Below are 215,247 nucleotides of genomic sequence, written 5' to 3' on the forward strand. Positions count from 1 at the left end.
AATTGATGGAAAGTCAAGTCAATAGTTATGAAAATGCCCGTTGTTGGTATAAAAACAAACCCACAGTTATTCTCTTTTCACCAGCTATCGATAGCATTTAAATATTACATCAATCCAAGAGAAAAAAAATTTAGTCACTTGAATATCGCAATAGATATGGAAGTTTAGCATATTAACTATACGGTGAAATACTCTCCTCTTTGTGCACTATCATTTGCCAAAATCTTGTTTCAATATCTGAAACCGTTTACTAGATATAAGGAATATTTCATTCTGGCTTTTTCGGTGAGCGCGAGTTTGGGAAGAAGCACTTTATCTGAAATCCATTTTCTCGAGATTGGTAATAGTTAGCAATATCATTCAAAGCTTAAACAAAAATTCAGTATATTAGCTATGTTTCGTACGCAGCAATGTATGACCTAACACATACCAAACACAAATTTATAGCAACCTCTGTTTTTCACTGCAAACTTCGAAATTCTTGCAGTAGTTTACTTTTTCCGAAAATATCACAATAATATTAACGAAATGATAGGCAGTTTATAAGGAAGCTGGTAAATCATGCTATAAGATGTGCGAGAATCAAATTTTTTTACCAAATACGTTCTTTACAATCGTTTTAGAAAGATTGTAGTTCGGCCAGCTCGTGCTGTTGACAGAATCAAGCCAGCCAGCTAGCTTCCGCGCTGTATGGTTCAAATGACTCTGGCACTTATGGGACTTAACTTCTGAGATCATCAGTCCCCTAGAACTTAGAACTACTTAAACCTAACTAACCTAAGGACGTCACACATATCCATGCCCGAGGCAGGATTCGAACCTGCGACGTAGCGGTCGCGCGGTTCCAGACTGTAGCGCCTAGAACCGCTCGGCCACCTCGGCCGGCTCCGCGCTGTATCCTTCACCATTGTTAAGAGGTTCAGCATGTGAGGTAGCCATCACCCCCACCTGCAAGCCAGCCGTCACGCGCATCATCTAGCAAACTTGCGGAGAACCTTACTCCATACGAGACAAGTTTTACTGATTTTCAGTGTGATCGTGTCAAACAGTGAAGGCATCTTTCTTCCATACATCACCTCATAAGGGGAAGACTTAGAACTAGTGTAAACCTTCGATTTGTAAGCTGCAATAACAAATGACAAGTATGTTTCCAAATCATTATGATGAGAGTTCACATAGTAAATCTGCATTCTGTCTCTAGTATGATACACTTGTTTCTCTCTGCCATTAATTTGTGGGTGCAGCAGACTAGCTCTTAATTTCAAAACCCGTAGCAAATGCCACAGTTGTTTCATCAAGTACGACAAAGTTTGTTCCCTCATCTGTGATTACCATCTCAGGTATACCAAACTTGAGCAACGTGTTGTTGACCTTGGCATGCAGCACTATAGTTGCTTGCTGATTCAGAACGGCTATAATTTCCTCTTACAATGAGAAGTGGTCAGTTATCGTCAAAATGAAATGGTTTCCCACTGTACTCCAGTTAAAATGGGCCTATGATATCCATTCCCAAGAACTAAATGGTTTAGTTGCTTCTACGAGGTGCATTCAAGTTCTAAGGCCTCCGATTTTTTTTCTCTGGACTGGAAAGAGATAGAAACATGCGCATTGCTTTAAAATGAGGCCACGTTCATTGTCAATACGTCCCAGAGATGGCAGCACCGTACGGCAGATGGAATTTTACCGCCAGCGGCGAGAATGAGAACTGTTTTAAATACTTAAAATGGCGACGTTTTTCTTACTTGAACAGCGTGCAATCATTCGTTTTCTGAATTTGCATGGTGTGAAACCAATTGAAATTCATTGACAGTTGAAGGAGACATGTGGTGATGGAGTTATGGATGTGTCGAAAGTGCATTCGTGGGTGCGAAAGTTTAATGAAGGCAGAACATCGTGTGACAACAAACCAAAACAACCTCAGGCTCGCACAAGCCGGTCTGACGACATGATAGAGAAAGTGGGGGATCGCCGAATGACTGTTGAACAGATCGCCTCCAGAGTTGGCATTTCTGTGGGTTCTGTGCACACAATCCTGCATGACGACCTGAAAATGCGAAAAGTGTCAACCAGCTGGGTGCCACGAATGCTGATGGACGACCACACGGCTGCCCGTGTGGCACATTGCCAAGCAATGTTGACGCGCAACGACAGCATGAATGGGACTTTTTTTCGTCGGTCGTGACAATGGATGAGACGTGGATGCCATTTTTCAATACAGAAACAAAGCGCCAGTCAACTCAATGGAAGCACACAGATTCACAGCCACCAAAAAAATTTCGGGTAACCGCCAGTGCTGTAAAAATGATGGTGTCCATGTTCTGGGACAGCGAGGGCGTAATCCTTACCCATTGCGTTCCAAAGGGCACTACGGTAACAGGTGCATCCTCCGAAAATGTTTTGAAGAACAAATTCCTTCCTGCACTGCAACAAAAACGTCTGGGAAGGGCTGCGCGTGTGCTGTTTCACCAAGACAACGCACCCACACATCGAGCTAACGTTACGCAACAGTATCTTCGTGATAACAACTTTGAAGTGATTCCTCATGCTCCGTACTCACCTGACCTGGCTCCTAGTGACTGTTGGCTTTTTCCAACAATGAAAGACACTCTCCGTGGCCACACATTCACCAGCCATGCTGCTATTGCCTCTGCGATTTTCCAGTGGTCAAAACAGACTCCTAAAGAAGCCTTCGCCGCTGCCATGGAATCATGGCGTCAGTGTTGTGAAAAATGTGTACGTCTGCAGGGCGATTACGTCGAGAAGTAACGCCAGTTTCATCGATTTCGGGTGAGTAGTTAATTAGAAAAAAAATCGGAGGCCTTAGAACTTGAATGCACCTCATAATAGACTTTGTAATGGTACTTGCTTATGGTTCGTGTCTGCTCGCTGTACCGATCTCAAGTCAGTCTTTACCCTTCTTTACTGATCACATGTGTCAAGTAACCAATTTCCTCCAAGACAAAATGATACTTCTCCTTGCTTGAGATGTGCAGCATGTAACCTTTGAAAACATGCTTTCAGATATCCCTCGAGAGGACAATTATATCATTGAGGTTCATCAAAAATTTCTGATGTTTCAGCTCTCTTAGTACCTCATCCAAAATCTGCTGAAATGTTGCTGGCGTATTCTTTAATCCAACGGGCATCCTCTGGTATTGATAATAATGCCAGGGTAACGTTTTTGGCCGGTCCTCTGGAACCACCTCTAACTAATGGCACCCACTCCTAAAATCCATGACAGAGAAGTATCGGCACTGTCCCAAGGTAATTGATGATACCCATGATATTCCAGTATGAGATTTTCACTCTGCAGCGGAGTGTGTGCTGATATGAAACTTCCTGGCAGATTGAAACTGTGTGCTGGACTGAGACTCGAACTCGGGACCTTTGCCATTCGCGAGCAAGTGCTCTACCATCTGAGCTACCCAAGCACGACTCACGCCCAGATCTCACAGCCTTACTTCCAGCAGTACCTCGTCTCCTGCTTTCCAAAGTTCGCAGAAGCTCTCCTGCGAATCTTGCAAAACTAGCATTCCTGGAAGAAAGGATATTGCGGGGACACGGCTTAGCCACAGCCTGGGGGATGTTTCCAGAATGAGATTTTCACTCTGCAGCGGAGTGTGCGCTGATATGAAACTTCCTGGCAGATTCAAACTATGTGACGGACAGAGACAGCAGAGCACTTTCCCGCGAAAGGCAAAAGTCCTAAGTTTGAGTCTCGGTCTGGCACACAGTTTTAATCTGCCAGGAAGTTTCACCCATGATATTGATTACTGGGTATGAATCTGTGGCCATTTTACAGTTAAGATGTCAACAGTCACAGCAGAGTCTACATTTTTTGGAACTGTATGATGACTTTTTGTGGATGACTATGATTGTGGCTCCCCATGGACTAGTGCTCTCTTCTATTATTCCATCGGCTAGTTGTTGTTGTTTGATGAACTCTTCCATAATTGCCTGTAAGGGCTATGTTATATGATACAGTTTCAGATATACCGGTTCTTCATTTCTTGTTGGAATTCGATGTTGCTACCTTTTCAGTTCATTCCAGATGCTCTACCTTCTTGCATAATGCAGATTTAGCAGCGGCCAGTGGTCATCGTTCACATTTGACGTGTTCCAATCATCCTCCTCTATTTTTCGCTACAGACAGTCCCTTTGTAAGATTCATTTCACTGGCGCCAAAATTATCTAAATTCACGGATACAATTTTCTCACCGTCTCCATCTTGTATGTGTACAGTGCTTATTCTCACAAAACAATGTAATGGCTCTATTATACACAACTTATCAATAGGCAACTCAGGCCCTGCATTCAATCAAAGCAACTTCCCAGTGCCCCCTGGCACAATATCATGTTAATTAAGCTTTAGTGCTTTTGTATGTAGTTTAATTGATTTGTCCCCTTAGTCAGAAAAACGAAGAACAGTATTTCACTGGTGACAGTTCCCCTAGCTGGAATGTCGTCCATCTAAATTCCACCATACGTCGCTGAAGGTCAAATCTGTCATGATCTTAGAGAAAGTGTAATCCCAACTTACATGAGACACTACTTCATTACATTGTTCAGAATGAACCGTCCCATTCTGAAAATTTAATACTTCTGAACCTTATGTCTTCACATCATTGTATCTCATCCCAAGCAACCTATGGTGTGGCAGGTTCAATATCTTCTGACCTATGAAGTACAGACATACCACTGACACATGCACCCCTGTTTCCATCAAAAACTTATATTTTCTGTCTCTCAAAATTCCCACTGTGCCACATTTCGCCTCTGCACACGTATCTGTAGCATCAAAACTTAGCAGGAATGATGCTCGCCAGACTTATGGTTCTCTTTTGTGTTTAATACCTGTCCTCTTACCCCTTGTCTAGGTTTATCAGTGCTTCCACCATCCCATTGTTGGCATCCAGTCACATCATATCTACCTCACTGAGGCTGCCAACAGTATTTTTGGACATGCCCTGAGCATCTGCACCTATGACATTTCATATTAGTGGAAAGCACCCCTCGCTTGTCACACACACATGTTGCTATATCAATTTTTTCAAGTTCCATAGCTAGCCTAACAGCAGTGTATAAGTCTTGCAGGATACATGTCTGAACCTTTCTAGACGTATCGAGCGACAGGCCACTCAGGAAGGTATCTAGTGCCCTATCTTTGGCTTTTGGAGAGCAATCTTATTCACCTCGTCAGTGTCCCCCAATTCGTATATTTCTACATTACTCTCGCGATTCCTATTTGCGAAACCTTCTACTGTTTCACCATGCTTCTTCTGCTTAATTGCTCACAGAAAAATCTCAAACACTTTTGCTTTTTGTGCCGTTGTAGCAGGCCTTCCTTCAACTGATTAAATGACGGTGCATTCCTCAACCCCTCTGAACACCGAAGAAACATTTTTGCCTTTCCAATTATAATTTCGTTATCCGCAATAACTGATAATTTGACAAACCTCCCATCCACGCCAATGGTACCACATCATTCAAGAAAGATATTACATCCTCACTGACGTAACAGAAACGGAAGTAAATAAGTTGGTTGTGGCTGGAACCATCTGAGTACCAGTCTGCTCAGTTAACGCTAGCTGTTCATCTTTAATCACGATATGCCCTAATAACTCCATCTTATCTGCTTTCAACCATGCTATTTCATTAAGTAAAAACTGTAAATCGTCCGGATGGACTAAACCCTGTGTCCCAGACTCTGCCACTGTGGAACCTTTATTTGCAGTATAAAAGAAAGTATAACACAGCATCAGCCAACACTAGCCCACACACTCACAATACAACAACCTACACTTAATGCTTCATCATGTGCCATCTCAATTCTGTGCTTGACTTAATCATACGGCCATACTGGTGATAACTAAAACACACTTCTACCACTGACTCAGCACACGGTGGACTGTGCCCAAGTAAATTACAGTGGGAACACCTTACAGAACAGCTTTACTAACGTAACATTTATATTCCACCTAGACCCCATCTCCTCTACACACGAAAGTATAATCAAACAGTTCGTCCACTCATCCTACTGTGTGATACTTCGAGTGCGGCTGTGACGTTGTGCTACACGGAAATCGAATCTGTGCAGCACTGGGTTTCGGTTGTGAGTCGTGGTGGGATTGCAGGCTAGTGGCAGCTCCGATAAACAACATCAAAAATCAAATATTTTATTTAAACTCACGTGACTACACTCATAGTGCCACGGTGGGGCAACCAAGCACCCTCTCAGCATGTGGTTAGGACGGCGCGCTTTGCATAACAAGCTGTCGGACAGTAGGTCTTGATGTCTGCATCCAGGAAAGTTGGTGCCAGGAGCTCGTTCAGCGTTGCATCCTAGGTAGACGTTGCTTGGCGGCTCACAAGAGGTGCCAGCAGTGCGGAAAACTTTCAGAATACTTGCAGCAGACGACAGCCTCCAGTGAAGGATCGCTTCTGTGGGTGACGGTGCGTGGTGCTATGACACCCGTGCCAGTGCAGAAGGGTGGGCGAATGCAACGTCCCTATCTCGATCTGCTGCCCTCTAGGGCAGAAGTTTGGCTGCTGGCGGGGTGAACATGGAGGCAGCGCACCAGAAGGACGACGACTTGGTGCTAGGCACACAGCGCGACTCAGGAGGCTCGAACTCGTGGCGACTGCCCACTGCGCATTATTGCTCCGGTACCTAGTGCAGACATCTTGTCGCAGTAGGCGCTTGCAGGGCTGCCGGCCCCTCTGCTAAAACCGACTGTCATTTGTAGGGGTTAGGACCTCACATGTGCCGACAAACTGCTTCCAGCATGTTCAGAACAACAAATTCATGGCCCAGTGACGCAGAAACAATTTGGCACATCTTGCAGGAGCCCTTTCTTACTGCTGCATTGGCAGGATTGCGGTGCTTGGACTGGCCCGCCTCGCAATGCATAAACAGCCCTGTTTTTGCCAGCAGCTTGCCGACACCTTCGTCGGCGGCTTATGGCTACTGCGGCGTAGCTGGTAGTTACCGCAGTAAATCCCAAAAAATAGTAGCGGCACTAGAACTTTTCATCTCTTCTGTTATTTTTCATTTCCCTGTTTCAGTCAGTTGTTGTCTAATGCTCCCTTTGAAATACCCCCCCCCCCCCCCCCCCGTTTCTTGTTCTTTCAATTCAACCAGGTCCCATCTCCATCATTTCCTACCTCTCAGCAATTTCTGCCCGCATCTCGTGGTCGTGCGGTAGCGTTCTCGCTTCCCACGCCCGGGTTCAATTCCCGGCGGGGTCAGGGATTTTCTCTGCCTCGTGATAGCTGGGTGTTGTGTGATGTCCTTAGGTTAGTTAGGTTTAAGTAGTTCTAAGTTCTAGTGGACTGATGACCATAGATGTTAAGTCCCATAGTGCTCAGAGCCATTTGAACCATTTTCAGCAATTTCTTCGATTTTAATCTACGGCTCATAACCAATAAATTATGATCAGAGTTTTCGTCTGCCCTTAAAGTATTTTGCGCTGGCCGCTGTGGCCGAGCGCTTCTAGGCGCTTCAGTCCGGAACCGCACTGCTGCTACGGTCGCAGGTTCGAATCCTGCCTCGGGCATGGAGGTGTGTGATGTCCTTAGGTTAGTTAGGTTTACGTAGTTCTAAGTCTAGGGGACTGATGACCTCATGCCGAGCGGCGATTAGCCGAGCGGTCTCAGCGCTGCAGTCATGGGCTGTGCGGCTGGTTCCGGCGGAGGTTCGAGTCCTCCCTCGGGCATGGGTATGTGTGTTTGTCATTAGGATAATTTAGGTTTAGTAGTGTGTAAGCTTAGGGACTGATGACCTTAGCAGTTAAGTTCCATAAGATTTCACACACATTTGAACAATTTTTTGATGACCTCAGATGTTAAGTCCCACAGCGCTTAGAGCCATTTGAACCATTTCGAAAGTGTTTTGCGGATTAATATCTTATATTGTAATATCTGCCGTACCATTCATTGTTTATCTGTATCCCTCGGATGCCCCCATGTATTTTCCGCGTATACAAGCTCCTTCCAAAATTCTTAAACCAAGACTTACAAATGATTGACGTGTGCTCTGTGCAAAACTCTGCCAGGCGTTTCCTCGTTACTTACTTTCCTCCACTCCATGTCTCATACTATTTTTCCTTCTCTTTCTTTTTCTACTATTGAACTCCAGTACCCATTACAATTAATCTTCAACTCCTTTAACTATCTGAATAATGTATTTTATTTCGTCATACACTTTCCGAGCTCTCAATCGTTTCCAGTGCTAGTAGGTTTATATACTACTGCATAATCTATTTTGGTTGCGACAATGAGTTCACCATACTGTTCATAGTAGCTTATTCACACTCTCATTTTCTTATTTCTTATTGAACCTTATCCTCCATTCCATTATGTGACATCGTGTTGATAATCCTCTACTGACCAGATGGTCTGTTCATACTGCCACTGCTCTTCACTATTCCCACCGAACTAATAAAATAAAACCAAACGACAGACTGCTCACATTCGTCATTGACTTCTCCCCAGCGGAACTGAGGTGCCAACTTGATAATCATTGTTTTTGGGTGCAAAGCTCGTTGGTTATTCTGAATTAATCATTGTTTTTGGGTGCAAAGCTCGTTGGTTATTCTGAATTATTGACACCTCCTTAACATTGTAATATGATGCATTCCTGCGGGATAGGGAATCTTGACTTTGGGAAGTGCGACAAATGTCAGTCTGATAGCAAATTTGAGTGATTTAAATAATGCTTTGAGTAGTTTTGTTATATCCACTATAGCTGATGTACATACACATGTCGCATAATGTGAGGAACTCTGCTGTTTTGAGAAAGAAATTGTTAATGTCTCGTTTCGAATTCCACTGACTGGAGGTTGGTAATCATCAACTGGAGATAATTATTTTCTTCGATTACAAAAAAATTGAAAAAAGAGAATCCCACACATACGGAAAAACCGTTGCTTGCAAAACATTATTCATACCTGTTGTTGAATAATAATTCGATGCATTAATAGGGTAATTAATAATCGGCCCTAACAATGTAAGATGAGATGGATAAAAGTGAAGCAGCAGACTCTTTAAAACAGGAGCATCCAACCTTTTAGCTTACTTGGGTCGCTTTAGAAGAAAACAAGTATTTTTGGGCCGCACATAATATAGACTACTTGACACTAACAATAACCGGACGGAGAGGGAAAAAAAAGATAAATAAAAATTTAAGAAAAACTGGATGGACCGATGAGGGATTGCATCGTGTAGCTGGAGTTTCAAGTTGAAACTATTCAATTACCGAAATAATACTTTTTTTACCCATATGTAATAGATGCTCACTTCTTTGGCGCATTGGTACTTGCTTTGGGCTGCATGCGGCCCAGGGGCCGCGGGTTGGACACCCCTGCTTTAAAACGTGCATCGAAGTATCTCTGACACTCTGCACTCTCTTTTCACGTGCTAGTCATGTAGTGAAATATTATTAATGAAATTCTAGGGAGAATAAAATAATAATGAGTCTGGCAAAATATAGTAAGCTGTAGAGAGCATAGCAGTAGAACATAGCGAACAGTATTTATTTTATGGAATATCTATGGGCGTTTCGAAACAGACTACCATTTTAAAACAACACACCTTTTCTCCAGAGGCTTAAAAAAACCAAAGTATACGCACTGTAATACAACAATATGTGGCTGTAACGATTATTCCGGAAGTAGTACTAGATGAAGTGTGTGAAGTCATTCGAGGTACAAAGAAAGGGGAAACAGAAGGCGCCTACAGTGGAGTTTTGATAGAAATGGTTGAAATTGGGGGGGGGGGGGGAGGGGGGCAAAGTAATACAAAACGATCTTGTAAAATAGTAATGTAAAGGATGCCTGCAGAGGAATAAAATTTCCTAAAAGTGGTGTAGTGTTATTACTCTACTTCATAAGAAAGGAGATAAACAAGACATATTAAACTATAGACCTTATCGGCCTCTTCTCCTTAATGTACAAGACAGTCACTAGATTTTCGCCAGAAAAAACGTTTTACTCGAGCAATGAAAAACCCAAGCTTTAAAAGTGGATATAGGGCAATGGACTATTTGCAAATCCTGAATGAACTTACAGAATGAAGCGATTAATTTCAACTATCACTTTGTCTGCGATTCATAGCTTTTTAGGGAGCTTTTGATTTAGTTCCAACCAAATCTGTACCAGCAGCATTTGACCTGCCGTGCGTTAGTACAGTGAAGCATATGTACGTTAATGTCTTTAATGACTTTAGTTGGGGGTGGGTTGCTGAGATGCAGAGTTTACACCAAGTAGTCGAAATTTCGGTCGCAAGCAGGAATACGACAGCGTAGTAACGAACACGGACGGGATATTTAAAACTCACAGGTAAAGTGTACCCACTATGTTGCTAGAGCTTTTCAAGTGAGTCAAGCGCCATCATTCAGCCATTCGCATTTAAATTAACCAACAGATCCAGACCCGGCAATTAATAAAATCACTGGCCGTAGATAGCTCAGGAGCTCTCTTCTCTTCAGTGTCTTCAGTTAGTTATAAGTTTCTTGTTAACTGTTCATTTTCTGTTTTCGACAATCGAGAACGCAACATAAAACATGTCACTCTGAACTCGTGTATATTTTTTAAAATTACTTTTCTTACTTACTTACTATCCATAAGGTTGCTTTGAGAGAAAACAATCAGCTGCACAGGTCCGGCAAAGCGCTACAGCACAGAACGAATGATTCACTTTGAAGTTTGTACTGCGAAATATACATTGCATTTACGGTGGCAACAGCATATCTTAGTACTTTATTGTCTGATAAGAGAGAGACAATGTTTACTTCTGTTCGATCTGTCGCGAATACTGCGTTCAATTTATGGAGATTGTCAGAGATAAGCGCATTTAATTTTTAAATACAGACACCTTCGACCAGACAGGGACAGGACTTTGGGCGAAGTCCGAGTCCAAAGTACGCCGGTGCGTCGCGCTGAGGACGCCCAGTCCAAAAAGAAGTCGACGTTTAGCAAAAAAAGAATCGCAGCAGATAAAGTAAAGAGCTCCTCAGCACGTGCAAAAACGCGCTGCGACTGTACTGATCAGTAGCTCTGTAGCGGCGCGTTGGTCGGTCTCAAAGAGCATTAGATAATTTTTCCACTCTCTTGTAATAATATGCTGAGATGGTATCTAGGCTAACCCCTCTCATCAACTTAACTCGGAAACATATAGAGTTACGAAAAAGGAAATTAGCTTCTAACGATACAGCCTATGACAACGAAGTCGTTAGACACGGAGGACAAGTTTGAACTCGATAAGAAGAGGCATGAATGCGGCTGCGATCTTTTCTGAAGAACCGTCAATGCACTTATCTTAAATCATTTAGAGAGACTGCAGAAAACCTAAATACGAGGGTTGGACCTTCAATAGTGGCAACTATTTATTTACAACCGATACAAAAGAGTTACATGATTGCTAGCCGCTGTGACCGAGTGGTTCTAGACGCTTCAGTTCGAAAGCGTGCTGCTGCTACAGTCGCAGGTTCGAATCCTGCCTCGGGCATGGATGTGTGTGATGTCCTTAGGTTAGTTAGGTTTACGTAGTTCTAAGTCTAGGGGACTGATGACCTCAGATGTTAAGTCCCACAGTGCTTAGAGTCATTTGACCCATTTAGTTATATGTTTGCACCTGTCACTGTCCTTCAAAGTAGTCAGTAGCGTTGTGTAGAACCCATTGCCAGCGATTTGAAAGTCGTAGTAGACCGTTAGCAGAGCCTGTTCTGTTGATGGTGCGAATGGAGCGGTCTAAAGTAATGGTGATTCTCGTGTACGATTGTTTCAATGGCTCTGAGCACTATGGGACTTAACTGCTGAGGTCATCAGTCCCCTAGAACTTAGAACTACTTAATCCTAACTAACCTAAGCACATCACACACACCCATGCCAGAGGCAGGATTCGAACCTGTGACCGTAGCGGTCGCGTGATTCCAGACTGTAGCGCCTAGAACCGCTCGGCCACCCCGGCCGGCTCTCGTGTACGACTGTGATGGTGTTATCCTAACGCATTACGTTCTTCCACGGCAGACCGTCAATGCACAGTATTACTATTCGTTTTTGGAGCATCACCTGCGACCAGCTTTGCGAAAGAAGCGACACTTTCTGCGCAACACACCCATCATTTTGCACGACAATGCGCGGGCGCATACAGCGCAAGCTGTGGCTGCTCTGTTCGGCCGATGGGACTGGAAGTACTATACCATCCACCATACTCCCCGGACTTAAGTCCTTGTGACTTTGATTTGATTCCGAAGATGAAGGAACCACTTCGTGGCATTCGCTTCAGAACTGTTCCAGAGATTCGACAGGCAGTAGACCGCCCCCATCTGGAAGGACCTTTAAAATATTGAGCGTGCTGCAAAAGTCGGCAACTAGCACTTCGTACAAAGAGTTGTAAAAATATGCACTTCTCGAAACGTCAATAGAGTGACTGCATTTGACTACGTAATTAATGAATCACAGCTGGGGTCATTTATGTCATTTATGGCCGGAGTGGCCGTGCGGTTCTGGGCGCTTCAGTCTGGAACCGAGCGACCGCTACGGTCGCAGGTTCAAATCCTGCCTCGGGCTTGGATTTGTGTGATGTCCTTAGGTTAGTTAGGTTTAATCAGTTCTAAGTTCTAGGCAACTGATGACCTCAGAAGTTAAGTCGCATAGTGCTCAGAGCCATTTTTTACATATAGGTTGTAGCAATCACCAGGGTCGGATTTACGCACAAGCCAGGTAGCCCCTAGATTTAGGGCGCTAAGAGGGGAGGAGGCGCAGAGAGACCTCAGTTGTCGCTTCTTGGTCCTACACAAAAATAAGGGAAAGCCATTTGAAAACGTGGAAGGCAAGTCTGCAGCACTGTCGATAGCGTGGCATTTGTTTCATTGTTGAATTCAGTCGGTGGGCGATTGTTTAATGTTGCTAGTCGCAACTAGTGTGTAATAGACTACTTTCCTGCGCTAAAAATATGGTTCGGATTGTTGTTATTCTGATTGATTATAAAATTTAAATAGAATTTACAGTCAGTATTGTCAAAAATCTCTTATTTTTATGTAACTGAAGCTTAAAAATCATTAAATATCAAGATCTTGTCACGTGATCGAAAACGTTATGTTATTGGCTGATGCTCTTGTGATGTCACAGTCTAGGAGTACGAGGCCTATGAGAAAGGCTGACCGCTGCGCGTACGTCATGAAGGTAGGCCGATCTCGCTCGTTCGCTCAGCTCAGCAGACGAACTGCGTTTCTACGCGTGGTAACTTGTAACTGCGAGTATATGTAAAAACCAGAATTTCATCTTCTATTGGAATCCGCTATTATGGAATATTACTGTTATTAATCCTACAATGATAGAAAATCCATAGGCCTTCTTATAATTTGTTACTGTTGCACTTCTTCTATTGGATGATGATGATGACGATTAGTGTTTTAGGGCGCACAACAACGAGGTTATCAGAGCCCGTTCCCAAAATAAATGTTCACGAGTGCAGCCAAGATCTGTTAAACAAGGATCAATTCATAGCCGATGTTTGCGAGAATTGTAAATGCTCAAATTTCAAGATTGGACACAGCACATCAAAACAGGTAGATAAAACAACAAAAAAAATAAAAATAAAATACCAGTACAAAACTGGTAAAAATAATTAACTGTGGCTGGGTGACGACTTACAAATAATGGGTGACCTATTGGAATCCACTATTATGGAATATTACTGTTATTAGTCCTACAATGAAAGAAAGTCCATAGACAAACTAATAATTTGTTACTGCTGTACTGCAGTACAATAAAATTAAAATCATGCCAAAATGACATAAGGCACGACATCTTGTACGAAATGAGGACTGTTACCCATAAGAGACTAAATGCTATAAGCAAGCTGTTGTACTATTTATTTCAAGAATTGATCTTAAATTTTGTTGTACGACAGGTAATCAGTAAGCCTTCATAATAGCATATTCCAGTAGAAGAGGCAATTTTCGTTAGCACGTACACACCCACTTGCAAGTTAATCGGTTTAGAAACGTATTTTGTCTGCTGAGTTGAGTGAGCAAGTTGTGGCCCACTTTCGTGACGTATGCGCCGTAATTTACCTTTCTCGTTGGCCCTGCTGGGAGTAAGACGTAGTCATACTTGTGTTACAGTAACGTTAGTCGAAGTTATTAGGTTTTCACGTACTTTACTGCAAACAGTTTAGCTATTTAGTGACGGGAAACGCAATTACAACTTTTAAGTAACAATAGAAAGGAATTTTGTGAACGCTGATAGTGGAAGCCTTGCGTAAGTTGACGCGTTTATGCTCCACCTATTTAGAGTGGCGATATGCGCAATGACGGATGTTCTTTTCCCTGCGCCTCCAACATCATTAAACTCGCTCAAAACTAAGGAACTGTGAAACTTTCTCAACTGCATCCTTATATTGTTACTATGTTGTCAATTGTCGGTCATAAGCTACAACCCAAAGCACAAATTAACAGCAGAGATACTGTCCCAATCAGGCGTTCAGCGGCACACTGGACAGTGCATTTGATTACAGTTTAAGGGGTTATATGTTCGAATCCTGGAAAAATCAAATATTTTTAAAAGTTTTGCATTATTCGAAAACAGCGTTAGCAAGAACTGATTGTGGCAGTTATTTCGATTGTGGCATCTATTATACATAACTTCACATTAGTCTTAGTCTGAGAAACGGACAACAGAGGATAAATGCATTTACTTTGCGAACAAACAATTCACTTTTTTTTTTTAAGCATTGCTAGTTGTGGAGATATGACCATGTGTCCACAGTACAACGATATTTAAGACAACAGGTTATACAGATAGATATAAAGTGTGCACAGCTTTCAGGTGATACAAACGTAAGGGCTGTGATGTTGGTGAGTGTAAACTAATGTTGACGTCTGAAGCAGACTTACTTAATCTTTATACAAGATGATAAAACTGCAAAGGTTTAAACAATGAGAATCCTAGGTAGGCAGTACAAACATAAAAATATAGTTTCTAATATGCTAAAAAGTGAGTGGTCACATTAACTAGAAAATATCTTTTTGAACGTAATGCATGTGAACAGCAGTTGCAAATATAAGGGCATGTAAACAGCAAGGAAAACACAATAATATTCTGTTTATGATCAGTATGGTAAAGTTTTGTAATTGTGATTTAGTTTTCACATTAGAGTACTTTCGAGTCGTTTTACAAATAAATTCAAATGCTCTTTCGGGTTAGATTTGAATCAGCGATCTATGGACATTATCTTATAAAATTCGACGGTTTAACGGTTTAACAACTGAGCCCCGAATAATTAAGGTGATGTTTAGTGAAACGACAATTTTCACGAGGAATTTAATTTCATTGAATGACAATGTTCTTCATTGTAACTGTGGGAGAGATAATGTTAACTTTACAATCCAAAGTATTTTTAACTATGTTAGTGAACTTGTGCATCGACATGGAGGCAATTTGCCAGTACAGTGCAACCGCATTTTACACATCTTCTCATTCTCTGGAACACTAAAAATTTTTTTTTCAGAAGTTTTTGTAGATGTATTTGTACACTATGGAACTACATACCACTTGTAATCCATTTTCCGAAACGTTAATTCCAAAACAAGACATCACTGCGAATTAACATTATGACACTAGGAGTAGCGAGCTAGCCAATGACGTCATGGGCATCACATGACTCAAATAGAGCATTTTAGCGGGCTTTCAAATTATTTATATTTGATTTCCGTTATTATAAAAGAATACTGAAATTCAAGAGGAAAAAAAGCATATTAGATGTATAAAATGACATAATTAATCATTTAAGACAATTTCCAGAAAATAGTCAAATACCCTATTGTGTTTTGCGCTGATTCGTGTACAAGCTGACATTGTTCTGATTGTCAGTCGTCACAATTGCGCATGTTACTTATTATTGCTTTTACTTTTTTTTCAAGTAGTCTCTCCAATGGCATGGGCGACATGGAAATAAATGATGTACAAATTGGGAACGAACAAAAAAAAGGAAGATGCCATTAAGGCTAAGAGATTTGGCGAATATTTTTGTAATTGTGTAAATGCAAATCTGAACAACCCCGGTCGGTAGTTGTGACATTGACAGGCAAGGTGAAATTTTAACACTATTTAATGAAAGGTTTGCTGGCAGTAAAATGTTTGGCGACTGATGGGAGCGTGGAAGCGGCATTATTGTTGGTGTACATGCTGAAGAGGCAGTAATGACAGGGGCTTGCAATGGTGGCATGACCATATTTTTATCTTGAAACTTAACCTTCCGTTCGGCGCCCTGTTCTGTGCTATGAAATTGGGCACGATTTATCAGATTAATAACATCACTAATTCGCTTGACTTTTTTTTAATTTCCACTCCACTTACTCCATTTCAGTTTTCTTCAGTTCTTTCGTCTTCTGTTCTTCACACATTGATCTGTACAGTTTTAGCCTCTGCTGAAGATCCGTTATGAATTCATGAGGTCTCCATACTTCTTCAAACCCTATTAATCAAAAGTGTCACAGGAGAGTTTCTCATCTACTATTAACGTTTTCTCAGAGAGAACAGGACTTCTGGCAGTTCCGTACAAACACAGAAAATAATTCATTTGAATATCTTTAAATGTTTTTTTCTTTTTTGAGGAAATTGTACTTCTTACATAACCTGCTATGATCAGGTACATCCCACGTGTATTTTACATTCTAAAGTAGGCTTGTATTACTAATGAGGATATGTTGGTTAACTATGCAATATAATATTGAAATGAAACGAGAAGGCGCGCAGTGTCTCAAACTCGGCAGTCAGTACAAATTTCATAACAGAGCAATCGCTCTGATACTGAAGCACATAACAATAAAAAATAGTGCAGAGAAGTCAAGCTACTAAGGGGACCAACATCGTTTCTGTTGACTGATAACAAGTAATTGACATAAAATTTCGATATGTATCAGTTTGACCAGCGTGCCCAATGTATTGTTAATTCTGTTGGGCAGACTTGTACGAATACTAAGAACGTCGAAATTCGAAAACAAATGAATATGATATGATATTGAGGGGCCAAGTAGTCTCAAAATAAATCTGAAGCAGATCAGCTGTATATGAAATAACATGGTCCTGCGCCTATTCAGATGCAACCAAGAGCTACTGCGTCCACCAGATGTGAAGCGCCTTGACCCTTCTCGAGTGATACAGAAATGTGAAACAATAGAGCATTCTCGACATGTGAGAACGCCGATGGGAAGATGCCATTAGCTTTCAGGGAGCCTAAAGCCACCATGTCAACATCGCTTGTATCCAAGATACAATAATGTGGGCTCTAAATTCAAAGGCGGCGGCGATGCCTTTAGTACTGCCACAACAATATAATAGTGGGGGGGGGGGGGGCGGAAGATGCCTAGCAACAACTTGGTCTCATTCTACCGAATATGGCCTTCAGAAAGTGCTGTGTGTTAACTGAGGTGTCGCATTTGCTAGCTTTGATGTCAAAGTATTGTTGGATCTTTTAAATTTTCTTCCTATTATATGTGCGTGCATATACTGTCATGGTGAAAACTCAAGAATTAACCCCTAAAAAGAAAAGGTGCAACGAAGTTTTACACAACGAAGGCCTAAACAGCATTGAAAATGCAAGGAGATTAAACTGTTTGAGGTCGACTGTGAGTTGAAATCTGCAGCAGCTGAAGCCCGAAGGAAATTGGAAAATTTACCACGAAGTTGTGCCCATATTTCTTCACCCTGGGAAGACAGAATACTTCGTCAACAAAGTCGGAAAAACTTCAGTTGAACTGGCAAAAGCTTGGCAAGAGGCAATGGGAATTGATTCCAGCTGATCAGTTGTTAGGAAAAGACTCGAGTTGCCAAGAAGACGCCTTTTTTAACTGCTGCAGTGAGGATAAAGAGGTTTGCATGGGCCAGACTACATGTAAACTGGGCAAAAGAGCAGTGGAGAATTGTGGTATTTTCAGCTGAAAGTCGATTTTTCCTGGTGAGTGACAGACCACAGCTCATCAGTTGTGAATGCAATGAAAGGATGGATCCTGACTGTCTTGTGTAAACCACGAAACATACATACCAAGATACTGGAAGGCTCTACATTGTTCTGGGGACACTGAATAGTGATCAATATGAAGTTTTGATTCGGCACCCTCTGATTTTCACTGCACTTGATGCTTTCCTGGATGTGCACTGGATTTTCAACAGGATCTGACACCATGCCACACATAAAAATGTAAGCTTTGGCTGTTTTATTTTTATAATACAATTTCCAATATTACTACTGTTACATATCGTCAAAATCTGTTATTTCATCGTTCTTTCATGAATTAGGTATCAGAGAACTCCTGTTGTCTGGAAATTCTCCACACCTTAATTCATTTGAGAATCTGTAATGACTGGTTATAAAATGGGTTCAAAAGAAGAGGCCTGCGACAAAACAGGAGCTGTTGGAGGTGACTGTAGTGTGGCGCCATGACATTGACATCAGTGCCATTAGAAAATTGATTGAATCCATGCCTGACAAAGTGAAGGCTGTTGCAGGGGGCAAGAGGGGTCCAACAAATTACAAAGATCATTTAAAGTATGACTACTGTATAACACACTCGTAATACACAATATTTTACACAATGACTAAAATAAATGAAAATTTCATCAAAACATTTAATGTTTAGTTTGGATATCATCAGTGGCATAGCTTGTCATTGCACAGATATATGTATTTCCTTGAATTAAAATATTAGAAACAATCTTGACCTTTATTATAATGTTCCTTCTTACATCTAGACTATCCATCTATCCTTATTTAATAAATGTTTCAAATTTGAACAAGGAATGGGTTTTTAGAACTTCTATACCAAAATTCTACAGGGATGTGCAATACTTTGGAACAGTAGTGTACCCACCTATTGTGTCAGTCCAAAAAGTTTCGTGACTGGGCTACTAGTAACAAGAGAAGTTAAGATGAGAGTTTTAATAATATATATTTAATATAATATATTTAATATATAGTGTCCCCCAACATGAATATGACAGACAGAACATACATAAAATCATGTGAAATTATCAGAAAAGTTCTTCCTTGGGATGTTGTGCATCATATTGGCTTGAATGTTGGTTATACCATGAATGTCTTGAACACTTTATTTGGAGATGTTGCTCCATTATGATTTGTCATACAACAACATGAACACAACAATCCTATGCACCCAGTACTTATCACTGCTTGCTCAAAAACGGAATGGTCAAATGCACATTTTTTTTACAGTTGTTAGTTCAAGCTGCTATGGTAGTTGCTACTTTGAAGTCACTTATATGCCAAAAATAAAATCGGACTCAGAAAGTTCTGAACATCTATGTATATTCAAAGAATGATTTATAATGTAAGCTACCATTAAATCGATGTCTCGGTCTTTTCTTAACTGTTTGTATCCCACTTTTAGCCTGTCTGCATATCCCACCACCTACAGTTAATTTTCATCACAGTCATTATTATGTCCTCCTCTCCAGTCTACGTCCTGACCAATTTATTTTCTTTTATGTCTATTCGGAAGAAGGAAGATGGGTTTCCAGTCAACATCAATACCATTAGAGACAGAGCACAAGCTCGAATTGTGTTAAGGATGGTGAGGGAAATCGGCTGTGCCCTTTGAAGTGAACAATCCCGGCATTTGCCAGGAATGATTTAGGGAAATCACAGAAAACCTATATGGATAGCTGGACGCAGGTTTGAATCCTCGTCCTCCACTCTGTCTGAGTAACTCCCAATATGCACTTGTCCATTGTTCACTGGGCAACCATAAGTTATTAAATGGTTTTCGCAATAAAGTCCATATCTCACTGCCCTAAGTCAAAATTGTCAATACATCCTTACTGAAAACTTTCCATTTCAGACAAATTGGAAACTTGGTTTTGAATTCTCTACTCCATTTATCAAAGTCATGCATAGTTGCTTTTACTAGTCTACCTATTTTCTTCCCTACCCATCCAGTCACAAGTTCAACTGCTCTAAATAACAGCACAAGGGACTGTAAGCTAGTCACAGACGAAATTATTGAACTGAAGAATAAGTATCGATTGCGATTTTTGGCTATATTCATATGTTTCTGAAAATTCTAGACTCAGTTTCAACAAAATCTGCACTAAATTCCCTGGAAAACCAAGATATTGAGTCTGGTTATGTTAATTTGCTGAATAATATGCAAATCGGTATGACAGAGTCCTTAATACTTCATTAAATAGTAGAAAAATTAACTATTTAACGATGTGTCAGATAAGGAAAATTGGTATCACCATAATTTTTCATAGCAGCCCCTGAGAAAAGTCTCAGACACTTGTAATAGTAAAATAAAAGAGGAATAAGTATTAATGGAACATATCAGAAACTCTTTGTCTTGTTGGTGAGATTCTATTGTACTCTGCAAGTATATGTAAACTCCAATAACAAATGGAAGTTTGAAAGTAGGAGTGAAAAACATTATAATAAGGCTGAAAGTAAATAATACAAACTGACAAATATTGTTGTATCAACATTCAACGTGACTTTGTTTTGGTTCTGTATTTTCATGAGAAATATCTGTGGCGGTTTGAGAAATATGTCAATCTCAGTATATGTTAACTGTTGTTGGCTGAAAGTTATTCAATCGGTTTTTAGTCTGAAGTGCTGAAGGGCAAAAGAAAAATGTTGAAAAATCGAAGCAAGTAGAAATACCGGTATTTAAAGAAGAAAAAAACTCTGATTGCAATTTCTTACCGTGAAGAGGGAAAAGCTGGGCGCAGCAGCATTAAATGCATTTAAGGTAATGAAATGAGGATTATATAATATGTATTTACGCAGTGAAAGATTGAAATAGATGTACTACCGACGCAACCGTCGCCTAAATGAACAACCTTATTAAAACTCAGTGGGTACCGGTAGCACACCTGTTACCTTTGGACTTCTGAACTTTGTAACGCTACAATTTCTCTAACTGTGACTTAACTCTCACTATCGACAGTCGTTCCGCAAGAGGTAACCCTGTTCTGCTTCAGATTGAGAAGTGATAAGCCTAGTTTCCACTTCCACTACCTTTAGCTTACACGCTGCACCTGCAGCTGTGCGTCAGCTGGTAATTATCGATGTCCAGCGGTGGTAGCAGTATCGATAAGTCGATGCGTACTTTGACCCGTGACGCAATGGTGGGGGCAGGCGGCGTCGCGTGTATACAAGCGACGAGCTCAGCTGTCTGCCATTCGCCGGCAGGTGTAGCAGAGCAGAAGTGCTGCGCACGAGGATTTCCGCAAGACGTTTCAGCCCATTCTCAGGTAGGTTACCATTAATTTCGCTTGTTACTTGTAATTAGACCTGTAATTTACGCCATCCCTCGAACCGCAATTGTGCAACGTGCTAATGAGAACATTTAAAACAGTGGACGACTACCTAGGCAGTATGCGGGCATCTCTTCCAAAACAGACACTGACTGGAAATCGGCGCGCTAGGGTAGTTATAAATATTTGATAGTCAACAACCAGCAACAGGTTTCACTGGATACCAATCCACTTAAACAAGCTTTTCGCGCAATGATTATGTAACTTAAGCCACAATTCAGGGACTTTTTAATAAAAAAATGTCAAGAAGCTTGAATAAATTTCTATCTGTAGAGCATGTACATATATTTTAGCTGAACTATCTACTAGCACTTCTTCATAGTCATTATTACAATATTACTTATCAGTGACTTCGTTTTTTTCCGCCAACAATCCGACGTTATAATAGTGTATAGAGCTCTATTTATTAAGTGAAACTACGGTACTAGACTTCGCGTGATGCCTATGACCTTTGTGCCATGTCTTGTGAAATTTTGCCATCTACATTTATATTCCGCAAGCCACCCAACGGTGTGTGGCGGAGGGCACTTTACGTGCCACTGTCATTACCTCCCTTCCCTATTCCAGTCGAGTATGGTTCGCGGCAAGAACGACTGCCGGAAAGCCTCCGTACGCGCTCGAATCTCTCTAATTTTACATTGGTGATCTCGGGAGGTATAAGTAGGGGGAAGCAATATATTCGATACCTCATCCAGAAACGCACCCTCTCGAATCCTGGACAGCAAGCTACAACGCGATGCAGAGCGCCTCTCTTGCAGAGTCTGCCACTTGAGTTTGCTAAACATCTCCGTAACGCTATCACGCTTACCAAATACCCCTGTGACGAAACGCGCCCCTTTCTCAGGCAGTGCGCGAAGAAAGAAGAGGTGTACCTTAGAAGGACTAACAAGTTTAGTAATCGACAGACATATTGGCTTCATTCAGAGCGAACAATGAGCGTTTTCGAAAAGGGTCTAAATCTGAAGGTGAAGTGGAAAACGAACGATAATTTAGCGTACCTTAGATGTCGAAGTTATTACAGAAGGAGCACTATCTCACTTGTTAGTGTTAGTGGGGACAGACTGTGGCTGTGTTCGAAGGGCATCTTCTGAAATCTCTGTTAAATATATATGATATGAACTGCAAAAAGGTAATTTAATGAACTGTCGGTTGCAAAGCTAGAAATGGTGCTCTTGCTTAGCTGCTCTAGAGCGTCGAAGGGGATTCACCGCCCCAGTTTGGAAACCACTGCTCTGGAGTTAATGACGATATAACAGTCCAGTCGGTCATAGCTCGTAGGTTTCCATCTGCTACTGTTTCCAGATGTGAGCAAGTCTTTCATCTGAATGGATGTGTTTTCCGACATGCGTAGGTATCATCATCTTTTTTCTTTATTTTCATTAAACGAAAGTCGTGGTCATCTGACAATTAACTAACATATCGACAGAGGTAAACGAACTATTTTGGAAGCCAGCTTACATTTAAAGCTGACTCTGTTATCTGTATGTTAGTTACAGATTATTTCCTAGACTTGTGACATTTTTGTATGTAAATAACTGAAGTCACATGCCATTGTTAATTAGGAATGTTGTCTTGTTCGCCCACTCTAGCACATTCCTCTGTGGAGAGTTACCGTTTTAGTGCGTGTGACTGTGATATGTGCATGTAAAACGTAGTGTTATGTTGTTCACAAGAGAAAAAGGAGAGAGTGTACTCTGTTGGCGGAACACAGCCTTCTCCTCTCTAATAGCACCGAGATGAACATTCTCACCCGAAGGTCGAATCATTTTCAACAATGTTTATGACCGCAATCCATGAGATACTGCAGAGAGGACAGCAACTCAATTAATCAGACTAGAGCATAGTGTAGTAATAAGAGCATGTAGGTCATAACTGTTTCTGCACTTGCTGATCAAATTGTACTGGTTATCTTTCTTTCGTCTTCAATATTCGTCCTGTGTCACTTCTGGTCGAGTGATAATGCCTGCCAGTGCTATGGATATGATCTTTTATTTTCTACGACTAGAAACATATCCTCGTGAATGAACAACGTATACCTTACCAATTCTAAAACAGAATTTGTGGCGGGATTCTTCATTTGCGTACCACTATGTTATTTGTGTATCACTATGTTATTTGTGTAATTTTCCAATTATGTTCTCATATCTCAGTGCTACTACCAATACATGATCTCTTATTATAAATTTAAATGATGGTGGATATAAGGTCTTCTTAGGAATGCATGACATTACAGCTATTTCTCAATACTTCAATTTTCAGAAAATAAATTATTACTCGTGTATGAGCTCACAAAGATGCAAAAGCATGAGTAGATGTTTATGCTATAAACCAATGGCTGTGGCAAACAAACGATTCTCGTACCAGATGTAACCAGTAACATACGTGAAGCCTTGCCATAGAGCTGCTCAGCTTACCTCTGCCTAATAAAGGAGACGGAACCAAGTGCCCGCAGTCGTGGTGTTATTGTACGCAAGAAGGAAATGGAATGAAGCTTATAAGCTTGTCATTCGAGAAAAAAGATCATTATTTGCTCATTTATTTATTTATCAGTTTACTTTGGACTCTGGGCGCCAAAGCTATATGGTTACGGAAGGACTCAGTTGATAGTTTACAAAATACAGATTAGAACGTTTGTAAACAACAGAATTAATAAAATACGAATAAAGAATTATGAGAGAGTATATGAATAAATAAAGCATTACACATAAAAGCTCGGAACTACTGCGAGGAACTCCTGTGACGAATACATGAAACATTATAGGCTTTGGTTAGTGTCACAAGAAAACTTTTCAATTCGGATTTGTCATTTATTTTTTCAGTTCTGCTGGAAGCCTGTTGAAAATGAAACCTGCTGAACTATGCACAGCTTTCTGTGCAGTGCTTAAGAAACTCTTATCCAAGTGCAGATCGTCTTTCTGTGTAAATGTTCACTGTGTGAATGTTGCAGTTTCTTCTGAATGAGGCAATATTGTCAACAAACAATCCCTTGGTAGCATATACACTGCCGGAAAAAAATTAGTACGCCCTTTTAGAGGTTTCCAATTCACTCAAGGTTTATTGTTGCAACAGTACGTATGGAGCACATAAAATTATTACATTACAGACCAATAGCACGACCGGTCCTGAGGTAATAGGTACTGGCTCATGCTGGAACACTCATGTTACTACATCGTGTTGCCTCCACGGACGGCAATGCAGGCGCAAATTCTGGCATTCAGTCGATCGTACAGATGGCGAATACTGTCTTGGGATACGATATGCCACGCCTGCTCGACCTGTTCACGTAATCTGCAAGCGTTGTTGGTTGAGGAGTTGCACGAGTCACTTTTCGTCCCATCATAATCCCACACGTCCCCGAATGGAGAAAAGCCTGGAGACCGTGCTGGCCAGGGACGCTGCTGCACGTCTTGCAGAGTACGTTGAATTCCACCGGCAGTGTGTGGGCGAGCATTATCGTGTTGGAACAACACATCACCTTCCTGTTGTAAGAACAGCGAAAGAACAGATCTAACGACATTCTGCACGTACCGAGTGTTGGTTAGTGTCCGCTCCAGAAGCACCAAAGTGAACGAGAGTTTTAGCTTATGGCACTCCAGAAGATAAGCCCTGGGGTGGGCCAGTGTGTCTTGGACGGATGCACTCTACGAGTCAGCGCTTACCAGGTCTACGTCGTACGCACAAACTACTACCACTTGTGTACAGATAGATGAAGCCGACAGCGCGCCACTCCATCTTCCAAGTGATCCTCTGACGGTACCAGTCGAGATGTGCACGTCGATGCTATGCCGCCGGACGAAGGCGGGCTAGAGATGTGCGTGTCTGTTGTCCCTTTACTAGTAACCGGTTCGCAACAGTTCCTGTTGATATGTTTGGGTTCAAAGCCCACTTTTTTAGTGCAGTGGTAGCTGCACGAACTGCCCCTGCTGCCTTTGCGGTATGATCATCCTGGTGGACATCTGTGCTGTGTGGACCAGAATCTCGCCTACGGGTGAGAGAATGTTCTCGTGACCATTGATACCAGCATCGTTGCACAAGTGGCACAGCACTTCCAACTTGTGTGACAATTCTCCTTACGAACCACCATGCCACTCGGAAGGCCACGATTTGACCCCTTTCAAATACGCTCAGTTGGCTGTAGGAAGCACGAGTGCATAACCGTGGCATGGCTGCCTGCTTGCTTCACACGTTTGCATCGCACTGAGCCATCTGGCTGTAACCATTCCCTATTAAGGAGTACATAAATATGCCGCTCTGGTAGCTGTTTCACTGCGCTATCTGTTCGCGGACGACGATGAAACCATTATCAGTACATCTGCTAGTCCTCAGGTGGCTTCCGCCGTCAGAGGATCAACATCGACGTCGTCTTTCCACGTGTGCTAATTTTTTCCGGCGGTTTATGTACAAGGATGCCAGAGTTAGAATTCCGAGACAGCTGAACAACGGCTACACTAAGTTCGCGAACTGACACCGCATATCAGTCCGACCGCCATTTCCTGGCGAGTGGACAGAATTGTTCATAACAGAATGAAAGTAACGACAGTAAAAAAGCTTCTGTGTTTAAGTATCAGAGACAGAGGAGAGTTTTCTTCAAGGGAAGGTAACCGCATTCAGTTTTTGCACAAGAAATTGAACGTCATACTTCCAAGAAAGATTCCCATTTACCTCAGCCGTGGGTATTTAAGATGGTCGACTTCATTGACCGTTCGATAATCTGGCCGCAATAAAATTTCGCTTTTACAAGAGTCACAAGTCAGAAACTGTATGGATTAAGTTTTGTTGCAGTTAAACGTTAATCTATTCTCTGAAAGCCACGTGGTGGTATTACCGACTGCCCTATTACCTACCTCGTTAAATCATTTATATTACGTTCCACATGCTTCACAATAAAACTTGTGTCTTCTGCAAAGAGAAAAAAATGGATTCATCTATCACGTTTAGAGGCAGGGCAATGATATACATAAAAAAAAGGAACGGGCTCATAACAGATCTCAGTGGCATCCCCCGTCCCAATGCACACGACACCAGTGGGATCCGTACTGCGCAGAAAGAAATCACGTCTGCTGAGTTCTTTAGCATTTTTGCAGCGCTGTTGGGACAAGGAGGTAATTCCTCGCTTAGCTGTAGTTAAGCACCACATCCTAACTGCTGAAGTGGACAAAATTTTGAAGAGAACAAGTCATGCAATAGTTAGACAGCGGATACGGCAGACGAGATATGTGCTTGATCTTAATGCTATAAACCTGTTTGACTGACATCAATTTTTGTGATAAACTTTGTCGCCGTTCGTTTGGCAGTGGATAGACGTAGCCACAGCAACACAATAGCGTGCTAGTTTGTGCGAGACAACGTCTAAGCGAAATAACAAGTTTGACTGCTTAACTCACGGAGGAACAGACCTGGAGAATGATAAGCCTCTCAGAAGAGTTGTTAATCTTCCTTGTGTCCTGACGTTGGAGGGCAACCTTCTGCTTTCTAATTTCCAGATGTGAAGTGAGCTTTCTCCGAATCACTCTTGTTAAATCAATGAAAACACTGTCCACAACCTAGTTTAGCCTTCCTAGTGCCTCACCAACAAAAGATTCAGTGACAATTCCTGAATATGCTCCTTCCTTGAAGCTGGTCACTAGCTCAACTAAATGAGAAAGGAGGTCCGGCCGTAGTGGCCGTGCGGTTCTAGGCGCTACAGTCTGGAACCGCGCGACCGCTACGGTCGCAGGTTCGAATCCTGCCACGGGCATAGATGTGTGTGATGTCCTTAGGTTAGTTAGGTTTAAGTGGTTCTAAGATATAGGGGACTGATGACCTTAGAAGTTAAGTCCCATAGCGCTCAGAGCCATTGATTGATTGAGAAAGGAGGAGCAATTCGGGCATGACATAGCTAAACGGATCATTAAAACAGTCATATCAAGTCCTTTAGTAAGTCACGGTAAACGTAAATCGGAAGGGACGCAAACCAATGAAAGCCTAGAATACAAGTCCAGTTTCTTAACCATTGTGACATCTCACTCGACTGTTGGGTGTCGAAAGAAGCAATGGCGGATGCTTAACGCCTCTAGGGAGGCGGGAGCGGCAGTTTCAAACGGCGGTCGAAGCTGCTGAGTTGCCCAACTCACTTTCCGCGCACGGGTCGTTTTCGACTCTCTGTGATTGGTGACAGCGAGCGTAATCGTAGGTACATAACCGGGAAATAGTTCCAGCCCCGGCAGTCAGTAGTTTTGCTCCTGACGATGTTGGCGGAGTTAGCCATCGAAACCTCGAGAATTTTATTGGAATTGACGCAGCTTGAAAACTGAAAAAAAAAAAAAATATTCAATCATGCCGCCGTGAAAGATTCTAAGGACAAATATCTTTCCTCTACGGTGAGAACGTCTTGGGCAGTGTGAGACTGCTGGAAAAACTGCGCAGAAAGAAATCACGTCTGCTGAGTTCTTTAGCATTTTTGCAACGCTGTCGGGACAAGGAGGTAATTCCTCGCTTAGCTGTAGTTAAGCACCACATCCTAACTGCTGAAGTGGACAAAATTTTGAAGAGAACAAGTCATGCAATAGTTAGACAGCGGATACGGCAGACGAGATATGTGCTTGATCTTAATGCCATAAACCTGTTTGACTGACATCAATTTTTGTGATAAACTTTGTCGCCGTTCGTTTGGCAGTGGATAGACGTAGCCACAGCAACACAATAGCGTGCTAGTTTGTGCGAGACAACGTCTAAGCGAAGTAACAAGTTTGACTGCTTAACTCACGGAGGAACAGACCTGGAGAATGATAAGCCTCTCAGAAGAGTTGTTAATCTCTCCAAACAAGAATTGGACGACTGTTCTGTGGCAGCACTGAGTAAAGGTCTTATAATTTTTCGCCGGTCCGGCGACGTCTGCCAATTTTGGAGATTGTTAGTGGAATAGAACAGTACATTCGGCATCTCTCAATGACTCAGCTGAGCACGTCAGACTAACTGCCAGCCATATACTCTCGAAAGCAAAGCCACCGAAATCAAATATTAGCCAGGAGGGGCGACATGGCTTACGCTTATTGCATGAAAACGAGAACTTGGTTGCCTTGCCAACCGACAAAAGAAAGGCCACCGTGGTTCTATAGACTGAAAACTACCAGCTGAAGGTGCTAATTTATTAGATGACGAGTATCGGAAGCTATCCGACACAGGCCTTAGTCAGGAAGATATGGAAGTTGAAGGAATCTGGCTTACTAGATGAAGTGGTGAAGAAATTAATGCATCGCTCCGTCAGACCTTCCAAGCCTTATGGACTACCGAAGATACATAAGGAACACGTTCCTTTTAGGACCATTGTTAGTGCAATCAGCTCGCCCACCTACAGACTGGCAAAACGTCTTGAGGGATTAATAGCGCAAAAACTCGGTTATTGTGAACGCCATGTTGTAAACAGACATTTGTTGAAAAGCTCAAGAAAATGAAAATAGGTCGAAACGTCTGAAAATGATGTCATTTTTTACGAGGGTTCCAGTACAAGGCACACTGGATCTTTTGGCCCAACTGTCTCCACCTGGAATCGTCAAGTTGTTCCTTCATGTTCTAACGACAACGTACTTCTTGTACCGCGACGAATATTGTGAATAACGGATGGTTCGGCAGTGGGCTCACAATTGTCTCCCGCAGTCGCGAATTTCTTCGTGGAGCTCTATGGCGAGAAACTCTGAACTCTGTGGTGTTGCGTCCTTCCTGAAATGGCCTCTCGGTGAAAAAACACTGCAGCAGTTCGTGGACCACTGGAACGGTGTCCATTCCTACATTAAATTTACTATCGAGATGGAGAAAGATGGCAAGCTACGGTTCTTAGATGTTTCAGTTGAGCTGGCTTGGTCATTCAGTCTACAGGAAACCGACCCACACTGTTCAAGATTTGAATACCGGTGGTTTTCATCACCCTGTATACAAGAAAGCGATCCTGAACACGTTAATACACAGAACCAAAATTATTTCTGACTCACGACCACCTACAGTCTGAATTGCAGCACTTGAGGTACGTGTTCAGGGCGAAAAGCTACAGCAAAAGAGACATTACAAACGCTTTCAGGAATCACCGAAGAAAGGCGCCTTGTGAAGCGGCAGAAGAAGCCAGGGTGACGGGTTTCCTGCCATACTGTGGGGCAACGAGAAGCAAGTTTGCACGTGTATTGCAGAGACATGGATTGAGACCAGAGTTCCGGCCGCCCCCGAGATATATATGCTACGACCTGTTAAAGACGACACAGCTCTTCGTGTGCCCTATGTGTATGGTATCCCTTGCGATTGCAGTAGCATCTATATAGGCCAGACAATTCCCACAGTTGCAGAGCGTTGTACCTAGCACAAGAGACATGTCAAGCAAAGGGGTCTGACCAAGTCATTCATAGCTGAACAGTTTCTTGAAAACGGGCACAAAATACAGTTTGAGAGCACAAGAGTCTTGGCTCATACGTCAACATACCGGGACTCCACTATAAAAGAGGCAGCAGAGATTAGAATGAACAGCAACAATTTCAACAGAGACCAGGGCTACACAATGAGTAGGGTGTGGAGGCTGGCTTTGGATGTCGAAAGGAAAAAATGAAATGTCGCGTGGCTAGGGCCTCCCGTCGGGTAGACCGGTCGCCTGGAAACAATGGCGGATGCTTAACGCTTCAAGGAGGCAGTTTCAAACTTGGCGCCGGCCTCTCCCACCACCTGATGTCACTCAGTCCCGCAGCGGGCCGGAGTTGCTATGAGCTGGCCAACTGGCTTTCCGCGCGCATCGTTAGGCCCTCTCTGCTTGGTACCAGCGGGCTTAGTCGTAGTATACAGGGTGATCCTTTGATCGTGACCGGGCCAAATATCTCACGAAATAAGCGTCAAACGAAAAAACTACAAAGAACGAAACTTGTCTAGCTTGAAGGAGGAAACCAGATGGCGCTATGGTTGGCCCGCCAGATGGGGCTGCCATAGCTCAAACGGATATCAACTGCGTTTTTTAGATAGGAACCCCCATTTTTTATTACATACTCGTGTAGTACGTAAAGAAATATGAATGTTTTAGTTGGGCCACTTTTTTCGTTTTGTGATAAATGGCGCTGTAATAGTCGCAAACATATGGTTCACAATTTTAGACGAACAGTTGGTAACAGGTAGGTTTTCTAAATACAGAACATAGGTACGTTTGAACATTTTATTTCGGTTGTTCAAATGTGATACATGTACCTTTGTGAACTTATCATTTTTGAGAACGCATGCTGCTACAGCTTGATTATCTGTAAATACCACATTAATGCAATAAATGCTCAAAATGATGTCCGTCAACCTCAATGCATTTGGCAATAAGTGTAACGACATTCCTCTCAACAGCGAGTAGTTCGCCTTCCGTAATGTACGCACATGCATTGACAATGCGCTGACGCATGTTGTCAGGCGTTGTCGGTGGATCACGATGGCGAATATCCTTCAACTTTCCCCACAGAAAGAAATCCGGGGACGTCAGCTCCGGTGCACGTGCGGGTCATGGTATGGTGCTTCGACGACGAATCCACCTTCACGAAATATACTGTTCAGTACCACTTCAACTGCACGCGAGCTATGTGCCGCACATCCATGATGTTGGAAGTACATCACCATTCTGTCATGCAGTGAAACATCTTGCAGTAACATCGGTAGAACATTAAGTAGGAAATCAGCATACATTGCACCATTTAGATTGCCGTCGATAAAATGGGGCCAATTATCCTTCCTCCCATAATGCCGCACCATACATTACCCGTCAAGATCGCTGATGTTCCACTTGTCGTAGCCATCGTGGATTTTCCGTTGCCCAATAGTGCATATTATGCCGGTTTACGTTACCTCTGTTGGTGAATGACGCTTCGTCGCTAAATAGAACGCGTGCAAAAAATCTGTCATCGCCCCGTAATTTCTCTTGTGCCCAGTGGCAGAATTGTACACGACGTTCTGGATATCGACCTTTTCCGCAATTGGTAAACGGTCCATTTTAACACGGGTAATGTATCACGAAGCAAATACTGTCCGCACTGGCGGAATTTTACGTGATACCACGTATTTACGTTTGTGACTATTACAGTGCCATCTAACACAAAGCGAAAAAAGTGTTCCAACTAAAACATTCATATTTCTTTACGTACTACACGAATATGTAAGTGAGATATTTGGCCATGTCACTATCAATGGACCACCCTGTATAAGCGGGAAATAGTACCAGCCCCGGCAGTCAGCAGTTTTACTCCAGACGACGATGGCGGAGCTACCCATCGAAAGCTCGAGAATTTTTTTGGAATTGTCGCGGCTTGAAAACCGAGAAGACTTTATTCCATCTCACTCGGCTGCTTCGTGTAAAGTTTCTGTAAAATATCCTTAAGCGAATGCTGAGACGATTCGTTCAACACAACTAGGCCAATTCCTTTCTCTGTCAGTGCAAAGGTCTCCATTGTTAATAACCTGGGTACCGAAGGTTGATGGAGTCTAAAATCCATCCTGTATACAATTTGTCAAGTGACAGTAAAATGGTGAGGAAAGTGTACATTCAATAAATGTTCTCATTTCTTTCAGCTGGAGTTGCACTAATATTGGTAAAAATCTGCTAACTCGATAGCGCCAACGTGACGAGAAATAACGAAGTCTGAACACGCAATGACATTTGGAGCAAGACGCGTCAGATATTGCTTGGCCCACCAAATCTAGAGTGCTAAGTGTATTCTAAGACATCATCTGTCTGCGTAGATAGCACATTTTATTAGTGATAAGAACTTCCTAAGTCTAAGCAGATAACTGACACTACACCAAATATCCACCTTCAAAAAATGACCTCTCTGTGAAAGTGGAATGACATTTTGTGTTGATGGCTTTTGGTGAGAGAGTGCTGGCAAAAGTGCCTTTAACAAAAGCACTCTATCAAAATCAGCATCTCTCATGGGTTCGCGAACACATTCTTTGAGCACTGAATGACTGGAACACATCGTCATGCTTTGATGAGTGAAGATTTCAGTTGAAGGTATTTGGAAGTTACCACGTTACAAAATCCATGGCCTGTAGTTATCACAACCCATTATGTGCGTGTTTTGATTGACCCAGTCATTAAGTAAAACTGAAGGACGAGTTAGATAAAGTAATATATCATATTAACTACTTGGTGGGAATGAATGAAAATGCAGGAGAATGTTGCCAGAAATCTCGCAGTCGTACACAGAAAGTTGGACGTTACACGACGCGACATTAGGGCGACTATAGCGCCAAATTGGACTGGCCCCGTAACACGAGGCGGCATGACTGAATAAAAGACAGGGCGTGGCAATCAGCGAGCACTTTAGTGGGGTTCTTCATTACAAAATGGCCTGGGGGTAACATAGGGATGACTTTCGACGGGGCAGAATCATCGGGAAATCGGAAGAAAGATGAAGTGTGGCGAATATAGATCAGGAGTTTGGTATTGCCCACAGCATTGTTTCACGAGTATGGGGCAGGCACCGAACGACAGGCACAGTTGCTTGAAGGGCAGAAGGTGGTCGAGCTTGGTCTACTCCAGCAGAAGATGACCGTTACATTGTGCAACAAGAAAGAAGCGACCCACATTAAACAAGGGGTGCAATTGCAACCACATTCATCAGGACAGCAAGACGCGCAGTTAGTACGTTCAGTTCCGCTGTCAGCCGCGCATCAACCGCACCTTTAGCGATGAAGCCAAGAGCATAGGGGTCGCGCGCTCTTCTCGGCTGAGAGCAGTTTCAATCTGAGTAACGATTCTGGACGTGCCCTCATAAAGCGAGAGGTGGGAACACATAATGCACGAGGGAATGTCGTCGAACATGGGTGTACTGTTCTCCAAATCTTTGAACATGGTGCACTCACCGTTCAACATTATTATGACACTGTACTCCTTCCCCATGTGCTTCTTTTCAGGCTGCATTTAGACCTCACTACATTTTAATGGATGACAATGTGCGACCGCATCGAACAGCGCAGGTGTAGTAGTTCTCGGAATTTGAGGATATTCAGGGAATGGATTAGCTAGCCCGTTCTCCCGAATTAAATCCCATCGAGCACGTGTGGGATGCGTTCTACATCTACACCTACATCCGTACTCGGCAAGTCACCTGACGGTGCGTGGCGGAGGGTACTTTGAGTACCTCTGTCGGTTCTCCCTTCTATTCCAGTCTCGTATTGTTCGTGGAAAGAAATATTGTCGGTATGCCTCTGTGTGGGCTCTAATCTCTCTGATTTTATTCTCATGGTCTCTTCGCAAGATATACGTAGGAGGGAGCAATATACTGCTTGACTCTTCGGTGAAGTTATGTTCTCGAAAATTTAACAAAAGCCCGTACCGAGCTACTGAGCGTCTCTCCTGCAGAGTCTTCCACTGGAGTTTATCTATCATCTCCGTAACGCTTTCGCGATTACTAAATGATCCTGTAACGAAGCGCGCTGCTCTCCGTTGGATCTTCTCTATCTCTTCTATCAACCCTATCTGGTACGGATCCCACACCAGTGAGCAGTATTCAGGCAGTGGGCGAACAAGTGTACTGTAATCTACTTCCTTTGTTTTTGGATTGCATTTCCTTAGGATTCTTCCCACGAATATCAGTCTGGCATCTACTTTACTGAAGATTAAATTTATATGGTCATTCATTTTAAATTACTCCTAATGCCTACTCCCAGATAATTTATAATGCTTCCAGTTGCTGACCTGCTATGTTATAGCTAAATGATAAAGGATCTTTCTTTCTGTGTATTCGCAGCACATTACACTTGTCTACATTGAGATTCAATTGCCATTCCCGGCACCATGCGTCAATACGTTGCAGATCCTCCTGCATTTTAGTACCATTTGCCATTGTTACAACCTCTCGCTATACTACAGCATCATCTACAAAAAGCCTCAGTGATTGATGGTTCAAATGGCTCTGAGCACTATGGGACTTAACGTCTGTGGTCATCAGTCCCCTAGAACTTAGAACTACTTAAACCTAACTGACCTAAGGACATCACACACATCCATGCCCGAGGCAGGATTCGAACCTGCGACCGTACTGTTGTGTAGAATGTATGCGATTGGCAATATCATAAGTTTCTCGGAAAAAATATTACCCACACAATTCCGAAGGCAACAATAGCTGAAAAAGTGCCAAAATTATCGCACAGTCAGCTTAACAGTTCATGCATCCAAGTAAGTGCCAAGTATGATTTACAGAAGGATGGAAAAGAAAATTCAGGATCTGTTAGCGGACTGTCAGTTTGGCATTAGGAAAGGTAAATGCAGCAAAGAGGCAGTTCTGACATCACGATTGATAAAGGAAACAAGACATTAAAAAATCATTGGATATGTCGACCTGGAAAAAGCGTTCGACAATATAAAATGGTTCAAGATGTACAAAATTCTCAGAAAAATAGGGGTAAGCTTTAGGGAGAGACGGATAACAATGCGCACAAGAACCAGGAGGAAACAATAAGGCTGAAAGATCAAGAACGATGTGTGCGGATTAAAAAGGATGTAAGGCAGGGATGTAGTCTTTCGGCCCTGCTGTTCAGTCTATACATCGAAGAAGCAATGATGGAAATTAAAGGAAAGGTTCGAGAGTGGAGTCAAAATTCAGAGTGAAAAGATATCAGAGATAAGATTCGCTAAATACATTGCTATCCTCAGTGGAAGTGAAGAGAATTACAGGATTTGTTGAAAGGAATGGACAGTCTAAAGAGTTCAGAATATGGGCTGAGAGTAAATCGAGCAAAGAAGAAAGTAATGAGAAGCAGTAGAAAAGAGAACAGCGAGAATTGGGGTTGACGAAGTAGGCAAAGTTAAGGATTCTACTACACTCATGCTCATAAATTAAGGATAAACTGATACATGGTGAAACAACGCTCTTGTGGGCGGTTTGCGGGCTTAAATCAACTCGTGGTATGACCATTCGGTGCCTTTGACCTGCTGTCGTCGCACGGTGGCGCTGGCAGCAGTCCAGATACGCAGAAGTGTGTCTGTGCATGTTAGAGTGCGGGTGCGGTGCAGCGAGTAAGTGTGCAGACGTTTTCAGACGTGCTAATGGTGACTGTGTGTTGAAAATGGCTCAAAGAAAACATATTGATGACGTTATGAGGGGTAGAATACTAGGGCGACTGGAGGCTAGTCAAACACAGCAGGTCGAAGCAGGGGCCATCCGTGAGCCACAAAGTGTGATCTCAAGATTATAGCAAGGATTCCAGCAGACAGGAAACGTGTCCAGGCGCTACAGTATGGGACGTCCACAGTGTACAACACCACCAGAAGACCTATATCTCACCATCAGTGGCCGCAGACGGCCACGGAGTACTGCACGTAGCCTTGCTGGGGACCTTACCGCAGCCACTGGAACAGTTGTCTCCAGACACACAGTCTACAGACGACTGAACAGACACGGTTTATTCGCCCAGAGACCTGCAAGGTGTATTCCACTGACCCCTGGTCACAGGAGTGCCCGTAAATCCTGGTGTCAACAACACAGTACATGGTCATTGGAACAGTGGTCCCAGGTTATGTTCATGGACGAGTCCAAGTATTGTCTGAACAGTGATTCTCGCCGGGTTTTCATCTGGCCTCAACCAGGAACCATCTACCAACCCTTTAATCTCCTTGAAAGGGACCTGTATGGAGGTCGTGGTTTGATGGTGTGGGGTGGGATTATGATTGGTGCACGTACACCCCTGCATGTCTTTGACAGAGGAACTGTAACAGGTCAAGTGTATGGGGAAGTCATTCTGCACCAGTATGTTCGCCTTTTCAGGGGTGATGTGGGTCCCACCTTCCTCCTGATGGATGATAACGCACGGCCCCACCGCGCTGCCATCGTGGAGGAGTACCTTGAAACGGAAGATATCAGGCGAATGGAGTAGCTTGCCTGTTCTCCAGATCTAAATCCCATCGAGCACGTCTGGGATGCTCTCGGTCGACGTATCGCTGCACGTCTTAAAACCCCTACGAAACTTCAGGAGCTCCGACAGGCACTGACCCCAGCAGCTGCTCGACCACCTGATCCATAGTATGCCAACCTGTTGTGCGGCCTGTGTACGTGTGCATGGTGATCATATCCCATATTGATGTCGGGGTACATGCGCAGGAAACAGATCTGTGTCGTGTGTGTTCCCTATGTGCCTATGCTATTAGCGACAGTTTTGTGTAGTGCGACGTTGTGTGGCACCACATTCTGCAATTATTCTTAATATATGAGCATGAGTGTACCTAGGCAGCAAATTAACCTATGACGGAGGTCATAAAAACAGACAAGCACTGACAAAACGGGAATTCCTGGCAAAGAGAAATCTGCTAGTATCACACATAGGTCGTAATTCAAGGAAGAAATTTCTGAGAATGAGAATGTACGTTTGGACCACTGCATTGCATGGTAGTGAGTCATGGACTGTAGGAAAACCGGAACAGAAGAGAATCGAAGACTTTGAGATGTGGTGCTACAGAGAATGTTGAAAATTAGGTGTACTGATACGGAATGGTAGAGCTTCAGCGCCAAATTGGCGAGGAAAGGAACATATGGAAAATACTGACAAGAAGAAGGGACAGGATGATAGGACATCTGTTAAACATCAGGGAATAGAGAGAAGTGTAGAGGGTAAAAACTGTAGAAGAAAACGGAGATTGGAACACATGTAGCAAATAACTGAGGATTGAGGACGTAAGCTGCAATTTTTACTTTGACATGGAAAGATTGGCCACAGGAGAGGAATTCGTGGCGGGCCGCATCAAACTAATCAGAAGACTAATGTCAAAAAAGGGAAGAAGTACAGCATGTAGGAAAGTGACCTCTTGCTATTTTGGCATGTTACTAGACTGTGGCTGAGGATACTCCACATGTAACTTACAGGAGAGTGGAAATGCGCAGCCCATTAATAACGTGATAAAAAATTCTTCACAGTGTCAGGTCAGAACAAAGATGACGGTAGAACTGTTTACAGTACTGAATATTACATACTCTAGCAATAGTTTCTGTTATTTCCTTTATCCATTTTAAAGTAATGGATTGTTTGTGCAAGTTTGATGGTTTCTATAAGAAACTATAAAAGACCCATAAAAATACTTCAATTAATTTTCGTTTAATTTAGAAATTTTGTGAGGTGATGTTTACTCATTTTTATCGAAGCAAGTGTTTCAAATTATTCGAGAGATTTACCACAGGGATTCAGAATTATTAACACGTTTCCTGTACAAACATTTCCAACGCATATTTCTACTTAAATAAATATGAATGTTGATGGCATAAACAGAACACTTATTTCTGAAGGTGCAGCCAAGTATATCCTTTAATAGCTATTTTTCATTGGACTGCGTTAAATGAATGAAAAATCCTAAATACAAGTAACTTACAAATTCTCAATAAAGTTTTATTGCACAGTGTAACTGCGTAAAACTAAAATTCAGTTAATGCCTGTTAGACATGATATTTAGTCTTATTCGTCGAGTTGCTCCGGCGAACGTGCCATTGACGACGTATGGGTCCACTAGTACAATGACTGAACAACCGCTGGCCAGTTTGATGCGACGACCTTCCAGAAAATCGTCGGCTGTACGATATAACATACTTTGCTGATTGACTGGCATTGTATAGAAAGTAAAATTGCCCATTTATCATGGGATATGTTCAAATTGTCTTAAACCATGACCGTATATGATGGAAAGTAATTTTGTTAATCTACCTGTTTTCTCCATTTTACGCTCTAACGAGCTAGTCTTGAGTGCCAAAAACTTGCTATCGAATGAATACTCATGGTCAGAGCATCAATAAAAAATTAACAACTCGAACAGTAACCAATCAATCCCTGTTCAGCTCTAGCTTTTGTTTCATTGCTGATACGATTGCCAATAACAAGCTGATCTTCACGTTATTGCGACATTGTTCAGCAAGATTTTTATACATAACACCGGTTACAGATGTCTTTGCATCTTTTTAAATTTGTGAAACACTCTGATGCAAATTTATTTCATTCTATGACAACTGATGTGAACAAAATGTAATAAATATATTAAAGAGAAAGTAGTTAGTAAATGGTTCATTCCGTCTGTATGGCACAAAAAAGGAGGCTGCAAACTTTTCGCTAGCACTATGAAGTTTATTTCAGTCAGTGCTCACGTAAATTCTTTAGCCATAAAGTAATGTATGTGACCACCGATTGAGATAAACTTTATAGTTAAAAACAATGTGCTCGCAGATTCTGTTTTCCAATAACATGGCAACTAATTCTCGTCAATACTATCTTAAGCTTCCTCCCCAAGAAATCAGACTAATCACTTTCACTCTTAGAAAGCACACAATGCAAGTTGACGAGAAGGTTGCTGAAATTTAATCAAAAGTATAAAGGCAATATCATGAAACAAAATCGTCCCCTTGAAATTGATGAACAGCAACGTATTGAGTCTGTGTATTGCACATGTACTATGTAACCAGGGGGCAAATGCAGTTCACAAGATTGTCTTATACTCTTTATTGCTCAAACTCATTATTCGTTCTCCTAACAAAAAACGATAAATCAGTCAGTGAGAGACTATGAATGTTGCTAAGACCAGATATGGAGCGATAGGTGAAAGCCAAACCCAATGAAAATGAGCAAAATTATTTTCTTGTGGAATCCTGCGGTGAAGACTCCCTTGAATAATATGAAACACGTGCACTGATAAAATGAGTAAACTTAAACACTCAAAATTTCTAATTTAAACGACAGTAAAATGAAGAATTTCTACGTGTTTTTAGTTTCTTACATAACTTATCAAATATACACAAATAATCATTTAATTTATAAACAAAATTAAATAACAGAAGTTTGGTAGCGTGCGAAATATTCAGTACTACAATCAGTTTGACCTGGTATTGTGAAGAATTTTCGATCAAACTAGAAATCGAATGAGAGAGAGAGAGAGAGAGAGAGAGAGAGAGAGAGAGAGAGAGAGAGAGTTGTAGACATGCATCAGAAGGTTAGACATATGCCTGTCTGTTGAACGAACCTGCTAACGGTGAACTCAAAAAACTTTGTTAGTACCTGTGCGGGGATGGTTGTGAAAGTCTGCGGAATGAATACAGCGTGAGATTGGCCCTTTCCTTGGTTAACTAATAACACAAAACGGCGTTTTTTTCGGAAACTAACGTTGTGCTTTTTATGTGATGACTCATTTCGTAGAGGTAGTGAGCCTTTATGGTTCATATCCGATAGTGATTTTATTTAAGCCATAAATTTTTAGACACACGGCGACAAAATAGATCGCCAGATTAGGGAAGTAAATCTGTCTTCGGAGCCGTTGCTGTTGAGGTTAGGGAGAACATTTCTCAACCATTTTAGATCCAAATATCCCGCCTGATCAGAAGGAATTAGCTAGAAGTCTGATTATTTTAAGCCAAACCTAGCTGGTTTTGGGAAGGATTATAGTCACTATAAAACGCTTCTGCAAGAGCCGATAGACCAGCTTAGATTTCTGAGGGTCTCCCATGATAGAAACTTTTCGGGCCGCTAGGGTGGAAACAATGATAACGAAAGGTCTTTCGCGTATGAGGGGAGGCACCAGTTACAGTGTTCGATATTAAAGCAAACGTCAATCAATCTGTAATGACAATGCTGTGTGGTTGAAAGGTTGACTGTTGACTTCATTCTGAAACGTGCTCAGGTCTCGATGAGTCTGGCGGAGCGCTTTGCGAAATGAATTGCAGAAGGCTGACATCCTTCGGAGTGACCGCGAATGCGTGATCCGGAGAGATCTGCAGCGTTGAGGTTTACATGCTAAGAGAGAGTGGGAAATAAGTTTTTGATCCCATCCTAGGTAGCAAATGTACAATATTTGTTAAAAGTATTCTGACGTCTAGTAGTGGACAGTAATATGGGGAATGTTCATCCTTCGCCTTTGCAACAGTCTGAACTATGCTGGGGGCACTTTCAGTAAGGTGTCTGAGTGTCTGTGGAGGAATGGCAGCCATTCCTCTTCAAGACCCGAAATAGCAGAAGCTAGTGTTGTTAGACGCTGCAGTCTGGGACGAAATCGACGTCATAACTCATCCCAAAGGTGTTCCATTGGATTCACGTCGGGGTTCTGGCAGGCCAGTCCATTTCAGGAATGTTACTGTCCACAAACCACATAGCTTCACAGATGATGCTTTGTCACAGAGTACATTGTCATGCTCATACAAACATTCATATTGTCCGAACTGTTCCTCTATTGTGTGCAGTACTCAATATTGTAAAATGTGACGACAGAGTTCACGGATAAACAGCCGGGTGTTAGTGTCCGACGGGCACAATATTTCAGCAAGCGCCACCTTGTCATCATCAGGTGCGATGACGAACTGACCGCCGGCGCCTCGCCAGTTAGTTCGTCAGCACATCTGATGATGGCAACGTGGTCGCTTGCCGAAGTATTGTGCCCGTCGGACACTAACCCCCGGCTGTTCACCCGTGAACTCTTTCGTCACGAAGTACGCCGTGAGAAATTGAAGCCACACTGCCAAATGTCTGCCCCTGTAGCTGAGTGGTCAGCGCGACAGACTGTCAATCCTAAGGGCCCGGGTTCGATTCCCGGCTGGGTCGGATATTTTCTCCGCTCAGGCACTGGGTGTTGTGATGTCCTAATCATCATCATTATTTCATCCCCACAGTGGCTTCAAATCGGAAGACTTGCACCCGGCAAACTGTCTACTCCACAGGAAGCCCTTGTCACAGGATACTGTAAAATGTGTTCACATCCTTCCGCATTTGGAGTTTTCTCCAGCACAATAAGAGGACCACATCTTAACCGCAAACTGTAGCACCACTTCCTGCGTACCTCACTGCCGGTACTGTACACGATGACAGGTAACGTTCTCCATGCAATCGCCAAATCCAAATCCTTTCAGATCTTATAATTTAATTTTCCCCGGGATATTTAAGTCTTAATTGAAGAATTGAATTACAGTTTGAGCTACGGCCGGGACTCGAACCCGGGTCTTCTTGCTTACTAGGCAGAAATGCTAACCATTACACCACCACAGCACTATGGTCAACATTGCTGCACAAACTACATGAGTCGAATGCCCTCCCCAACACAAACTTCAATTCATATCTTCAGCTTATTTACCCCTACATTGCCATTACGTCCAACGCTGGGGTGCTATTCCAATGCCGGAGAGCCCTGGCAATAGTGACAATGTAGGGGGAAAATAATCTGAAGATAAGAATTGAAATTTGTGTTGGGGAGAGTATTCGATTTAGGTAGTTCGTGCAGGAATTTTGATCATAGTCCTGTGGTGGTGTGATGGTTAGCATTTCTGCCTAGTAAGAGAGAAGACCCGGGTTCGATTCCCGGCCGTGGCACAAATTTTAATTCAATTCTTCGCCTTCCATCATTATTGTAGCCTAACCTTTCATCAGACTGCCACAGAGCACAGCATGATTCATCACTTTTCCAGTCATCCACTGACTACTGGTTTCGCTCTTTACACTACCTCAAACGTAGTACAGAAATATGTGGCTTATGAGGAGCTGCTCGGCCATTGCACACCTGTCGTTTTATCTCCTTATGCACAGTCATTGTGTCAGTTGGACTGCTGACAGCACTTTGAAACTCGCGAGTGATTCCTTCGGCTGATTTCATGCGATTAACAACCGCTCTCAGCAACGACCGACGGTCTGGATAATCTTTGTTTAGCTATGGCTGTTCCTTCGCGTTTCCAGTTCATTATCAGACCACCACCAACAGTCTTGGACAGCTTTAGAAGGGTTGAAAAATTGGCAGATTCGCTACTCAGGCGACATCCAATGACTAGTCCACTTTCTAAGTCAGTCAGCTCCCCTGACGGCCCATTATGCTGTTACTGCACTCTAGTGACAACACAGAACTCCCAGCATCCTTTTATAGTATCGAGCCCGCCTCTCGTGACACCTAGTAGTCAATTCCACATTACACACTGATGTCCAGATACTTTTGATGAGGAAGGTCCAATGAAAGTTCAGAGTTGATGACATAATCATCAATCGTGTGTAGCAGTTTGAATTCAGAATGCAGAAGCTCTGAGGGCAGTCGGTCAAATATTGTGCTACATTGACAACTGCAGCCATATGTTAAGATTACGACAATATCTGAAAGAGGGCTATCGTGTCCTCCACCCAATCTCTTCCTAGACACTGAATCTAGTCCTATCGTTTGGACATAAGTATCTGATCTTCTTTTACTAAAAACGAGAATGGAGAATACTGTTGCCGTTTAGAAAGCAAAGGCCCCTCTTCTGCCGATTTTGATCTCGGCACAAGTTCAAGGAACACAGAACTGTAAGGTTTTCGCAAGCTACCAGTCGGTAGAGTTTTTATGTGCTAAGACAGTCGACTCATAATGACCAGGTTCCAGGTTTCCTTTTCCTTTTCATAGTTGACAAATACCGTACCAGTTCCTTCTAAATGGCCGAAATGTTTCTTCCCTTACCTTTTTCAACCAGAGCCAACGTTCCATCTGTAACAACCTCAATGTCGACACAATGTCAAACTGCAACCGCCCGTTGCTTCCTTCGCTCACTGACTTCTTCCTTTTTTTATTTACGCTGATGGTCATTAAAACTGCAACACTAGGAAGGATAGAAAATAACGAAGTTTTGTTATTGTGCGGGTGAAATACAAAAACGGCTCTGAGCACTATGGGACTCAACTTCTGAGGTCATAAGTCCCCTAGAACTTAGAACTACTTAAACCTAACTAACCTAAGAACGTCACACACATCCATGCCTGAGGCAGGATTCGAACCTGCGACCGTAGCGGGTGAAATACAGTAGCAAAAATACGCGACTGGATTTGTATGTGATTTTCCTGTGTGAGGAGTTCGAAATTTTGTACACAGAGCTGTCGCCTCTAACAGTGGTCCAACTCGGCTGGGTATCTAGTCGAAATGAGCTTGGATGAGAGATGGGAGCATTGTAGCTTTGTCTCTGTGCCAGAGTCCATTAATCGCAGTGGCTTGCGAGTGGGTGCGTGCACTTCTCTCGGAAAACCGTGACTAGATGTTTCCAGTGAATGAGAGATTGCCGGCCGCTGTCGCCGAGCAATGCTAGGCGCTTCAGCCCGGAACCACGCGGCTGCTACGGTCGCAGGTTCGAATCCTGCTTCGGGCATCGATGTGTGTGATGTCCTTAGGTCACATAGGTTTAAGCAGTGCTAAGTCTAGGTGACTGATGACCTCAGATGTTAAGACTCATTGTGCTTGGAGCCATTTGAACAATTTTTGAATGAGATATCTGGAGAATGTGCTGACCAGGTAAACAGTCGAACACCATCTGCACAGAGGTAGGTCAGGGCAGAACGGGTAACGTGTCGCCTTGCATTATCTTCTTGAAAGGTAAGATGACGCTGACTTCAACGATAGGACACATCCATCGGCTGCATCACTTCATAAACGTATTGGATGATGTCCAGAGGCCATCGTGAAATGTATCCAATGGCATCTCGTTTTATAACTTGAAGTATTGGCCCCGTGTGACGATTACGAATGCGTTGTAGCAACGTTCTTTCTCCTCGGACCCTGACGTTCATTGTAATACTGCAGAAGGAACCGTGATTCGCCTGACAAAAATACGTGGTGTCACTCCATTACCACTGTCATCGTTGGGCGATCTTCGGCGCGCTACTCTGCTACCGGTTCAAGGAAAGCCAAAACAATATTGTCGTCGTGCTCAACGGTCCGAGGTGCTCCAGACGCTGTTGCACTCTTCGTGTGGGTGCTTGTCATGCAGCAAACAAACCTGTGCATGAGATGGCTCTACGATCCTGCACATCGATTCCATGTTCGCATAACAATCGTGGAAGCCCGACCAACGCAAGACGTAATATAACGGAACAATAAACTATATCGTCAATAGGCCATAATCGTGCTGCCTTCGAAATCGGACACATGCCGGCAGACGTTTTCCTGCTTGCCGAGACACAATCGGATCTCCACATAAGTATCCAACATTCAAATGCGGCCACTGAATGAGATACCCTCTGCCTCTTTCTTTACGCAGGGTGGTCAGAAACAGTTTGAAGCGTTCGTTTCGTTCCTGAAACAACGATATAAAAAAATTGGTATGGACAGTGGAAAGGATCGAACCCGAGACAACGGCTGCGCAGTCTCGTGCGCTATCATCTACGTTACGAGAACACCTGACATTAATTGTATCTGGTGGGCCGCTTGAATTTGCGAGTGAAACGGCCTGACTGGCGAACTTCAATGTTAACCCGAAAACGGCGCAAGTATCGAATTTTTTCTTAACAATTATTTCTCAGCGCAACCTACACTGCGTTCCTTACAAGCTTTTCAGACTGCTTCTAACCACCTTGTATACATGATGTAGATGGTGTTACACCCCCTCTGTGCGATTGTGCTGAATTGCATACCGAAGCACATGTTACTGTTCATACCAATTCGATGCCTTTTACACGCCGCCTAGAGGCATTACAATATTAAATGCGAAGACTGTACGAGGACTGAAATTGTGACTACTGTTTATTTACAGCTTCTTCAAAATAGTTTCAGAGTTTTACTATCCTTCAGAGTAGTAACCAGCACTGTTTATAACCCGTTGCCAGCGATCTCGATTTCGTAGGATGGCCTTAGCAGCGCCAGTTACGTCGATAGGTCGAGTAACAGTTCTTCTCTCATTTTAGGAAGCAAGTTGAAGTCACAAAAGTCCGAGGAGTGTGACGGGTGGTACAAAACTTTTCAGGCCCATTAATCGAACTAATCAGTCACAACTTGCACCATATGCGCCCGACATTCAGATCAAGTTTTATTATCCATCAGCGTGAAATGTCTGATACCAGTCACCCTACAACAATCGTCGAAAGGTTTCAGACTGGAGGAGGCAGCATTATGGTCTGTGGAATGTTTTCGCTGCATTCTCTTGGTGATCTCGGCATTATGGAAAGTGCAATGGATCGACAAGTATGCATCTGTCATTAGGAAACATGCCCACACTTAGAAGCGGTTTATCATTTCCTCGGTGCGATGGCATCTACCAGCAGGACAGTGCAACGTGTCACACAGCTCGCCGTTTACGTGCGTGAATCGAAGAGCACCAGGATAAGCTTAGTGTACGCCACTGGCCACCAAACACCCTGGATTAAAACCCAGTCGAGAATTTGTGGGACCACCTCAGTCGGGCTGTTCGCGCCATGGATCGTCAACCGAGAAATATAGCACAGCTGGCGGCGGCACTGTAGCCGGCCAGGCATCACATCCTTGTCGTTACCCCCAGAAGCTTACTGACTCTCTTCTTGCACGTCCACGCTGCCAAAAGTCGTTATTCGGGCTTTTGACAGGTGGTCACATTGTGACTGGCCCTTGTAGATTCAAGTTCGTGCCTTTCGATTCAGCAGCATCACACTAGAGATCTCAGCTATGGAGACAGATTTAACTACACTACTGGCCATTAAAATTGCTACACCAAGAAGAGATCAGATGATAAACGGGTATTCATTCGACAAATATATTATAATAGAACTGACATGTGATTACATTTTCACGCAATTTGGGTGCATAGATCCTGAGAAATCACTACACAGAACAACGACCTCTGGCCGTAATAACGGCCTTGATACGCCTGGGCATTGAGTCAAACAGAGCTTGGATGGTGTGTACAGGTACAGCTGCCCATGCAGCTTCAACAAGATACTACAGTTCATCAAGAGTAGTGACTGGCGTATTGTGACGAGCCAGTTGCTCGGCCACCATTGACCAGACGATTTCAATTCAAATGGTTCAAATGGCTCTGAGCACTATGGGACTTAACATCTATGGTCATCAGTCCCCTAGAACTTAGAACTACTTAAACGTAACTAACCTAAGGACATCACACAACACCCAGTCATCACAAGGCAGAGAAAATCCCTAACCTCGCCGGGAATCGACCCCGGGAACCCAGGAGCGGGAAGCGAGTACGCTACCGCACCGTTTTCAATTGGTGAGAGATCTGGAGAATGTGATGGCCAGGGCAGCAGTCAAACATTTTCTGTTTCCAGAAAGGCCCGGTCAGGACCTGCAACATGCAGTCGTGCATTATCCTGCTGAAATGTAGGGTTTCGCAGAGATCGAATGAGGGGTAGAGCCATGGGCCGTAACACATCTGAAATGTAACGTCCACAGTTCAAAGTGCCGTCAATGCGAACAAGAGGTGACCTAGACTTGTAACCAATGGCACCCCATACCTTCACGCAGGGTGATACGCCAGTATGGCGATGACGAATACACGCTTCCAATGTGCGTTCACCGCGATGTCGCCAAACACGGATGCGACCATTACGATGCCGTAAACAGAACCTGGATTCATCCGAAAAAATGATGTTTTGCCGTTCGTGCACCCAGGTTCGTCGTTGAGTACACCATCGCAATCGCTCCTGTCTGTTATGCAGCGTCAAGGATATCCGCAGCCATGGTCTTCGAGCTGATAGTCCATGCTGCTGCAAACATCGCCGAACTGTTCGTGCAGATGGTTGTTGTCTTGCAAACGTCCCCATCTGTTGGCTCAGGGATCGAGACGTGGCTGCACGATCCGTTACAGCCATGCGGGTAAGATGCCTGTCATCTCGACTGCTAGTGATACGAGGCCGTTGGGATCCAGCACGGCGTTCCGTATTACCCACCTGAACCCACCGATTCCATATTCTGCTAACAGTCTTTTTATCTCGACCAACGCGAGCAGCACTGTCGCGATACGATAAACCGCAATCGCGATTGGCTACAATCTGACCTTTATCAAAGTCGGAAACGTGATGATACGCATTTCTCCTCCTTACACGAGGCGTCACAACAACGTTTCACCAGGCAACGCCGGTCAACTGCTGTTTGTGTATAAGAAATCGGTTGGAAATTTTCTTCATGTAGGTGTCGCCACGGTGGCAACCTTGTGTGAATGCTCTGAAAAGCTAATTATTTGCATATCACAGCAACTTCTTCCTGTAGGTTAAATTTCGCGTCTGTAATACGTCATCTTCGTGGTGTAACAATTTTTATGGCCAGTAGTGTATTGTCTACATCTACAGCTATATTCTGCAAGTCTCCTTTCATTGTGAGGCGGACGGTATTTCAGATATTGCAATCTATTTCTCCATTCCCTGTTCCATTCGTTAACAGCACGCGGGAAGAATGATTGTCGATAAATTAGCTCTGATTTTTCCGATTTTCTCGTTGTCGTCATTTTGTGAGGCGTATGTGGAAGCAAGTAACACGTTGCCCGCTTCTTCCCGGAACGTATGCCCTTGGAATTTCAACAGTAACTCTGTATTTCAAACAGTAACGGTCCTATCACTCTTGCTTGGAGTATTCACGAAATTACCTTTGTTGATTTTGTTATGCGCGACGTGTTAAGTTCCACTCGCAAGGAAGACCTGAATCCAGTCGCAAATCTGGTATGATAGTCGGTAAGCTCGTATTTTGTTCTCTTAGCGGCTGTGGTAAAATGTATCTAATGCCACCCTGAAATCAACGAACGCGATATCAACCTGGATGGCGACGTATATGGCAGTCTCGATCTCATGGACGAACAGAGCGGTCTGAGTACCAAGATCTCTGCGGAGTTCATGCTGATTTTTATAGAGGAGATTTTCGTTCTCCAGAAGTGCCCAAATACGTGAGCATAAAACATGTTCCATAATTCTACAGCTCTTGACGTCAGTGACACAGACCTATATTTACGTGCGTTTGTCGTTCGACCTTTCTTGAAAACGAGAATGACTTGAGGTTTTTTTCAGTCACTAGGTACCTTTCGTGGCTCCTGCGGCCTACGCTAAACTGTTACAATAAGGCGACGAAGTTCTTACGCATTATTTCTGTAGAACCTCACAAATATCTCGACCGATACAGGTGCCTTTGCACTATTAAGCGATTGCAGTTATTTTTCTATTCCACGATTACTTATGTCAATATCTGTCATCACTGCGTTCGTGTGACGACTGTAAGGAGAATCCGTACTACAGTTTACGCAGTGAAACAGTTTAGGAAGACCGAATTCAAATGAAAGACAACAAATTATTGGCGTAATAGGTAGAAAAATTGAAGAACCCGCATTTTCAGTTTGCAAAAATTTGAAGCAAATATATGGAGGTTCAAAATGGTTCAAATGGCTCTCAGCACTGTGGGACTTAACATCTAAGGTCATCAGTCTCCTAGACTTAGAACTACTTAAACCTGATTAACCTAAGGACATCACACACATTCATGCTCGAGGCAGGACTCGAACCTGCGACCGTAGCGGTCGCGCGGTTCCAGACTGAAGCGCCTAGAACCGCTCGGCCACAAGGACCGGCTATGGAGGTTCCCAAGGCGTAATTTACTCAGATGGGATACAACAAGCGATGCGACACCCTGCTGAGAAGAAAGCACGAGCCATTTTTACGTGCGACACTCGTGTTCCCATTGGACAATACGTCAAGCGACGTCGATCAGTGGGCAACTGAGGGATGGAACTGCACAAATCATTACCTCAGTTGCAGTCATGAGCTCTTCCGAACTGGAATTCAGTGTCTTTTATCATTATTTAGAGCTCAGCAAACTGAAAACGAAGCGGACGACTGGGTGTCCCTGAACAATTACATTATTGCCAAACATATCTAGACTGCAATTTTGAGTCGATTCTGTCTAAATAAACGTACATTCCAAGAATTTACAGACAGATTTTACTTTTTGAAGCAACTCATATCAGGAATTATGACGCAGTGGGACACACATTTACGACTTGCAGCTTCCCCTGATGAGGAGCTACAATAAGGTAAGTGCGTATAAGCGTGTAGCTGACTTTAAAAGGCTACCATAAAAGGTTTATTAAAAAAATCCCGGAAGACTCTATTCAGTGCATAGCCTATATAAATAATTATAACATAAGAAGCCCAGGATAACGTTTTCACAAGAATTTAATTTCACGGATGGTTCAGAAGAGCCAATATTCGGAAAAATGTTGCTACATTTCAAAAAGATTAGCAGCAATAAATGATGCACTTACGGTGGGTGGATACTGACTACGTATAAAAAACAATGGGTTTGGTCAACTAGGAAACGCCCATGATATTGAACAGTAATTTTTGTTTTAGATCTCTTTCTCGCCTCACAAAGGTTCCTAAATTGAAAAACATCCAGGCACCATCACGGTAATCAACTAAAGACGACAGATCGATTTCCTTTTTAATAAGCTTTTTTTCCTTTTCAGACGTTCGGTATCACTGTGTTTGTTTCAACGCATCTCTTTGAATATCCATAGGAGCTTTTCTATAGAAGCTGAACGAAAAAGCTAATATGGAACCTTCCCCATGCTGGCGTGGTATAACATAAAGTACCGCACGGTTCTATAGCGTGAAGCGACCAGCATTGCCCGTTGCTCCGGGCGAAACGGCAGTGACACACCTCGATGTTGTATAGCTGTTTTCTCTTTGGGAACCAATTTCGTCCCCTTTTTCTAAGGAGACGTTTCAATACAATACGTGAGGGGAGATGAAAATCTAATAGTCATAGGGGACTGGAATGCAGTTGTAGGGGAAGGAGTAGAAGAAAAGTTTACAGGAGAATATCTGCTTGGGACAAGGAATGAGAGAGCAGAAAGACTAATTGAGTTCTGTAATAAATTTCAGCTTAGTAATAGCGAACATTCTGTTCAAGAACCACAAGGGGAGGAGGTATATTTGGAAAAGGCTGGGTGACACGAAAAGATTTCAATTAGATTACATCATGGTCAGATAGAGGTTCCGCAATCAGATACTGGATTGTAAGGCATATCGAGGAGCAGATATAGACACAGATCACAATGTAGTGGTGATGAAGAGTAGGCTGAAATTTAAGAGATCACTCTGGAAGAATCAATATGCAAAGAAGTGGGGTACAGAAGTACTAAGGAATGATATTTACGCTTGAAGTTCTCTAAGGCTGTAGAGAGAGCAGCAAGGAATAGCTTAGTAGGCAGTGCTATCGGAGAGGAATGGACACCTCTAAAAAGAGCAATTACAGAAGTTGGAAAGAAAAAACATAAGTATAAAGAAGGTAACTGCGAAGAAACCTTGGGTAGCAGAAGAAATACTTCAGTTTATCGATGAAGAAGGAAGTACAAAAATGTTCAGGGAACTTCAGGAATACAGAAATACCAGTCGCTGAGGAATGAAATAAATAGGAAGTGCAGGGAAGTACGACTAAATGGCTGCACGAAAAATGTGAAAGAATCGAAAAAGCAATGATTGTCGGAAGGACTGACTCTGCATATAGGAAAGTCAAAACAACCTTTGGTGACATTAAATCAAAGGTGGTAACATTAAGAGCGCAATGGGAATTCCACTGCTGACTGCAGAGCAACTAGCGACTAGCGGATAGGTGGAAACACTACATTGAAGGCCTCTAGAAGGGGTAAGATTTGTCTGATGTGATAGAAGAAGAAACATGAGTCTATTTAGAAGAGATAGGGGATCCAGTATTAGAGTCAGAATTTAAGAGAGCTTTGGAGGACTTAAGATCAAATAAGGCATAAGAGATAGATATCATATCATCAAAATTTCTAAAATCATTGGGGAAAGTGGCAACAAAACGACTATTCACGTTGGTGGGTAGAATGTACGAGTCTGGCGACATACCATCTGACTGTCGGAAAAATATCATCCACACAATTCCGAAGACAGCGAAAGCTGCCAATCAGCTTAACATCTGATGCATCAAAGTTACTTAAAAGAAGAATATACATAAGAATGGAAAAGAAAAGTGAGGATGTGTCAGATGACGATCAGTTTGGCCTTAGGAAAGGTAAAGGCAGCAGAGAGGCAATTCAGACGTTGCAGTTGATAATGGAAGCAAGACTAAAGAAAAATCAAGATGCCTTCGTAGGATCTGTCGACCTGGAAAAAGCGTTCGACAATATTAAATGGTGAAAGATGTTCGAAATTCTGAGAAAAATCGGGGTAAGCTGTAGGGAGAGACGGGTGATACACAATATGTACAAGAGCCAAGAGGGAATAATAAGAGTGGACGATCAAGGACGAAGTGCTCGGATTAAAAAGGGTGTAAGACAGGGATGTAGTCTTTCGCCCCTACTGTTCAATCTGTACATCGATGAAACAATGATGGAAATAAAAGAAAGGTTCAGGAGTGGAATTAAAATTCAAGGAAAAAGGGTTCTGCTTAGACACCAGGAATGACTTCCATGGTACTATATGGAGTTGTAGAGGGCAAAAACTGTAAGGGAAGACAGATATTGGAATACATCCAGCAAATAACTGAGGACGTAGGTCGCAAGTGCTACTCTTAGAGGAAGAGATTGGCATAGGAGAGCAATTCGTGGTGGGCAGACCAAACCTGTCAGAAGACTGATGACTCAAAAAAAAAATTCTGGCAGACAGGGTGGGTAGCATGGGTAGCAACCTGCAGTTAGTCGCTGATGATACTATGGCGTACAGGAAAGTGTCGTAAGGTAAGTGACTGTAAGTTGATACAAGATGACCTAGACAAAATTTCTTATGGTGCGATGAATGGCAGCTAGCTCTTGATGCAGAGAAATGTGAGTTAATGAGTAGGAAAAACAAGTCCATAATTTTCGGGTACAGCATTAGTAGTGTCCAGCTTCAGACAGTCACGTCCTTTAAATATCTGGGTGTAATATTGCGAAGCAATATGAAACGTCACGTGAATGTAAGAAGTGTGGCAAGGAAGGCAAATGGTCAACTTCGGTTACTGGGATTATTTTAAGAAAGTGTGGCTCATTTGCAAAGGAGACAGTACATAGAACTCAAGTGCGAATTTGCACCTTAAGCGCTGCTCGAGGGTTTGGGATCCGCACCAGGTCAGATTAAACGAAGATATCGAAGCATTTTAGGGATGAATCTGCTAGTTTTGTTACCGTTAGGTACGAATAATATGCAAGTATTTGAAAATGCTTTGGGAACTCAAACTGGAATCCCTGGAGATAAGGTGACATTCTTTTCGAGGAATACTACTGAGAAAATTTGGAGAACCGGTATTTGAAGTTGACTGAGAAAATTTGGAGAACCGGTATTTGAAGTTGACTGCAGAACAACTCTGCTGCTACCAACATGAACTACGCGTAAGGACCACTAACATAGGATACGAGAAATTTGGGTTCACACGGAGGCGTACAGATAGTCGTTTTCGCTCGGTCTAGTTGTGAGTGGAATAAAAAAGGAGACAACCAGTTGTGGTGCAGGATTTCCTCCGCCATGCACCGTATAGTAGCTTGCGGAGTATGTAAGTAGATATAGGTGTAGAAATGGGGTTCAAATCACCTTTAGCTATTCTATTTCACTCCAAACCATGACTGGCGATCGCCAAGCTATTTTCCCCAGCAAAGTTCTCGTAGATCCCCTGCCGCATCACCGTACGATTGGTTGTAGCTGTTTCCATTGGTAGCGCACTATTTCGCGATTATTAACCCGCAAAAAATAATTGGTGAAAAGAGTTATGAAGTGTCAAAACATAAAATACGTGAAGTAAAAGAAAATCATAAAACTTTGAAAGTATCCAAAACAGAGAGGGCTGGATGACTAAATTAACTTGGTGGTCAACTTATGTGTTCCTCTCCAACTGGCCGGCCAGAATGGCCGAGCGGTTCTAGGCGCTACAGTCTGGAACCGCGCGACCGCTACGGTCGCAGTTTCGAATCCTGCCTCGGGCATGGATGTGTGTGATGTCCTTAGGTTAGTTAAGTTTAAGTAGTTCTAAGTTCTAGGGGACTGATGACCAAAGAAGTTAAGTCCCATAGTGCTCAGAGCCATTTGAACCATTTCAGCCTTTCCAACTACCTGTGTGAAAATGAGGAAGATGAACTAAACCTAAACTAGAGGCCAAGTCAACCAAACTCATCTCATTAGTCAATTGGGTGCAGTTTTTTTAACAGACAGGGTACAGATAGTTTTGAGTCGTCAGTGCTGCACACCGATGGGTTCTCTCACCGTAGGAGGAACCATGTGTCGAGTCTGGAGGCGAGTGAGAAACACTTCATTTCACATTTGTGATTGCAAAGAAGTTTGCCGAACCAGGTAGTGATTTCATCCACAGTATCTTGTACTTTCTCATTTCCAGCACCTCCTCTTCTAAAACTCGGAGGGTCCTGCCTCTTTGAAAGTGAAGTTGCAACATGTAGAGGCATGTAAAACGTTGCCCGGCACTCAGCAGAATATTGTCTTCTTCTCTACACACTGTAGCTGAAGATGGGATCCTGGCAGGGCCGGTTAGAGAACGTTTTTCCCACAAGCGACTTACCATTTCGCCACTCGCCCTCTCCCCCACTGTTTTCGCTCGGGCCCTAAACTGGCCCTGGATTCTGGAAGAACTGGTGTTGTTTCTCTGCTGAATACATGCTCTAAATGGCTTATATTCCACTCACGGAGTCGGAGTTGAGGAGGTGTGTACGTCGAATACATCTCAACTACTCCAATGATTACTCTTATCTTGACGTCATGGACGGTAAAGTATCGTGGCAAGTACAGAATAGTCAAGGTAGATTCGTCATTGTACACTGTCATATAATAGCGGTGGTGCCAACTAGTGTTATAAAAGTTCGTTTTATAAATGAATTCAGGAATAGTATACCTCTCATCTTCCAGTACATCTAATATTACCTCCGCTCTCGTGAGTTTCGTGTGGCTGTCTGCCCGGACCTCTTGGCAACGACTGGAACCTACTCACACTAAATGCTACTAGTTCACTAACGGTTCGGATCCTAAGTGGCTTTGTCGCTCGTGAGTGATGTGACAACGTAGTTTCAGTAGGTGGTCACTCAACCATGTGGAATGGCGGTGACTATGGATGAGACAATATTCTATATCGTCGCTGGACGATTCTAAGGAAATGCGAGATCACTTCAACATTATTCCCTCTTAGTGTAGTGTATGACAGCTTTTGTGACAAGTAGGGAAATGTAAGATAATGTCCCTAACAAAGGGGAAGAAGCTGACAGTGTCCGATTACCAGGTTAGTGATAAGCTTGTGAGTCTGTCACGTTGTTTAAATATCTAGCTACTAAGCTATATGAAACAGGGTAGTAGTGCCAGGAAACGGGAATGGGAGACTTAATGCAGTCAGACTGCTTCTGGGAATGCCGGATGAATCGGCAATCGAATACGACATAAGTACTATAGCATTTCCCCAGTGATTAGAGTCCTTGTCAAACAGAAGTGGCAGCGAACGAATTACAAGACGCATTGTAAAGATCGTAAGTCAGTGTAGCCCAGTCTAAAATTAACTCAAGGAGATGAAATGGGGAGTTTGGAAGGTAGGCGACATTATAGCGATATATTTTTGGGATGATATACAGAACTGTTATCAGAGGAATATTGAAATTCTGCTGCTTCCATCGTATAATGGCGTAGGGCCATGAGAATAAAGATCCAAGGGCAGACAAGGGGCTAAGGTCATTCTTCTCTCACTCCATAGGCCGATGAGATAGGAAAGAAAGTCGCTAGTATCAGTGTTGCGAATCAGATTCTTGAACAATTTTGCTCTGTGTTTTTTCTTACATAGCCATGGCCTTTTGCTGTTTCTACAGGTTCAGAGTATGACTAAAACTAAGTGAAGAAGTCAAAACTGGACCCGAGTGGTATTTGTTCCACGTTGACAAAGAGTCGCAGTACAAACAAACCACAAATACTTCTTAGAAACACGATATTCAAACACCCATCTTACAGTCTAGATCTGGTGTCATGAGATTCCTTTCCCTTCGCAAAAGCATGACAACTATCCGTCAGAATTTGATTATAGACGAAACACTTACGCGTATAACTTGAAGGAAAGTGTGTTGACTCGATGAAGGCTAGATTTTCGACAAATAAGACGTTTGTTTTACTTTTAATAAGGTTTTGGTAACGTTCTGAAAAGACTTCGGTTGTAAATCGTAACCAAAGGAGATAACTCGGTCACCGGCTGTTAACGAAGCGGCATGCGCAGTTATGTGTGTTCTTGAAGCTTATGAATTAAAGGATAAGCTAAAGAGCGCAGAGAAACTTGTAAGTGTATAAGTCATGCGTAGATGAACTCATTCCCATTGTGACGCAAGTTCGACTCAGTGTGCCACTTTCTACTTTCCTTCAACAAAAGGAAAATGTTTCATACGTACAGTGAAACATTCAGAATATGAAATTTTCAGTGCAGTTTCTGTCTTGCGTAACGGAGGGTTTATGAATGACGTATTAAGGTCTCATTGTCACGGTTCGGAGTGGCGTACCGTTACTCTCGCAAGATTCCACGGATACTATGAGGCAGGCGATTTCCATCGTAGCGTATATGAGTCGCACTCTATGTAAAAAATTCCAATTCACCTTTGCTGTTCTCAGATACTTACAAAATTATTTGTATTTGAAATCTACATTTACAAGTACACTCCGCAAGCCATCCCACGGTGGGCGGCGGAGGGTACTTTGTGCACTACTGTCGCTTCCCCCTTTCCTGTTCCAGTCGCTGATGTTTCGCTGGAAGAAATCTGGGGGTTCTACTCGAGCATTTCAATTTTTGTTATCGCATCAAAACTTCATACAAATAAATAATCGATGTGTACTATGATTCCGAAACACAGATTAAATGGGGTAGGAAATCGAAATAAGGTTTTACGGAAGTTAGTTTGATTTCGTAGGAAGTGTCTCTTCGTAAATGGATGAGACGCCGTTGTAGCGATTGTTGACTTGTGAAAAAGCTTGTTTCAAATATCTGCAGTAGAAAATAATTAAGAAAAAGCGCTGAACCGGTAATCGTAGCCACGACGATCAAACATAAATATTTGTTGAAAACTTTTACCCCATATCTACAATGAGTTCGATAAAATGTGACACTGTCAAAGAGGGAGGAAAATAGACTGTTTTCAAAGAGCAATAAGTATTGCATTCAACGTCCTAATGTAGTTGCTCTCACGTCTCAGGGGCTGCATTCGCGTAATCGTAGCGAACGATCATGGACAGCAAACAACAGAAACCAGATATAGGGCTATACTTGGCAACAATTTGTGCTATCTATCAGAAGAAAACTTTAGATCCTACCGCATCATTAAGATTCTTCCCACGTTACTCGCCTGTGGATGATGAAAAAGATAACTGTTTATATGCTGCAAATTGTACCGATATCAATCTAATCTTACCTTCACTACCTAGATATAGCTTGGTTGTAACAGATTGTGCCATATTCCGAGATTACTTAATTGAAAATCGTTCCGTGATGGTTCCTTCAAAAACGTCACGGTCGGTTTCTTCGCTCGTTGTAGATATTTCTTCAGTGCAGCTCGTCAGTATTCTTCCAACAGATGTGCGATAGAAATTTAAAAAGGAGGATAAGCTCTCGTTGTTTCTAATTTCTTCGAACAGGAAATGTAAATAACGAACTGATTCACCTGTTTCATTATTGAATGAATCCAAAGGATTCTCCGATGCTGATATCATTGATGCTGTTCATCAAGAATGCAGAAAGGAAGCAAACACATGTAATCCGTATTCCTTGACATTAGCAGCTACGACTGAATGATATATACTTGGCACTCGGTTTGTAACGCTTTTGACGCCAAATTTTTGTAGAAAAACATTCGGAAGTAGGCGCCTTGCTACTGCAGCCCAGCAGTATGCAAGCAAGCACAGCCGACTCTTACCATTAGTACGCAGCTCCTGATGCGCATACTAACCTTCACGAGAGCTTGCGATGTTTGAGCTTTTACAGCTCATCCACTTACGAACGAACGAACACATATATCAGTGACATTCCGAATTAAAGAAAAGTTTTTTTTTAATTTAAGCTAATTTTTTCTGCAGTAATGTATGACGTAAAATTCACTGTACATAAATTAAAGGGAGGTTATAGACAGTTTTTAGTACAATGAGTTGAAATGATAAGCAGACGATTTCTTTTTTCTATGTGATCGGAAAATTCATTTATTTAGAAAGCAAAGCCAGAAACACGTGTGGCGTACTCGTATCTCCTTGGCAGCGCTTTTGCAACAACGAAGTTGGAAAAGTGATTTTTCATCGTCGTAAACCGATAGAAACGTATGGATATTGTAGCTACGTAACACAGCAGTTCGCGAAAAGCGAATTGTACAAAACAGATATAGTGTATTACTAGCATTATAAATACACGAAAACGGTGCTTTCCTGGTTGCCATGCTCCCTCGTATTATGGCTAGTCTAAAGACGGGAGCGATGTTAGATAACAGGAAACAGACACCGAAAATATTTGAGAGAAGATATAGGTGGATGGGAAATTGATCAGAACAAATGAATGCAAAGAGATTCCTATTTTGACATCTAGTGAGGTAATACTCAAATTTCGGGTACTGCTTAATAAGAAACGAGGGGAAGAAAACTAATAGCCACGCACTTTTGAAGCGAAAGTACTGAAAAAGTACTGAATAAGAAAAGAAGAATATCAGAAAATTTGTTAATATGCACAGTCGGGAAGAAATAGTACACTTGGAGCGATATTTTGCCGTCGATTTTGACCCAATGACGAGATACAGGTATGGTTCAAATGGCTTCAAGTACTATGGGACTTAACATCTGAGGTCATCAGTCCCCTAGACTTAGAACTACTTAAACCTAACTAACCTAAGGACAGCACACACATTCGTGCCCGAGGCAGGATTCGAACCTGCGACCGTAGCAGCAGCGCAGTTCTGGACTGAAGCGCCTACAACCGCTCGGCCACAGTGGCCGGCCGTACAGGTATGCCACCTGTGGGATAGCAAATTTACTGATAATGGTTTCAGCGTCGTCCGCTAACAGATAGTGTATACATTAAATGTATTCGCAGATGCGAATATGGACAATCATCAGCTGTTTAATGGAATGACGAAAATGAAAATTTGTGCCGGACTCGTACTCGAACCTGGATTTCCCGCTTATCGCGAGCGGCGCCTTACTATTTGGCAAGCACGACTCACCCCTTGACCCAAACTTCTGTAAGTCGTCAATCCTGTGTGTACAGCCTACACTCGTACATCCATTGTGTAAATTCCCGTATAGGGGAGACATTTTACTTCAAAGTCGCATGCTCGGGGTTACCATGCAGCGTTCCTTCGGCAGTTGACAGTTGTCCGGATTAGCAACTGCGAATACATCTAAAGTATTTCATAACGGCTATAGTCGTCACAGTACCTGAAGGAAAACTGCATCGTAATTCAGAATAACATAGGCATTGCAGTTATCATATTTATCCGCCGACACCGGGCGAGTGACTTTCAGGTAAAATGTCTGCCCCGTACAGGAATATAAATAATGGATGTACGAGCACAGGTTGTAGACACATGGTTGACAACATATGGAAGTTGGGTCTGGCCGTGAGTCGCGCTTGGATAGCTAAAAGATAAGGCGACCGCATAATTCAGAATTACAAAAGTACTGCAATATCGTATCGTTTAGTATATAACAGAAAGTGTAGTGGCATAGATACCAGAGCGCCATCTGTGGCTACTCTTTAATAAGGAATGCTCACAGCTAGAAGGTTCAGTGCGGTGGAAATGTATGAAGCAAGCAGGCAACCTTGCCACGGAGACGCACTCGTGTTTTCAACAACCAACTGAGAGAGTTTGAAAGTGGTCCGGCTGTGACCTACCTAGTGAGGGGGTGGGACCTTTCGGAGCACTGCCACAGAAGCTGGACGTGCTGCACCACCTTGTGCAACGATGGAGGTATCAGTGGTCACGTGACTGTCGGGAAGTGGTTATTACTAAAGGAATTACAGGCACGCACACCTCTAGCCTATCTTCCACTCACGCCACAGCATCAACGCGCACGTCTCGACTGGTGTCATCCACTTGAAAGATGGAATGACGCGCCATGGTCTTCAACAATGAAAGCAGATGCTGCCTGTACACAAGTAATGGTCGTTTGCGCACACGACGTAGACATGGTGAGCGCTGTGTCGTAGAGCGCATTCGTCCAATACAGACTGGCCCCACACCAGTTATTATAGTCTGCGGTACGATAAGCAACAACTCTCGTTAACCTTAGGCGTTTCTGGAGGGGAGGCTACGCGCATAATGTTTTTAGACCCATTCTTTTGCCGTTCTTGCAAGAGGAAGGTGATGTCTTGTTCCAACAAGGTAATCCTCGCCCACACTCTGCCCATGAAACTCGATGTGCTCTGCAACACGCGCGGCAACTCCCCTGGCCAACACGCTCTCCGGACTGTCTCCAATCGAGCATGTGTGGGAAATGGTGGGACAAGGAGTGACTAGTGTGACTCGTAAACCAACAACTCTCACAGAACTACACGAACAGGTCGAGCAGGCGTGGTATAACGTATCCCGGGGCAGTACTTGTTATCAGTGCGATCGACTGGATACCAGAGTCAGCACCTGCATTGCCACCCGTGGAGGTTACATAACAAAATATGGGTGTTTCAGCATGGATCGATACTTGGTACTGCAGAACCGCTTGTGCTATTGATCTGTAAATTTAATCATTTCATGTACTCCACATGCATTGTTGAGTGGACTGGAAACCTCTAAAATGGTGTACTAATTTTTTCCGGCAGTGTTGATCACAAGAACGTGCTAAGATTTAAAGAATATGCGGGAATAACGATGAAAACTTCTGACAGCACGTGGAACACTATTTGATTGCCCTCTGAACTTCACGATAATAGTCTCTATTGACAAATTATAAATGATGGAGAATGCTTCATAGGACCCCTAGCAATGCTACACTACACTACTGTCCATTAAACTTGCTACACCAAGAAGAAATGCAGATGATAAACGGGTGTTCATTAGACAAATATATTATACTAGAACTGACATGTGATTAAATTTTCACGCAATTTGGGTGCATAGATCCTGAGAAATCAGTACCCAGATCAACCACTTCTGGCTGTAATAACGGCCTTGATACGCCTGGGCATTGAGTCAAACAGAGCTTGGATGGCGTGTACAGGTACAGCTGCACATGCAGCTTCAACACGATGCCACAGTTCTTCCAGAGTAGTGTCTGGCGTATTGTGACGAGCCAGTTGCTCGGCCACCATTGACCAGACGTTTTCAGTTGGTGAGAGATCTATGGAATTTGCTGGCCAGGGCAGCAGTCGAACATTTTCTGTATCCAGAAAGGCCCGTACAGGACCTGCAACATGCGGTCGTGCATCATCCTGCTGAAATGTAGGGTTTCGCAGGGATCGAATGAATGGTAGAGCCACGGGTAACACATCTGAAATGTAACGTCCACTGTTCAAAGTGCCGTCAATGCGAACAAGAGGTGACCGAGACGCGTAACCAATGGCACCACATACCGTCGCGCCGGATGATACGCCAGTATGGCGATGACGAATACATGCTTCCAATGTGCGTTCACCGCGATGTCCCCAGACATGGATGCGACCATCATGATGTTGTAAACACAACCTGGATTCATCCGAAAAAATGACGTTTTGCCATTCGCCTACCCAGGTTCGTCGTTGAGCACACCATCGCAGGCGCTCCTATCTGTGATGTGTCAAGGGTAACCGCAGCTATGGTCTTCGAGCTGACAGTCCATGCTGCTGTAAACGTCGTCGAACTGTTCGTGCAGATGGTTGTTGTCTTGCAGACGTCCCCATCTGTTGACTCAGGGATCGAGACGTGGCTGCCATGCGGATAAGATGCCTGTCATCTCGACTGCTAGTGATCATCTCGACTGCTAGTGATACGAGGCCGTTGTGATCCGCACGGCGTTCCGTATTACCCTCCTGAATCCACCGATTCCATATTCTGCCAACAGTCATTGCAATGCGACCAGTGCGAGCAGCAATGTCGCGATACGATAAACCGCAATCGCGATAGGCTGCAATCCGACCTTTACCAAAGTCGGAAATGTGATGGTACGTATTTCTCCTCGTTACAACGAGGCATCACAACGTTTCGCCAGGCAACGCCGGTCAACTGCTGTTTGTGTATGAGAAATCGGTTGGAAACTTTCCTCATGTCAGCACGTTGTAGGTGTCGCCACCGGCGCCAACATTGTGTGAATGCTCTGAAAAGCTAATCATTTGCATATCACAGCACCTTCTTCCTGTCGGTTAAGTTTCGCGTCTGTAGCGGTGGTGTAGCAATCTTAATGGCCAGTAGTGTAAGAAAGACGGCACGTTGCGGCAAGACGTAGGCCACACTCTCTCGGGCTAGTGATGACTGCGATGGCAACCGCGAAGGTATTAGGAAGGCGATGTGGCCAGCATCAGCTGCACAGCTCCTGCTGCTCATAAGCGGGCAGGCGCGGCCACCAGCTGCAATTAAAGCGGCAGCAAAGGCAGACGGCCGAGGCATCCGTCGTCCGTCCTGCAGCGACCGGCAGCCCCTGAGAAGCCATACAAACGCCACTAAGCGCTTTATAAGTACCGTGCCTCCTTACTAGCCGTCCTTTGTCCGCCGAAATGTAGTCCAATGCTCAGACAAAGACATGAAGCTGCTTTCCTCCCAAGTAGTTTTCCTCATTTTTTATATACTAAAAAAATTACGTTTGCACCAAACATTCATCTATGAAACTGAAAATGTTGAGTACAAATGCACGAAATTCGAGAGAATTATGTATTACGCCATGGACAGGTATATGCCGAGTAAATCTGCGCGGGACCCTAAAGACCCACTGCGGTCCGACAGCTGCATAGAAGGTTTCTCCGAAAGCAACATCGGAAATTTTCGGCTTACGTGAAGGCAATAAACGGATCAAAGGAATTTGTCCAGTCGCTCTGTATCCATAATGGAACCGAAACGAAGGATCAGGTTAAAAAACATGGTGTTTCAAAAAGTATCACCTGGTTTGAACGATGATAACTACGAAACCTGGGACGTGCCGGTTAGGATATGTGTGTTGTTTGAATGGGCGTAGCCTGTGGTTTCATAAAATCGCCGTTAGATATCAGTCATTGCGTCTTCTCAGTTTGCAGTCAGTCAGAAGTAATATGGCGTCCGCTCAACAGAAAGCGTTCTGAGTGCTGCAGTTTGCATTGAGTGAGTCAGTGATTTCGGCCCAGCGTCTTTTTCGACGTCGTTTTGGCATTGGTTCAAAATGGCTCTGAGCGCTATGGGACTTAACATCTGAGGTCATCAGTCCCCTGGAACTTAGACTTAGTTAAACCTAACTAACCTAAGGACATCACAAACATCCATGCCCCAGGCAGGATTCGAGCCTACGACCGTAGCGGTCGTGCGGTTCCAGACTGAAGCGCCTAGAACCGTTTTGGCATTTATCCACATGCGCCCTCAAACACTCGTTATGGGTACTGCTAACCTGAAGAGACAGAATGCTTGTGCAAAGATAAAGAGTGCAGGTCGACGTCGCACTTCTAGTGGCAACGTGGAAAGAATTCAGTAAACGTTTGAGGGTAGTCCACGGAAGCCTAGTCGCCACGCAAGCAGAGAACTGTCAGTGCCTCGTACGACTGTTTGGCGAGTGTTCGGGCTGTTGTTAAAAGGAAACAGGCTGACTTCAGCAATTTTCTGTTGGAGGATATGGAAGACGATACATTTTTACCACGATTAATTTTGAGTGATAAAACAACATTTTATATTAGCAGTAAAGAACACCCTTTTACCTCGTGACATAGAAGAAGTGAAGAACAGAATAACAGTCGCCATAACGTCTGTAAAATCAGTTACAGTGCATAAATTTTATGAAGAATTTGGTTGTCGTTCAGATGTTTGTGTTGCACCTGGTGGACACGCAGAGCATTTGTTATAATAAAGCTAAAATTTTTAGATTTTGTGAGTATTTTCCAATTCATGCCATATTTGTAGTAGTTTTTATTAATAAATATGGAGTTTTGAAATCAGGTCATTCATTTTGAAGCACCCTGTACTTCATTCAGTTTTGCGGAGTTGTTTCACTGAGGAAGACCGTTTTACGATTCTTCATTTCAATCTTCGCATGATCATCAAACTGAAAGATTAAGAGAGTAGTCACCGGATAGCAAATCAACTAAAATTGCTTAACAAAGATAAGGCATTTGGACGTGATGCGATACCTGTACCATTCTACATAGAGTACATGGAACAACATGCTTCTCTTCTTGCGGCAGTCTACTGCCGTCTGAACGTTCCAAGCGATTGGAAAATTGCTCATGTTATTCCATTTTTAACAAAACTTGTCGAACATACGTAGACAACTAAAGGCCGATATCGCTGGCGTCAATCTGTCGTAGAATTTGGGAATACTTTTTACGCTTACTTGTCATGATATTTGTGAAAAATGGAAATCCGCTCTGTAGGAATAAACATAGATTACGCTAACAACGATCTTCTGAAACTCGGCTCACTTTGTTCACTCGTGAGGAGCAGATGGCACTGGATACCGGCGTACAGGTTGATGCTACCTTCGTATAGTTCCACAGTGCGTTCGACACAATTTCGTGCTGTTCCCTAGTGAACAAAATACGAGCGACAGGGTCATCAGCCCAAATTTGAGATTGGAATGAAGATTTCGAACCAAATAGGAAACAGCATGTCGTTCTTAACGGAGATAAAGTTAATAACGTATCCAAAATGCCTGTTGCAGGGGAATTAACTATTTATAGTATACATAAATGGCCTAACGACTAACGTCGGAAGCTCCGTGAGGCCGTTCGCTGTTGTGTATACGGAAGTAGCAACGCTTGAAACTTATGGCGTAGTGCAGGAAGATCTGCTGAGCGTCTACTACGATTGCTACAGAGATTGGCAGTTGGCCCTTCCATAAACAAATGTAACGCATTGCACTGTAATAGAGGCGAAGACCTGTTATTGTCTGAATACGTGATTGCCCACTAATCACTGGAAGCAATAAATGAAAACAATTGTCATGGGGCGAGGGAGTTATTGGGCCATTGTATATGTGACTTGTTTTCGGGAAGAGAGGGATTACAGTCTCTGTACAGTCATCTTTGTTTCCATTTATTTAAATTTAAAATTGTCAACATTTAGTCATCAAAAATTTTGTTCCTGACTTTCACGCGAGCTGCAGAGCACAGAGTATATAAAAGATTATATTTCGTGGTTTCTTTCAAAACATTTCAGTGAGCGGGTTACTGAAACGAGACTTAGCTCGATATTCTTGTCCAAACCGAGTTAGCGATTCTTTTCCTTGTCTTTAATTCTAAGGTTCTTATCTTCCTGCCATCACAGATCTGTTACGTTATAAGAGGCGACCACAATCTTTCCGTCCGAAAGCCACACTAGCCCCTCGTCAACATCTGAGTGCTTACACACCGGAATCGGAGTCGCTCTGGTTGCATACGCGCTGCAGCAAAGTCTCAAAGGTAACTGTTTGATCGTTCATTATACTTTGAGACTACACCTGCGATTTACGCTCGCAACTCCCAACTGACGAGGAAAATCTTCTAGCAGCGCTTCCAAGACGGTATTCACAGAAAAAGAAGACCAAATAGTGATTCAGTTCGACAACACTAATTGGAAAGGATGGTATCTGGAGTTCTGAATCCTGTTCATCGTATCATCCTGAATATTTCTGGCTATAAGCATCGCGTGATTTCTGCCATAGTCATGTGACTATCGGCGTCTTGTCATCAATGTTATTCCCTGTACCTGACGTTTGTTGTGGTACGACAAGAGAGCAAAATGTAGACACTAACGCAGGAAAGCTCTAATATGAAACGCCCCCCAAGTAACTAGAACAGTTGGAGGAAATTAACAGTCTCGATGTTGACTATTTCAACCCAACACGAAACGCTTTACTAGGGTCATAAATCACTGTTGGAACCAATATGTGACACACTCTTTTTTTCAGTAATTGACCCTTGGACGAATCACTTTAAAATGAGTCCAAAACCGCGTCAAAACGCTGGTTCAACTTCGGGACTGGTGCCCCGAGTAATAGGGCAATTCCGAAGCATGAGGCAGAGAAACATCCAAAGTTTTCAAATTTTTCAAATCGCTTTGAGCACTATGGGACATAATTTATTTCTCCTACTCCCACTTCACTACCGAATTTTTTACTGTTTTGATGAAGTCTGACGGATGCTGTGAGAAGTAGTGAGATGTATGTTCTTGAGTTTATTAAGACAGGTTGAATCTATGCTTCGTTTCTTAGTGCAGACTTAGTGCAGATTTAGTTGAACCTGAGTCGAAAGCTTTCTCAGAATCTACAAACACCCGACAACGTGGCGATTCTAACTCGTTGCTTCATTCTCTAATTTCTTTCACGATATGCCAATGGTGTTTATTTCTAAATCCAGCTGTTTCTTTGCTTGACTGAAATCCAACGTTTATTGTATATATGCGGCTGTATATACTTTTCGTGGATATCCTATGAATTTTCATTGTAGCTCCTCACATCATTTCAGTACTTTTTGTTTAATTTATTATATTCTATCTTGTTCAGTTTATCGCTTACTGCGACCTCACAACTTCTGATACAAGCTGTGTTACATTTGAGATTATCTTTTCTTCTGCCTTTTTCATTCTTACATCTATTGTTGTGTGTGACTTCCCGTTGTTAAATAATTGGCCATTCATTTATGGCTCTATAATCTTCATTTCCTGAGCTGTAGAGATGGCTGCTTAACTTAATCAGTATACAGTGTCTCCTACTGAAAAAAAACCTCATAATCGCGATCCAGATTTTCCTGGCCAATGAGTTTGTTTATTTGCAGATTTGTATATACTTTACTGTATATTTTATTAATCTATGTGCACCTGATATTATGGGATAGTTAGACCGCCACATACTGTATTGTTCATTTAGTGTTTGGAAAACAATAATTCATTTAATTTTTAGTACAATTTTCTCCTTGCCTTACCCATTGTGTTTTTATTATTTTGTGGAAGAATAAACACGTTCTTCTTCTCTTCCGATAGTGTACTATACGAGAGATACTCACGAAATATCAGTTATTACCTGGAAAAAATCACGCTGCGAACATAGCATTAGTGTTACTCATTCTCTATGTATTCACTCTCCAATGCGACACATGTTTGCCAACGGTGGATGACTTGACGGAGAACTTGGTTGTAGGAGTCTGCATTTTGGCTGCTCAGGAAATGCCCTACCTTCAAAATCACCTCTACTCTCTTCGCCCCCCTCTCCAAGACGTAGTTAACACTTCTCTTCTCAGTTCTTAGTAAGCTCATCTTTTCATCCCTTTTCAATACATGTGTAGCAATACTAAAAGATTGTCAATCAGCAAGTTTCATTGTGTGTTTACAACGATAAATTGATGCATAGTGAGCACATAGAGTTCCGAGAGGAATGAGTGATTTCCTTAAGATTTGCAGAGAAAATGCGTGTGAGAACTGCTATTGTATACTGAAAGTTTCTTCACAGACTATAACTTCACAGACATGTTATGTTTAAGTTTGGAATGGCCCAACAAGCAAGTCATGAGGGGACATAATTTCTTCAGTGTGAAGAGACATTTAGTAGTAAGCCTTGTCGACTCGGAAGTGGTACCAGCTGTGACTGGAAGTAGTAACTATATTGATCTAATTTCAAAGAACATTAATTATGATGGAATCTGTCGAGGTCACGACAGGTATTGACCGCTGCGTTTATAAAGCAGTTATTCTTGCATTCTCTGGTCTTGAAACATGCGGCAGTTACTGTATAACTTGAGACAGTACAATACAGTATTGCCGCCTCTGGCTGTATAACCCAGACGACATACACTTTTCTTTCAGAACTGAGGACTGATCGCTCTAGTCATATTACGAACCATTGGCAAAGATTTACTTCCTGAGTAGCAATGCATTATAGGTACTGGAATCAGAGAAGAACTAAAGGTCCAAAGCCATGAATGTACTCCTACTAAAAGACTTCTGAATTACGAAGATTGTTCATCATCACCTAAATAAAGAAAAGGGTAGCCTAACACTTCGTCTAGTAAATAATTATATGCACTTCAAAGACATGAGATTTTCACTGTGAAATAGCACCATCAGAAGAAAGGAATAACGGTAATTTAAAGACTTTACCGATTCGTTTGAGGCAGTGAGAAAGAGAGCACGTGGTCACTTGAGGGAGAGAAGGAAGTACCGTATCCTATTTCAGAAACTATCCCTGTATTCGCCTGAAAGCGTTCTAGGGATAACATGGAAAACCTTAATTAGTATGAAGGAATAAGGATTTGAACTCCGCTTCTTCTAGTGCGAGTCTAGTTTCTGAAGCATTGTGAAACGTCTCCATGCCCTGTCTCTAGTCAACAACTTGAGAATGAACTAACCTGTCTGTTACGTATATATATTCATTAATGAAAGATTAGGCTGTTCACTAACAAACAATATCTGAGCCATTTATGGTATACATAACTAGGTAAATGGGACATTCCGTCTCCGAAATTTTGCTGATAATCAGAATTCCTAGTCAAAGCGGGTATCGGTCAGGCTATTCAGTGATAGATACCAGTGTCGGCCAGTTTAAACCGTCACACTGGCTCACGTGTCATTACAGTTCAATGTATCATTGTGAAGTGTTTGAAGCTTACATTACATACGGGTTCAAATGGCTTTGAGCACTATGGGACTTAACTGCTGAGGTCATCAGTCCCCTAGAACTTAGAACTACTTAAACCTAACTAAGCTAAGTACATCACACACATCCATGCCCGAGGCAGGATTCGAACCTGCGACCGTAGCGGTCGCGCGGTTCCAGATTATAGTGTCTAGAGCCGCTCGGCCACTCCGGCCGGCATTTCATACGGAACAGACGACTTGGCGAGTGTCTACATTGAGGCCACGGCATGGAATGCAGCACCGGACGCCGGTTGAAGTACCCCCGACTGCTAGCATGCTGACGCGTTAACGGAACTGATTGTTCCAAGACGGTGGTCCCTTTCGAATGTAAGGCAATACCGTGAAGCTACGCTATAGAAAACAGAAAGTCGCTGGACTTGTTGCTTGTATTGATACAGAGTGGTTATAATTAAACTTTCGCTACTTGAGACAGTGTAAACGGTAAACTATTTGCCGTACGAGTATCCAACTTTATAGGAATTACCTGCAGACTGTTCGCGGCAAGATTTGTGTTGTTAGCAGTGTTAGTGTCATGACTTGCCGTTAGGCACCGCTACCGGTATGGCGACATTGGTTGAATTAAGACCCCAAGGACCATGGACATGTAGAATTGTAACATATTTGAAAAAAATCTAAAACTTGGCCGATCGTTCCAAAGCGTGTGGCCATCAGATTGAACCCGTGTGATTTCTGGCGTGGGATTTCCTGAAGGACAGGGTTTATCAACAGGGCACTAACACACCTTAGACATTGAACATGAGTATAGTGAGGGATACAGCCGACATCCCACATGAGATGCTTCGGGCAGCAGTAGAGCACTCTCTAGTGCAGTTCCAGGCTGTCGTGGATACAGATGGTCATCACATTGAGCAATGTTTGTAACCTGGAATGGAAACATGATACCCATTTAACATATGTTACCCTGTCATGTGGAAATTAAAATGTGTTTCTTTCAGTGGTGTATTCGTTATTTCTCTTCCGCATGTCCTTTCAAATGTTTCCTGTGCTACTTGTTTTGCATGGGGTCCTCTCAAGTAGCGAAAGTTGAATCATAACCACCCTCTATATGGGATGTTTTTTTTTTTTTCTTTCATGGCACAGGCTGAGGCATGTACTGAAGAGAGTTGCTAACAATAACTGCTTATAGATCCTGTCAGTTTACGAGCACTCGAATTCATACAACGATTTTGCTCGTAGCTCTAGCAGTACTCAAGTCTGGGTGCGCACTGTAAAGAACTGAGAACAACCTAGCTACCATATTAGCCCGATCTCGCGTTTAAGTGCTGCAGCAAATATTTGCCGCCCAAAAATAATAAGGGATTGTGGGCAACACTCAGTATTTTCCTAGATTTGTACTGTCGATGAATTGTAGCAGATGAGATTGAGGGAACCATACTTGGTGTTTAGTATCTATGTCGAGACTTTCGTTTCACTACAAGCATTATCTATGGAGGGAGAGTAGTGGAGCATTAAATTAAATATAATCTTTTAGCAGGCGATATTTTTCTTGATAAAGAGTCCAGTTGACAGTGTTCTCAACCCTAGACCAACACTTACTTCTGTTAACTTTTCTGGTGCACTCAAAAAAATAAAAATGGAATACCAGTTAGTAACACACCGTCACAGGGAAGCTGTTTCAGAAAAGAGTCAGCAGAACGAAACCGACTGAAGCTATAACCGATAGTGATATCTTTCCCAAGGCTGTATGCACATACAACATGACGCATCCGTGTTCTCTCTTCAGATATCAGCAAGCGCTTTTAATCGAGAGGTTCACAAGTCAATTTCGTATCGTACAAGGTCCTTTAATTGTACGAGCATCGGGATAATAATGTGGACGATAGGACATAAGTTATAAGACTGTGTTGTCAAGCTACGGAATCAGACTGTCAAACTATGTTGTCTACTGTATATGTTTTTGTCGTGAAGGCAACTGCAGATACAAAGTGAAAGCTTTAGTGACTTGCCTCGTTTGCGTCTATACATGTTTATTCGTTTTTTATGCTCAGTAACCAGTCAGCGTTATCCATTACTGGAAATCAGTGCATCAAATTTTAATTGTTGTGTTATTGTTCAGCACTTTGTCATTCGAAGGGTTAGTTACATTCTCGAATTCTGATAAGATTGTGGTCTATTGCCAGTTTATTTATACACTATGTGAAGGCTGTTGTATCCACTAACAACATACGTAATTTATGTTATTTATCGGCTGTGTGCAAGTTGTGGTGGTGGAGGGGGGGGGGGGGAGGATATAATCGAAATGATCATTTCATCTATAGTTTTATGAATATGACCATCATGATACGCACAGAAAAGTGATGGGCGGAATGTACTTGTATGTACAAAAAACACCAAATTCATTATGTGTTTTTTCTATAAGGGGTAGCCAAATGAAAACGAAACAGATTGAAAACAGCAAGTAAAATGTTTATTATTCCAAAAGTGGTCGCCGTAACTATTAATACATTTTATGCAACTGTGAGGCAAGACGATCAATGGATTCATGGAAAAATGTTTGCAGCAGCCTACGGAACCGAGATTGTTCGCAGGCGTGCACCTTTTCGTGTGGAGCAAATAGACTGCCATTAATGTCTTTCTTGGGGTATCCAAAAATATGGAAATCGCGCCGGGAGAGATGCGGACTGTATGGAGGATGTGTAAGGGCTTCCCAGCGAAACTGCTGCAGCCAACTCGAAACAACCTTGTAGGAGTTTCGCCCGGAAGCCCTTATTTATCCTTCATACAGTCCCGATCTCTCCCTAAGCGACTTCGTAAGTTTGGAGCCCTGACGAAGGACGTTTGTAGCTCTGGATTTACTTCAGACAAAGAGGTGCACGCTTGCAAACATTCGTGGTTTCCTAGGCACCCGTAAACATTTTCCTAAGACTCCATTGACCGACTTGTCACACAGTGGGTTAAATGTGTTAATAGTTATAGCAATTACTTTTTTCCATCTGTCTCGTTTCCATTTGACTGCCCTTACATATTGCATCGGAGTTTATTTCCTGGATGACACATCCTGCTTCTGGCATGCTGGATAATGTTTTCCAGTAATAAGTATAACTGTAAATTCACTCTCGAAAATGGATTTTGGTTTCTCTCGCCAAGAAAATTTTTGGAAATTTGTGGTATGTGCCTATGGGACCAAAGTGCAGAGGTCATCGGTCCCCAGGCTTACACACTACTTAATCTAACTTAAACTACCTTAGTTAAGGACAACACACAGAACCATGCCTGAGGGAGGACTAGAATCTCCGACGGGGGGAGCCGCGCGAACCATGGGAAGGCGACCCAGACCGCACGGCAACCCCGCGTAGTCTCACCAAGAAGCGCAAATATTTTAAAATAAGCCACGTCAATCGCCATTCCTGTAGATAAATTAGTTAACGTCTGTTTCCTGCAGAGCTGGCACTTGTATCATATCTGTGCTATTAAGACGTAGATCAAACAAACTGCGTTTGGCTTTTCACCTACTGGTGCAGCCCATGGACCTGTTGCTGGGCAATTTTTGACGAAATAAGCGTTTTACACGTTATCCACGAGACGATGGATGCATGTGGAGCAAAATTCACGGATAATACCAAAAGAGCCGGCCGGAGTGGCCGTACAGTTCTAGGCGCTACAGTCTGGACCGTGCGACCGCTACGGTCGCAGGTTCGAATCCTGCCTCGGGCATGGATGTGTGTGATGTCCTTAGGTTAGTTAGGTTTAATTAGTTCTAAGTTCTAGGCGACTGATGACCTCAGAAGTTAAGTCGCATAGTGTTCAGAGCCATTTGAACCATTTAGCCATACCACAAGCTTTTGGTAATGTCAAAAACACCTGCAACCGAAAACGAATTGCTGCACGATACGTCACTTTACGGGTTGCACCTTTTTGTGTGTATGTTGTAGCGGCGTGCTAGGTACTGTGGCGTTAGTATTTCAACGTGTACCTACAAACAAACGACTAATTAATTACGTAGCTTTATTTTTTCGAGGTGATAAGTAACACTTTATAACTACTGCTCACATATCGTCCAACTGGTATAACATGTACATCAGTACTCCGCAAGCCACCTGACGGTGCGTGGCGGAGTGTACTTCTGGTGCCAATAACTAATCTCTCTCCGTTCGCGTTCCACTCGTGAATGTCGCCTGGGAAGAATGATTCTCAGTAAGCCTCTGTGTTAGCGTTACGATATTGCAGTCATGTGGTGTTAACAATAACGATGCACTGTTCCTTCGGACATGCATTCATCGTATACAGTAAATTGTTACATGAATGTCATTTCATCATCTACGATGTAAAATTTAAACGTTTGTTATACACTAAGCTCTTCTTTAAAAGCCAAATTCCATTAATAAAAAATAATTTCAAGTCGTATGAAGAAAAGTCTCTTCGCCAGTGTTCCAGAAGTTTTTCAATTGAACACACAAGCAGCGCTCTTCTTTTATCGTTCCTTATAGGGATAGCGGTGATCGCTGAGCATCCGGTTTTCGGTTGTATCGATTTTTTTCAACGCCAGTTTAACCTGAGTGCTAAATCTGGTTAAAATAACCGGTTTCTGAAATAACCGATTTTAGCTTTGTTATTCCTATTACTTCCTGTAATAAACGTAGAAATCGAACAGAGACTGATAATTACGACTCTCTATAGCTTCAAGATACATAGAATGAAAATATTAAATCCAATAAGAAAAAAAAGAAAATTTAGTCCATCCACGGTTTGTTGCTTTTCTCAAAAAGTGGTAAGTGGTTGAAAACAACAAAAAATGACCAGTATTCTCCTAGTGATTCTAATTTTTGAAATTCAGCTGAAAAATCGTGTTTTAAAAGAGGATCATACCACTATTTGGGTATTACGATTAGCCGGTGCTAAATGATGATAACCGAGGTTGAAGTACTGTATTTTTCGTTTTAATTTGTCCGTTTTCGAGGGCTTCGGCAGATACGTATATTATATAGACACGGACAACAGATCATCTACTTTCTGTTTTTATTGTAAACTATGAATGATTTACTAAGTTTTCTCCTTACATGACGTCGCAGTTCTGTTGTGGCTCCTCCCATTCATAAGCAAATGGAGCATTGCACTGTACTGATAATGTACTTCGTAAAACACTTCCAGTCTGGGACGGAGCCATCGCGCACTGCATGTACACGCTATTATCCATTAGGCTACGCCGCATAGTAAGAGGTACATTATCGAATCAGCAATGCTGTACCGATTCCTATGCCACATGGTTGTTACTCGTTTCAGTCGCCATTGTTATTAAAATAGTATTGATTGTTTTCCCATTTTCTATTTCAAAACAACAGAAATTTTACGAATAAAAATTACTGTTTTTTTTAAAAAAAATTAGCACTGCTGCTATAGCCTACTGACATTTAGGTTATTTTATCCGGTTATTAGAAAAAATAAAAAAAAACACTTGTTATAACTGAGATCAAACAAATACTAAAAATGCCAGTTATTCAGAACTAACATTTCGATATCGGTTTTAGCCGGACGGTTTTTCGCATTCCTAGTTCCTTACAAATTTGCTAACTTTCCGGCTGTGGTTTGCACGGAAGCCTGCCATTGTTCTCACTTTTATTGACGTCCAGACTCCCATTGTGCTAAAGGCTAATGCTTCGATAACGATCTATAAACTTTTTACTGTACGTACGGTTTCGAGTCACTTACGGGACCCTAGCACTCCGACTTAAAAACCTTAAGTAACTTACGTTTGACTAATACTTATTTTAACTTATTCACTAATTATTATTATAAACCTCATGGAGATTCCTGACAGGGTCTCATCGACGAGTGAAATGAAAGCATACACTTTGTAATAAAGTCTTACTCTTTTGAAACATACACGTGACTTCGCATCATGTCAGACATAGGAATTTATGAACCTGAATGGATTCCACGATTAGCTTGTTATTCGCTTGCAGAGCTGACCGCAAATAGTCTGGTCAACTTGTCTGTTACTGCAAACCTTATTCTTCGTGAGTTATCGGTAGGTACGATGATATTCCGTAGCGGCGTGCTACACATAGTCTAAAGTGAGCAAGAAGTACGCAGGCGCAGACGAGACTGCCTGCGTATCGGTCAGTATACACGCCAAATATAGTACTCAGCTACAGATTCAGGTCGCTTGGTCAATCGTTACCGCATCGTGGAAAACAGAGTTTACGATATTCAAAGCATTTTTGTAGCCATCCTCTGAAATAATCTTACATGTTGCGCCCGATAAGCTCTCAACAACAGTACGGACATCTTCCAAGAAACGTAAACCTATTACTACTAACTGATAACACCACTATACCATTAATTTCGGTAAGCACCTGTTTGTTGTCAAGTTGAATTTATAGTCAATTAATAAACAAACACATGATTAAGATGTCACTGAGGGAAAGGAAAGGAATAATAATAGGAAGTGGTGCCCAACTATTTTTATTGCCGCTGTCGATAAGTAGTGAACTACCAGATGATTGTCATCAAATACATTTTGTGTAAGTATGGTTACAATTTGTAAGGGAATACTAAGGTAATGCTGTTCGGCAAATAACTGAAACTAAGTGAGTCGTTAGCGGATTCTGTTCTATTTATTTTTGTGTTCATCTTTGATTGTCGTCCGTAAGTACTGAAGTCAAAGTTTCGGGATGTAACTACAGCTAATGGTATTATACTGATGCTTCTTGCTTTAGTTAGAATATTTTTAATCTGTCAAATGGTTGCCATAGTGAAAAACAAACATTCAGCATCGCTCCGTGCAATAATTTCAGGCATGAGATGCTGAAAACTATATAGACTTTAATGAAGTTAAATTAGTTCGGCATAATCAGCCTCAGAACGGAAGACAAAAATATATATATATATATATATATATATCGTCCCCTTGATGATGAAATCGTTAGCGGTTAGCAAAAGCTCGGACTGGGCAAGGATGGGCAGGGAGATAGGCTGAGTCCGTTTCAATAGAATCATCGTGGCCTTTGCCTTAACCGTTTTGGAGAAACAGCAGCAAAACGCTTAATTTTTGTCTTTAATAAAGGAAGTTTTCTGGTTCCTGTATTTCATAAATAAAAATCGAGCTAGATATATTAATCGTGTGATAGAAACAAGCACAGATACTTATCTGCTAGCCAGAATCAAATTAACTTACTAATGCATTTTGATATGTGTAGAAGCGCAAACTGTTAGTTCACTTTTCTAATCCAATAGTCACACGTTCTGACATTGGTATTTAAATTTCACACTCTACCCCATACGTCTATAGTTAAAAGGTCATCACATATAATTTTAATGTTATTTGCTTCAAGTCTACATCACTTTCATCAATAATACACCCAAAACAAATAAAACAAAGAACTGAAAATTATGTAAATGGCGCTGTCTTACCTTCATACCGCTATGTTGCCCGAACTTAATTTTTTCTTAATATCCTTACCGTGTTCACGAATTCCTAAATTGCGGCATCTGGTTAAGATTTAAGATATCGCTTTTTACTTTCTTGTGTAAACTGAGTCATCTAGCGCAACGTGATTCAGAAAGAGCTCATATTAAAGCGTTCATCTTTTTTTGTCTGGCAGCGAACTTAATGTATCTTTTACAAAGACTTTATTGTGCCTTGCTAGCATTAACCACGCTACATCATGTTTGTAAGATTTAGCGCCAAGCAAAAATTTATACGTTGAATGACATTGTATTTTCATCGATTATTAAAACACATACTCACTCTAACCGCATTTTCTTACAATATACGCCTTCGTGTTGGCTGGCAGGTTGTTGTGATGTATAGGTGCACCTTACAAACACAACCTGAGTCTGTTCAACAGACATACACTATTTCTATACATTCTAAGTAAAGCTGTCCTCAGTACAAAGATTGATATGACCTCTGAATTGCTTTAACAGGTAGGGTAATAACCCATTAGAGGTGGGATACGCTCTTGCCTTTCCCCGATGTGTGGAATACATCCATTTACAGACGACCTGCAATTTAATGAGGAAACGGGAACTCATAGTATTTATCATTTCATCTAAATCACACAGCATTACCAAAGAAGAGTGCCTAGTCATACTTATATCATCTTATATGTAAAAAATAATAATATTCCGCCAAGGAAAAGAAAGCTGTTGTCAGGTGAACAACCTTATTCGCGTGGACAGGTCTGCTTATGTCTGTGTAGACTGTTACGGAAGCATTCTTATTGCGTATTTGCTGCTCAGTACTGGAGAATGCTAAGAAATGAGTGCAATTGATGTTAGAAATCTACAAATCCCTGTTAGACAAAGTGACAGGGATCAGCACCTTCCGCAAAGAAGTGGCTGTAGTTCACAATGTTGGCTGAAATTTACGATGAATGCTAAGCTACTTTTGGTCGCTTAGTGTATATTTGGTAACTATAGCAATCCAATGTGAACAAGATGTATGAGACAGGTGAAGTTCCCTCCGACTTCAAGAAGAAGATAATAATACCAATCCCAAAGAAAGCAGGTGTTGACAGATGTGAAAATTACCGAACTATCAGTTTAATACGTCACAGCTGCAAAATACTAACGCGAATTCTTTACAGATGAATGGAAAAACTGGTAGAAGCCGACCTCGGGGAAGATCAGTGTGGTTTCCGCAGAAATGTTGGAACACGTGAGGCAATACTGACCCTACGACTTATCTTAGTAGAAAGATTAAGGAAAGGCAAATCCACGTTTCTAGCATTTATGGAGTTAGAGAAAGCGTTTGACAATGTTGACTGGAATACTATCTTTCAAATTCTGAAGGTGGCAGGGGTAAAATACAGGGACCGAAAGGAAATAAAAACTTTGAGGTTCGCCGATGACATTGTAATTCTGTCAGAGACACCAAAGGACTTGAAAGAGCAGTTTAACGGAATGGACAGTGTCTTGAAAGGAGGATATAAGATAAACATCAACAAAAGCAAAACGAGGATAATGGAATGTAGTCGAATTAAGTCGGGTGATGCTGAGGAAATTAGATTACGAAATGAGACACTTAAAGTAGTAAAGAAGTTTTGCTATTTAGGGAGCAAAATAACTGATGATGGTCGATGTAGAGATGATATAAAATGTAGACTGGCAATGGCAAGGAAAGCGTTTCTGAAGAAGAGAAATTTGTTAACATCGAGTATTGATTTAAGTGTCAGGAAGTCGTTTCTGAAAGTATTTGTATGGAGTGTAGTCATGTATGGAAGTGAAACATGGACGATAAATAGTTTAGACAAGAAATGTGGTGCTACAGAAGAATGCTGAAGATTAGATGGGTAGATCACATAAGTGATGGGGAGGTACTGAATAGAATTGGGGAGAAGAGGAATTTGTGGCACAACTTGACTAGAAGAAGGGATCGGTTGGTAGGACATGTTCTGAGGCATCAAGGGATAACCAATTTAGTACTGGAGGGCAGCGTGGAGGGTAAACATCGTAGAGGGAGACCAAGAGATGAATACACTAAGCAGATTCAGAAGGGTGTAGGCTGCAGTAGGTATTGGTAGATGAAGAAGCTTGCACAGGATAGAGTAGCACGGAGAACTGCATCAAACCAGTCTCAGGACTGAAGACAACAACAACAACAGCAATCCAGTAACTTTTTCATTTGTTTTCCGCCTTGTAACACAGTCACACCTCATTGCAAAGAATTTCATAGCTGGCCAAACCGAAATACGCTTCATGCATTTTGTCTACAGTACCAAGCTCAAGTCACTAAAAACAACGAGGGCACAACCTTAAGGTCCTCTAACAATGCAGGCGTTTTGTGTTTTGACCGACTGTACATGACTACTTTACATGGAGACTAATATATCGATCATCTACCAGGTACATGCCAGTTGCAAGCAGCTTCCGGAGTAAACTTTATTTTTTTGTGGTATTTTCAGTCTTAATTTGTTAAATGGTAAAGTCTTGTGCAGCGTTTGGTTACACGGGGAAGTAGGTGGAAAGCAGTAACATATCGCTCCAAGGTAAAGTTATTTTAAAAATACCAAAATTTTGCTGACACCTTTTCTTAGATAAATTCACTGACTTGTAGGCTGAAGCTAATGAATACTGAAAGTAAATAGCTTAACATTATCTCTCTGACATATAACCGAGATATCCAGTGAGACATTCCTAAACATGAACCATCATGTGACGTTCTTCCAATACATCTGTGGCATGAATCAGCAAACCAGTGTTTAATAGTATTAGTTGAAAACAGTCTTGGTTGCAATTTTAGTTTTTTTTTATTTATCAACTACGCCTTTCACCTTATTTAGTCATCTTTAGGCTGATCTTAATTTGGTATTTCTTAGGACGATCCTTTAGGCAGTGTAGCTAAAGGGCATTGTCGAGTACATCACGCCAACATCGCCTTCGTTAACCTTAGTAAATACTTTGTAGGCCAAATTAAGATCAGCCTGAAGATGCCTAAATAAGGTGGAACGCGTAGTTGATAAATAAAAAAAAAACTAAAATTGCAGCCAAAACTGTTTTCAACTAATACTAATACCATCATGTGACAGTAATGATGTTATTGGGTAATAAACTAAGATTCACTGAGAAAGTATTGTGGAATTATTGTTTTAAAATGGGAGAAAACTTACAGAAAAAAAACCATTTGTCTGTCGTCTGATCTTGGGTACTGATCGCCTATATTCAGTAATGGATGATTATACCAAGCAAGTTTGAGGTAGCGCTTACGAGTCATGAAGTTTCCTTATGCTACACTACAAAGCACTAATGAGATACTGGATCCTCGAAATTATAAGACATTGAAATACATTTTTTTTTTGCAAAATAGCTACAGTTTATGTGAACTGACAATTTTAAGAAGCTTCTCCTCGCCTTATACGTACGTATATTTCAGGCAAGGCTTATAATTTAAGACTGGCAGAAAATAAGGCACAAAGGGAGATGTCGGTACTTCCAAACTCCACATACTAACTTTTTTTCCGAAAACAGGAATGCAACAATATGGTAAATAACATCAGTAGTCACATTTATATGCAAGTGAAATAAAGAGTGGCACAAGACTGTTTTTTCGATCGTAGAGAGAAGTTTGGAGCTCTGTGTTTTATAAAGTTACTTGCGATCTTCTTGTCGCCTCTCTGAAACTTGGATTTGTGTGCACGGAGCAAGTGTTAATGTACACGAAATATCTGCGCACGTGTTAAGAGTTCTGTTATTATTGTTACTTACTACGATTAATGTAAGAGAACGGGTAAAACCAGCCAGTGGTACGATGCGTGCTTCTGCCGTAATTTACTAAATGCGCCGCTACCCTCCTTGCTCGACAAAAGAAACACAATTTGGCTCTGTAACACGCAAATGCCAATCAACGACAGCTTGTCATTGTAAATATGTAGATACATAGGAAGGGAGGTATGAATTAAGCATGTTTGAAATAGCTAGGGTGCCTCCTTTCAAAATCGAAAAGAACACAAGAATGGGACTGGCGTAATTGTATCAACATACCGCAACAATCCTGTCTCCTCATGTGGGAAATGAAAGATGATAGTGGGAACCAATGGAGTACAGTGGTGCGGTCGCACAAATAAAGAAAAACTGGTGACTAGTTTGAGAGCAAGTTGACTTCGGGATGGAACAGGAAAAGAAAATTCGACTGTCACGGTTTCTAGAAGTACGTCTTCTTATCCATAGCGTTGAAATAACTGCCTGCTCAACTGAAACAAACGTCGGAGTAATGCAACTTTTAGCAGCTTGTTAATAAGTTATTTGTTTGGCGTAAGGGATTAGATATGTTGCGTTTAATATTGTGCAACTTTCGGACTTTTCCTTACGTCAAGCAAGCGCAGCTTGTTTTCGAGTGTAAAAAAAAGTACAGTCTTCTCAGAGGTCGACGAGGATCTCAAATTATGATCTTTGCCTTTCGCGTGTTTTTGCTTGTCAGTGCAAAAGTGAGCACACTTCGGCAGCCGATTCAAAGCTTTCATCGATTGCTATACATCTCCAAACAATGTAAGTTATAGCATGTGGCTAAGATATTTTCTGTTGTATAATTCGTCTCACATGTACTAGAGCTGACGCTGACAGGAAGAATTTTCTAGAACTTAAGAGATGGGAAAGAAATTGTGGACTGTCACAGCTTGGGGTCTAGTGAAGCAGAGGCTTTGACCAATGACGTCATACAGTACTCATAGATAATAATGTCTTCACTTTCAGCCATATATAATAACAGTTCTGTGTTCCGGATAAGCGCTATCATCGTACATTAAAATAATTGAACGTGATTTTAAAAGAGATCGCTACATATTGCTCAAAATATTCTTCATGTGCATTTATTTATATAATTGGTTGTTTGCAATTCATTCTGTACTTAATTTCATTCTTATTGATATTGAGGTAATTTGGACTATTAGTTTCTTATTTTAGGACAATTTTTAGTATCTCATTTTCGTTTGTAGGTATGGATTTATCTGTTCCGATGAACCTGGATGATTTGAGACAGGCTATGGGCGTAGACATGTTGGCCACGATATGTTTTTTTTTTTACAAATGTGTGGTTTCGTTGCCGAGCATGTTCGATGTCGTGAGCGCGGCGAACATATGCACCTCGCAAGTGTATCTGCGACAATCGCAGTACTCACGACTTACTCGTATGGCGCTGTAGCAAAGATCGGTTATGGCGGTCCATTGGACGAGGGACGTGGTTCAAAAAATCTAAGCTCGCCTTGAGAGACATGAAAATCACGTACTGTTGGTGTTTGAGATATCTTCAGTGGCTGTTTGTCCATGAATGTCGTGTAAGTAAGCGTACAGTTGTGGATTGGCATTTTTTTGTAGGTAAGTTTGTGGGGAATACATCAAATGTAGGGGGCCGTTGGCAGGGGGTCGGTTTTATGGTCGAAATTGAATCGCATTTTGGCCAAAGGAAGTACAACTGGGGGGAAACTCCGGTGGGATTATGGTTTTGAGGAGCTGTAGTTTCAGATCAAGAGTGTGAGGACGTAGTGTTTAAAGCAGTACCCAATCGAAGAAAGGACGTTTTGGTCAGCTTAATTGAAGATCACGTTGCAGAGGGTTCATTTGTAGTTTCAGATGGTTTTTCTTTCTATAGGGATTTAGGGGAAAGGGGTTATCAGCATCACGTAGTTAATCACAATATTGGGTTATCCACAGGGGCTTGCACAAATAGCATAGAGGGTTATTGGTCAGCTGTGAAATCTCTTGTAGGGAAGGGGAAACGCCGGATTTCCACACTTCAAAGTCACTTAGACGAAAATTCATGGAGGTGTGGTAGTCCCCAAACATATTGCCCGTTTAAATGTTTTGTTAGCTAATTTCACATTTGGATGGGGAGTGAATGTGTGTGTGTGTGTGTGTGTGTGTGTGTGTGTGAGCATTTTCGTAATGTTTTGTTTGTTGTGTATGTGGGTATGTGATTTTTGTTGATGTTTTTCTAGGCGAGCTTCGGCTTTTTTAAGAAGTTCCCGTGTGGTAAGTTCAGTTTTCCATTTTTTTCTTTTACTACATTTGACTATTATGACTTATTTCATTGTTGTGTTACACCATTTCGTATGTTTTCGTGTACTCCAGTACGTTATAGAAATTTCGCAGCTGTCGTTCTTCTTTCGTTTTCCAGTACTAGTATCAGTTTTTCGAATCTGTACCCACAATATTAAAGGCGAAACGCCCGACACAACTAAAATTTTCTATCCCGTCCTTCAGTTGACCTTTACACTGACACTACCTATGCGAAAAGAACGACATGTGTAACATTGATGAGATTTACCTGTCAACTGGAAAGCAGGATACAAATGTTGTGTGTAGCTATATAGCGCAACTAAAGAATAGGATACTACTGTCACTGCTGTGATCAAAACTATAACTTTCAGTCGATACTGTTAGCATCGAAGGCGAAAAAAGAACTGTACACCATAGTGAAATACGGGATACAAATTGTATATGTATCGTCTTATTGCCTCTTCGCGTAGTTCAACTGAGGTACAGATTGCAAATGTAACGTACGTCCATTTCAACGTTTTCGTTAGCAGTGATATATATATATATATATATATATATATATATATATATATATATATATATATATATATATCAAGGGAAGTATGTGTGCATAGCTCCTTCTACCATCGGTAGTACTGCTATCCACGTAAGAACCCACTATTAGTGGTAGCGGAGGCGAAATAAACAACACATGTAAAATTTGTATCCCGTGCTTCAGTTGACCTATATAGTTCAACTGAGCCGGCTGTTGTGGCCGAGCAGTTCTAGGCGCTTCAGTCTGGAACCGCGCGACCGCTACGGTCGCAGGGTCGAATCCTGCCTCGGGCAAGGATGTGTGTGATGTCCTTGGGTTAGTTAGGTTTAAGTAGTTCTAAGTTCTAGGGGACTGATGATCTCAGATGTTAATTCCCATAGTGCTCAGAGCCATTTTTTTTAGTTCAGCTGAACAACAGGATATTAATGCTAACGAAAACGAAGAAATCGAAGTACGCTAAACTTGTTTCCCGTACTGCACTTAACAAATACAATTCGAGTGAGGTTCGAGAGACAATCCATATATGTGTGACAAGAGGAATTCTATGCTACCAATATTTCCATCCATTTTTTCCCCTTCATTTTCCACAGGAATAATACGTACAAACACGTGACATTCTTAACGTCAAAATACTACTTGCCTTGATGTATGTTAACTATGTTTTTCATCTCTCGTATACCTTTGTTACTGAAGTCTCCAGCTCTTTCATCTGTGTATATCCTCTCTACTTCGACCATCATCACTTATTTTGCTCCCCAAATAGCAAAACTCCTTTACTACTTTAAGTGTCTCATTTCCTAATCCAATTCCCTCAGAATCACCTGATTTAACTCGACTACATTCAATTATCCTCGTTTTGCTTTTGTTGATGTTCATCTTATATCCTCCTTTCAAGATACTGTGCGTTCCGTCCAACTGCTCTTTCAGGTCCTTTGCTGTCTCTGACAGAATTACAATGTCATTGGAAAATCTCAAAGTTTTTATTTCTTTCCCACGGATTTTAATTCTACTCCGAATTTTTCTTTTGTTTCCTTTATTGCTTGCTCAATGTACAGATTGAATAACATTGTGGATAGGCTACAACCCTGTCTCGCTCCCTTCCCAACAACTGCTTCCCTTTCATGCCCCTCGATTTTTATAACTGTCATCTGGTTTCTGTATAAATTGTAAATAGCATTTCGCTCCTTGTATTTGACCACTGCCACCTTCGAAATTTGAGTGTTCCAGTCAACGTTCTCGAAAGCTTTCTCTAAGTCCACAAATGCTAGATACGTAGGTTTGCCTTCCCTTGATCTATCTTCTAAGGTAAGTCGTAAGGTCAGAATTTCCTCGCGTGTTCCAATATTTTTACAGAATCCAACTGAGGTGGGCTTCTACCAATTTTTTCCCTATAGTTTCTGAATATCATCTTGAGGAATTTCTTAGCATGCCTGAAACATATGCTTTGCCACTTCGTCAAGACTGCTGGCAAGAAAGCAAATGTCATCCGATCGCATCCCAACCATGCTCTGTAGAAGAAATATGAAGGAATCAAGCAGGCCAGTCAAGAATCTGTAGATCTCCAGGCATATGTGGTATGAACTGAACTGTAGTGCGCGGTGTTGCATAATCCTGAAAGACTGTTTCATGTGGAACATATTACCGAGCATTCAACCTTCCTTCAACATTTATCAAATCAGTGTTGTTCTCTTATCCAATAGCTCCCCACGCAGTAACTCCAGTAGTTGGAGGGTTATGGGTCTGAGGCATCGATCTGACTGCCGTAGACAAAAGCAAGATTCATCATTGAACGCCACTGAATACCACTCAATGCCGCAACTGACTATGGGTCTATACTAAGCAATTATCTTTGGTATGGTGTCAGCAGTAAATGAGACACAGTAGCTTAAGATCCCAATAAAGCTTCCAATAATCTAGACACAAAGGAATCAATGACATTAGCTGTTAGTAGACATTGATTTAAATCGACGGGGAAGTTGAAAATTTGTGCCAGCCCAGGAGTCGAATCCGGGTCACTTGCATAGTAGGCAGATGCGCTCACCACTGCACCACCTGGACTCAGTAGTCATTGCAACTGCACGGGCTACCTCAGTTTATCTTCTCCACTGATGCAGTGACCCTTGGTCACTATCCTCATTACTCGCGGCATTTCGCCGATTCCCGTAAGAATTCTGGCGTGATGTGCGTGTTCGAAGGAACAGTACCACATACACAGACGGGCCAAAACATTTTTGACCACAGCGTAATAGCTTTTTTGTCCGTTTTGGAGCGAAATACATTTCCGAGTCTACGTATCAAAGATCCGAGAATTTCTTGGTAGGTTTGTGGAGGTTCACAGGTCATTTAATTCCCGTAAATAACGGGCCGCTGATTTGCATACGCGGTGATGGCGGTCGCTAGCGACAATATGCGTTCCATAGGATTTACGTCAGGCTTATTTGGTCGTCGAGACATCAGGCGTCGAGATGCGGACAATTATACTGCTGAAAGGTGACATCGCCGTCGGGGAAGACATCAAGCATGAAGGGAAGCAGGTGGTTCGCAGCTGCCAACGTGCCTTCTATTACTACCACAGGTCCCATGCAAGCGCAGGGGAATCTTTCCCATAGCATAATATTGCTCCCATCAGCCTGCGTCCGTGGTGCATTGCACGTTTCGAGTCGCCGTTCACCTCGATGGCGGCGTTTGTGGAGACAACCATCGACCTAGTGTGGCAAAAATTTGATTCGCTCTAAGATCCGACAGGTTTCCATTGATCGGCGGTCGAATTCCGATGGTGCCGTACCAACTGCAATCATAATTGACGATATCGCTGGGTCATCACGTGAACTCGCAGGGGTGGTTTGCTGCGTAGCTTCACGTTCAACAACGTACGATGAACGGTGTGCTCAGAAACACTTTTGCGTGCACCAGCAGAGGTGCCACAGAATACCATCCATCCTACTATACAGAGCAGACGAGCCTCCGAACTCCACGTTTTGTGAAGATTAGATGTTCACAACAGTAACAGTTCGACCAGTTTCGCCGTTTTAGAGGTACTAGTTGACTGGCTCTGTGTAATAATAATCTGTACTTTGACGACGTCACTTATCGCAGTGGATTCACCCATATGTAGCCCAATCTACGTTAGGGTGATTCCATATCCGTCTACGCTGCTCTTACATACTTTTCATAGCACGTTACGTGCCCACAACGTCACCAGGCGGTGTCCAAACTCTCAATGGGAATGGTCATAATCTTTTGGCTTATCAGTGTATATAACCGAGACAAGGTTGACCACTTCAGTTCAGATGGATACCACGCTCGAACTCTTACGCGAATCGGCGAAATGCCGCGAGTGATGAGTATAATGGGCGAAGGAAACTACATCAGTAGTGTGTGTATAAGTTGTGAATTTGGGCCCGACAGGAGGCATGCTAGGGTAGTCCATGCAGTTGCGATGACCACTGTGTCTGGATGGCGTACTGGTCAACACATTGCCCCGTAGCAGGAGACCCGGCTTCGAATCCTGGTCTGGCACGAATTTTCAACTTTCGCCATTGATTTAAGTCCACGCCAACTAGCAGCTAACGTCATTTATTTCTTTATCTCTTCATTCATAGTGGCTGCAGAATCAGAATTGTGTCTGCTCTTTCGGTCATGAGCGAAAGAATAGACACCACATACACAATTGGCCATTAAAATTGCTACACCAAGAAGAAATGCAGATGATAAACGGGTATTCATTGGACAAATATATTATACTAGAAATGACATGTGATTACACTTTCACGCAATTTGGGTGCATACATCCTGAGAAATCAGTACCCAGAACAACCACCTCTGGCCATAATAACGGTCTATATACGCCTGGGCATTGAGTCAAACAGAGCTTGGATGGCGTGTACAAGTACAGCTGCCCATGCAGCTTCAACACGATACCACAGTTCATCAAGAGTAGTGACGAGCGTATTCTGACGAGCCAGTTGCTCGGCCACCATTAACCAGACGTTTTCGATTGGTGAGAGATTTGGAGAATGTGCTGGCCAGGGCAGCAGTCGAACATTTTCTGCATCCAGAAAGGCCCGTACAGGACCTGCAACATGCGGTTGTGCATTATCCTGTTGAAATGTAGGGTTTCGCAGGGATCAAATGTAGGGTAGGGCCACGGGTCGTAACACATCTGAAATGTAACGTTCACTGTTCAAAGTGCCGTCAATGCGAACAAGAGGAGACCGAGAAGTGTAACCAGTGGCACCCCATACCATTACGCCAGGTGATCCGCCAGTATGGCGATGACGAATACACGCTTCCAATGTGCGTTCACCGCGATGTCGCCAAACACCGATGCGACCATCATGATGCTGTAAACGGAATCTGGATTCATCCGAAAAAATGACGTTTTGCCATTCGTGCACCCAGGTTCATCGTTGACTACACCAAAGCGGGCGCTCCTGTCTGTGATGCAGCGTCAAGGGTAACCGCAGCCATGGTTTCCGAGCTGATAGTCCATGCTGCTGCAAACGTCGTCGAACTGTACGTGCAGATGGTTGTTGTCTTGCAAACGTCCCCACTGTCGACTCAGGGATCGAGACGTGGCTGCACGATCCGTTACAGCCATGCGGATAAGATGCCTGTCATCTCGACTGCTAGTGATACGAGGCCGTTGTGATACGCACGGCGTTCCGTATTACCCTCCTGAATCCACCGATTCCATATTCTGCTAACAGTCATTGCAATGCGACCAGTGCGAGCAGCAATGTCGCGATACGATAAACCGCAATCGCGATAGGCTGCAATCCGACCTTTACCAAAGTCGGAAATGTGATGGTACGTATTTCTCCTCGTTACAACGAGGCATCACAACGTTTCGCCAGGCAACGCCGGTCAACTGCTGTTTGTGTATGAGAAATCGGTTGGAAACTTTCCTCGTGTCAGCACGCTGTAGGTGTCGCCATCGGCGCCAACCTTGTGTGAATGCCCTGAAAAGCTAATCATTTGCATATCACAGCATCTTCTTCCTGTCGGTTAAATTTCGCGTCTGTAGCACGTCTTCTTTTATATTTAATGGCCAGTAGTGTACATTCCAGTAATCTGTTCACGATGGCCTGAGATGTCATTTACTGTAATCTCTGGCCAGCCATCAGCTGGTGTCATCCGTTTATTTCTCAGAGCTAGCTGAACAGCCCTAGCATCGTCTTATCCTGTACTTCTTGTGGAAGGATCGGTGCCAACTCACCCTGCCACACTGTTGCGCTGAGCCCATTTCACCACCACTGTTTCTGCAGCCACTGCATTACTGCCAACTACCTGTGTGTCTACAAGACGCTCCCACTTCCATCATGCCAATGATTTTTCTCAAATTCCGAAAAGTTGCATGTGCACATGCCTGTCCTCGAAAACTTCCAGTAGCGTCAGACACACGGAAAACTTATCATGTACTCACACCATTCTTCATCTACAACAATGACTTCTTCCCGTACTGAAAATAATCTTGCACAAATATCTCCATGTCCCACAGAAAGGACCGGCAATAGGCAGAGGTTGCAGTGTTTAATTTCTAAAATTATAGGTACCGGAACGCATCTCTTCGACCATAAAACTCACCCGCTTCCTCCCCGGCCATGAGAACCACAAGTGTCGATTTTTGAAAACTTGTGATAAAACTTGCAGCGAGAAATCATTTTTTTAGTGAAATACTGTTCTGAAATTCAGGTTTTTAAAACATAATCTATATATAAAGAGTAATGTCCTTTTGGTTGTTCCTAATTTATACAAATTTTCAGTTTTATTCCGATCTTGATGAAAGTTTGCACATTTTGCAAGACAAGAGGAAGATCACTGTCTACAAGAGATTTCATAATATGACTTGAAATATACATATGTATGTAGTATATAAAAGGGAAAAGTTGTCACCAAAAATCTCTAAAAATTCTTGGCCAATTTACTTTAAATTTCTACACGATGTCCTAATGAACATTTGGGCGGACATAGGCTATATATTTTTGATACGCACAATAAATACAGTATGTATCGCGAACTGTGCCGTAAACTCTTCGAACTTTTCGTGTAGTGCATCAAACACAGTCAACTTGAAACAGTGAAAACTGAGCTGAAACAATAGAGAAATACAATGAGATACTTATCACAAAAGTTACAACAGATGGCGCAGTACTCAACTTTACAGGTTGGTGAAGACGTATTCATTCGTCGCTTTGCGTTGGCACCCAGCGATTCAAATATGCCCTTCGATTTAAAGCGATTGCAGTTTGCCATGCGGTTTGCCTTCACTATGAGTATCGACAAGGCACAGGGCCTGTCACTTTGTATGACAGAGAGCATCTCGTTGGTCACGCGTTGTCACGTTCACTGGTGAGCGTGCAGTGGCAAATTATAATTACGTTGCGATTAAATAGAAATGTACTATTTTAAATCTACGAAAAAATAACTGCGAGGTGCTGGAAAGCCGTTGCGGCGCGTTCGAGCCTAAGTATAGAGGGGAGGGGGGGTTAAGCGTGGCATAAGTACGCTGGGCCTAACTAAATAGAAAACAAAGGAAAAGGAAAGAAGATTGGGTTTAACGTCCCTCCGACATCGAGATTATTAGAGACGGAGCACAAGCACGAGCCGGCCGCTGTAGCCCAGCGGTTCTGGGCGCTTCAGTCCGGAACCGAGCTGCTGCTAAGGTCGCAGGTTCGAATCCTGTCTGGGGCAGGGATGTGTGCGATGTCCTTAGGTTAGTTACGTGTAAGTAGTTCTAAGTCTAGGGGACTGGTGACCTCAGATGTTAAGTCCCATAGTGCGTAGAGCCATTTGAACCACAAGCTCGGATTATGTAAAGGAAGGAAATCTGCCGTGCCCTTTCAAAGAAACCTTCCCGGAATTTCCCTGGTGCGATTAAGGGAAATCGCGGAAAACCTAAATCTGGATGGCCGGACGCGGGTTTTAACCGTCGTCGTCCCGAATGCGAGACAAAAAATATAAGTCAAACGCAAGTTTTAAAATCTGTACCTACGATTCTGTAAAAGAGGTTTGAGCACTTCACTGAACCTGTGGGATTGTTTTAATGATTGAATTAATGCCAAATGCTTCTACTTTGCATGCAAGGCTCGAACAATACGTCAGACTCCGGAGAATAAAAAATATTTTTATTGCATACGTACATTTGTTGTAATACTTCTGAACATATTTTAATTTCCCGGAAAGTGATATCAGATTCTAACGGAAGTATAAGATTTTTTTTTTACTGATGGTTACTTTTATTGTCATTAGACCATTAGGCCATTTAATCATCAAATAAGTTTATTTCTAACCTTCTCACACTTCTGCATTAAATAATATGTACGAGAATGAATGTACGAATTTTAAGTTTTACACCTCTCTTCAACTTCTGGTTTTGTGTACCGAATGAGCTGCGGCGTTCGTTTTAACATTTGTGTGACTAGTTTCATTTGACAGATAAAGAATGTAAGTGTTAAATCAAATTAGCTAGTAAGTGAATTAAGTGTCCTAAAATCGTTTTGCGCACAAAATAAAAGCGTTAAATACTTAAAAAGTTCAATTAACTGAAATCTACAACTTTTGTATTTAAAAAGATTAATTAATTGACATCAACAACTTTTATATTTAATATTTTCTTTTCGTTACGTCAAAACGGTTTACGTCCTTCTTGATTTGATGTTATCAGGGAAGCAAGAACAACATTAATCAAGTCCGCCGCTGCCAGCGCCGTAACAGGGTTTGTTGTGCTGTATAGTTCCTTACGTCTCTAGTAAAGCCAACCAATGCATTTGAACAATGCAACGAGATCCTTTACCAATTGTTTGCTATAAACAATTTCTTCAGTTCTGGTTGAGCCGAATGTTCTGTGTCTTTTAATCTCCAATGCTTCGCATTCGAAGATCAAATGTGGTGCGGCTTCCTCGCCCACACGACACATCCTACGTTTGAGTTTTTGTTCTATTATCCCCATTGTTTGTAGGTGTTTCTTGAAATACCAATGGCCTGTCAATAGTCCAACCATGAGTTTCATTTCTCTCCTGTTCAAGCCCAGGACTGAGAGACTTTTCTTAGAACATGGCTTCGGTATCAATATCTTGCCAAGTTGTTGCTTCTGGACCTTAGCCCAATATTCTACAAGCTGTCTCCTTGTCCAGTCTCGTAGTTTTATTTTGATCATCGCCGTGGCAATTGTCAGGAGAGGTTCCGGTCCAATAAATGGTGTCATCGCCCCTATCCTGGCCAACCTATTGGCTTGCTAATTACCACTAATCCCTGAGATACCAGGGACTCACAATAGGTTTACCCTAGTGATTTACCCTAGCTCCGCAAGGACTTTGTGGCATTCTGCCACAATCTTTGATCTTGTTGCAGAGGCTGTCAGTGCTTTCAGGACTGTCTGAAAAAATGAAAATGCTACGACCTTTGTAGCACCTCGCCAAATTCTCCTCCACGCACACCCTGATAGCAGATATTTCTGCTTGAAACGCAGTAGCCATCTTCCCTAGAAAGATTGCGCTCTCCAGCATTGGGACGACATTGTAAACAAAAATCGTCACGTTTCGGTTATTTTAAAACTGATTACGATTTTGCTTTTGTTTACTTGAGAAGGCGGCCGGCCGGCTGAGTATTGTCAGCATGCCTCTGCTGCGAGCTACATGTGCTACCAGCCCAGCGATCGGAAGCAAGTTTTGAAAAGCCGAAATTACAGTATTGAATTCGTGCGAGTGTGGACATTGTTGTTTTTGTTGTCTTTTGTATTGTGACTTGTCGCTGCTCATAAGTAGTGTTCAGAAGCTAGGCTGCTGCACGGTCCCCACTATTTGGTAGTTATGTAGAAAGTTATGTTTTTTTTTATCGTTGCACCATACCGTTTTAAATGATTTGTTATAATGGAAACGAATGATCCGAGTGTGAGACGTATGTTACAACATCACATTATCAAAAGCCAAAGCGTAAGGCTGAAAAAGACAAAGCAACGAAAAAGAGATACACATTGTTGCCCTTTGTGCCACGCAACTTGCTAAACGGGCAATGCTGTGGTAGTCAGAAGGACACGGAGATGACGTTGAAGCCTCCGTAATTGATAGAGAGCAGGATCGATTCTCAGGAACAAGGTACGTCGTTAGTTAAGACAGTTCCACTTATAACCGTTTAAGATTGTCGTAAAGGTATGTACTTATGAATGACACTATAGTGCAAAAATTAGTGTCATTTTGCAAAATTTTTCAGATTTTGATATGCATGAGAGACGTTGTTTAGAACCATCTGTTGCGTAAGGGACGCAGAGATGGAACCACGTCGATCCAGAAACAGTCGTCAGTTGAGGATGGCATTTGTGTTGGGGAGGAGCGCACAGAAATGAAAGTGGTAGTATCAGAGCAAGCGGCTGTGACAGTGACGAAATCGTTCCAGAAAACGCTACAAATAATTCAATACCTTCTCTTGGTGACAGTACGAGTAATGTAACTGATGATGATAAACAGAAGGCCGAAGTTCTAAACCTAGCTTTCAAAAACTCCTTTACGGTAGAGGACTGCAGCACCCTCCCCCCTTTCAATCATAGAACAAATGGTAGGACGCCTGACATAGTGTTTAGTGTATGTGGGATTGTAAAACAGTTAAAATCCTTAGACACCAGGAAGGCACCTAGCCCAGACGGTATCCCCGTAAGACTTTATGTTGACTATGCTTCAAATATAGCACCATTCTTATCCATCATCTATCAGAGATCATTGGAACAGCGGAACGTTCCACGGGACTGGAAGAAGGCCCAGGTCATAGCAATCTACAAAAAGGGTAGAAAATCGGATGCACTTAATTACCGGCCAATTTTACTGTCATCGATTTGTTGTAGAATCATGGAACATATTTTGTGCAGACATAATGACCTTTCTAGACTCTGAGAAGCTCATCTGGAGAAACCAGCACGCAGCACGGTTTTGGGAAACAGCGGTCAAGCGAGACACATCACCCCCCCCCCCCCCCCCCCCCTTCTTTGTGCATCATATACAACAGGCTCTAAATACCGGCTCCCAGGTTCATGCCATACTTCTCGACTTTCGAAAGGCGTTCGACTCAGTTCCGCACTGTCGCTTGCTATAAAAAGTGCGCTCTTACGGTCTACCCGATGACATATGCGGTTGGATAGAAAGTTTTCTAACAGGCAGGGAGCAGTATGTTGTCCTGAACGGAGTGACTTCAACAGAAACAAGTGTAACTTCAGGTGTGCCCCAGGGCAGCGTAATAGGTCCTCTGCTTTTTACGATTTACATAAACGATCTGGTTGATGGTATTGACAGCAGACTTAGACTGTTTGCCAATGATGCTGTAGTCTACAGAAAAGTAGTATCGCACGAAAGTTGTGAACAAATCAATGAGGATTTGCAGAAAAAATGCGTGATGTAATGACTGGCAGTTATCTCTCAATATTAGTAAGTGTAACCTACTGTGTATAACAAAGTGACACTCATTCATGTACGATTGCAAAATAAATGCCCAGTCTTTGGAAACGGTAACGTCTGTCAAGTATCTGGGTGTGACTATTCTAAATGGTCTCAAACTGAATGATCAGATTACATAAGTAACGGGTAAGGTGAACTATAGATTGCAGTTTATTGGTAGAATCCTCAAGCGATGCAGTCCTTCAACAAAGGAAATAGTTTACCATACGTTAGTTCGTCCAGTCTTGGAATATTGTTCGTCTGTATGGGAATTTTACCAATTGGGCCTGATTCAAGAGACTGAGAAGGTCCAAAGAAGAGCGGCAAGATTCTTGACTGGTACATTTAGCCATCGCGAGAGCGTTACAATCTCATAGAAAGTTTGAAGTGGGACACACTTGCAGATAGACGACACGGTAAACACAAGGGGCTGCTCACTAAATTCCGAAATCTGATCTTCACCGAGGACGTAGAGCGTATATTATTACCACCAACTTTCAAATTGCGCAACGATCACCATTCAAAGATAAGACAAATAAGAGCTCGTACTGAGGCGTTCAGACAGTTGTTTCTCCCTCGCGCGATCCACGAGTGGAACGGCGGGAAAGGGGGGCGGGGGGGGGGGGGATATGACTTTGGCGCGAATTGCAAATGCTTAGTAAGTCGAGGCACAGTATTATCTGCACACTACATAGGCCCACGGTCCTCCCAGACCACCTTGTGTCCGATAGCTTGTGAAGGGATGATATCGAAATCTAAAAGCTTCCCTTTCCATGTCAATCTAGCCGTTAAAACATGTTCCCGCTAGCCACCAAGCGGTGGGTGGCGGAGGGCACAATTCGCGCCAAAGTCATATCCCCCCCCCCCCCCCCGCCCCCCTTTCCCGCCGTTCCACTCGTGGATCGCGCGAGGGAGAAACAACTGTCTGAACGCCTCAGTACGAGCTCTTATTTGTCTTATCTTTGAATGGTGATCGTTGCGCAATTTGAAAGTTGGTGGTAATAATATACGCTCTACGTCCTCGGTGAAGATCAGATTTCGGAATTTAGTGAGCAGCCCCTTGTGTTTACCGTGTCGTCTATCTGCAAGTGTGTCCCACTTCAAACTTTCTATGAGATTGTAACGCTCTCGCGATGGCTAAATGTACCAGTCAAGAATCTTGCCGCTCTTCTTTGGACCTTCTCAGTCTCTTGAATCAGGCCCAATTGGTAAAATTCCCATACAGACGAACAATATTCCAAGACTGGACGAACTAACGTATGGTAAACTATTTCCTTTGTTGAAGGACTGCATCGCTTGAGGATTCTACCAATAAACTGCAATCTAGAGTTCACCTTACCCGTTACTTGCTTTTAACTTTAATTTGACTGCAGAGGCACATTCTGAACTAAAGGCATTCCGAAATGTTAGAAATCATATCAATGTGTCTTGATGTCAAAAAAATGGTTCAAATGGTTCTGAGTACTATGGGACTCAACATCTTAGGTCATAAGTCCCCTTGTCTTGATGTCCTTAGTGTAGTACGAAGTATTACTGTTACTGCAATAAACATACGTAACACTGTGCTTCAAGCAAGGGGAGCCGCAGTAGATGTTTGACGTGACAGTATTAAGATTCTAGAAGAAAATTTCGGAATATCACCTAACTTGAATGTAGCACTCTTGGCCCTGACAGTCTGAAAGGCAGAAGGAAACGCTTTGTACATCAGACACCAGAAGAAAATTTAAACTTGAGCGCAGAGAACAGTTTTAAACTGAATGTCTTCAGTGTTATTCTAATATAGTCCTAGGAAACTTAACCATAAGGTATGTTGCCATAGACAACATGATGGAAAAAATTTGATTTTCTGGTCATTGTTCATTCTTTACCAGGTATATAAATCTGTTGAAGAGATGCTCGGTGTCTTCATCTGTTGTTACACAAAATTTGATGCCAAATTTATCTTTTTTACTAGCCATTTATTGTGTAAATCTGTGCCTGTACGTAATGGGAAAGAACAGTTCATCAGTTGTTATATTTTAAACTTTTATCGCTGATATCAAAGTTTAAAAATGTTAATAACGTCCCTAAAACACTCTCTTGAGATTGTTTTCCAAAACAACTAAGGGCCTCAGTTTTCTGCCACAAATTATCAATTTCAAACAATAAATACATCTAGGTCAGAAATAGAAAAAATGCAAGCTGTTTTCCAGTTGTCCATGAGCTTTTGTCTGTACACAGTTTTATATGTTTTATTATTGCATCATCTACAGCCAGCACTGTGAATTTTGATGTTTCTCTTTGTAAGTGGTAGTTATTCTGCTCTGTGACATAAAACATTTCTTCCAGGGCCATTAAAGTTCTGATTGTAAGTCTCTCATTTTGTCCTGTTTTTTTTTTTTTTTTTTTTTTTTTTTTTTCTCTGTATTGGTTTCAGATGACATCTCTTCATTAATGGTACACTGGTTTTACTGCAAGAGTTTATCTAACTGCAGTAACAGTCATTGGTCCAACTTCTCCCAAACAATTCACAATTACTTCCTGTTGATTCAGCTCCTTATGGAATATAATAATTGCTACATGTTTCAGCTTGTCTTTCAGTTTCACAATCTTCAGATTCTTTCTCTGTAACTTCCTGCATATGTTCTAACTATTCCATTACTATCTTGTCTGATAGCTTATGAACAATTATTAAAATATGTATAAAGACTTATTCACAACCAAACACTATAGTGAAATGCAATAACCGGCTCAGAAGTTTCAGTATATAATGTAACACCACATCACCTTTTGCATAGTAAAATGTAGTCAGCTTAATCAGCTCGGAAGCTTCAGCATACATTGTAATGTCATGTTACCGTCACGTGCAACATAGCTGAGCATTTACAGTACTCATGGGCAGCACAGGTGTGAAAAGAAACTCTTTTATGATTGAAATTAGCACTGCCAGTGCTCTGGACATACAGTATACAACAAGACTGATGAGCATAACCACAGGTCTGTAAATTTTACAGCACAGTCACTGGTAAAAAGAAATAAAACCCACAAATTTTAAAGATTTAAGAAAAAAATACTGTTGTTATAGGCACCCAAAATCTCTAAATGGTCAGTTTGTCTGTCTACATGTTTCAGGTGTTGAAAGGTAATTGTATCAAAAACTAATATTTTACCCAAGTTGAGTCACACAGTTGTAATATATCTCTTCTCAAGTAGCAATAATCATAGAGGTAAATATTAATCAATGCAGGTGCATTTTTGGTTAAATATAATACCAGTCTTGCTCTATGTAATTATAACTTGGAAGAAATAATTACAAATGATAAAGATTTACTTATTTTTTCTGTCTCACTTCCAGCTCTGTGTCCAAAAGGCAGGTTTATTGTTGTAGTGATTGAAACACTTTGCTGCCTTTCATTTTTTGACATTATTTTCATCCAAGCAAAAAATATGACACAGTCTCATCATGACATATTACAAAACTGATCATGAGGTGTTGCACAACATAAAAATGGAATAAAAGAATGCAGTTAAAGCACATTGCTCTTATTTATATCCTTATTTTTGATGTACAAAGCTTCTTGGAAAAAAACTGTTTTGATCATTACAATTTTCTGATTAGAACATGAATTTTAACAAAAGTATATCTTTTTGGAAACTACTATTTTAGTATTATAAAAATATTGTATTTGTCATATCAATTATTTTCAAATTCATAATGGATTGTTCTTATAACAGGAACTTTCTTACTGCACATAATTCTATAATCACAATATGTTTTGGAAACAAATTTAACTTTTTCACTCTGTAAAAAAGGAAGTTTCAAAATAGTTATGTGAATCTTAATATAATTAGCTTTTATCCATGTAGAAATTTGATATAATGTATATTGTTCATACACTGAATTTTCATACTTTCGATTAAATAAAATAATTTTCACTGAACTTCATGAATTTTTACATTTTGGTTATTGATGACTATATACTAAACAATAAATTTCAATTCAAAATATTCTAACTAAAATTTTGATATTTCTCTGAAATATGTGTATGACTCACTGTGTAATTAACAGAGTGTATAAGGGAAAACTACTGTGTTAAATAAGTAAGTAGCTCCTAGTTTGCATTTCTTATTACCTCCTCTGTTTCCAAAATAATGAGATGATGAACCTTTACTGTTATATGTTTAACATATGTATTGGACAGATGAGAAGGGGGAACTTCCTAATTAAAAAAAAAAAATCATAAAACTGAAAATATTGGAGATATCAATTTTAGTCTCTTTCCTTTACATAGAGGTATTTATAAGGTTTTATTTCAATATATTTTGAAAATGATATCTCCCAAGAGTCGTGTACCTGTGATACAAGTACCAGAGGATCCCATCTCCTCTGCATAACGTACAGGATCTGTCAATACTCATTGGTAGATATAGGCATTCTGTATAGGGTGGACGGAGAGCAGGGAGGACTCAGGTTGTTGTACTGATCCCCCTAACCAACAAGTTTGAGATGATGTCTTTCACCAAAATGAAAACTGAGCGAGTGATATTCACTTCTCCCATTTTGGGGAAACCTGTTTTGTTCAGAGTCTAGAGCAGGCAAACACAAAAGGGTAGAGGTCTATTAGTCATCACTGTTTCAAATGCTTGGTGAATAATGATGCTTCTTAGGGGGATGGCAGCTAGGGACAGGAAAGGACACCAGATGCACTCAGTGTGTATGCCTGGAGGCCTCATTCAATATGTTGAAGAGACTATTCCAGCAGCCATTTAGGCAACCAGCTGCAGACTGTGGTGCATGTTGGAACAAGCGATGCCTATCATTTGGACTCCGAAGTCATACAGGGAAGTTTGAGAAGACCAGCCTCATGCATGTAGTTTCAATGTAGCTCTCACAATTTGCAGCATCGTCCCTGGAACTGATCATAACTGTTTGGTTCTGAGTCAAGTGGAAGGACTGAACCAAAGACCTCATAAGTTCTGTGACAAGCTAGGCTTTGACTTCCTGGACTTGCACCTTAGGATTGAGAACTGTAGGGTCCCCATGAATGGGTCAGGTTTGCACTACATTGCAAAGGCTGCTCCTCAGGTAGCTAACAACATGTGAGGTGCACCCAAAGTTTTTTTTAGATTAGGCGACTCTCCATTCAATACAGATAACAAATACCTGTAGAAACCCAGAAGTTTTAGTGTAAGACTGAAAGAAATGCTTCCTGTAGGTGTAGTGTTAAAATCCTAATGGTTAACTGCCAAAGCATTTGCAACAAACTGCTGAAGTTGGAAGCACTTCTGCAAAGCAGTAGAGCTTATGTAGTACTAGGTACAGAAAACTGGTTGAAACCTGAAATTGATAGCAGTTAGATTTTTGTGGAAAATTTGAGCTTATACTGAAAGGATAGGCAAATGGAAAATGGGGGTGGTGTATTTGTTGCAGAAGACAAGAAGCTTGAATCCAGTGAGATAGAAACTGAGGCTGAATGTGAGATTGTTTGGGCAAGACTCAATATCAGGAGTGAGCACACAGTAATAACTGGATCTTTCTGTCACCCACCATACTAGTCTCTGATGAAACAGAAAAGCTTAGAGAAAACTTCAGTTCACTTGTAGATAAATTCCCCAGTCATACTGTAATTGACAGTGGGGCTTTCAACATCCCATAATTTATTGGGAAAATTACAGTTTTGTTAGTGGTGGGCATGATAAGACAACCAGTGAAATATTATTTAATGCCTTCTCTGAAAACTACCTAGAACAGATAGTTGGGAACCCTGCTGATGATGAGAGTACATTGGACCTACTGGCAACAAACGGATCTGACCTCTTTGAAGTTGTCCATGTCAAAACTGGTGTCAGTGGCCATGACACAGTTGCAGCAACAGTGATTACCAAAGTACAAATGACATCTAAAACAAGCAGAAAGATATGTATGTTCAGTAAACTAGGTAAAAATCAGAAGTATCATATTTCAGTGAGGAACTTGAAACTTTCAGCACAGGACAGGAGTTTATAGAGGAACTATGGCTCAAATTTAAAAGAATAGTTAACCATGCACTGGATAGATATGAACACAGTAGAACAGTTCATGATGGTAGGGACCTTTCATGGTATACAGTCACTGTAAAGAAACTTCTAAAGAAATGGAGATTACTGCATAATAAGTGTAGAACAAAGCATATGGCTACAGATAGAAAGATGCTAAATGAAAAGGGTTTGGCTGTCAAGAGAGCAATGTGTGAGGCCTTCAGTGGCTACCGTTCCAGAATATTATCAAATTATATTTCATAAAACCGAAAGAAATTCTGCTCATATGCAAAGGCTGTTAGTGACAACAGAGTTAGTGTCCAGTCCCTAGTGAATGAGACAGCAACTGAAATTGGTGGTAGCAAAGCAGAAGTTGAAATGCTAAACTCAATTTTCTAATGTTCCTTTACAAAGGAAAACCCAGGAATACTGTTCCAATTTAACCCTATTACCATTGAAAAGATGAATTAAACAAGTATTAGTGTAAGTGGTGTTGAGAAACAGCTGAAATCATTAAAATTTAACAAAGTTCCATGGGCTGATGGAATCGCTATCAGATTTTATACAGAATTTGCATGTAAGTTAGCCCCTCTTCTAACCATAATCTGTCATAGATCCCTTGAACAAAAAACCATGATTAGTTCTTGGAAAAAAGCACACACCATCCAATAACCTTGACATTGACTTCTTGTAGAATCTTAGAACACATTCTGACCTGAAACGTAATGGGGCATCTGGAACAGAATGATGTCCTCAATGCTAACCAGCCGGGATTCCAAAAAAAAACAATCGTGTGAAACTCAACTCACACATGATAACCTTATTGCCAAAAGTACAATCATGTGGGCTAACAAGTGAAATCTATGACTGGATTGAGAACATTTTGAAAGGGAGGATGCAGTATGTTATCTTGGATAGAGATTCATCATCAGATGTAGAAGTAACTTCAGCTGTGCCACAGGACAGTGTGTTGAGACAGTGTGTATAAATGACCTTGCAGACAATAGTAATAGTAACCTCAGACTTTTTGCAGATGATGCAGTTATCTGTGATGAATCACTGTGTGAAAGAAGCTGCACAAATTTCAGCCAGATCTTGCTTGATAAGATTTCAAAGTGGTGCAATGACTGGCAACTTGTTTTAAATGTTGTACAGTGAAAAGTAATAAATGAGAGTTTTCAAATACATACAACATTATTTTTATTCAGATAAGTCATTGTTGTCAAATTTGTCTGCAGTAATGTGATATTTTTTAAATGATAAATCCCACCCAAAATTTTATGCTTAATAATTTATCAATGGGGACTTAACATTGTTTACTTGCAAACTGAGTGCACTTAACATAAGCCAGCATTGACCCGTGATTCTTTACTTACTGGGTGAACTGTTTCAGTTTTTTATACCAAGATCTGCATTAATGACTTCTGCAATAATAAAGTATAAGAACCTCAAAAGACGTTTATGATTCTGCACAATATAAAATTAATTTTAGCAAGAACCCTAGTGCAACATGTAAACAGTGTTAAGGATGTCCCTAAACATTTATACCACCACTCTCCTCTTGTAAATTCATATCGTCTATTGTATTGGACAGAACTTAACATTATTTAATGAGCCCTCAATCAGGTCATAAATACCCAAAGGTTGTTGACTGGCTGCCATGTCAGCCTCTGCCTTGTGGCATCACGTGAAAGTAGTATGGAGGGGAACATGTTCTGCTCACCACTCCCCTGGCCATTTTGCCAACTACTCAGACCTTGGACTCGCTGTTTCTCATTCGAGTAGCTCCCAGTTGGCATCACCCTGAAACAGTTCTCCTACCAAGGAAAAGTCCTCAGTAGTACCAGAAATGGAGCCTGCTTCCTCTGTATGGTGGGCATCTATGATGACCACTCAACTATAGAGGCCGAGTTAACATTGTTCACTTGCCTAAATAAATGTTCACATTTACCTGGTTAGCAACAACTTTTAAAGTGAATTTATATTCAGGAACATATTTTGGATCAATCTGAGTCATAGTTATCCACCCAATCCACTGAATTGTACAAATTGTCCCTGACAAACATATTCCAAACACGAATGCTGCACTTATTGCTACTGCCGGCAGCCATGTTTTTGCCACTTACCACTATTTACACACCCTGAAAAGTTGCTGTTAGCAAGAATCAGAAATTAGTGATGGATCTGCCATGTGTCAGTTTATTGTGGAACTATCAACTAATGTGGATAAAGTACCTAACTTAGCAAGTTTTACGTCCATTAACTGAGTTAGTACTAGTTAATCTACAGACATGTAGAACCCCTTTTCCTATCTATAAATACACAGCATGGGTAATTTCTTTTGTTTGCCCCATTTTTATATAGCAGACATTTCAGGTTTTTTTTTCACTGTGTTTACTAAGGTCACATGTGACCATAACCTGCAACTTCACCCTCCATTTTTTTACGTATGGTATTTTCAATCTTGTGGAGACGTTCTACAACTACATCATAGATCTCAGATCTTGATAAGATTTCAAGTGGTGCAAAGATTGGCAACTTGCTTTAAATGTTCAAAAATGTAAAACTGTGCACTGCACAAAATGAAAAAATAAATAAATGTAGTATCCTATGACTATCATACCAATGAGTCACTGCTGGAATCGGTCAACTTGTACCAATACCTGGGTGTAATGCTTTGTAGGAATATGAAATGGAATGATCACATAGGCTCAGAAGGTGGTAGCTTTCAGTTTATTGGTAGAATGCTGGGGAAGTGCAATCAGTCTACAAAAGGAGGTTGCCTACAAATCCCTTGTGTGACCTGTTATAGAGTATTTCACAAGTGTGTGGGACCCATACCAAAAAAGGACTAACATGGGATATTGAATATATACAGAAAAGATCAGTGTGAATAGTCACAGGTTTGTTTGATCCATGGGAAAGTGTCACAGAGATACTGAAGAAACTGAACTGGCAGACTCTTGAAGATAGATGTCAACTACCCTAAGAAAGTCTACTAACAAAGTTTCAAGAACTGACTTTAAATCATGACTCTAAGAGTAAGCTCCAACCCCCTTCATATTGCTCACATAGAGATCATTAGGATAAGATTAGAATAATTACAGCACCCGCAGAGGCTTTCAGACAATCATTCATAACACACATCATGCGTGATTGAAACAGGAAGAAACTCTAATGACTGGTACAGTGGGGTGTACAGTCTGCCATGCTCTTTGCTGTGATTTGCTGGGTATATATGTATGTGCCGAAAACATTGTTTTTCATAATAATTTATAGTGATACTTACTGTGTTTTCGTTGTAGCAGTATTCTGTGGTGCATGCTATTGAAATGTGTGAAAAGAGAAGCTCTGCTTCAGTTTTGAATTTTGTTTGATGTGAACTGGATACATTGGTGCAGAACTGTTAAATCTCAATATATTACAGTTATGAGGCAAGAATAATTCTGGGCGTTCAGTTTTAATTCTGAATAGGTTACAACTGCTTTTTAATCACTGTAAAGTTTGAGTAAGTCAGTAGAAGAATGTATGTAATCATTGATGTAATATTTCATCTTTTTGCAGGTTCTTTATATCTTGTCTTCACTGCTGCAGTAAAGATGACTTGCTCTTACAGTTCTGTGTCTGCTGAAGACCAGAAACCTGTCAGCTACTCCTTCAGCAGGTTCTTTAAGAGGCTGTGTGTAAGTAAAACTTGCGGTTACTATTTAAAAACACTTTTCATAGTAACAGCTTAAAGTACCCATGATAAAAGAGCAACCTACATCTGTAACAAGAGGGGACAAGGAATGACAATGGAAGAAGAACCATTGCAGTGCAATAGACAGTATTTTTAAAATATTTAAGAGATATCTAGTCTTGAAACTGAGTTTAGTTCACATGGAGATGAGGAGAGACAGGCATAAAGAACAACACACAATGAACTGCAATAAGTGGCACAAAAAGATCTCAGGTTTTCATAACTTAGTGAAAAAGAAAAACGTGCAAGGGGCAATTGGCAGCTTAATGTCATGGGACTTTTTCTGTTCATCTTACTAGTAGACACAGCAATTTCTGTTTTGAATGGAAAACATTCCTTTTACTTTTCACTTGTTATTTTACTTCTCTACAGGTCCCTTTTACCTTAAATGTTTTATTTTGCATTTGTAAATAGTGTGAAAGATCAAATCATGAATGGAACTATTAGTATAGCTTTATACACTTAGGTGACAGAAGTCATGGGATTGTGATACACACACATACAGATGGCATTAGTATTGTGTACACAAGGTATAAAGTAGCAGAGCATTGATGGAGCTGTCATTTGCATTGGTGGAGCTGTCATTTGTACTCAGGTGGTACGTGTGAAAAGGTGTCCAATGTGATTATGATTGCATGACAGGAATTAACAGACTTTGAACATGGAATGGTAATTGGAGCTAGATGAATGGGACATTTGCATATTAAAGAACACACAATTTCAGGCATTACCACATATATGCAGTGGCCAATGGCGTACATGTAATGACTGAGAGCAATGTTGTTTACAGACAACTGTCAGTGCTAACACTCAAGCAACACTGTGTGAAATAATCACAGAAATTAATGTGGGGTGTATGACAAATGTATCTCTTAGGACAGCGTGGCAAAATTTGGTGTTAATGGGTCATGGCAGCAGAAGACAGATGCGAGTGCCTTTGTTAACAGCATGACATCACTTGCAGCATCTGTCCTGTGCTTCTCAGTATGTCGGTTGGACCCTAGATGACTGGAAAACCGAGACCTGGTCAGACGAGTCTCAGTTTCAGGTGGTAAGAGGAGATAATAGCGTTTGAGTGTGGTGCAGACCCCAAGAAGCCATGGACCCTAGTTGACAACAATGCACTGTGCAATCTGGTTGTGGTTCCATAATGGTGCGGGCTGTGTTCACATGGACTGGACTGGGTTCTTGATTACTTTCGGTTACTTGGAGACCATTTGCAGCCATTCATGGATTTCATGTTCCCAAACAATAATGGAATTTTTATGGATGACAATGCACCATCTCACTGGACCACAGTTGTTCACAATTGGTTTGAAGAACATTCTGGACAATTCAAACAAATAGTATGGCCACCCAGATCAGCTGACATGAATCCCATCATGCACTTATGAGACGCAATTGAGAGGTCAGTCCATGCACAAAATCCTACACTGGCAACAGTTTCACAATCATGAATGGCTTCAATGGCAGCATGGCTCAATGTTTCTGCAGGGGTCTTCCAGTGACTTGTTTAGTCAATACCATGTTGTGTTGCTGCACTATCCTGAGCAAAAGGAGGTCCAATATGATACTAGGAGGTATCCCATGACTTGTCATCTCAATGTATAATAGTGATTGTAACGAAACTGCAAATATCAAAATAATGAACACTAAATGAAATTAAGTGTATGTGTTTTGGAACTAGGGAGCAGAGTATTTGATTTGATTTGATTTGATTTTTCATTCGTTCCTATTGATTACATATTGTGCAAGTAGTGTACTAGTAATATATGACCAGTCAAGTGAAATAGTACAGTATTATGTGAACATTTTGTATATTACATGTATAATAGTTTACTTATTTTCTAAAAACAACTGGATGCTTGTAATATTAAAACACATAGTTTACTAGCATAAATTTAAGTGAATGGGTAAAATGGTAAAATAAATAAAAATAAAGGTTTTATCCTAATGTCATACATAAATAAATAAAATTACATCTTACCATCATGATTCAAATTGAAATTCAATATCTCTTTTGAGAGGACGTATTTTAGTATAATGACATAATCATTGTTACATTTTGTTAGAAGTATACAATAAAGAAACAGAAAAGACTTCAAAATCAGATGGATGTGTCACAAATTGTAACTAACTTCACAACACAGTATGTAGAAACACTTCCTCATCATAAGGGATATGGGTCAAACAAGACTCACCCTTGATGTAGGTAGCTCCTTGAAACATTACATCCACTTTATGTTTGTGAAATTTTAGAATACCAGAAAGAATGACCGAAGTGAGAGCAAACTCTGAGCATGTGTAGAAAAATTTACTATCAATTAGTGACTTAAGATTGCAGACAGAAAATATGCGTGTAGGCCCAGCAACAGTGTCTCTTGTATGTGTGCACTGGTCAATATCTTGCTAAGCTTATTTGTGAATAGCGATGAAATGACTTAGAAACTTGAAACTAAATACCAGTATACTTTGTTGATTCCAACAAAGCATTTGAACAGAATGATCAACTTTGAGGAGCTGGGTTTGTCAAACAATGAATCCTGTCTCATACAGCACATGTTGGATGGAAAACAGACAGTTGTATTGGATAGCAGAAAAGATGTCTGAATATCATCAGAATGGGGTGCCATCACGTGTGGAGTGCTTAGTTCTGGGCTCACTACTTTTTATTAATTTTATTAATGCTCTACCTCTTTGTACAGAATATGGGAAATTCACCATCTTTGCTGATGAGACTTGCTACATGCTGATAATTCATCAGAGAAACTTTAGGTGTAATCTAAAAAATGTTCTCAGGGATGTTGTGAACTGGTTTAATATACATGGTCTTTCTGTTAATCACAGTAAAATGAACTGTATTCAGTTTCAGACAACCTCTAAAGAATGAAAAAATAGGAGAAAAATTAGATGACCAGTAGATTTTTAGGATGAATAGTTCAAAACACCTGAGCCTACATATTGATAGCAAACTAAACTGGTCAGATAACATCCTCTATCTGTGCAAAAAAACTGAATTCTGAAGCTTGTGCTTTACATAGGTTTGCTCTTATGGAACCCATTAAATTTGGTTATTGCAGTTATTTTCATGACTACTGCAGCATATGGATTCATGTTTTGAGGGAAAAAACCCACTACTAGAAAAGTACCATACACACAGGAAACAGCCATGAGTCAAGTCCATCCTAGAGCCACTTGCAGAAATCTTTCTAAAGAAATTGAAATCCGCACATTCAGTCCACAATATATACTCTCCCTGAAGAGTTTCATAAGGAAAAAGAGGTCCTTTTTAAACCTAATAGTGTATATCATGGCCATAATACTAGAAGAAAGAAAGATATCCACTATGAACGTACAAACCTGGACACGGAACAGAAGGGGTTCCATTTCAGTGGCTACAATATTTTTAAAGCCATCCCTTCACAAATTAAGTGTTTAGTAAATGATGAGCTCTTGTTCAAAAAGACGATGCAATGCCCATTGCAGGGGTGATTTAACACTATAAAAGAGTTCCTGAACCACAATGAATAGTACCCATCTGCCTGTAACTCTCACATACTTTCCCAGATCCTTATTTGTGATTTTGTCTATTTATGATTGTAAACATATCTAATTTTCTATATTAGATTCTTATGTTATTTATCTGCAAAATTTATTTTTCTGTAACAGAACCTAAGTTATATATTGAGGTGACAAAAGACATGAGATAACTATATTGATGTACACAGGGTATAAAACAGCAGTGCATTAGTGGAGCTATCACTTGTACTAAGGTGATTCATGTGCTAAGTTTTGCAACGCGGTTATGGCCACACAACGAGCATTAACAGACTTTGATAATAGAATTGTAGTTGGAGCTAGTTGCACGGGACATTACATTTCAGCAATCATCAGGGAATTCAGTGTTCTGAGATCAACAATGTCAACAGTGTGCCGAAAATACCAAATTTCAGGTATTACCTCTCCCATCACAGACAAAGCAGAAGCTGACAGTGTCCTCTTAATGATCAAGAGCAGCGTCGTTTGTGTAGAGTTGTCACTGCTAACAGACATCCAACACTGCATGAAATAATCACAGAAATCAATGTGGGATGTATGGCAATCGTATCCAGTAGGACAGTGAGGTAAGATTTGGTGTTAGTGGGTTATGGCAGCAGAAGACCAACACAAGTGACTTTGTTAACAGCATCATTTCACCTACAGTGCCTCTTCTGGGCTTGCAAGCATGTCGGTTGGACCCTAGATGGATGAAAAACATCGCCCTGGTCAGATGATTCCCAATTTCAATTGGTAAGAGCTGATGGAAGGGTTTGAGTGTGGTGCAGGCCCCAAGAAGAAGGGATTCAAGTTGTTAACAATGCACTGTGCAAGCTGGTGATGACACAATTTGTTTGAAGAACATTCTGGACAGTTCGAGCAAATTACATGGCCATCAGATTGCCTGACATGAATCCCATCAAACATTTATGTGACATAATTGAGAGGCCAGTGTGTGCAAAAACACTTGCATCTGCAATGCTTTCACAATTACAGATGACTATAGAGGCAGGATGGCTCAATAATTCTGCAGGGTACTTCCAACAAGTTATTGAGTCCATACCATGCTGGGCAAAAGAAGGTCCATCATTATATTAGGAGGTATTCTATGACTTCTGTCACCCCAGTGTAGATACTTTGATAAGAAACTGATTAGTACTATTACAGAATACCATAGAATGTTACCTCAACAAATTTGTGGAACTGACGTGTTCCATATGCTGAGATGTATTCACAACATGCATCATCAGAACACAAAATAAATAGATAAAATAAAACAACCAATCTTAACTTCTGTTATTTAAGAGGGGGGGGGGGGGGGAGGGAGGGAAGTTGTATCTGGGCAGCAAGAATTACATCAGGAAGGTCATGGTGCCTGAGATCCTCTTCCTCTGCCAGGAAATTCCACATGCCATATTTCAAAAAGACAGTGTCAGGTCACTGGGTCAAGGAGTGTGCAACCCTTCTTCAAAGAACAGTGGGTGTCACTTCTACCTTGGACTGCACATTATTCTGAGACATCTTATTCAGCTGTGTTCTCCAACAACAATATCTTTCTGCAAACACTTATAATAGTTTGTGTATCTATAAACAAACCATGTGGTGGGGGATTCACTGAAATATACCCACATCCTCTTTAATCACAACAGATACTTTCTCAAAACTGTCTGCTGCACTTTTGTAGAAATCCTGGTAGTCTAGAATCTGCAGAACCTGTTGCAAGGGAGGGTCTGGGTATTTAAGGATTTATTCCTGAATTCGAGAGTCAGCTACATTGTGCACGATGGAATCATGAACCATTATATCACTGTAATATCTGCCACAGTCAAACTTGAATTGACACAGTCTAGTAAGGCCTTGCACTTCAGTTACTCATGTCATGTCTGTCCTTTTTGTTTGTGATATAAAGAATCTGTAAGGAGCAGCTGGCACTTGTACCTTATCCTCATAATACTTTGTAAGCACCTGCAGCAGATCTTTGTATGTTACTAGTTCAGGGCAGGATATGAGGAAAAGTTTGGTGCACAATCTAAAAGAAACCACTCCCACTGTGGCTGAGAAATAAGAATGTTTGTTGGTACATTGTATGTGATGTGCAGCAATGTGTGAATTGAACTGTGCAAGGTATTCTGTCCAGTCTTCCTTCATATCATCAAACTCATGAAAGGGTGGTGCAGGCTCCAGCATCTTGTGTGAGGTCTTAAGCACCATCATAAAGCGATTCATCACTTTAAGCAGTTGTGCCATTTGTTGACTCAGAAACTGAATGAACTGAGTTAGGTCAACTACAGGCAGCACAGGCAATTGTGGTGTAATAGCCATTATGAATTAAGCTGTGCATGGAAGACAAACAATGAAGAGCAAAAATAGCAAGACAATGTACCACGGAGAAAGCAAGAAGGGGATGCAAATGCTGCAACTTTGGAACCTAAAATATAAAGAGCACAAGCAAGGTAAACACAAGGTAGGCAGGAACAGCAAAAACCAAGCAAAAAGACTACAGAACAGGAATAAGTAAACTTGAATACTTGAAGACTGCCACACATGAGTACAATGACTTGTTGGCAGATGTTGTGAGTGAGTTTGTACGCGCAGTAAGGAGAGGTGAGCTACAGAGTGGAGGGGCATCTGCCATAGTAGAAAAGCTGGACAGGTGCAGAAAAGATTAGTGAACAAGAAACACAGCAAACAGAAGATTTACTTATCTTGTATTTCTTTGGATGTATGAAGACTATTCATAAATGATGCAGCAAGAAATAGACTCCAGTTACCAATGTCATAAGAACAATCACGAACAAAGATGTCAGAACATAGTAACTCCAAGTGCAAGTGGGCTGAGTGGCTGCCACTGACCACCCTATATTGTGGCAGATGAGGGCACTCGTAGTACACACCTTGCTGGAGGTGTGGATCATCAGGCAAGCTCCATTGCATCTGCCAGATTCCTCATGACTGCTATTGATGTTGGACAGAAACTCATAATTCTATTGCCAGCTGTGATATGCTTGTAAGGTGGTACTAATATGTGGTACAACATCTGCCAACTAGATTAATCAAAATCATTGGAACAGTTCAGAGGTAGTTTTCTTACGAGGCTAGATTTGTTACAGATAGACTCAGTCAGTATGAGGGTGTTACGGAAATGCTCTGCAAACTTAGATGGGAATACTTGGATGAAAGAAGGCAATCTTTTTGCAAATTGATACTGGAAAAGTCTAGAGAACCAGGGTTTACCACTACAGAGTAATTCTACTACCTCCAATGTTCATCCTGCCTAAGGGCTGTAAGGACCAAAGAAGACAGATTAGGCTCATGTAGAGGTGCACAGAAAATTATTTCTCTGTCACTCCATTTTGCAAGTCAGATAGAAAAGTGTATGATGGTACTATACAGTGGATTGAAAAGTATGTATGTGGATGTAGATGCAGCTGTAGTACAGCATTTTGAGTTGTGAGGAGGGAATCCAGAGACATCTTCAGAAGATTTTTAGTTTCTCCACACTTCAAGGGTGCATGAAAATCATGAGAAGAGTAAAATAAGTGCATAGAATGAGTGCATGAACTGAGTTAAGCATACCACCAATTGCACTTAAGTGTGGGAAGACATAAGCAGGATGTATAATGTAAATAGTGTGTCTCTGATATGTGCTATACTCAGGCAAAGTCTCAGACAATCCCCAGAAACATCATAAGGACAATGGCAGAACCTTAACCTGGTGTTACTTCCACAGCTTGTTGGGCACCAGCCATCTAACATTACTAGAAATAACAGGGAGGTAGTAATAAAGATGAGTATAGCTGCCATTTGTGCAAATAGGAGTGACAGTCTCCTCTTTCAGAGGTTCCATACACTGAGGTAATGATCTGGTATGTTCCAGTATTTTAATAAGGAAATCTGCCTTGGTGTCTTAAATCAAATATGGCAGACAAGGCAGTATACATTTTGAGAGGGCGGGGGGGGGGAAGGGGGGGGGGGAGAGGAGGAAGAGGGAAGAGGATAGATAGGGGTGTGGAGGTGGACAATACTAATTTCTCATAAACCAAAGAAGAACTGTACTTGTATCACAGCATGCTCTTACTAACAGTGTGAAAAAGATCTAGGAGTGAGGACTACCATCTAACCTAGATTCTGGAAACCCAGATGTTCCTTATTATCCTCCAGTGTGGGTTTAGAAAAAAATCATTCCACTACTGATAGCCTGACATAAAAGAGTATGCTACTCCAGATTTTAGCCAGCCCATCACCCTACAAGATTATGCTCATAGGTTTTTGAGATATAAAAAGCCATTATAATGCAGGAGCACTCTTAAGTATCTGTGGTGTTTCAGAAGAAGACTGCACAAAAATTATGACATAAAGATAGGTATCAGTGGGCAAAGACTCTCTTGAGGTTTAGGTCTGTAATATGTGCCACAGCATAATTGCAGAGTGCATCACCAAGGAACTGTCAGAACATGACATATAATGAAGAGAGGTTAATTATCTAGCCATATATTATTACTGAATATTGATAAATGCACAATGTCAGCACATATGACACGAGAGAAATATACTGAAGAGTCAAAACACTATGATAACCTGCTTAATAGTATCAGTTCACTTTTGGAATGCAACGTAGCAGGAATTCTGCATGACACGTCCATGACATGCAAATTCAAACGGCACCTGATATCTCTGCGTAGGTCATGCAATTACAGTCCAGAGGATTGTGCACATGGAGCTGGTGCCCAGTAGCATCCCAGATGCACTCCATTGGTTTCATATCAGGCACATTTGGCTGCTAAGACATCAGTGTGATTCAACTATACTGCTTCTCAAACCACTGTAGCATGGTTTTTGTCTTGTGATGTTGACAGTTATCCTGCTGGAAGATGTCATCACCATCAGTGAAAACATCAATCTTGAAGGGATGCAGGTGGTCCACACCAATGTTCACATAATACATAACTGTCATGCTGCGTTTGATTACAGTGATAAGACCTGTGGAAGCATAGGTGAATATTACCCAAGGTACAATACTGCACCCACCAGCCTGCATCTGTGGTGTGGTGCATGTTTTGAACACCCAGTCCCTGGATGACAGTATATCTGGATGCGCTCATTGATCTACAGAAGCAATAAACATGATTCATCTAATCAGCAATGTGTTTCCATTGATGCACTGTCCAATCTTGATGAGGAAACTGTAATATGAGTACTGGATGTTTCCTGCAAATAGAATTTATTGATTCAGATTTTGGCTATATTTTACTAACCCAATTTCACTCCCTTAAGCTGTCAGCACACGGACTGTGCATCAGAACATTGAGCTTTGAGTGTGCTCAGTTCCTGATGTCATAGCATGCAGCACATTTGGGAGTCTTTCCAAACATGGAGAGCAATATCTAGCATGCCAGATATTCTGAGCATGTGTCTGAGCATTCACCAATGAGTTGGCACAACGCCACCTATTTCACATGCAAGCCATCTCCCTTCAGCAAAGAGTTGTGAGGTACCATATTGGCATTCATTTCAAGCATTTACATATGTAAGCTGTTTCTGAGCACTAGCAAATCGAGAATCGCTGGAAAACCTGTTGTTAGCTGTATGATTCATTCCAATAAAATAATGAGAAACATCATATTCATGGAAAAAGAATTATTGTAACTTGCAGTATGAGAGTATGCTATTTGAAGGCAGCGACACACTGAAGATTCAACCAAAACCCATTGTTCTTGGTGCAATTTGTTATTATTAAATTTCAGTCAGTAACATATCTGTGATTAAAGTTTTCAGCTAGTGGTAACATGCTGTGATTGGTTATTGGCAGTAGTTGTTGGTTTAGCATAGTGAGTAGCGTCACTAATCAGTACAAAGATTGAAACGGAGGGCAGTGGTTCACATCAAAGAACTTTCAAATTTTTTTGTCCTAACATTTGTGTTTTCATTATGTTCTGATACATTCTTATTAGTTTAATATAAGTATATACTATAATATTTGATGTTATGTAAATATAAGTTCACCTTTCTTCAAGGCGTGAGTTTGTTCGATTGGCTTCATCTAGAGGACAGCTTGTGCTACTTGTATAAAGATAGTTTGCTACTTTTTCTTTTATGCTTCATAATTCACATGTTGCAAAGATTCTGCCACTGGGTAGGATCAGTGATCAAGTAAGACTGATCTTGGGGTTTTACTAAAATGTGGGAATGATGAATATCTTATGTGGAAAAGTATTGCAAATTTGTATCTTACTGTTTGTAATGGAACTTCTATAAGCCTGTGTCCTTATTGATTGGACATGGTACTTTCCTTTTCATGGATGATGGAGGAAATGTGCATTTTAATAGAGGTAATGGGGAAATTTTACGTACGACCTTTTAGTAAACAGTGTGATTTACGAACTAGAAACATCCTGCAACTGCTGCTGGAGTGCGTTGTGATTGCATATACCAAATTTGGCCCACATACTGTATTTACAAGTCATATCATTTCTGAGCATTCAGCAGCACGTTGAACTTAGCACGCTCAATGTTGACGTTTGACAGCACGATCTGTGTGCCGACGGCTTTAGTATAAGTGAATGAGTCAGAAATTGAGACTATTGTATTACTCCCAGTTTAATTCACAGTAATTATTCATTCTATGAGTATGTTGTTTGGTTCTCTGTACTCTTACAAGCATACCAGTGGAATTATAGACCACTTTAAATCTTTGCTGACATCAGTGACATATGCAGTTCAAGCACCACATAAATAAAAACTATCTTCTATGCACTCACGAGACAAGACATTTTACAACTGCTTGCACAAATATTTCCTCATTAAGTAAATTGTATTGTAACTGTATCATGTTCATTCATCCACTTTCTACTAAAATGACAAGGAAAGGGTGTGGTTCAGTAGTTTCTTGATACTCTACATATCTTTTGTCATAGGTGGGTCTTGCAACGAGGTCTACAGGCAGTTTAAAAACAACGTACTTAGCACAATTTCATTCAATTTACAACTGAAGCTTGTTATTATTTAATTATAACAAATACACAATTTGTCCATTTGTAAGATTAAAAATTATAAAATAGTTTTCTTATTCTTACAGCAGTATCATGAAATCTCTATACAATATTTTAAGACTGAATTTTATTTTTTTGATTTTTCAGCTGTTGATGCATGAGACTGTCAGAAACATATTTTCTGAATGGTCACTTACATTCGTTGGATTTTGCTTGTGTCTCAGTCAGTATAGTTGAATCTGAATGTCTTCTCAGTGGGAAATGTGTGCTTTGTATCTCCTGTCTTGAGCTGTTACTGGTTCACTAATTAATTATGGTTGTGATAATATAAAGCTCTTCACAGTTAACAAAATGTATCTTCAATTTACAGAATAAGCTAAGAAGAGCAGCATATCCAGTTCCTTTAAAAACTTCAATTGCAGCTGTTGGAGTTTTCACTGGTCTCCACTATTACAACTATGGACCAGTGCCAAAGATTGTGTCACAAATTGCTGTGAAAATCAGGTAAAACTATTGTGGCATTTTATAGAGACTTATGGCAGTTAAGAATAGTCGCTGTAAGAGAATACATTACAAAAGCCTAAACATTTTGGCACAGTTCAAAAAAAGAATTTCATTGTTCTCTAAACCTGTCACTTGCGAGCAAATTTATAGTTGTGGTACATTTTGTTGCCTTTTTTTTTTTTTTTTACAAATTGCTGCTTTATGATAGTTAAACAGTGTTGGGCTACAAAAGATCCTGTGTGTGGGTTCACAGCCATCAAACATTGATTTAAAAAGTTTTTTTTTTTGTTTCACTAAGGCTGTATATTGCTTGAATTAGATGCTTTATTCGCCACTGTTTTCCATTTTCAAATTCTGTACATTTAATTTCTGTGTATGTTGTTTTCCATGCTGTGTAAGCCTTAGTTATGTAAGTGGTGACCCAGACATGGTATGAACATGCAATCTTCTGATCTGCAGTCAGTTCACTACCAAGATTACCAGCAATCTGGAAACAACTTTATTAATGTTTGCTGATACCACAGGCATTTCAGTCAACAATTATCAAAATCCATAAAACCCTGTACTTACCCAAATAATCATAGTGATCTGGAATCAGCAAGATGGATCACAATTTGAACAAAAAGTGATGCCAGCCATGGACACAAGATAAACAACAGGCAGATCATCATCACACAGCAGTTAACAAGCCACATTGAAACAGTTGGTATGACCATGGCAGCAGTATGACATTCAAACAACTCCACAAATGGTACAGCTGCCAGCATACCCCACCACATTGCAGCTGTTGTATGTATCAGACAGGCATACAGGCTTGGCTTCCTGATTGCATGCTTACAGCTCAGTGCACATCTGACTATAAGCTAGATGAACATTCATGCTTGAAAGCACTAACAACTCATCTATAGCCACAACATACTGACTATTGACTTAGGCCTTGGCACCCCTTTCACACAGACATTTGTATTACGGTGTTGCCAAGCCAATATTAATCACCAGCTTCATTGCTCATTATGTATTAATGGAATATTCCACAGCACAGTAATTGGCATACAAGGGTATCCTGCCTATGGCACAATAAGGAGGGTAGACAACACCAATGCTTATGAAAACCTACAGAAGTAGTCTCTGACTGATTTACAAATACCAACAGAGTATAGTGGTGCAAGCACAACACTGTACATCATATTGGTACCACAACTGAAAAAGACATTTTGAAGAATGCTGGCAGAATTTTCCTGGAGCACGAAACAGAATGCTCCAAGCTGGGATATTCATTGTTCTGAGAGCCTGTGGTCTTCATCTTTGCACCTAGTTCACATAAAAGACTGATCATGATGCCCCTGTAGTGATTACCATACTTTATGTGACAGGACAGTCCAAGGCAGGTGCACTTTTCTTAACTTCCAAGATTTCAGGTGAGGATTTGCCACCAGAAAAGTTTTCAACGTCACAAATTGCTGCAGAGAGTTCAACAAAATAGATGTGGCACCGCATGACATCTTGAAGATAGCAATATTTACACTCTTTGACCTGTTTGAATTTTTATTTATGCCATTAGGTCTCAAAAATGCAACAAGGACTTGGCAACATTTTGTGGATGAGGTGTTAAAGGAGCTTCCATTTTGCTTCACATTTCTTGATGAGATTCTAGTGTTCTCATTAAACTCCCAACAACATGAAACACATGTGCAGCATGTGTGTCAGCAGCTATGTAACTACTGTATAGTATAGAATAAAGAGAAGTTTGTCATAAACAATGCAGAAGTAATCCCCCTGGGACACATGGTTTCAGCAGATGACAACTATCTATTACCGGAGAAGACAGCAGCTCTACAAGCCTTTCTGAAGCCACTAGACTACAAGCAATAATGATGTTTCCTGACAATGGCCTGTTTCTATCACTGACACTTCCTGGCAATGGGGGCTACACAAACACCACTTACAGGTGTGATTTCAGGACACTTCATCACAGGTCAGCAATCTCTCAAGTGGATCCCAGAGATGGAAAAAGCTTTCTGCATTCTTCAAGTGTGTCTAACTTGAGTGCAGTGCTCCTTGCTCATCCATGGCCATCTATGCCCCTGTCAGTAGTCAGAGACAGAAACCAAACAGCAGTAAGTGCAGTCCTACATCAACAAATCAACCAGCAATGGCGTCTGTTATTTCTTTTTTCAAAACATTGCAACTCGCAGAACAGTGTGAGAGAGAGCATACAACAGAGTACTGCTTGCAGTTTTGTAGTTTATGAAACTTGTAATTATTTCTTAGTGCGAAGCTCACCCTGCGACAATGTACACCAAGCACAAACTGAAGATGTATGTCACATAAAAGGAGCAAGAAACATCATGACTGATTGCTTAACTCTCCACCACTCAGACTGATACAGACTGCAGCTACAGCATTTATTGGCTGAACTTTCCCCAAGACTGCACATTACCCAAATCCCAGTGCCTAGCACTAAGTTAACACTGTGATGCAACAACTCTTAGCAGAAGCCGAGATCCTCCATTTCACCAAAACTCCAAAAAGTTTCTTTTGACAATGTTCACAATCTGAGGCAGCCTGGAACAAATATGACCACTGTTTTGTGGGAATTGATTAAAAAAGATGTCTGTATATGGGCATATTATTGTATTTGTTGCTATAAATGCAGACTGGGTTAAAATGTGCTCACTGACATTGGACAGTTTAAACAGTGTCTGGCAGAATTTGAACATCCACATCTGTGATAGCTACAGATATCTTTTCACAGTGGTGTTCAGTTGTACAGAATTGATGGAACCTATACCCCTTGAGGACATTTCTGCTGAGACAACACCAAAGACATTTGTTGCCATTTGGATAGCAAAACTCATTTACTCTTTCCACACACTACAGATGAGGGCCAGCAATTCAAATCTCTTTTGTTCTAAGAACTGTCCAACATTTGCAGCATACAGAATCATCATATGGTAAGTTACCATCCCACTAATAATGGATGGTAGAAAGGTGACACAGTTCCTAAAGGCAGCTCTCATGTGCCACAGGGAGATATGGGTCCCTTGGTCTTTTTAGGCCTCCGCACAGTGTACTAGCCGGACACTGGAGCATCAGTAACAGAAATTGTGTTAGGTGAACTTTTACCCATTCTGGCAGACTGTCTCACACCTGCGTTGCTGCCACTACAGCGGAACTGCCACAGTTGGTTCAACAGCTCCAAGACATCATAGCCAAGATCTGTCATCTACTTGCTTCTCATCATGGCAGATGCTCCAATTTTGTTCAGTACACTGTGGGTGGATGTACTTGCATTATGCTCCACACATATCTCATCAAATTACACTCCACCCACTGAATATTGGTCCCTTTCCAGTGTTGCAATAAGGAGATCACACCAATGAGATCTTGCATCAGCAAAACTGCAAAGGTCTCTGTTGTGTGGGTCAAACCAGTGTGGGTCCTCCTCCTACAGGACATCATGCCAATACTGCAAGCCTTACCACATATGGAGACATCTGTGCAGACATCACCTAGTTGCAACTTCCTCCATCAGCCAGCAGCCATTTCACTGCCACATGCAGTAGCTGCCCCATGGTCAGCAATCTGCACAAGAGCTGGCCAGCAAATAGTGTTTTAATTTCCTTGCATTCCATGTTCTTTGCATGATGAGGTTGTGGGAATAATTAACCCATCAACCGATTTTAGGGTGTGTTTCATCTGGTACAGGGGGTATCTTAGAAGTTACTCACAATGTTATCAGTGGTCATTTGTGGATGTTGATGTGTTGCAAAACATAAATGGTACTTCTGTATGCTTCAGTTCTATGTAACTTTTTTGTGTGGTATGTAAACCTCATCCACTGGTAGATTGGACATGAACTCAAAAATAAAGAGGCATGTTCCAAATTTATTGTCACTCAATTAGGGCATAAATAATCTTGCAAAACATAATACTAGGAAACTGTGTTCATACCTGTAGCCTAATGACTATACAGCCCAGATATGTTATAGTGTACCATGTAGGTCTGGATGAAACTACCAGAACCAAGTATTCGTGTGGCCTTTCGTTCTGAGCCATATTTAATAACAATACGCCTCTAGCAACTAACCGCCAATTCCAACAAAGACAAATAATGTTAAGAGCTTTTTAAGAGTGTAGTTTTCCTGTTCAGTAACAAACAAGAACACTCACAGAAACAATAATATTTCAAAATGTACTTAACTGTAATTGGTATTTGTCAATTCACATGTGAGCTAAGTAAGGTTGACTGCTTACCCCAGCAGCAGCAGGGTAAGTAGCATGGCCACTGTGGATTTAGAGGTTGTGAGAGAGGAAATGTTTTTGGGACCCTCTCTTAAAGTTTTGAAAGCTAGAACACAATGATTCTGGTGTGATAAGTGGCTGAGCGCACAAGCAGAAAATTTACTGGTTTTCTTAGTTTACACAGGCATTTACAGGTATACAGAAAAATTGTACTTTCTTTTTCTTAAACATAAAACAAATAATCCTTAAAACATTACAGTCATGCAAATTTATAAGAATGTTGACTGAAGTTCTTAACTTCACAAGTTTCCTTTTTTTAAAGCATCAGAACCAATAACCTGTTAAAAAAACTTAATATAATTCAAAATATTTAAAGGTAATTACTGAAAATCTGAATTACCCAAAATTTTCTTTTCCTTAAATGCTATAACCAATAATATAAAAAAATTAAAATCATCCAAGGTATTTAGAATAATCATTAAAGCTCTAGATTGCCCAAGTTTTCTTTTCTTTAAACATTAAAACCAATAACTTAAAAAAATTATAATATTCCAAGGTATTCTTTTTAAAACAATTAAGCTGAAGTTCAAAATAACTTTCACTTAATTTAACCATAACTGGCTATAGGTATACTGACATGTGATTAATCAATCCGATTATCATAAAACCAGTGTTATGATAGTTATCAGAAAAAACCTATAACAAAATTTAACTACAATTTACATAAGTATAACATGTGCTGATGCAGTTGCACACAAATCAACCTTTCATCAGTATCAGATACATCAGTAAGTGGGTCACTTTACTACATTCCCAAGCTAAGAACAATCATTGCAAATGAAAAATTATCACTATCAGTCTTAACCAACTTTACATTCACCTGCCTCTTGAACATGAGACATTTTGTAACAATATGATTTAACATAGCTTTGTGATCACAGAAATTTATTCACCCCCTTACGTGTAAGTTTCAGCCGATGGAACCTGAAAACATATATTCACAATTATGAAGTGCCCTGAAGCTGACATCACTTCTCTAGAATACCATGCACATAATTCAATATGATTTGTCAGACCGGAAAGCATCCAACAGAAAGGCATCTCATTAGCCACATGTACCACGGAAATTTGCAGAACACTGCCAGTGTACAATTTCATGACACTACAGCTAATGATAAGCCCAATCCACTTTTCAGTGCTACATCCAATATGATGTGTCCCAAAATAAATGGGAAAAACGCTCCTGAGACTTGCCAACCGAAAATAGCTAAATTTAGAGGATGACCCGGCTTGCGACTGGATTCGATCACAGACAGACGAATTATTTTTCCAGTGGAGGTGAATGATTCAGTTCAAATTCCAAATGCCAATCTCACCAAATTCAGCAGCAGTTTAGGCACTAATTCTGATGTGATGCACTTCTCACCATCCACTGACTAAACAGCAACCTCTGGGCTGCCAATCCATCAAATACACAATGCTACAGCACTTGCCGTGCTTCAAGTACACAACTAGTGTGTGCCTTGCCCTCACTACATGGCTTACTCCACCCTCCATCATCCAGAGTGCCAGTTACCTAAGGCTTGCCCAGCATGTGTTTAAAAGCGCTATCCCTATATGTCATATCTGGCCACAGAACAATTTTTATTTGCACAAAGGCACACTGATGCTAGAAATCAATAATTTGGACTGCTGGAAGCTGTAATCAATCATGGTACTTTTACTTGGTAACAACCACACAAATCTAGTAAATGCATCTACAATGACAAACAGATATTGATTACCATCGTTAGTGCATGGAAGCAGACTGAGATAATCTATGAATAATTTACCCATTGGTTTAAATTGCCTGATGGAACATAAAAGCTCTTTCTTTACATCTGTATCCGCCTTTATTTCAGTTTTGATCTTGTGCACACCCAAATGCTCTCAGCACAAGGATTGATGGAAGCAAGTGAAAATGGCAGGCACCAGTTTTTGCAGGACATAAATCTTTAACCTGTCATTGTACTTAGTACAGTAACACAACTGCTACTTGTGCGAGAAATAGCCTTCCACCTCATGTCCTCCCTTCAACTGTTCAGTAACTGGATTTAAGTCCTGGTCTCTATGTTGTTCCTCCCCTAATTCTCTAAACAGCTCAGGAATCTTGGTTAAAATAGCTGCCGCCACTATTCCTAATGGATGTTCCACCACAGCTTCCACAGGAGGTGGGGCTGAGATAGTCTCGTTTGGATCTTTCATAACAATATCTTTGAACATACAACTCAGGGCATTCACTACCTGATTGTGTGTGCCCCTAATATGTTCAACATTTAACTAAAAGGCTGGAATTTGAACTGCCCTGTGGGCTACTCTTCCAGTCTTACGTCTGCACACCAGGACCCAGCTTAAGGCTTGATTATCTGTTTCTGCATGGAATCTTCCATGTTCAAGGTAGAATCTAAATGTTCCCAAGGCATACAAAACTGCCAATGCTTCAAGCTCAGATACAGAATAATGAGTCTCAGGTCCTGATAACGCCCTCAAGGCCTAAGCTACAGGCCTACATTATCTCTCTTGCTCTAGCAAGAGAACAACCATGACACCAGAATTAGATACATCTGTTTGTATGAAAAATGGCAAATTGAAATTAGGAATGCCAAACACAGGGAAATTACTCAAGGCCTTAAATGGCACTTGCTGTGAGTCCCCCCATTTTTACCTTTTGCTCTTCTAACGAAGTCAGTTCTGGAGCGCAACAGTTTTTACCATTCCAGTGAAATGAACTATGTTTTTTTTCATTCCATTGTCTAGGAAACTTGTAAATTGCTTGTGTTCTACATTGGCTGACATTCATCCTTTCAGCAGATGCAACATACCATAGGAAGGAAATCTCTTCCCGCACTAACGTGACCTTATAGGGTGGCATGGTCAACCCAGCTTCCCTAAGGCGACTCAGAACTTGCCTGAGGTATTCTAGATGTTCTTGGAAGTCCAAACTATATACCACTATGTGATCCAGATAATTGAAGACGCATTGAATACTGGACCCAATAAACAGGACAGCTCTGCAGCTCCCGTAGCCAAGCCAAAAGGTACCTGATTAAACCCAAATAGTTTATAAATGGTACAAAATGCAGTTATCAGCTTAGACTGTTCATCAGATAGTATGCTTGATTTAAATCAAGAACAGTGTAGATCTGTGCTCCACGAAACCAAGTAATGCAACTCCAGTACTACCTTTTTATTCAGAGCCCTGTAGTCAGCTACTGGTTTAGACCCAGAGCCATTAGGCTTGGGCACGAGTAAAATAGGTGCTGTATGAGGCAAAACAGATGGCCTAATCACTCCATCTGTTAACAGCTGGTTGACAATCTCATGCAATTCCTGCATTTTGGGTGGCAAATGCTGATAAGATGGTCATCTCACTGGTATATTATCCATTAAACTGATCTTACAATGTATTTCATTAATTACCCCTAACAGATCAGTAAGAACCTACAGAAACTCCTTTAATAAACCAATTAACTGCTGAGCCTGGCTGGACAGTAAATGCTGAACATTGAATGGATTTTCTTTAGTTTGAATCGGACCCACCATGGAAGAATCCTGGTGAGCACAAAGTGGAACTCTTTCCCCAGACAGAAATTTAAAATACAACCTCATGCTGGAATAATCTAGACAGCACTGGGTCTCTTGTAAAACATTACATCCTAATATTGCTGTTGCATAGACAAGGCTTGCTCCCGCAACTTAGATATAACTTCAACCTTCTTAACATCCCCATTTATTGAATGGACATCATTAATCCTATTGACCAAATGGTCTGCCAGAGCATGCAATCATGTGAGCTTGGCGCAAGAGGGGGAGGAGCCTTCCACTAGGGCAATACCTTTCTGAATGATGACAATCAATGATGAATATGCTGTACTTGCAGCACTTAACTCCTTGACTGTCTGTAAGGTGACGTTTATAGGCTTCTCCAATATCCCCTGCAGCCACTGGCATACTTCCACAGTTGTGTCCTCCTCGGATGCCTTTCCAATTAAGATCTTGTACTACAAGCAATCCTTATGTATATACTTTAGCCCCAGGACACCTCATAAATCCGTATTAAACCAAAGCACAAAAACTACAAACAGTACCAGAATAAAACAAAACACTTCCTTACAGTTCTAATACAACAGAGCTTAAATACATCAGTTTATGCCTGTGTTATACTTTGTAATTATGCTCTGTGCTAACAGTTGGGATCATTTCTTAAGGTTTTGAAAGGGAAAAGTAACCTTTTAAGCTGGTCAAGCTAGAACACAACAGTTCTGGTGTGATAAGCAGCTGAGTACAGTGGCAGAATATTTATTGGTTTTTCTTAGTTTACACAGGCATATACAGGCACATATGGAAATTTCGTACTTTCTTTTTCTTAAACATTAAGACAAGTAATTCTTAAAACATTAAAATCAATCATGCAACATTTTTAGAATACTGGCTGGAGTTCTAAAATTCACAAACTTCCCTTTTTTTCTTTTCTTTCTTTCTTTTTTTTTAAATGGCTTTTTTAAAAAATTCTAAATTACCCAAAATTTCCTTTTCCTTAAGCATTAGAACCAAAAACTTAAGAAAAATCCAAGATATTTAGAATAATCACTGAAGCTCTTGTTTGTCCAAGTTTTCTTTTCTTTAAACATTAAAACCAATATCTTTTTTTAAAATTAAAATCATCCAAGATATTCTTTTTGAAACAGTTAAGTTTAAGTTCAAAGCCAATTTCACATTAGTGCATCGTAACTGGCCATAAGGATACCAATATGTAAATAACTAAATGGCAGTTCAACTGATCCGGTTGTTAGAAAACCAACATTAGGATGGTTACCAGAAAAACCTACAACAAAATTATTTACAATTTACAGAAGCATAACATGCAACTGCACACAAATCAACCTTTAAATGTCTGCTTGTGTCTGTGTATGTGCGGATGGATATGTGTGTGTGTGCGAGTGTATACCTGTCCTTCTTTCCCCTTAAGGTAAGTCTTTCCGCTCCCGGGATTGGAATGACTCCTTACCCTCTCCCTTAAAACCCACATTCTTTCATCTTTCCCTCTCCTTCCCTCTTTCCTGAAGAAGCAACCGTTGGTTGCAAAAGCTTGAATTTTGTGTGTATGTTTGTGTTTGTTTGTGTGTCTATCAATCTGCCAGTGCTTTTGTTTGGTAAGTCACATCATCTTTGTTTTTAGATATATTTTTTCCACGTAGAATGTTTCCCTCTATTATATTCATTTCATCAATATCAGATACATTGCTCCATCGATCACGTTACTACAGTCCCTAGCTAAGACAAACACTGCAAATGACAATTTATTGCTGCCAGACTTAACTACTCACATCACCCTGGCTCTTGAAGATGAGGTGATTTGGAATAATACAGTTAAATGTAGCTCTGTAATCACAGAAATTAATTAACCCCCCTTATATGCAAATTTGGGCCAGTGGAACCTGAAAATATGTATTCACAATTACAAAGTGCCTGAAGCTGAGATCACTTCTGTAGAATACCATATTCATAGTTCAATATAGCCCAGAAAGTCTACTACAGAAAGGTATCCAATTAGCCACATGTAACATGGAAATTTGCAGAACACTACCAGGGCACAATTTCTTGACACTACAGTCAATAATAAGCCTACTCTTCAGTGCTACATCCAATATGATGTGTCCCAGAACAAAAATGAAAAATTCTCCTGAGACTTGCCAACGAAAAACAGTTTAATTTAGAGGATGACCCTGCACACAATCAGAGTTGATCACAGATGAATTAAGGTTCCAGTGAAGGTGAAAGATTCAGTTAAAATTCCAAATGGAATGCCAGTAATCACCAAATTCAGTAGGAGTGTGAGTCACTAATTCCAATGTCATGTGCTTCCTGCCATCTGCTGACTAAACAGTGACCTCTGGGCCTCTGACCCATCACACAGACAATGCCGTAGCACTAACTGCACTTGCATTACACAACTAGCATGTGTTTGGCTCTCACTACATGGCTTACTCCACCCTCTGTCATGCAGACCAGTAGTTACCTTATGCTCACCTGACGTGCATGCTTAAAACCACTATCCATGCTTGACATATCTGATCACAGTACAATTTTTATTTGTATAAAGGCACACTGGGCAAGAAATTGATATGGTCGCATGTATGCACTGCAGAAACACAAACCAAAAATCATATGACTGTGTGAGCTTTATTGTTTGTCTTCTAGTTCTGACAAGTCACTGGCATGCACATCTTGTAGTGATCAGTAGCTGTGGTATAAATTTTAACACTGAAGCAACATGCATTCATGAATGTGCATAACAGAGATATTCATCCTCAGGTGCCGTACATATTTGTATCAGGGAATATAAAATTAAATTAAGACTTACTTAATACTTCATGCAGAATGAAAATAAAAAATAAAATGAAAGGCATGGTTATGGCCTTAAAGAAAGAAGTGTAAAGTATAAGTTAGGGAGAGAAATCTTAGTATTTGGGAAGCAGAAAGTATGAGCAGGTCATTAGAGTCAGAATCACACCTGTGAGACAGGCAGAAAAGATTCTTAGCTGTTGTTTTGAGGATATAATTAAGAAAGTGGCCTTGTATGGAGCAGAATCATGGACACTGAGAAAGTAGGAAGAGAGGAGAATGGAAGCTGTGAAATCTCAACACAGCCCAGAATGGAGCTGATCACCTGGACTGATGAAGTCAAGAATGAAGCAATACTCATAAGATTGGAGGATGTTGCTGACAGTGAAGAATAGGATGCTAGACTGGGAGATTGTCTTCTGATAGAGGCAGTTGTAGGTTTTATTATGGGGAAGAGAGAGCGGGGCAGAAGAAGGTGCTAGATGCTGGATGATGTCAGTGGTCCACAATGGGGTTACCAAAGAATGAAGGGGTTGCAGAATACAGAGGACTATGAAGTTTAACGTGTCACAAGTGGAAGAAAAATGACATCCAAAAAATGAAGTGTTATGAATTATGCTGACTTTTAATGGTAAGTACTTGGGGGCCACAGCCATCTCATTGCACACTTAATACAGCTATTCTATTGGGGGCTCATAATGTACTAATTTATGTAGGTTACCAATTAATAATAAGACCGATGCCATCTCACAATGTCAGTTTTGGGTCTTGAGCAAAAATGTTTGATGACTACTTGTCTAGATTACACATTTACACTTGGACATAACTGTTAGGATGAATGTGATCAATAACAGCGAATAAAGCATCTTATTCATATAATTTATAGCCTGAATAGAATCATGAATTTTTTAAATTTATGTGTGGCTTAAGTGAATGCATAAACAACAAACATTGATATAATCAACTAGGGAGAATTATATTGGAACTAGACTATTCATACACATCTTGCTTATTGCTTGCATTAGATTGACACAGACTTTTTAGTACGAAAGATGATACAAAATGATATTTTAAAAATTTGGGAGATTTTAGTGGATGCAGTTTGGAAAATTTTCCGGCAAGGAACCTGTAGCCAGAAATGTGAAATAAAGTTTCTACAGCAGGAGGAGGTATTTGACCTCCTGTCACTTGGATAGCTACCATTCCATCCACTGACTTTACATTGCTGTTGAAGATGGAAGACCAGAAACTCACAGCTACAGTAGTCTACCTAAGTCTGTGTATGGAAAGTTGTTTACTTAGTGTTTGCCATCTTTCAGTTTACCCATTCCATCCACATGTGCTGTGCTCTCAACATGCAGCTAGTCAACATGAATCACTGTGCAGTTGTCTGATTATTGTGCTTTATGTGCTGTAGTTAAGTTCTGATACCATGAAGGCAAGAACTTACTGAAATGCATTTGAGATATGGTGGAGCTCATGGAAATGCCAGTGCAGCTCTTCAATTGTATGCAGAAAGATTCCTAAATAGGTGACTTCCTAGCATCCCATAATTGAGCATGTTGATCAGGATTGAGAGAGAGAGAGAGAGAGAGAGAGAGAGAGAGAGAGAGGAACTGTGTCAGATGATGCACATCAGGTAGGTGCAAGGAGGAGGATATGAACCCCCAAATTTAAAAAAAAAGACATTATGAAACCTGTAGCTGCCAATCCTAGATCAAGCACATGTGTAATTGCATAAATAAATCACATAGACCATCACATCAACTTAGAGAAAGCTTTTGACAATGTTGATTGGAATACTCTCTTTCAAATTCTGAAGGTAGCAGGGGTAAAATACAGGGAGTGAAAGGCTATCTACAATTTGTACAGAAACCAGATGGCAGTCATAAGAGTCGAGGGACATGAAAGGGAAGCAGTGATTGGCAAGGGAGTGAGACAGGGTTGTAGTCTCTCTCCGATGTTATTCAATCTGCATATTGAGCAAGCAGTGAAAGAAACAAAAGAAAAATTCAGAGTAGGTATTAAAATCCAGGGAGAAGAAATAAAAATGTTGAGGTTCGCTGATGACATCGTAATTCTGTCAGAAACAGCAAAGGACTTGGAAGAGCAGTTGAATGGAATGGATAGTGTCTTGAAAGGAGGATATAAGATGAACATCAACAAAAGCAAAACGAGGATAATGCAATGTAATCAAATTAAGTCAGGTGATGCTGACGGAATTAGATTAGGAAATGAGACACTTAAAGAAGTAAAGGAGTTTTGCTATTTTGGGAGCAAAATAACTGATGATGGTCGAAGTAGAGAGGATATAAAATGTAGACTGGCAATGGCAAGGAAAGTGTTTCTGAAGAAGAGAAATTTGTTAACATCGAGTATAGATTTAAGTGTCAGGAAGTCGTTTCTGAAAGTATTTGTTTTTAGTGTAGCCATGTATGGAAGTGAAACGTAGATGATAAACAATTTGGACAAGAAAAGAATAGAAGCTTTTGAAATGTGGTGCTACAGAAGAATGCTGAAGATTAGATGGGTAGATCACATAACTAATGGGGAAGTATTGAATAGGATTGGGGAGAGGAGAAGTTTGTGGCACAACTTGACCAGAAGAAGGGATCAGTTGGTAGGACATGTTCTGAGGCATCAAGGGATCACCAATTTAGTATTGGAGGCCAGTGTGGAGGGCAAAAATCGTAGAGGGATACCAAGAGATGAATACACTTAGCAGATTCACTAGGATGTAGGTTGCAGTAGGTACTGGGAGATGAAGAAGCTTGCACAGGATAGAGTAGCATGGAGAGCTGCATCAAACCAGTCTCAGGACTGAAGACCACAACAACAACAACAGACCATGCTCAGTGCTCGGCTATATCTGTTCTGCAATTGACCAGTTAAAACTATAGGACAGTCTCATTTTGTACTATGGCAGCAATTCTCACAGTGTTTCCTTCATTGTTGTGCTGCTGTTCCTAATTATCCATACCTTGTGCTGTTTACTGATGATTCCCCTTTTACGAGGGAGGATGTTTTTAATTCCTGCAATAGCCACAAGCTGAAAATCCGTACACTACCCATACAAGAAGTGACATCTTACGATTATTTAGACTGTGAATGGTATTTGAACACCTCTAGAGATTGCCTTGCGCAGACCTGTATAGGATGTTCCCTTGAAAGTGCATGTTTGTTTGTGGATTCAGAATGATTGTGCTCCAGTACACTTTGATAATCAGACCTGGGAATATCTCACAGACAACTCCAGGGAGAGAGTAATCAATAGTAGATGCTCAATTCTTGGGCCCATGTGCTCCCATGACCTCAGTTCATTGTGTACTCAACACCAGAAGGAACAGTACATTTTCTTATTGAGCACATTTTACAGCATCAGTACCATCAGAGGGGTCTGTGGAATCTTACAGAGAATCACACATTATGTAGTGAAGTTGGCAGTTCTCACACTGAACATTTACTCTAAAGTAGTGAAGCCACAGATCTGGTTTAAAGTATTTGATTGTACTCAACTGGTTTGTCAATAAAAGTTTCCCAAACTACACTATTCTGATATTTCATTCAACATACCAAAAGCAAAGAAAGTGCATAGAAACTTTATTTCACACTCCTCACTGTACGTTCCTTATTGCAAAATGTTCCAAACCGCACCCTCTACAATTTTTAAAATGTCATTTCGTAATACCCTGTAGAGGTTAAATCATTTAACTACCTACTAAGTGCACAAAACATAAATATTTGTAACTGAATATGTAATGTTTCATTATAGACCAGAGTGATAGGCTATCCTAACCTTCTGGCTAGTATTTTCTAAGGAATTGGAGGGTAGCAAAATGAGAGCATCACCTATCATCTGCCAAAACATGATCTCAAGCTATGATCTTTAACAGATCATATAATAGTAATGTCATATTATCTCCTTTTCAGGAACAATTTGTTGTGGAAAAAATGAAACCACAAAATGATATCATGTTTAGTCGGCAAATATTTATCCAGTTGAATAAATACAAATAAGGTGATATACCAAATGCAAGGGCATAGGAATAGTGACATTTCAGTCATGGGGATGATTGGCAGACACAAATTCCAAAGGGAAAAATTTGCAATTGTATTGATCACACTTCACGTAAAAGATATTTCCCTGTTTTTGAAAACTAATTTCTCTTTTGTTATTTTTCATTGTAGTGGAGTTCAGAAAGGCTGGCAAATATTGTGCAGTGAAGCTGCTGTGTGCACAGTACTGGGAGTGGGCTCTTGGTCAGTTCTTGTATTAGCTCTGCGTTACACTCTCAAAGCCCTTTTCACATATAAAGGTTGGATGTATGAGGAAGGTGGTCGTGGTCGAAGTGTGTCATTGGCTACCAAACTGTGGCTTCTCAGTGTTAAAGTGCTCACATTTGCAACAAAGCCCTCACTGTATAGTTATCAAGGGATTTTACCAAGGTTACCAGTGCCTTCCTTGAATGAAACAATAGAAAAGGTAAGATGTGTATTAAAGTATCATATTACATTTAAAAGACTTACTTTTTGTAGCAGTGATATTAAAAAAGTCAGTATTGGTCAGGGTGTAGACTGTTATATAGTCATAAACCACTCCACAGAATTAGATATTATAAATGACGTAAGTGGTTTGGGGCACCAAGGATTAACAGATGACTTAATCTTCACTTTAATGCTCTTCTGTAAATTTTTATTATGTAAATTTGTTTACAGAATTTGCATTCTATAAATCTATATATTTATAATATAAGTCATCTGTGCCTCAATAAATGTTTGTGTAAATAAAAGAAAATTGTCATGTGGATAACATATCAGGTGAGCTCTATACTATAACAGTGTTAACAAAACTCATTATTACAGTTACTTGGTCAATACTAGATATGATTGGACATAATAACTCAGTCTTACAGTTCAGACATATGTACAATAAAATACATACAATAGTGAAAATATAAGTTAGTATTTAATTTCATAAATAATAAAGGAGGTATTTAATGGCTTACTTAGGGACAGGAAATTTCTTAAGAATAATAAAATTAGTTAAGACACAATGCTACTATTGAGTTTCATTACACAATATTGTCGTTTCACACATTTTCTACATCAGTGTCAAAAATGTCATTAACTGAAAATTTTGAAATTTTGTTTGTAGCTATTCAAAACGTGCATATCGTGCTTAAGAAAGCAACAAATTAAACATTGTCAGTGTCACTACTGGAAATCGGACAAGTGCTTTGGTTAACTGACATCTTGAGATATTTCAGTTTCTGCTCTTGGAACTAATATAACTTGTTGTAAGAAAGTTCCTGTAGGAATTTATACTTTGTTTTAAAGGAGACTGAAAAGCAGAAATGATGAATTGGTGGTAGGCACACACAAAGAAAGAGAACTTGCTAGCTTTCAGACCTATCCTTTGATAAGGTAGAGTAAAATGCACACACGCACACACACACACACACACACACACACACACACACACACATACACAAGCGCGCGCGCGCGTGCGCAAGTGGGTGATTGCCCTCATGCATCTCTGCCCCTACTTAGTGCCGACTGGACTAAAGTGCCAATGCTTTGTTTCTCAGCATGTGCATTAGTTGTGATGGCCATATTGTTGGGTAGGATGGGTAGAGGGAGAGAAAGGTGGGAGGCACGGAGAGAGAGACTGGGGTAGGTGGATAGCAGATTGGAGGGTGAAGTTGGTTTGCCTGCTAGAAATGAGTTAGGCAGTGATGGTATGTCTAGGCATGTAATGCATGATTGTAGGTGCCACTCAGGAGTGGCATATATTGCAGGCGATGTGGGGATATTACTTGGGAGCTAGTGACAGGAGAGAGGAAATGGAAACTGTTGGTTAGAGGGGACAGTGGGTATCTGAGATTGAGGTGAGGACAATTATGAGAGCAGAGGATGTGTTGTGAGGATAGCTTCCAGCTGTGTAGCTGAGAGAAGCTGGTGGTGGATGGACAGATCTATATGGCCTGAGTTGTGAAGCAGCCATTGAAATTGAGCATGTTGTGCTTGGCCGCATATTATGTCACCATGTGGTCAACTTTGTTCTTGGCAAGAGTTTGGTGGTGGCTGTTCATTCTGGTGGACATCTGGTTGATGGTCATACCAAAATAGAAAGCTGTGCAGTGTTTGCAACATGGCAAGGCACATGACAAGGCTGCTTTCACAGATGGTCTGGCTTCTGAAAGGCTGGGTAGGATAAGCTTGCCACAGCACTGGAGTAGGAGGTACTGGTTGAGTGAATTGGGCAGATCTTGCACCTTGATCTGCCACAGGGATATGATGCAACACTACTTTAGGAGGCATGGAAAGCATCTTGGGTAGAATGTTCCTCATTTCAGGACAGGATGAGAGATTATAAAAGCCCTGGAGAAGCATGTAGTTCAATGTTTCTGGTCCAGGATGATATTGGGTGACAAGGGGACACTCCTTTGTAGCTGATTCTTTTGGATGGTGAGAGGATCACAGTTGTATGGGGATATCACATTAGAAATATTTGTAGACTAGGTTTGGGGGATATTTGCCTGTGTATGATAACCTTTGTGATACCTTCAGCATACTGGCCAAGCGAGTTCTTGTCACTGCATATATATTGTCCATGAGTGACAAGGCTGTGTGGGAGGGATATTTTGGGGGTAGATAGGATGGTCCAATTGTTTTGATTGTGATTATTGCATCTACTGAATCATCAAGTAAATAAAGTAGTCCTAGTGATGGGAGAGCAATAAAAATTAGGGTCATTGCTCGTAATGCAAGATGCAGTTACTGTTAGTGGTTTGCAGATTTAATGTAGACAGAGATGTGGAGGGAGCCATCAGAGAGGCAGAAACCAAAGCTATGGGGATGGGAATCCCTCATGCCCATGGCCTTGCTGCTATCTAACACTACCTCTCCGAACACCTATCATATTCCAGACCCGCTGCCTCACTCCTTATTCACCTTACCAATGATGTATTGGCTATCAACTGTGTTTCCTCTGAAGTGAAGGCATGCGAACAAATCCATGGCACAGTCATGGCCATCTGCATGGCACCTTCCTATGCCAATCTGTTTATGGGTCATCTACAGGAAACCTTCTCAGACTTCCCAAAACTTCCAGCCTGTAGTCTGGTTCAAGTTCTTTGATAGTATCTTCATGATGTGGACTCAGGTCCAAGACGCCCTACCCACAGTCCTTCACAACCTCAACAACTTCTCTCCCATCTCTGATGGCTTCATCCACACTTCTGTCCACATTAAACGTACTAACCACCAACAATATCTGCATTTTGACAGCTGCCATTCATTCCACACCAAAAATTTCCCCTCATGCAGCCTTGCTACTCATGGATGACATATCTGCAGGGATGATAACGCCCTTTCCCAGTATGCTGAAGACCTCATGAAAGGCTTCACAGGCAGGCAATACCCACCAAACCTAATCAACACAGGGATTTTGCAAGCCCCCCCCCTCCCCCCCCCCCCAAAATCCTTCCACCATGCACAAGAATCAGCTGCAAAGAAGTGCCCCACTCCATCATGCAGTATTACCCTGGACTGGAACAACTGAACCATATCCTTTGCCAAGGCTTTCATCATCTCTCATCTGCCCTGAAATGAGGGATATTCTACCCAAGATTATTTCCACCCCTCCAGAAGTGGTGCTCAGTCACCCACCCAAACTACACAACATCCTAGTCCTTCTATATGCCACTCCCATTCCCTTGGCAGATCAAGGTCTAAGACCTGCCCAATCCATCTGCCCAGAACCTCCTACTCCAGTCCTGTCACAGGCCTTTCCTAGCCCATAAGAAGTCGAACCACCTTTGAAAGCAGTCATGTGATACACCATCTCTGCTGCAAACACTGCATAACTTTTTATGTTGGCATGACTACCAGCCAGCAGCACACCAGAATGAATGACCACCACCACAGTTTCCAAGAACAAAGTTGACCACCTGGTGGCACAACATGCAGCTGAGCACAACATATTCAATTTCAGTGGCTGCTTCACAACTTGGGCTTGGGCCATCTGGAGCCTTCCTTGCCTGTTAATAGTGACAACAACATAGATTCTTTATAGTGGTTTCAGTCACAGCTTGAAAGTGTTCATTTAGAATAAGTGCAGTGTGTTTTACATTGAAAGGGGTGATTTAGAGTAATATGAAATACAGAAGTAAGAACTTCAAGTGTCAAGACTGCTAATTATAATTTTATTTAGTGCTGGTTTGGGAAAATTTAATTTTCCATCATCAGATCTTATGCAAATACTCCTCAATAAGTTTCCATCATATGCCAGGTCATAACACATCATTCAAGGAACATGTCAGTAATAAAACAAGATTTACATAAAATATCATGCATATTTCACTGACTACACAAGCTCATGTTCACATAATAGATGAAAGACTACTTCAATAATTAGCTATCTCTGTCATTGAAGTTTTTACTTCTGTATTTCACATTTTATATTAGCTACTTTAGGAGTGCCCCATAATTTTTTTCATTATTTTTTCTCTTCCTTGTGGTTTGCTCAAGGAATAATGAATTGAATTGTAAATGATCCTCTAGTATTACACTGTTCACAGCAAATGCACATGTCATATAGGACACATCAAAAGCAGCAAGCATTCAGTATCACTTATTTCCTAAGGAGCAACCACTTTGATTATAAAGAACAACATATAATTTGAAAGGTACTTTTAACATTAAAATTTCTTTTCCACTATCCAGTCTTCAAGTTGTTCAGAAAGGTAATGTCATTTATTCATATACTATCTGCTGCTGGAGTTCCTTCTTGTTTACAGTTTATAAAAATTTTAGTTTTTGTGTATCATAGTCAGAATGTTATCTTAGTAGCTAATGTAATCATCCTCATCCAGTAAAGAAGTGCACTGTAATTTCAGTAGCTTTCTAGATGCTGTTGGCAGGTGCAATGGTGCTGGATAAATCATAAATGGAGAATGTTCTCGGACGAGATCAACCATAACCAATGATATAGATACTAAAATGTGAATAAAGAAGCTTAAACTTGTTGCTTCCACAAAATAATCATTCAATCACTAACTTGTGAACTCTCACATGCAACTGCATGAATAATAAATCGTAAGTTAGAGCATTATTGTTTACGTGTGACTGGATTTTTAAGCGTTGGCTATGCTACAGTCTAGGCGCCAACCAACACATCTGTTGATTAACCCTAAAGACATTCAGTCACAAAGTTCAAATGAATGCAGGCAGGAACTTATGAAATAATCTTTTTAATCTCACAGGTGACAATGGGTTACGTTATCTAACATTGTACAGTGAAATATAAATGAAGAAGTTTGTCGAAAGAATTAAACTAAAATTAAACATTGACAGAAAACATTACACTTACTATGAACCTGCAGAGACAGGAGTACATAGTAGTCACGAAATGATATCTTTTGGGAGCAGAGATTTCTTCATTTGGAAAAACAAAAAGTATTGGGAAATTCAAGAAGTGCTTATAGAAGTCATTTGGGACCCTAGGAAAAGAGGTCCAGGGTGGGAGGGAAATTAACAATGAAAGTATACCAATAGATGAAACTTGGAAACCTACTCAGTGTGCCACCACATCATTTTTTGGTACCAACTTTGCATTGTATATTAGCAATCTCCAATTTTAGAACTCAGCTGAAGATAGCTGCCTGGTTGGTAGCTGAAATCCCATGGTAAGACATTACAGGAGTGAGTAGAAAGAATATCCAGGCCTTATTCAGAGTGCAGAAAAGAGCAATAAGTATAATAATCAAGAGTGGCAGAATGGCTCACTGCTTTAAATGCTGAATATCTCAACTGCCCTTGTGAATATATTTTTCAGTGTTATGTAAAAATAGAAAAAAATATTGACTGCCCTGTTCACAATTGTTAATTAATGATTATGAAACTAGAAACAGGTATAATTTGTATATGGACAGAAAAAATAAAGTAAAAACAATTATATAATAAATTACCACAAAAATAGAAGATATAGTTATGATCTGGTGTTTTAAAACATAAGTAAAAAAATATTTGCAGAATAAAAGTTTTTTTATGGTTGTGGAGTGTCAGAAGTAAAAGTGTTACCTAATTAAGAAAGTCTGCATAAAAATATAATGGTATGTAGAAATAATAATTATATACCACTAAAAAACGAATGTAAATATAGATTAAAAGAAAATGCATTGACAATTAAAGAGTAAGAAATTAATCTTCAACTGTCAATTTGTCTATGTTTTGAATCACAAACTCTATAGTATGTAAATTATTTCATGGATTAATAAAGAAAGCAAATCATTGGAAAGATAGCATCCCAAACTTTTCACTTCACATTCTCATGCTCCTACTTATCCAGCTGCAGAAAAAGGACTGTTCCTAGTCTCACTCAGATTCTCTCCCTTCCCTCACCAGCACAATATAATTATGACTGTAGTACATCTGGCTGACATCCATTCCTAATTTCCACAAGGACACAACCCTTACTACTGCTGCACAACTTAATCTCAGCAGTAGTTTTCCACCCACAAAAGGATGTGTGATGGCTTCTTGAGACTACATCTGATGGTACATGACACTGTGACTGATACAGAGTCTGAATAATTGAGCACACTATACTGTGGTTTGTTCATTTATGCTTCATATATGGACAACAATACAGTTGGAAAGATAAAATCTTATTTTCTGCACTAGAGGAGAGGAAGTTGGTACCTTTTTGATTTCTCCAGGGTGCTCTACAGGACAACATGCAGTCATAGATTAGCAAATTCAACCTCTCAGCTGACATGGATACACAATAATGATTCAAACTGGGGACAGAAGGACAACCCTGGTTCAGTCCTAAAATTCTAAGAGTAAATTTGCTGGTCAATGTGAATGAAATTATAGCGGTTTCTCATAAGCCCTTAGTCAAATGTTGAACCTTGGATTACACTTTACACAAATGGCCCAACCATGTAGCTTTCAAAATGCATTTGTGCATCTTAACTTAATCCAGTCATTGTTAAAAGTAGGAACTATGAAAATTATGCAGCACAACTTTTAACACAGACAGATGTAAAGTTTTGTAAGTGATCAAATTGTTGTACACACATCAACAAAAGTCTTGTATCACCCCTTTATTTCAAATTCATGGTGCAGAAAACAAAAATTGGATCATAGGCATGCATAAATATTCATTTGCAATGTGCTCAGTTCATTAAAAAAAATAAAAAAAATAAAATGTTTGTCTAATGATGAAATCACCTGTTTTCTATGGGATTTTTCACAGTGTTTCTGAGTAATAACAATACAACAGTGGAACATCCCATTGCTTGGATGCAGGCTTGAATTCATGTGGGATACCACCAATGTCAAGCCAGCCCTTGTCAAAATTGTTCCACTCTTCAATGGCGATTCTGTATAAGTCACACGGAATATGTGATCATTGTTGGCATCCAAACTACAGCTTGTTTCAATTGATCCCACACATATGCAGTTTGGTTCATATATATGGGATGTACGGACCATTCCATTCTGATGATCCCAGCCTGCTGAAGGAATGTGTGCATGAGAACAGCATCATGAGCAAATGAGTTATCACCCATCAAAATGAAATTGTCACCAAAATGTTGATTGCCTGTGGAATCATGTCCCTGTACCACGGAGCAATGAGATTACACTCAACAACTACGAGAGGTCTACAGTCGCCCCATGTAGTCCCACCCTAGGACACCATTCCACCGCCATGTTGTTACATATGTGGGATACAGTGCTGGAGGTGCCACTGTTACCAGGTTGCCTACAGACTTGTTAGTTTCATTCATAAATAGCACCTGATGCCAATCCTGAGCCATCCATTCCGCATGATTTCTTGCCCACCTGGAACGGAGTCCATGGTGTTGTTGTGCATAATATGGAGCTCAATATGGCCATCAGGAATGGAGATTCATAACAGTCTGATGCTATACATAACAGCCTGTAGCTCTTCAAAGACAAAATTCAGTTTTGGGGCACACAGTCCACAGTTACTTTGACTCAAAAGTCATATATATCAATCAGCATGTGCAGCTCTTGAAAGCGGATGGCCTGTGGATTGTTAAGTCCTCAACACTACCTTTCAGTTGGATCCAATTCTATATCCACAGCACATCACTTTGATTATGGACGATACATTGAGTAACTTACCTGGTTGACAACTCATCTCTGCATAACGTGTTGCCACAGACTCAATCATTGTTTGCAACTGTCCTTTGTGGCATGATGGATGTTGATTGTTGACTCTACTGTGGCATACTGGTGCTTTACTTTCAACTGAAATTCTGAAATCCATTAGAATATGGTGGTTTACCTATGGTGGCACTCATGGTAACTGTGTGTATGAAGTACTTCAGGGATAATTTTCTGATTGGTACATGAACAATCACAACAGCAACACACCGGCATGACATATCAGGGTGATGCAAAACTTTTCTTTATGTGAGCGGATATCGAAGCTAATAGGTGTTTTTTAAAGGTTATAACCTCTGTCATTGAATTTCCATACTATTAATCAAATGAAATTTTGCTGGTTATTTTTGTTGATGTATAGTAGGATTTACCTGTCATATAGGTTCTTTTTCTTTCTTTTTTTTCCAGACTTTTAAGTTTCAGTGCAATTTTAAATTAGTGGTATATGAATAAAAATATCTTTCAGTATATAGGATCTCCTCTAAATATTATGGAATTCTCACACCCACTGTCATGTAGATTTATTTTCTAGTGATGTCCAGAGACAAAAGTAATAAGCATTCTCAAACGAATGGTCACCTTCACACTCTCAATATAAGGCTCAAAAATGTATAATGCACTTTCTTGTTTTTATGGTGCTGAGTGCAGATACCAAGGTCTTTATTGTGTTATTAGCAGTGGTGGATATGTATGCGAGATGCGGGGGGTGCCCACCACCCTTTGCGGAGCCGCCCGCATTGCCACCTGTGCTGCCCCTGCCAGCCAGCATGCATGCTATTTGTTCATTTATTTCGACAGTTGACTCAACTTAATTGAGTTATCGAGTAGTTGTGCTTTCCTATGTAGCATGCAAGTCCACGTTATTGTATTTTACATGTTTCTGTCTGCCACATAGATAGCTAACCCATACCTAAAAGAACAGTTGGGGCCATTCTAGTGATCTCAGTAGGTTATTCTGTCTGGCATTTGACCAAGAAAAGTCATGAACATTCTACTGTTTTCTTGCACAGTGAACCTTCGATATGTAGTGTTATAAATATGGACTATTTGCCGAATAGGAAGCTAGTTTATATTCAGAAGCAGAAATATTAAGACTGAAAACTGAATAAGTAAAAAGTCGTAGTTGTGATAAGTGCAAGTGTGATGATTAATCAAGAGTGAGAGTGATCAGTTGATTGTGAAGTATTAATGATAGAATTCATCATTTAAGGAAGAGAAGCACAATTGTAATTTTTTTAGGTCTTAAGACGGCATTGTCTTATGTATGTGTATAGTCAGTTTAAATAAAACTTTCTTAAACTTTGCATGTGACTTGATTATTTTTGATTACAGTTAAAGTAAATGTAGCTCAAGATATCTTTAGCGCCCCTCTTTGAGGTTTATCTGTATGTGCTACTGGTTATTAGAAGACATAAAATAAGTTATTTATAATATTTGTTGATTCAAAAGGATATTAAAATGTATGTTATTAGACACTCATAAAAGTTCTCTTATTATCTAAACTATCGAATGCATTCATTTCACAGTTAGTGAAGCCCTTTAGTCTGATGAATTTTTTATTAAACAAAATAATGAAAATGGACCATTGTTCTTGTTCCTTTTCATGTATGATTTTTATCAAAGAGAAATCCTTAGACTCTATAAGTGTAAGGAATTGATAATCTTTTATTTGTGTCCAGCTATGTCTAGGTTTCACTTTCTCAAGTGTCCTAGGTTTCCCTTTCCCAAGTGTCATCCATATCTCCTCATTTATAACAGTTGTGCCCAATTGAAAACAGATTTTGCCCTTCCAAAATACGTTTGTGCATGTGTTTTCTTTATTACCCTATAATTCATGTATATTTAATATACTAATAGCATGTTTTGTGTTGTTGCAGTATCTCCAGAGTGTTCGGCCAATTTATGACAATGAACGCTTTGATAAAGTACAAAACCTTGCAACAGAATTTAAGAATGGCGTTGGGAGGAAGTTCCAAAGATATCTAGTATTTAAATCATGGTGAGAATGGATCTTTTTGACTTAGCTTTTTAAATATTTTAGCAAGAAATTAGAAGTGTTAAGTATTGATAACATTTGGTAATTTGTTCACTCCAATTTTTGATTACATAGATGACTTACACTCATCAAAGACTCTTCAGAAGTTTGAACATGTATTGAGGGCACAAGTATGCAAACAAATGCCCTCACTCCAGAAATAGAATTTTGGTCACTTACTTCATTAAACTCCATGTGTAAAGTTTCAGTTGTCTACATACAAATAAAATTAAAGTCAAAGCAACCCGGTAACCTATTAAAAATCTTATTCCAGCTTGTATCATTTTCTTGATTTCTAGACAGAAGTATTAATATCTTATACTTTTACTCACTGCTGTCATTCACCGCAATCTTCTGCAACACTAGTCAGTGAAAATGAAAGAACTGTGTATACATGAGCACAAGACAAGATTAAAATAAATAAATAACTCCTTCTGATCTGTGTACCTTTGCCTATTGTACAAAGTAGAATGTTTTGTCTGGTATCATCTTCATTAACCAAAAATTAAACATTATTTTAGAAGTTTATCTTATTATTCATTGTTCCTATAAAATATCAAAATATAAGATTTTCAAACATTTGTGTGCATAGTAGGAAGTAGTATTCTTGTTAAACAAGCCTGTATTGTTACTACAGTTCATAATAGTAATAGTAATAATAATAATAATAATAATAATAATAATAATAATAATTGTTATTATTATTCAAAGGAGAGAAGGTAACAGTTCACCATACAACAGAATCACTGGTCAGTGGATTGGCACATAAACAAGACTGCAGACATTTGATAAGTGTTCAGACAATGACCATCAGAATTAACTGATACACTCACAAGTGACACACACACACACACACACACACACACACACACACACACACACACACACACACACACACACACATGCACACTGTCCCAGCAAGCCACATTGTACTGCCACTATAGCTACCAGTGACAGTGAGTAGCTACCCAGGTTTTTCCGTTGTTGAGTTCATAATAATAATTATCCTTCAACAGCTACCAGTGTAGGCACATCATTTTTAAGTGTATGGTAAATGAATCAATAGCTACTGAATAGTGGAAGAACAACAGCCTTTTTCAAGGCAGCAACTTTTCTGCTAAGAATGCAAGATGCTGATTTCCACCCATTTTAAATGTAAATAGAAGGTGGTTAGTGACTTAATCATATGTTCATCTAGCTATAACTAAATGCAAACTAATCTGCATATAAATTAAGGTATTGGCTTATAGGGAGCAGGGAGTGAAAGCATCAACTTTATGAAACTAAAAAGTAACTGTACTGCCAATTAGAAACAAAATAATAACCAAATAAAGGTAGTCTTATCTGAAAGTGCATATCCATGAAATCAAAATTTATTGCTGAATAATGTTCAATATTATGTCATTCCACTCTGTGCATTGTAATATACTTGGGTTCTTCTTGATACGGTGTCGACAAAGTGGTTGAGATGTTAGTGCTCATTTTGTCACACTCTTGGATGATTGAGCTCCTTAGCTCATCCATTGTGTGAAGGGAGGCCATGTGTTGTGATGCTACAAGTTTCAGTTGGTCCCAAGCAAGATGAACCAGGTTCATATCAGAGGGTACAACAGGTCATCCCATCTTTACGTCCCGTATGTAGATGTTCATGGAGCTACACATGTGATTCCAGTGTTATTGTCCTGAAAGACAAACACATTGCTGAAATGTTGACTGGAAGACTGAAAAGTAGATTGGAATATTCTGTTCCAATATTCCAAAGGCATCAAAGTACACTTGATATCAATAAGAGGCATCTGATATCCATTGCATACATTCTTTGCACAACATGGTGCTTGGGAGGTTTGTACCATTGTTCATAATAGACACCTGGACGTCATATTGCTCATGTGGAAATGGTTGCCTACTGCCTGAATCAACGTAATACTTCTAGTTGCCTTCAAAATGGCAGTGCAGAGTTCTACTGAATTCATTTTATGATATGTATGAGCCACATTTTGTAGGTAGCAGTCATACGTCAATGATGTTGGCCACACTTGAACACCATGAGGCAGATCTTGAATGTTTTGAGGCTCATAATATCAGTTAAATTTTTGGATGATATTGCTGTGGTGAGTGCCAATTCGGTGAGCAGCTTCCTATGCTGAAAACCACTGACAGTACAAGCATGGTGTAATAACATTGTAAATTAGAAAACACTACTGCACTCCACATAGGGGTGCTGAGTGTGCAGATTTATATAGGAAGGTAGGCTACAGGTAACAGGTTGAAGTTGTTGATCTCTAAGGGCAGAGTTTCTCTTCGGTGGAGCACAGTATCCAGCCACAATAAAGTGCTACGGAGGAGGGAGATAAACTCTTGGGAAGGATCTACAGATCTGAAGAGGGACAGAACATCGTGATGCTGGATTTGTGGAATGGGGTAACTGTGGCAGGGCTTGAACTTGATTCACAGCCTGCAGAGCCCTTTGGCCATATAGTCCCTGCAGTTCATACATAACCACAGTGGTAGAACCTTTGTCAGCAGATAGTATTGTAAGTTGGTAACATTCTTTGGGTGTTGGGTTGAAGTTCTTTTTGCTGTTATAAGGTTGATTTCCATATTGAGGGATTTGGGGAATGATGGGAAGACAAAGTTGGAGGTAAAAAAATTCTCAGAAGTTACAAGGGGATGATTTAGGAGGAGTGGTAATGGAACATGGCTAGTTGGAGGAGAAAATTGAGTCATGGTTCAGTATTGATTTTGAGTCTGATTGCAAGGGTTGATGGTGAAGAAATGTTTCCACTGTAGGGAGTGGGAGATGGGGAGAAGGTCTTGAACAAGCACAACATGATTGAGTTTGGAAATGGAGCGGAAGGAAGTGTTTGATGTAACATTTAACCATTGGGTGGGGTGGGGGGTGGGGTGAGGGGGGGGTCATAGGTATGCATAATAATAATAATAATAATAATAATAATAATAATATGTATAACTTGTCTGGAAGAAGGAAGAATTTTTTTATGGAATTTTGATGTTTGATACATAATTAAATATTGTTTATAGCAAGAATAAAATAATGTATAAGCTTTCACTACTCTCTATTCTGGATTTTTGTAAGTGGGAGTATTCATGCTTTTTTTTTTTACTTTTTCAGACAACTGTAAAAGATCGCTAATACATGTATTAGTTAACAAATTGACTTCTGGTCTGAAAATCAGGCATTCCTATGTTGCAACTTATGCTTATTATACACTTCTTTGTTAAAGGTTCACTTGTAATCACACTTATTTGATTTTGACACTTTCTCAGAGAACAGATCTGGTTTGGGAGGTCGTACTTCCTTTGCGGCTAACTTTTCCTGGTAATTTTCTTTTCTGTTAGTGCTTACTATAGGTCCAACTGAGTTCATGTTGACACTGCACAGGAAAGCCAGTTCCTGCACAGTAAACAACCAACTCCAAACACAAACTGCCATTTGCAGAAATTATTAAATTCAAGTGGTACTGTCTACTAACAAGGTCACTTGACTAGAACACAAATGAGGCACTGAAAACCATAATGGCCAAAAACACGTCATCTTCAACCCCCCATATTTAAATGAATATCAGAGAATTCAGTGAGACAGCTTTTTGTGAATGTTCAGACGTACATACAATTTAGGTCTACAGCCCAGGTAAACTTGATACCACATAAGGTCAACAGATGTCAGAAGCATGAGTAAATGCAACAGTCTCACAAGCAACAATAATGTTCTTTATGGCCTTCAATGCCTTGAATGGATTACTGTATGATAAAATCCAAAACTTAATATACCATATCTCATTCAGCAGCCCACAAAATAGGTTTTTCTATGAGTATAACTATAACATATACTAATGTCTGATCTAATTTTACTCTACAGTGAGTTGATTGACATATCTGGAGTGTGCTACTGTCTAGCAGAATTTGTGCCAAGCAAATGTGGAAAAGTCTGCTGCATTGTGCTTCCACCTAGTGGCATTGACATAAACTTGTAGTTGAGTCGTAAGAGCTAGAATTGGCATGTCAACAGACAGAGCACTGCACACGAGCTACATTGTCCAGCTCACCATTAGAGACACAGTGCACTGTATTGAACTTTTGCTTTTACTTCCAATACATAGGTATCTGTCTACAGTTATTGAGGGTGGTGCAAAACTTCATTTGAGTAGTTTATTTATCAGAGCATAGTGCAAGAGCAACTTATGATAGCTGCATCTGTGTTGTAATATTTATCTTGACTGTTTTCACATTCCTATTGATTCTGCTTCATGATAAGGTTCATGAGGAATGCTACGTAGATGAGTCAAATAGTGTAATTTTTGTTGTTGAACTAATATAATTTTTATGTATAAATTGTTTTACATACCACACAAAAATTTTTTGTCATTGTAGAAGGCATCATACCTCTACAGTGCTGTTTGAAGAACACATTTTGTCATTGTACTTTTAAAGATGATAGTTACTCCACAACAATCCAAAGCAGACAGAAATTTCATATCATTCCCGTATTCTGTACAGTCTCATTCACAAAAGCGTAAAATTTATGTTACATGGAACATATTTTTCTTTCTCAAGTGTAAGTCTACTGTTAATTAGCATCATTATGCGTATGCTGCAGGTCATTTGTTGTCTGTTTGATAATGAGTAATATGCTCCTGTATTGTCTAATTGTTTTATTGAGCAATAATTTTTTTTCAGGACATCTGACAATTATGTCACTGACTGGTGGCAAGAATTTATTTATCTCCGTGGACGATCACCCCTGGTTGTGAATTCAAATTATTATTGCATAGACACAATTTTGTTGAACCATACCAATCTACAATCAGCACGTGCAGCAACAGCAATTCACAATTTCCTTCAGTTTAGAAAACAGATTGATGATGAAACACTCCAACCGGTCAGTAAAATATAAAGTAACAGCAAATGTAATTGATGATGTTCAGTTGTTATTGCATCAGTTCCTTATTTGTTACTAAAAAAATTCATTTAAATGAAAGATTTAATACCTTTTCAAACAAAAATGTTTTTCTACATCTATTGAAAACAAATGGAAAGCAATGTTTGTGCCAACTTGTGTTATTGGGTAGTGACAAATCTTGTAAAATTTTAGCATGATAAATGCCATGCATTTCTGAAACTGGAATTTCTCTACAATCCAAAATTCCACAGCAAGAATTTATTTTGGATTTATTGGAAGACTGTTTAGCACAACACAGTCCCCATGATATAAACTGGATATTATATTTCGATATAATATTGTGGCATCCCTATACAGAGCAAATATTATGTGTAGTCAGAACTATGCAAAAATGGCAATACCCACGCCTGGTAAGGCTTCAGACCTGCCAGAGAATGACTAGTAGTTACACTACTGAGCACTATTTATAAGTTCCTTGAAATAATTCTATACAGTTGGATTAGTTTGTGGATCATTCAGAAACTTCCTGTTGAGCAATCTGGATGCTGACAAGGATAGAACTGTGCTGATCTAGTCTTAATGAAAAAAAAAAATTGTTGAAGCAGAATAGCATTGAAGCAGAAAACATCAGTTGCTTTCATTGACCTAAGTGCAGCATATGTCATGGTTTGGAGTCATGGACTGCTTTATATTTATTTCAAATTGTTCCATGCAGATGGACAAAAATTCAAATTTACAACATTTTAACTGGATGGATATTTCCTGTAACTACAGAAAAATACACTAGCTGTCCAAAAGTATTGAATAATAGCTTTCTACAGGGATCCATCCTTGCTCTTCTCTTCTTGAATTTAGATATATCTTATACTTCTCCAACACAGTTCAAAAAGTTTGGCTATGTAGACAACTGTGTGATAGTTACCCATCTACCCAACACAAAACCTCCAAAACATCTGAAGAAATCCTAAATTCTGATCTAGACATCTTATGTCAGTATTTTAATAAATGCAGGTTAGAAGCAAATTAAAATAAACAGAAGTTTCATGTTCTCATATATCCAGCAGATTGGCATGCAGAGCTCTTGGTCTGTTTTGATAGAGACAGAAATTCATCATAACATACATCCAAAATATCTTGGGGGTCACATTAGATGGGACACCTTCTGTAAGGAGCACCTGACATGAACATCCGTTAAGCTCAAAAGCAGAAACAGCATTCCATAAACTCTATGGTAGTAGTTGGGGATCATCAGCAGACACTCATTGAGTATCAACACTGATTAGTATACTCAACAGCAGACATATGTGTACCTCCCCAGCTAAATAGTCCATATATAAAATATATATATGTACAACTTAATAAAGCCAATGGGTCAATATGATCTATTCCCATGTACTGGTTGCCTGTCTTGAGCCACATTCAATCTCCTGATATCAAATGGAAGAGCACATTGAAATGTGAATACAGGAAGACTGCTGGTAACTCTGACCTTACAATATCCAATGATGTATTCCCTGCAGAGTGAAAAAGAATAAGGCCAAGACATCCTACTCTTATCAAAGTCAGGGATCTTAACAGAAACTGAATTCAGTGCCATCAGTGAATGGAAACAAGGTTGGCAACAAAACTGTTCTCCACAATGTATAAAACTGCCCTGTATCCAGAAGAAACCCCCTAGATTTGACCAGCCTCAGGCAATTTGAACTGCACTAAACCATATTGGAAAGGGCCATGGAAGATGTGTAGACATTCTTCACAAGTGGGGAAATCTTTATCACCATTTTGTGACTGTGGCATGGAACAATAAATAGTTGCTCATGTTGTATCAACATTTCTGCACATGCCTACAAGGATCTTTTTGATTTCATGACAGTAATGAGTAGTGGAATATTTATTTATTTTATTTAGCGTATGTTGCTACACACATGGTTTACACTTATTACATTATGAAATTATATCATAAAATACACTATAGAATACGTAAGTGAAGGATACATAATCAGATAAAATGTAATACATAAACACAATAAACATTAACATCACAGCAAATATTTTGCGCTACACAAGTCTTCAAATTCTGACGTCCAAATTGGCAATCCATTCGAGGCAGGGCGGTGTGGCATTGAAGAAGTCAGCCCGACTACCCTGGTAGGCTCTTAATTCACAGTCATGGGCAATGTGCTTTATTGTTTGATTAGGTGCCCCACAGTCACAGCTAGGGCTGGGAAGCTTTCCCCACTTGTGTAGATTGTGTGCACATAGTCCATGTCCTGTTTGGATTCTGTTAAGGCTTTTCCGTAGCTGTTGTGGAAGTTCGAAGCCCTTAGGTTTCTGTGATGAACCGATTAGTTCGTGGTTGGCATGGGAGGCATTATCACTCCAGCTCTCGTGCCATTTAGTATCCATGCTGAAGTTGTCAGCTGACAGTTGTTTGGTCAGTCTTAAAGGGGGATTTCTGGAGTGGGGTCGTGTTCTTTCCAAAGTTGGGACATCTTCATGGATAGAAAGTAGGGGGTTATTCATTATTTTTGTGTATTCCTTCATCAGAGCTTCCTGTCTTTGTAAGGGGGGTGGAGCTATATGACTAAGTGTTGGAAGCCAAAATAGTGGGGTAGTCTTTATGCATCCAATTATGGTTCTCATAGCAGTGTTGAGCTGGGTATCCACATTATTTGTATGCTTGCAGGTTAACCAATGCTGGTGCACAGTACTTGACTGCAGAGTACACTAAGGCGAGTGCAGAGGTTCGTAGTGTGTCTGCTGGTGCTCCCCAGTTAATGCTGCAGAGCCTCTGAATGAGGTTGTTCTGTGAGCTTATTTTATTGGATACATTTCTCCAGGTGCCTTTTGAAGGATAATATCCTAACTAAAGTGACCCCCATATACTTTGGATATGGCTGATATTGCAGTTGACTGTTATTCATATGAACCTTCAGCTCATATCCCGCCATTCTGTTGTTCAAATGAAAACAGCTGACTTCAGTCTTGGTGGGATTTGGTATTAGCCTCAATTTGGTGAAATACTCATGCATTTTGTTTAGGCCAGTTGTGAGGATGTTTTCATTGTCTTCAAACTGCTTGCTTTGGATAGCTAGGGCCATATCATCAGCATAGCTGAACTTCCTTGAGGTGGTTTCAGGCAGGTCAGAGATGTAAAGATTAAAGAGCGTTGGTGCTAAAACTAATCCTTGAGGCAGTCTATTATTCAGTTTCCTCTGTTTGCTTATGTCATTACCCTGCATCACCTGGAAGTATCTATCTGAAAGCATGTTGTTAAGTTTCAGTGTCATAGGGCAGGTGATTACTTTTATCAGTTTGTGTAGAAGTCCTTCCTTCCTTTCAGTGTCATAGGCAGCTGTTAGGTCTATGAAAGCTACCAAAGTCTTTATTTGGTTTTGAAAACCTGCTTCAATATATGTCGTTAGGCTTAGAACCTGGTCTGTGCAGCTCCTATTGGGTCTGAAACCTGCCTGCTCTAGTGGGATGACTTCTAAGATTCGTGGGCCCAGCCTGTTGAGGAGTAACAGTTCCAGAAGTTTGTAGCAGCAGCTGAGAAGAGCGATAGGGCAGTAACTTTCGGCTTTATCTGATGGTTTGTTTAGTTTCAGCACAGCAATTACTTTAGTAATTTTAAAAGCTTTTGGCAGACAGCCCGATGTTAGTATGCATGAGTAAAACTTGGTCAGCCATTTCTTCATTTCCTTCCCACATCGAGTCAGGAATTCAGGGTGCATTCCATCATAACTAAGTGCCTTACCCATCTTCTAGTTCTTCAGTTGTGAAGCTCCGAGAGTACTCAGTTTCTTGAGGAGTTGTTCACTGTATGTTTCTGTATCCCCTTTTTACTTTTTGTGTGTGGTGTTTGTCTAGTGGTGCTCTAGATAGAGATACAATTCGACTTTCTATCTGGTCTGGCAGAACTGTATGAGCTACTTTGATTGGTGCTTTACTTCTCCCCAGCTTCTTTAGTAATCTCCAAGCTTTTCTGCTTGACTTCTTAAAATCCATTTCAGCAGTTGTCTTAATCCATCTATTTCTTTGACCCTCATCCAGTGTCTGTAGCAGTTCATTTGCTACTTTTGTATCACCATGTTTTATGTATATTTCAAAAAGTTTCTCACAATCTTTGTTCCAGCCCGGAATGTATTCCTTGCGGTACCCATGTGGCATACACTTTTTTGCTGTTGCAATCACTGCACCTACAAATCTGTTGTAATTTTTGCTGGGATCCATCTTACAGGATCCAGTGGAATAAAATGCATAAAAGACCTTGGTATTCGACCCATAACTGTTGTCATTTCCATTATTTTATGATGGTTACTTGCATTTAAATGTTGACTTATAGTATTTTAGTGATATGTGTGCCATATGATAAATAATAAGTATTATAAATATGTCAGATATTTGCTGTATGAAATTATCTTTCATTTAGAGAATTCTTGCCTTAAATGCAACGTGTTCTTTGGAATATTTTATAATAATTTGTTATTGATGATTATACACCATCTAAAGTGGTTGTTTTGAGTAAATATGTAAATGCACTGATAATGATTCTTATATCTCAGTCCATATTGGTTATTTTAGTGTATATATTTTAAATTTTACAGATAATTATACAAGGCCTAATTCCTCTCTGTTCATGGCAGTACAGTAGAATTTTCAATACAACTAGGATTCCTGGTGATGAAGCTGATGTAACTATGCATTACAAAGACTCAGATCATATTGCAGTTTATCACAAGGGACGTTACTTCAAAGTTATTGTTTGTTATCATGGAAGAATTTTAAAATCATGTGAAATAGAACAGTAAGTATCATGTATCTTATTATTTTCCTCATGCTTTTTCATGTATTAGTTTTCAATCTAATGTGTTTCAGTAAATAAATTCTTTTAAACGACTTCTATAACCTCTTGTGAAACTGTTAGAGAAAAATCATGGCAGTTACTAAGTAAGATGGAAGAGAAGCTATTATAACTTTCTTTACCAATGTAAATGATTCACCTCTGCATTTGTGAGGGGAGCAGTACAGTAGTTAAGCTTAAAGCTTTAAGCAAAGTATAGTCTCAAGGAAGGGTGTAAATTCTGTCAGTTGCATTTGCAAGCATTTCTGGAAAGTGAACTAAATAGATAACAGGTCAGTTAGCTAGTTTCATGTTCCAGGGATCATTTGCAAGGTAAATCATAATGATATGGAACGAGTCATTTTGTAATAGAATAACAAGTTTATTTGTGAATATGGTTACATACTTGTCCTTTTTTACAGAATGTACAGATGTGAGTTAGTAATTACTACCCATCAGCTTTTGTAAAATACAATAATAGAAATTCTTCATTGGAATAGTAGTTGTCAAGAGAAACTTTTTCAGTTGACAAATTTTAGTTTGTCATCTATCAGAGAGGTTATATCATTGAGAAAGTGATCAAAATTTGTTTGCTGCATCGTGCACCCCTTTTTGCGCTAAATACACCCAGAATGTGGGTTAATGAATGTCTTTTTTTTTTCTTCTGATTTTTGTAACTTAAGTACATCATTGTTTCTTTTAAACTCAGTGAATTATATGCAACAAACTTCACAATATATACTGTAAAGGAATAGTCAGCGTGCCTAACACCTTAAGCAGGTGTCTACAAGATGATGGTGGGTGAGCATGTTTTTGAGCAACAAACATTTTTTTGAAACTTCCTGGCAGATTAAAACTGTGTGCCCGACTGAGACTCGAGCTCGGGACCTTTGCCTTTCGCGGGCAAGTGCTCTACCAACTGATCTACCAAAGCACAACTCATGCCTGGTACTCACAGCTTTACTTCTGCCAGTATCTTGTCTCCTACCATCCAAACTTTACAGAAGTTTTAATCTGCCAGGAAGTTTTATATCAGCACACACTCCACTGCAGAGTGATAAATCTCATTCTGGAAACATTATTTTGCTAAAGATGAGTTAGCCCAGAACATTATTGTATGAGACTTTATTGAATATGCAAAATATGTCAACTTACTCATTTATCTCTCCACAAAATTTGCAAAGATCCTGTGTACAAATGAAACTAAAATAAGTTTTTTTAAGAGTTCCAAAATGTGCCTTTTCCAGTCTAAATTCTAATTAGTATAGATGCCTAAAATTTTTGAAGTTTCCACCCTCCTCATTATTTCCTTGCCATGTGTTACATTTTCCATTGGTGTAGTACCTCTAGATGGGCAGAACTGAAACTGAGAGGGATACCATTTGCAGAAGACCAGTCAACGATATCTTTAAGAAGATTGTTTATCAGTTCTTTTGTTGCTGATTGTATGTTTGTTTGGGTTGATTACGATACTAGTGTGGCAGTTGAGTACATGTGGATACAACATAAATGAGGTACAACATTGTATGGAAGACTTAGTGTGAAATACTGAAGGGAAGATGAGAGTGGCGTCGGTGACTGTGGAAGCAGTTAGTTAGTTACTTTCATGCTCTGTGTTTCATTTTGCACAATAAATTGCCATGATGTGGAATGAGTCATTTGACATTCATACTGTAAATTAATTCATACTTCTATTAGTACTCTACACATCACCGTATAACTACATACCCCTGCCCCTGTAATGAAAACAAGATATACACACTGAGTTAGCAATTCCTACCCATCATCTTTTACATACTACAAACATAGAAATTCTTCTACAGAATTGAAGGAGTTGTCAAGGAGAAACTTTTTCAATTTATTTTCAAATTTTACCTTGCTGTCTGTTAGACATTTTGTGCCACTGTGTAAGTGGTCATAATTTTTTGTTGCAGCTTTGTGCACCCCTTTCTGTGCTGAAGACAACCTTAATGTTAAGTTATGAATGTCATTTTTTCTTCTATTATTGTAATTATGCACCTCATCATTCCTTTTGAACTGTAGTGGATTATTTACAACAAACTTCATGAGGGAATTTGCTATGATTCGAAGTGCAAATGTGGCTGAACTAAATTGTTTTAGGAGTTCAAAAATGTCCCTATGCATTATTTCATCACCATGTGTTACACTTATCACTGGTTCTGTACCCCTAGAGGTGCAGAACTGAATATGACATGTCTTTGTCAAATTCAGGGTGAGACCATTCACAGAAAACCAGTCAATGATACTTTTAAGAACATTGTTCACCATTTCTTCAATTTTTGTGTGTATACTGGGAATGATTACAATACTGGTATCATCTGCAAAAAGAACTAATTCTGCTTGTTGCACATTAGATGGTAGATCATTTACCTATATGGGAAACAGTAATACACCTAAGATTGAGCCTCGTGGAATCTCATACATGATTTCTCCCCAGTCAGAATTATGTTTCTGGATACTGTTGGTTGAGTTACTACTAAGTACAACTTTCTGCCTTCTTTTGGTTAGATATGACATGGTCCATTGGTTGGCTATACCATCAGTCCCATAATACTTCAATTTATCTAGGAATATACTATGATTCACACAATCAAATGCCTTGAATAGGTCACAGAAAATACCTACTGGTGCTCTTTTGTTATTTAATGCTTGTAATATCTGGTGTGTGGCCGTGTAATGGCATTCTTAGTAGAGCAACACTTCTGAAATCCATACTGTGATTTGCTGAGGGTATTATTGTTGTCAAAGTAAGATACTATTCTAGAATACATCACCTTCTCAAAAAGTTTGAAAAATGATGTCAGTTGTGAAGTAGATTGATAGTTACTGACCTCTCTCTTATCACCCTTTTGTTTCAGAGGGGTTTAACAACAGCATATTTTAGTCTCTCTGGAAAAATGCCTTGAGTTAGTAATGCATTACATATTTTGGATAATACCAGACTTATTATATGTGAACAAATCTTCTATGATTGGGTGTCCTGTCTCTTGCTTCATTATATAACATATTGCATAAACTCTGTTGTCTGATGTACTGATTTCTGACGTTATGTGCATGTTTCTTGATTTTTTAATAACCTTTCTTAGTAATTTTGAGTAGCTTTTGTAATGTGCAACTACTGCAGGGTCTCTACTTGTTCTTGCCAAAAGATACATTTCCCTCTTCTTTCACTAGGTACTTTAACCCCCTTAGTAATGCGTGGTTTTTTATACAGCTGTTTAATGTTCTTTCTGATTAGCCTATGTGGAAATCTGTTTTCAAATATGATATGAATTTATCATGAAATAGATTAAATTTTATATTGGCACTTGGTTCTTTATAAATTTAATCCCAGGTTGTTTCTTGTAAACTAATCTTAAAAAATTTGCCCAGTTGTCATTAATGATTCTAACTGACTTCCACTGAGGTGTAGCCACACAGTTAGGCACTATGTCATTCATACTGATGAACTGTGCATCATGATCAGAGAGAGCATTTCTTACTGGGTGAACAGTTATTTTCTTGCTTTGGGCTTCATCAAAGAAAACATTATCAGTTAGGGACCTACTTTCTTTTTTGCACCTGTGTTAGAAAGTTAACTACTGAGAGCAAATTGTAGGACCCAAATACGATTTCCAGATAATTTTTTCTAACAGAATCCTGTAGAAAATCTACATTGAAGTCAACACAGACTATTAACTGCTTGCTGATGTCTGACAGGCGGCACAGTAAGAAATCCAGGTTCTTCATAAATAAATCAAAATTTCACAGTATACTGTTACAATTAAAAGTGAACTGTTTTTCAGCATTAATTCACAAGAGCTCACTTCTGTGTGCTGATCACTACAAAATCTACTTGTGTCAGTGATTTTGAACTTGTTTTCTGTCTTTATATATGCAACAACTCCTCCTTTTTCCATATTTGTTCTGCATGAGTAAGTTGCTAGACTGTAATCTTTTATACATAACTTATCTCACCCTGTGGTTATCTGGTGCTCAGACAGGCACGTGATGTTTATGTCTCCCTCTAGATTTTGCAAGCAAGCAAGAAGCTCTGCTACTGTATTACTTAATCCACTAATATTTTGGTGGAATAAGCTAACCTCACTTTTCTGTGCATTCTTATGGGGCTTTTCCATTATAGTGACTTCTTTTGAAACAGGATGCCCCAAAACTTGATTCTAACCTAAAAAAGGTGCCCCACTGACATCAGTAACCACAGGGATCTTGCATTGTGTGATGGTCTCCCCCCCCCCCCCCCTTTCCTGTACATTTACTCCAAGAAGTTCAGCCAACCTATCTTTCCCTCTCCTATTCGGATACAGACCCTGTCTAGTATAACCCCATCTCCCAATTGTAGCAACGGGCACTGCACTCATATGAGAATTCATTTCAGTCACCAGTAACCTGCTCAACTCAGAGTTAACATGACTTACAGCAGTATTAACTCATGGCTGGTCACGGCACTGCAGGACCTCCATGAAACTCACATTTGTGTGTGTAGTAGGCACATGATTGGTTGCACCAGGGCTGGTACGTTCATGAGACACAAGTAAGCCATTTATAGAAGAGATGTTGCATAGATGCACATGTACAGTCATGCCATGGTTCACACCTCTGCATGACATGACAGTATCATCTCTCAATGTGCAGTACCATCTCTCAATGTGATGATGTGCAGATGAGCATGACTGGTCGTGCCATAGTTGGAACTTTTGCAAGACATGACTGGACCATTTCTGGAAGTCACAGTGGATGTGGAATGAGCGCTGAGTATGTGGTGTCATGATAGTTGACATGGCAAGTGTCTGGTGCATCAACAAAGGATGTCAGTGGTAGGATTGAAGAGATAAGGGATGGCTGTTGGTGGCAAATGTTGGCATGCCAGGGAGACTTTGATCTGATGAAAGTGATGGCATATGTAGAGTGCAGTGTGAGTGATGTGAGTCGCTAATTTATTAGCTGGGGTGAACTTCGAAGAATGTGGGCAGCGCGGTGGACATCGGTGGTGGATTGGGACCTGTGCGGAGGCAGAAAGGATAATTACTGATCCGTTTTAGGCTATGGTTGACATTGGTTTACACAGAGATGTCATCACAGAGTCTGGCATTGCTATGGTGATCTCTTGTTGGGAAGAGGTGCTGAAGTTGTCTGTGGCAGTTGAGGGTGAACTATGCAGTTGAAAGTGGCAAATTCTTGGTGTGGCATTGTAGAGCACTGTCAGTATGTGTAGATGTGTTGAAGTTGATTGTGAAACAAGGTGGATGTAACCAGTGGGTGTGGTATTGTCATGTGAGGATCAGCAGCGGTCAATGTTTGGGCTGAGTGGCAGTGAGTTGTATGCAAGAGATGTGGTATGCGAGAGATGTAGTGACTATGTGCTGTACAGCTTGAGGGCAGTTCCTGGTGATGCCAGGGGTGGGGCAGCCTGGTGGTGAGGTAAAATGCTTTGTACCAATGTGTGTGTTTTATTGTGTGTCCAGGATTGTTGACAATGCAGATGCTGGTTGGAGCAGGGAGTGGGAATGATTGGACATTGGGTGTGCATGATTGGTCGGTGGGACTGGCGTCATGCCTGATGCGGCAATCCGTGTCAAAGTACAGGAGTGCAGCATGTTGTACAGCCAGCATGTCATTGAAGTGGTTATGAATTCCATCCATAGGCCCGGTTGTATAATGTGCTTAACAGAGAATATCCATAAGAGGTGTCGGGATGATAATAGTTGTAGGGTGCAGATCATGGATCAGTGCACTGAGATCAGCGAGCTGGAAGGTTTGTGCAATTGAAGTGCCATAGGTTCATCCATTATCAGTGGGCTGTCAAGTGGTAGTGAGTTAGGTCAAAATGTGGTTTGTTGGAGGTGATGAGGTAGGTTGTGTGATTGATAAAGCAGTGCTTGGAAGTGGGATGAGTGGAGATGGAAATCCCACAGTATACTCATTGGAGTCAAAGTCGATGAGAACATTGCATTCATGTGTGCAGTCAGAGCTGTGAAGACTGGTAGCAGTCAATTTCCATTGACTAAGAGAATATTTGCTGCTTTTTAGAGCATTTTGGTGACTAGAATAGTCTTCTTGGGTAGATGAACCTGTTGTGGGCACTGTTGAGAAGTCAGCTACTTCAACATGGACCTTATAGTGCATGAGGCATTTGTCATTGTGGCTGGAGCTTACTGTGCCAGGTGGTGGTGATGACACATGTTGCCTGGTGGTGGTAGAAGCGGTTCTGCCTAGGTGTGGTGTGGTCATCGGCATTCTGCGCCTACTCAATCTCAGTGTGCCTTATGGTGTTCTGTGCAGACTTGGTGGTGACTCAGGTGATGATTTTCTGCACAGGTACAAGTGAGTACAGCATGGGTGGCAAGGAGATGGCAGTTTGTTGATGTTGCACCAACAGGATGCAGTGATGTCAGAGTTGATAGCAGTGAGGCAAAGTTGGTCAGGCTTGGCCACTGCTTGGAAGTAAACACATTGATGCTGCAGCATAAGAGTGTCAACATTGTTGTCAACAATATAAATACATTGTCAGTATTTGATTGAATGTTCTTGATGTAATTGTTCATTTGTAATGCAAATCATCACAATTTAGTTGTTGACAATTGCAGATCAAGCTTGAAGTCATTCCAGGTAAAAGTGAGAACGTTTCAGATTTTTCCATGGCATAATGAGAATGTTCAGAATCCAGGCACCTGGCAGTATCAAAGGCAGGTCAAATAAATTCACATGTGGTGTGAAAGACACTGTGGCAAATTAACATGACTCTGAGTAGGCTGAATGTTGCAGTTCTGCAGTTTGATGGTGTTTTTGCTAGATGAGAACAGTGATGAGATGCCACAGCAAATTGTTTGTTGCTCTCGATTGTTTGGCTCCACAGTCATAAGTTGAAGCATTGTACTGGAGTATACCACTTGTACAATTGTTCACTGTAGGTGATTGAAGCGTTGGTTTAGAAACACTGCACTGTTCACAACAGGAACTGTTGACATGGCATGTGAATTTTGGCACATGGAGATTACTTGCAGATCACATTGTCATAGTGTAGAAACTATATCAGCATGAAAATTACATCATATGTGGTTGTTGCAAATTGTCAAGATCACCAGTGTGGAATAGGATATAAATGAGGTATGACATGGTACAGTAGACTTGCACTTTGTTGGACAAATATATAAACAGCTAAAAGACACACAACTGTTCACCATGGATGTCAAGAATGAAATGAAGCCTCTGGTCAAGTCACAGGTATTCTATTCCCATCATATAAGCAATGGATGTTGTAGTGGATGTCTCCACACTAATGTCATCTGCAAAATAAATTAACCCTGCTTATTGCCCATTACAAGGAAGCTAATTTATGTATATGAGGAACAACAGCAGACCTAAGATTGAGCCTAACGCCAAATGTGAATTCTCGCCACAGAGGAATCTCCCATGATTACACTGGTTCAATTACTAACTAACTTCCTTCATTCTTTTTGGTAAATATGACTCTATCCATTGGGTGGCTGTACCATCAATATAACAATATCTCAGTGTAGCTAGGATAATGTTGTGATTCACACAGTCAAATGCATTCAATATGTCACAGAAAATACCAACTAGTGCTCTTTTGCTGTATGAGACTGGGTTCCACCTGCTTTTTCAGTGCAAGTGCAATTATTTTTAATATTATTATCTTAACTGCAACAAGTTGTGAAGAACCTGTGTTCTGCAAAAACAGATGGAACTAAATCCTATTATCTGTCTGCAAATGTGGACACTTTATAGAGCATCACAAAGCATTGTGTGATCATTGTTAACAGATTATTTTCCTCATGAAGTAAGATTCTTGCCTACTTATTTAGATACTCTGGCTGTTCTCTTTGTTCCTCTAAATAAGAATAATAAAGGTAGATCAATATTGCAGAGTTATGGCTATGTTTTTCTTATTTCATTTTGCAGTTATTTTGTTAGACATAAGATCTAATAGGTAATTTGTGTTTGTTTTTAAAATACTGTTTAATAGATAACAAAGTGAAGTTTAAGTTTCTTTAAATACTGAGGTTGCTTACCTCATCTAAAAGCAATTTTAACTCCATATTGTTTATCTAGGCAGCTAATGCAGATACTGAATGACCAATCATCACCTTCTGCTGGTGAAGAGAAACTTGCAGCATTGACTGCAGGAGACCGCACTCATTGGTCAAAAACCAGGAAGAGATATTTTTCTGATGGTGTGAACAAATGCTCCTTAGATACAATAGAAAAAGCAGCATTTTTTGTCTCCCTAGATGAAGAGCCTCTTGAATATGATAAGGTAAACTGACCATTACAAGTTTATGTTGTAAGTGATGCTCCTGTGTATTCTGTTAGCTACTCTCTAACATTAAGGTACAAAAAAGTACAGAACATGGGTTTATATAGGTGCAAAAATATTGAAATGAGTCACAAATCAGATGACAGACCCACAAGTGGAGTTAAGGACTACCATATTATTGATAATGCTAAAACTGGGTAATCTTCATTGTAGTTTACTTTTAATCCACAGTCCATGTAAACAACCATGTTACAACTCATGCGACATGACTTGTGCTTTCATGACCAGATTCCTAGAATTGTGTAGCTGAGGATTGTCATGTAGCATGTTATACAGGGTACCTCAGAAATACTTTTACAAGTTTCTAATACAAAACCAAAAAATAATGTATAAACAGTGTCTGAAATATATCACCCAGTGCATCTTGAACAGTGTGATGGATATATACGGAAGGCCCATCAGGCAAAAATGACATGTGCTATTGTATTTGTAATGCCACATCCAGTAGATAGTCCTGAAGTTTGTTGTGAATAAAGATCTTGTAGACTGCAGCAATAAGATGTGCTGGAAGAACCTGTGGACTTATCAGACACTCACATACAATAGCGTTCCATGGATTAATCTTAAGCTGCTATTGGTGTCTGGCTTGAAAATTACAATGAGGATTTTTAACTGCTCATAAATGTTGGTTGTTCTGTCTCCTCCAAATTTTGCCCCATCTGCAAAAAGACTGAACATGTAAACAACTGGTCAGAGATTTGTATAACAAACCATTGTCAAAAGTTATGCTGTGGTTGGTGGTCAGCAAGAAACAGATGTTGTAAATACTGGATATGTTACATGTACAATAACTGCCTATGAAATACTTTCCATATTATTAAATGGAACACATGATATTCTAATGTGTGTGTTGATAACTGGATTTTTCTACTGATGCATATGAGTGAATCTGGGTCTACCTCCATCCATACTTTTTGATATTATGGATTCTGTCTTAATAATTGGACAATGGTCTGGAAACTCATTCTTTCTACAGCAGTCCTGTTCACAGTCATTCCCATTTAATTGCTCTACAGAAGTATAATTTTTTGTGTGTCCATGAATTGAATATGCTGCTATGGTTAAATGGAATATTTATGAGGACACTAGCATGTGGAATATGGAATGCTGAATAAAGTCTAACTTACCCGAAAACACATTGAAAATAAACTTTAATTAATAATTCCAAAACAAAGAATATTTGTGTTTATTATGTTTATATGGACTTTTTCCTTGTTTTTATGTGAGGAATCTGCTCCTTGAAATTTGTGAATTTTTTTAATGGTTAGAAATCATAATTCAATCACACCTCTATGCTTATGTCAAAAACAAGAAATTTATAGTTGCATCTTGATTATGGGCCTATTTTCAAGTAATTCCAAGAAGCCATTACGTGGAACCATAATTTCAAGCTTTAGAGAGTTCATAGCAAGTATGTAACCCAAAGTAGAGAGCTTTATGTAAAAATATTTTTGATATATCTTGCAGTCTTGTAATCCCTCTGGCATGAACCTCCATCTTTCACTTTCATTCACAGCTTTGACCTCTTGCCATTTTCCTGCCTCCAACATTCTTCCTTTTTCACTTTCCATGTCATTTGGATTGCAGCTCTCTCTCTCTCTCTCTCTCTCTCTCTCTCTCTCTCTCTCTCTCTCTTTCCCTCTCCCCCTCCCCCCTTTTCTTTCTTTCCCTCTGTGAGTGTGTGTGTGCGTGTGTGTGTGTACTCTGAAATGATGTGCTGTGATTTTAATGTTACAAATTTTCATTACACTTCAGGAAGATCCCAGCAAACTTGACAAGTTTGCTTGCAGTTTACTTCATGGCAAAGGCTATGACCGTTGGTTTGACAAATCAATTACTCTTTGTGTTGGGAGTAACGGACATGTAAGTAGTCAGATTCATACTTTCTCAAACTTAATTTTATACATTAAAGTGTCCTGTACTTAAACATCATGATAGATAAAACTGATGTGAATCTGATTGTAAAACAGGGTTTTTATAATTGAAGTTAAAGTTTCAAAACACTGTAGAGATAACACCACCAGTCAGAATCATGTCAAATTGAATTGGAATATTATTGGAGATGGGGGAAAATGTATGGAAGAAGGAAAAAAAAATATTAACAATAGATGGTGCTGTATGTGTGTGAATAAGTGAAACGTGTCAGGTGCACAACCCATTGAGCGGGTATAAACACACTGGATACACAGCTTTTCCTCATTTTGTGTCTGCAATGTTTACCATGACTGTCCCAATGCATGATCGCACTCTGCTTGTAGAGCTGAATTACAAGAATGCTGACTGTGCACAGGCTGCTCTGCAGAAGTTCCAGACACTGAAAGGTTTGAAAAAAGGCACTGGTCTGATGACTGCCATGCGTCTGGAGAAAATGATTCAGAAATTTGAAAAGATGGGTTGTTTTGGTGTGCAATCTGGTAGAGGAAGGAAACGAATTGATATGACATCAGTGGAAGCAGTGGCTACAGCAATGCAGGAGGAGGTGATTGGTGATGTGCAAAAATGTAATGCATGGAGAACTGCCTGAACATTGGACATACACATGAGCACAGTGCGTAAAATCGCACAAAACATCCTTCTTTGCTATCCATTCAAAATTATGCATGTGCATGAGTTGCTTCCTGTTGACCTGCCAGTGAGAAAGACCTTTGCTTTTGAATTTCTTGCTTGCATGGAAGAGGACAGTGATTGGCCTCGGAAGATTTTGTGGACAGACAAAGCCCACTTCCATCTGACAGGATATATCAATACAGAGAATTGTCGAATATGGGCAACAGAAAATCCATACGCAAATAAACCAGTATCACTTCATCCTGGGAAGGTCACTGTGTGGTGTGGATTTACGGCATCATTTATCATAGGGCCATATTTTTTCTAGGAGATGGATGCCTCCAATCTTGTTACCTGTACTGCAACTGGTAAGTGCTATATGTGTCTTTTGCACATTCGTGTCATTCCAGCTCCCCAAAAGTGTGGATGTGATCATTTTTATGTGAGATGGTGCACCTCTGCACATTGCAAATCCAGTTAAGCAGTGGCTGAAGTGCCATTTTGGAAATGCTAGAATTATCAGCCACCATTTCCCTACAGCCTGGCTGTCCGATCACCTGATCTTAATACATGTGACTTCTGGCTGTGGGGCAGTCTGGAAGTCATTGTGTTCAGTGTTCCAACTGCAAACTTAGCTGCATTGAAGGCATGCATTGCACAACACATTCTGAACGTGAACCCTGAAACACTTTGATCAGTTGTGGAACACACTGTTTCTCAATTTCAACTTGTTGCAGAAAATGGTGGACAGCATATTGAACATCCGATGTGATATGACCTTGCCATGATGGATGGGCTATCACACCTCTACACCCATGCAGACAGAGTAGACCAGTTTCTTTAACATCAAACATACACCCTAGGCACTGTTGTATGATTCATTTGTCATTTGTAGTTGACTACTATTAAATTATGATGTTTACAGCACCATCTATTGCTACATTTTGTAACTATTTGCTTTTCTTCTGCCATGCGTTTTCCTCCTTCTCCGATAATATTCCACTTTAATTTGACATCATTCTGATGGGTCGTGTTATTTCTACAGTGGTTTGAAAGTTTAACTTTAATTATGATCACCCTGTACTTGCCAGAAAACTGATGTACTGTAAGAAAAGTGATTCTGTACTGAGTTTATTGTGTATAAGACATATAAAATTTGTTGTGAGGCATTATGCTTAGCTTCAATGGGGGTGGTGAAAAGTTCTTAACTTTTGCTTAACCAGCTTAGCATTCTGTTATCTGTCTTAACTGCTACATGCTTAATCTGAATTCGTCTGTGCCCCTCACAAAATCTTTACATTTCTGATCATTTATACTCCAGTTATATGGGTAGATCACATAACTAATGATGAGGTATTGAATAGAATTGGGGAGAAGAGAAGTTTGTGGCACAACTTGACAAGAAGAAGAGGCTGGTTGGTAGGACGTGTTCTGAGGCATCAGGGGATCACAAATTTAGCATTGGAGGGCAACGTGGGGGGTAAACGTCGTAGAGGGAGACCAAGAGATGAATACACTAAGCAGATTCAGAAGGATGTAGGTTGCAGTAAGTACTGGGAGATGAAGAAGCTTGCACAGTATAGAGCAGCATGGAGAGCTGCATCAAACCAGTCAGGACTGAAGACCACAACAACAACAACATACTCCAGTTAGTGCATTACTATTTTACAGCAACACAGTTATTATGATGAATGCTGTAAACTCTCTATTTTTACAAGACAGATTAAAAGATGATGGAATGACAGTGGATTGTTGAAGTAGGAAATAAGAAGACAGAAAGGATGAAATGAACAGTCTGAGGAACACTACCATCTCCATATAAAACACATACTTGAAGTATTGGCATGATAATTTTCATTTTATTGTACACGGGCAAATACCACCTGTGAAAACACAATCAATCTAAACAGAACAGGAAGCTCTAAGAGCATGAGGAGCTCATGAAAAACTGCAGTTGTCACATATTGATTAGTTGATTATTTCACTCCAATGCAGTCACCCCTCCCCCTCCGTTCTCCCTCACATATGCAAAGTGCAAAGCATCTGATATATAGGGAAATGTTAACTTGATCTTGTGATCAGCTCATTATGTGGACAACTGGGTGGAATGAACACATAACTCAGTAGGTGTGACAGCTGGTTGGAGCCTGGAGGTCAGAATGTGTGCTGTTGGTAGGGGACAGTGTGACAGGAGTGTGAGGTGTTGGTTCGCTCATGTCATCATTACAGCATCAGAAATTGGTGATAAAACCCAAGCAGGCTTAACCCCACCCTGTGGAGACTTAAGTGTATTTTCTGTTTCAAACTATATCAATTGTGTGTTTATCTCTCTGTAGAACCACAAAGGGTCTGGAGTAGGGATATTGTAGCAGAGTGTGGTTGAGAGACTGGAATAGAAGGGAGAACTGATAGAGGTACTCAGGGTACCCTCTGCCACACACTGGTAGGTGGCTTGCGGAGTATGCATGTAGATGTAGATGTAGAAGTGTGACATAAGAACAGACTGCTAGTGCCTTCTGCATGACAAGAGGGTAAGATCCACGATGTGATTAAAGAGGTTGATGTATCCATGCTATGTGTTCTCACAATGCCAAATGGGAAAGCTGTGGCTCATCTGTCAGTGATGATGGGGCAAGGAAATCTGCTGGGATGTGCACAGGTTCACTGCAGGCCATCTCTGCTGACAAGCAACTGAGGTCTCCTCTGAAGGCTGTTCATAGACGTAGAAGACCCAGGGGTGAAGCACACTGTACTCGCATTCGGAAGGACGATGGTTCAATCCCGTCCCCGGCCATCCTGATTTAGGTTTTCCGTGATTTCCCTAAATCGTTTCAGGCAAATGCCGGGATGGTTCCTTTGAAAGGGCACGGCCGATTTCCTTCCCAATCCTTCCCTAACCCGAGCTTGCGCTCCGTCTCTAATGACCTCGTTCACGATGGGACGTTAAACACTAATCACCACCACCATCACCCAGGGGTGAAGCTTGAGTTCAGGTATCATTGTGGCACCCAACAGTTGGAGTGGTAGGTCAGTGGAGGAATCACTCAAAAACATATGAAGTTGGTAGCAGGTTCGAATCCTGCCTTGGGCACTGATGTCTGTGAAGTCCTTAGGTTAGTTAGATTTAAGTAGTTCTATGTTCTAGGAGACTGATGACCTCTGAAGTTAAGTCCCATAGTGCTCAGAGCCATTTGAACCAGTTGAACATTTGAAGTTGTTGATCGGAAGACTGAGTATGGGAGAGATCATTGTAGTTCAAACCCCGAATTAGGCTTCTGATGTGAGAAAAGTTCTCAGCTACAATGTTATCAGCACCATGAATGTGGCAGATATCAGTGATAAATTGGCAGACATATTTGACATGTCTAAATTGTTGTGAGAGCACGTGTGACTGATCTTTTGGAACACTGACATGATGGGTTTGTGGTCAGTGTAAATGGTGACAACCAACAAGGGAGCAGAAGTGTTGAATGCTCCAGTAGACTGCTAAAAGATCGCTGTCATAAGAGCTCCAACATATTTGGCATTTGACTGGGTTGCATGTTTTGAAGAATAGAGTCAGAGGAAGCCAATGTCCATTCATTTTTTGGTGTAGTGCTGAGCTGATAGCATATTGGTTGGTGTCAACAACTTAAGCTAAGTGGATGCCAGGAGAGGGCTGAGCAAGTGCCACGGCATTTATGAAGCTATCTTTCAAGTCCTTGGAAGCAGTTTCCATTTGTAGTGTCCACTGAAAGGGGTGCTTTCCTATTGTGTTATGGCCTGTCAGTGCATTTGTGATAGGTATTTTTGTTTTGGTGGATCGTGGGAAATGGTGATGGTGAAAATTAACCATGCTGAGGAAGTGCCTCAATTGTCAATAATTCTGTGGCCTTGGAAAGGCACATAAAGTACCCAACTTCCCAAGTTAGGGTGTGACATCATGTGCTGACACTAGACAGCTAAGGAAGGTTACCAAAGGTATACTGATGATGCAGTTGGTTCCATTTGGTGTATTTCTGTAGTCAGTTAATCTCAGTTGCACCATCCTTAAGTGCATTTTCAGTAAATAGTAGTGTGTCATTGAGGTAATTGAAACAAAAGGGAGGGCCCCTTAGAACCTCATCCAAAAAATGTTGCCATGTTTAGATCAAATTTTTGAGCCCAAAAGGCATAACCAAAATTCAAACAGTCAAAACTGTGTTATCACTGAGGTGAGGTTTAAGATATGTCATCATTTTCCATTAGAATCTGATTACATGCTTTTCGGCAAACTAACATGCTAAAAGCAGTTGACCTGCTAGACAATTTGTGAAGTCCTATATATTTGGTACTAGGTCACTATCTGAGGTTCTTTTTGCATTCAGCATCCAATAATTGCTGCAAGGACACCATTAACTGCCCTTCTTGCATACTAGATGGACTGGTGAAGACCATGGGCTGTCTGAATGGGGCATGACTCCATCCTGCAGCATCTCTTCAAAAATGGTCTCCTGTAGTCTCGTGTGTGTGTGTGTGTGTGTGTGTGTGTGTGTGTGTGTGCACCTTGTGTGACTTCACTGTCTGCTGTGTTTCTGAGAATGCAGTTACGTGGGAATCAGGGTTGCACTGTGAAGGTGTTTAGGCATTTCTAATATTTTGCAGACTGCTTTGTTATTCACATTCTGGCACCTTTAGAATATCTCCTAACACATTATCCTCCACACATATCCTGGTACTTTCATGCTTGGCTCTTGTGTAATGAGTCTGGATTGGAACTTGTGATGGCGGGACACCCACTGTGCCCTATGGTCCTTTGAGGCATAAATACCTAAGTTGTCCACCCTGTGACTGTTGTGTGTTGTTGAATGACCCTTTACACTGGACATAGTGTGACCATTGGCAGAACGTATCAGGCAAGCATTCTGTAAATCCACAGTCAAAGCACCCTGTGTAAGGAAATCTGTCCCCAAAACAGGTTATGTCATGTTAGTTAATACATATGTCCACTTTCAGTGATCAGTGGGACCAATGTCAAACACCAAAGTCTTGTGACAGCACATGCGTATGACAGCTTTGTTGACTGCCATTAATGTGGCTGTACTGGTTTGTTTGGCATCAGGGTAGTAGTTGGCCAGCTGTGAGCTGCAGTCTGATCCTGTGTTGATTAAAAACACTAAGCCTGAAGAATGGCCGGTCATGAACAGCCTCTGTGATATAATGGAATGTAGTCACACTGGAAGTGACAGCATTGAAGTTGTATCGCAGTTGTCAGTGTGGTGAGTAGCTCTACATGGCATGTGTATCATAGGGCAATGATGGTTCTTCTATGGTAGGTGCTGTGGATAGATGGCACAATCTGTTGTGCCTAAACCAGAACATGTTTGGTGTTTGAGTGTGACATGGTTTCATGCATTTCACAGTCTTGTGAACAAAACATCTGTGAAACCAGTAATTATCTGTCTGAGGCATATCATAACTACAAGATTAGGATGGAAGGGTGTGGTATACACATATGCTCTCTGCAGAAGTGATCCATAGTTGCAGTGTCTCTGCTTAGTTAGCTTCTTGATGGTGGTATATGAGAGTTCAGATGGATGTCTTTGGGTGCGTTTGACAGTTATCAGGCAGAGGTGGCATAGCAGCAAAGTGTTGATTCATTGGACTGGCGTGGAATGGATTAGCTGCCATCAGTAGTAATGAAAGTAGAAGCAGAATTGTCACCATTGGATACCAAAATGTAGCAGGTCAGAGGTAGCTGTGAGAAAACTGGAGCGAAACATGAGAAGCTCTTGCTTGTCAGGATGGGTTTGAGTCTACTTATGGGTGTGATAGGATCCATAGATGGTTTGGGAGTCAGGGAAGATGTGTGGGAAATCTGTTTATAATAGGTCTTTGTTAACTTATTCAGCTTAGGCAGTCTTCCAAGTGTACACTAATTTCTGGTGCAGCCCAGAGTTCCCACATAATATTTTGGCTTTGTAGCTGCAGGCAATGATGTACAGGCATTGCACTGATGTCTCTGGTATGTGAGGCATACTCACACAGCAGGATGGGGCCACACTGCAGTCACGGGGGGCCACCACATCTTCTCTACTACGGAAGGTAGCGTTGTTCCACCTGGTGTTGAAGTCTCGACCTATACTGAAGAGCAGGGATGGGCAGCTCACAAAGTTTTGGCTGCCCAAGGTGGTCAGACAGGTGGTGGTCATTAGTTTGCAACCCGGCAGCAGCAGAGTTATGGTGATGGATTTGACTGATGCAGACTAGGTGTCACAAAATGTCCAGCTGGTCAAACAATGATGAGCTGGTATGGCCATAGTTAAATACTGGTTCTCCTTGCTGATTCTTGCTGTGTACATTGATTAGTATGCCATGTCAAATCATCTGGAACATGTTGTAATTAGGTTTCAACATTCTTATGGTCTGTGTCATACATCAGAGGTAAGAGTACTCTGTCATCACAGAAGTGCTGTGAACCCCTGACCACGCAGTACCCTTACTAGTTGCGACCAACTTAATGGTGGCCTGATTTTATCATGGTGATCCTCTGCTGGTTCCAAGTCTCATTTATAACTTTTCCCCTTTATAGTAGAAACCAGAATTGTTGTGGTGGCAACTCTGGCATGCGTGTTGAACACAGTGTGCACTCTTTTGGTAACTTGGAGCAGCTTGTATAATGGCTGTCCTCTGGGAACAATTAAGGTTAGCTGAACACATGGTAGCAATTGTAGTTGCCAGATGTGTAGCAGCAAAGTGTCTGAAAGGAAACTAGCATAAGTTATTCTGTCAAAATGTCTCCTGAATTCAGCTGGTATTGTGCAAGCATTTGATCTATGGGTCTCATAATTGCAAACATGATGCAGGAGGACTGTGAAAGCCAGTGGGTGGAAAGTCTGTTGTTCTTGTGGGACTGGCATAGTGAAGGGACTGGGAGCACACTTACATTGGACTTAATGTCACTAGACACTGCTGTGTGGCAATGTGAAACATCATTCTATGAGTGCTTCACTGTAACTGATGGCACAACTGGTGTGAATGTCACTATGATGTTTTGAATTGGATCATCATGTGGTGCAGAATCCAGTGGCTGAAATATAGTAGATTTATTTATTTATCTAGTCCTTATAATTTTACATGTATAGAGTATATACAAGGATACTGGACATGGTTAAGTCTTTACAACATAAAATACAGTTTGTATTGCATTCCTAGGTACTAGATATGTAAGCAATTTAACAAAGAATCATATATACAATAAACATTAGATAGGTAATATGGTTAGCAGATTATTGTAAATTTTTACACCAATATGTAGAGTGCCTTGTTGGTATAACAGTGTTCTCACCTGATTCATATGAATATCAGATTTTTGCCTTGTATTGTATGCATGTACATCTTCATTTTTAATAAGATAACTGGGTGTTTATAAATATATTGTTTTATGAAAACTAATGTTTCAAAATAAAAATGCAAAGAAGAGGAAGAATTGACACTTTTTTTGAATATGGGTCTGCATGATTTCCTATACTTTACCCCTTAAATAATTCTTAATATTCTCTTTTGTATGCTGAAAAGTTTAATATGTGTTGTTGCATTGCCTCAGGAGATTATGCCACATTTAATTACAGAATGCACATAGGAGTATTATACATTTAACAGGTTGTATTTGCTGCAACAGCTTTTTAAGATCTTCATCATGTAGCAGGTTTTTCTTAGTTTTCTTTGCAGTTATTCAATGTGTACCTCCCATTTGGTGTTGTTCTGGAGCCAGAGTCCCAGCAATTTTGTGCTGTCAGCACTTTCCAATTACTCTGTCTCTTAGTTGTATTTGTATATTCGAGTGGTGCCTTTCTTTTAGATTGTAGAAGTTCAGTGCTGCTGTGTTTTCTTTGTTTATAATTACCTCGTTATAGCTGAACCACCATTCATTGTTAGGATAGCAGAGTCTTTTAGTTTTACTTCTGTTTTTCCACTAATAAGGAAGCTTGTATCATCTGGAGGTTGGAGGATAGTTTGGCAGTACTTGTAGTACATAACATAATTGACATAGAGGAGAAAGAGAATGGATCCTAATACTGATCCTTGAGGGGCTCTGTACTTCACATTTTCATATCCTGAACAGTAGTAGCTGATTTTGTTGTGGTCAGTATACTGCACTCCAACCACCTGGTATGCCCTAAGCCACTCATTGGATATACCTCTAATTCCTCATTAATCAAGCTTGTGCAGTAGGGCAATATGGTTAACAATGTCAAAAGCTTTGGATAAATCAAGACATATGACTGACACAAAGTCACTCTCATCCAGTTTAGGATAGATTTCATTAAGAAATTCAAATACTGCACTAGCAGTAGAAGAGCCTTTCCTGAAACCATGTTGTGAGGGAGAGAGAATTTTATGTTTATTCCAGAAATCAGACTATCTCTTATTAAAAAAAATAAAAAAAAATTCTAAAATTTTTGAAAATACAGGCAGTAGTACTATTGGCCTATAATTTGAAATGTCTTCTAGATCTTTTGAGCAATGGTTTCAGTTTTGCAATTTTTAAGCATTCCAGTGAGTTGTTGCACAAGTATGTCAAGGTTTCAGCTAAGACAGCATTTTTTAATAATCACATCTGGTATTCCATCAGTTCTATATGGGTACCCTGTTACCAAGGTTTTTATAACTAATAAAATTTCTTCTGTACTTGTGGGCGAAAGGAACAATAATATAGACACATTTCTTATGCTGTTGATGATGGAGGTGATATTTTGTTGTGTTCTTCCAGTCCACTCACTAACTATTCATTTATGTTTGGAAAATACCTCTTGAATGTCTCTGCAATTTTTATTGGTCAAGAAATCATTTGTCCTTCATAACACAAAGTTATATTCTTATATTGTTTTGTTTCACTTGCTGTTTGATTTTTGATAACTTCCCATATAGCTTTGGGTTTGTTTTTTTCAATTTTCAATGTATTTGTTATTTGCCATTTTTTTTAGCTTTCCTTATGACATTTTTGAAGATACTCTTGCAATATTTCAGGTATAAATGAAATTCATGAGGCATGTTCTGCATCTTTGCTATATTGTGTAATCTTCTCTTCTCTGCACAAGAGATTCTAATACCTGTTGTAATCCAATTGTTTTTTTCAAGTTAAGTTGGCATTTTGGTTTTTTTTAATGGAAATGCAACTTCAAAGTAGATTTCCATGGATTTTTCAAACTTTTTGTTGGTATTTTCACAAGCATACACTTCATACCAGGTTTCTTCATTTAATCTCTGTATGGGCATTGGAGAAGCTCAAGCTTGTGTTTAATGGCCTGAATGATGTCAGCGATGGCGTGCAGTAGGTTACTCACAGCCGTCATGAATATAATGTATCTCTGTGAATCATGGCAGATAACCTACCTACAAGAACACAATTTCTTCTTCCTGGTCACCAGTTATGTAGGAACACTGCTGTCTATGTATAAAACTCATACAGGAATAATCATTATGATAGTGTTCATTTTATTAGCCAATATCACCATGTAATAGTAGTAGTAGTAGTAGTAGTAGTTTATTCATCCAGAGACAATGTACATTGCATGGATTTAATCAAAAATACATGCAAAAATATATGCATGCTTAACAGAACAGGAAGCTCTAAGAACATGAGAAGTTAAATAAAAACTACATGACACTCATCAATTACTCCCACAAGTACATTATAGGAGGGTGTGGGTGATAATGGTGCAGAATGGTGAATGTAACTTAGGACAAGATTGCAAACAGGGATGGAATTTACTGTTTTAATAAGTAAGTATTTTACATAATGGTCCAATATTAACCCAATGAAGAATGTAAAACTTATACTTCTTTTCTTACTCTTTTCTTTTTCTACTAAAGAAGTATGATGAGCACACAAAAGACATTGCAGCTATTATTTACTACTTGGAAGTTCATTCTGGGAAACTATTCAGTTGCTGATTATAATGGAGACCTACATCAAACCAGTCTTTGGGCTGAGAATGACAGTTGCAGCAACAATGACAGTGTTCAGTTACTAGATGTGTATTACTTATGTTCATTTGTAAAACTTTCTTTTGAATGGTATGAGGTTAAACAATCCTAAACTAGAAAAGGGAATTGAGAAATATGTGGATATCATATTCAGTAAATGGCAAGGAAAGAAATATTCATAAGCAAATTGCTTTCTATGCAAAAATTCACATCCAAGTAAAGCTCACATGTCACTAGAATGCACTACATTGAATTAAAGCAGTCTGATGTTATATTGGCTAGAAGAATCAGATTTTCCTTCCACTTAAATAAAATTTCATCTTTCTTCATCACATTCAAAAAATTTGCATCTATTTTTCCTTAATTTTAGGTAGTTGTAAGACATTATTTTTCTTTGCAAATATCATGAATATAGTTATTAATATTCACAATGAAAGTCAAGAAATTTTTTTTCTGATCATTAACTATTTTAAAGTGTTTGATAACACTTTTTAAGATTTATTTTAGAACCCTCATCCAGGTTTAAAATGTTGCTATACACTGTTTCAATTGTAAATGTTAGTGAGTGTACGAGATATTGCATATTAATCACTTACGAATAAAGTTAAGAGATTCATCTTAAAAAATGACATTTTTTTCCTTCTTCTCTCTAGATGGGCTTTAATGCTGAACACAGTGGGTGAGTAAAACTATACACATAATCTTTTGTCTATATCTTTAGTGTCAGGTATTTGGAATTGCTTGTGGCTTGCATTCATGATTTGGAATTGGAAGAATGGCTAACTGAAACCAAATTTGATTACTTCAACACTATATTTTATATAAGGCAGTAATAGGTGACAATGTAAGGAAAAGGATAGATTCCTACCCACTAAAAGATAACAGACTGAGTTGCAGTCAGGCACAACAAAAAGGCTTTTACATATTTAGCTTTCGGCCAAAGCCTTATTCAGTAAGGAAAACACACACACGTTCACTCACATACGCAAGCACACTTCACGCACCTCTCTCTCTCTCTCTCTCTCTCTCTCTCTCTCTCTCTCTCTCTCTCTCTCTCTCTCTCTCTCTGTCACACACACACACACACACACACACACACACACACACACACACACACACACACACACATACATGACCACTATTTCCGGCAGCTTGGACCAGAATTATGGGACTTTGTTCACTTTTAATGATTTCAGATGCTTTTCAACATCACTGACACTGATAACCCTCATCTTTTCAGTGGTATGAGAATTAAATTGGGGCAAAACTGCTGGGTTATCTTTGTAAAGGAACATTTGTGAACAAAGTTGAGCATTTATGCTTTTGCTTTGCTGCCCTCAATTTCAGCTCCTGCCTCATCTATGAATGACTGGTCACTAACTTTGGTTTTACTAACAGCCTTTACATATGATCATAATTTCTTTGGGTTTTGTGAAAAATCTTTCAACAATATTCTGCTGTGATAGTCACTGAAAGCTTAACAAATTACTTTTCTGACAGCCAAATGTGTTTCATTCAATATCTCTCTACCTATAGCTCTCTAGTTTGTTTTTCATCTGTTGTGCAGTAGTCTTTGTTTATTTAGGAGTTTCTTTAAACTGTTTCTGAAATCTTGTTATCTATTTGAGAATTTTTTTTGAAATCTTATTATCAGTTTGGCGAAGGTCTTCAGACATTTGACTTCTTAGTCTATGTTCTGTTTCTGACGTCAATTTTCTCATTTCTTTGAACTTTTGCTCTAGCATGCTATCCCTCTGTTACAAAAAAGCTGTCCACACCTTGACTTAGTCCTGAACAATAAATCAAAAAATAAATGTATCATATAAGTGTGTGGTGCTTACTTTTTCACATGTAAATAGACTCTCACAATCCTGTCTTTAAAATAGGTCATCCTGTTCTCAGTGTTGTCAACATTTTTGAAAACATCCTTTATGATTTGATCAACTCATATATTCCTAAATTAATTTACAAAAAATAGTAAAAGCCATTATTTTCTCCAAAAATGTATTGTGGTCATGGCACCAGTTGTGACCTTCCGTTGAAGTCTTGGTGGTAGAATTTAGATATGCTATCACACCTGATGTGAGTTCGGTACTACAGACTCCTTTTTCACCCAAGAAAATGAGGTTGTGTTAGATGCTTAGCTTGGGTGTTGATGATGTTGAAGTTGTAACTGTGTAGGTTTTTTCTTATTTTATTTTATTTCTTTATTGGGTTTTGGTATGTGCCCATACCGCCATCTCAATAGTGAAATGTCAGTTGTGATGATATGAACATGAGGACAACACAACACCCAGTTCCTGAGTGGAGAAAATCTCTGACTTGGCCAGGAATCAAACACAGGCTTCCTCGGTTAGCAGTCCACTGCACTGACTACTTGGCTACTGAGGTGGATGAAACTGCATAGTTAGTATCTCCAGATTTATAGTCACAGCTTTACAGAAATGTGCGTAATGGATTTTGTGATCTTAATTGCACCTCATTAAGAAAAGTGTGCTAGTTTCACTAGACTTCAAGGTTTATTTGTTGCTGTGACTGCTTGCCCTTTCATGTATAAAATACATTAAATTTTCAACATGGGTGTTAACACTATATGCCATTTTAACATATATAGAAATTACAAATCACATCTTTCTCATAAGCAACCTGATGAGGGACTCCTTTCTCCATTTTTAGATTACAAACATGGCACATCTCTTCAAAGCCAACACAATATTTACATACTGAGTGATTCAGAAGGAATGTCACATAATTTTTGAGGTGATTCTGCATGTAAAAATAAACTGAGAAAGTCCTATGAACATGTGTCACATCTTTCATCATTATGGAACTGGAGCAGTTTGAAGACTACACACATCCATGAATGAATATGAAGAAAAATATGAATTTTACTTACCAAAATTCTGTGCAGGCAGTGTGATAGATAAAATACTGGTGGGATAGATGACTGATCCACCCTATGTCTGGGTGTTCTCCAACAGATGGCAGCACTGCAACGTTGCAGGAGTCAATAGCAGGAAGTGTACCTATTGTGCAATCATGGGGTGGATGAATGAACAGTTGTGACACCTTGTGCATGTCATGCTTGAGTGTTGTTTAATTGAGCAAGACCAATGTGTAATGGCAGTGCCCATGTGGCTGTGACAGAATACCAGAGACATATCCACTATGAGAATCTGAAACAGTACCCAATGTTTATGTACAATCAGAACCAAGGCCATCCAATCAGATGAGGAAAGAAAGACATTATTGCAATGGTACAACGGGAATCCCACCACCATGGCACATTAGTCATCACCTCAGTATTCCACACATGCAGGTGTGGCTTATATTACATTCCAATGGTTTGTATCCATTCCGTGTGCAGCCTGTGAAACATCTACATCCAGGTGAGAGGCTACATTCACACATGATGGTATCACAAACACCCGAAATTCTCATGCATGTGTGATGGAGAATCCATAAGACACTAGGGAAACAAAATACCAAGTTAGGTTCTTGGTGAACATCTGGTATGGTATGATTGATGACCTTGTGACAGGGCCCATGTTGCTGCCACATCACATGAAAACCACAGCATACACACATTTTCTGATACAAGACCTACCTGCACTTTAGAAAGTCATGACATTAGAGCAACATCAGCAAATGCACCTGCAACATGATGGGTCACCAATTCACTGGACCAGAGAAGTATCCCTGTATCTGAATAAAACAATTCGTCAATGTGGATTGGCTGTGGTGGACCCATTAACTGGCATGCCAGACCACCTGACCTAATCCTACCAGACTTCTGTTTATGGGGGCTGGTTAAAGGGATAGTTGTACAAACAAAGGTGTACACATGAAGAACTTGTCATAAATGCTGTTGCCTACACTAAACCCCACCAAGATGATGTTCAGTGAGGAACAGAACACACCCTCCAATCCATTGACAAGTGCACTGAGATGGGTGGGGGACTTTTTGACCGTCTTGTGGGATGGATCAGTCACCTGTCCCACCGTTATTCTGTTCATCACAGTGCCTACACATCATTTTGGTAAGTAATAGTCACACTTGTCCTCATAATGATTCATGGATGTTTACAGTCTTCAACCTGCTCCTGTTCCATAATAATAAAAAATCGGACATGTGTTCATAGGACTTTTTTGGTTTGTTTCCAACATGTCAAATCACCTCAAAAATTATGTCCTCCTGAATCACCCTGTATGTACATTTATATGCAGGTCACTGATAACTACTCAAATTTAGGTTAAATATTAAATAGATGTTGGTAATTGTAATATAATATCTCCATTTCTTCACAGTGGTCACAATCTGTATAAATACAAATTAGCATTTCCATTTTCAGCAATGCCAGGATAGGTTGTGTTGTTGGTGGTTCTTATGGATATACATAGAAACAAAATTACAGTTTAATGTTGTCTGTTTTCTGAACATGACTTTTTAAGTCTTAAATATTGCTTTGGTGTACAAAAATGGAATCATGACATTAGTAACAGTATTTGTGTAAATTAAGCATGTTTTCAGAATTCCAATTTGAGAAGGAATTTATGTAGTTAATTCCTGAATTTTAGGCTAACTCAACAGTTTTGACATTATCTAAACTGTATTTTGTTTACTCTGTCCTCTGCACTTTTCACTATGATATAAGTTATTGAAAGGTAATAACTTCCTCGGAGGAACTACTAAGGAGGGATGTCATCACCAAAAGAAACAAAACTGGCATTATATGGGTCAGAGTATGGAATGTTAGTAGAGCCCTTAATTGGGCAGGTAGGTTAGAAAAGTTAAAAAGGGAAGGGATAACTTGAAGTTATATATAGTTGGAATTAGTTAAGTTCAGTAGCTGGAGGAACAGGACTTATTGTTAGGTGAATACAAGGTTACAAATCATATAGGAGTAGTGCAGGAGTAGGTTTAATAATGAATAAGAAAATAGGCATATGCCTAAGCTACCATGAACAACACAGTGAATGCATTGCTGTAGGCAATATAGACACCAAGCCCACATGCACCACAGTAGTACAAGTTTATATGCCAACTATGTCCACAGATGATGAGGAGGCTGAAGAAATATATGATAAGATAAATGAAATTATTCAGTTAGTTAAGGAAGACCAAATTTATTTATGATGGGGAATGTAGGTTAAAAGGAGAAGGAAGAGAAGAAAAACTAGTTGATGAATATAGACTAGTGGTAAGGAATGGAAGAGGAAGCCACCTGGTACAATTTTGAACAGAGCATAATTTAATCACTGCTAACACTTGATTTATGAATTGCAAAAGAAGGTTGTATATGTAGAAGAGACCTGGAGAGTTTAGATTTATTATATATTGGTAAGACAGAAATTTTGGAACAAGATTTTAAACTGTAAGACATTTCCAAGGTCAGATATGGACTCTGACTGCAATTTATTGTTTATGAACTATAGATTAAAACTAAAGAAATTGCAGAAAGGTAGGAAATTAGTTGGATGGGATCTGGACAAGTTGAAAGATCCAGAGGTTGTTGAGTTTCAGAGGGAGAATTAGGCAGTGATTGTCTAGAACAGGGGAAAGGAATACTAAAGAAGATGAATGGGTGGATTTGATAAATGAAATAGTGAAGGCAACAGTAGGTACAAAGACAAGGCCTAGTAGACATCCTTGAATATCACAGAAGATATTGAATTTAGCTGCTGAAAGGATAATATGTTAAAATTTAACAGATGAAGCAGTCAAAAGAGAATACAAATGTCAAATGAGACTCACAGGAAGTGAAAAATAGCTAAGCAGGAATGGCTAGATGACAAATCTAAGGATTTATAAGCATATTTCACTAGTGGAAAGATAGATACTGCCTAGAGAAAAATTAAAGAGGCCTTCAGTTGTATGAATATATAGAGCTCAGCTTGAAAACCAGTACTTAGCAAAGATAGAAAAGTAGAAAGTTGGAAGGGATATTTATAAGGTAGATGAACTTGAAGGCAAGAGGGAAGAGGATATAGATGAAGATGAGTGGGAGATATGATACTGTGAGAAGAATTTCACAGAGCAGTGAAACACGTAAGTCAAACCAAGGCCCCTGGAGTTGATGTTGTTCCCTCAGGGCTACTGGTATCTGTGGGAGAAACAGCCACAAAAAAAGTACTTCACCTGCTGTGCAAGATGTATGAGACAGACAAAATACTCTCAGCTTCCAGAATAATGTAATAATTTCAATTCCAAAGAAAGCAGATGCTGACAGATGCAAATATTACCAAAATATCAGTTTAATAAGTCATCATTGCAAAATATTGACATTAATTATTTACTGAATGGAAAAAACTGGTAGAAATTGACCGCAGAGAAAATCATTTTGCTATCTGGAGATATGTAGACAACTATGAGGCAATACTGACCCAATGACTTCTATTAGAAGACAGATTAAAGAAAGGCAAACCCACATTTATAGCATTTGTACACTTTGTGAAAACTTTTGACAATGTCAACTGCAATTCACTATTTGAAATTCTGAAGGTAGCAGTGGTAAAATAAAGGGAGTGAAAGATTATATACAATTTGTACAGAAACCATACAGCAGTTATAAGAGTTGAGGGGCATGAAAGAGAAGCAGTGGTTCAGAAGGGAGTGAGACAGGGTTTTAACCTATGCCCGATATTATTCAGTCTGTACATTGAGCATGCTGTAAAAGGAAAGTTTGGAGCAGGAATTAAAGTTTATGGAGAAGAAATAAAAACTTTGTGGTTTGTTGGTGACACTGTAATTCTATCAGAGTCAGAGGACTTGGAAGAGCAGTTGAATGAAATGGACGGCTGCTTGAAAGGAGAGTATGAAATTAACAACAACAAAAGTAAAACAAAGATAATGGAGTGTAGTCAAATTAAATCAGGTGATACTAATGGAAATAGATTAGCAAACAAGACACTGAAAGTAGTATATGAGTTTTGTTGTTTGGGAAGCAAAAGAACTGATGATGCCCAAACTAGAGAGAATATAAAATGCAGACAGGCAATGGTAACAGAAGCATTCGTGAAGAAGAGAAATTTGTTAACATTGGGTATAGATTTAAGTGCTAGGAAGTCTTTTCTGAAGGTATTTGTCTGGAGTGGAAACCTGTATGCACATGAAACAGTCTAGGCAAGAAGAGAGTAGAGAGTTTTGAAATGTGGTGCTATTGAATAATGCTGAAGATTAGATGGATAGGCCACATAACTAATGAGGAGGAACTGAGTAGAATTGGGGAGGCAAGAAATCTCCAGCATTACTTGACTAAAAGAAGGGATCAATAGATAGGACACATTGTGAGATGTCAAGAGATCACCACTTCAGTACTGCAGGAAAGTGTGGTGGGTAAAAATTATAGAGGGAGACCAAGAAAGAAGGATGTAGACTCCTGTAGTTATTCAGATATGAAAAGGCTCACACAGGATACAGTAGCATGGAGAGCTGCATCAGACCAATCATGAGACTAAAGACCACAACAACAATATGTTTTTAAATATATGCAAGTTTTGGAGCTAAGTGTTTCATCAGATTATGTATGGCCCAGTGTTCCTTAATAATTGGGTTGACTTTTTAGTTTTTAATCTACATGTACATCTATATTTACATTTACACTCTCCAAAGTACTGTGAAGTGCATGGCAGTAAAAAGATGTGTCATTGTTGAAGATAATAACATATTAGTCACAATTAAATTGATTCCAAAGTTATTGTGTATTGATTTGTGGATGGTCCAAAAAAAAAAGGTTGTAATTGCTGTTCATTAGAAACTTTTCCCTCCTTTATTGATTGCAGGAATATAAATTGAACATTATTAAATTCTGTAATATTGATATCAAAGATCTATATGTTTATCTAACTATGGGTTTATTTCCCAATATTGAGAGTAGAAATTATTTTAGTGCCTTATCATGGCAACATGGTATTGTAGTATGCAATACACAGAAAAACAATATTGTAGTCTCTGATACACAGTAAAGTAGTATTCTGGTATCTGAAACAGCCTAAAACAGTATTGTAGTATCCACTACATGATTAATTTGTATCACTAGGCAGGGAGTTTTTATAAAGTCTGATTTTAAGGTTTCAAATGGTGCCTGGAAGGCAGCTGTCCAAAGCAATCTGAGATGCCTGTGGTATGAATTTTGGAGTAGTAATTTATTTTCCCTAAGAATACTTACAGTTCCTTTAGATTTGTTGGTGTGCATAAGTGAGTAATGCCTTCACATCTTTTTGTGACAGTTCTAAGCTCCTACTGCTAAGAAAGGGGCTTAAGTATTCCACATGAGGTTGGGAGAATCATTGTTTACCCAAATTTCACTCTATAGCATTCTGCTGGAGCTTGAGGAGAAGCAGATGCAGGTTGTGTACATATTTAGTTTCTGTTTGGCATGTGACAGTTGTATCACCCAAGGGATTGCCACAACTGGAGTTGCTGAAGATAAGTTGTTTGAGGTAATGCTGGAAAATCGCTAGGCAGCTAGCAGTACTGAAATGCAACTGATAGTAGCAACACACACCAAATGTCATGTTAACTACCACATATGAATGGGCTATTTGCCAAGTGGAAATGGGAAATATGCTTCACCAAGATTGAGTTTGGAGAAGAAATGGCCACTTCTGAGTTAGGTCAGAAGGGCTTTTGGGCCAGGAATTCTGTATTAATAAACTACAGGTTGATCATTCATAAGGATTTGTAGTAGCAGCAGAGGTGATGTTTCTGTTAGGTTTCTTTATTATGACTGGAGGCATAGACCCTTGACTGAATCTCACCAGCATCAGAATGTGTAGACACTTGAGATGATCATGTTCTTGTCTGAGGGGATTGTGGAAAGTGACTGATTAGGGCAAGCATAGTAGCTGTTAGGCGAGTCACAGATCTCAGCTTGATATGTGCTGTACACTTTTTGGCACAACCAAGTCTGACATCAAGGGGAGAATAATACTCATCACTCAGTCCACAACTCATGGTTTAGTGGTTAGCATTGCTGCCTCTAGATGACGGGGTTCCCAATTTGATATCCCAGCTGGGTAGAAGATTGTCTTCACTCAAGGGCTGGGTATTTGTGTTGTTCTAATAATTTCATCTCATCTCTTCATCACAGTCCTGAAAGTCACCAAAGTGTCATCAAATAGAAAGACTTGCACCAAGTGGCCAAACAACCCCAGATGAGTTTGTTGTCCAAGAATGCCATATGATCATTTAGTTTTATTTATCACACAGTGCCTCTAAACTGTCCAAGGTAAAGAACTGTGAAAAATTATGTACTTTGTCAACGATCTGAAAGCTAAAGCCTTGAATGGCATCCAAGCCAAAAAAAAAGTTCTGCACTTGGACAGAAGTGAAAACTAAGAAGGAGAGATGGCATGAGAGCTTTTTGTACATTATGTCCAATTCACTGACATCCAGGAGCAGAATATTTTTCACACTGTAAGAACAGGACCACTGCACAAAAATATTGATTGGAGGTGCACCTAGTTTTTTGTGTGTAGGCTTAGTGATTGAAGAGACAGTGGCACTCATATTGAGCTGATATTGAATAGGAGTTCTGTTAATGGGAAGCCGAAGGATTTATGGTCAGGTCTTTCTGTGATCATCTTGAAGGGATTAAACAACTTGTTGACATGTTTACAAGAGTTTGCTGATCATTGTAGTGGAAAGTGGGGCTGTGTGGGCCTCCAAGGTATGCTACAACAAACATCAGCTGTATTCAGAATGAGATTTTCACTCTGCAGCAGAGTGTGCGCTGATATGAAACTTCCTGGCAGATTAAAACTGTGTGCCAAACTGAGACTCAAGCTGAGGACCTTTGCCTTTTGCGGGCAAGTACTCTACCCTCTGAGCTACCCAAGCATGTCTCATGCCCCATCCTCATAGCTTTACTTCTGCCAGCACCTCGTCTCCTATGTTCCAAACTTCACAGGAGCTCTCCTGGAGAGTTGCCTGGGACTGCAGTCATGTATGCAAGTTGTGTTTGCACGTGTGTGTGTGTGTGTGTGTGTTTTGTCTATTTTTGACTATGGCTTTATTGGCTGAAAGCTTTATGTGTGACAGTCTTTTTATTGTGCCTATCTGCAACTCAACATCTCCTCTATAGAGTGAGTATCAGCTTTCCTTTTCATAATATTCTTACATTCCATCCTAGATTTTCCAATGTTGATATTAGAGTTTAAAATTGTTGGTAAAGATGCAGCTTTCAATTTTAAGAATTTCTTGTAACAATACCCATGTATCACTAGAATATTTAATGATAAACCTATTCCGACTGTAAGGGTCTCCCCGGATGCAAGACCAATGTCTTAACGACTGTTTCACCTTCCTTGGGTGTAGACACTATTCTATAAATTGTTTGAGCTTTTATTCATTTGCATCATTTCTTCCTGGATATTTCAATTCTCACAAATGTTAATTTATTTTAGACTATATGGTCTACCTATATGTGACATCCTTCCAGTATGCATCAGATGAAAATATGTCATGCAACTGAGGGCCAGGAGGGAAGGGAATTCTCTGTCTGATCAGCTAATTTAAATCATGTAACTCTGCTTAAACCATACAGCTATACATTTGCATGACACTTCTCTTTTCTCATGTATTGTGTTAATATACACATACACTATGTGATCAAAAGTACCCAGACACCCCCAAAAACATACATTGTTCTTATTAGGTGTATTGTGCTGCCACCTACTACCAGGTGCTCCATATCAGCAAACTCAGTAGTCATTAGACATTGTGAGAGAGCAGAATGGGGTGCTCTGTGGAACTCATGCACTTTGAACATGATCAGGTGACTGTCACTTGTGTCATATGTCTGTAAGCGAGATTTCCACACTCCTAAACATCCCTATGTCCACTGTTTCTGATGTGATAGTGGAGTGGAAACATGAGGGGACACACATAGCACAAAAGCATACAGGCCGACCTGATCTGTTGACTGGCAGAGACTGCTGACAGTTGAAGAGGGTTGTAATGTTTAATAGGCAGACATCTATCCAGACCATCACATAAGAATTCCAAACTGCATCAGGATCCACCAAGTACTATGACAGTTAGGCAGGAGGTGAGAAAACTTGGATTTAATGGTCAAGTGGGTACTCATGACCCACACATCATGCTAGTCAGTGCCAAACAGTGCCTCACTTGTGTAAGGAGTGTAAACATTGGATGATTGAACAGTGGAAAAACATTGTGTGGAATGATGAATCACAGTACATAATGTGGTGATCCAATGACAGGGTGTGGGTATGGCGAATGCCCGGTGAACATAATCTGCCAGCATGTGTAGTGCCAACAGTAAAATTTGAAGGCGGTGGTGTTACGGTGTGGTCACATTTTTCGCGGAGGGAGCGTGCACCACTTGTTGTTTTGCTTGGCAGTATCACAGCATAGGCCTACACTGATGTTTTAAGCACCTTCTTGCTTCCTGCTGTTGAAGAGCAATGCACAGGTGGCCTGTGGCGGAGTGGTTACACAACAATAACATCCCTATAATGGACTGGCCTGCTTAGAGTCCTGACATGAATAATAAAGAACACCTTCAGGATGTTTTGGAATGTTGATTTCGTGTCAGGCATCACCAACCAAAATTGATACCTTTCCTCAGTGCAGCACTCCATGAACAATGGGCTGCCATTCCCCAAGAAACCTTCCAGCACCTGTTTGAACATATGCCTGTGAGAGTGGAAGCTCTCATCAAGGCTAAGGGTGGGCCAACACCATATTGACTTCTAGTATTACCAATGGAGGGCACCATGAACTTGTAAGTCATTTTCTGCCAGGTGTCTGGATACTTTTGATCACATAATGTATAGCACAGATCTCCTCAGTAGTGTGGCTCTAGCTTGAGCTCTCTCTGAGATGTCTAGAAGTGGAAACATGGTTGAGAGCTCTCTACTGGACGCACGTTGAAGGCCTATCTAAAGTGACAAAAGTAGACAGTGGCATTCAGTATACATGGCATTCCAGCTCTGTATTGAGAGTGGTCTCTGGATATTCATCAGCTTAGAAAGCAACAAAAGTGTATTTCTTACTTGGTGTAGAGTCGAAGGAATTGTTAGAGCCCTAATACATGAATATGGTCTATAATATGAGTTGTAATATTTAAAATAGTTATCTGAATGCTAAGTAAATGACTAAATGTTACTGTCACTAACCATCATTATTTAGAAGATTCAGAATATGTTTCAGATTGAAGAGTTTACTTTGTTGCTATCTCACATATCTTCTTCAAAATTTCCAGACTTTATTTTAACTGGGTGTGTTTAAATATGTGTTGTAATATTACGGTATATCGATAATTTTTACTTATGGACCATCTGACAGCAACTGAATAAAACACAATTTTAGTGCCATACGCGTTTCGCCTTTATTTTCTGCAAGGCATCATCAGTGGCCTGGAATATGTACATATGTTAGCTATTTAATTTACATTTTTGTCACTGTGCCTATAGGTTATAAACAGTTCTGGTGGTTGATATTTCCTATTAAGTAGTAATGTTTTGAACTGTACTTACAGGTTGCGTGGACAATTTCTTACATATTACGCTCTTGTTGCATTTCTGGTGTGGTTCTTCTTCTTATGAATGCCAATTTGCGGTTTTTTCCACATTCCACAGCACTATGCACTGAACGCTTGTTTTAATGCAATGTTTTGGTTTCTGTTGCCGACTGTCAAATGTTTTTGCCAAAGATCGAATGTTATTGCCAAACTTATGGGTGTAACTATTGAAGTATCTGTGGTCTGTTCGTGTATGCATATGTGTGTGTGTGTGTGTGTGTGTGTGTGTGTGTGTGTGTGTGTGTGTGTATTCAGTTGCTGTCAGACAGTCCATAAGTAAAAATTATCAATATACCATAATATTACACGCAACTGAGGAAGACAGGACTACAAAAGTTGAATATGTGTTGTAAGTTTGCTATTGTGCTCCATAGTTCTTGGGGTATTATGGATTATATTTATGTTCATCTTAATCTGAAGATTACTAGAATGAATATGGTATTTTCTTCAATATTTCAACAGGCCAAGAACACTTTATGTCTTTTACTACTACTTTCATTATGCAGTATGAAGGTATATTAAAATAGAAACAGATATTTCTGTATTTGCATATGTCTGTATTGATTTTTCTCTGCAGATTAACACATAATGAAAATTTATGCCCAGGTTCTTTATGATCTTTTCCAATGATGGTGGTTTGTACCTTCTCTTGTGACACTTTAAGGAATGATATTGCACAAGAATCTCATATTTCCTCTTTAATGAATTAGTTTGATAAAAAATCTTACAATACTTCTAGATAAAAAATTACACTCATTGTATTTGGTGTGTATTTATACTCATACTTACCTTATTTATTATTGGAAAGTAATGAAAGTTAGTTTCATTGTTGTTTCAGAGCTGATGGAGCTGTCTTGGCCCATACTTGGGAATATGTTTTACAAGATGAGTTGATACCAGATCACCAATGGTAAGAAATTTTTCAATGCAGGGTTTTTGGTTACAATATTTGTTAGTGAACCTATATGAAAATGGGAATAAATATCTTTCTATTTGTGAATTTCATGTATGTCTGAGGCTGCATTTCCCTCTGTTACCAAACTAATTATTCCTTGATGCTTCAGGGTGTGTCCTGTCACCCAATCCCTTCTTTTAACCATATTGTGTGCTTGCTATTCAAATAATCTTCAGCACTCTTCTGTAGCAATAACTTTCAAAAGCTTTGTCTCTGTACTGTTTGTCATTAATGTGTGACTCCCACAAAATGCTACATGCCATGTAAACACTTTTGAAAAATTCTTATTAAAACTTAAATTTATATTCGATGTTAAGACATTTTTTTCTTGAGAAAAACAGTCCTATTGCCAGTCTGTATTCTCTTTACTTCTACCATTGTCAGTTATTTTGCTATCCAAATAGCAAAACTAACTACTGTTTTTATTGTCTGAGTTCCTAAACTGATCCCTGTAACATTACTTGGCCTAATTTGCCCACACTCATTTTAATTTTATTTATGTTCATCTTATAACATAATCTCAAGACAATACCTATTCAGTTCAAGAGGCCTGTGAGATCTATGTCACTGGACTCTTTTGTGGTGGCTTATCTAAATAAAATCTTCTCAATTTTCAAGCTGCATCACTTTAACTAAATTACTCGAGGCTTCAACAGCTGTCTGAACTGTTTTCATCAGGAGCAAAAACCACTGACTGCCAGCGGATGGCATGGTGTTCCACTTATAAAGGCACAATTGCACCATCTGGAACCTTCCAGAGAGGATCAAAGTGATGTATGTACGAGGAGGCAAGTTGGGCAGCTCATAACAGTGCTGGCACACTGCAGGAACAAATGATGTCAGGTTGTGTGAAAGGTGAAGGCCACATTTAAAACTGATGTACCACCTCTCAACAAGCAATTGTCATGCAAAAAAAAAAAAAAAAAAAGCCATAAGTACCACCAATTAATGCTTCTGTAGTTAATAGTAAGGAATCCAGCATCATCTTCCATGTGCAATGAATATGACTCACACTAGTGGAGATATAGAATGAAAGGTTTGATAATCATGTCCCTACCAATTCCTCCTTGTTGATCTTCATCCAGCAGCGTTCTGCTTGGCTTATGAGTTGGGGGCATGGGAAAAGGGACAAGGTGGGTATGAGACATGCCAACAGAAATTGAGGTCATGAGGCTTGGGAGTATGAAAGATCATTATAAGGACAAATCCCATCTGCATAACTCAGAGAAACTGGTTTAGAGGGAGGGACGAGGGCGAAGATAATAATACTCCATACAGATAAAGGTTCAACCAATGTTGTGAAGAATTGCAGTGATTACCTGACAAGTGGTGCCTGGCGAGAGTCTGACTCTGCCATGTATAAACCCTACCACAGTTATCCCAAACCATGTCTGGAATAACCTCCAATCCCTACTCAGATTCCCAGGAACATGCTAGAACCTCTCCCCTGAATCCATCTCCTTTGTCTCTTTTTCCTAAAATCCATAAAGCTAACCATCATGAATGCACCATTGTAGATGATTACTGCACTATCAGAGAAAGAATTATGGGTTTACATCATCAACAACTCCAACCCACTGCCTGCAGCTTACATTGCTATATACAGGACACCATAATCCATTTACTTCATCCGCTCCACCTCCCCCCCCCCCCCCCCCCACCCCCCCCTCCCTCCCAAACCATCCGGATACTTGCTTGTCACTGATGACACAAGCTCCCAGTGCACTGATACCTCACATACTCATGGCCTTGCTGCCACTGAGCATTACCTCACCTAACACCTCTTGCCTCCAAACCACCAATTCATGCCTTGTACAAATGATTGACTACTTGCAACTGCTTCTGCAGCAATGGGAAGATTTACAAACAAAGCCATAAAAGGCTATGCTTACTACATTAGGAAACAAAAATATTTCAGTTCTATTTGACTGAAATTTAATCCATGTACAGAAGTTGGAAATAAATTAATTTTTTTTTCCCAAACAGTTTAATGCTCAGTAACTTGAGCGCAGTATATTTCATTTAAATCATTGTTACAGAGAACACCTCATTATTGCATGGCAACCTGATGTGCCTACAGATTTATGGACTGTCTAAAGAAAGCCTTTCTAGTCACCCAAGACCCAAAACTGCTCTGCTGATCCAGGTTAATTGATGATATCTTCACAATATGTCTCCAGGTCTGGGACACTTTATCCTAAACCTCCGTAACCTTAACACCTCCTCTTCTATTTGTTTCATCTGTCCCTTTCCAATTTAGCACACCATCTTCGTGAACATGAACCTAAATGCTCTGATGTATCTATGAAAACTTCTATCCCAATAAAGCCTACCAACCATGAACAGCATGGCCACTTAAATAGCTGCCATCCCACTCACACTAAAAAGTCTCTCCTGCATAGCCTAGCCATCTGTGAATGTACATCTGCACTGATGAGTAGCTCCTAACTCAGTACAATGAAGTCTTGCTAAAGGATTCACAGACAGTCTGTACCCTCCAAACATTGTCCATAAACAGATCACCATATCCACAAATGCCTCTAATTTTCCAATTATCCCTATGGATCAGCTATAAGTGAGCAGAATGTCCATTACCCAGTAACACTCTGGATAACTTAACTACATCCTCCATCAGGGCTTCTATTACCTTACCTCACACCCTGGGGTCATATCCCTGTGGAAGGCCTAGCTGCAGGACTGTCCTCTGCACTCTGAGCACATTCTATTCCAGTCCTGTTATGAGAAGGTCATACTCTGCCGAAGGCTGTTTCACCTGTGAAAGCAGTCATGCCATATACCAACTCTGTTGTAAGTTGTGTGTAGCCCTTTTTGTGGATATGCTACTTACCAGCTGTCCACCTGAATGAATATTTACTACCAAACTATGGTAAAAAGTAAAGACAATCACCCAGTGGCAGAACATGCTGCTGAGGTCAACTTCCGTGCCTTCCAAGTGCCTGCTTAGTAACAGAAGCCAGCTATACCCCCTCCCTACCCCTTTTACAACTTCATCTTTTCTGAATGATGTATATAGATAGGAATTATCCTTACAACATGTCCTTCTGTACTGCAATCCTCCTGGATTCCACCTCAGTTGTCCTCAGTTCCAAAACTACCTCCACCCCTGTCATGTCTTCCTCTTCACTCCATCGATCTACAACCACAGTGTTATTTTTGTAATTTCTCCCACTTCCCCTGTCCTGTATCCACCCACCTCTCCCAGCCCACTCCTCCACTTCATAATGTCACTTGCAACTTCTACTGGCTATGACAGGGTGAGCTCAGTAGTGCCACAGTCTAGTTTGTTTTCTACTTCTCCCTACCAGCAATCATCCTATCTCTCCTCTGTCCCTCTCCTTGTTCCTCTCATTAATCAATGTAACTGCTCATCTTCAGCAGGTTACAACACTGGTTACTCAGTTAGCTTCAGGAAAATATGTCCTTCACAAGCTTAGAAATGGTTTCAGTCTTGTTTATGTGCATGTTGGCCACCACATGTCTCAACTATATTGTGAATTGTTACTCTCACTCCTTCCATTGTTTTTGTCTTATACACACACACACACATATTAGCTGAAAGGCTAGGAGACTACTGTCTTTGTATGTATGTTGAATTTAATTCTGGATTTTTCACCTATACATTTTGCTTTGTTGGCAAGGGACAGAAAATGTGACATTATTATATCGCTAATACTAAAAAATGATAAAGAATTATTTCTCACAGTTATACTGCTGATGGGCATGCTTATGGTACTCCAGAAGTGACACCTCCAGCACCAATTAGGCTCCAATGGGATTTGAAACCAGATTGTATTGAGGCCATTGACACCTCATATAAAGTGAGTATAGATTATTCAAATCACTTATGTTGTTTACTTTATTAGCACAAATATGCTGATACTTTTGTCATTTCAACAGGTTGTCAGTGAACTTATCAGTGACCTGGATATGCATCTTCTTGTGCATGATGCATATGGAAAAGGTTTTATAAAGGAATGCCGTCTCAGCCCTGATGCATTTATTCAAATGGCCATCCAATTGGCTTATTACAGGGTATGATAAGTGCTGCATTGCTAACACCAGCTAAATAATTAATCTAAAGTAGTATTTATCTTTGTTTATTTATTGTCTATATGGTGTGTTCCATAAGGAAAGGTCAATTGTGATCACAGAAATGACCATGATCTGCTTCAAATATTTTGCAAGAGAAACCTCTGTAGTTATTTGTTATGAACTGATTTTATTTTTTATTTCATGCATTATTTATTAGGTTACAAATGTAGAACTACTTATAACACAATTTCAACACTTATCAATAAATTTAAATGAATTTGTGATTAAGAAGTTCACTGTCATCTTCAGTGCACTTTTGGAATCTCAGGAGAATAGATTCCATTGCTTGGTTTCATATTAAAACAGTAGCACCATAAATTGTCACTAATTATGGGGTAGTTTGGAGCTGTTCTTTCAAAATATAGCATGCTTCAACCTGCCATTCATTGTGTTGGTTGGTCAGTACCCAAGGCACAAATCTGACAGTGGCCCTTCTCACTCTCAAATCATCTGTTAAAACTTTGGAAGCTAAGACAATCCAGTTAACTTCCCCTTGTGTCCAGTGAGCCATCATTGGTCTTCAAGCACAGTTTCACATGGGTTCTTGGAGTTTTTATTTGTTTGAGTAGTTGACAAGAAAAGCACTTATACGTAACATCAACTTTATAAGCTGTTTACAGTATCACAACAGTTTTTGTGGCAGTTTTCCTGAGCAGGAAGCAAAATTTCACAGCCAAGCAATCTTACTTACACACTCCATCACAAAAGATAAAACAAGGAGAACAAAACAGTTGTGATGAAAATCATTCACTATGAACTAACAAAATATTCCTGGCCAAGGCTGGAAGCAGGACTGAACTTGCAAAGAGTTCTGTGACACAATCCTAGCAAGAAAAATGTGTACTATGCAAGTTTTTTCAAGGTCAGAATTATTCCAGGAGCTTTTTGGTTCCTCCTTGCATATTTAGAATGTACCTTAAGCTATTTTTCTACATATCGCTGCTGTTATTGACATGCATCATAAGCCAGAGTATGTTTCTTATTCCAGTACTGCAGAAATGTTTCACTTACCTACTCAATCACTCTAACATTGATTTGTGAACTGTGATGTCCTGTGTAAAAGCCCTACTTTCCCAATGCCCCTTCAGCTTCACAAACAAGTAAAAGTCTTTTGAAATGAATAAGGTGCCAGAGTTCAAATAGTTCTTATGGGGTAAGAATTTTGAGTGCATTAAATAGTATCTCCAAACTGCACTGCATACTTTGTATTGATTAGCCAAATCTCACAGAAAATGTCAGCATTAATAGTGTGTACTTAAAAATGTGATGTGAAGTGATCCTTCCATGTGCAAAAAATAAGTTTGCCTGCTGTGTGAAGCTGAATTTTTGTCTTTTATGATGAGTATCTGGAATGTCATTCCAGTGACTGACACTTATTCTCATTTGCACAGGGAAATAATCAAATTTTAACATTTGCTTACACTAGTGTGTAATGAATCGCAGCATGAATTTCATGCTTGGAATGTGAAATTATCACATTCATTTTAAATTCTTTTTTGAGAACAGCTCTGTTTCAATTGAGGTCTGATGTATTGTAACATATACAGAGAACAAAATAATCCAAAAACCATCAACTAAGAGAAAATAATTATAACTGCATTTCCATTAGGTTTGTATTTTTATTTCTGGTTAACTTTAACAATAATTACATAAATGTAATATATAAGAAACAGTTGCTGACAATAAAAATTAACTAGAATATTTTTCTTACAGGACACTGGGAAATTTACTCTTACGTATGAAGCATCAATGACACGGCTGTACCTGAAGGGTCGAACTGAGACTGTTCGCTCATGCACAACTGAGTCAGTAGAATGGGTGAAATCAATGATGAATCCTAATTCCTCTGTAAGTTAAATTCATCTTGAGAACTACTTGAACTGCACAATATTATAATTTAAAACCATGAGGAAATTGAATGACTGGGCAGTATTTACCTTCACTGAGTGAAATTCAAATGCTATTGATGTAACAGTATCAACAGGTGGACTTCTTTCATCTAGGGGTCTGAGCGACCTGCCTCTTCTGTGTAAACTTTCACAGTCCATCTCTCTTTCGCCTCTAGTGAAAGTGCTAATAGTTGTGAAGGCTAGGACAGTTATCTGTAATTTTGTACGGTCATGTTGGAAGTAACACAATTTTGCTCCTGTAGATAGTTACTGGTCAGCGACCTTGTCTCCAGTTTTCTCACATGAATTTTCTATTACATACAGTATCAACATTTACAATTTTATGAAATGAGTCACTTTTAGAGTTGGAAAAACAAGGTAAATACTTAACAGTTTTAAGTATTATAAGTTTATTTTATTATGAATTTGAAACAGGTAGTAGAAGTAGATAGTAAACATAAATACGTGTTTTGAACAGAGTTCCATGTAATGGACAACTTTTAGGTCACAAATATATGGACAAGCACTACGATATAAGATATGTACGGTTGAATAACTGGTGGCATTGTATAATCTAGATATAACAAAGTTACCAGAGAAATTTCAACACTGGTGACATCACTTTCTATGCATTTTTCCCACCAAATTTCATTTTTAATTAATATAATATTTGGTTACCAACAACAGTACTGAGGTTTAATGTTGATCTAACAATTCTACATGTAATTCATGACTTGAATGTTCAAAACTTATGATGTATCATCTGGAATCTGACCCACAATGCATTATACAGCAAGGACCTTGTCCCTCATGATTATGTCTATATCTATACTGTATAATCTTTGGCAATTATTACCTGTAAGCTAACAGTGCACTGTGACAGAGGAAACACTAGTAGGCCTACAGCAGACATGTAACAAAAGTTTTAAATTCCACACAGTTCATTTGTCAAATGTGAAATGTGATTTATTCATCTCATTACAAACAGTTTTCATATAATTTGATTGATTGTATAGGAGATATGTCATGATTTACGACAAGAACATTATCAGAAGATCTGCAAATGCTTATGTTATTTTATATACATTTAAGACATACAGCTACACAGATTAATACTTGTTATAGTTTTCAGCATGGCTTTCCTGAATACAGCTTTATAGATTCATAACAAAATAAGGATTTCTGTTTAATTTCAGCTCATTGTAGAGCTGTCTGTTACCAGCACTGGAGATTTTTATTCCTAGTGTACTGCACTTAAGTTTCTGGCAAGAAAATATTCATTGAATATGTGTACAAAACAATTTAACAGCTTGTTATAGTTTCTGTTGCTGGGACCGTAGTGCCATAATGGCTGAGTTGCAAAATTTAGTTTTGCAGAAAAGTCTATTTTTCTTTTGGTGAATGTTTTGGAAGCTTTTCTTTATCTGCTTTTGGGAGCTCAATAAACAGGATTGACTGATATGAAATATCTAGTTCTAAGCAGTTCATATGTGGATTTTCAAATTGACAGTTTTTAATAATATTATCAATACAGGTCACTGACATGCTTGTGATATTCTTGAGTACTGCTGAGGTTACTAGAGAAAGCAGTTAACAAGAAACATGTTATTTGAACCAAGTCAATGCTTTCAACAAACACATTTAAGTTGAAGCCTGCTGTGATCTCAACTTTTTTCCTTACTTTCTTCCTGAAGTTTTTCTAACATTTATTGGAATTTAGATAAGAACACTTCTGTTACAGCACATCCAGGAATTCTATAGGTTGCTCTCACGGTATTCAGATCAGTTAACTCCATAGGGCAACCCTCAAACACACTCTCTTCATTTAAATAATTAAAATTTTCTCTTACTTCATAACTTCGAAAGAATCAACAAAAATTCAAGAGGCCCCATAAGACTTACAATATTTCTTGTACAAAAGCTGATAGCTACCTCAAAACTGTTAACAGTGGTTAAAACTTTTATAGAATCTTTTGTTAACTGTTGTTCAGGCAGATTATTTTGATATTTATGCATCCTCAGAGTAGAATTTTGAGTTCATCGATATCAGGATATTTATATATGCTCGGTGTGCAGCAAAGAACATGTCTGTTGTTGACTGTGATTTGATATGAGTGCTTCCTTTGATATTTATACTTTTTATTTTCAGTGTTTATATTTGATTTATCACCCCTATCTGAATTATATCAGAATCCATTACTTTTTAGGATTTTATGCAAGTCTCTAAAATTTTTAATGAAGATAATAGAGCCTAACCTATTGAAGTATAGTACATTTTTCCCCAGACATTTGTCATTCAGAAACTTCTTTTGTCTTTGAATACTGCCCCATACCTTTCACAGTGTTTGCTAATGACACCTACTGCTGTTTTGTAATGCTGCTAATTACCAGCCTGGAGGTTGTGTAAACAGATTTTATCAATCTAGGCAGATTTCATGTCTTACTTATGATTTCTTCCTCAATGTTGATGTGGATAGGATTTATACCCACATGGATTAAAACACTTTTGTAATTATCTATTTATTTATTTAGTGCCCATATTATCATATTCATGATATTGGACTCGTCAAAGCACAGAACAGTATAAAATATTACATATTTACATCATGTACAAAGTCTTATTATTGGCATCAACACATCTTTATAACAAAAACATTATTCTGCTTGCGTACATAAAGATAGAAGAAAAGCTTGTGAAACCCCTTGGTTGATTTCACTAAAGCTATTAAATACCAGTACTTTAGTTAACTAGGCATTATAACATACAGCACTAAAGCTAGGTGCATAATTACATACATACATACATGGATGAAAGAAGTTTGGTTTTATCTAGGTATGGTTAATAATTATGAATTTTTGTTTAGAGAGTTATGAAGTAGATCTACAGATTTGAGCAATGCTGCAGAAGCTGTTGTTTATTAGTAGTTTTTTAAGTTCTTTTTTTGAATGTATTACTGTCTGGTATTTTTTGATGCTATATGGCTGTGCACTGTACAGAATTTTTGGTTTGTAAACAGCACTGTCCTGATAGTTTGATTTTCTCTGCACTCCCTATGATAGTCATCCCTGTTTCTTGTTTGATAATGGTGGATCTCACTATTCAAAGGTCCTTTCAGTTTAATTATCATTTTTGGCTGTGTTGCTTTTCTGACTCAGCTCATTTTTAAAATTTTTGTTTATCAGGTAGGATTGAATCCTAGGTCGAACATCAGTCATATAGTCTGGGCAGTAATTTGTTTTAACATAGAATAACCTATTAAAAGGAAATTGTTTCTGTCATCTCCTTTTCTGTATCACCTACTTCTTTGGCCTTTTTGCTATAGGTAACCATTTAGAAGATTTGTATTTATCACTTGCTATTCCAGTGATGGAGTTCTCTGTAATATTTTTCATTTTATTACACATGCGCAAATACCATAGAATAACTTATTAAAAGGAAATTGTTTCTGTCATCTCCTTCTTTGTATCACCTACATGTTTGGCCTTTTTGCCATAATTAACCATTTAGCACATTTGTATTTATCACTTGCTATTCCACTGATGGAGTTATCTGTAATATTTTTCATTTTACCACACATGTGCAAATATCATTTAATTTGTTTAGTGTTGACTTGTTTTGGTGCTGAAATTTCCATTTTCAGTGTTTTAGTGTCATTGTGAAGCAATTTATTAATTTCTTCTCTTGAGTTCACTGTCATTAGAAGTTCCAACATTTCAATATGTGAAAAAATATGGTTATGACCATGGTAAATCATCTTTTATGAGTTTTAAATTCACTTTCACTCACTTTTCATGTTGCCAGCAATTAAACTTAACACAAAACATACCTTTCTCGGTGCATTTGAAACAATCCATAAATGCAAACTATTCAATTTAACCTTTGTGAAGACTGAAATGTGTAGGTACATTCTTCTATTGATGTGTTGTTACACTTTTCTATTGGCAACAGCTTGCATCAGTGTCATCACATACGAAAACATGTTGCTATGTAACTTCAGCCAAAAAAATACCCATGTTTATCTTTCAACCATTTGTGATAACTGCAATGAGGCTTACACACTACTAGTAGCAGTAGTAGTAGTAGTAGTAGTATCTTTAAACATCTGTAGATCTCATTTTATAAGGATATAGGACATGTCAAAGTATTTACAAGTTTAGACCAATTTAAAATTAGCTAATTCATATATACATATATTTACAGACTTCTAATTAGAGACAATCATTAGATTTACTCCTGGTGTACAATACTTTTTTTTTACAAATAACTTATTAAATAATGTAATGCCACACTGCTCACTAATATCTCACTATCAGCCACTGCACACACTATACACACATTGTTTCATAACACTTCACTCACTACACACGCACACCACACACACACACACACACACACACACACACACACACACACATACACACACTCGTGATCTCTGGCCCATTTTCTGTACCACAACTTCCCATTTGCTATCTTGAAAAACTGAGGCCACAAAGTATACAAATAGGATATTGTTTTGATTTGATTAGCTCTACTGGGGCTGCATTCATGAGATCTTCTATTGATTTCTCAGTGACAAAACCTTCTTGGAAGCCAAACTATCAGGCAGTTAACAAGTTCTGCTTAGTGAAATGAGAGAGAATTCTATCATAGGACACCTTCTGAAAAAGTTATAAAAAGAGAGGGAGGAGTGAAATTGTAATAAAATATGGTCTTCTTATTTTGTGTTTTATAGGTGGCTGTTACTGTAGCAATTTAAGTATGTCAGCAAATATTCCCCAAGTCAGTGAGTAATTACAAAAATAGTTACGAGTGATTCTGTCAATTCAGCACAGGATTTTAGTATGTCTTACAGCAGGGTTAACACTTTTTGGTTACTTCATAGGATTAGGAGGACATCCAGTCTTATGAAACCTACTTCTGACTTATTCAAAAGCCTTTAAAACATAAATGACTGCATTAAAATGATATCTATATTATTTGTGACAATTCTGAGGCTTCCAAAGAGAGTTCATGTACACATCTGCATATGGCTCTGGATAGGTGCTAAAGACAAGAGCGTACAAGAGCTTCAAAATGAATTGTACAAAGGAGTAAAATCCCTTGATAGCTGTTGAACTTTCTACACTTTTGATTCTGATTTTAAAGAGTGTGTTCTGTGAAATGTAATCATCTTCCCAAGACAGGCAAATTACATGCAGATGCTAAAGCAAAGCAGTTTCTGCATTGTTTTATGATTTCAGCAGGGATGTTATCTTCACCTGGAGCCTTATTACTATGTACGGATTTGCTAAGTTCCTCTTCTGAATCTATTTCTTCTACAGCTGGCATGGGACGACCTATCCAACAAGCCTAGGTTGAGATATATGGAGATCCTGAGGTGCTCAGTTATTGGGATCTCCCCACTCAGCCTTCCTGATGTAAATGGAGCCAGTACAGCCATAGGAATTCCAAAGAGTAGACATACATCTTCCAGCGGCCTTTTGAGATAGACCCTAGACTTCCTGTAGAGGTTTACTCTTCATTCCTCCTAGACTTACCTCAAAGCACCTGCATTAAGGACATTGTTCATAACTGCCCGTAGCAGATACAAATGCAATTATTTCTATCATGGGTATATTCATTGAGTGTGGGCTGCCTCCCACTAGTATGGATACCATCTAGGTCTTCACTAATAACCCTCAGCTGGGTTCCTTACCAGATGTTGCCCATTGGGTAAATGTGACCTGGAACTCAAATGGACTGTTGTAAGATACATACTTGGTTGTAGACTATTCGTCCTTCGCATCATCTTTAAACTTGTGGTCTCTTTCTGAAAAATGTTTAATTAAGTTGAGAAATAATAGATGCAACACCGTGTGTTTTATGTTAACCTATTGGCATATTTATTCTGACTTAAATCACCACTGAGTGGTGACAATTTTTTTATAATTAGCAGTATGTTATTTATCGTTCTTGTCTGTTCTGATCAGTCCATCAGTCCAGTTTCTGTCAAACCAATGTTACTAGTCAACCAAGGTAAGTTATCTCATATCTTGATATCACTCAGTGGTATAATAACAGGATTCCCTGTCTGAAGTGGTATTTAAAGACTGGCATATGAATATTATCTGAATTTAGTAACTATATTTCATTTTATAACACAATAAGGGTCATATTTAGTAATGGTGTTGATCTAATGAGTCCAATGATTTGGTTTAACTATATGATAGATAATTAGGAATTCATTGTTCTATTTGATTGATACACTTTACATCTATTGGTGGATTACCTATTTCGATATAAAATTTCCAGCTTCTTAATTTTCTTAATTTAGTCAGATTGTTAATTTGTGCCATATTTAGATAAAAAATTCTTTAACTGATATAGGAAAATTAGGGTTACCAAAGTAAAGCATAAACCATGGGAATTAAACAAATTGAAGGGCTTAAATGATGACAGTATTTTTGGTTAGACAAAACTAATTATGGATTTTTCTTAAATTAATGAGTTTTTGGAAAAGATTAACTAGTTATGGGAAAGAAGGAAATTAGACAGCTCTGTCTACCGTTTACTGAGTTAGGTCCTTTAGTCTACTGATTCTGTCTACTGATTTAGGTCTTTTAGTGAATAAAGTGTTTTTAATTCACAGTATTTTGATGATTACATGATAATGGAACTACTTAATTTACTGATTTCTCGTAATTAACAAGGTTTTAAGCAAATCTAAATATACCATTAGAGTTAGAAGTTTAAAAATTACAACATGAATAATAAAGTTACATGATATATTGTACAAGTAGTAATTTGGCATGTTTGGGTGTTCTTGGCATATGCATTGCATGTTTAGTTGAATATAATTGAAAGGTTATGTAAAAAAATTAGTTACTGGTATTTAAAAAGTATAAAGGTAGCAAATGGAGCAATGTCTTTACCAGTAGATTGTAATGCACTCTATGTTTTTTTCATGACTATGATATTTTTGACATTGTCTCTCTGTCTTCAGAAACTAATTGTCAAATTGACATTTTGAACTTACAGGTCGAGGAGCGGGTATCAAAGCTGCAGAGAGCATGTACTGTCCACACTAAAGGTTTTAAAGATTCCATGTGTGGAAAGGGCATAGATCGTCATTTATTTTGCCTTTATGTCTTATCCAAGTATTTTCAAACTGACTCACCATTTCTGAATGAAGCACTTGGAGAACCATGGCGTCTTTCAACATCACAAACACCTCACACCCAGATAGCAAAAGTTGATCCAAGGAAAAATCCAAAGGCTATCACACCAGCTGGTGGATTTGGTCCAACTCATAAAGATGGATATGGAGTCTCATATATTATTGCTGGAGAAGACGTAATATTTTTCCACATTTCCAGCAATCACAGCTCTTCCCAGACAGTACGTGATACATATATGTATTTTTAATGTTTATTTTTATATCAGTATTGAATTAAATCTGAATGACAAGAAAGTTACAGTGGAAGAAGGGATTTTGACAGACACACAAAAACTGTCAAATCTTTAGCCTTAAGAGCTTTTAGATAGTTCCTTAATTACGAAAAGGGGAATGTAGTGAAGGAAAAATATTAGGATAATACATGAGAAGTCCTTACAAATCATGTGTCCAGGGACATCAAAGTTGCCAACAGTCAAATTTAAGAGTAACACTTATGACAGGAAGGGCTCTCAGAGACTAGCCAGACCCATATTTTATACTACTGACACCCCTGGCCAAAAAAATCTCTGCTGTCCCTCCCCCAACTTTAAATACAGATATTTATTAAAATTTTCGTAACATGTGGGTGTTTTTTGTGTGTGTAATACTTAACTATGAGTTGCAAACCAAAAATTGTGCTTTTATAAAAATTGCAAGTAGAAAAACTTAATGAAGTGTCATAGAACAGATATAAATGCAAACACTATAATCGTGCTTTTATTAAAATTAAATATAAACTATACCGACAACAAATATTACATTTAGGAAGGTACCGGAGGGTGAAACACTGATTATTGAAATAACAAGGCTTTTTTTTCTTGTCCTGTCATTTGTGAACAAGTTTATGATTTCTTCATAATCCAGTTTCACTGTCAGGTCAGAGGACACCAAGGTAGCTAAGAAGATACTATTTCTGTGGTGCCCTTAAATAATTATTTATGTCTTACAGCAGAAAATAATTTTTCTGTTGAGCAATTGGAAGCAGAAGTACTCAAGTATATTTTAAGAGCTCTGTTCAAATCTGAATAAACATTTTCTAAGCTGCTACCTTTTAGCATTACTTGATCTGTGACTTTCATGTATTGCGTCTTCCTTGAAATATATTTCTTCAGCTTGAAGTTATAACAGTGCACAGTCGTGGAGGAGTGTGTGACTCAGTTTTGTTCTTTACATCAGAGATGTAGCTTTTGAAATGCAAACATTCAGGTATAAATGCTGAGACCTCAATATCTGAACTGTAGATGCCATCATGATCTTTCCTGGATTTAAATTGGGTTTAGCTTCTTCACATCTGACAGAAACCTAAATGGTTCACTGAAGTCCTTGAAAGAAAAAGAACAAAAACCTAAATGGTTAACTAAAGCCCTTAAAAGAAGGAACACTCTTATCCAAATCTTCAATCAAAATAAAGGTACAAGTAAGCTTTTGACCCAAAGGCCTTCTTCTGAATTAGACCACGTACACACACATATTCATCCACATACAGCTCTCACATACCCGACCATTGTCTCTGGCTGCCGAGGACGGCCAGAGACAGTGGGTACATGTGTGTGCTTGAGCTTTGTGTGTGTGTGTGTGTGTGTGTGTGTGTGTGTGTGTGTTTCTTTTTGTTGTGCCTGTTTGTGAATCAGCATCTTCACTATATGGTGAGTAGCATCCTTTTCATAATACTGTCACTTCTCCAGCCTGGATTTTCCATTGTTTGATTCAGATTCATGAAAGAATTATTTACATATTGCATTTCTTATCCTGATGAACTTCATTTTGCAGAATTTTAGCACCATTTTCTTGAAAACTTCATATCCTGTTTTCGATTCTTGCAAGAAACCAACTAAGGAACTGTACAACTTGTGAACAGTGGCTGTTTTCATTTCTACCGCTTGTAATTGCTTACTTGTAACTCTGAATCTTACTGTAATTGAATCCCAAATTACATTAATAAAAGATATCTCAAAACTACACAATTTCTTCATTATGCATCTAGCTTCATATTCCAACAAAAAATTTTCACATACATTCCCCATGACTGACAACAGTGCTCTGATGATTGGCTCGCCATCTTTGTTCAACCTTCTTTTCTAGTAGACAATTGGGTTATTAAGACGGATTTAACAGTCAAGTTGTCTTACTGAAAAATGTGCAGATGTACTCCAATGATTCCAGTGCTGACTAGAACCACTGAAAAATATTAAATGTTCCTTATAGAAGAGGGAGTGAGAGAGAGAGAGAGAGAGAGAGAGAGAGAGAGAGAGAGAGAGAGAGAGAGAGAGAGAGGGAAGGAGAAGTTAAAAGTGTAAGGCAGCTTGAATTCCGGCTTGCAAGCCAGGGTAAATACCTGACATATTTGGTGCATTGTTGCAACTCTGTCCTCTAACAGTTCCTTATATCCAATCCATGTGAACTGGAGTTCTGCATCTGCTAGGTGCTGGCCACTGTGTCCTGCAGTGGATATGAATTCAACAAATCATTCTTCTGCTAATCCCAGTTTATTGACATAAATGCAATACACAGCGTAACTGACGCCTGTGTACAATATCAGGATTTCCATCAATAAGACTGAAAAGTATTTAGCTGCAATAGTTTCTGCCATTATTTCTTCCACTATCCTCTTCAACAAGATTCTGATTACTTCCTCATACATAGCAAAAGACAAGTATGATGTTTCTCCCTTTCAGAATCATTGTGTTGTGACATGCGGCTAGCAAGAAATGGATCAAATTCAGTAATAAGTTCCATACACATATAAAAGTTACAGTTTTAAACACTTCCAAGCAGTTCATCACCACCACGGAATGATAGCCCTCAAGAATAGAGTTTCTTCACAAGAGCAATAACTCCTTGTAACACATTACGCTAATGTTGTACTTCATTTTCAAGTCCTATAAATAATTTTTCATCTATCCTGGTCAGAGCTGAGCTTCAGTTCTTAAAACTAAAACCACACTCTTGGTGCCTCAACCTATTCTCATGGGCTGCAATTACTTCTGGATTCTACCAGCCTTAGCAACCACAAGCTCCTCCTAAGTGTTTGCATATGGTGCACAAAATGATATTCCCTGACTTTCTGACTACACTAAATAATCTCTATCAATAATTTCATTATTTGCGAGTCTTTTCCAGAAAAAAATTCGTTTATTTCATCCCATTCATTGCAATTAAGTCCCGAATTTTATCAGTCACCCCCCCTCCCCCCCCCCCCCCCATCCCCTCCTCTGCTCCCAAAAGTGATCAGCATTGAGTGTTCCTCAACAAAGATGGGTGTTCCATTTTTCACTTCTGTCTAGTTGAAGTGTGTTTCCTTCATTTTTTGGTTTATTTGGGGTAAGTGTTTCTTCCTGGTCTTCTACAATTACACTTGGGAAGAGTGTTTCTTCTCTACCGAATTCTTTGAGGATTTCATAAAAGCATCAAGGTGGGAAAGCTACTTCAATGGTTCTTCTTCTCATTTTCTTTTATTTTTGTCAGAGATCAATACCGAGCACCACTTAGTAGCATTCTTCTGGCCATTTACTTCAGTAATTATCACAATATTGCAAAGCAGCATCCATTAATGAGAGTGTAAGAATAACATTAAAAGTCACTTTCAATTTGACTTAATGAACTAAAGCAAACTGTATTCAGTCATCTGCATGAAAATCATGCTGAGTGTGTCTGTTACTCTCTGCTATTACAGATCCATGTGCAAAAACCTGATGATAAATTAATTTGTCATTTGACTCACAGAAGTTAAAAAAAATCTGTTTGTAAAATGAAGTTTCAAAAGCATTTTTTTAAATAGGAAAACTGCATACATGAGCAAAGTTAATGAAATCACTGTGGTGTGGATGTACCTTAACACCATTTTAACAATATTGTCACATAACTATCAATTAAAACTGAAATGTGTAGGAACACTCTGTCATAAGTTATAAAAAGAGCTGTTTCTTACCTTTACTAATGGTAATAAAATGACACTACATTAACACACTCTGCATGTGTGTCAACTAACATTCCCTGATGAGAGGGAGATTTAGATTTTAGGAATGTGTGTGTGGTGTGAAACCTAATCAGTACTGCCAGTGAGGATTGGTTCACTTTCATCTTTTAATAGAAGATTTAAATTTTAGGAACATATTTGATACCTTTAATTTGTAAACAATTTTCAACAACTGTTGCCACTCCCTATAACTTTCCACCTTAGTCAGTTGTTCTATTCCCCTCCTGCCCCTCCCCCCCCCCCCTCCCCTTTCCCCATATATGGCCCTGAAAGTAGCATATTGGTGACAATGAAATCATTATGGTGACAATGAAATCATTAGACAGTGGAGTGAAGACATGAAACTTAGCAAGGAAATGGGGAAAAATTGCCTGAGGTACTATAGAAGGAAGTACCTTAATATTTATGATTTTGAAGAATCAGAGGAAACATAAACTGAGATTATACAGTGAGGATTTGAACCCGCATTAAGTACAACTATAGATTTAGATCAATATTTTTCCTGACTACCTTGGTTACAATTTATTTAGAAAAAAGACTAGAAGGAGTAGCTGGGGAGAAGAAATAAAATAGTGAAACTGAAAAGAACTAAACAGAAAATATTTAAAAGGGAGATAAATACCGATAAAATAAAACAAAAAAAGGCAAGACATAGAAAGTAAGAAGCACAATAAAATAGCAAATCATGGTGCATAGCCAGGGGAACAAAGCTGGCTTACCCCTTGTAACCATCAGTATTTAATGTAAGCTGTTGTTTCCCTGTATACTTCTTGTCTCTCAATGTATCTACAAAAAAAGTACAATAAAATGAGCATATCATAGTGCATAGCCAGGGAACAAAACTGGCTCCCCCCTTGTAACTGTCAGTGTTTAATTTAAATTGTTGTTTCTCTTTATGTTTTTTGTTTCTCAGTGAATCTACAAATATCGGCCTCCAGTAATTTTACTTCCATAATTTTTCCATTTTTTCTCTTTGCCCATGTTCTCCACTTTTTTGTATTCCCTTCCATGTGCTACATTTCTGTTGGCACCATGTGAATCTATCTGAGTTTTTCATCTTTCATTTACTGACAGCTGGCAGATCCTTTTTAGTATTGCACAATTTGAATCTTGTTAATTAATCTCTTAACCTAGCTCTCATTTTTGTGTGTATTAAACATCTTTTAGTTCATAAGACAGAGCAGTTTTCCCAACTTATGCCTGTGATGCATCTTATATTTCCTTTTCTCAATTTTCTATTTTCTTTCATGTGAAAAGAGGGACTTTTTGAGATACCTGAAAGGTGATATTCAACTTTTTATTTCTATCTGTTAACAATTCTCCAGTTTTTCTTGCTTTAACAACTTGTAAGAAAACAATCAAAGTCTGTTGCAAATATTGTTAACATTGTATCTGTATTTCATTTTCAGTAGCGTGAAGTGTAATATTATATAATAGTGTGATTATATTCAGTTTTCAAGTGATGTATTTTCCATTTTAGGATTCTAAAAGGTTTGCTGCAGCAATTCAGACATCAATGAATGACATGAAAAACTTATTCCTAGAGTGGAAGGAAAGAGAGAAAAAAGTGAAGGGTTGATCCAAAAGAGCACCTAAGTTCAGTTAATCCTGAATGAAGTTGTGCCTCAGTTTATATCATCACATGTAATATTCTTCAATCCAGGATATTCCTTTAAAACAAATGCCAGCTGTAGTTTATCAGTGTCCATGTGCTCAACATCTGTCACTGTTTTTATGTACAGTGGTTTCTGTTTGATAAATCAACAGTAGCATCATGGAAAAGTAAATGGACAAATTTCAGTTCTTCATTATGGATATTACTTATAAAAGAAGACTGAATTTTTGAAAGGTTTGAAGTTGATAAATCAGCTTTATTACAGTATTTCCAGTGCATGATATTATTTGTGTATGTTTAAAGTTATTATCACTGTGTGGCAATGAATTATATTAAGAAACAGTGCCAGAAAATTATAATGTGTTCATAGCTAAGATGGCTTGAAGGTCATTGTTTGTAGTAAACAGTATGTGTGGAGAGTGCATAGTAATGTATGTGTTAGTTGTCTGCACTGCGAATGGAACATTAGAGTTGTTAGCATTTGGCTTTGGGTGAATATTAACGTGATTCAAAAGGAAGATACCTCAGTTTAATTATATATGTATGTATCATTATAAATTTTCGTGTAAGAAAGTAATTGTTGATGTTGTTTGTCTTTTGTAAGTGTGATTTATACACAGTGACCACATTTTTTAAGACTGAAGTGTAACATATCTACACTGGCATAAGTTTGTAATATAAGAAAACTAAACTGACCAAAGACTTTCTTAAAAAAAAGTTTTATTTTACCCATATTGATCATTGTTAAACCAAACAGATATCTTATCATTTCATGCCTCAGAAAGGAGTTTGTTATACATAATAAAATGTTGCAATTTTATGTATGTTGTTGAAGTTTCTGATCTCTATAATCAGTGTCAAAATTACAGCATACAACCATTTTTGAAACCTTAATTACAAAGATCTCAGATTAATATAAAACATAGTCTCATAAATAAAGAATGCACCTTTTTTATTTCAGAAAGAAATGCACTAATTTCCAATTTTGCTTCACAAAATAGTTTCTGAGTAAATTAGGCCGTTTTTTTTTTAAATAGTGTTTTTCTTAAAGTATTAAATTCTTGAGAGAATTTACGGCTTCTGCTGAGCATCACTGACTTGATTAAAAATGCTCTACTTTGACTTTGAGAATGTTTATACCTAATATGTAGGGAGAAACATCGTACACCATGTAGGGAAGAAGAAAACAATATCTGCACAATGTTCACAAGCTGCAAGAGTGTTCACATTTCAATCATTCATACACACTGTAATGACAACTTAATTGGCATATTAAGACAGTTGAAAATGCACTATTTGTACTTCAGGCTCTGATATAATTTATATAACATCAAAATATATTGTAATGGTGGCAGTGCAATAAATTAATTCTCTTTGGTCTTGCTTTAGGAGCACAAGTAGTTTTTGCATATTCTTGCTTAAAGTCTGTTGTACTTCACATGGCCTAAAAATCCTGTCACTGAATAGAAGCAGTGATTTAATAAGGATGTCGTTGTGGATTTATAAGACAGTGCAGATGAGGAAATAAATTTTATTTAATGTGGCTGACCATTGCACATTTATGTAACACTATTTGTAGTGGAAATTTTAAAGGCTGATGACTAGGGTGACAATATTGTTCCAAAACTGTATCTGTAATTGAAACATAAATTTGGCATATTAATTACATTTTAATAACAATTTCAGAGTAAAATATAAAGAAAGTCTAAGGACAAAGAAATGTGATCATAAATTTGCTTTATGGAGTTCCACAGAAACACACACTCTTCTTCTTAAGCTCTAAAACTGGCTGATAACCTAGTGTTTTACTGTAATGACCATGAATCCTGTTTCTCAGGATTCCCTTGGGAGTTTAATACATTTGGCTAGCCTTGTTAATGACTGTTTCCCAATTAAAATTTCTGTGAGGCACATTTGCATGAGGATGTATCAAAAAATAACCAAAATTATTTATTTAATGGAAAGTACTGCTCACCTTTATTCAAATTCCATGACAGACCTTCAAAGTAATCTCCCTCATACACAATACAACAATTACAGTCTCAGTCCAATGTTCAAAACACTTCCTGAGTCTCCTTGTTGATAGTCTGTTGAGCACACCCAAATTTTGATTGTTTAGCTCTTGATTCAGTCTGAAAATAACAACCCTAAAGTTATTTTTTCAGTGCAGGAAATAGGTGGAAGTCACACAGTGCTATGTCCAGTGACTAAGGTAGTTGTGGCATCACCTTAATGCACAATTCAGTTATTGTTTCTCAAGTCTTGATGGTGCAATGAGCCAGTGCATTATTCTGATGAAGGATTCACTCTCTTTGGGCAACAGTTTTGCTCCATGCGGGCGTCTTCGATGTGTCACAATAGTGATTCACAATAGCAGTATTTTTCTCATCCACCAAATGATCATGCACAAAGCCTTGCTTATCAAAGAAGACAAGATGCAGGACTTCTGCTGCACTTGGTTGAACTTTGGCCTTTTTAGGACTTAGGCTTGAAAGATGTTTCCATTGCAAACTTTCCTGTTCTGTCGCTGGGTCATAATGATGAAATCAGGATTTGCTGCATGTAATAGCTTTGTCCAAAAAATCTGGTTCTCATTGGAACCTTCCCTTTCATTGTTGACATTCCATCATGCAGTGAGCCTTCTGTTCATCATTGATCACAAGTGGCACCCACTTTCTGTAGCTTTCCTATACCCTAGAACATTTTGTACAATGTCTTCAGCTGATGCATAGGATATAGTCATAATCTTGGCAATCTTTGTTAACAATAAACAACGGTCTTTCTGAAACATGACACCAATTGTGTTGACATTGGTTTCAGTCTTCATAGTTGAGGGCCATACAGGGCGTAGAACATCTGCAAGGTCATTTCTCCCCTCTCAAAATTGTTTACACCACTCAGAAACTTGTATTTTACCCACGAATTGTTCTCTGTAGGCTTGCTGTTACCTTTCCAATGATTTTGATGGAGTTCTGTCAAGAATAATGGAAAATCGAATTGATGCATGCTGCTGCAACTGGAAATCCATGTTGGGAACAGTAAACATGCCCATTAACTTCCCCTGCTTCCCTTCAACTGCATACCGTCAGGCGACTGATGCATATGGTAAAACTTCACAAAAGATCAGCCCTCTCTGGTACTGTCGACACCAATCTCAAGCTTGGACCTTCAGTTCACCTGACTTACTTTTGTGCACAACTGGTATTTTCACACTGACAACTCTAACAATCTCAAATGTATGTTGCAAAAAACAGAACTACCTATGTTACAAATTCATAAGTTTAACATATAGACATTTGCAACAATAACTTGCCCATTCCACTATTAGACTGTTACTGAAAATTGTTGCTGCATCCACTGTGTCACATTGTTGTTGCATTCACTAGGTCACATTGATGCATTGTGAATATTTGTTCATAAAAGAATCTCTTGAGAAAAGAAGTAAACGTATCAGCTGCACCAAGAATATGTAGAGTTTTGTTTATGTGCCTATAAATAGGTAAGTATAACATATTAATTCTAGTTGTCATTGTGAATGGTCAGTACATGGCATATATTAAGACCTAAACACATTTGTTGTCCATCAGTTACATAAATAAAAGTTTTAGCTCATTAAAAAGTTAAAAAACAATTCTTCTGAAAATGATTAGTATTCAAAGAGAGGATCAGAATACTGTGCACTTAGCTATTTGCATAAATTAAGGAGTTCCAAACACCAAATATGATAACTAAAATAAAAAGAATTTTCTTCACCAATGTGTAGTTATTTGACATAAAATGTTTCTTCCCCTCTCCCTCTGAAATTAGGAAAATAATAAACTTGCTTAAAAGCAAAAACTCACATGGAATTGATGGCATTTCCAGCAAAATACTAAAAGCTTGTTCTCAACAAATATGTAAGATTCTCAGCCACTTGTGTAATAGCTCTCTGGAACAGGACATTTTCCCTGATAGACTGAAATATACTATTGTTATACCTTTGCATAAAAAAGGGGATAGATCTGATGTCAACAATTGTCATCCAATCTCCCTTCTAACAGCTTTATCCAAAATTTTTGAGAAAATAATGTATTCAAGAGTAGCTTCACATATGTGTAAAAATGAGGTACTAACAAAATGTCAGTTTCGTTTCCAGAAAGGTTTTTCAACAGAAAATGCCATATATGCTTTCACCAATGAAATTTTGAATGATCTGAATAACCGAACACCACCAATTGGGATTTTTTGTGATCTCTCAAAGGCTTTTGATTGTGTAAATCATGAAATTCTGCTAGACAAGTTCAAGTATTGTGGCATGAGTGGGACAGTGCACAAATGGTTTAATTCATACCTAACTGGAAGAGTGCAGAAAGTTGAAATAAGCAGTTCTCATAATATGCAAAGATCAGCACATTCCTCAAACTGGGAAACTATCAAGAATGGGGTTCCACAAGGGTCAGTCTTGGGTCCTTTGTGATTCTTAATATATATTAATGACTTGCCATTCTGTATTCATGAAGAGGCAAAGTTAGTTCTCTTTGTTGATGATACAAGTATAGTAATCACACATGACAAACAAGAATTAACTTATGAAATTGTCAATAATGTCTTTCAGAAAATTACTAAGTGGTTCCTTAATTTTGATAAGACACAGTACATACAGTTCCGTATAGTAAATGGTATGACACCATTAATAAATATAGACCTTAATCAGAAGCATGTAGCTAAGGTACAATATTCACAATTTTTAGGTGTTGATGAGAGATTAAATTGGAATAAACACGTTGATGATCTGCAGAAAAACGTTTGAGTTCAGCTACTTATGCAATAAGGGTCATTGCAAATTTTGGTGATAAACATCTTAGTAAATTAGCTTACTGCGCCTATTTTCACTCATTGCTTGCATATGGCATCATATTTTGGGGTAATTCATCACCGAGGAATAAAGTATTTATTGCACAAAAGCATGTAATCAGAATAATAGCTGGAGTCCACCCAAGATCATCCTGCAGACATTTATTTAAGACCTAGGGATATTCACAGTAGCTTCTCAATATATATACTCTCTTATGAAATTTGTTATTAACAACCGAACCCAATTCAAAAGTAATAGCAGTGTGCATAACTACAATACTAAGAGAAAGGATGATCTTCACTAGTCAAGATTAAATCTAACTTTGGCACAGAAAGGGGTGAATTATACTGCCACTAAAGTCTTTGGTCGCTTACCAAATAGTATCAAAAATCTGACAGATAACCAACAAGTATTTAAGAAGAAATTAAAAGAATTTCTGAATGACAACTCCAACTCCATAGAGGAATTTTTAGATGTAAGTTAAGAAAAAGAAGAATTTTTTTTAATTAAAAAAAGTTGTTGCATTAACTTAATTATGTTGTTAAATTAACTTAATTATGTCATTAATTGGAAAATTTGACTCGTTCCACATCATTAAAAAATATCGTATTCATGATCCATGGAACTAGTATTAATCTAATCTAATCTCTAATCTTGAATTACCCCATTTGACGGTACCATCTTAAGTTTTGAAGGGTGGGAAATATCTGCCAAGGTTCAACTGTCTCCTTAAAAATGTCTATGATAGTAGAGATACTTTCATCACAGGATTAAATGAAGGGACACATGTATAAATACATAGTCCAGTCAGATTAATGTGACCATCACCTATGTCCAACGGCAAATTGCAATGCTGCTGTATCTAAAATACACTGTGCATAGCAAAATGGCACTATTCAAAACAACCAGTGCCAAGGCAACTGTGGTGCACAGAGGGCCATAGACAACAGGAATGAATGATGACTATGGACGTGTGTGGATGACCTAACTGTTGAGCAACTGACTGCCCGGATGAACCGAGGGCCTGCTAACAGTGTTTCCTCAATGACTGTTCACTGTACATTGCTGTGTATGGGCCTCCACATCTGTCATCTGGTTCATGCAGCCATGCTGTCTGCTGTTCATTCGTGACAAGGGCTGGAATTTTGTTCACCAATACTCTAAGCAGATTCTGAAGGATGTAGGCTGCAGTAGGTACTGGGAGATGAAGAAGCTTGCACAGGATAGAGTAGCATGGAGAGCTGCATCAAACCAGTCTCAGAACTGAAGACCACAACAACAACAACTATAACTGGAATTCTCTGAGTGGCAACAGCTCGCCTTTTCAGTTGACAATCGTCAGAAGTGTTTGGGACGCAGGAGGGAGCATTATGATCTGCAAAATGTTTTCATAGCATTCTCTGGGTGATCTTGTCATTTTGAAACGCACAGTAGGTCAATACAAACAAGCGTCTATCATTGGGGACCATGTCCTCCCCTACATGAAGTTTGTTTTTTCTTGACATGATGGCATGTACCAGCAGGACAATGCAATATGTCACACAGCTCTAGTGTACGTGCATGTTCAAAGAGCACCAGGATGAGTTTGCTGTTCTGCTCTCCCCTGGCCTCTAAACTCTCCAGACTTGAACCCAATCAAGAATCTGTAGAGCCACCTAGATAAGCCTGTTTGTGCCATGGATCCTCACCTGAGAAACATACAGATGGTCACATTAATGTGACTGGAGAGTGTTCGTAAACTTCCATGGCCAGTGCCAATTTGTATAAAATAATTTTCGATGTTTGGCTACATTTTTACGAAACTGTGAAACAAATATACTATCAACATTTCAGCCATCTTTACAATGGTCCTCTTCAGGGTTGCTAATTGCTAGGTTCTGGGGATGGCCTTTGCTATACACTGTCTTATTTTGGTTGTCAGGTTACTACCAACATCACATTCTACGATGCCAGTGGCCATTTTGAAATATGAACCATAACCCGACTGGATAAAATCATTTCATGTGTTAGCCACATCACTATAAAACATTAAAACAACTATACCACTTAGCATTTCAATCATCTTTGCACCACTTCTCGTTAGGGCAGCTAACTTCTAGGTTCTGGGAATGGTCTTCCGCTACATATTCTATTATTTTGAGGTATTGCACATGTAACACCAACTGGTGGGCACAATGCAAACTAGGTGAATTTACAGTTCTACTCATAATCAATCATATTTTTACGTGTAATATGTTGGAAAATAGAGAATGTTGAAAATGAACGAACCATTTAAAGTAGCCCTGCATTTGCTGATGGCTTAGTGTTCAACATCTTGTATCCTGAATCAATGAAAGTAGAGGGTGTTATGCTCTAGGAATCATCTAAACCAGGGGCTGCCCAGGTTTCTGGCACTGCACATTTCCCCACCGCCATGCCACGCTGTCTGAGCACAAGGAGGAAGAAGAGTGGAAAACTGTGCATGTGCCACATTTAAATGGAGGTGCAGTCGCACTGCATGCGACTTGGTTCTATATTTCATATTTCTAAACAACATAGGTCACAAACAAAACAAAATTTCGATATTGTAATTGTTTCTGGCTCGCTGAAGACATATACAATTTTTATCTGGTACAAATTGTAGTCATACGGGCAGACGCAGACAATTTCACATAGTTTCACACTCAAGTTGCCACGTTACCTTGAATTATTTAGTTTCATGATCAAAACAATAAAGCTGGCCAGGTGTAAGTAGGACTCGCACACTTAAGTGTTCCGCACAAACTTAATTATGTATATAGGTAGTTTATCTATTCCAGAAATTGAGACCTCTACCGTTTTTGCCTGTTATGGACATTGATACTGGCAAGCTATTGGTCCCAAGGATTCCAAAGTTTTCGAGAATGTGTTAATTTCAAGTTTGACGTAAGTTAAATTCCAAATAAGTTTTTTTCGTGTGATATAATTACAAATTAACAATTTTTGGATTTTTTCCTTTATTTGTATTGCGAAACTTTTGCTTTTTGTCAAATTTAATGATTCTAGATCTACGGGAAGTAGCCTATAAATTTTGATGAATGGGTTAGCGAGTAGCAAAATATGTGACATATATGGTTGTATCTTTTGGTTGCATTGACTTAGAAGCTTACATTTATTACACCGCCAAGGGCTTACGGATCTTAGTATGTGACTTAAATCTGAACTTGAAACGTGTACCCGTTCCTGAGGAAAATGGCTTTTAGCAGGTGGGCGAACAGGCAGACAGTCTGATAACAAACTACAAAATTTTTTTTCATGTGATATGATAAAAAATTTACATTCTGGAGAAGTTCCTTTATTGTGCTGTGAAACCTCTATTTTTGCCAAATTTCATGATTCTAGGTGAACAGGAAATACTCTGCAGGTTTTGATGATTGAGTTTGCGAGTATCAAAATATGTGACATGAATGGCCATATCGTTCGACCGCACTGACTTAGAAGCTTAAATTTTTTACACCATAGTATTTGACAAAAATTTCCACTTGATACGAGAAAAGAATTTTCAACAGTTGAATAGACAGACTGACAGACGGACAGCAAAGTTATCACGTAAGCCTTCCATTTCTACCGACTGAGGCATGTATCCCTGAGAAGGTCTTTCACACAAATATGTGAGTTGAAATGTTGGGGCACTTTTGTAACCTCATTATGGAGGCTTGGAAAATCTTCCTGAGGAAGACACTGTAGGCGCCCCCGACAGTTTTAACGTAAAAACATTTGTCATTAAAACTGGAATTATACTGCAGCTCACTCAGTTACATACGCACATGCACAGGAGCGCTTTCAACTGAAATGGCAAATGGTCACAAAAACAACTCGAAAAAAAAGTCAGATGGACAGTATCCTTAGAATCTTTGTTGCTGTTGTGGTCATCAGTCCAGAGACTGCTTTGATGCAGCTCTCCATCCTACACTACCCTGTGCAACCTTCTTCACCTCTGAGTAACTACTGCAACCTACATCCTTCAGAATCTGCTTAGTGTATTCGTTCCTTAATTTCCCTCTACGACTTTTATGCTCCACGCTTCTCTCCTATACTAAATTGGTGACCCCTTGATGCCTCAGAACGTGTCATATCAAGCTACCCCTTCTTTTAGTCAAGTTATGCCACAAATTCCTCTTCTCCACAATTCTACGCTGCACCTCCTCATTACTTACGTGATCGACCCATCAAATCTTCAAATTTCGAAAGCTTCTATTCTCTTGTTGTCTAAACTACACTCCTGGAAATGGAAAAAAGAACACATTGACACCGGTGTGTCAGACCCACCATACTTGCTCCGGACACTGCGAGAGGGCTGTACAAGCAATTATCACAAGCACGGCACAGCGGACACACCAGGCCGTCGAATGGCGCTAGCTGCGCAGCATTTGTGCACCGCCGCCGTCAGTGTCAGCCAGTTTGCCGTGGCATACGGAGCTCCATCGCAGTCTTTAACACTGGTAGCATGCCGCGACAGCGTGGACGTGAACCGTATGTGCAGTTGACGGACTTTGAGCGAGGGCGTATAGTGGGCATGCGGGAGGCCGGGTGGACGTACCGCCGAATTGCTCAACACGTGGGGCGTGAGGTCTCCACAGTACATCGATGTTGTCGCCAGTCGTCGGCGGAAGGTGCACGTGCCCGTCGACCTGGGACCGGACCGCAGCGACGCACGGATGCACGCCAAGACTGTAGGATCCTACGCAGTGCCGTAGGGGACCGCACCGCCACTTCCCAGCAAATTAGGGACACTGTTGCTCCTGGGGTATCGGCGAGGACCATTCGCAACCGTCTCCATGAAGCTGGGCTACGGTCCCGCACACCGTTAGGCCGTCTTCCGCTCACGCCCCAACATCGTGCAGCCCGCCTCCAGTGGTGTCGCGACAGGCGTGAATGGAGGGACGAATGGAGACGTGTCGTCTTCAGCGATGAGAGTCGCTTCTGCCTTGGTGCCAATGATGGTCGTATGCGTGTTTGGCGCCGTGCAGGTGAGCGCCACAATCAGGACTGCATACAACCGAGGCACACAGGGCCAACACCCGGCATCATGGTGTGGGGAGCGATCTCCTACACTGGCCGTACTCCTCTGGTGATCGTCGAGGGGACACTGAATAGTGCACGGTACATCCAAACCGTCATCGAACCCATCGTTCTACCATTCCTAGACCGGCAAGGGAACTTGCTGTTCCAACAGGACAATGCACGTCCGCATGTATCCCGGGCCACCCGACGTGCTCTAGAAGGTGTAAGTCAACTACCCTGGCCAGCAAGATCTCCGGATCTGTCCCCCATTGAGCATGTTTGGGACTGGATGAAGCGTCGCCTCACGCGGTCTGCACGTCCAGCACGAACGCTGGTCCAACTGAGGCGCCAGGTGGAAATGGCATGGCAAGCCGTTCCACAAGACTACATCCAGCATCTCTACGATCGTCTCCATGGGAGAATAGCAGCCTGCATTGCTGCGAAAGGTGGATATACACTGTACTAGTGCCGACATTGTGCATGCTCTGTTGCCTGTGTCTATGTGCCTGTGGTTCTGTCAGTGTGATCATGTGATGTATCTGACCCCAGGAATGTGTCAATAAAGTTTCCCCTTCCTGGGACAATGAATTCACGGTGTTCTTATTTCAAATTCCAGGAGTGTATTTATTGTCCATGTTCCACTTCCATACATGGCTGCACTCCATACAAATACTTTTTTGAAAAGACTTCCTGACATCTAAATCTATACTCTATGTTAACAAATTTCTCTTATTCAGAAACGCTTTCCTTGCTATTGCCAGTCTACATTTTATATCCCCTCTATTTCCTTCGACCATCATCAGCTATTTTCCCCCCCAAATCCATTTTTTTGGTCAAGGAAAAATTAAGTGCTGCAATATTGTTGCGAAAAATCGACACCTAACCGCAGCCCTTTGCACGTTCAATAAACCACATGCCACCTGTGTAGTAATAATAATACCAGGAGAACAGGTTACTATCGCATTGTATAGTGGAGGTGTCAGCAGTTCACACACACTAGACCATTTGCAGTACCAGTTATTTGCCAAGTCTGCCACAAAAATCAAGCTGAATCTTGCACGGTTGCCACCTATGCAAGATGCTGCACATCATTCGTTGCGGACTTACCAACAAGTCCAAAGTCGGAAACCTCCTGAGAAATGGGGCTGGAATCACAGTGACCACGGTCCAATACCCATTATAATGAGCCAAGATCCAGCACCTGAAGCACTTCTTCACATTGTTTCATGCCCATGCAAGATGAACTGTGGCGGAGCGTGCTCCTGAAGAAAAGAGGGTTTGAAATGTTCTTCAATTTGTAAGAAATGTGTTGGGGTCAACTGTGAAAACGTGCCAAAATTTTTATATGAAGACAGTGAAGGAGATGTTATGGAGGATGTTGAGGAAACCGCTGACAAAATCAATGAACTTGCTGAGGCTGACTCGCTGTCTAAAGAAGAGGTCAATCTGCAATCAACTCTATGTACAGATCCTGAATCTGTAACTCAAGGTATTTTCTGGTGACAATGAGGAACCTGGCCCATCAAAACGTTGGAAGTGATGCTCATATCTGTCGCAAGTGCGCTAAAGTGCGATATTTCAAATATTGCACACCCAGAACTGTCAACATTTTTTAGTAACTGACAATGCATTTTAATTGTAATAAAGCTACTTATTTTTAATGTCAACTGCGTGGCTTTTATACACAAGAATAATTACCTACCTAATTAGGTTGCCTACTGCAGCTAATAATAGTTTCCTGAGACAAATTATTTTGTGTGCGTGTGTATGTGTGTGTGTGTGTGTGTGTGTGTGTGTGTGCGTCTTAATGATTTATTTTTATATTTATAGTTTTACAAATACCAGGGCAGAGGTGACCTATAGTGAACTTCAGGTAGTGATGTAAGAATCACAGTAGTTGGGTGCCCAGCAATCCTCATGTTGCATACAGAGAAATTGAATACCTGAAAGTGAGGTGGTAAATGTCAACATATAACATGATGTGTAATGTATTTATACTACACAAACAGAAACAGAAAAAATAGTGTTCAAAAATAAGGTATCTTTACCACTATGCTCAAAATTTTAAGAAAATTGGTATTCTTTTAGGCGCTGTAGCGCCTTAGATATTGGGAGTAGAAAAAAATGGCAAGAATCAAATTTGTAGAGAATTTTGTGCCCTTTAAAAAATAAAATGTAAATTTCTTTATACTAATTTTTTACCAAATGTTGATGTTCCAAGATATCCCATTGGAGGGTGTTACTTGGAACACCTATGCTTTCATAATAGAAACTTGCAGTTTTGCAAGTTTGACTTATTGTGGGATACTTGAACACTGAAATAAAGACAAAAGAATACTTTAGATATTGTTTTTATTTATAAATAATCCAAAATTGACCACTGGTAGCAGTTGTAAACATTTTGAAGCATTGCCCTCTGATGTACATTCGAAATGTGTATTACATGAGGGTGAAATCCAGTGCAAAATGTAAAATAGTTAAAGAATTACTTATAAATTTAAGTATAAGCTTATATTTCCAATGGAAAACAGTAGCATTATCTTCTTTCAAATAAAGGGGTAACAACACAGACAACATTTTTTATATTTATAGAGCCCATGTCATCTTGTTGAGGAAATATGTATATATGTTTGATGCTTTTGTTGATTTTCTCATGAATTTCACACTATATGCCACACCATTAATGCTCTGTATTTGAGCCACAAAGTGTTTCAAAGTCTCTTTCTTTGCTCCTTCATCATATGTAAGACTCACCAAGATGAAATCATTTGGCTTTAGGTGACTATGGTCAATATTTCTAGTGCTGGCAGTTGTGTACTGGTGAAACTGACTTTCTTCATCTTCCTGGCAGTATTCTTCTCCCTCTTCTTCTTGTTCAGGGGAACTGCAGATAAGGTCTATGTCACTGCTAGACTCATGTACAGAATAATCACTGGTCTCACTACTGGTGCCACTGCCAGCACAAATCGCCTGTCATTTATTCTGACCTCTCATTTTATTAGCGCCCTTGACCTGATGCACAGATTGTATTTGTTGGTCCCCAGGAGGGTTATTCAGTCTCTTCTTCTCCTTCCTTCCAGTACTGGAACCTGAGGGCTGCCATTTTTTCTTATTTTGCTGTACCGGTAGTTGCTGAATGTCATCCACTGAAACACTTCTCCCTGGTATTACAGCAAGGCGCATTTTTTTCCTGGGCTGTGGGTTTGAGCACTGATTAACTGAATGTTTTGCACTGGTCAGTGAGGTCTCAGATCTCTTAAATTCTTCCAAAAACACTTTAAAACTGTCAGGCCAAGATTCCTCATGTGTAGTCCCTTCATTCACATTTGGTAGGTTCTTTAGAACCTTATCTTTATTTAAAGGTATGATCCCAATAGTCTCAAACCTTGCTATCAAGTTTTGCTTAGACAAACCATCTTTTTCTAAATCATTCAAACATTTCTTCAGTAGATGAGGGAAACAATCTTTTGGAATGGGTCCCCTGTGTTTAGTCTTATATTCAACAAGAACCTTCCGCCCAGATCTCTTAAGAGGCCTAAAACATGCTGTATCAAGCGGTTGACACAAATGGGTGCTGTTTGGTGGCAATAGGACAAAACGAATATTGTTCTCTTTACACTCATTGATAACTTTCATTGAAATGTGACTGCTGAGATTATCACCAATGAGTACTTTAGGAGAATCTTTATCCAACTTTCTGAAGTATGGCAAAGCAACACTGTGAAACCAGTCCTCAAAAATCATCCCACTGAAACAACCATTCATAGATCTGTTGTACCGACAACCAGTAGGGCCCCCTTCAGTCCACGAATCATACAGGTGTTCTGCTTCGTAGCAAACATAGACAGATAGAAGAAGTCCAGAGGCTGAACCACTAAACATCACAGACACACTAGACTTTGAGTAATCAATTATTCGGTCTGGATGCTTATATCCCCTGCGAGTAATAACTTTTTTCCTTTGGGGGTCATTGGTCATGTTAGTTTCGTTGTAGTTTACGACTGCTTCTCGAGTCAACCCATCGGGATATTTTTTCAATTTCTCAAAATATTCTTCAATCACTTCTGCCGTGAGAGCAGCTCTTGCTCGAGTTATATTCTGGCACAAATGCTCTGACAGAACTGATCGATGTCTATCAAGGAATCCTCTTACCCAATCGATTCCAGGCAAATTGTTTGTAAAATGATTCTCTGCAACACCTCTTCGATCTAAAAACCCTTTTCTAATGAGACAAACATCGAACTGAGTAAATGGAAACCCCCATTCACTTGCCAGCATAATTCCCTCTGCAAGAAATTTTTCATCCTCAGGTGTCAATACTGTTGGTCTACCAACATTTTTCATATTTTTGCCATATAATTTTCTCACTGGTATTTTGGCACTGATAGGCCTACTGAAAACTCACAACTTCTGTAAGTTTGAGATAACTTCCATGAAATGGCAAATTCGACAAGTTCTTGCAGGAAGATGGAAGCAATTAGGACGAATTCTCATCCTGCAGCGGAGTTTGCATTGATATGAAACTGCCTGGCAAATTGAAACTATATGCCGCATCGGGACTCGAAGCTGTAAACTTGGTCTAGCACACAGTTTTAATTTGTCAGGAAATCTCATGCAAGGAACTGTTTCCACTAACTTGCGAACTTCTTGAAGTGTACAAAACTAGTGGACATTGACGAGTGGGGTGGTGGGGGGTATAGATTTGTGAGGCTGCTAATATTCCACCAAATTGTGCAATTGGAT

General features: G+C 39.8%; 1 protein-coding gene and 1 non-coding gene across 2 annotated transcripts; one reads left to right on the forward strand and one right to left on the reverse strand.

Annotated features, from left to right (window-relative positions):
- The first annotated feature begins 21,086 nt into the window (after positions 1-21,086).
- On the forward strand, positions 21,087-201,468 carry LOC126268959 (carnitine O-palmitoyltransferase 1, liver isoform-like). The gene is made up of 17 exons (XM_049973958.1): positions 21,087-21,272; positions 81,094-81,127; positions 101,672-101,790; positions 112,743-112,876; positions 127,694-127,988; positions 137,584-137,705; positions 142,440-142,641; positions 147,270-147,469; positions 155,597-155,801; positions 157,617-157,724; positions 169,010-169,035; positions 181,743-181,814; positions 185,584-185,698; positions 185,778-185,912; positions 187,686-187,820; positions 194,880-195,239; positions 200,514-201,468. Exons 1-17 carry the CDS (start codon positions 21,087-21,089, stop codon positions 200,610-200,612), a joined length of 2,547 nt encoding a protein of 848 aa, XP_049829915.1. The 3' UTR covers positions 200,613-201,468.
- On the reverse strand, positions 41,243-41,315 carry Trnat-agu (transfer RNA threonine (anticodon AGU)). Its single transcript has one exon. It is a non-coding gene; the product is annotated as a tRNA-Thr (tRNA).
- Positions 201,469-215,247: the final 13,779 nt, after the last annotated feature.

The sequence above is a fragment of the Schistocerca gregaria genome, chromosome 1 (genome assembly GCF_023897955.1).
Source record: "Schistocerca gregaria isolate iqSchGreg1 chromosome 1, iqSchGreg1.2, whole genome shotgun sequence".
Classification (NCBI taxonomy): Eukaryota; Metazoa; Arthropoda; class Insecta; order Orthoptera; family Acrididae; genus Schistocerca; species Schistocerca gregaria.

Coding starts and splice junctions, on each gene's coding strand:
- LOC126268959 (XM_049973958.1), top strand. CDS start 21,087: ATGTCCAGCGGTGGTAGCAGTATCGATAAGTCGATGCGTACTTTGACC. Junction 185,913..187,685: donor TCCAATTGGCTTATTACAGG/GTATGATAAGTG, acceptor TTTTTCTTACAG/GACACTGGGAAATTTACTCT. Junction 195,240..200,513: donor ATCACAGCTCTTCCCAGACA/GTACGTGATACA, acceptor TTTCCATTTTAG/GATTCTAAAAGGTTTGCTGC.